General features: G+C 37.8%; 1 protein-coding gene and 1 long non-coding RNA gene across 3 annotated transcripts; one reads left to right on the top strand and one right to left on the bottom strand.

Annotated features, from left to right (window-relative positions):
• Positions 1-97,703: 97,703 nt before the first annotated feature.
• Positions 97,704-272,225, bottom strand: Ar (androgen receptor). Of its 2 annotated transcripts, XR_015646155.1 has the most exons (9): positions 269,668-272,225; positions 173,209-173,360; positions 137,161-137,277; positions 116,766-117,053; positions 109,189-109,333; positions 105,360-105,490; positions 104,372-104,529; positions 101,480-103,655; positions 97,704-101,425 (listed from the first exon to the last, which is right to left on the bottom strand). XR_015646155.1 is itself a non-coding variant. In NM_012502.2 (8 exon segments), coding segments are annotated over 8 exon segments (2,706 nt in total). In that variant the 5' UTR covers positions 271,227-272,221; the 3' UTR covers positions 103,068-103,499.
• On the top strand, positions 164,271-199,386 carry LOC147998253 (uncharacterized). Its single transcript, XR_015646574.1, has 3 exons — positions 164,271-164,378; positions 175,233-175,370; positions 198,892-199,386. It is a non-coding gene; the product is annotated as an uncharacterized LOC147998253 (long non-coding RNA).
• Positions 272,226-288,358: the final 16,133 nt, after the last annotated feature.

The following is a 288,358-nucleotide window of genomic DNA, read 5'->3' as shown; positions in this document are numbered from 1 at the left end:
TTGTGTGTGTGTGTGTGTGTACTACATTATGTGCAAGGTGGTCAAAGAGAATCTGTAAGGTTTGGTTCTCTCTTTTTAACATGTGTGTCCCTAGGATTAAATTTGGGTCATCAGGATTGGCAGCAAGCACCTTTACCTGCTGAGCCATCTTGCTGGCCCAAGCTTTATTATTTTCAAAACACTTTTCTTCAATTACTGACTTTTATCCTTACAATGGTTCTCTAAGCTAGGCAATGATTATTATCCTCCTTTTATAGGTGGGAAAGTACATCTTTGCAATGTGTACTCTAAACAATTTCTTCGTGTTACTAACAAGTGAGTGTCAGAGTTAAACCTCCTGACTCCTATTCTAGTCATTATTTGCCAGCTGAAAAGAAATTGCAATCATGAAAGTGGGAAGAGTAAGGCCAAGCTTTGTCAGTGGGTTGGAGATCAGAGTAAGGCACCAGAGTCTGAAAAAGTTATTGGGGCTCTGTGTCCTAAATCTGGCTTAAATATAATAGGAGGACTCAGAAAATCCATTACAGGGTAAAATAATAAGGTGTTGTTAATCTACATCTTTCCTTGGAGTTCCTTACACCCAACAGCTAGGTAAAACTCTGGCTGATTGCCTCTTTAGAAGGACTCCTTGCTTTCTCTCTACTTTGTACTTTCCCAGTATACTTTGTCAGAAGTGCCCTGATCCTGATGGCCTAGTCTGTTTGTATTGATATGGAAAGGGATAAGAGACCAGAGGGCTATCTCCCTCATTGTCCTAGGTTGGTATTTAAATCCAAGCAGGAAAGTTTGCTCAAAACAAGAAGCTAATTAGTAAGCTTCAGAAATGATTCCAGACTAGAAGAAAATCACTTAATGTATGAAGTTTTGTTGTATTTTATTATTTGTGATTAGAATTTTTAAAAGTAGATTTTAATGTAATATATTCAGATTACGATTTTCCCTCCCTCAACTCCCCCCAGATCTCCCAACTTCCCCATCCACCCAAATCCACATTCTTTATTTTCTCTTGTATTGTGCTACAAACAGGCATCTAAAATAATTCATAAAAATAGAATTAGATAAAATAAAAACAAACAAGCCAGAACAGGACAAAGCAAACATTAGAAAAAAAAAGACGCAACAAAAAATTCAAGAAACACAAAGAAGCACACAAGTTTACTCACACAGAAATCCCTTAAAAATTCAAAACCAGACCCTATAATAAATCCACAAAGGACTTGTAAGGGGAAGCAAAAAAGAAAAAAAAAAGCCTTGAGAAAGCATTATGAGACAAATAACTTCCCAATGTGCCATTCAGTTAGTTTTGTGTTGGCCATCTACTGTTGGGCATAGAGCCTGCCCTTAAAAAGTGATTTGAATTCCAAGTGAGACTCTGTTGGAGCAAACTAAGTTTTCATTTGCAAGCAATTATCATTTGGACACAGCGTCTAGATTAGGGGTGGTGGCCTGTGTCCACTTCTCTCAGTGCTTGGACCCCATCTGGCTTAGACTACCAGCCCTGTGCACTCTATCAAGTCTCCATGACTGTATATGTGCATTTGTCATGCTTGGTTTACATGGTGTCCTCCATCCCTTCAGGCTCTTAGACTCTTTCTGCTTCCCTTTCCACCAGGATCACGGAACCCAAGAAGGAGAGATTTGATAGAGATATCTCATTAAGGAATTGATGTTCAAAGGTTATTCACCCTCTGTACATTGTCTGGCTGTGTGTCTCTGCAGGAGGAACCTTCTCTAATGATGGCTGAAGAAGACTCATATCTATGAATATAGCAGAGTATAGCATTGTTATGAATCATTTTGTTGCTACGTGCTTTTAGCAGAGCAGTAGTACTTGGTTTCCCTTTCCCTAGGTCACTGGCCTTCTAGTTTTGGGTTCTTGGCCACCTGAACAGTGTTGGGTTGGAGTTCTAATGGGCCTTATATCCAACCAGATACTGGTTGGTCATTCCCACAAGTGTGTGTGTGTGTGTGTGTGTGTGTGTGTGTGTGTGTGTGTTTGTCACTGTTGTACTATATCTTGTAGGCAGGTCATGGTTTGTAGCTGGATTTGTGTTTACATTCATGCAGAGTGCCTTCTAGTACCATGAACACTGGTCAGTATGAGTGAATGCTCTAGGTAGTCACCAAGCCAACTTCTCCATGTTTAATCAGTTGTTTAGGTGTTTTCTTAAATAGGGCCTTACCATTAGTTTCTAGAGAGGAGTGAATGACCTTAAAAACAGCTGTGTTAGAGCTCCCAGGGACTAAACCACCAACCAAAGACTATACATGGAGGGACCCATGGCTCCAGCTACATATGTAGCAGAGGATTGCCTTATCTGGCATCAATGGGAGCGGAGGCCCTAAGTCCTGTGGAGGCTTGATACCCCAGAGTAGGGGGATGCAAAAACGATGAGGTGGGAGTGGGTGAGTGGTTGGGGAGCACCTTCCTAGAGGCAAAGGGGGATGGGGATGGGATGGGGGGTTTGTGGAGGGGAAATGGGAAGGGGTCAGCATTTGAAATGTAAATAAATAAAATATCCAATTAAAAATAACAGTTGAGTTGTTTGGGGGCTCCCATGGGAACCAACAAATCAATTAAATGAAACCCATTACTGGAGATTTTATTTGGTAACAAAAGATGTCTGTTGGGACTCTGATTCCCTTATTATTTGGTAATTTCATTTAGATCACCTTCATACATGTATATATTTTAGGAGATTTCTACTGTATTAGGTTTTCATATGAATCCTCATGGCCTTTAGTGTTAGCTATCCATTCCCATATTTCTTCCCTCAGCCCTTTCTTCCCTGGCCTTTTCCATTAGGTCCTCACATTCTAGTCCCCCAGCCTCTATCTATAGTTAGTCTGTTTCTGCTTCTTAGGATGACCAAACCTTCCCACTTAGTCCCTTTATGTGCTTTCTGAGGACAATTGCTGACATCCACATATAAGTGAATATTAACATTATTTGTTTTTTTTTTTTTTTTTTGGTTCTTTTTTTCGGAGCTGGGGACCGAACCCAGGGCCTTGCGCTTCCTAGGTAAGCACTCTACCACTGAGCTAAATCCCCAGCCCCCAACATTATTTGTTTTTAAAGTCTAGATTACCTCACTTGTGATGATTTGTTTTCTATTTCCATCTATCTGTTTACCCAAGAAATTTATGACTTCATTTTTTTCCTTTTTTTTCTTTATTAACTTGAGTATTTCTTATTTACATTTTGAATGTTATTCCCTTTCCTGGTTTCCAGGCCAACGTCCCCCTAACCCCTCCCCCTCGCCTTTTATATGGGTGTTCCCCTCCCTATCCTCCCCCCATTACCGCCCTCCCCCCAACAATCACATTCACTGGGGGTTCAGTCTTAGCAGGACCAAGGGCTTCCCCTTCCATTGGTGCTCTTACTAGGCTATTTATTGCTACCTATGAGGTTAGAGTTCAGGGTCAGTCTATGTATAGTCTTTGGGTAGTGGCTTAGTCCCTGGAAGCTCTGGTTTGTTGGCATTGTTGTTCATATGAGGTCTCGAGCCCCTTCAAGCTCTTCCAATGATTTCATTTTTTCAACAGTCGGGAAATATTCTATTGTAGAAATGTACCATATTGTCATTGTCCAGTCTTCCATTGACAGACATCTGTGTGGCTATGAGATTAGCAATGAAGATGGTTGAGCAAGTTCTCTGTAGTAAGTGTAGAGCTCTGTGTGTATATGCCAATAGTGGTATAGGTGGATATTGAAGTAATCTCCTCCAAGCTTCGTGAGGAACCACCGCACTGACTTACATAGTGTCTATACAGTAAGCACCTTCACCAACAATGGATGAGTGTTTCCTTACTCCACATAACTCACCCAATAGCTGCCCTTTGTTTTGATTTGGCCATTCTGACTGGCAGCAGATGAATCTCAAAGTAGTTTTGATTTGCATTTCTCTGATGACTAAGGATGCTGAACATTTCAAGTGTTTCTCCCTGATTATATTTCCTCTTTTAAGAACTCTGTTTAGATATGTACCCCATCTTTAAATTGAGTCAATTGTTTTCTTGATGTCCAGGTTTATTTTTTTTAGTTCTTTATATATTTTAAATATTAGCCCTTTATTGGCTAAATAGTTGGTAAAAATATTTGTCTGAATGATGGTGCCCTTTGCCATATAGAAGCTTTTCAATTTCATGAGGTTCCATTTAATTGTTGTTCAATAGCACCTGTGCTATTATATTAAACAGGAAACCAGGAAAGGAATAACATTTGAAAGGTAAATAAAGAAATATATCTAATAAAAAAATTAAAAAAACAAAGTCCTTTTGTCTTCAAATCAGTTTTAAAACTATTCTCCATTTCCTCCACTACCAGATTCAATATATGAAACTTTATGTTGAAGTTTTTCATCCATTTGAAGTTGAGCTTTGGGCCCAGGATAAGTATGGATTTACTTGTATTCTTCTACATACAGCCATCCAGTTTGACCAGTATCAGTGAAAATGCTGTCTTTTATCCAGTGTGTATATTTGACTTCTTTTTTTTTTTTAAGAAACTGACTATAGGTATATAGATATATGTCTGGGTCTTTGGTTCAATTCCATTAATCAATGTGTGTGTGTGTGTGTGTGTGTGTGTGTGTGTGTGTGTGTGTGTGCGTGTGTGTGCGCGTTTATGCCAATATCATACTGTTTTTATTACTATAATTCTGTAGTACTTTGGGGATGGGTGATACATCTATCTGTTCTTTTAGTATTTGGAATTGTTTTAACTATCCTTTTTTTTCTATTTAGGGATAGACATGACCTTTCTGCAAAGGACTCCAGTTGTACAGGAAATAATCACAAAAATTGATAAATATAATTATATGAAATGAAAGGCTTCTGCAATGCAAGAAAATGGTCATAGACTAAAGAGACAGACAATATAATGGAAGAAAACAACCCTGCTTAAGGAAATGAGAAAGGAGAAAGCTCTACAAAGCAATGAAATGACCAGCAGGTTAAAGAGTCAGACAAAACCAACTACTGACTATAAACCTTGAGGGACTATTATCTATATTTATAAATAAATTAAAATATTACATTCTAAGAAAATCTTCAAACCAATAAATAGGCAAGTAAATTGAACAGAGTGTTCTCAAAATAAACGGAAATAACCACTAAAAGTCTGATGTAATTCTCATTATCTCAGCACTGAGTATACTAAAAATAGTACCCACAATATTAACATATGATTCAACCATACCCTTTCTAAAGAGACTAGATCTAACTGAGCATACTGAAGAGACATTTAAACTTGACTTGAACTCATAATAGTCAAGGTTTGTTGCAGTAAATTTTTTTAAAAAAAGGTTTCTTTTACCTGCACTAGTGTCAGCACCATAGTGCCACATGGCATCTGTGGGATATTTTCATCTCCGTCAACAAAGCGTCTCACCCACTAAACTCAATCCCATATCCCACTGCCGATGGCTATTCTCTGAGCATGGCAACAATCTTTCTACCCATCTAGTTCCCAAGGCAGGTTGCCACCATGCCAGACATACACATCACAATTCCCTGGTAGCCCAGTGTCCTGCCACCACTCACTCTCTTGGACTCAATTAAATCACCACAAGAAAGAACACACAACACAATAACCTGTGATACAATTGATAAGATATAGCTTGCTCATCTAGACATACAAAGCCCTATACACAACCATTCCTTAAGAATATTCATAACAACCTGTAGATGTGCAGAGAGAAATCTTAACATCTGCCGCCATGTTCTCTCTCAGCTGCTCCTCCCTCATTCAGTCTCCTCCTCCTCTAAAACTTTTCTCCTGCCCATCCTTCCTTTTTGTCCAATGACAGGCCTTGTTCTATCCTGTACCTGCCTTCACCTGCATAATGACATCAACTTATAAGGGTTTGTTCATCAACAGATTAATAAAATATATGAGACCTAGACATAATGAAATTTATAAAATGACAAAAATAATGAAGTTATGATAATTTCATTAAAACACATACAGTTGTATACAATAATTATAATAAAAACAAACTAGAAAAAATATTACTTCCAGTTTTAGAATTTAGTTTAATATATATTAAACTATTGATAAAACAAATAACCATACATACATATACATATATATATATATACATATATACGTAAAAGAAAATGATGGAGGAGAGGTTATGTCTTAAAAGTGGTGACCAGTACAGAGTAGAGGAGGAAATAATAATAATATATCATGTGTCTCTGCTATGCAGATACAAATTTCAACTTCCTATTCTAAACATATATATTAATACATAGTAGGGTTGGGTCTGAGTGTATTAAAAAAGCTCAAGGATTTATTATATGTAATAAGAAAGAGACAAGCAAGAATAAAGAATAGGATATTTAACAGTAGTGAAGATGTTTCCCCTTGGGAATTTCTACTCAATCTCCTCCGGTAAGATTTCCATACAACCTATGGAATTGCTTTAGAGTAAAATTAAAATAATTACTGGTTATTTTCAGTTAGACAGTTCCTTCTACTATCTACTCAGAGTACTCTGTTTGACAGTTTTATTTACAGCATTATCCCAAGAGACATAGATTCAGGCTAGCGCTGGGGCTGTAGTGCAGTGGTAGAGAATTCTTTCCTATTATGTGTGAGACACTCCATTAGTTAGTGATGGATGCAGAGAAAAGCTGACAGGAGAAAAGCTGCTTATGCTTCTATTGAAACCTAGTTATGTGACATCTAACCTTTTAGTACATTTTGAAATGTTGTACACCTAAATTCCCAGTTCCCAAAAGAGATTATTTACTTCATTGAACAAGCATTTTACATCAATGATTTTCATTGGTAATTCAGAAATTGAGGCGTAGATTCCAAGGTAACTTATCTTGAAACCAAACAAAGGGAGTTTTATAAGGAAGCTGATAAAACAAACAGACAGACAAACAAATAACCAAACTGAAACAAACAAAACAAAACACAGCAGTCTTAATCCTCATATTAAAAACAATCTTCTATTTTCTTCCCAGTTTCATCCATTTGCCTGAAAATTTCATGAAGTCATTGTTTTTTCTTTTTTTTGTTGGATAGTTTATGTATTTACATTTCAAATGTTATCCCATTTCCTGGTTCCCCCATTCTCCCATACCCTTCCCACCTCCCCTGCTTCTATGAAGATGCTCCCCATCCCATCCACCCATTCCCACCTCAACACCAGACATTCCCTTACACTGGGAAAAAGAGCCTTCACAGGACCAAGGGCCTCTCTTCCTGCTGATGCCAGACAGTGCCACCCTCTACTACGTATGCAGCTGGAGCCATGGGTCCCTCCATGTGTATTCTGGGGCGCCTGGTTGGTTGATATTGTTGTTCTACCTATGAGGTTACAAACCCCTTCAGCTCCTTCAGTCCTTTCTCTAACTCCTCCATTGGGGTCCCCATGCTCAGTCTGATGGTTCGCTGCAAGCATCCTCATCTGTATCAGTAAGGCTCTGGCAGAGCCTCTCAGGTGACATCCATATCAGGCTCCTGTCAGCAAGCACTTCTCGGCATCAGCAATAGTGACTGGGTTTGGTGGTTGCATATGGGATGGATCCCCAGTGTACCACATTTTGTTTATCAATTCTTCAGTTCAGGGACATGTAGTTTGGTTCCAATTTCTGGCTGTTATAAATAAAGCTGATATGAACATATAAAAAGAAAATAGTACTTTCAAGTACTTTGAAGAATTCTGTTGAGATTTTGATGGGGATTGCTTTGCGGCTACAGATTGCATTTGATGGGATTTATGAGCCTGGGAAATCTTTCCGTCTTCTAATACTTTCATCTAATATTTTCTTCAATGTCTTAAAGGTTTTAATATACAAGTCTTCCATTTGCTTGGTTAGGGTTCCTCAAGGTTTCTTTTGAATCCAGTAAGGTTTCACCTGTATTAAATGAAATAGAGAGAAACTTAAAGCATTTCTACTAAAATCATGAACAAGACAAAGTTGTCCACTCTCTGCATATCTATTTGATATAGTACTTGAAATCTTAGCTACAACAATAAGACAACTAAAGAAGATCAATGGGATTGAAATTGGAAAGAAAGAAGTCAAAGTATCACTATTTGAACATTACACAGTTACACATAATAATATATATTCCACAAGGAAAAATCCTACAGCTTATAAACACTTTTAGCAAAGCAGGAGGGTATAAAGTTTATACCTCCAAATCAGTACTTTTTCTATATACGAATGACAAAGTCGGTTTAAGCTTCTCTCTATTAATTTTGATTTTAGGATATATGTTTGTTGCAAATTGCCTTTATTATATTGAGGCACATCCCTTGTATCCCTAGTCTCTCCAGGACTTTTATCATGAAGGGGTGTTGAATTTTGTTAAAGGCTTTTTTCTGCAGCTAAAGAGATGATCACATTTTTTTTTTGGTCTGTTTATGTGGTGGATTAAAATGTATTGATTTGTGTATTTTGAACCATTCCTGCAATTCTGGATGAAGCCTACTTGACTGATTATTAAATATCTTGCAAGTTTCTTGAGAAATAAAATGTAGATGAAATCTTACTGGAAAGGTGCAAACTGAGATCCTGACTATCTTCTCAACAAGCCAGAATGACTTTTATTTAATCTATCAACTCTATTTTACTAACTCATTGGACTTGGCAATTGCTGCTAATGGGCCTAATCACTAATAATAAGAGAGAAGTTGTGGGTGAAGATAAGATTATTACAACCGAGGACAGGACAATAACTTTATATACTGAATTTTTTGCCAGAGCAATGTAGATCTGAAAGTAATCAAATGAGGAATTTGAAAAAGAAATGACTGATAAAAATATTTATAGGTTTCTGTGGCAATAACTCTGAGGTACCTAGAAAAATTTCTTTAAAAAAATCTGACATATTTAGTCCTTTCCTGATTGATGTCATGTATAATGATGTTTAATTCCAGGATAATATAGAGTTCTCAAGTAACATTGAATCATATAAGAAAATCCATCATAAATTGAAAATATGTTTAAATACATTTAATATACTGATCTCTGGTTGAGTGTTCTATTATATCAACACAACACACAACAGAGTAGTATTGGTTTTCCTTTGTGAGGAAACCTGGATCCTATAATTGTAGCTGGTCTTTGACAACTTTGTGGGTTCTTCTTTGTTCCACTTTTCTCCACCCCTTTTACTCCTCCCTTTTAACCCCTAGATAAGAGAGAAAAAAAGGATAGAGGGCAAAGGGAATGATGTTCTCCTTAGATTAATTTCTGCTGATTAGGGACATTAAGTTCCTTGGTGTAAGTTTGATCTTTGCTATCAGGTTATCTGATTTCTCCTTGTTGTTTCTTCTTTGTGCATGACTATATGACAAACTGTGACCAGCAGGAAACAACAACAAACAACAATCAACCAACAACCCGCCACCTGTATTAGAGCCCTAGTGTTTATATACCCACTAAAAAGTCCCCAGAATTCTAACCATTACACAATCCCAGAAACTATCTGCAGCTGACAAAATCACACCCCTGCATAGCACAAGGCAAATCATAATCAGCTGCTGATGACAGAAGAGGGCATCAGATGGCAAGATAGATTGTGTTATGAGCTACCATGTAGTTGCTGGGAATTGAACTCAGGTTCTCTGGAGGAGCACCCAGTGCTCTTAACTGCTAAGCCATCTTTCCAGCCTTGATGTGGACACTCTGAAACAGCCCCATATCCCACACATGGGATTACAATTCAAACATTTTTATAATATTTCTGTGTTATTTAAAGAAATCAAAATTCTCATTATTATTAGTATTGCCTTTTCTTACATCTTGAAGGTGTTATAGCAGTTATTGCCTATCCTAGAAAAGACAAAAACTTGAAAAATCAAAGCCCCATTTCTATAGAATTCATATTTCATTGTCATAAAGGTTAAAATAAATTTTTAGGCCTGGAAAGATGGTTCAGAAGAAAAGAGGACTTACTGCTCTTTCAGATTACCAGATTTCTGTTCCCAACACCCAAGTCAGGAAGCTCATAAATCTTGTAACTCCAGCTCCAGGAAGAGCTGAACCTGCTTGATTCTATGTGCATCAGTCCTCACATGCATATACCTCACAGAGGCACATATACATAATTGAAAAATGATAAAAATAAATATTTAAAAAGTAAATGAACATATAGCATTACATTTAAGTAGAAGGATGAAGATTAGCAATCAGAGATATAGACTGGAAAACGATATAGAACAGAAAGTGGCTCCGGAAGTGATAAGACAAATTTTTCAGTAAGAGTCGGTCAGTCTCTATTCTTTACCTAGCTCCATTACTCCAATTCAGTCTCCCTATCTTCGCTTTGGTCACATTCAGTATTACTAGTGGAGCTGGTAATAGTTCTGTTGGTAACTATCAACATTCCTTGATAATATTCTTCAAAATGATCACTAACTCCATTATCATTTACTTCATTGATTTGGTAGTACATACTATTAAGTAACCAAAATATAAAACTTTAGATTGTTGCAAGTATCTTGCTGCTTAGTAGCTTTGATACACATTAATATGTGTAACTATACCTTTTGTGGTTTTTTAATAGTAATGTTGAATTTTTCTTTAAAAGATGGATCGTTGATAATCAAACTACTTCAGTGACTAAAGATGCTTGCCGACAATCCTGATGAAACTAGAAAGCCACATCCTGGAAAATAAAATGGGATTCCTAAACTGTTCTTTGACCTTTACACACATGGCTTGGCATACAAAAATGTACACAACACACACACACACATATGCATATATATGCACACAACATATTAAATAAACATAATTAAAAAAATTGAAAATGGACTGTATGATAATTGTATGTATATTAATGGAAAAATATTTCTTGAAGAACCTGAATTTTAATTAGATTTTAGTTAGCATACAAAATAATGAATTTCATTATGCTACTTTCATACATATATAAATTTAATTTGTTCATATCCCTTCATTTTATCTTCAATTATCCTCTCTCTATGTCCTGATAGACCTACCTGTCACTTAATTTAGAAATTATTTCTTGAGGAGGCAATGCTATGTTATATTTTTCGTGAGTAAATATTTCCTATATCAGTATTTAGATTTTGAAACATTCTACAATGGATGTGGCTTATTAGGATAAAGTTATGTACTTTATGATACTATTATGTATCTATTATGTACTTTAAGATTGTTCTTATTATTATGCTGTTTTATAAACCTATAGAAAACACATATTTATTTTAAAATTAAAAATAAAAATGCATAAAATGTATCGAATGCTAATATGAACTATGAATTGTGATTACTTATTTTAAATTGTATTGATTTCTTTCCATAACTTTAATTATCTTTGTATACATAAAGCCCATCATAAGAGAATAAGCCGGAGTATGACAATTTGTATAAATGACTACTATTGTATATTTTACTAATTTGTTAATATAAATCTCTTGTAAAAATTAGATGATATTCTTTTTAGACAATGCATTATTGATACAAAAATAATGTATAATATACTTATAAATATAACAGATTATTGTTTAATGCTGTTTAAAATGGGTATCAAAATTTTCTATATTTTTCATCATCTTAGATTTGAATCTTACTTATTATGATGCAATATTTTAACATAGATTTGTAATTCTAAATCTATTCAACAGGAGAAAATTGAAAAGTCACTATGATGCTGAACATTTCAATTAATACATATTAAGTATAGACCCATAGTTGTCCCATTTGACTAGGACCTAGAATAGGTAATAGCAATCAAGAACAGAGCGCTGACCCAACAAAGAAAAGCAGGTATCTATACCAGGAATCACTTCAAACATTATAAAATCAGATGTTAAGATCCTAGTACAAAAGCCCAAACATGAACAAACAAGACAGCGTGACTCCTACAGAACCCAACAACACTATTGAAATAAGCTGTTGGCAAAGAAATTTAGATGAAGCAAAATAAAAGGACTTTGAAATGCCAATAATTATGTTCAAAGACCTTTAAAGTGACTGAATTCCTTATTGAAGACTGTGAAAACACAAAATTTGAATGAAAGAATGAAAACAATTTAAGACACAAAAGTAGAATTTAATAAAGATAGAATTGTTACATGAAACCCCAAACGAAACAAAAAACTGGAAATAAAAAAAAAACAAAAAAACAAAACTTGGGATGGGAATGAAAAGTTCAGAAATAAAAGTCTTACAATATATGCAAGAAAGAATTTCTGGTCTTGAAGACAGATTAGAAGAAATGGCTAACCCAGTCAAAGAAAATATTATTATTTTTTAAAAATAAATTCTATACATAAAGCAGCCAGGAACTCTAGGACACCATCATAAGAATCCCAGCGGTAGAGGGGGAAGAAGAAACTATAGTCAAAGGCACAGAAAAAAATTATCATAGAAAAAAATTTACCCAATCTAAAGAAGACCAAGGTACAAGATGTATAAAGAGCACCAAATACACAGGATCAGAAAAGAAATTCCTTACAGCACATAATCACCAACACACCAATGTGTGCAAAGGTTATCAAGAGCTGAAAAAGCAAAGTCCTATGTCAAATTTAAAGGTGGAGCCATTAGAATGACTCCTGAACTTTCATTAGAGACTCTGAATGCCAGAAAGTTCAGACCAAATGTTCTGTAAATGCTGAGAGACCATTGATTCCAGCTCAGAATACTATAGCCTACAAAACTACCAATGACAGTTGAGAGAGAAAGAAAAATATTCTACAACAAAATCAAACTTACCCAACTTTCTATTTATCAGTCTAGCTCCAAGAAAAGCACTAGAAGCAGTCTGGAGGTTCCTCAGAAAATTGTACATTGAACTGCCTGAGGATCCAGCTATACCTCTCTTGGGCATATACCCAAAAGATGCCCCAACATATAAAAAAGACACGTGCTCCAGTATCTTCATAGCAGCGTTATTTATAATAGCCAGAAGCTGGAAAGAGCCCAGATGCCCTTCAACAGAGGAATGGATACAGAAAATGTGGTACATCTACACAATGGAATATTACTCAGCTATCAAAAACAATGACTTTATGAAATTCGTAGGCAAATGGTTGGAACTGGAAAATATCATCCTGAGTGAGCTAACCCAATCACAGAAAAACACACATGGTATGCACTCATTGATAAGTGGCTATTAGCTTGAATTACCCTAGATGCCTAGAACACATGAAACTCAAGACGGATCATCAAAATGTGAATGCTTCACTCCTTCTTTAAAAGGGGAACAAGAATACCCCTGGCAGGGAAGGGAGAGGCAAAGATTAAAACAGAGACTGAAGGAACACCCATTCAGAGCCTGCCCCACATGTGGCCCATACATATACAGCCACCCAATTAGACAAGATGGATGAAGCAAAGAAGTGCAGACCGACAGGAGCCGGATGTAGATCGCTCCTGAGAGACACAGCCAGAATACAGCAAATACAGAGGCGAATGCCAGCAGCAAACCACTGAACTGAGAATAGGACCCCCGTTGAAGGAATCAGAGAAAGAACTGGAAGAGCTTAAAGGGGCTCGAGACCCCATATGTACAACAATGCCAAGCAACCAGAGCTTCCAGGGACTAAGCCACTACCTAAAGACTATACATGGACTGACCCTGGACTCTGACCTCATAGGTAGCAATGAATATCCTAGTAAGAGCACCAGTGGAAGGGGAAGCTCTGGGTCCTGCTAAGACTGAACCCCCAGTGAACTAGTCTATGGGGGGAGGGCGGCAATGGGGGGAGGGTTGGGAGGGGAACACCCATAAGGAAGGGGAGGGGGAGGGGTTAGGGGGATGTTTGCCAGGAAACCGGGAAAGGGAATAACACTCGAAATGTAAATAAGAAATACTCAAGTTAATAAAAAAAAAAAGAAGCAAAACTTCCATCTGAAGAAAAACTTAACTATACTACAGAGGACACAGGAATAAATAAGCCCAGATTGTTTGATTATAAATAATAGAAGGAAGGAGGAAAACCCCACAATGTAAAAACAAAATAATTGGAGCCAATAAAGACTATTCATTAAGAATTTTCAACATTGGTAGTCTCAATTCTCTATTTGAAAAGAAACAGACTAATAGATTGCATTTGAGAACAGGATCCATCTTTTTGTTGCATCCAAGAAATTCACTTCACTATTAGGGAAACACATCGCCTTAGGGAAAAAGTATGGAAAAGGTATTCCAAGTAAATGGAGCAAGGAAGCAGATGTAGCTACTTTAATATCTAAAAAAAAAATAGACTCCAAACCAAAACTAATTAAAAGAGATAAAGCAGGTCACCACATTCTCATTAATGGAAAAATCCATTAAGAGGATATCATAATTCTAAACATTTGTGTGCCAAACACAATGGTAACCAATTCCGTACAAGAAACAACACTGTACCTAAAATCACAGAGATATTGAGTTCAATAGGCCACTTTTTACAATAGACAAGTCTAGACAAATCTAAGGTAAATGATGGAATTAAACAACGTCACAAATTATGGTCTTAACAGAACATTGTTCCTACAGAACAATGTACCCCAACACTAAAATATACACTCTCTTCTCAGAAGCTCATGGAATATTTTTCCAAGTTGACTGTACATTAGAACACAAAACAAGTCTCAATATATACCAGAAAATTGAAACTACAACTTGCATTCTATCTGCCCACTATGGATTAAAGCTGAATATAAAACACACTAGAAGCTGCAGCAAGTGTACAAATTCATAAAATCTGAGCTATTCTCTGCAGAATGAAAATTGAGTCAAGACAACAATCAATGAGGAAATTAAAAACTTTTTGCACCTGAATGAAAATGAAAACACAACAAATACAAATCTATTGGACACAATGAAGGCATTTCTAGAAGGCAAGTTGTTAAGCGCAGATATCTATCTATCTATCTATCTATCTGTCTGTCTGTCTGTCTGTCTGTCTGTCTGTCTGTCTATCTATCTATTATCTATGCAATTATTAAATCTGTAGTGTACACATCTCATGTTAGTAACTTAGGAACATATGGAATATATCTGTAAGCTCTAGAACAAGAAAATAATACCAAAAACCAAAACTGAAGTAATTGCCTAATTTTTTAATTGGGTCACAATTACCTTGATAGCTAAATCACATGAAGGTTCAACAAAGAAAGAGAATTACAGATCAATTGATTTTATGAACATAAATACAAAAATTCTCAATAAAGTGCAAACTTAATAAAAAATACATGAAAAATCATTCTTAATAAAATTGGCTTCATCCTAGAGATCCAGGGATAGTTCAACATATGTAAATTAATAAACATAAACCACGATGCAACATATGTAAATTAATAAGCATAAATCACCACATGAACAGACTGAACTAAAAAAACACACTATCATCTCTTTAGATGACGAATAAATCTTTGTTAAAATCCAACATTTTTTTCATAAAAGAAATCCTTGAGAGACTAGGGATAAGAAGGGCATGCCTCAACATGATAATGACAGTTTACGGCCATCCATAGCCAGCATCATCTTAAATGAAGAGAAATTCATAGCATTTCCACTAAAATCAGGAACAAGTCAAGGTTATCTATCTTTCCATATGTACTCAATATAGTACTTGAGATCGTAGAGCAATAAAACAATTTAAGGAGATTGAGGGGATACAAATAGAAAAGGAAGAAGTCAAAGTATTCTTGTATGCATAATTTATTCTTAAATGCATAAAGGACCATAAAGACTTCCCCAGGAAACTTCTGCAGCTGATGAATACCTTCAGTAAGATAATGGTTTACAAAGTTAACAGGCAAAAATCAATAGTCTACCAATATAAAATCACAAATATACTGATAAATAAATCAGAAAATAATTCCTTTTGCAATAGCCTCAAAAATATATCTTACAATAACCCTAAAAATGGATCAGTAGGATTAATAAAAGCAGGCATCCTTCCAAAAGAAATCTATGTATCCAGTACAATATCTATCAAAATTTCAACACAATTCTTTACAAAAAATGAAAAAAAAAGTCTTCAACTTTATATGGAAACATCAAACACTCAGGACAGCTAAAATAATTGTGAGCAATACAAGAGCTGCTGGCAGCATCATTTCCCCAGTTTTCAAGTTGAAATGCAGAGATATATCAATGTGGCATTTGCATAAAACCAGACACACAGGCATTTGGAAGAGTTTTGAAGACCCAGACATAATTTCACCCACTTACAGACACCTAATTTTTGAAAAAGAATTCAAAGATACACACACTCACTGTAGAAAAGACAACATCTTCCCCAAATGGTGCTGTTCAAACTAGATAGCTGCAGGTATAAGAATGAAAATAGACCCCCAGTGAACATGATTGTTGAGGGGAGGGCAGTAATGGGGGGAGGGTTGGGAGGGAAACATCCATATAGAAGGGACGGGGAGGGGTTGGGGGGGATGTTGGCCCGGAAACTGGGAAAGGGAATAACAATTGAAATGTAAATAAGAACCCAATATTAACCCAAGTTAATAAAGATGGAGAAAAAAAAAAGAATGAAAATAGAACCACGTTGATCGTCCTGCTGAAAACTCAACTTGGATAGTTTGAGGACCTCAAGGTAAGGCCAGACACATTGAATATGAGTGAAGAAAAAGTAGAGAATAAGCTTGAAGTCATTAGTCCAGAAAAGGACACGGATAGCATAATCATTAAGACCAACGATTAATACATGGAACCTTATGAAGCCAAAGAGCTTCTGTTTCAGGAAAGAACATTATCATTCAGGCAAATCAGCAGCCTACCAAGAAAGGGAAAAAATCTTTTCAATTATACATCTGATTGAGGGACAGCATCCAATAGGGTTAGTAGTTACCCTATAAAGAACTAAAAAATCTGAACATTGAGAAAACTAATAACCCTTCAAAATGGGATATACAAAACAAAACAGAAGTTTCAAAAAATGCAACACATATGGCTGAGAAACACAAACATCCTTAGTTATCATGGAAACGCTACTTAAAACTCTCTTGCCTCCATCTTACCCAATCAGAATAGCCCAAGTCAACAAAACAAATGATACTGCACACTAGCAAGGACATAGGGAAAGAGGGACACTTATTTGCTGTTACTGGGGTGTGCAAACCTGTAAGACCGTGATGGAAATCAGTGTGAGCTTCCTCAAAAAGATGGAAACTGATCTACCACAAGATCCAGCTATCCATTCTTGGGCACAATCCCAGAGGATTCTACATCTTACAAGAAAGAAAATTCCTGAGAGACCAGGTTAGTGACTCTGTTGGTCTTCCTATAGAGTTATACCTCCTTCAGGGCCTTCTTTGCTGCTCTGTTCATAATAGTCAGAAAGTAGGAACCATCTGGCTGTCCATCACTGATAGGTAATTAAATGTAGTACATTTACATCATGGACTCATGGTGTAAGTATCTGTTAAGAAAAATAAAATTATAGAACTTGCAGGTAAATGGATGATACTAGAAACAATCATCTCACATGAGAGAAGTCAGACCCCAAAAGAAAAATAGTATATGCTTTCTTCTATATGTGGATACTAGTTCTTAAGCTTTATATATGTATGTTTTAATTAGAATAATGACAGATGCTAGGTAGCTAAAAAGATACCCAAACTTTGGTGAGGCTCTTCCAAGGAAGGGAAAATAGAGTATAGTGTTATAAAGAGATAAAGTAGAAATTAGAATAGGATTAAATGGGAAAGAGCAATGGAGGGCAGCTTAGAAAGAGAAAGCTGAGAGGAACAAGTAACACTAAAGGCATGAAAATATGCTACTGATGTAATTTCCTAAATTAAATACAAATATAAATGGAGTAAATAAGGGAGAGGGATGCCGCAACTAGATATCTTATGTCACTAAGTAAAATCTCCAGTGCCAGGAAGGGGTTATATCTTGTTAATTATTTGTCTAAAGAGTTCTCATAGAATCCTCCTCCAAAAATTACAGTCGATTGGCAAAATTTTTTGCCTTATCTTTTTTTTTGAGTGGTGTAAGAATGTGAAGATGTGTGGATAATGAGGGGGATCAGGGAGAAAATGCAGGGGAAAAGGTTATGATAAAGATACATTGTGTGAAAATTTTAAATAAAATGATAATTTGAGAAAATAATATGGGACATACCATTATTTTCTTATTTGATTATTATTTTAAAATGATGAAAGTGGAATAAATTAGTGTAGTGTGTGAAAGAGAAATGTTAGTGTGGTCTTTGAGTTAATTTTTAACAACCAAGAATTATCAAGTTAAAATATGAAAACACCAATTTTCAATGTATTTGTTTCAGTAAGCTTTATATGTGTTTATTATCCATTAGTTCTACATATGCGTGCTTATTTCATGCATTGTTTCAAACCTGTAAGGGAAATCTGTAGCTAAACATCTGGCTGTTCTAAGTCTGTAAAGGAAAATTGATTCTTCAGTGGAGGTAACCTTAGCTGTGCCTCATAGCATTGGGGGTATGGAACCTGAAAGGGCCACCTCCTTTAGTCAGGCAGGAACCCCAGTGGAGCCATAGGGACACCAACCCGTCTACAAAATTTTCAACCCAAATTATATCCTGTCTACAATAAATAGGGGATGGAGCAGAGACTGAGGAAATAGCCAACCAATAACTGGCCCAATGTGAGACTTATCCCATGGGCTTACAAATAGGAATCTAGTATTACTGTCTTCTGAGAAGCTCCACCCATCAGCTAACTAAGATAGATGCAAACACCCATAGCCAAACAGTGGATGGAGCCTGGGGACTCTTATAGAGGAATAGGGGTAATAATTGTGGACCTTGAAGGAGGTATAACTCTACAGGAAGACCAACAGAGTCAACTAACCTTGTCTCTCAGAGTCTGAACCACCAACAAAAGAGCATTCATGGGCTGGACATAGGCCTCCTGCACATGCACAGATGTAGCAGACATGCAGCTTGGTCTTCATGTGGGTCCCAAACAATTGGAAGAGGGGTTATTCCAAAAGCTGTTACAGCCTGTCTGTGGGATATGTTCTTCTAGCTGGGCTGCCTTGTCTGGCTTCAGTGGGAGAGGAAGCACCTAGCCCTACAGATGTGCCAGGATTGGGGGATACCCAAGGGGCCCCCAACCGCTCAACGGAGTGGGAGATGTGGGAATGTGGGGAAGGAGTGTGGGAGGGGGTGACTGGGAGGTGGGGCAGTGAGTGGGATGTAAAGTAAATAAGTAAAATTAATAATAATAATAATGAAGCATGATTCTTTATTCTGTCTTATTTATCACAATGAAATCACTACATTTGCATAATAAAAAACAGAACTGGGAACATTTTAGATTTTGCCAGGGAAGAGTTCTAAAAGAGTAGGGTGTGGGAGGGAAGGCACAGCTTGTATCAAATGCCCATATTTTATCTTCTGGGTTTCACTTTCCCTTGAAGGCTGTGCTTCTCACTGCCACCCTTGTAAGGAAAAGCTTTCCTGATTTAATCAGCACAAAGAAATTCCCAGGTTTGGACAAAGAGAAGCTTAGGGAGAATGGTCTGCTGAGGAGAAGGCAAGGTTGCCCTCAATTCACCCCTTAGGATCAATACTTTCTCCACGTACGCTGACCTCACTATCCTTTTAAACTCCAGTTCAAATAGATATGCAAACTATATCAATTTGATATTACATTTGGCTACAAATAGTAGAAGCTAACCAACAAAAATTTCACACGTTTGCATAAATTGCTTGTTTTACTTACAAGGCAGGAAGTCTAGGGTTAGGGATTCAAGAACTCATTAGAGATTCATTCTCTCGGGTGCTGGTGTTCTACCTTCGCTGCCACTGTACATACCTGAGGGGAGTTCCATCCCTGCAGCTCACATATTGCAGTTCCAGGCATCATATACACGTAAATGAAAGGGGACAATGGAGACAAAAGTAATATACCCAAGGAGTTTCCTCCCTGAAAAAATGATCTTTCCTGCAATCCTCATACAGTTACTTCCACTTCCATTTCATGGGTCAGCACTAGGATATATGGCTATAATTCCAAAACAAGGAGTTCTTTCTCTAGTTGGATCCACTTCATCCTCAAACTTCCGTAAAGAACAAAGAGTAGGTGATGGAAACTAGGAATGGTGGTACATGCCTATAATTCTAGCACTTGAGGTCAAAGCAGAATTAAAAAAAAAAACAGACAGAATAGTGGATTCAAAGGCAATGCCTGTCATATACCTTTTTCTGTATCTGCAACACAGCTGAAAGTTACTAGTGTCTTACAAATAATTTTATTAAATATTAAAATGGAACAAACCATGGACTGACCCAGGGCTCCAACTGCATATGTAGCAGAGGATAGCCTTGTTGGGCACCAGTGGAAGGGGAAGCCCTTGGTCCTGCCAAGGTTGGACCCCCGAGTGCAGGAGAATATGGGGGGCAGTAAGGGGGATATATGAGGGAAATACCCGTATGGGGGAGGGGGACAGAAGCGGGGTGAAGGTTTATGGACAGGAAATCGGGAAGGGGAATAACATTTGAAATGTAAGTAAAGAAATACATCTAGTAAAAAATTTTTAAAAATGGAACAAACAAGGGAAGAATACCCTTTTTCTTTTATTAAGAAAGTCTTTTAAACATGTTCATAAGCATTTTATCACATTTGTTTGGTTGTTTGGTGTGTGTGTGTGTGTGTGTGTGTGTGTGTGTGTGTGTGGAGAGGGGGGGTGCAGGGGAGAGAGAGAACTCACATGTGACAGAGAGCTGTGGAGGTCATAGGACAAATTTTTGAAGTCATATTTTAAAAGTAGTCAGAAGATTACCTGAGTACTCAGGTATCCCTATCAGAGTTCAGCAATGCCTCAATGACATCACAAATTAGGAGACAATACCACTGCATTATCAGCTTCCTTCTAGACTGAAAATACCACTCTTCTTGGGTTTTGTGCCACTTTCCAAATTAAAGCCAAAGGCAGGATTCCTAGGATCCTACCTCTTTGGTTAGAATTTCCAGTTGGCTTCATTCATAGTCTATTGTCTGAGTTTAGATAACAAGGACACCAGCAATAGGAACATGAAACTGGAGATCAAAGACTTTTCTGTCGACTTGGTAGGTGGTACATGGCTTACACGTAAATGAAAAAAAATTGATAATCTTTGTATAGTTGAATTTGTGCCTGAAAGTTATATCTAATGGAAATGTCTTCCTTATTCCAATAGCTTCTCCTTGTTCTTTTACAAAATCCTTTGATTCTGACTTCTTTAACCCGTTTCTTCCTATGTCAACCTTTAACATTCTTATCCTTTGCAGCCCACAAACTAATCAGAGTATTTCCTGTTAGCATATAGAAGTGAAAGTACTATTGTGATGTTGAATTTTTCCAGCTCCAAAGTTTAGTGACATTTATGTTTACTGCCTCTCTTTTGTTCTAGATAAAAAGCTACCTTGTATGTGTCATCTGATTCTTCTATTTCTCAGTTAACTTGCCAATGAAGTAAAATTGCCATTTTCTTCATAATGATTGTTTTCAGGTTTAATCTGTTAATGTATGTAGTTCCTGGCATAAATAAGTTTTCATTAAAATGTTAGCTATTATGACTTAGCCACTGTTTTTTGACCCGCCATCTTAGTTATAACATTCTTACCAATTCTATTGAGAATATGCATTTGCTTACATAAACCATACCAAAATTATCTTCTTTGTAAAGAATTGCTTGACTGCTTGAAGAAAATTAAAATCTCCTTTTGTTTACTCAATACCTTGAACATAGTTCTCATCTAACAGTGATCAGCATATATGTTACCATATCTGCTGTTGCTACTATTCTGGGAACTCGTTGAGAGTAATGGTCTGTACTTTATTATTTTGTCTAAGCATCTTACACAGGCTCTGACTCATAGTAGACATTTGTTTTCTGCAGTGAATAAGTGATGCTCGAATACAGAACACAAAAGTGATCATCATATTCTTCTTACTCTAGATGTGCCAATGAAAACACTTAAGTTCTTCCATATACGTATCACTTAATGTATAACCTTGGATCATGTCCTAAAATGTTTCATTATATCCCATGCTTCATCTAGGAATACTTAGAGATGTCAGAACACACCGACTATCAGCAGAAGTATTTAATAAGTGAGGGTGTTAGAAAAGATAGAAATTTCGTAGAAGAAGAGTAAGACACAGCAATATTCTCTTTAGATGGGGCATTTTAAGTAATGTTTCTAGGAATAAATATATAACTTTCAGAAATCATAGCAGTCATTTTCTGAGGAAAGAGTCCTTTGATGCCTGCATCTGATGAAGGATAAAATACATAAGAACCTATCGATGAATACCAGAGGCTGGTAATAAGATTATGCTGCCAGATTTTCAAACTTCCAAGAAGCCTCTAGAATAATTACAACATAGAAAAAACAGTAGACTCTCCTATCCTGTATAACTTGGTATTCATCTGATGAGTAACTTGGATTAGAGAACTGGGTGACAAAGGGTGAAGGTCGTGATATGGAGAATTTGCAAAATCACACCTCAATGTGGTTGTTGCTTTTCCAAATTTTAAGAGGATTCTCAATTTGCTACTGATTCACTTTTGCTAAGCTTTTTCTTCTGTAGACATCAATCTCCTTATCTTTGCCTCAAAGCAGCTAGAGCTGCTGATTTCTAAGAACCCTTCTAACTCTATCAGTTTAGCCATAAATAGCAGGATGAGGTATCCAAAGACCTTTACAACCAGAAGAGTCCTTGTGTATCTGTTTGAAAGAGAAGCTGCCCACGGTGAGGGCAGGGGGTTGTCTAGGATAATTCTCATGGTAGCAAAATGATCTTTGAATATTTTTGACACCCAGGAGGGATTATACAAACTGTGAGATCACTCAAAACTGATACCTTTGTATTTCTCGATGTGCCACCCCCAGGGTGAAGCCCTAGACTGGACAAGTCCGGAAGAGACCCCGGCTAATGAAGGCATTTCTTCCCTAGAGAGTTTGGAGTCCTTTCCTGGCCTGAAAGGGTGATAATTTTCTCACTTAAATCACATTTGTCATAAACTTAAATGGGGTTTACTTGGAGAATAATTCAGTTTCTCAAGACAACTGTAAAAAAAATAGCTATTAGCAATGTAAGACTGTTCCAAGCCGCTGGCATTTTTATAGTGCTTTGTAGCTGAGAGTAATATGACCAGGGGGAACATGGCTCCTTACCTCTGGAGCAGAGCCTGAGAATCTTCATGCTTCTTTGTAGAAGTTAAAATGGGCTAAGAACCTTTGAGCTATATTTAAGTGGATATGATGATAATAAAGATGCATTAATGATATAAGAAGAGGTCCAAGAATATATAACCAGGGGAGAAATGGTTGGAATCAATTATACTATAGATTATGAAAGTGTGGCTTATAAATGCTAGGAAAGGCCTTTAGAAACCACATGATTCTATTGTACACAAGAATAAACTTAGCCCCGAAAGACAGAGACATACTCAGGTTTGCATATATATATATGCATATATATATGCACAATCATATTAAACTCAGGATACAGTGATGGAATAGTAAAATATGCAGAATCATGGAGGTAAGCTTTTATAAAATATTTCAGCCCTTGGGAAATACCTATAGTACAGATGATAAGAAAGAATCAACCTAGGATCATACAGAGAATTAACTACTAGCTAGAGAACTATGATATACATCAATAGGTTTTTGGAAACTCCTTGATGCAAGACATTGGAGATGAAAGTAAAGCCTAAGGAAGTTTAGCACTAGAGGTTTAGAAGGCACTCCATCTATGAAGCATGCATTTTCTGTATCAACTCTATCCTGTACTATAGTCTGTATAAACTAACATGGTTTGCTATAAAATGAGGGCTAATATACTAAAGGCATGAAGGAAATCTGCTATAGCTTCTGCCCTTGATTTTTACCATTGCTCCTAACTTCTACTGTACTTTCCTGACTTCTTTGATACTACTTCTACTTGCTTTCTGTCCTATGTATTATGTTTTAGAACCACTAGTAGTATAGCAATTTTCTTCAAGTTGATGCGTTCTATATTGAGAGAAGATCATTAAGACTCAGGATGCTGGCTGAACAAGACCCTGATGTATGAGTATAAGCAAAATGTTATTAGGGAATGTTCTATTGCTAAATTTTTGTTTTCTTGCTTTGTTTTATTTTGTTTTGCTTTGTTTGTGTGAACAGTAGCATTTGGTTTTACCCTAGATCCTTGGCCTATCTAGTCTCAGGTTCCTGGTGTCAAATATGTGTTCTCCCTGCAGTAGATGGGAACAAATACTGAGAACCACAGCCAGACATTGTGCAGAGAGTCAGAGACCCTACAACACTTAGACCTAAAGGGGATTTCTCCATAAATCTAATCCCCCAATATTCAGGGGACCCTGCAAAATAGGATGCAGAGTATAAGAATTAGAGTGATGGAGGACACAAATAAAAGAAGGCCCTCCCTCTAAATCAACACGATCAGTGCACATATGAACATACAGAGACCAAGGCAGCATGCACAGGACCTGTGTGGATCTGGACCAGACAGAGTCCTAGAGCTAAAGAAAGAAGTGGACAAATGCCCCCATCCCTGACTCAGAAGCAAGTCCAATTGATGACCACTTGAAAATAAAAAATAAAGTTCTTGTTCTAAGGGAGTTTCACTAGGGAATCTTTTCTTTTAAAGGTAGGCTGCATGACCAGCAGTAGATTGTCAACAGAAATGAACTCAATGGCATCTTTAAAAGTTTCTTGGGTTGCATAGATGGCTCAGCGGTTAAAAGCACTCACTGCTCTTCTAGGGGTTCTGAGTTCAATTCCCAGCAACCACATGGTGGCTCAAAAACACCTGTAATTGGATCTGCTACTCTCTTCTGGTGTGTCTGAAACAGCTTCAAGTCACTCATATAAAATAAATCTTTAAAAAAATTTAAAAATGTTCTTGCCTCATAAATGACATACTGTAACCTTTCTTTTCTTTTTCTGTGTGTTTAATTTTTTGTTTTTATTTAGAGTTGAAATGTTTCTCTCTAAGTCCAGTGTGTGTGTGTGTGTGTGTGTGTGTGTGTGTGTGTGTGTGTGTGTGTGTGTAATGACTTCCAGTTCAGTGCTTTGATGTGATTCCAGAGCATATGAATGAGTGGATCTATGCATCTATGTCTGTTTCTTGTGCCTTATCTTGGGCTGTTTTCCTTCTATTTTTCTGCTTTGACCTATTCAGATGTATTAGTTTTTATTTGCCATTTTATGTTTTATTCTGTGTTATACCTTAGAGGCCTGTTTGTTTTTAATGCAAGACAGAAAGAGGTGGCTATGGATGACAGAGGAGGAACTGGAAGGAGTCAGAATGGGGAATGTAATCAGAATGTATTGTGTGAAAAACTATTTTTAATAAAATAAAAAAAAAGATCCAGGACGTTGAGAATATATAGATGACTCAGGAGTTAAGGGAATGTGCTGCTATTGCAGAACATCTGATTTAGCTCCCACCACCCACTTTGTGCATTACCCAACTGCCTATAACTCCAAATCAAAAGGGATTGTCCATTCCCTTCTGATTTACATAAGCTCTGCATTCATGTAGCATACAAACACACAAACAGGTATATACATACACATACCTAAAATGAATAGAATAATGTATTGAGAAAAACATATTCTAAAAGGAGGTGAAGCATTCCATTCTGAAGGGAAGTTTATTATGATTCAGGAAGATCTCAAGGAATGCTCCTTGAGAATAAAGAGATAACCAACATAGAAACCTCAGGAAATCCTTGAAATTGCCTGGATGTACCAGAATCTTGCCTATTGAAACTTATTTTTAAAGTAAGATGTGTATAAAGATACTTTTATACCAGGTGAGACACGCTAGCGGAGATACTTGGAAGAGTCGCAGAGTAGGTGAGCAACCTGGAAGAGGCTCACAGCAATTGATTTACCTGGAAAAGACAATCCTCCAACCTGTAAACCTGCCTGAAAGTCACTCAGCTTTTGTGGGGCCACCACTCATGCTGCGTTTTGTAGCTGTTTTGAAGTCAGTCCTGCTCCCATTAGTAATCCCTCTCCAATATTTCTCTAAGAAACCCCAAGAAAACTATTTGGCTCACCCAATTGAACTTCAGTGGTATCCATGCTTTGGTCGTTAATTGATTCCATATTTAGGGTAACTACCTATTTTTTCCTGTCTCTCGGGAACAGTGTCACTGTAACACATTATCACACTATCCTTAGGGTGTGTGTGTGTGTGTGTGTGTGTGTATTGCCCACCCTGGTGCTGTCAGTTGTGTTGATATTCAGCCTGGCTCAGCATGTGCATCTTTTTTTTTTTATTTCACTCCTGTTCTATAGAGGAAATAATTGATTTTAATGGAGAACATTGAAATATAGTAGATAACAGGGAAAGTAGGAAATCCAAATAAGATAAAATCATACATGACATAGCAGAGGACATGCTTCCAAATGAAAAATATCAAAGGTAGGGTTATAACAGTCAGAGGTATAAACACCATCCACCAGAAATAAAGATGGGCGACAATACAGAAGAATGATGACATTTCATGCAAAATAAATTTTCTTGCCATATTAGTATATATTGCATTAATATACCAAGATTTTCAACAATAAGCCCTTTAAATAATCTTAAATATTGTATAACTGTATAATAGCTTCAGAATTTTACATTTGTATTGCTCTACCATCAGTCTGAGACTCTGTTATTACATACTTAGACAAATTAGTTCATTAGGCCTTTTTGATGAATGAGCCTGTAATCATTAAGAACTATCTACTTTATCCCTAGATGTCTTCTGTGAAGACCGATTTGTCTGTTATTAATCTGTTGTATTCATATTTTTTGGATTTGTATTTGTCTGATATATATTTGTTCAATCGATCAACATTTCCTTGTATATTTTAATCATATTTTAAGCATGTAAATAGGCTTAATATAGTGATTTCTGACATTTCAATTACTTAAAGTGTTGATATATTTAAGCTGTAATTGTTGTAGCTACAGCCACACATAACTATTGAGATCTTTTTTTTTATGCATTTTATTTTTTCTTATTAACTTGAGTATTTCTTATATACATTTCGAGTGTTATTCCCTTTCCCAGTATCCGGGCAAACATCCCCCTCCCCCCTCCCCTTCCTTACGGGTGTTCCCCTCCCAACCCTCCCCCCATTGCCGCCCTCCCCCCTCCAGTCTAGTTCACTGGGGGTTCAGTCTTAGCAGGACCCAGGGCTTCCCCTTCCACTGGTGCTCTTACTAGGATATTCATTGCTACCTATGGGGTCAGAGTCCAGGGTCAGTCCATGTATAGTCTTTAGGTAGTGGCTTAGTCCCTGGAAGTTCTGGTTGCTTGGCATTGTTGTACATATGGGGTCTCGAGCCCCTTCAAGCTCTTCCAGTTCTTTCTCTGATTCCTTCAACGGGGGTCCTATTCTCAGTTCAGTGGTTTGCTGCTGGCATTCGCCTCTGTATTTGCTGTATTCTGGCTGTGTCTCTCAGGAGCGATCTACATCCGGCTCCTGTCGGTCTGCACTTCTTTGCTTTATCCATCTTGTCTAATTGGGTGGCTGTATATGTATGGGCCACATGTGGGGCAGGCTCTGAATGGGTGTTCCTTCTGTGTCTGTTTTAATCTTTGCCTCTCTCTTCCCTGCCAAGGGTATTCTTGTTCCCCTTTTATTTTTTTTTATTTTATTTTATTTTATTTTTTATTAACTTGAGTATTTCTTATATACATTTCGAGTGTTATTCCCTTTCCCGGTTTCCGGGCAAACATCCCCCTCCCCCCTCCCCTTCCTTATGGGTGTTCCCCTCCCAACCCTCCCCCCATTGCCGCCCTCCCCCCATAGACTAGTTCACTGTGGGTTCAGTCTTAGCAGGACCCAGGGCTTCCCCTTCCACTGGTGCTCTTACTAGGATATTCATTGCTACCTATGGGGTCAGAGTCCAGGGTCAGTCCATGTATAGTCTTTAGGTAGTGGCTTAGTCCCTGGAAGCTCTGGTTGCTTGGCATTGTTGTACTTTTGGGGTCTCGAGCCCCTTCAAGCTCTTCCAGTTCTTTCTCTGATTCCTTCAATAAGGGACCTATTCTCAGTTCAGTGGTTTGCTGCTGGCATTCGCCTCTATATTTGCTGTATTCTGGCTGTGTCTCTCAGGAGCGATCTACATCCGGCTCCTGTCGGTCTGCACTTCTTTGCTTCATCCATCTTGTCTAATTGGGTGGCTGTATATGTATGGGCCACATGTGGGGCAGGCTCTGAATGGGTGTTCCTTCAGTCTCTGTTTTAATCTTTGCCTCTCCCTTCCCTGCCAAGGGTATTCTTTTTCCTCATTTAAAGAAGGAGTGAAGCATTCACATTTTGATCATCCGTCTTGAGTTTCGTTTGTTCTAGGGATCTAGGGTAATTCAAGCATTTGGGCTAATAGCCACTTATCAATGAGTGCGTACCATGTATGTCTTTCTGTGATTGGGTTAGCTCACTCAGAATGATATTTTCCAGTTCCAACCATTTGCCTACGAATTTCATAAAGTCGTTGTTTTTGATAGCTGAGTAATATTCCATTGTGTAGATGTACCACATTTTCTGTATCCATTCCTCTGTTGAAGGGCATCTGGGTTCTTTCCATTTTCTGGCTATTATAAATAAGGCTGCGATGAACATAGTGGAGCACGTGTCTTTTTTATATGTTGGGGCATCTTTTGGGTATATGCCCAAGAGAGGTATAGCTGGATCCTCAGGCAGTTCAATGTCCAATTTTCTGAGGAACCTCCAGACTGATTTCCAGAATGGTTGTACCAGTCTGCAATCCCACCAACAATGGAGGAGTGTTCCTCTTTCTCCGCATCCTCGCCAGCATCTGCTGTCACCTGAGTTTTTGATCTTAGCCATTCTCACTGGTGTGAAGTGAAATCTCAGGGTTGTTTTGATTTGCATTTCCCTTATGACTAAAGATGTTGAACATTTCTTTAGGTGTTTCTCAGCCATTCGGCATTCCTCAGCTCTGAATTCTTTGTTTAGCTCTGAACCCCATTTTTTAATAGGGTTATTTGTCTCCCTGCGGTCTAACTTCTTGAGTTCTTTGTATATTTTGGATATAAGGCCTCTATCTGTTGTAGGATTGATAAAGATCTTTTCCCAATCTGCTGGTTGCCGTTTTGTCCTAACCACAGTGTCCTTTGCCTTACAGAAGCTTTGCAGTTTTATGAGATCCCATTTGTTAATTCTTGATCTTAGAGCATAAGCCATTGGTGTTTTGTTCAGGAAATTTTTTCCAGTGCCCATGCATTGTGCATCTTATGTGATGGTACACTATATTTCTTTTTCTTTTTTTATTAACTTGAGTGTTTCTTATTTATATTTCGAGTGTTATTCCCTTGCCCGGTTTCCGGGCAAACATCCCCCTAATCCCTCCCCCTCCTCTTCTTTATGGGTGTTCCCCTCCCCATCCTCCCCCCATTGCCGCCCTCCCCCCAAGAATCACGTTCACTGGGGGTTCAGTCTTAGCAGGACCCAGGGCTTCCCCTTCCACTGGTACTCTTACTAGAATATTCATTGCTACCTATGAGGTCAGAGTCCAGGGTCAGTTCATGTATAGTCCTTAGATAGTGGCTTAGTCCCTGGAAGCTCTGGTTGCTTGGCATTGTTGTTCATAAGGGGTCTCGAGCTCCTTCAAGCTCTTCGAGTTCTTTCTCTGATTCCTTCAACGGGGGTCCTGTTCTCAGTTCAGTGGTTTGCTGCTGGCATTCGCCTCTGTATTTGCTGTATTCTGGCTGGTACACAATATTTCTACTCTACCATTATTCAAAATAAATGTTGTCTTGTCTTGAGGGATGGCATAGATAACACACAAGGTATGCTCCCTTCTTCCTGGTATTAAATCACTGTTAAAAAGAGAACGCTGATTAAAACACTTTTAAAATGAGTAACTTCAGTGACTTGTCAACGGACGACACTTACCAAATTTGTCACTCAGAATTTGAAGTTAGAAATTCTTTTAATGCAACACATTAATGAGCACCTACTTTGCTCAAGGTTCTGGGTTAAATCTGGGGAAAGCATGAGACTGAAAAGAGACTGTAAGAAATGACATCGGGAAATTTATAGGAAGTAGAGTATGTAAGTTCTCTGTAAAAAGATATTTTTCTCTGTCTCTGTCTCTGCCTCTCTCTATGGGGTGGGGGGTGGTGGCGGTGGTGGCGGTGGTGGTGGTGGTGGTGGTGGTGGTGGTGGTGGTGTGTGTGTGTGTGTGTGTGTGTGTGTGTGTGTGTGTGTGTGTGCACGCACAGACACACAAGTAAGTAAAAGTGCACATGGAGTCCAGAAAGGGCCTTGGATCATCTGGAACTAGAGTTATAGGTAGTTGTGAGCTGTCTCAAATGGGTGCTTGAAGTTGAACTCAGGTCCTTTTCAAGAGTAATATACAGTCTTAACAACTGAGCTGTCTTTATAGCCTTCTTCTCTTTCTCCTCCTTCTCCTCCTCCTCTTCCTCCTCCTCCTCCTTTTCTTCTTCTCCTCTTTTTCCTCCACCTACTTTTCATTCTTCTTTTTTTGTTTTTTGAAAATAAATTAAGTTATTTATTTACTTTACATCCCAATTGCAGTCTCCCCTTTCCTCCCAGTCCCTTCTCTCCTCCCTTCCCATTGTCCTCACCAGTAAACCCCAAAGAATGAACACACACACACACACACACACACACACACACACACACACACACACAGTATCACCACCAACATCAAAATAACAGGAATTGACAATCATTGGTCATTAATATCTCTCAACATCAGTGAACTCAATTCCCCAATCAAATGATGTAGGCTAACAGAAGGCATGCAAAAAACAGGATCAATTCGCTTTTTACAAGAATCTTGCCTCAGCAACAAAGATAGACATTACCTAAGAGTAATGGGTTGTAAAAGTATTTTCCCAAGCAATAGTCCTAAAAAAGAAGCTAAAGTAGCCATTCTAATATCTAATAAAATAGATCCCATTCCAAAATTGATCAAAAGAGATAAAAAAGGACATTTCATAGTCATCAGAATAAAAATCCACAAAGATGAAGTCTCAACTCAGAATATCTATGCCCCAAATTCAAGGACACTGGTATTTGCAAAAGAAACATTAGTAAACTCTAAATCACACATTGAACCCCACACATTAATAGTAGGAGACTTTCACACCCCATTCTCACCAATGGACAGGTCATCTAAATAGAAAGTAAACAGGGAAATAATGGACCTACAGGTCTACACAACATTTTACCCAAACACAAAAGAAGAACATTTTACCCTCTTCTCAGAATCTTCTCCAAAATGAACCATATATTAGTCACAAAGCAAGTCTCATCAGATATAGTCCTCTTCCTAAGGAATTAGTTTTATCACACTGCTGAAAAAAGTGGGATAAACAGCTGACTACAGAAGCAAGAAGAAAGGCATAATGCAGTGAGCTTGGAGGACACGGAGACAAGAGAAGAGAGTGTATTGGGTCCTTTCCCAGAAAGCTAAAAACGATTTTATCCAAAGGAACAGAATAAAGAGAGGAGAAGGGAAACTGAAAGCCCAGCGGCCTAAAATCACAGAACACATTGTAGCCTTGTGATTAGAGCATACCAGGAAGAACTAGGGAGACATGATTTCACAAGTAAAAACGGCATAGAAAGTAGGCCTGCGATGCCAGAGTTAGACATTCGATTTTATCTTGAAAGTAATAGAGAACCACTAAGGAATTTGAAGAAAGAGGCTTGTATAATTATACTTTACTAGTTATTTCGTTTTATTTCATGGCATTACAGTTATGGAAGGAGTGTGGTGGACTGGATGAAAGGAAGTAGTGCTGAAAACCAAGATCCTACTTAGAGCATTTTAACAAAGAGAACAGATGAGAACTATAGAGTAGTATGAACAATATCAAAGTAACACACAATAGATGGGTTTATCAATTATCTCTCAGTATAATAAATCCGTATAAAAATCACACAATTTCAATGCCATATAATAATAAGTATTACTTTCTCCCTCAAAATCTGGAGATCAGCTGAAGTGCTGTTTAGCTAGTATTTCTTTGATTGGGTACAATGGTGAAAAGAAAATTCTATTTGGTATTTTAAGACAAGGTTTCTCTGTGTAGCCAAGGCTGTCCTGGAACTTATTCTGTAGACCAGGCTGGCCTCAAACTCAGAGATCCACCTGTCTCTGCCTTCCAAGTGCTGGAATTACAGACATGTGCCACCACTGCCTGGCCATAAATGTATTTTTTAACATTTATTTTAAGAATTGATACACTGTCATTTATCCAGACATTTGAGGTTTGAATATGGTTTGTTCTTTCTAAAACTCATACTGAGGCATGAAACCCTAAGGTAATTGATAGGTGGCAGGACGTTTAAAGAGGTAAATAATAGATTATGAGTTGTTCTTCCCTGGCAAATTCATTGATGCACTTCCTCTGAAAAAGTGGGGTAGTTGTCCTTGTAAAAGAGAGTGCGACCCTCCCATTATCCTCTCACATGTGTGCCCCTCTCGTTGCACACTTCCTCTACTTCCTTCTCTTTGAACACACTAACTTAGTTTTCACTCTTCTGTCAAGAGACAATAACCAGAAGCTGAGCAGTTGCTGATACCATGTTCTTGAACTTTTAGAACCGTGAGATAAAAGCAAATATCTTAGAGACACCGCCGGACCCAGAAGGAAACAGACCGGATAAACAGTTCTCTGCACCCAAATCCCGTGGGAGGGAGAGCTAAACCTTCAGAGAGGCAGACAAGCCTGGGAAACCAGAAGAGACTGCTCCCTGCACACACATCTCGGACGCCAGAGGAAAAAGCCAAAGACCATCTGGAACCCTGGTGCACTGAAGCTCCCGGAAGGGGCGGCACAGGTCTTCCTGGTTGCTGCCGCTGCAGAGAGCCCCTGGGCAGCACCCCACGAGCGAACCTGAGCCTCGGGACCACAGGTAAGACCAAATTTTCTGCTGCAAGAAAGCTGCCTGGTGAGCTTGGGACACACGGAAGCAGAATTTCTCTAGGACCAGGCACGTTCTGTGTTTACCGGAAGTCCCACACCCGCGGATCCCGGCCCGCAGCAGCTCTCTGCTCCCAGACCCGGTGAGAGAGAGACCCAACCGCCTGGTCAGGTGGGCACTCCTGAGGCTGCAGAACGGAAGAGACCACCAACTCTGCTCACCCCTGCCCACATCCCTGGCCCAAGAGGAAACTGTATAAGGCCTCTGGGCTCCCGTGGAGGAGGGCCCAGGAGCAGCAGGACACCTGCCTGAGACACCACCGGAACCGGAAAGAAACAGACCAGATAAACAGTTCTCTGCACCCAAATCCCGTGGGAGGGAGAGCTAAACCTCCAGAGAGGCAGACAAGCCTGGGAAACCAGAAGAGACTGCTCCCTGCACACACATCTCGGACGCCAGAGGAAAAAGCCAAAGACCATCTGGAACCCTGGTGCACTGAAGATCCCGGAAACGGCAGCACAGGTCTTCCTGGTTGCTGCTGCTACAGAGAGCCCGTGGGGAGCACCCCACGAGCGAACTTGAGCCTCAGGACCACAGGTAAGACCAAGTTTTCTGCTGCAAGAAAGCTGCCTGGTGAACTCAAGACACAGGCCCACAGGAACAGCTGAAGACCTGTAGAGAGGAAAAACTACACGCCCGAAAGCAGAACACTCTGTCCCCATAACTGACTGAAAGAGAGGAAAACAGGTCTACAGCACTCCTGACACACAGGCTTATAGGACATTCTAGCCACTGTCAGAAATAGCAGAACAAAGTAACACTAGAGATAATCTGATGGCGAGAGGCAAGCACAGGAACCCAAGCAACAGAAACCAAGACTACATGCCATCATCGGAGCCCAATTCTCCCACCAAAACAAACATGGAATATCCAAACACACCAGAAAAGCAAGATCTAGTTTCAAAATCATATTTGATCATGATGCTGGAGGACTTCAAGAAAGACATGAACACACTTAGGGAAACACAGGAAAACATTAATAAACAAATAGAAGCCTACAGAGAGGAATCGCAAAAATCCCTGAAAGAATTCCAGGAAAACACAATCAAACAGTTGAAGGAATTAAAAATGGAAATAGAAGCAATCAAGAAAGAACACATGGAAACAACCCTGGATATAGAAAACCAAAAGAAGAGACAAGGAGCTGTAGATACAAGCTTCACCAACAGAATACAAGAGATGGAAGAGAGAATCTCAGGAGCAGAAGATTCCATAGAAATCATTGACTCAACTGTCAAAGATAATGTAAAGCGGAAAAAGCTACTGGTCCAAAACATACAGGAAATCCAGGACTCAATGAGAAGATCAAACCTAAGGATAATAGGTATAGAAGAGAGTGAAGACTCCCAGCTCAAAGGACCAGTAAATATCTTCAACAAAATCATAGAAGAAAACTTCCCTAACCTAAAAAAAGAGATACCTATAGACATACAAGAAGCCTACAGAACTCCAAATAGATTGGACCAGAAAAGAAACACCTCCCATCACATAATTGTCAAAACACCAAACGCACAAAATAAAGAAAGAATATTAAAAGCAGTAAGGGAAAAAGGTCAAGTAACATATAAAGGGAGACCTATCAGAATCACACCAGACTTCTCGCCAGAAACTATGAAGGCCAGAAGATCCTGGACTGATGTCATACAGACCCTAAGAGAACACAAATGCCAGCCCAGGTTACTGTATCCAGCAAAACTCTCAATTAACATTGATGGAGAAACCAAGATATTCCATGACAAAACCAAATTTACACAATATCTTTCTACAAATCCAGCACTACAAAGGATAATAAATGGTAAAGCCCAACATAAGGAGGCAAGCTATACCCTAGAAGAAGCAAGAAACTAATCGTCTTGGCAACAAAACAAAGAGAATGAAAGCACACAAACATAACCTCACATCCAAATATGAATATAACGGGAAGCAATAATCACTATTCCTTAATATCTCTCAATATCAATGGCCTCAACTCCCCAATAAAAAGACATAGATTAACAAACTGGATACGCAACGAGGACCCTGCATTCTGCTGCCTACAGGAAACACACCTCAGAGACAAAGACAGACACTACCTCAGAGTGAAAGGCTGGAAAACAACTTTCCAAGCAAATGGTCAGAAGAAGCAAGCTGGAGTAGCCATTCTAATATCAAATAAAATCAATTTTCAATTAAAAGTCATCAAAAAAGATAAGGAAGGACACTTCATATTCATCATAGGAAAAATCAACCAAGATGAACTCTCAATCCTAAATACCTATGCCCCAAATACAAGGGCACCTACATACGTAAAAGAAACCTTACTAAAGCTCAAAACACACATTGCACCTCACACAATAATAGTGGGAGATTTCAACACCCCACTCTCATCAATGGACAGATCATGGAAACAGAAATTAAACAGTGATGTCGACAGACTAAGAGAAGTCATGAGCCAAATGGACTTAACGGATATTTATAGAACATTCTATCCTAAAGCAAAAGGATATACCTTCTTCTCAGCTCCTCATGGTACTTTCTCCAAAATTGACCATATAATTGGTCAAAAAAACGGGCCTCAACAGGTACAGAAAGATAGAAATAATCCCATGCGTGCTATCGGACCACCACGGCCTAAAACTGGTCTTCAATAACAATCAAGGAAGAATTCCCACATATACTTGGAAATTGAACAATGCTCTACTCAATGATAACCTGGTCAAGGAAGAAATAAAGAAAGAAATTAAAAACTTTTTAGAATTTAATGAAAATGAAGGTACAACATACCCAAACTTATGGGACACAATGAAAGCTGTGCTAAGAGGAAAACTCATAGCGCTGAGTGCCTGCAGAAAGAAACAGGAAAGAGCATATGTCAGCAGCTTGACAGCACACCTAAAAGCTCTAGAACAAAAAGAAGCACATACACCCAGGAGGAGTAGAAGGCAGGAAATAATCAAACTCAGAGCAGAAATCAACCAAGTAGAAACAAAAAGGACCGTAGAAAGAATCAACAGAACCAAAAGTTGGTTCTTTGAGAAAATCAACAAGATAGATAAACCCTTAGCCAGACTAACGAGAGGACACAGAGAGTGTGTCCAAATTAACAAAATCAGAAATGAAAAGGGAGACATAACAACAGATTCAGAGGCAATTCAAAAAATCATCAGATCTTACTATAAAAACCTATATTCAACAAAACTTGAAAATCTTCAGGAAATGGACAATTTCCTAGACAGATACCAGGTACCGAAGTTAAATCAGGAACAGATAAACCAGTTAAAAAACCCCATAACTCCTAAGGAAATAGAAGCAGTCATTAAAGGTCTCCCAACCAAAAAGAGCCCAGGACCAGACGGGTTTAGTGCAGAATTCTACCAAACCTTCAGAGAAGAACTCATACCAATATTATCCAAACTATTCCACAAAATTGAAACAGATGGATCACTACCGAATACCTTCTACGAAGCCACAATTACTCTTATACCTAAACCACACAAAGACACAACAAAGAAAGAGAACTTCAGACCAATTTCCCTTATGGATATCGACACAAAAATACTCAACAAAATTCTGGCAAACCGAATCCAAGAGCACATCAAAACAATCATCCACCATGACCAAGTAGGCTTCATCCCAGGCATGCAGGGATGGTTTAATATACGGAAAACCATCAACGTGATCCATTATATAAACAAACTGAAAGAACAAAACTACATGATCATTTCATTAGATGCTGAGAAAGCATTTGACAAAATTCAACACCCCTTCATGATAAAAGTCCTGGAAAGAATAGGAACTCAAGGCCCATACCTGAACATAGTAAAAGCCATATACAGCAAACCAGTTGCTAACATTAAACTAAATGGAGAGAAACTTGAAGCAATCCCACTAAAATCAGGGACTAGACAAGGCTGCCCACTCTCTCCCTACTTATTCAATATAGTTCTTGAAGTTCTAGCCAGAGCAATCAGACAACAAAAGGAGATCAAAGGGATACAGATCGGAAAAGAAGAGGTCAAAATATCACTATTTGCAGATGACATGATAGTATATTTAAGTGATCCCAAAAGTTCCACCAGAGAACTACTAAAGCTGATAAACAACTTCAGCAAAGTGGCTGGGTATAAAATTAACTCAAATAAATCAGTTGCCTTCCTCTATACAAAAGAGAAACAAGCCGAGAAAGAAATTAGGGAAACGACACCCTTCATAATAGACCCAAATAATATAAAGTACCTCGGTGTGACTTTAACCAAGCAAGTGAAAGATCTGTACAATAAGAACTTCAAGACACTGAGGAAAGAAATTGAAGAAGACCTCAGAAGATGGAAAGATCTCCCATGCTCATGGATTGGCAGGATTAATATAGTAAAAATGGCCATTTTACCAAAAGCAATCTACAGATTCAATGCAATCCCCATCAAAATACCAATCCAATTCTTCAAAGAGTTAGACAGAACAATTTGCAAATTCATCTGGAATAACCAAAAACCCAGGATAGCTAAAGCTATCCTCAACAATAAAAGGACTTCAGGGGGAATCACTATCCCTGAACTCAAGCAGTATTACCGAGCAATAGTGATAAAAACTGCATGGTATTGGTACAGAGACAGAGAGATAGACCAATGGAATAGAATTGAAGACCCAGAAATGAACCCACACACCTATGGTCACTTGATTTTTGACAAAGGAGCCAAAACCATCCAATGGAAAAAAGATAGCATTTTCAGCAAATGGTGCTGGTTCAACTGGAGGGCAACATGTAGAAGAATGCAGATCGATCCATGCTTATCACCCTCTACAAAGCTTAAGTCCAAGTGGATCAAGGACCTCCACATCAAACCAGACACACTCAAACTAATAGAAGAAAAACTAGGGAAGCATCTGGAACACATGGGCACTGGAAAAATTTTCCTGAACAAAACACCAATGGCTTATGCTGTAAGATCAAGAATCGACAAATGGGATCTCATAAAACTGCAAAGCTTCTGTAAGGCAAAGGACACTGTGGTTAGGATAAAACGGCAACCAACAGATTGGGAAAAGATCTTTACCAATCCTACAACAGATAGAGGGCTTATATCCAAAATATACAAAGAACTCAAGAAGTTAGACCGCAGGGAAACAAATAACCCTATTAAAAAATGGGGTTCAGAGCTAACCAAAGAATTCAGAGCTGAGGAATGCTGAATGGCTGAGAAACACCTAAAGAAATGTTCAACATCTTTAGTCATAAGGGAAATGCAAATGAAAACAACCCTGAGATTTCACCTCACACCAGTGCGATTGGCTAAGATCAAAAACTCCGGTGACAGCTGATGCTGGCGAGGATGTGGAGAAAGAGGAACACTCCTCCATTGCTGGTGGGATTGCAGACTGGTAAAACCATTCTGGAAATCAGTCTGGAGGTTCCTCAGAAAATTGGACATTGAACTGCCTGAGGATCCAGCTATACCTCTCTTGGGCATATACCCAAAAGATGCCTCAACATATAAAAGAGACACGTGCTCCACTATGTTCATCGCAGCCTTATTTATAATAGCCAGAAGCTGGAAAGAACCCAGATGCCCTTCAACATAGGAATGGATACAGAAAGTGTGGTACATCTACACAATGGAATACTACTCAGCTATCAAAAACAACGAGTTTATGAAATTCGTAGGCAAATGGTTGGAACTGGAAAATATCATCCTGAGTGAGCTAACCCAATCACAGAAAGACATACATGGTATGCACTCATTGATAAGTGGCTATTAGCCCAAATGCTTGAATTACCCTAGATCCCTAGAACAAACGAAACTCAAGACGGATGATCAAAATGTGAATGCTTCACTCCTTCTTTAAATGAGGAAAAAGAATACCCTTGGCAGGGAAGGGAGAGGCAAAGATTAAAACAGAGACTGAAGGAACACCCATTCAGAGCCTGCCCTACATGTGGCCCATACATATACAGCCACCCAATTAGATAAGATGGATGAAGCAAAGAAGTGCAGACCGACAGGAGCCGGATGTAGATCGCTCCTGAGAGACACAGCCAGAATACAGCAAATACAGAGGCGAATGCCAGCAGCAAACCACTGAACTGAGAATAGGTCCCCTATTGAAGGAATCAGAGAAAGAACTGGAAGAGCTTGAAGGGGCTCGAGACCCCAAAAGTACAACAATGCCAAGCAACCAGAGCTTCCAGGGACTAAGCCACTACCTAAAGACTATACATGGACTGACCCTGGACTCTGACCCCATAGGTAGCAATGAATATCCTAGTAAGAGCACCAGTGGAAGGGGAAGCCCTGGGTCCTGCTAAGACTGAACCCCCAGTGAACTAGTCTATGGGGGGAGGGCGGCAATGGGGGGATGGTTGGGAGGGGAACACCCATAAGGAAGGGGAGGGGGGAGGGGTATGTTTGCCCGGAAACCGGGAAAGGGAATAACACTCGAAATGTATATAAGAAATACTCAAGTTAGTAAAAAAAAAAAAAAGAAAAAAAAAAGCAAATATCGTTTCTTTTTAAATCGCTTACTCACAGGTAGACTGTTATTGCAACAAAAACTACCCTAACACAGGAACTTCTCAGTGATTAAAGAAAAATCACGCAGCAAAGCTTTGACTTGAAATGGAAGGGCACTACTAGGACACATGCCAATTGGCATGGATAAAGGGAAGGATTAAAAACTGTGACAAGACGAGTAATTTGTTACAATTGTATCTGGAGAAGGAGACAGCAAAGCAGAAGTGCTGAAATGGGGTATTGAAAATGATTAAGAAGCCAAAATCAAAGGCCATTGTGACTGGATCCTTGTGAATGGAGAGAGAGAGAGACTGGTTTGATATGACTCTGGTAGGAAAAAGACCACATAAGTTTTCAAGTATAATGTAAAAGATTATAGTGTTTTATTCTGTACTATGAGAAGGTTCTGCAGAATTATGAGCATGGGAGGAAAAGGCCTCAAATTTTATAACAACTAGATAGGACAACAGTGCAATTCATAGCCACAGGTAAGCCTTATAGAGCCTGAAGGCCAAGGGTGGGTGCTTAGTGTATCTTGGTAAGTATAAGGCAACATTTCTCACCCTTTAGTATTGTTGAAATTTGGGGTGAGATAATTATTTGTTGTGAGGCTGGTCCTCTACATTGTAGAATATTTCATTACATCTCTGGTTTCTACCTACCACGTTTAAGTAGTATTATTCTCTTCAAATTGTAACATAAATATAAATGTCTCTAAAATCAGTTAAGTGTGTCCTGAATCCAAAACGGCTGCTTGTTTAGAACAAGTTTTATGAAGTGCCATGTTACTCAGAGTTCTTAATACTCCCTGTTATCCCTTTTTCTCTTATTCTGTGGCAATAGAATGCCAAAATTTAGGTGATGATATAGAATTCTAATATTTAGCAGTAATATTAAGTTTTGATCTGTCAAGTTTAAGTGGAAATGTGATATGAGACTTGTGGGAAGATTTTTTAAAATATCTAGGGTATGTTGTGTTTTTGCTTCCCTACATATTCCTTCCTGAATCTGTATGTCATGTCAGGGCTCTTACACCATCGGGTAGATGGAATTCAAGTAGATCTGGGCACTACCATAAGAATAGCTGAACAGAACTGAGGAAGGACTATGTCTCTCAAAACTTTTCTGAAGATACCATACCACACTGCGTTGTCTGCCTCTAGGTTCCTGTACCAGAAAAAATAAAAGGATTATATCCAGACAATCTATTTTGTTTTGTTTTTCTACCATGGTACAGCAGAGTCTAGTTCCAACTGCTAAGTACTATGGCATAATTCTTACTCGTGAAACGTGAGGACAAGTCCTTTGAAGAACTTCTGAGACTTCTCTTTACCTAAAAATAGGATGAAACGTAACAGTTTCTCTGTCTTTCAGGCTTTGGGCATCATGGTATGGACATTTGTTGCCTGGCACCACTGTACTCACCTGTTGGCACGCTAATGAGAAGCAAGCAGATAGAATGAACTTCAATCCTTTATATAATTGAGCTACTTATTTGACTAACACCAGAATGAACCATCTTCAGAAGGTTTGTGAAAGGCATGGAGATTTTTTTTATCACAAGTTAATTTTATTTAAGTTTCTGTTATTTGAGTCTTAAGGGCTCCAAGATGATACAAATAGGTTATGAAAGGAAACTGCTAATTTAGGTTACATTAAACATTAAAAAAAAGAGTCATATAGGTATTTGGTGCTCAGAAGGCAGTTCAATATGTAATGAGCCCAAAAGAACACATGGGATTGTCCTTGGCACTGAATAAAGAGCCCCCCCCCCCTTTTAATGTACCAAGATAGTCACTATAAAATGCCACCTTTATCATGGTAAATGTTTCAGTAATTCCCAAATATGGTGTTCTCTTCCAAGGTTATAGGTAAAGAATAACAGGAAACTGCAAAAGAGGAGACAGGAACCTCATTAGAATCAGTAATGATGCCTCTAAGACTGTACCTTAGAGTTTTGCTCAGGATAATCTCAGAAAATGCTAATAGCACTGTCAATCCTCTTTGCTTCCCACATCCCACATTTTGAGCTTTCCTTATAGTAGTAACTCCAGCAAAAACTCCATTCCCCTTAAGGGACTTCCCTTGGATGTGTTAATCAGCTGGTTCTTGTTCTTATAATTCTATTAAAGCCAGCGGTCTATAACTAAGTTCCTATATATGCTTACAGCCACCAGAGGACAGTACGGTCTAGACAAGCCTTGCCAGCCAGCAATTCAAGCCAGTCCTCCTGGAATCATTTATTGCCTGGATCAGAGGCCCACCTGCCACTGTCTTTAATTTTAGGCTGGGCACGAGAGGCCTTAGGAAGGAACCTCACAGGCACTGGGTTTTAAAGGAAACTCTAATGCCTTGTTTTTGTTTTCATTGCTCAGTCTCAAGCTTTGTGGGGTAGCAAGAACTCCTCATGGTCTCAGAGACATGGATTAAAGCCAAAAGTAGCTGGGAGCACAGGCCAAGGGATATATTTGGAAGGTGGATTCCAACTCCTCTTCCTCCGGAAGGGGCAGGCGGGCCTTGGCCTTATGCCCAGATCACAGAACCGTAGACTCCAAGCTGAAAGAATCCTTAGCACAGCAAGCAGAAATCCTTAGTTTACTGGCCCGTGACTGCCCTGAAATTATATGCTGAACTGTGGTGTCTGCAACCAAAGATTTCATCAGTCTTAGAAGTCTGAGATGCCACAAAAGGTTAAGAAGAACCAAATAATTTAAGTCACAGATGAGGCCCTCAGAAGGGAGAGACGTGCCCAAGGTCAGTTATTCAGGAATAGAGCTGCACAAAAAGTCAAGTAGACATGCTGCACTACAAAAAAAAAATTCTTGAAATATTTGTGTTCAAACTGGAGAGTAAAGACGCAGGGTTATGTCAGAGGTAAGCTGGAGCTGGATACAAAGTGCTTTCCAGAGTCTCGCTCTCCCCTTCTCTCCCTGCCTCTCTATTTCTGTCTCTCTTTGTGTGTGCATGTGTGTACTTATGTGTGCATGTGAGAGCAGATGTGTGTGTGTGCATGCAGTGTGTGTGTGTGTGTGTGTGTGTGTGTGTGTGTAGGTGCCTGTGTTTATGTAGATAGTAAGATGGGTTGGATGTTTTGGAGAAGTTATTAGAGTGCTTCCCTCTGATTCTATCTGCTTTTTCCCCCTTTTCACTGTTATCACTAAGTTTCCTTGGAGTCTACCTTCATATGCCAAAACAAAGTTTAACTCTTAATTGAGCACTGTCTTCATAGCTTCTCTCCTATTTGGGCTTATACAAAAAAATGGGTCTTGGTCATACTCAGTGCTGGGCTATGACAGAATTAGAATAATAATTATTATAGTAAAAATAATTAGAGAATGTTACAGTATTTTCTAACTATCTCAATTCTGTTATTAAGATCAGTGGCCAATAGAATGCCAGAAAAAGAAGAAATCTTAGAAAACTTATACATCCAGTTCTTTGACTGTACAAATGAAGGTCTATGTCCTTCCAAAGGAAACAATGTCCCACCAAATGTATGGAACTATAACTGTACTCAGTATTATATGACTACTGCTTTTTTGACCACATTAATTCTATGTCTTAGCTAGGGCTTTATTGCTGTGAACAGACACCATGACAAAGGCAACTCTTGTGACAACATTTAATTGTGACTGGTTTACAGGCTCAGAGGTTCAGTCCATTATCATTAAGGCAGGAACATGGCAACATCCAGGCAGGCCTGGCTCAGGAGGAGCTCAGAGTTTTGCATCTTCATTGGAAGGCTGCTAAGAGAAGACTGGCTTCTAGGCTGGTAGAATGAGGGTCTTAAAGCCCACACCCACAGTGGCACACTTACTCCAACAGGGCCACATCTCCTCATTGTGCCACTCCCTGACCCAAGTATATACAAAGCATCACACTACATTAATTACTTTTTGTGTTGTTTTGAAAATAATTGGTAAAATTAACTTAAGGGAAGAATGCTTTATCTTGGCTCACAGTTTAAGGGTATAGGCCAACATGATGGAGAAAATGTCAGTGTGACTACAACTGTAGTGATGGTGACAGGAATGTGGTGACACTGTGTTTGAAGCAGAGAGAGAGAGAGAGAGAGAGAGAGAGAGAGAGAGAGAGAGAGAGAGAGAGAGAGGAATGCTAGTGCTCAGCTCATTTTCTAATGTTTGTTGAATGTGAGACATCAATCAGTTCCTTGAATGAAATCACCTGCCCATGGGCTGGATCACTCACATCAATTAACCCAATCTAGAAGCTCTGTCACAGACCTGTCAGAGATGATTCTAAATCACATCAAGTTAACAATAAAGAGGCATTGTTCTGAATGCCTTTTGCTTGGACTGGAAAGGTGCAGGAAGACTTATTTTAAAACTCTGTCCTGCAGGTAAAAGGTTTCTGCCAACAGGTTGTTTATAGTTCACTATAACAGTCTTTCTATTCATATGCCTTATACACAGGTTCCTCCATATATGCTAGCAAGTCCATATTTTGTTCTTCACCTCCTTAGCTGTGTATCTCTGGAGGCAGAAGAGCAACATGAGAGTTCCACAAGCCTAATCTCAATTCCAGGGAAGGAAGGCACATCTTTTCTCAGAACTCAGAATTTTCATCTTTGAAGAGAATAGTAGCTCACTGGACACTTCTTATTTGGAGGCATTAGTGTTTGTGGTGCAATCTCACTGCATAGTTCAAGTTCGGTGCCTACTTGCTAGGCAACCCAGGCAGGTCATGAAATGACAACCTTTCTGCCCTTGCCTTCCCAGTGTTTGGATAATAGACATGTATCTTGGCACCCTGATCACTATGCTCCATTAATTCTATTTCTCCACTTTTATCCCCTTTCACAGTATTGTTTACTTTTCAACTCACTTCATACGTTCATTGTTTAATAATTTCCTAAACACAGTATCTTTTCCAGAACTGCTGAAATCTTGGTTACCTGTTTTTTTTTTACTTTTGCATACTTGTGTATAGAGCAATGCCTAACACCAAGTGTATACTCTGTACGAAGCTGGTGAATGTATGACTGGGGATTGAAATAAGAATATAGAGGAGAGTTCCCAGCTTACAGGAAACCACATTGAGAGCCATCTTTGTCTTCTCATGTGCAAATATGTAAGATACCGGAATAGCTATATATTTGTTGGCTTGCCTTTATCATAACTTTGCCAGGTCCTTTCATCACTTAGCAAGGTGACAGTCTTGCATTCCTATTTGTAAGACAGGAGACCATATGTCCCATGAGGCTTGCAGGTGGTACAAAAAACAAAGACACTATATCAGTTAGATCTCTACCTACCCTAGATCATGAGATTTGTTCATGGAAGGAGATGAGAGGATGCTTTGCTCTCTCCTTCTGAAACAAAAAAAAAAGTCCATGAAGTGTAAATTACTGATTTATTGAGCAATTGGTTTCTTCTGGTAGACTGAATTCAAAAGCACTCTGTATTTATAAATCTCTTAGAAGCCAGAGGTTATATAACAGCTAAACTTACTGTGGTGTGAACTTTGTCAATATAACAAGAAGCTACTGAATGTACTATGCAAACAGACTGGCTTCTATTCTCATCTCTTTCATCCGTTGACTCACACTGGAAGTTATATACATCTTATCAGTCTTTTTGACTATCTCCCAGACCATCTCAGGTGTGTCAGCTTTTTTTTTCTAGGTGAGTTGATCACAATATCTTCTGCATCTCTCTGATTCTCAGCCTTCATCTGACTCTAAAATAAGCATGGAGAATCTGAGATGACTAAGGTTAAGTCAGCACTGAAATGGCATAGCAAATTTCACTTCACAGAAGCTGCCAAATGCTACCAATCCAGACAAATTATCAGGTGCATAGAGCAAGGCTCATTAAGGTATCTAAGATATCCCCTAAATTACCCCCATAAACCTTAACCTATATATGATTCTCCTAGGCAACATCTTAGATAAACACTTGTCAAGGGGGTTTTTCTTATACATCACCCTTGATAAGGCACTCACTCTATCTAATGAAGTTTCATTTATAGCCCACTCATTTAGAAAGTTCTTTATTTTTGGTTCAAATCTATCTCCTATGTTTTACTCTTGGATTTCAGTCCTGCCTGTGGGAAATCTCTCATGCCCTATCTGCTCTTCCTGTCCCTGGCAGTTCTTTAGAAATAATAGAGGCAGAGAGCTCCTCCCCCAAGCCTTGCCTTCTCCAGCATAAACAGCCATAGATCCAACTTTTGCACTCCCATCCTCTGTCTGTTCACTCCCTTCTGGATACATCATACATATGGTCCCCTTAATATATGATACAATGAGCTAGACACAGCCCTTAAGTAAGGGCTTAACCAGAGCAGAGTGCAAAGGGACAGTTGATTCCCTTGATCTGAACCCTATATACATGCTGATGAAGCATAAGTTGTCATTTGTTTTTTGGCTTTAAAATATTAATATTGCTGATACTTATTAAGAAAAGTCTCAAGTCCCTTTCCTTTAAACTGCTTTAAGGGGAAGGTCTTTCATTCTGTGAAGTCAGTCGATTCTCAGCATCCGAGTAGTGACCTCTCCATTTGTAACTGTCAATCATCTGATCAGGTTCAACCACTTATTTCATCAGCCTGTTGACAACTTTTTGGAGCCTTACTCTGTGACCTGAAATATTCCTCTTCTCCCTTACAGTTTTCAAAATTTACCAGTAATCACCTTGTGTCTTTATTTGTGAGCGTGTTTTGTTATTTTGTTGAAATATACAGTCCTCCACTCATTCTTTCAGAGCAGTGGTCACCTTTTCCAAGTGCTCCTGGGGACAGTTCTCAAGGCCTGTACCATGGGAATGACCTTGATTGCTGAATACCAACACAGCCTTAGCTGAGAAAGCAGCTCCAACCTTAATCTCTCCCCCAGCCTGGCTGGCCTCTGTCAGGGAGAGCCCCACACACTGGCTGGCTGGGTCAGCAGTGAATGGAATAAGATTTCCAGTTGGCTGCCAGGGCTGAAGGTCTGGAATATCAGGCCAAGCAAGGACAAATCAGTGCAATATAATTTTACTAATGGCTCAGGAACTGTCAGATTCAATGGGCCAAGCTTGCTCTAAGGACCCCTTCTTTATCCCAGGCAGGCTCTGGCATTAGGCCCAAGCATCTATTTCCTTTTTCCTTGAAAGTGTTCCCATCTCTGATACTCTTAGAGAAAAGACTAAAGATAGAAGGACCATGGTATCTCCACTTCCTTTTTATCATTAGTTCCTTAAAGAGTTTATTTTAAAATTGAATTTATTTACTCTTTTATAAGTATATGCATGTACCTGAGTGTATGCAGGTGTATCATATGTATGCAGGTACCAAAGAAGGCCAGAAGGGAGTTGGATCCTTTGAACTAACATTACAGGTAATAGTGAGCTACCTGTTGTAGATGCCGGGAATGGAACCCAGGTCCTGTAGAAGAGGAGCAAATGCTCTTAATCACTGAGTCACCTCTCTATCTCCTAGAGTTTATATTTATAGACTGTGTGTCAACTCTAATTTTCTGTAACTTATTTTTGAAAATATAATATAGTTACATTTCTCCCTTCTTTTTCACCCTCAAACCATTCCACATAACCCTCCTTCCTATCTTTTAAACAAAAGACTTTTTAAATTAATGGTTCATATATATATATATATATATATATATATATATATATATATATATATCTCCTAAGTACATAATGACAACCTGCTCAGTCTGTATAAAGTTACTTGTATGTATTTTTTTAGGGCTTATTAGTACCAATATTAGGTACAAGATAATCACTTGATGTGCTTTTACTTAAGGAAGATACTTCTCTTGCTTTCAGCATTCCCTAGTTGCATGCAGTTCTTTGTGTAAAGCTAAGGTCTCTTGGATTTTTTCCCTACTCACTTTAGCATGTGTACTGTTGTTTGCCTCATGTTTAGATGGTGATGTTGGTGAGGATTTTGTGAGTGTAGTTTCTCACATCACTACCAAACATCTTACAGAAAACAGCCTGATTCTTCATCTCTTAAAATCTTTTTACCTCCTCTTCTGCAATGTTCCTTGAGCCTGAGGCATGGTAGTGTTATATAGATGAATCCGTTGGTTCTGGGCTTCACAATGTTGAATTTTGATTGGTGGTGGTTTTGTTGTCATGTTCTTCATCTGTTGCAAAAAGAAGTTTTCTTGATGAGAGTTGAAGACTCTCCTTATCTGTGGTTTTAAGGCACGCACACACATATACACATACTAGTCAATAAAATTAAAAATGGTAAACATAAATTAATGAGTGATGGTTAGTAGAACACAAAGATATGGCTAAATAAAATGACAATTCAGAACTTGAAAACCACATTCAGTAAAGAAATTGAAATGCTGAAGGAAATTGAAATTAAGAAGGGATTAAAAACTCAACAGTTAAATTATAAAAGTTAGGGGAATTCCTTATGAGTAGAAAAGATCAAGTAGAAGATAGGTGGTAGGGATTCAATGAAAATTGAAAAATTAAAAAAAAAACATAAAAGAATCATGCAAGAACTATGGGGCACCAAGAAAAGATGAAATTTAATTATAAGCATGAAAGGAGGATATGGATACTATATCAATGTCATAGGATATATCTTCAAGAAGATCAAAGAAAGGCTCCCCAAATCAAGGAAAAACACATTCATACAAATACAAAAAGCACTCAGAACATCAAATAGAGAAGACCTGAAAAGAAACTCCCTAAAGTATGCTAGAGTTAAAACATTATTTATATGGAGCAAAGAGGGTACTGAAAACTGCAAGAGAAAAACCACAAATCACACATAAGGGAAAACCCAGCACACTAACAGCTAATTTCTCAATAAAAACTTTAAAGGTCAGAAGAGCATGGAGTAATGTGCTTCAAGTTCTAGAAGACCATTTGCCAACAGAGACTACTGTACCAAGAAGAATTTTTGTTCATAGTTGAAGGAGAAAGGAAATATTTCTATGATTAAAAAAAAACAAGCTAAAATAATTTGTGTTCACAATATCAGCCCTACAGAGAATACTTGAAGCAATCGTTTTGATTGAAGATGGGGATAAACATAGCCCAGAGACTACAGGAAAAAGAACTATAATTACTCAAACCCAAAATAAAAATGAAAATCAATCAAACAAAAATGACAGCAATTACAATATACCTTTCAATTATAACTTTAAATATTAATGGCCTTAAGATTCAATCAAAAGTATGGTCACTTGATTTTTGACAAAGGAGCCAAAACCATCCAATGGAAAAAAGATAGCATTTTCAGCAAATGGTGCTGGTTCAGCTGGAGGTCAACATGTAGAATGAAGGTCGATCCATGCTTATCACCTGTACAAAGCTTAAGTCCAAGTGGATCAAGGACCTCCACATCAAACCAGACACACTCAAACTAATAGAAGAAAAAGTGGGGAAGCATCTCGAACACATGGGCACTGGAGAAAATTTCCTGAACAAAGCACCAATGGCTTATACTCTAAGATCAAGAATCGACAAATGGCATCTCATAAAACTGCAAAGCTTCTGTAAGGCAAAGGACACTGTGGTTAGGACAAAACGACAACCAACAGATTGGGAAAAGATCTTTACCAATCCTACAACAGATAGAGGGCTTGTATCTAAAATATACAAAGAACTCAAGAAGTTAGACTGCAGGGAGACAAATAACCCTATTAAAAATGGGGTTCAGAGCTAAACAAAGAATTCAGAGCTGAGGAATGCTGAATGGCTGAGAAACACCTAAAGAAATGTTCAACATCTTTAGTCATAAGGGAAATGCAAATCAGAACAACCCTGAGATTTCACCTCACACCAGTGAGAATGGCTAAGATCAAAAACTCAGGTGACAGCAAATGCTGATGAGGATGTGGAGAAAGAGGAACACTCCTCCATTGTTGGTGGGATTGCAGACTGGTACAACCATTCTGGAAATCAGTCTGGAGGTTCCTCAGAAAATTGGACATTGAACTACCTGAGGATCCAGCTATACCTCTCTTGGGCATATACCCAAAAGATGCCCCAACATATAAAAAAGACACATGCTCCACTATGTTCATAGCAGCCTTATTTATAATAGCCAGAAGCTGGAAAGAACCCAGATGCCCTTCAACAGAGGAATGGATACAGAAAATGTGGTACATCTACACAATGGAATATTACTCAGCTATCAAAAACAATGATTTTATGAAATTCATAGGCAAATGGAGGGAACTGGAAAATATCATCCTGAGTGAGGTAACCCAATCACAGAAAAACACACTTGGTATGCACTCATTGATAAGTGGCTATTAGCCCAAATGCTTGAATTACCCTAGATGCACAGAACACATGAAACTCAAGATGGATGATCAAAATGTGAATGCTTCACTCCTTCTTTAAAAGGGGAACAAGAATACCCTTGGGAATACCCAGGGAATAGGGAGGCAAAGATTAAAACAGAGGCAGAAGGAACACCCATTCAGGGCCTGCCCCACATGTGGCCCATACATATACAGCCACCCAATTAGACAAGATGGATGAAGCAAAGAAGTGCAGACTGACAGGAACCGGATGTAGATCTTTCCTGAGAGACACAGCCAGAATACAGCAAATATATAGGCGAATGCCAACAGCAAACCACTGAACTGAGAATGGGACCCCCATTGAAGGAATCAGAGAAAGGACTGGAAGAGCTTGAAGGGGCTCGAGACCCCATATGAACAACAATGCCAACCAACCAGAGCTTCCACGGACGAAGCCACTACCAAAGACTGTACATGGACTGACCCTGGGCTCCAACCTCATAGGTAGCAATGAATAGCCTAGTGAGAGCACCAGTGGAAGGGGAAGCCTTTGGTCCTGCCAAGACTGAACCCCTTGATTCAGTGATTGTTGGGGGGAGGGCGGTAATGGGGGGGATGGGGAGGGAAACACCCATAGAGAAGGGGAGGGAGAGGGGTTAGGGGATGTTGGCCTGGAAATCGGGAAAGGGAATAACAATAGAAATGTAAATAAGAAATACTCAAGTTAATAAAGAAAAAAAAATCAGGGCTTTGGCTATGCAGTTGCCAGCCAATGTCTGTTTGGAAATCAAAGCAAGTAAAGGAGCTGTCATGAATGTTCTGTGATGTGCTCTATCCTACTCTTCTTTTGTATGTCATTCATTTGCTTTTTCAAAATAAAAATTATAAAAGTTTAAAAAGAAGATTCAATCAAAAGACACAGGTTACCTGAATGGACTAAGAAACAAAATCCATCTCTCTGTTGTATACAAGGATTTAGACATTACTTTAAAATGAAATGTTGGGGAAAGTATTTCAATCAAATGTGACTAGTAAGCAAGCAGGACTTGCTATCTTAATATCTAATGAAATAGATTTTAAACTAAAAAGTAGGGTAATAAAATTAAAGATATAGAATATCATCAGCCAATTAATAGCAGGTGATTTCAATGTTGCTTTCTCCTACAAACAAATCATCTACACAAAAAATAAACAGACATCAGAATTCAATGACAACAAATCAAACGGATTGAATAGATTTCTACAGAAATTATGCAAAACACCTATAGAATATAATCTGTACATAGCAGCCCATGGAAACTTCTCTAAAATAAACCACATCCTGGAATTTAAAAAAAAAGTAATAAAAAGTTGAGAAAAAGAAGTAACTTCATGTATAAAACTACAGTTTAATGCAGTTAAACTTAAAATAGACAGCAAACAAGTCTGTAATAAATATACAACCTCATGAAGATTAAACAATTCATTACTGAGAGGTACATGGGTCAAAGAACAAATAAAAACATTCCTAGCACTAAATGAAAATAAAAACACAATATAACAATAACTCTGTAACACATGAAAAGCAGTCTTACCAGGAAAATTTATTGCTCTAAATGCCAAAATTAAAAGAAATATAAAAAAGAGCACAAATAATGATGCAATTCAAGAATTGGAAAAATCAAGCCAAACCAAATCCAAATCCCATAGATCGAAAGGAAAAAAATTCTGTCAAAATTAAATAGAAGCTAATAAAACAGTACAAAGAATCAGTGACTTTAACAGCTAATTATTCGAGAAGATAAACAAGATTGACATATTCTCTAACCAATTAACCAAATGAAAGAAAGAGATGAGTCAAATTAATATAATTAGAGATGAAAAGGAAAACATTCCAATAGGTATCAAAGAAATTCTGGATATAATAAGGGGATACTTGAAAAACCTGTACTCTATTAAGTTAGAAAATCTTAAAGAAATGGAGAAATTGTTAGATTCATCCAAACCACTGAAGTTAAACCAAGAGGAAATAAACAATTTAAACAGATCCATAAAAATAAGGAAATTGAAACAGTAATTAAAACCTTCTGACTGAAAAAATCCCAGGCTCAGAGAAATTTAAAGCAGAATTCTACTAGACTTTCAAGAAACAGAAGCAGTACTTCCAGATCCATTCTATGAAGCCACTGTTACTCTAATGACCAACCCAGGTAAATAGGAAAAAGGAGTACGGGATGCAATTTCAGATGAACATAGATTAAAAGTTACACAAGAAAATACTTGCAAATCCAATACATGCATCTGTCTAAAAAGATAATCCACTATGATGAAGATGACATTAGCCTAGAGATGCAAGGATAGTTCATCATATGTAAACCAAGAAGTGTAATACACCATATGAATGGAGTTAATATTAAAAGTAAATAATCCTCTCAATATTGAGATGTAGAAAAGGTCTTTGACAAAAATCCAGCTTTGTGATAAATTCTTAGTCACAGTAGGATTAGAGGAAGGTCTGTATATGCGAGCCTCATAGCTAGTACTATCCTAAATACAAGAAAAAATTAAATGACTTAAAACCAGTAACAAAACAAGGCTATCCTCTCTCCTCACTTATTTTCCATATAGTGTTTGATGAATGCTAGATAAAAAGAAGAAAATAAAAGAGATATGAATAGATCAGATGTCAGATTATCCCTGTTTTCAGATTTTGTATCATACCTAAGAGATCCCAACAATTCTGCCAGATGACTTCTAAAAATGATGAACAATTTTAGCAAAGTGGCAGAATACAATATCAACTTAAAAAAATCAGTCATCTTTCCATGTGTCAACAAACATGCTCAAGGAAACAATCCCAAGTCACAATAACCTCAAAGAAAACAACACAGCTATGAATAAACCTAATCAAGGAGGGAAAATTCCTTTACAATGAAAATGTCAAATCTCCAATGAAAGAAATTGAGGAAGACAATAGAAGATAGAAAGACCTCCCTCATGATAATAGATTAGTAGAATTATTATTCTAACAGTTATAACTATTCTTCCAGAAACAATTCACTGATTACAGTCCCAATCAAAATCCCCACAACAATTTTCAGAGATATAGGAAAAAGCATCCTAAAGCACATATGCAACCGCAAATGACACCACATAGCCAAGGCAGTTCTAAGCAAATAAGACAAATGTTGGCAAGATTACTGTTCTCGATTTCAATTTGTATCACACAAGTATAACAATAAAAATATCAAGGTTCTGGCTCAAAGGTAGTATACATCATAAAACAAGACAAAAGGTCCAAAATATGAGTGCACACAACCACAGTCATTGATCATTTGATGAAAATGTAAAAAAAAAGTAAATACTGGACCACCCTGAATACACACACACACACACACACACACACACACACACCACCACCACCACCACCAACAACAACAACCACAACAACAAAACAACAACAACAACAACAACAACACCAAAAAGCCAACAACAAAAGAAGATATGAAAGTGGCTAAGAAATATCTCAAAAATACTCATCGTTCCTCACAATTAGGGCAATACAAATTATCGATTTTGACATTTTATTTTACCCTAGTCAAAATGGCAACTATCACCTTAATAGTGCATGGCAAATGTTGAAGGACATATGGGGAAAAGGGAACCCTCATTTACTGTTAGTGGGAGTGCAAACTGGTACAACCCCTATAGAAATTAGTATGACGTATTCTCAAAAGCTAAAAATAAATCTATCATATGACCTAGCCACACCCTTCCCTGGCATCTGCTCAAAGGACTTGGTGTTCTACTCCACAGATATTTGCTAAGTCATGTTCATTGCTTCTCTGTTAGCAATGGCTAAGAAATGGACATAACCTAAATATCTTTCATCTGGCTAATAGATTTTGAAAATGTAGCACATTACACACTATTTAGCTATAAGGAAAAATAAAATCATAAACTTTGCAAGTGAATGAATGGAACTAGAAAATATATTGAGTGTGGAAGCTTAGACCCCAAAGGGAAAGTGACATTCTCTCTTGCTTGTGTATCCTAGGTCAGAATCTGTAGAAGTGAGTGTAACCACCTAGAATAACTCTAGAAATGAGGAAAGCAAAATGTTACTGTGATGGGGTGGGGAGAGGGGACTCTAAAAAGGGAATACTTGGATACATGTATTATGAAGAGGGAAATGAGAAAAATATATTGAGTGAGGCTTACTGTGAGGGGGCAATATTGGGAGAGAGAAGGAGGGAGAGGGAGGTGGAGGGAGGTAGAGAGAGAGAGAGAGAGAGAGAGAGAGAGAGAGAGAGAGAGAGAGAGAGAGAATGGTTTAGACTTTAAAGTGGTTCTCAACCTTCCCAATGCTGTAACCCATACAGTTCCTCACGTATGGTAAGCTCCAACCATAAAATTATTTTGTTGCTACTTCATAACTTCAATTTTGCTACTGATATGTATTATCATGTAAATATATGATATTTGGGATATCTGATGTGCAACGCCAAAGGGGTTGTGACCCACAGTTTGAGAACCACTGGTTTAGAGAAATGGCATGTAAATAAATATCTTAGGCCATTGTGGTGCATAAAGAAAGGTGGGTTGACATCTGGAATCAAGAAAACTAGGCAGAACATTACCATCTCTCCATAAATTCCTGGTTTGGACACATGATCATTTCTCATTTCTTACTTTCCATTTTTATCCCTCCTTTTCTTTTCAGATCAGTGCAAAAGGTAGAGATGAGATTTCCTTTTTGTCAAAATGTAGAAATCCTAATGTCAGATGAATGGAAGTGTGATAAAATGATATAAAAGAATCTTTTTAGAACACTATTATACTATGAGACAATGAGTAGGAATATTTGTTACACAGTAAAGGTACAAGTACAATTTCAAGGTAAAACATCACAATTCAGTAGAAGCAATTGAGAAAATGACATTGACATTTAATTGATAGTGAATACCTTGACTGAATAATGGGATGTGGTTCCAACAAAAGGGAATGAAGTGATAGCTTCATTCATAAAGCACGAAGCTTGGAACACTGGGAATTATTAGCTTGATAGTATATGTTGGTTGACATTGCCCTTCTACACAGGCAGGCATAAATCTTTTTCCTAGGCTGCTTCTTTGTGTCAGTCACTATGTATTTAGTTCTAAGTCTACTTGCTTGACAGAATGATTGCATTAGTTCAGAATGTTAGCTATTTTATCTTCATTTTACAGATGAAGGAATGACGTTCTCAGATAGGTAAAGTGACTAGCAGGAAAAGTACATCTTCATTTCCTATCCTACCTGCGAAGGTTTTCCACCATGAAATGGGATGTGGCTGAGTAATAATTCCCCAAAAGACTTACTAATACTGTTGAACATTGGAATCATGTTTAAAACACTATTGCTGTTCAAAAATTCTTGAACTATTGATGGAATAAATGATAAGATATGTAGCATTTGCTTTAAAATACGACAGGAGATAAAAATTAAATTAGAATAGACGGACTATGGAACTATAGCAAGAGAATCTAGTCAGGTTATTCATTATTTTTATGTTAAAAATTTCAATAGTAAGCTAATGAATTAAAAATAAAAAAAACATTAGCACTGCTTAGGGATGATTTGACAAAAAGGAAGGTGTTTTAACAGGTAAATCACAAGCAGCCTTTTGACATTGGTGAGTCCCAGTGAGAGGCTGTAGGTTTTTCTGGTTCCTAGTTTTGTGGTATCTGATGAGATAGTCACTCACTAACCTCTTAATATGTAGCTGATACTATTTGACAGTTAAGTAAAAAATGCATATTGGAATTTAAATAGTATGAAAAATGAGATAGAGATATGGAAAAGAAAAAGGAACAGAGAAGAGAGAGGAGAGAGAGAGAGAGAGAGAGAGAGAGAGAGAGAGAGAGAGAGAGAGAGAAATAGAGTTAAAGAGAGGGCAATAGTCAACCAAACTACATTATACAGACATGTACAAATATCATAATGTAATCTATTATATTGTACAGTAAATGCACATTAAAAATAAAATAAAATTTAAAACGTAAATTTTCACCACTATTGGCAACTAAGAACTGAGTGTTGAATTGATCACATTTTACCTATGGTAAATGAAATAAGTAATACACTATTAAAATTAATTTTTAAAAATGTTAAAAGTTGTACTTAATGATAAATATGAAATGATGCAGTCATTAATTTTATAATGATGCTTCAGTCATTTGCAAGCTTTCTGTAGGATTATAGCCCTGGAAGAGGATACTAAAGTGATAAAATATATGAGATGAATAATATCTAGGAAAGGAAAAAATGGTTTTGCTTCCAGAGTTCATGGTCAACTAGCTGTAATACTTTTAATCCTGCAGCCAGGTGGTACATTGTGGTGTGAGTGCAGGCAGAAGAAACTGCTCATCCCATGGCATCTCAGAGACAAAGGGAGAGTCAGGAAGAGGGCCAACTTTCCTAAAATCACTTAACAAGAATGCTTTTGATAATCTAACCTACATCTTCTAGGCCTTACCTCCTTAAGTTTACACCAGAACTACAAATTATTAAAGGTTGGAAACTAAATCTTTACCATATGGTCCTTTGTGGAAACAAATTTAAATCATAGCATGCTCTTGATTTTCGTTAGATCAAGTGGTTGATCTATGCTATGTTTAATAATAGTATAAATATATTTTATGGTGATTTCTTAATGATAGGATCAACTGAAATGTTTTTTTCAAAATGTATGGCTGTTATTTAGTAGGACATATGAAGTGTACATATTTTTTGCCAGTGACAAAATGGCATTAGATATGTTATTTCAAAGGCTGTCATTTGCAGCTACCCATTAATTAATTTTTTATTCTCTTTTTTTTTTTTACATTTTTTTTTTATTAACTTGAGTATTTCTTATATACATTTCAAGTGTTATTCCCTTTCCCGGTTTCCGGGCAAACATACCCCTCCCCCCTCCCCTTCCTTATGGGTGTTCCCCTCCCAACCCTCCCCCCATTGCCGCCCTCCCCCCATAGTCTAGTTCACTGGGGGTTCAGTCTTAGCAGGACCCAGGGCTTCCCCTTCCACTGGTGCTCTTACTAGGATATTCATTGCTACCTATGGGGTCAGAGTCCAGGGTCAGTCCATATATAGTCTTTAGGTAGTGGCTTAGTCCCTGGAAGCTCTGGTTGCTTGACATTGTTGTACTTTTGGTGTCTCGAGCCCCTTCAAGCTCTTCCAGTTCTTTCTCTGATTCCTTCAACGGGGGACCTATTCTCAGTTCAGTGGTTTGCTGCTGGCATTCGCCTCTGTATTTGCTGTATTCTGGCTGTGTCTCTCAGGAGCGATCTACATCCGGCTCCTGTCGGTCTGCACTTCTTTGCTTCATCCATCTTGTCTAATTGGGTGGCTGTATATGTATGTTTTATGGTCAAACTGAGAGTGAGTGACTGACTGCTTAACTCATGAAAAAATATTGTGAAAAAGAAAACATGGACCATACCAACTTGAACAAATTACTCATCCTATGTAAGCCTTAGCTTTCTTATCAACCATTACTCAAGACTGTTAAAAGCCTTGTTCATAATCTATTCTCTGTGTGTCAGTTTACTGTTCTTGTGTCAAAATTCCCAAAGTCATTAATTTTTTAAGGTAAAATAATTTGTATTTGCTTTCTAGTTTGGGGATGTCTACGGCCATTTGTTAGCTTTATTTATTTAGATTCTTTAGTGAAACACTCCATCATGGTGACAACATGTAGAAGAGCAAAACTTTGTAGTACCGGGTCAACAAGAAAAAGAAAAAGAGAAAGGCTCCCACACTCCACAAGCTCCTTTGGTAGCAGATCACCAAGGACCCAAAGGCCCAGTAGGTACCATCCCTGCACAGGCTCTATCAGTTTTAGTAGCTATATCCTGTAGTCTAATCCTTTAAAAATATGGGTCTTTGGGGGAGAACACCAAAGTAAGAATAGCAGTACACATGCCCATGTAGATGGCAAAAAATTCACAAGATCCTAAACTCACAGATGAAGGACTACAGGCAATCAATGGCTGCTGAGAGGGGCAGTCAGCTCAGGCTAATAAGTTAATTGGCCATATAATCCCAAGTGGTAAGCTTTAAATACATGCTAATTTAAGCAACTCTGTGCATGGAGAGGGAGGTGTCTGTAGGGGTTGTGGTGTGTGTGTGTATGTGTGTGTGTGTGTGTGTGTGTGTGTGTGTGTGTGTGTAGAGAGAGAGAGCGAGCCATGTCCCATGGCTTCAACTGCATATGTAGCAGAGGATGGTTTTGTTGGGCACCAATGGGAGGAGAATTCTTGGTCCTGCCAAGGCTCAAACTCCCAGTGTAGGGGAATGTCAGGGCAGGAGGGCAGGAAGGCGTGGGTGGATGGGTGGGAGAACACCCTCATAGAAGAAGGGGGAGGGGGATGGGATGGGAGTTTATGAATGGGAAACTGGGAAAGGGGATAACATTTGAAATGTAAATAAATAAAAAATCCAATAAAAATAAAGAACAAATAAACAAACAAGAAGAGGTCATGTATTTGAGGAGTGTGGATCCCAGGACTTGAATAGGGGAGAGGAATATAGTAAATATATATGAAATTCTCAAAATCAAATTGAAAGACAATATTATGTACAATTTATTGAAGTGGTTCTAGGTATATTTTTTGTCATCATAGTTATACAAACTTTGGTTAGTTCTTTTTATCATTCAATTCATTCATTTGCTATTAATTTTCTTTGAATCCTTACTTATATTTGAAAAAGTATTTTTTCTTTTACTCAGTTGAGGGTTGTTCTCTCTGTCTCATTTCCCTATTTTTTCAATGTTTGTATTTCTTTAGGCCATTCATGGATAGTGGTAAAGTAGAATTAACATTTATCACTTTGCAGCTATTTTCTGCCTTCTCTGATTTTTAGAAGTATTCTGATTTCAGAATTAGAAGGATCTACAGATAATAATGGTTGCTTCTTCTATCAGAGAAACAATGCTTCCCAAAAGTACTTGGGTGAGTTGTTCTCCCAACCCTTAGCCTCTGGCCTACCCATAAGTCACCACTGGTAATCTCTTCTACTGAAGGCAACGACTTACAAACTATGCAAAAACAAACTTTCAATATGTGGCATAGACTTTGTATAGCATGAAACAATAAAGACTTTCAGTGTGTTTATGTGATTATGCACATTCTCGCACATATGTACGTACATGTGCACCTATCTTCATGTGGATAAAAATTATAAGTTTTATCTGTCAGAATAACTAAATGTTGGAAATTTTTTATTCTTTGAACTAATATAAAAGAAAGTTCCTCTAAATAATACTGCTAGCATGTGTAATCACTTGGATATTTTTTACTTAATTAATTTCATTTTTGGAAAGTGTCAGTTGTTATCTGCTGGAGCAATTAAACAATTTTCAGAGTTAGGTTTGATGCAATATTTGAAAAATACCAGTTTAAGTTATCTGCCAAAGACAGATTTCTTAAAAATTATTTTTATATTGTTATGGATTTTACAATTAGAGTACAAAATAATGAGTTTCATTCTGACATTTTACTATATGAATATCCTTGTAACTTGCTCATATCCATACCTCAGTATCTTTGCAATAATAACTCTCCTAATCATCTTCTATTTATTCTTATATCCACAGATGAGAGTATATTTTTACCCCTCATGAAAGAGACTTCTTTCTGCAACACATCCATCTACCACAATAGAAAATCACATCTGTTCAAAAAGCAGAGAACAGGTCTCATGGATTCTTACACTTCTGTGTCTTTGTATCTTCCCCAAGAGCCTGACCTAGCCTTATTTTGACATGTCACCTCTTTCTGGTTTGGGTTTTCACCTTTCCATATGCATCTATTTTGTGTGACCCTCTGTCCTTAACTTGTGACCTTAACACCTGAGCAGAACACCATATGATCTGTTCTCTGACTTTTGATCACTTGTGGATTTCTCTTCTATTTTACTACCTTTGATCTTAACTTCTTCTCTGCTTTTGCTCATACCCTTCATTGCCCTGAAATGTATTCTAAGTCCCCTTCTACTTTTATATCTCATATACATACACGTGTACACACATTTACACATATATATGTAAATATATATATACACACATATATATATATACATGCACACACATATACATATATATGTATATATATATATATATATATATATATATATATATATATATAGAGAGAGAGAGAGAGAGAGAGAGGAATATGCAATATTTCTCTTTCTGAGTCATCTGGGTGGGAAGATTTAAGAATCCAATCTTGCCATTCTCTTGATGGAGAAAGTGATACAAGCAAGGACAAGATTTTGCAAAGTTGTTTTTCACATGTAACAGTGCCAAAATTAGGATTTGAGACTGTTGACACACAGTTTGAATCCTTCCTGTCAAGAGGAATTAAGGTAATACAGGGCATAGTACCATAGACAGAGTAAGTCCCATAGGTGAGATCTGATACCAAGTACCCAACAATATTTGGGTCGAGCACGTGGAACGATGGGCAAGACTTTAATCAACTCTCAGTTGGATGTACAATCAGCCACAGCCAGTTTAAGATGACTTGTCATCACCAATCTATTCTGCTGGTGACAACTCTTGTTGGCAAAACTAATATCTAGTTACATGTTCTTCTTAGTTAAGGAGAGTGTGGTCCACGGGCAGTAGTTTTACATGTTGGCTTTCTAGTTTGAGCAGAGATAGCTCACGGATAGGCTGGAAGAGCTAAAGAAATCAAGGTACTCTGGCTCTCTCTTTTCTAATCTTTTTGGATTTCAAATTTTAACTTACTTCTCAAGAGGCCAAGGCCTCATTGATGTAATAAGTAACCCCAATCTAGCATGGATGTCAGATTTAGAATCAATCCCCCAAAGTGCTACTTGACTTCATTATTACTATATTATCATATTATATTATACTAGATTACTGTATATTATTACAATATTACTCTCTTGTCTTTTGAGTTTTTACCTGGGTTACCTAATTCCTAACTTGCATCTAAATTCCTGGTTGTGTACCAAAGCTCATGACAAAAGCGATGTACTATTGTTGTTTTAGATAACAAAGATAGTTAGCTAAGAATGTAGCAAAATCTGAAGAGTAGAAGAGACTTATATTGCTTATCAAATGGATACTAAATGCTTCTGTTTCCTCATAAAGGAGACATTTCCCTACATGTAGGTGTCCAAAGAATGTCTCTTTCTAATTTGCATTGTTGAGGCTAGAAAAGCATTGATGAAACCCTAAAAGAACATTTTATAAGAAATCATTGAAGAGGGGTTGGGGATTTAGCTCAGTGGTAGAGCGCTTGCCTAGCAAGCGCAAGGCCCTGGGTTCGGTCCCCAGCTCTGAAAAAAAAGAAAAGAGAGAGAAAAAAAAGAAATCATTGAAGAAGAGTGTCTGGAATACTATGAGGATTGATATTTGTCTGCTCACTAACATCAGCTACCTGGTTTTCTTTGCATCAAGACTTCATTATTTACTTCTAAGTGTATCTGCCTCCAGTCTAGCTCATTAAGCTTAACTTTACTTTTGAGCATTAGGAAACTATGTTTGTTCTTTACTTGGAGAACTCATAGACAACTCACATTCAAGGTGTCTACCAAATCGGATAGTCTGCCGGTATTCACCTTTTCTACTTGCCTCACCCTGTCACTTCTTACATTTCATCTTCATTTCAATGTCTTCTGTAACTCTGACTTGTACGTTTTTATTGATTAACCTGATTCTCTCTGTCACACACAGGTCAGAATATGAGCTTTCTCTCTCAGCTCCCATTGTACTGTCAGTATTAGATAGGAATGCTTCCTTTCCTTTTAAGGGTAGTGACTGATGTCTTGCTGAACTCTGTAGCCCTAATGCTTTTTGGGTGGTCTTCCACATAGCAAGTACTTAGAGAATACAGAACTGAAACTGTTTGTTTTTTCCTTCTCTTTCCCTCTCTTCCTATTCTCTCCCTTCCTGTCATAAAGTAGGCTAAGAGGTTTGTTATATCTATATAAGTACAGAAATGATACACACACACACACACACACACACACACATACACACACACACACACACACACACACACACACACACACACACACACCACAGAGTGAGGGGGGACTATATTGGGAAAATGATGCACATTCAAATGTACAAATGAGCCCAGCACAGGTAAACAGGTAGCCAGAGAACTATTTAGCTAGAATTTTTTTCTCTATATCATTTTCTGGTGATTCATTTGTTATAGAGGAGTCCTGGGAATAAAATATTTAATAGGTACCTCCCATGGTGCTAATATATATGATTTAGGTATCACACATTGAGATACACCAGGGTCGATGGTAGAAACTGCTGGAAAGTTTCTTGAGTTACATATAAAAGAATAATTGAATCTTGGTTTTATTATGAGGAAGTATCTTTGTTTGAACACCCCTCTAAAAGAACAACCTACCTATTGTGCTATCCTTAATACCCTATAATGTAATCTAGCCATTTTGGTTTTATACTGACAATGCAAATTATTAGAAAATGTCCCCTTATGTTGAATTTCAGCATTTCTGTCTCATTTGCCTTTGCTTTCCATTCTAAAGTGGCACAAAATAAGTCATCTCTGTACTATATGGAGTACAACCTTCTAGGAAGGAGAATAATTTGCTGCTCCCACTCCTAAACCATGTAGCTCTCATGGGTGTGAGTAGGTAGAAGTGCTTAAAGAAAAATATAGATAGAGGAGGTTATTAGAGGTAATAATTGAGTAGAGTTTCTTCCTGAAGACCAACTTTCTTGTATTCTCTATTCATTCCTAGAATAATCTTTATATAATAGTAAATTGAAGTAAATATAAAACCTAGTAATATACTAATATTATATAGCTTGAAAATACTAGAAACAATATATCACACATTTAATAAACATATTTCATGGGCCTACAGTACTATTCTAAATCCTAAAAAGGGAAGAAACTTTTAAAAATTTACATATTTCCAGTGAGGTAGGTACTGTTATGTACCTAATGTACAGAAAGAACTACAGATTGCCACAGCTAAGAAGTAACACATCCAAGGTTTGAACTCATGAATTCAAGCTTGGTACAGTAGGAAAAGCCTGTTCTTGAGAATCAAAATGAAAAGAGTTAAACCTTAAATGTGCCAAGTCTCCATGAAAACTCCCCTTTCTGATTTCAGACTACATTTAATATACCATGGATTAGCATCACCAACAGGATACGGGAGATATAAGAGAGAATCTCAGGAACAGAAGATTTCATAGAAATCATCAACACAACTGTCAAAGATAATGGAAAATGGAAAAAGCTAGTGACCCAAAACGTACAGGAAATCCAGGACACAATGGAAGATCAAACCGAAGTATAATAGATATAGAAGACAGTTAAGACTCCCAATGTAAAAGGACAGTAAATATCTTCAACAAAATCATAGAAGAAAACTTCCCTAACCTAAAGAAAGAGATGCCCATAAACATACAAGAAGCCTACAGAATTTGAAATAGATTGGACCAGAAAAGAAAATCCTCCCATCACATAATAGTCAAAACAATGCACAAAACAAAGAAAGAATATTAAAAAGCAGTAAGGGGGGCTGGAGAGTTGGCTCAGTGGTTAAGAGCACTAGCTGCTCTTCCAGAGGTCCTGAGTTCAAATCCCAGCAACCACATGGTGGTTCACAACCATCTGTAATAGAATCTGATACCTTCTTCTGGTGTGTATGAAGACAGTTACAGTGTAGTTATACATAATGAATAAATACATCTTTAAAAAAAGCAGTAAGGGAAAAAGGTCAATTAAAATATACAGGCAGACCTATCAGAATTACACCAGACTTCTCACCAGACACTATGAAAGCCAGAAGATCCTGGACAGATGTCCAGACCCTAAGAGAACACAAATGCCAGCCCAGGTTACTGTGTCCAGCAAAACTCTCAATTAACATAGAAGGAGAAACCAAGATATTCCTTGACAAAACCAAATTTACACAATATCTTTATACAAATCCAGCCCTACAAAGGATAATAAATGGTAAACCCCAGCACAAGGAGGCAAGCTACACCCTAGAAAAAGCAAGAAACTAATCATTTCATAATAAAACAGAGAAGACAAGCACACAAACATAATCTCACCTCCAAATATGAATATAACAGGAAGCAACAATCACTATTCCTTAATATCTCTCAACATCAATTGACTCAATTCCCCAATAAAAAGACATAGATTAACAAACTGGATATGCAAAGAGGACCCAGCATTTTCCTTCCTACAAGAAACACACCTCAGAGACAAAGACAGACACTACATCAGAGTCAAAGGCTGGAAAACAACTTTCCAAGCAAATGGTCTGAAGAAGCAATATTACAGAGCAATAGTGATAAAAACTGCATGGTATTGGTACAGAGATAGACAGATAGACCAGTGGAATAGAATTGAAGATCCAGAAATGAACCCACACACCTATGGTGACTTAATTTTTGACAAAGGAGCCAAAACCATCCCATGGAAAAAGATACCATTTTTAGCAAATGGTGCTGGTTCAACTGAAGGTCAGCAGGTAGAAGATTACAGATTGATCCATTCTTATCACCCTGTGCAAAGCTTAAGTCCAAGTGGATCAAGGACCTCCACATCAAACCAGATACACTCAAACTAATAGAAGAAAAAGTGGGGAAGCATCTGGAACTCATGGGCACTGGAGAAAATTTCCTGAACAAAACACCAGTGGCTTATGTTCTAAGATCAAGAATCGACAAATGGGATCTCATAAAACTACAAAGCTTCTGTAAGGCAAAGGACACTGTTGTTAGGACAAAACGGCAACCAACAGATTGGGAAAAGATCTTTACCAATCCTACAACTGATAGAGGGCTAATATCCAAAATATACAAAGACCTCACAAAGTTAGACTACAGGGAGACAAATAATCCTACTAAAAAATGGGGTTCGGAGCCAAGCAAAGAATTCAGAGCTGAGGAATGCCAAATGACTAAGAAGCACCTAAAGAAATGTTCAACATCTTTAGTCATAAGGGAAATGTAAATCAAAACAACCCTGAGATTCCACCTCATACCAGTCAGAATGGCTAAGATCAAAAACTCAGGTAACAGCAAATGCTGGCCAGGATGTGGAGAAAGAGGACCACTCCTCCATTGTTGGTGGGATTGCAGACTGGTGCAACCACTATGGAGATCAGTCTGGAGGTTCCTCAGAAAATTGGACATTGAACTACCTGAGGACCCAGCTATACCTCTCTTGGGCATATACCCAAATGATGCTCCAACATATAACAAAGACACATGCTCCACTATGTTCATAGCAGTCTTAATTATAATAGCCAGAAGCTGGAAAGAACCCAGATGCCCTTCAACGGAGGAATGGATACAGAAAATGTGGTACATCTACACAATGGAATACTACTCAGCTATCAAAAACAATGACTTTATGAAATTCATAGGCAAAGGGATGGAACTGGAAAATATCATCCTGAGTGAGTTAACCCAATCACAGAAAAACACCCATAGTATGCACTCATTGATAAGTGGATATTAGCCCAAATGCTCGAATTACTCTAAATGCACAGAACACATGAAACTCAAGAAGGATGACCAAAATGCGGATGCTTCACTCTTCTTTAAAAGGGGAACAAGAATACCCTTGGCAGGGAATAGGGAAGCAAAGTTTAGAACAGAGGCTGAAGGAACACCCATTTAGAGCCTACCCCACATGTGGCCCATACATATACAGCCACCAAACTAGATAAGATGGATGAAGCAAAGAAGTGCAGGCTGACAGGAACCAAATGTAGGTCTCTCCTAAGTGACACAGTCAGAATAAGGCAAATACATAGGTGAATGCCAGCAGCAAACTACTGAACTGAGAACGGGATCCTCGTTGAAGGAATCAGAGAAAGGACTGAAAGAGCTGAAGGGGCTTGAGACCCCATATGAACAACAATGCCAACCAACCAGAGCTTCCAGGGACTAAGCCACTACCCAAAGACTATACATGGACTGACCCTGGGGCTCCAACTGCATAGGTACCAATAAATAGCCTTGTAAGGACACCAGTGGAAGGGGAAGCCCTTTGTCCTGCTAAGGCTGGACCCCCCAGTTAATGGGATTCTTGAGGGGAGGGTAGTAGTGGGGGGAGAATTGGGAAGGGAACACCCATATAGAATGGGAGGGGGAGAGGTTAGGGGGATGTTGGCATGGAAACCTGGAAAGGGAATAACTTTTGAAATGTAAATGGAAAATACCAAATTTAATAAAGATGGAAAAATATACCATGTATTAAAACATAGACCAGAGGTGTCAATTAATTGTTTGTGTGTGTGTGTGTGTGTGTGTGTGTGTGTGTGTGTGTGTGTGTGTGTGTGTATGAAAGTCCAAAAGATGCTGGAGGAAGAGTAGCTTGGTGAAAGTTAGACCAGGTTGTTCCTAGGTCCTTGAACGAAAAGAAAGCCTAGGTGATGTTCTTTCTTGTACTCTATCTATTATTCCCATGATCTTGCTGTGAACATTCCCACTGGAAACCACAATCTTGGTATTAGTGAAAGGATCATTTCCTTGTAATGAATAACTACTTGGCATCTACAAATCACAATTTCTTCTGAATCAAAGCGTCTAAATCAGTCAAGGGTGACTAAGGTGGGCTGGCTGGCACAGATGGAGCTTGATCAGGAAACACACACAAAGAAATATGCCAGGAAGAAGAATGGAAGTAGGAAAGTGGTAAGAAAGCTGGGAGAAGATGCAAGAATGGAGAAGAATAACAAAGGGAGCAAAGGAAGTCTTGATATCTGGTTAGCTGAGTTAGAATTACTTATAAACATTTTCTGTATAATTTTCGTCTTTGAGGCCCACACCGTTTATGTGAGCTTCTCTAAGATAACAGTGTGATTTAAAGGAGCAAAGTGAGACTTACTTCCAGCTTCCTGACGTCTGTGGCTGGTAATGACTGTAGGAACCTCAGGACGCCCAGGCAAACACTAAAGCTAGCTTACAATTCAGAAGTTTCATTGCTTTTCTATGTTTGAAATTCTAACAGCTCATCTTATCCTCTATGGTATCTTTAGAGTCCAGATGGCTTTCAGTCAGTCCTTGCTATGAGACATGCTATAAAGCTTCATTGTTTTCTTGGTCTTTCTTAGAATGATGAAACAACAATGGAAGAATTTCAACATTTAGGTCAGGTGATAAGAAGACACATTCTAAGGTCTATAGTGATGATCATGTAATAAAGATGTCACCCTCTTCCTACACTTGTGCACAAGTATCACACCACCTTTCCCCCTACAATTTAGATATTCCCTCAGAATCTTCATATAACAATGATTAAGTAATGGAATAAAAATGATTACTTGCAATATCACTTTAGCTGTCAAAGTATACTATGTAGACAGTGGTTAGCTTTATGTGTATGCAGGCTTATGGGTGCACATGCTTATGGGTGGAGGCAACATTGAGCCTATAAAGGCTCTTTCAGCATTCTTCGACTGTCTATTCTGAGCACTTCCCTGGAATGAACCAGGGGAATGCAAATCAAAATGACTTTGAGATTCTATCTTACACCCATCAGAATGGCTAAGAACAAAAACTCAAGTGACAGCACATGCAGGCAAGGATGTAGATTAAGAGGAACACTCCTCCGTTGCTTGTGGGAATGCAAACTTGAACAACCTCACTGGAAATCAATTTGATGGTTTCTCAGAAAATTGAGACTAGTTCTACCTGAAGACCCACCAAACCTCTTTTGGGCATATTCCCAAAAGACGTGCCATCAAATAAAAAGAACACTTGCTCTACTATGTTCATAGCTGCTTTATTCATAATAGCCAGAAATTGGAAACAACCTAGATGTCCCTCAACCAAAGAATGGATAAAGAAATTATGGTTCATTCACACAATGGAATACTATCCAGCTATTAAAAACAAGGGCATCATGAAATTTGCTGTCAAATGGATGGAACTAGAAAATATGTTGAGTGAGGAAACCCAGACCCAGAAATACAAATATGGTATGTATTCACTTATAAGTAAGTAAAGCACAGAATACCCACGCTACAATTCACAGGCCCCAAGAAAGCTAAATAACAAGGAGGGCCTAAGGGAGTATGCTTGAATCACAGTCAGAAGGGGAAATAAAATAATCATTGAAGGTGGATAGAGGGAAGGAACCGGGTAGAAGAGGAGATGGGGAGAGGTACAGGACTGGGATCAGATATAGGAAGAAGTGGGTAGAGAGAATGTGACTAGTCTTGCACTGATTTGATATGACAGAGTGGGTGGGCTCAGGGTGGGGGTTCCAACTCTCAGAGGAAAAGGGAAGATGGGAACAAGAGTATGGGCTATGTGAGGGGGCACTGGGAGAAGAGGAGGCTGTGATTGGGATATAAAGTGAATTAATAAATAAATCAGTGGAAAAATAAAAAAAATAGACTTTCTTGAATCCTAAAACAAAATTAGATTTAACACTCAGTCTATGAGATAGAACCTAAATATCAATAGTTCTTAATCTGCAACCTCTTTGAGGTATCAGATACCCTATATATCAGCTGTTTACCCTATAATTTGTAACAGTTATAAAGTAGCAAATTTATAGTTGAGTGGTCGCCAAAACATAAGGAACTGTATTAAAAGGTCACAGCATTAAGAAGGTTAAAAAGCACTGCTATATATGACACTATCAATAAAACCACGAATCTGTGGCTAAATTGGTCATAGGTTCTTAGAGAAAATCTCCTTTGATTATTTTGCTAAATGGACATAGCAATAAAATGCTTCTTAATGACATATTTCTATGCCCGTAGATCAGTGTATCACTCAACCTTTATCAGAAGCTTCTTATAGTAGATGACAACACAGAAACTACAGCTGGTCAATGTGCAGAGAGTCAGAGACTTTAGAATGCTCAGCCCTAAATAGGATGTCTATATCACACCCCTTTCCTCAAGGTCCAAAGATTCATGTGGAAGAGGAGGAAAATAATTGGAAGAGCCACAGGTGGTAGAGAACTTCAAAGAAACAATGTTTTCCAGACACACCAAGTCAGATGGACATATGAACTCACAGGGACTGTGACAGCATACACAAGATCTGCACAAGTTCAAACCAGACGATATCTCAGCATGGATAAGGAGAAGTAGGCAAAAAGTCCCACTCCTTTCTATGGAACTATAGGCAGTTGATTGCTTCTAGAAGAAGGAAAGTTAATTTTCTTCAAGGGAGTGATACCTGGTATATATTGGCCACAATTCAGGGCAGGCACCACATGTAATTGGGTATGGAGTGAGGTAGGTAGGGGAGGATCTTGGAGGAAGAATGGTACATAATCAAATATTTTGTATAAAATTCTCAAGGAAGTAAAAATGTGAAAACTTGCGTTATATGTGTGGTGGGGTGACAACTGTTGTGGCATGCCTGTGGCGGTTAGAGGACAGTTTGGAAATCAGTTCTTACCTTCCACCTTGCTTTAAATCAGTGTCTCTTTATTTTTTTCCTGATGCTACAGTGTTCTCCAAAGTAGCTGATCCACGATTTTACAGGCAATTCTCCCATCTCTATCACCAATGTCATAGCACAAGTCCTGGAGTTACACATCATTAATTTTAGCTCTTTCATGGGTTCCAAGGATCAGAACTCAGGTCAATCAGGCTTGTGCAGCTAAGGAGCTAGCCAATATAGTATACATCTTATATGAATTGCTACAATTTATATTGAGATGATCTTATTTTCCCTGGATTATCCTTCTTTGGTGGATGGTTAAATGCATGCTAAGAGAGGTAAAGAATTCTCTTCAAGGTCAACAACTGGTATATTGTAGAGTCAAGGTTTGATCAAAAATGTATGAGTTTTATTGTCAGGAACCTTTGAAAGCTAGATATATAGGTTCTTCTTTTCAATTCTAGCACTTGGGAGCTGTCAGAAAAGCCACTCACTAGTTCTGTTGTTCCCACCTGAAAGAAATTCAAATTATTAAATTATTTTGTTCTTGTTAGAATAAAGTGAAAGCTTCACCTTTTCAAGACACTCTTAATACTACGGGGGGGGCAGAAGATGACATAAGTGCCAACTGTCCTTTCACACAGCCAGCAGATATTTCCCTTCTTAATTCTAAAGTTCAAATATGAAAAGGGCAATGTACAGAACTCTATGGCTTTAAATATCCTCATAACACATCAGGGTGGCCCCCATATCATTGCCAAGCTTGAGTTGCTATGTATATATATTCCTGATATTTATGCTAACATCTCACCTATTTTATAAGACCTCTAAAAGCAGATTTAGAGCATGACAGCAACACAAAGTCATAAATCATGCTGAGTTGCAGACAGTATGTGTACTGTGATGACCATTCAGGTGCCAGAGCTATGCTAGTGTTCAGGTTGTAAAAACGCTGTAGAGGGCTCGAGGTTTAGTTGAGCAGTTAAGAGCACTGTTTGCTCTTTTGGAAAACCCAGGTTCAATTCCCAGCACCCATATGGCAGCTTGAAACCATCTGTACCTCCTCTTATGAACTCCACAGGTACCAGGAATGCACATAGTATTTATACATACATGCAGAGAAAATACCCCCACTCATAAAATGAATAAGGAAAACGTTCTCTTTCATGAAGTATACATAAGTCCAAGAATAGACACATGTCCAAGTTTAATAGAAAATGACAGATATCCTTACAAAATAACCAAATATCACTGGTATTACTAATACTATATGAGAGAATCTGTTACTTTACATTCTCACCAGCACTCACTCTTGTCAATATTCAAAATGATTTTGGCTCTGATTTGTATGTTAGATGTGTACTTTTATAATGCTTTTTCTAGCTATGATGGATGACAGACATAATACTATCTCACATTTCTGTGAGGGAAAATGAAATTTCATGGAAGCAGAACCAAGGAAGCACATTTTGACCAGGCAACAGAAGAATTTATGTTTCAGAATTTTCAGAAATCTGTTCATTTAACCATGGGGTTCACAAATTTCTCTAGGTATCAAATTAGACTCACAGAGATTATTTGGGGATATTTAAAAGTTTAAAGAGAAACACCTTGATATTCAACATTAGTCAATAATACCATAACATGCTTGTTTGAAGCAATTCACGGTTTTAACATTAGATTGTACTACATTTTTTATGGTTATGATATTAAAAATCAAGCACCATGTGTAAGTCCAGGAGGATCAGAAAATAAAACAAATGCTGTCCAATCTGATTCTAAGATTTGGCAAGTTGTCTGATGTCCAATGCTTGACTACATAAGATGAAATAAAATATTTTCTTTATATTAAGATTTTATCTTAATTTATGTATACCATCTTAAGTGGCTACTTTGTTGTTTGTAATGAATACATACTAAGTTGGGGGAAGTTAACTATTGAATAAATGTAAACACTGTGTACTCCTATTGGTCTAGACATACCATGAAAAAAATTGATGAGATGCTAAGGAGGATATTGGAAACCAAGAAAGTTTAGGAAGTTCTCAGAACTTGACACCATGAGAAAATGACAGGGATGGTTACCTAAATGCATTCATTCTCATCTGTCTCTCTGTTCTGTATTAGAAGCCATAAAACTCCCCATGTTCTCTTCTAAATTTGCATTATTTATCTCTAATCCCTGAGTACTTGAAAGGTGTTGGGAGTTGGGTTCAGTTGGACAAATATCTATACACCTTTGTTGTTTGCAGAGGAAGAAGTACTTCCGATTATCTATTATAACTTTTGAGTTATGGCTATATTTTTATTAATTAATCCCTTGTTTGGCGAATGGTTAAGTACATGCTAAGAGAGGTAAAGGATTTTCTTCAAGGTCAACAACTACTATATTATAGAGTCAAGATTTGATCAGAATTTATGATTTTTCTTGTCAGGAACCTCTGAAAGCTAGAAGGACAGGATGATGAAATAGCTCTATTTACTGTATGTCATCAATAGTTTCTCACTTGAAATAAGCTATATTATTTATCTGTTCTTATTACCATTACAAATGGATAGAGTGAACTCATTATTTTTCATCTGAACTACAAAGAGGATTATAATCACAATAAGATCTAGGGAATAGCTTATTTTTCAATAGCAAAGAAACTCTGATACCCATAGATAGGCTGGTAGAAAATTAGATTGTTATAAGTAAAATGTAGGTAGAGGAAAAGATATATATATATATACATATACATATTTCAAATACATATATAAAGCCAACATTACCCTTGAGAAACAATATAAACACTTTTAACATCTTATTTGAGTTTTAAGTGTGTGTGTGTGTGTGTGTGTGTGTGTGTGTGTGTGTGTGTGTGTGTGTGTGTAAGTACATTTGAGTGCTTATTTAGAAGACAGCGTTCAGTCCTCTGAAGTTGCAGGGAGTTGTGACCCACACTACCCAAAGTAGGTGCTTGTTAGGTCCAAAGGAAGCTCTACTTCCTCAAATTCTGGCAGTTAGATAAAGGCCAGCATTCTTTAAGACCTTGGGAAGCTGACTCCCTTCAAACAAAAGGAGCCATTTCTCCAATTACTGGCAGAAATGGCAAGTGGCTATATGTGGTGCCTATTAGCATACTAAAGTGTATGCTGGCCCACAGGCTCCCATAGTATCACAAGTACCTGCGATCCATTTCAGAATTCATGTTAGCATCCTGGTTTTTCTCACCTTCAGCCATACCATAAACGCCCTTTAGCTCAAGAGCTTCCCTCCCCCCAGCTACTCATTTCTCCTTATAACCCTGGTATCCTTTCTCTTTCGCCTCTCTTTCTTGGTCATCTCCTTCCATCTCTCAATCTCTCTCTGTTCTGCCCCTGCTTCTCTCCAAGCCAGGTCCAGTCTGCTGGGCACATTCAGTTTTCTATCTTCTCTGTCTGCTCTGGATTCTTCCAGATGCCTCTGGCTGCTCTCTCCCTCATATATACAATAAAAACCTTCCACTTTACCATACCTCAGAGCAGTCATATCAATTTATTCAGTGTTGGGAAGCAAACTTGAATCCTTTGCAAGAGCAGAATGTGCACTTAACCACTGAACCATTTCTCCAGCCCCAATATTAAGCCCTTAAAAGTTCCTATCAAGATGGGCAGGAAAGAAACCTCAGAGGCATAATGTTATCAAACAAATACTCGAGAATTTTACAGTGGTCATTTAATGAAACTCTGTAAACATTATACATAAGGATCCCAGAGATGTTTTAGAATCTGGGATTCTAAATGATTAAGGTTGGAGGGGGAGGGTCTTAGGGTAGTCTGAACCCTGCTTTTCTAAGGAGCAATTACAGACAAGTATTGCTTTCTTGGCTTTCAAATGGTCTTGCTCCATATGGCTACCACAAAGATTTCTTCACTAGTGTCTTGACAGTTAAAATGTCAGTATATTATCTTTATTATATATTCTATATTATGTGTTTGAAAAATAGATATGGGATTGGTGAAACCACTCAACAGGTAAAGGGACTTGGAGCCAAGCCCAACGGCTTGAGTTTAATACTTCACATATTTGATGGTAGGAAGGAACCAAGTCCCACAGGCTGTCCTCTGACACCCACATGTGTGCTATGGCATTGTGCATACACACACTAAAACATATGTGTGTACACATGCACAAAACAGGGTCAATAAAGGCTACAATTAAAAACTTTAAAAAAATAGGCATGTTCTATGTTGGAAGAATGCAGTTACGAGAGTAGTTGCTATGTTTCTGGAGATTCTGGGTTTAAGAAAGAGACTTTGGAAGAACACATTTAGAACTAGAACTTATGGCTCTTGAGTAGAAGGCAAAAGCTCTATCCTGTTGATCCTAGGGCTTTGCCTTTGTCTCCCAGCATTGTGAGTCAGTAAAACTATAATCCAAACTGGTTTTCTGACTTGCTGTAGACCAGGGAACTCCTTTCACTCAGGCAGTTTGGCTCCTGCATCTGGTCTCAGGCCCAGTGCCCAGATTGCTGTACTGGGAAACTTCCCAGACCGGTTTTGGGCTCTTGGCTTCCCTACCTAAAAGCTCAAATGAAAGGTTTGGTGAATCCCTTGGGGTAGAGAGGATTTGCAGCCCACCAGGGAGCTCTGTTGGAATGCTCATTCCTGTTGCCTCTGGAAGGAGAAAGAAAGGAAAGGAAAAGGAAAGGGGTAAGGAAGAACCCTTAAATGCAGGTAACTGGTGTCTGCAACTGTCTCTCTCTCCTAGCAGGTAGTGGGCAGGAGCATTAGGCCTAACTCTTTTAGCCTGAGGGAGATATCTGAAGATTGCTAGCTAACTGGGTTTTCCAACTCCCCTCCCTTTTTCCTCCTTCTGCTCCTTGGGTTATGGTGACCTGAAACATCTCTCACAGTCAGTTCTGAGGCAGCAGTGCCTGAGAATAGCTCACAGATCAGCAGCAGTCTTCCCCAACCTCTGAAAAGACAGGCAGGGGGGAAAGTGTGGTGCATTTCTCTGCATACCCCATCTCTAAGTGGAGTGTGTGTGCTTGAGGGGGGGTGGTGAATGCTGAGGGGGTGGGGAAGTCATGACCTTGTGTTCCTTGATGTTATTTGATGTTGGTTTTGGCTGCATTCGGGGAGCTAAAAAGCATATAAAAATGAAGCTAATAAAACTGCAGGGCTAGAGAATGGGCCAGGCACAAGCTGTGGCCTCCCAGAGCAGCTGTGGCTGAGCTCTTGAGCCTGACTGACTCTTCCATTCCTTCCAAGGTGCAGATTTGGTCAAGGCCACAGTCAAGCTGCAGGAAAATAGTTGACCTTGATGGCCTAATTGATTTGAAATCTTGATTAGCTTTTTTTGAGTGAAGTCACTGAATTAGGCAGTAGGAAGATCGCAAGGCTTCATTTGTGGCATTCATGGCTGCAGAACTGAGGTCGGTTCCCTTCTCTGCAGCATTTATGCCAATCAGTCTGAGAGCTATTCTGTCAGTCTTTCCACAAGGGAATTTTGGGCTGAGAGTACAGATGAGAATTGGATTAACAGGGGATAGTTAGCAAGATGGCTATAAAGAAAAGGTCTCTGGTTACTAAAATCTGAAACATATCCTATTCAAACAGATTTGCAGGATATCCTTAGAAAGCTCAGTTGGAAATAGTAAACAGACTCATTTGTATTGCTCCCTGACTATCTGAGAGTGAATTTGACAACCAAATTATGCCCACATGAATGTGAGCAATGGCTCCCTGGCTTCTCACATCTACTAAAGTGGTGGCCCATGCATATCGGAAACCAGAATAGGACTCTGATATAATAAACTTGATTAAAGAAAAAATAATTAATGTTTCATACAAGGACTCCTAATAGCAAGGGAATTAAAAGCAAGATAACTTTGCCACATCTTACCTGTCACCTCAGATAATTTTACTACCTTCTGTTCAGTTTTCTCATCTTTAGATTGACTGGAGACTTAAGCTCTCATTAAAAATGAACACAAATGTAACGTTTGCCAATGTGTTCAGGAATCTGTTAAGTACATGGTTAGTGCTCAATAATTTGTAAGCCCCTCAGCTCCAACACTTATTAATACACAGTGATAAGGTTTGGCATTCTCTCCAACATAGGCATACAAGTTGATATCAAAGATCAAATCTAGAGGATTGCAAGTGATCCGTAAAATATGGCTCCCATATCCATTCTGATGACAGGGAGTAGAGGTAAAGAAGAGAGAAAAATGGATAGGGTAGTTATCTGAGACAAAAATTCCAGATGATTCAGGGAAGGACAGATTTAACTTGATGCAGGTCAAGGGCATTTGACATCAGTATTGAAAGTGTTGAGAATGAAGAGCTATGATGGATGACACCCTAGTTATATTAAAAATTCTTATATTGGCCATTTTTTCTCTGTTCTCTGGGGAATAGCTTTAATCCTAGTAACCAACTTCTCCTCTGACATCCACACTATCTTTACTTTTATAAGCTTCGCTGGACCTCTGTCCCATTCACTTAGTAGAGGAAGCTGTCACCCCATCCACTGCAATCTTAAAATTAATTTTTATAAAGGTTTATTTTTAAGTATGTGTGTATGTATTTTGGGGAGTGGGTATGTCCTTAGGTGGGCACAGGTGTCTATGGAGATGGAAGAGGGTGTCAGAATCCCTGGAGCTGGAATCCCTGTGAGCCAGTTGCCTTAGGGACCTGGAGCAAAACTCAGATCCTCTGCGAGAGAGTGCATTCTTTTTAAAAATATTTGAGTCATCTCTTCAGTACCTTGAGACATCTTATATCTGCTTTCTTACTGGTAGCAAAAGACATTCATGGCTATATGAAATCTAGTTACTTATAAGGAGCTTTCCTGGTGGCCTTAAGATTATCTAAATTTAAAGAAAGGGAAAGTCAAGCTTAGAGAGGTAAAATTACTTGCATATAGTCACCTAGTGATGGAAACTGGTTTGGAATTCAATTATGTGTGACTGTGAATACTTCCGGGAGAGTTCCCTTAAAAGAAGACTTATATGGACTTACAATTTAGGAAAAACCAAGGCTCCAGTAACACATTTCTTCAACATCTTGATTTTCACATTTTTTAATCATAAGCTTTCCCCTTAGACATTTTATCAGCAAAACCTGTGGGAAAGACAAGTGTTTCCTAGTGATTGATATATATGGTGGAGAGTTCATGACAAATCTCTGGCTGCCATTGTAAGCATGTCTTATTTTCTATTCCTTCTATTTCTAGTTCAGTTTTGAGGTAGGCTTAGTTTCCCCATTTTTATTTTTAATTAAACAATACTTCCTTTTTGTAGGCTTGATTGCCACTGGAGTTCATAATACAACTGTCCCTCAGACAATGGTCTCATGACTGACTTGGATATTTTTATCTCCTCTTAGCATTGCCCAGGTTTCTCTTGCCTGTTCCCCCCACCCCGCCAGGTATTAGGGTATTTCTGCTAGCCTGTCTACCAAAGGGATTCTGGTCTAGGACTACATCAGATTTATCAGGCTACATGTTTTTACACAGGATATATTAAAATATGAAACGTTCATTCAAAAGTGGCTTCTAGTTGATGTGATATAGCAAAATGATATTCTATAAGCATTAAGATAAAAAGTCTTACTATCTTTTTCTCTCTGGGACCCCAAATACAGACATAGCAAGAATCTGGAGCCTCCTGTGGCTGATTTTCAGATTATGGTACAAGTGGGAGGGTGGCAATTATTTCAGTAAGAGGTGTGTATGTTGGAATCATTATGCTTCAAAATGAAATATTTGTATGACATTTTTTCTTCCATTTCCAATAAAATTAAGAGCTTTGGGGTCTAAATGCTATAACCTTCAAAAGATACAGTCTGAGCATGGCAGTGTTTGTCTATGCACCAGAATAAAGCTTATAAATTAGAATCTGTCAGTCAGAGTTCTCTGTGGAAAGGTTATGCTGTACCTGAGAAATGTGTACTACCTAATTAATTCTAGTCTAGATTGTAACTGCAGAAGCAAGATAATGTGGTGGAGGAGGAGATCAGGCTCCCATTTGCTTTGGGGTTAAATTCTGCTTTCTTTGTGAGTCAGATATAGGACTACTTGGGTTTCTAAGTACATAGTGACATAGGCTTGATGGGGAAGAATTTGCCTAGGTTATTAAGACTATAGTGACAATCTAGTATATGTAGTAGCCTAAGAAGTGCAGGGCAAAATGGAAGCAATACAGGTTAGCTCATTTGTATTGAAGTTGACATATCTTTAAAGGATGGGAAGTTCATGAGACACGGGAGTGAAATATTCTCTGGGAAATAGAAGGTTGTGAGATATGAATATGTGTTCAAATATATATGTTTAGAACTGTATGAAGCAAGACAATCAAGCAGGAGGTCAAAGTTATGCACTGGACAAACACAATGATTAGGAGAAACACATTTCTCTGAAATAAAGGTCCCAGGAAAATGGAAGAGGGTTGATTACCTTTTCCACATATGCTTTGTGGAACATCATTTTGCTACATCATATGAATGGGTTGGAATAATACACAGTATGAGCTTCTAGACCAATGGTCAGTACTGAGTGAATTCAATGTAACAGAAGGAGCCTTACAAATGTGATGGATTTACTGAGGAGATAGAAGGCTACACAAATTCTCTTGTTTCACTGCTCGTGTGACAGTTATCTGATTCAGTGAACAGTGGTAAAGAAGAGAATGAAAAAGTGAGACTTACAATGCAGTCACTTAGTGTCAGCTCCAGGGAAGGGAAAGAAAGCCATTTCTATATTTCAGTTCAGTGGAAAAGAGCAAGCTTCTAAGATTTTTTTCCTGACATGCTGAAGACTGGCTCAGAAACTGGTGAAGACATGTAATAATGGCATCATGAATATGACAAAAGGGAAGTTGAACAGGGAAATAGCTGGGTCTTAAACTGTACGAGTCCTGGCAGACATGAGGATATTCTAAAGTTGCTTGTGTCTCTCACTCTGCCTGTGAGATTATTGCAACGAATGACCTCAAAGAAATGAGAAGGTTCCCTGCAGAACTCATGCTAGGAGAAGGAAAAGGCCTTAGACCAAGGGGAAAGTGATACTCCAGAAAGATTTCCTCCAGCTCTAACAACGTTGACAGACCACCTTTCATGAGTCCAGACAAGGATGGATCATTGTGGGGCAAGACGACCCCTAACCGAGACTGTTTAGATGTACAAATCCTGACCTAAGTTCTCTGCAGGACCCCAAAGATTGTCATAGGTGGAATGTTGTAAGACTTCTTTGTTTCTCCTCCCAATGTGATCATACTGAATAAATACCATCTACTATTAATTTGATTCTTTTAATTGGCTTATTAAGGATGGCTGAAATTGATTTGGAGCCCAGACTGCAACCCTCAAATTGAATAACATCACGTGTGTATCCATTTCCCATCTCATTCCTTACACTTATCCTTCATCTGCTCTCCATGAATAGTATTAGAGTTAAGTTTCTATCATGTTAGTACTAAAATGGGAACACTATAGGCCTTGAAATAAATATAAAATGTATCCCTATATTTGCCTAGTATGTGACTTTAATCATGCTTGTCTATGAACCTTACCTCCCAATTCCCATTTCTTGCTTTTAAAGGAGACTAATAACCCTCATTCTTGCAAATTTCTAGTCAAGAGTAATACAGTTATTATACATAATGAAATAAAAGATACTGCTTGTTTTCAAGAGATGGCTTGGTATGTATTTCTTAAATTTCAACATCAAAGGCAAATTTGGGGTCTATTTCGTGTCAAGATTGGTCCTAGTACAAGTCAATACTAACTGTACCCTTTGGATGGATTTGTATAGGCATTACAAGGAATTGGCCAAGTTTAAAAGGAGAACCAATAAAGCTCAGAGTGTAAGATTAAGACAAAGAAGAAAATGATATACTGACAGTAGACAGTGAATGTGACTGCATTGAAATGGAAGATTCGAAGTGAATGGAGCAAAACCATGATCATCAACTTCTGTTTAAGATGATAGAAATAGAAAATAGGGATGGAATGAAAGTAAAAGAATGAGATTAGGTGAAATGTCCATCAGACGGGAGGGGGAACCTGTAGAGATCATATCCGGAAGCTAGGCAAGGCCCCCAGTTGCATGATAGCGCCACTGACTCATCTCCAAATTTTTAACCCAGAATTAATCTTGTCTAAAGGAAATACAGGGACAAAGAGTAGAGCAGAGACTAAAGGAAAGGCCATCCAGAGACTGACCACCTAGGGGATCCATCCCATATACAGCCACCAAACCCAGGCACTGTTGTGGACGCCAAGAAGTACTTGCTGACAGTAGCCTGTTATAGCTGATTCCTGAGAGGCCCTGTCAGAGCCTGACAAATACAAATGTGGGCCAACTATTGGACTGAGCACAGGGACCCAAACTGAAGAGTTAGAGAAAGGACTGCAGGAATTGAAGGGAAGAACATAGGAAGAACAACAATATCAACCAACCAGTCACCCCAGAGCTCCCAGGGACTAAATCACCAGCCCAAGAGTACACATGGAGGGACCCATGGCTCCAGCTGCATATGTAGCAGGGGATGGTCCTATCTGACATCAATGGGAGGGGAGGCTCTTGGTCTTATGAAGGCTCGCTGCCCTAGGGTAGGGGAATGCCAGGGCGGTGAGGTGGGAGTGGGTGGGTGCGTGGGGAACATCCTCATAGAAGCAGAGGAGGGGGGATAGGAGAAGGGATTTGTGGAGGAGAAACTGGGAAAGGTGATAACATTTGTAATGAAAATAAATAAAATACCCACAAAGAGGGAAGAAAGAATTAAGAAGGGAAGGAAAGGTCAGGAAAGAGCACAAGAACAGGAACAAGGGAGGAAAAGGGAAACAAGTAGAATGAGAAAGATGAGAAAGTAAATTAATGATAACTTGAAATAATACAAATTAAATTGCCCATTGGGTATGTCCTACCCTGAGCCCAAAGAAGATTAGGCAGGAAAGTGAGTCATAAAAAGGATTTGGACAGAATGTATGTGGTACTGTTCCTGTCTAGCTGATGGAATAAAGGCAGAGCAGGACAATTGCTCCCTCCCACCTCATCCCCCTTTCACCCACTTCTTCAAAGGACTTGTTTTTTTCCTGCGAATTATGCACTCAAATCTCCATTCTCTTTAAGCTTTATTATTTGGTACTTTTCCACATGGAAATAAAAGAGGTGTTTTTTTTTTTTTTTTTTTTTTTTTTTTTTTTTTTTTTTTTTTTGGTAACCAACAAGGAATGCCAGACTTAAACCTTAAACACTGATAAACACTGATAAGGAAGAGAAAACAGGTGGTGATGTGTGTGGTGTCTCCTACTGAATCCCAAAACAGCCTTTCCTCTCAGCTATACATTGACATTATCAGACCACACAGAGGGAAATTGAGGTAATTAGACCTTTGTAAGAGCAGAGAAGGCTTTTCTTTTCTTTTATTGGATATTTTCTTTATTTACATTTCAAATGTTATCTCCTTTCCAGGTTTCCCCTCTGCAGACCCCACTATCCCATCCCCACTGCTTCTTTCTGTGAGGGTGCTCACCACCCACTCCCACCTCTCTGCCCTGGCATTCCTCTACACAGGTGTATGGAGCCTCCACAGGACCAAGGGCCTCTCCTCCCATTGATACCTGACAAGGCCATTTAAAGAAGGCTTTATATACTTTTGATGGAAAGGTTTCTAGACTGCTCTCTAGGAGTGCATGTGTGTTCATTCTGCAATGCTTTGGGAGCATATAGCCGCATACATCCCATGGGTTCTGACAGCAAGCATTTTATTTTCCAAATTAAGCTTTATATGACATCTAAATTAGAACAACATAGTCAAATACAATATGTTAAGCCTTCTTGTTCTACCACGATGATTCTCTCCTTACAGTTGCCTCTGCTCATGCTTTTTTTGAGCCCATATTTTATATGCCCTGCTTTGTCAGCAACTAACACAAAGTCTTACACACCTAATTTTGAGTAACATTTTTGAAAGTATAGATGAGCAAATGAATGTTCTAATTTTGACTATACACCTATACCTAGTATATCTAATAAACAGTTGAAGAGCTATACAATTACCATGTACTTTATTTATTTGTAATTCAAAATATAACATTCATTAATCATAATAATATATTCTTTGTATGATCTTGGCCAAAAGCTATACAAAATTCATATATATGACTACCTATGAAATTATGTGAAAAATATATTCATAGGCATCAAACAAAGTACAGGCATCTAAAATCACTAGTGGAACTGTCTTCTAGGCATTGCTAATAAGATCCAAACTGCTGGAGATAATAGATAGTGCAACAGATGAAGTTACACTTCTCTGTCCATGATCCTACACTGTGTTTGTGACATAACTCATACGGATTTGAACAATTAGTTGAGATACACTTGTTTTTCCTAATATATATCAATTGAAAGCTGAGGGTTTTAGTCCTAAATTAAGTCAGGTAAATTATGGCTTTATTTTGGCTTTGAATAAGTACATTTTATTGATAATCCAAATGTCTTTCAACTGAATGTTCTATAATTCCAGAAGCCTGTGAAAAGTTACTATTTTCTTTAATAATTAAACTTTACAATATTTTGAATCATCAAATAGTAGATATGTCTGATTTGATTGTCAATTTGATTACATTAAAAACATCTGGGATTTCCATTCATTCTTCTGGCAATCTGGGCTTCTCTCTTGTCTTTCCCCACACCTGTTTCTGCCACCATATTCCCATCCCCACCTTTCCCACCCAGTTTCCTCCCTGCCTCTATTTCCCATACTGCTCTGTTCTTTCTTCCAAATGAGATTCAAGCATCCCTGATTGGGCCTTCCTTCATCCTTCTTTGGGTCTGTGGACTGTAGCATGGTTTTTCTGTACTTTATGGCTAATATCCACTTATCCGTGAGTGCATATACTTTTGGGTCTGGGTTACCCAGTGAGGTTGATAAATTCAAGTTCCTTCTATTTACCTGCAAAATTCATGATGTCCTCTTTTTGAATAGCTGGATGGTATTCCATTGTGTAATGAACTACATTTTCTGCATTCATTCTTCAGTTGAGGGACATCTGCATTGTTTCCAGCTTCTAACTATTACAAATAAAGTTACTATAAACGTGTGTTTTTGTGGTATGGTGGAATATCTTTTTGTGTATATGCCCAGGAGTGGTGTAGCTGGGTCTTCAGGTAGAGAACTATTTCCAATTTTCTGAAAAACTGCCAGAGTGATTTCCAGAGTGGTTGTACAAGTTTGAATTCCCAACCAGCAATGGAGGAGTGTTTCCCCTTGTTTATATCCTCACCAACATGTGCTGTCACTTGAGTTTTGATCTTAGCCATCCTGATTGGTATAAGGTAGAATCTCAGGGTCATTTTGATGGAATTTCCCTGATAATCAAAGATGTTGATCATTTCTTTAAATGTTTCTCTGCCATTTGAGTTTGCTCTGTTGAGATGTCTTTTTAGCTCTGTACCCTGTTTTTTAATTTGTTTATTTGTTTTGTTGGAGTCTATCGTCTTGAATTCTTTATATAATTTGGATATTAGCCCTCTGTTGGAGGTAGGGTTAGTGAAGATCTTTTCCCCATCTGTAGGCTGTCATTTTATCCTATTAACAGTATCCTTTGTCTTACAGAAGCTTTTCAGTTTCATGGACTCCCATTTATCAATTGTTGATCTTAGAGCCTTATCCATTGGTGTTTTGTTCAGGAAATTGTCTCCTGTAGCAATATGGTCAAGGCTATTTCCCATTTTGTCTTCTATTAGATTTAGTGTATCAGGTTTTATGTTGAGGTCCAGAAGTGGGGGGAATATCTAGGAAGTCCCAAAGACCTGGGACTGGGATGGCTCCCAGGAGTCAAGGCAGATAACCTTAGCCAAGATGCAGAACTGTGGAGACATGAAACCTGCAGGACCCCAAGTAGAGGGATAAGGACACAAAACCACCAATATACCTTTGGCCCAAAATTTGTCCTCTTTAAAAGAAATGCAGGACAAAAATGGAGCAGAGCTGAAGGAATGGCCAATCAATAACCAGCCCAACTTGATACCGATCCCATGTATAGGATTATTGGTCCTGTGTCTGTCTGCTCTGCCACACGACTCAGGCTGCTGGGGAGGCAGGACATGGGAAGTTGGGCTGTGGGAAGCAGAAGGACACTGATCCAGGGGTAGGGAAGTGCAGTCTGCAGTGTGGGACACAGCCAGAGAGCCAGAGCTGACTTGGGGGTCCCTGGGCCTGCAAGGCGGCCAGGACCATCTTGGGCATCCAGGTGCCATTGAAAACCGTGGAAGAGCTGAGAATGGAGTGTGGGCCCTCAAGATGGATCTAGCCTGGGGCTGAGGGGTAAAGAGGGAGAGTTCCAACTGGTCCTGTGCAGGGAGTCCTTGGCTGGACAGTGGCAGGCTTGGTGGCTATGGCTCAGAGCACATACAGGCCTTCTATAGGAGATTAGAAGGTGGTTCTGTAGGTGAAGGGCTTCTCTAGGGTTACCCACAGTGGAAGCCAATGAAGTGGAAGCTGATGAAAAGAGCCAATCCATGGTTCCAAATAATTTATTGTCATGGTGGAAAGTAGATGCAAAAAACCATACCCAAGTTCTCAGGGTGGGCCTGAGATTAAACACCTTTTGTAGGGAGGAGTGTCTGGGAAGGAAAGGTTATTGGCTAACCCTCCAGGCCTTTAGGTACCTCATTATAGTGGAGATCTGTCTTGAGCCTATGGGACCTATCGTCACATCCTCTACCTGTGGAGGGGTTTGGGGCGTTGCCCCTATGTGACTGATGGCCCCAAATCTATGGAGGGCTGTGGCTAGTGACAGGGCCTGGTTTGCCGGGAGTCAGGCGAACCGCTTACTGTCCTTTTCAGGGTCACCAGGGATTCAAGCCTTTGCTCAACCGGGAACCAGGGTGCCTTTCACTGCCCCACACCAATCACTAACACCATGGATACCCTGTTTTGCTTGCAGACAGGAGTTTAACATAACTGTCCTCTGAGAGACTCTACCCAGCAGCTGGCTGAAACAGATGCCCACAGCCAAACATTGTACTGAGGTTGATGACCTTTATGGAAGAGTTGGCGGCTCTGGACATTATAGGAATCATACTGGAAGACCAACAGAGTCAATTAACCTGGACTCCTAGGAGCTCCCAGAGACTGAGCAATGAACCAAAGAGCATACACAGGCTGGACCAAGGCCCCGGGTACATATGGAGCATCTGGGCAGCTCAGTCTCCTTGTAGGTCCCCCAACAAGTGGCTCTCCCCTAAAACTGTAGCCTGACTGTGGTATCCTTTCCTCAACAGGGCTACTTTGGCCTAGTGTAAGAGGATGTACCTAATCCTGCAGAAACTTAATGCACCAGGGTAGGCGGGATACCTGGAGGGGAGGCACCTTCTAAGAGGATGGGGAGTGGGGGGAGGGACTCTATGAAGGGAAATCGGGGGGGGGCAGCATTTGGGGGTGTAAATAAATAAATAAATAACAAAAGAAAGAAAACAGCTTGGGCATTAGTAATTCTCTCTTTGGGGTGTGCGTATAAAAATGATTCCAGATAGAATTAATTGCAATTAGAAGACCTGTTCTGAATGTGCATGGCACAGTCCCAAGAGATGGGTCCTAGACTGAATAAAGAAAAAGTGTGCTTAGCACCAGAGTTCCTTTCGTCCTGCATCTTTATCCATCCACAGGTGAGCACATAGCTTCATTCTCCTGTTGTCATCACAGCTAAGATTTGCCTCACCAAAATGTCTACTTTTTAACAAGGAAGTTACCCTCAACTTGTGAGCCAGGATAAGTCCTTGGTCCTCTAAATTTATTTTTGTCGAGTGTTTGGTAATAGCTTTGAGAAAAATAATAAAACAGTCAAAATACCTTTTCCCTCTATAGAAGTATCCGATCTAGTAAGTGAGGAATGAAGGAATTAAAAATTACTATTTTTTAAAGAGAAAGTATCATTATATAGTTCTCAGCCTTCCAGGTTCTCAGATTATAGGCATTTATCAACATGCTTGATGAGGATGTTACTATTTTGCAACCCTTAATGTACTAGCAAGTCTAGACAGTGGTCATAAATGGCTGCTATCATAGCAGGGAAAAACCTTGATACTTTGTTCAATAAGCAGACACATTTGTGAATATGAAGACTTCTTGTCAAAACCTTTTGAACCTAAATTTGATCATGCCACTAGTTTCAGTGACCAATTTTTCAGAAGCTCTAAAAGACAAAGCAACTTGTTAAATATGCTATGAGGAAGCAAACAGTAAAATGCAAATTGATAGCATTAAAACTAGTAAAATACTTAAGAATAAATTTAATCAAGGAGGCTCAAGAAGTATACACTGAAAACCATACACTACTGCTGAAAGATACAAAACAAAACCTAAAGAAATGGATAGACATTAACAAGTTTATAGACTGAAAGACTTAATGCTTTTAAAACGACAGTACCTCAGACCTACCAACACATATTCAGACATTCTTATCAAGATTGACAGTATCATCTTTTTGAAATTGATAAGATGATTCCAAAATTCACGTGGATGTACAACAGAATCCGCATAAGCAACATCAGACCAATAAAGAAAAAAATCAGAATAGCATTTCATGAGACCAAAAGGTACCATAAAGTTATGCTACTCATGACGATGAAATATTGATGCAAAGAGAAACAAATAAAGCAATGGAAATAGATCCTGACATTTAATATCAAATTTATTTCTGAGAACAGTACCAAGAAGACTATATGGGGGAACAGATAATCTTTGCCACATACAGTATTGAGATAAGTGGATATCAGAAACCAAATAATGAACGACAGACATTTATCTCACAATAATATATACAAATTAATGAAAGTTGATAAAATACTAAACATAACTAAAATTATAAAGTTTGTGTGAAAAATAGGTAAAATATTTTAAATTCTTATTTTAGGTAACAATATTTTGGGAATACTCTAAAGGCAAAAGCAACAATCAATATAATGGCTAAACGAACATAGTCAAAATGTAAAGTTCTTGCAGATCAGAAGGTGTCATATGGAAAAGAAGAATGGAAGAATCTATTTAAAATAATACAATGACTTGATTATATATATAATATATTGATTATGTATATTGATTATATATAATATATATATTGATTATATATATATAAATGTTGCAACTCAATAATGAAGAGATAAATTATATAATTTAAGAACGGGCAGATTATCTGAAAGAATAGTTCTACAAAGAAGATACACAGATAACCAATATGATGACCTCAAGAGATTACCAACATCATTAAATATCATGAAAATGAAATGAGCCCATCATGGTGGCTCATGCCTCTAATCCTGGCACTTAGAAGGCTGAGACAGGAAGATAGTAATGATTTTAAGGCCAGCTTAGAACACAGAATGAGTTCCAGCTCATCTGTCTCTTAAAAGAGAGAAAAGTGAAAATGAAAATTTAACTGAAATGCTGGTATACACCCTCTGTGATGGCGAGAAAAAAAAACAGATAAGAATACATATTTAAGCAAGATGACAGATTAAAAGTCACCTCTGGATGACCTAATAAGAGAAAAGTTCAGACAAAACCCCAATATACTCTATTCTTGTCAGAGAAAACTAAGCAGCAACCACTAGATGGGAAATACAGATCTCAAGGACATGAGGAAGTGAAGAGGAAAATGAAAAAGAAAGGACGACAGTGGAATGAATATGTGTGACAAGAAAGGAGAAGAGGGTTAGTAAAGAGGAGAGAATGGTGAAACAAGAGGGAAGCATAATGAGAGGAGCGATTGGGCAAATAAAAGTATGTATGAGAACACCACAGCAAAGGTCATAATTTTGTACACTAACTGAAAAAAAGGTTTAACAAATGTTGTTAAATATGTATGACAAATACACCCTTATACATTGCTGATGGATATACAAATGTTTTAAGCCTCTTGCATTGGATAAAGCTGGCATTTTCTCAAAATACTGAATCATTAAGACTGCAGAATTCTACTCCGAGTTATATACTGAATAAAAATTAAACAGCAGCAAATATTCACACAGTATCTTTTATATGAATGTCCATGGTATCATTAATCATAATAGTCAAAACATCGAAAAATTCAAGTGTACACCAACTGATGAATAGTCACAATGTGATAACTATATTTTTATTATTTATACACATTTCCCTTCCACTTCTTTAAACAGAGAGAGAGAGAGAGAGAGAGAGAGAGAGAGAGAGAGAGAGAGAGAAGAGAGAGAGAGAGAGAGAGAGAGAGAGAGAGGGAAAGAGAGGAGAAGAGAGGAGGGGGAGGGGGAGGGGGAAGGGGGAGGGGGAGAGAGCCATAGAGGATAGAGGGCCAGAGAGAGGGACAAACAGAAAAACAGACCGAAGGCACGCGCGCATGCGCGTGTGTTTGTGTGTGTGTGCATAAATAATATAAAATAACATCTGTATACATAAATATATATGTATCCATGAAAAAGTATTTTTTCTGAGTTTGTTTAGTTTTGTTTGTATGTATATGAGTTAGGGCTGACCTATAAGGGAGTTCCTCCCTTGAAAAATTGATTCTCCCTTTCTCAGATGCCATTGATTGCAACTCTTCATCTAGGGGTGGGATTTTATGAAATTTTACTGTTCATGCTATCCTGTCAACTGGTAGTGTCATTATGTAGAAAATAGATGGTGATTGCTTTTTATTTTGTCTAATAGTCTGCATATTTTGATTGGAGGGATTCAGGTCATTAGTATTATGGGTTATTATTGAAGAGTGTATATTGATTGATTCCTACCATCCTGTTGATTTTGAAGTGTTTTATTTTCCTCTCTTGATTAACTATTATTATAGTGTGGCTTATTCTTCCTGAGGCCTCATAGAAAGATTCATGTTTCTATTCATTCTGAAGGATTCCATATATATATGTATATGTATGTATATATATATGTGTGTGTATATATATATATATATATATATGTACACATTGCAGCTCAATAATGTATTCCATATGGCTTAATGGTCTTAAATTCCTTTAATTTTTATTATGAATTTTTTTCAATTATGACAGATACTGCTTTACTGGGTTTAGTAGTCTGGGTTGTTAGTTGATATCTTTCAGAAATTGCAAGTCCAACTGTGCTAACCCTGCTTTTCTCAGTGGCCTGCCCTTAAACATGACTTACTGGTTCTTTCTTGGAAATTCACATTCTTTGTTCTGGATATTTAGTATTTTAATTTTAATCTGATGAGGAAAGTTGCTTTCCTTGCCTTGTCTATTTGATGTCCCTCACGTCTCTTATATCTGGATTGTTATCTCTTATTCCTAGTTCTGGGAAATTGTATTCTATGCTTACTTTAAAAATGTTTTCTATGCCTTTAGAACTAGATTCTTCTCCTCCATCCTACTATTTGTAAACTCATTTTCCCTTTGGGGTGTCAGATACATATAGGAATTCCCACTGATACCTTCTTATTAATTTATCTTTGTCCTTGTTGGGTTGCTGCAGTCTGTCTCTCTTGTCTGCAAGTATATATATATTCCCTTTTATCTATTTATTGACAGAAACTGACACAGAATTTTTGTTTTGATTGAGTGTGTATTTCATCTCCAGCACTTCAGTTTTTCCTTCGGTATTTATCTTTCTTTAATTCCCTTTTTATGTCTTGCAACCCCTTCCTCATTTCATACAGCTGTTCATGTTCTCATGTAGGAGATAATTTTCTTCTTTATTTCATTACACACACAATTATTTTGAGTTATCTGGAATTTCATCCAACTTACTCTCAATAGATGCTGTTACTACCGGATTAATACTTTTTGGAGGACTTGTATTGGTTTTCCATTCTCCATAAATTGTTGCACTAGAATTTATATATATATTTGTTGTTAATTCTTTGCTCAGATTCTATTTTATCTGGTATATTCTTGCAATAGACGTATTTCAGTGTTCATGTGAGATCTGGAAGTGTTAATGTTGAATGTGTTTTCTGGAGCTCAAGGCACCTGGTATAAAAGTCATACTATTCCCTGACTAGGATATTGTTTGTGAGATCAACCACTGCTACTTACTATGACTACAACACAGATGTATTAGCCCACTATTAGCAGTAGCCACTTCCACTTTGATAAATGCTTGATGACAAATAACCAAGTTTATATGGAGTATATTCAGATTTTAGTTGTGGAGGGAGAGAAGTAGCGACAGGGAGAATACCATGAAAGTAAAGACAAACAAACAAATGAAAATAAACCCCACGTGGATAATGTAGCAGAAAATTGGAATAGTATTAACCTAACTAGATTTTAAAGATAGTTAGAGCTATGGAAGGGTATAACTAGTAGGTTAAAAGAGGAGGAGAAAAGGGTGAGAGGAATATAAAAAGACAGATGAGTAATAGCGGAGTATATATTACATGTTACTAAAGAATGCCATGTGGTGAATGTGAAGCTTGGTCCCTGAAGTCCCAGTGTTCCTTTTTCAGGGTATAGAGGAAGGGGCAGTAGTGAGTCCCTTCCTAGCAGTTTCTCTGGACTGCTGCACCCCACCATGGCCTCTTTTCATTTTCCAGGTTGTCCCCTGGATATGAGGAGCAGCACTTCCTGGGAGGTAACTCTGCTCTCTCCTAGGCAGCATTATTAGGCATGCTGGCATGCAGGCATCATAGAGATGGCCTCCAGATGGACTCTGGCTCTCAGCTTTCTTGCCCTTTCTTCCATTTCATGTGGTCACCAAAACAGAAATGTATCCTCTTCCAAGATCTGATAAAATTCTAAAGGCAAAGTTCTGCTGTAATCCTTGTCTGCTACATATGATTTTTGACTGCACTTAGGTTTGGGTTTCTTTGGCTTCTTTACTAACATATTACTTTGACAATGACTTTTAAAATGTCACTTTTATATTTAAAATCACATTTCCATTAATTTCTCAATGGTTATTAGTAGTTCCCAACCAGATTTTCTTGTATGAGTTCTATGAGTTGTCTGTGCCATAATGATATCAATATTGTAAAAGCAGAACAAAGGGGAGATTCAAAGTTTAAAAGAGAAATGTTCATTGCAAGTTGTAGAAATTATATATGCATATATATGCATATATATTTCTAAATATTGCTTTCAAGTTTAGCATTGATAGCCAGGAGGGATTTGCTAGCAGAAATATAGAAGAACATTTCCTATTAGACACCTACCTGAATGAACAAAGACTTCTAAAAAGATTTTTCCCCACTCCCCCCTCCCCCAGAAAAAACCTTTGGCCTTATCCTGCTTTTCCACTGCCTGTATTCTGGTTGTTTAAGTTTATATCCTCCAATACCTCAGAGGATCTAAAATTGACCACTTATATCTGTATTGAATATTTATTTGTTTGTATCTTTGGCTCACATCAATATAGTTGGCTTGTGAATGGCCCAAGAAACACTGACAGAAACACTTTCTCACCATGATTGACCCATCCATATGTGTGACAAGCAGGATAGTATGCTATGTGATAGAGCCTGTTATGGGAAAATGAGAAGCAAATTACTGGATGAGTGAAGACAAAGCTGATGGCTAGAGGAAGCTCTAGGATATAGAGTTTTGAAATGCAAACCTAAGAAAACAAGTATGAGTATAATAAAAATGAGAGAACCGAAGATTGACAAAATTCTCATTTTAGCCTTCATTCATAGTTTAAGATAGTATGATATAGGTGAAAGAAATAAGTCAGGCAGTCTTTTAGTTCCTTTGTTCTACATATGGGACATAGTAACCCCCAAAAGCTACGAGAGCTATGAACTTACTTGCTAGTTATTAACAGAAGCTGATAAACCCTGAATACCTTATTTCCTCTGGCTTCCTTAACAGACAAATATGTTCATAGGTTATTTGGATGTCAAATGAACTGCCATACCACCACAATACTCTTACCCAGACCAGCATGGGAAACAATGGCCTTGGTTTACATAGTTATATGAAATTTGGGGATAAGGCTATGTGGAAATCATAACTTCTTATATGTCAGATATAACTGACACTCTCAAAGGAGTTGAGTAAGAAGACAATTCCATTATGATATAGATGTTTTTCCTCCTGTTCAATAGTGCTGCTGCATGTTTTGGGGTTTCTTGACTCTCTTTGTAAAGCAATTGAAAAAAGAAAACAACCAGCCTTTTAAGAAGGATACTACGGCCAAGATAATAGACTTTGGCAATTCATTTTTTTGAGTTGGAGATTAGGTTGAATCATTTACAAGTAATTTTAGTCTATGCTAGGAAAAGACTTTGGTTACTTATCTATATAGGGAGAGATGCATAAGGATATATACTTGATGTTTAAGGATGATAAGAGGATTACATAGCACATGTAGTGTAGAGAGCTTTACAACATACATGGTAGAAGGAACTTGGCAGTACTACTTCCGGATATTTTATTATATTTTGTTATTATTCTTTCAATTCTATTCTTTAATCAATCTCTGTTTCACAATCTATTAGATTGTTGTACAAGTTTTAGCTTGACTTCCATCAGGTTAAAGCATCATTGAAAATTCTTTTTTTTTCCTCTTTTTTATTGGCTATTTTCTTTATTTATGTCTCAAATGTTATCCCCTTTCCTGGTTTCCCCTCTGCAAACCCCCTATCCCATCCCTCCTCCCCTGCTTTTATGAGGGTGCTCCCACCCCACCCACTCCTGCCTCACAGCCCTGGCATTCGCTACACTGGGGCATTGAGCCTTCATAGGGCCAAAGGCTTCTCTTGCCATTGATACCAGATAAGGCCATCCTCTGCTACATATGCAGATGGAGCCATGGGTCCCTCCATGTGTACTTTTTGGTTGGTGGTTTGGTCCCTGGGAGCTCTGGAGGGTCTGGTTGGTTGATATTATTGTTTTTCGTTTGGGGTTGGAAACCTTTCAGTTCCTTCAGTCCTTTCATTAACTGCTCCACTGGGGACCCTGTGCTCAGTTCAATGGTTGGCTGCTAGCATACACATCTGTATTTGTCAGCGTCTGGCAAAGCCTCTCAGGAGACATCCATATCAGGTTCTTATCAGCAAGTACTTCTTGGCATCCACAGCAGTGTCTGCGTTTGGTGTCTGTGTATGGAATGGGTCCCCAGGTGGGACAGTCTCTAGATGGCCTTTCCTTCAGTACTTTGTCCCTGTATTTCTTTTAGACAGGAGCAATTCTGGCTTCAAAATTTGGAGATGAGTGTGTGGCCCCATCCCCCAACCAGGGAACTTGCCTAACCTCTGAATATGGTCTCTACAGGTTTCCCCTTCCCTTCTTGGGCATTTCAGCTACTCTCATTACTGTTGGGTCCTGGGAGCCTCTGGTTTTTCTGGCATCTGGGACTTGCTGATGGCTACCACCAGTTCTGTATCCCCTGTTGCAACACACCTCCATTCAATTTCCTGACCCTCTGTATATCATTCCTGTCTCCCATACCCAATCCTGCTCCCTTCACCCTCCCTTCTCTTCCCCCCAAGTCTCTCCCACCCTCTACCTCCTGTGAGTATTTTGTTCCCCTTTCTAAGAACTGAAACAGCCACACTTTGGTCTTTCTTCTTCTTTAGCTTCATATTGTCTGTGAGTTGCATCATGGGTATTTGAGCTTTTTGACTAATACACACTTAATTCTTAGTTATTGCAAATGGTGTTCTGAATTTAGTTATGAGTTGTGGCAAGACATTTGTTGATATTTTAAATATTGAAGTTCATAGATAACTGTCTTTAGAAATATGATGGTAGGCCTTGAATGTTCCTCTCAAGGTGGTTGGTCTCATTTTTGCTCATATTTAATTTTTTTAAGCAGGAGAGAATGGAGAGAAAGTAGCTTGGTGAGGGATGTGTCAGATACACATCCAGTCCTAGTGGTTCTCAGAGTTTTCCAATGTTTCACATATGGCACCTGAGGATGGGTGATCTACAGATGAAATTCTAATTCTTCAAAATTAAGCTTTTTCACAATGAGTGCTGCCCCAGATTCAGCTCTAAATTGATTCTTTGTTTCTGTCTGCTTTGCATTTTTCCCACGGAAGAAGCCACACCCACCCTTTCTCTGCACTCACTGTTTACCTAGTTGCCTTCCTCTCCTGGGAAATTGTAGCCGATTATTCAAGGACACAGTCAGATAATACCACATCTAGAAAGTTGGAAAGATGTCATTTTTCTAGAATTCTCTGATTTCCTTTTTAGATGAGGAAATGAGCTCTCACAATGAACTGAGCACCAGTTTAGCAGACTTCCCATTGCTTTTATTATTTATGAAGTTGATGTTAACTATCCTGTTCTCTGGGGATTTCTTCTTTACTCTTGGGAACCTGGTGTCAACATCACACTAGTAAGGCCATGGCAGACAGGGTAGTAAGCAACACAAGCTATCATCACAGAGACTCTTCAATACGAGCATTTCAATACTTCAGTCCTGAGGTTCTTCATTAAATTGGTATAATGTGAGGATGATGATACTGGAAATCAGGAGATATAGGATTTTTGGTTTAGACTTAATGATGTTAATCTGTAGCAGCCTTTGTGCTGCTATAAATCATATTCATAGTCATCAGTTTGCCTCTCTGCAAGTTGCTTGATTGGTGACCTCCCTGCATCCTTAGGATGTTATGATGTTTAGATTAGGTCAATTATTTGATAGTGCTCTGGGAACTAAAATGCTAGCAAGTACTAAGAATTCTTGTTATTAATTAGATAAAGCCATGTTCTTTTTATGGGACCTTTTTCTATGTCTGAGTGATACTTTTCTCTACTTTTATCACTTACAGACATTTTCTTATTCAGGTTTGACCTATAATCTCAACTCAAGTACTTCTTGTTTCCCTTACAAGCTTGCCAACTCTCACCTTAGGAAGGATCCCTTTTCTCCACACCCATGCCCATCTTCATCCAATTTGAGTTGTGGCCTTGATTTCTTTGGGAAATCTTTGACCTTACCTCTAGACTGGACAGGCACTGTTCCTCCAAGTCAAATACAGAACCTAGTGATTTCCTTACCATAGCACCCATTAGGTGATACTACAGTGAATGATCTGTATCTTTTTCTCTTTCAATAGACCAAGATCTTCATGAGAATAGAACCAAGACTTTCTTGTTCTTGGGAACAAAACAAAATGGTTATACAAATAAATGTTTCTTAACAACTGAAAGTCAATGGCTAAGGGGAACATTGGATAATGTGATTGTGAATGTCCCTGCAGTATTTTCAGTCAATAAGAGTCTCTTCCATAGTTAATTGAACACTGAAATGATCTATCTTTGGCACATCAAAAGGGTTCTCCTATTTTGGTTATGCATGTTGATTGCTAACTTATCAGTTATATGTGTTGTCGTAGAGTCTATCTCTCCTGATAGCCTGTTTTTCTGGTTTGAGATTTGAGGCAATGCAATGGGGAGATGTGAAAGACTGTTCACATAGTCTGGTTTAAATCGGCTTCATGGAACCTTACTGGTTAGCAGTTAGATCAAGTCACCCACATGAATTTTCTCAGTTAAGCCACTGAGGGAAGATGAGAAGCTATGGGCTAAAGTATGGGAGGATGATTTGGATGCTTAAGCCATCTACATCTGATAATTTTAAATTTATCTCAGAGAGCCATTCTCATACCCATCTCTCTCTCATTTGCTCTTACAATTCCTGTAAGAACTCATAAAATGGTTCCTCTTTTATCTCCCTTCTTTACAGTGGTCATGAAGAAAGCATCTGGCGTGGGCAGAAGGCAAAATAGGTTCAGTAATTGGGGTGGAGAGTCTTGGTCTGCAAATGTAAGAGCCATATATCAAGAAGTTGAATGTCTCAGTTTTCAGGCTTTGAATAAACATGCAGAGGCATGGTAAATGTTCTTGGATGTCTCACCACCTTGAAACGCTTCCCACATATGGAGTAAAAATTGGGTTCTAAAGATGGCCTGTTGTTACAGGACATAGACCATAATACAATTAAGTATTTAGCTCAGATTTCCTCTGTAAAGTAAAAATTTGGAATATACCATGTCTAAGAACCATTCTAGCCCTAAAGATAGCAATTCTAAACTAAATATTAACTTTATTTGCTTGGGGGAAGGATGTGGGAAATTTATGGCATAGGTTATAGATTATAATTCCAGAGTGGTCTAATCTAGGATATGGAATAGACCATCGACTTGCTGAAACCATGGTGCATAACTAGGGCTTATTTACCTGCTACTTATCTCTGTCATGTATGTGATAATTTCTATGATAAACACATGATTTCATTTTTGTGTCCTTTCCCATCCATAAAGAGGTTAATAGTATTTGTTGTTATTTGACATTTGACTCCTCCCATTTGTTCTCTGAATATTTGTTGAGTACAAACCATGGGTATACTATTTCCAAGCTTGTGTTCCAGGGATAATGAGTCCTTTTCCTTTTCACCTTTACTCATCAATAGGAAAAACAGTTTTCCTATTTATGTTCACAATCGTTACAGGTTTGGGGCTAGAAAAGACTTTCTATCTCATGTAGGTCAAAATGCCTCCTAATAGACACTTACTGTACCGACAAAGCAATTTCAATCCAGGAAAGGGTAGGGAACTTTTCATTGCAATACAGTAAATGAATAGACCTGGATCATATCTATATATTAATTATATGACCATTAGCGAGTCATGTGCTGGACTTCTGTCTGCAGGCTCTTTCAAGCCTATTAAGTGCCTTGTCTTGAAACTTGGTGTTGCTACTTCTGGAAAAACCTGTGGTAGCTGCTAGCAAGCTTGCCAGGAACGGAGTAGTAAATAAAATCAAGTAGTACAGAGCTGTTATATAGGTCATTCGTTGTCGATACAAGGGAGGGCAATGTCAGTAATGGTAGTCAGTGGCCTATTCTGGAGACAAGCTCAGTCTCATGTAGCCTACAAACATATTCCTCTTCTTCATTGTAGGCACACAGATACACATCCTAAGAATAATTGCTATTTCTCTCTTCTTGTTCTTACACTGATACCGGGAAACATTGGAGAAATCCATGTACTTTGAGATGGAAAATGTTAAAAAATGGCTCAATGTGGGATCTCTATCAGGGGTTCTGGAATTTTAATAGGGAGCAGAGCCAGAACAAATAGCCCACCAGCTGGGTGACACATGTTTTCATCTTATCCTCAACCCAAACCAGTGTGGAGGCCTTGTAACAACTGCTGTTACACATGAGGATAGGAAGCATAGAGAACATTCTTTTTGCTGCTTAAGGCACCTATAGTTCTTCACTGAGGGATCAATGACAGCTCAAAAATCAACGATTCTGTTTGGGATCTCGCATGTGCTAGCAGTGGAATGCAACAGGAAGTGGTCGTCCTAGAACTGAAGGACTCCAAAGGAAGTCTGACTCAGCTTATACCTGAGTGGTTGACAACACTCTGCTCCACAAAGCAACTGAGGCTGAGAACGTGCTCTCCCTTTGTCTGTGGCTTGGTTCAAACCGAATAGCAAAGCACCATACTCTTGTAGGAAGCAGCATGTGAGTGTGAGTAGCTGAGCTTTGTGCAGATTTCCCTAGCTGATGAGCTTGGGGCTTTTCACAGAAGGTTGCAATGGTCTGTTGGTATTCATCTGCGCTTTCTAACACAGATGTTCTGTTATTTTGGTGGTCTCAGTTCAACCTATGTTAAGGTTAAGACAGGGCAAATTTATAACCACTGGCTAAGAGTTTTAAAAATATATGAAAATCAAAGTAGCATAAAAGGCCACTGGGCATGGTACCAACTCTTGACTCCAATAAAGACAGCCAATAAAAAGAGCTAATGAAAAGAACTCTGATGACATTCATCTGAAATTTTAGATTGTTTTATGTTTTAACAAATTAACAATGGTGATAAGAGGACATTAGCAGCTTTTCTCGGGGCTCTTTGTTAACAATAACTTGAGCCTGCAGTCACAACAGGGGCTGTGGCCAAGTTTTAGCTGGCAGATCGACAAGCCAATATTTAACACAATGGATGACATTTCTAAAACCAGACGCAGAGACAAACCAAGAGTCACACATGTATTCCAACAAACAAGTTTCTGCCATTTTTAATTGTATTTAGAGCAACAAAAGATTCCAAGATTACAAAAAGAGAACAGAACACTAGCGCTTGGGGCTGGTCCTGCTGCCCAGTGGAGGCCAAGTGCCGCTGTGAGAACTGAAGCCCCATCGAAAGAAGTTTCAAGCGAAATAAATTGGTTTCTTTTGAAAAAAATTTGAATAATGCTTTCCTTCTTGCTCTCTCCGCATCCAGATTTAATTCTTATCTCTGGTTACATTGTCTATTCCCTCCTACTGCGAAATTAATCTCAAGGGCAGTTTAAGCATGTCATCTGCAATGTATTCTCTAATCAATGTCCGGTCTATCTGTCTAGAGGAAAGCAGGGGTGTGTGTTACAGAGTAGTGAAGGATCTTTTTTTTTTTTCTTTTTTCTTTTTTTTTAAACCTGGGAGATTCTGTTAGTGGCTGCTTTCAGTGACAGAAGTGGCTTATAGGACAACCCCATAGGCAATTCTTTGCAGGACAGTTAGTACCAGGTGCTAATGCCGTAAGATAATGCTAACCTGGTCAGTCTGTTATGTAGAATACAATGACTCAAACTGTGAGGCAGCAGATCCATAGAGTGTCTGCAGACAAACAGCTGCATTTCAGGCTTGTTTTTCCTTTAGGTTATGTATATGTGTGTGCTCCAGTTGTTTTTGGCCAATAGTATCTGAATGCCGGTCTTACTGAGTAGCTCACATGGAAACTGTTCCAGGCTACCAGTGCTGCCCATTTCACAGCTTCTCCTGTCATTCCGTGAAAGGCCAAGTGACAAAAGGAACTAGGAAACAAAATAGAACCTTGCCACACTCAACCAGGATTGGAAACCAATTAATACAGATTACCTGCTTCCTGGCCAGATTAAACTGGGTCATATTAAAGCTGGGTCAAAGGCTGTTTTTTGTTTTTGTTTTGTTTTGTTTGCTCTAAAACACCACCTACTAAATTCAATTATCTACTTTTTTGAGGGGTAAGAGAAGAACTCCCAGTGATTTGTTACCTTGACTGAAATTTCAGAAAAATAGTGACGAATGTGGATTTTTCTGGATGGGCTCCGGGCAACAGACCCCAGTGTCAAACTCTTAATTGAAGAAAAAAATCCCTCTACTCATGAGTAGCAAAGGACCTGTACCTACAGAGATATGACTTCTAACACACTAACAAATTTTAACAGAGAAAAATACATTATCAATTATCAAAATCTTTACAGAACATATCCAAAACCAGAATTAGAGCACACGGACACCCAGTAGCAAGAGCACCTCAATCGCAGGGTAAAGAATTGATGTGACAGAAGGAGCATTTGCTCCAGGTTCCCAAGATCAGGCAACTGCCCTTCTCTAACAAGAATGGTGAAAACCAAGGAAATAACCTTCTTTTCCCAATGCCTCAGATCCCATGAAGAGGCTGCTGGCCAGTCCTTTGGGTGGGTACCTGGCCCCACATCTGGATTTTTCCCTATTGCAATTCCCAGGCAATTTCATTGAAATTTCACCACCCTTTCCACATTCATCTGTCTTAAGCTAGTAAAGTGCAATACATCATGTACCCTACCCTTTCCTCTTCCACCCTTAGCAAGGCCTCAACAGCAGGCCCAAGAAGGGAAAGGATCTCAGTTATCTGATCAATCCAGGTGTCTTATCCATTCTGAGAGAGCATCCAAAATGTAACTGCAACCTCTCTTACAAGTACATGGCATCAGATATGACCTGGAACCAAATATAAAGGTGCAGAGAAAGGTAAAGCTATCAGAACACGTTACATCTATATATATAATTCAGTTTTGAAACATGGATACAAATACTCATTTACAATATATTTCAACTTTCTGCCTTAAGCTGCAGAGAACTTTTTGTGCTGTCCAAACTGGGCAGAAATGAGGGTTTCTGCCTGCCCTCCTTCTAGTGCAAAAATCTAATCCTTTAAATGTACCCCTTCTCATCAAGGGCTTCACATCTTCAAATAAGCTAACATGGGCACTAGTAAACACAGTGGCCAAGACCAGCTCCATTTCCAACCATGCAAAGATGGAGCTTCAAGAATTTGCTCTGTAACTACTTAAAAAAGGAAAGCTAGTTCTGCTTATAAAATCAGTTAGTGAAGGACACTATAATCCCATTTCACCCCAAAATTATTCTCAACACTTCTAAATATGTATATTGTGAGACAACCCCTCCCCACAAAGTCTTCTAAGTCAGTCATCAGAAAAGTCCTTCGGTCTGTCTTTGGATAGTTTACCAAAGAGGCACTCATGCTTGCTCCTTCCCTGCCCTTATAAATTTTGGTATCTTAGCAGATACAATATAATCTTTGGTTACGTAATATAATGCTTCCATCTCCTTTTTTTACTTAAAAATGCCTTCAAAGATTTTCAAAGAGAGAAGCAATGGGAACAAACCTGTTTGCAACAGTGGCCAGGAAAGAGACTTCTTAGTTCAAGAAGTTTCACATGCTAAATGGCTTCTTTTGACTTTTGGTTTGGGATTTAATCTAGTAGGTAAGCATTCATGGTTCATAAGCATAAGAACCATGCCCTTGGCCCAATGACCTCTTACCCAGGCAAGTATTGGAGGGGAATTATAGTTAGTCTCTTGTTTTTGCAGGACCATGCTAGGGTCATGCAGGAATAGCAAGTAGGTTGTCTTCAGAAAACCTTCTGAAGTATGATGCTGGCATAAATCTTGGGGAGGTATAAGAGTGGCTAGGGCCATTGTGCCGTGCTGCATTTTAGGGAAAAGAAGGGGACAAGGCCATATCTGTACTGAATAAAACAGTTGGAAGTCACTTGAAGCTTAAAGTCAGGTAATTTGTGGAGTATCAGTTTATCATGTGGATGGTGGACATATTTTTATCTTAAAGTGTGTTGACTATATTTTGTTATATACATATCTATATGTATTTAGAAATAGAGTGTGGACAGAGAAGGATGTTAGCATAAGCAACATTTCTCAACCTGGACAATTAACCTCAGCAACTACCCAAAGGACAGAGTGAAGCTTTTTTTTCTCTTTTTTTTTTCTTTTTTAAGTGCCAGTGAACATACATAAAAATATACATATTACTGATTTTCTGTTTTCGAAAGATATATGACAGAATCCTTCAAAAAATCCCTTTCTCAGAGTAAGGTAATTTAAAAAAATAATGAACTTTCCAAGAACAATAATATTGCCTATGGCATAGAAAATCTATGGAACAAAGAAGCTAACTCCCATGTCAGCTCAGAGTCCACACACAGTGAGCTGCCCTGCAAATGAGAGTTGAAAGCACTACACGACTCTTCTTTAATCTCAGAGTTCGTGACTTTGGCAGCTGTCTGCTGTCCATCCCAGTTGGGCCTTCTCCATGATACTCCTCTTTTTCTCATCCTCATATTCCATTCCCATCAAGTACTGTAAACCTCTTTGGAGATGATCACCTTGACTTGTCCAGGAAATGATCCTCATCTTCTGTCTTACCAAATGAATGGAAAAATGGCCAGTCGTTCACAGGTGAGCATAGTGTACCAGCAACATTCACTCTGTTGAGCAGAGTGCTTTGCTCTGCCAATCATATGAGCTGGAACATTGATGGCCAAGGAAAGCAAAACAACACAAAACAAAAAAGAACAAACTCCAAAAGGCAAAAAGCAAAAACCAAGCTCTTGTTTGCTTGTGTGGGAGAACACAGCCAATCTACGGCTTCCATTGCTCACTCAAACCCACTGCAGAAGCAGTAGACATAAAGTCATGTGTACACTGTTTTTGTCTAGTATCATCACTTGAAAACTTGGAGTTTAGTTTGTGTTGCTTTAGTTGCACTCTGTTTCACTGATTTTTGGCTTTTGCAAGTAAAAAACATATACATTCATAAAGACAAAAGTCATGATTCAGAACTCCATAAGATGCAAAACTTCCTAGAGAAGTGGAACGAAGAGTCTCTCGTATTTACAAAGACAAATATTAGAATGTTATAATAAAACCCATGTACCACAGAAGACAAAAATCGATTCAGAATAGATGTAAAGGAACTATTAAAATGTAACCTAGTTTAACTAAAACGAGTAGTGATATTTTTTTCTGCTTATGGTACAGCTAAGAGAGATCCTGTACATAAGCCAGATGGTGTCATCACAAAGCAAATCAGAAACTGTCTGTACTATTTAAAAAATGTAACCTGTCAGCTTCAGTTTTTGTCCAGCAGGATTGGATTAGCATATCACCCATCTTATATTCTCCCTCCCTTGTTAAAGAAGTTGTTTTGCAAGTTTGCTTTTGCTATTAATATCAACAAAGAAATCAGGGAAGAAAACCTGTCACTCAGAAACCACCTTTTCAATTAACATAGCATACCAATAAAAATGGTCAGCTCAGCGGCTGACCCCTGATTTCTTAAGCTCTGCAGGGAAGTGAAGAGCTGAGTGAGGAGGAATGATACAAATACAAGAGTAGGTGGGCATTCCTCCTGCACTCATGGTTGAGGAACAGAGTCCACAGTAAAGAAGGCTGCCATGAAACCAGTGACCCAGGGCATGCCCTGAGTTTATGGGTGCAGTCTATTTGTAGCCACACCGGCTAGCCAGATTTGTCCAATGGGAGTCACAGTTCTATAGAATGTCTCAGTGGTCCTGCACCCTCTGACCAAGAGGTGACAACGATGGTGGAGATTCTGAGTAACATTGGCCAAAGTCAGCCCAACAATTACAATAGAGGAAGATGAGCAAATTAGTGCCCATTTAGCCAGATGATGTTCATCTGGCTTTGGACTTTGCCTCTGAAGACTTCAGCAGTCTGTGTTTTCTTCTGGCCTTCTCTCTTCTTTCCATCATTTCTGCCAATGGGTATGCTGGATGGAAAGGAAAAAAATTCTATGCTCTCTGGTTCTAGTGTCTTCATTTTTCCCAGCTAGGTTACTTAGTTTTCTTCTCCACCATGGTCTGGGTAGCCCCTTTAGTTGCTCTGAGGAGGAAATTGACATTTCTCCACTTGATAGGAATATATTGTCTCTGGAGGACAAGGGCAAGATGCCCACTTTGTCTGGTCCCTTTGATGCTTTCTTTCCAATTTGTCTAAGGGCTCCAGAAATTGACTGTTGATGAAAGACATTGAATGAGATGTCTTTTACACTATTGACATCTAAACATAGATGCTGTGGCTGCTGGTCTGCAAGCCTTCGTGGTAGTGGTGGGAGGGAGATCTTAGCAGTGTCTACAAACATGTCCAAAGAAGTGTATAAGCTTTACCACCTTGGCTTAAATGCATTATGAAGTTCAGGGCCACCAAACACTGAAGAATTGTGCAGGGAGAATGTGGCTGCATGGAGTCTGTAGGTCCTATTCCTGTACAGGAAAAGATGATTGCATGATGGGATCAACTATTCACTGTTTCTAAAGGGAGAATGGCTAAGCCACCCCTTCCTTTTCCTCTGACTCCAGCCACACAAAGCTCCTCTATGGCTCACACATGGAAATATGAACATAAATTTGAATGGAGCCTTCCAAAGAGTCAGATCTTTCTGCTTTCTTCTCACTGACATAACTTCAGTGGAAGTGGCCAAGTTTTGGCTAAAGAGAACATTTAGTACAAAGCTCTGAGGAAAGCTATTGAAAGTCAGTTGAGGGTGGAAGCAGAGGTTAAGAGAGAAAAGGATTGGAAGGAGGAGGCATTCACATGCAGACAAATTTTCAAACAAGAAGCACATTTCAGTACAATGAATTGCACTGCAACTGAGCACTCTAGGACTCAGGGACAAAGGCTGTGGGGAGGTAATGGTTATCCATCTGCCCTCCGTGTCCTCTTTTCTCTCTACCCTATCAGTAAGCTTTGGGGTCATCCTGCTCTTTAATGGCAACAGCCATTAGCAACAACTAAAGTTTCCTACAGAGAGACAGGATGAACAAAAGCAGTGACTCTTCATGGATTTGTAATATTTTACTTTCTTCTAGTCACTGTTGGCTTCTTTGGGAATCCTATGTGTTTGTACACTATGAAGAAACAAACCTAGCATGTTTTGTTTGTTGGTTTTTTTTTTGCTTTTTGGTTTTTTTGTTTTGTTTTTTGGTTTTTTTACTCTCTCTGTTTGTTTCTTCCCAAGATACTTATAGCTCTCTAAACTTGCCATGGCATAAGGTGAGTAAACATTTGCTTGGTTGGCACACAGCACAGTGCTATAAACAAGCACAGTTGACACTGGGCCACAAGAAGATCATCACAGACTTGAAGAAATACAACAAAACTCAAAACACAGGCAGGAGCCACAACACGCAGCGGATTCAAAATGTGCCATGGGAGGGTAAAAGAGGCAGAGAAGAAGAAAAAGAAAGAAGGAAAAGCCCAGGAAATAGAACTGGGGAACATGTTCATGACAGACTGTACATCAGTAGAGGAATTTCCCCCAAGGCACTGCAGAGAAGTAGTGCAGAGTTATATAACAGGCAGAAGACATCTGAAAAGGGAACAAGGTGGGTTTGGGTATTAGGGTTTCCAAATCTTCACTGTGTGTGGAAATAGATGGGCTTGACTTTCCCAGAAAGGATCTTGGGCACTTGCACAGAGATGATCTCTGCCATCATTTCAGGAAAGTCCACGCTCACCATATGGGACTTGATTAGCAGGTCAAAAGTGAATTGATGCAGCTCTCTTGCAATCTGTATAGAGAGTAAAAGACAGCGTAAACTTGGCTTAATAAAAAGAAGGCTCCTGCCCAGCTTTCTCCCACCTCAGAATTCTAGTACTTACCCGTGATCCTGCCCTGTGTGTGTGTGTGTGTGTGTGTGTGTGTGTGTGTGTATCTACTCATTTGTGTGTTTGAAAAATGATCCTCATGGAGGCACTGTGGACTCATAGACTGAGAGTTGCTCTTTTCTTCATATATAATATATGTGTGTGTGTATATATACATATATATATGTGTGTGTGTGTGTGTGTATACATACACACACACACACACACACTGTCTTTCTACCACCTCATTCTCATTCTCCCTTTTTCCATTCTTCTTCCTCTCTCTCTCTCTCTCTCTCTCTCTCTCTCTCTCTCTCTCATATGCATATGACTCAAGAAAGAGGAAGGAAAAATATCTAGGTCTGTTTTGTCTGTGTGGGGAACTCATCTGCCTTAAGCTTCTTCCCTGCCACCCAGCTTCTCTGTACTCAACTCCTCCACCCCTTTCACAACATCCAGCTGGGACACTGTGACCTGTGTTCCTTTCTTCTCCATTGCACTTTCTTCTTGGACCATACTCAAAGCCAGAGGCAAATGGAAGCGCCTCCCAACAGGTGGTGCCAGACCCTAGAGGAGCGTATTATCACTGGGCTCTATCAAGCTGCTGTCCCTGAGAAAACACCCTCTGTAGTTTGCTTACAGGCTGCACAGAATCCAGGAGCTTGGTGAGCTGGTAGAAGCGCCTTGAGCAGGATGTGGGATTTTTTCTTTTGCATGCAATGATGCGATCAAGTTCCTTGATGTAGTTCATTCGAAGTTCATCAAAGAATTTTTGATTTTTCAGCCCATCCACTGGAACTGATGTGGGATGAAGACAAAATGGGGAGGGGCAGCATGCCCACAAAGGAACATTAGACAAAGCACCATGTTTTCTGACCACAAACTTGATCCCCCACCCCCACACAGAAGGAATCATTTATTGGGCTTTCTCTCAGATAAAGTCGGTGTATCTGGGGCCTTCAGAGTAAAGGATTTTCTATCCCTAACATGGAGGGAGTTAGGGAAACTAGACTAAACTTTTTTTTTTTACTAGTTTTTCCATGTACCCATTTCTCAGGTCCCAAACAACTTTTTTTTATTCCATCCAACTGTGACTTAGACACTCGAAAAATCTGGTTTATCAAATACCAAATGCCTTCATTCTCCCTATTTCACTCTGCTTAGAGGAAATAGTAAAGAAATCTCCCTTGGCTGCCAAGCAATCCCTGTCTGAGTTTCTTCCATCAACCTCCTTTGGTTGATAGAAGAGGAAACGCATTCTGGGAAATGATCCCTTCTACTCTACTCCTTTGCAAAGAATGCAAGGTGGCTCTTGCCTATTTCTACAGTAAAGGCCAAGGAAGTTTTAGAGCTCTACGCTAACCTCCTTAGAAGGCCTCATCTCACTGAAGGAATGAAAGTGGAGAAATTGGTAGAGGCTGAATTTGACCAATGAAACTGATCTCTACACATGAAATTAGTCTCTGTAAGGAGAAAGGATGCTGAGGGAACATGGAAGGTGGGATGGGGAGAGAGAAGGCGAATGTCTAGGAGCTATGTTCTCCTAGACAGTTTAGTGGAAAATGGAGCTCCCCCCTCCCCGAGCGTCTGTGTTCCCAGTAGCATCCTCTGCTGTCCCGGGCACTTACTAATGCTGAAGAGTAGCAGTGCTTTCATGCACAGGAATTCCTGGGGGGTTATCTGGAGCCATCCAAACTCTTGAGAAAGGTGCCTCATCCTCACGCACTGGCTGTACATTCGAGACTTGTGCATGCGATACCTAGGCAAGAGACACACAGATGAAAAGGAAAAATGAGGGGGAGGCTTCCCAAGAGTCCACATGAAATGTTTCTTGTTGTCTCTCCCACCCTGGATTTTCCAAGAAAAAAAAAAGTCTGGCTACGATAGTCCCAGTACAACTGTAGTGACAAGGAACTATGCTGTTCACCCTGTGCCCAAAACATCTCATAGCCTGATACAGACTCATCTTCCCTAGTCAGGATATGGTTTAGCACATGGAATTTCCAGGTCTGTATTTCCGTTCTGTTTCCTGAGTCAGGGACAGGAAAGCATAAGCAAATGAACACAATGGGGCAGGCACATGGTCTCCCTGACTACGGTGCTAATATCACAGCTAAGGCCAGAGCCAGAAGCAGCCACCTAGGCAGCCCATTTCAGGATTTCTCAAAGAGACTACTCGGGCAAGCTGCTCTTTCCTGTAAGAATACCAGGATTTGCAAGTAGCCACAGGTGTTTATCTTGTCAACCCTCCTGCCTGCCATTTCCTGTAACAGAAATTTAATCATTTCTTTAAAAACACCTAGCAATAGATATAAACCGCACATTGCCCTTTCACAATGATTTCTAGTGCTTCTAAATGTGCTAGGGGTGTTTTGCAATGTCTATTCTCAATGTCCTCTGCAGAGGGGAGCCCACTCCCTCATAGACTGGCTGTTCCTTACCACAGTTTGGGAGTTGTTAACATCTGTGAGCTGCTTTCTTATAGTGAGTTGTGAACAGATTATCACATTATCACCTATAAATTATATGGGGAAGTGGCCAAGGCTCAGACAGCTTCAGGGTGGAGGCAACCTCTCTGTTCCATGTCTGGCTATGGCAAGTCTCTAAAAATGACAACTAATAGGCCTTTAGGTTCAGAAGTGTGTGTGTGTATGTGTGTGTGTGTGTGTGTGTGTGTGTGTGTGTGAGAGAGAGAGAGAGAGGGGGGGGCAGAAACAGAGACAGAGACGGGGGAGGGAGAGAGAAAGAGAGAGAGAGAGAGAGAGAGAGAGAGAGAGAGAGAGAGGAGAATTTATTTGTAGCATGTGAAGAAAGGAAGAGGAATTTGACACCAGCTTAAGTGCCTAAGTGATGAGGACAAAGACCTCCCAGATGGACTATAAAGGCCATGTTTTGATATTCTAGTTCCCAAAGCTCGGGCACAGGCTGAGCAGGATTGTCATTGCCTGGGCAGAAGCTCTGCAACCTATCTCATAGAGACCTTGGCTGCCCTGGAGAGGGAGAGAAGGTAGCAGGTGGTGAATTATTCAATCCAGGCTGAAATCCAACTGGACAAGGGAAGTGTTTAGATGGTATCACAAGTCAATTGAGCAGAACAATGCTGCTCTAAGCTCTTTTACCCTAGAGGACATTTGAGTAAGTTCTGCTGCCCCTGGAGCCTGTCTCTGCTTCTGTCTCCATTGTATTTGCATGCCTCTGTTGATGTCAACACTGCAGTGTTTGAAATCATGGTCCTGGCATAAAGGATTCCTAGAATATTGCTTCAGGCCCCTGAGACAGAAAAGATAGGGAATGTATGGGAGAGAAGAGGAATAAGCAATGAGAGGAATTCAAGGAGGAAATAAACAGGAAGCAGGGGGAGAAAATTGGGAGAGAATTAAAGGAAGGAAAGGGGATGAACAGTAGGGTAAAAATAATGAGTAGGACTGGGATTCACCCAGAGAGCAGAAGGAGGTATTAATAGAAGAGTAGATGAAAAGAAAAACGAAGCTTGGCAAACACTGAACATAGAGCCGGTCACATCTTAGTCAATGATGTGTAAGGAAGGTGCTGCTATGTCATATTCATTGTTACAGCATTCTGTGCTGAGAGCTATATGACTCAGCAAACTGCAATTTCCCCATGTTTATAGAGCTAGAATTTAAGCCCATTATCCTTACAACACAGGATTTCCACAGAGAGGGAAAGAATGAAGATAACTTTACTGAGAATAGGGCTTTGATATTCCGTAGTACATGGGATTTCCAAGTTTTAAGTCCCAATTTCTGTCTCTCTGGGCCTCACTTGACAGCAATTAATTATTTTCAACTGGAGAGTATAGCATTTCCAGTGGGCAGTAGAAATGTAGTGGGTCATTTTTCTGTCAAAGCAACTGAAACCTTATTTATCAAGCAAGTGTGAGGGATACTAGGTGTGAAATGGCATAACCTGTTGCGCAATGAAAACACCATTCCAAAATATCAACAGTATGTATGTAGGTTGAGAAACACAGACCTAGATATTTGTAGGGACTCTAATGGCTGCAAGGCAATGGTTTCCTACAAATGGAAGGGAGCCTTATTTCAGGAACCTTGTGGCTTGATAGACCCAAGTCTGGTGCTATCAGAAGCCCTATGGTATCTTCTCATGAGATGAATAAGACCTAATTACAAAGCTGAGGCAGGGTGCCACAGGCCTATGTGGAGGGAGAGGGAAATAGATATTCAGAAATTGATCATGGTGAAAAACTCCAAAGGTTTCAGGGTTCTACAGAAGATGGAAGTAGTGCTTGAGGAGTTGATTCAATGTAGAGTAGCAGGATCTCAGGAGGAGGCAATGAACAGCTATGGGGTGTTACAAAGTCTGCCCCAGAAGATGGCATCATTGGTAACTCTTAGAAGGTCTAGAAAGCAAAATCCTAGTGGCTATTCTTAGCTTCTGACTACCAGGGCTGGCTAGGTTGAAAGAGAGCAGTTGGGGACACTTACTCTGCCTTTCATGGCACTGCTATTCTTTTTTTTTTTATTAACTTGAGTATTTCTTTTTGAGGATTATTGAAAGGCCCAGAGGGGGAGGAAGCATGGTGCCTGTTCTCACTGAAAGGATTCACTGTAATGAATCAAGCTCAAGGTTCTTGGGCCAGTTATTCTGGTCAGTTCTGTGTCTTCAGGGCCACTGGAAGTCTGAGAACACTAATACTAACAGGAAAAGGGGAAAGGGAAAGAGAATGGGGTCCCTGGCCTGACCCTTTACCTTGCCTTTATGTCCTCTCCCTTCCTTCTCCCACCCTATCCTTTCATTTTTCCTTTTTCTTTCTCATCCAGTGAAAGATGTTACTCTGCAGCCTAGGCTGGTGGCTGGCTTTGAATGTCCTATAAAAGTAAGTTTAACATTGAACTCCTGATTCTCCTGCCTCCATTGCTTGAATGCTGGGATACTTCAAGTCACCATTCTTGGGCAAAATGATTCGTTTAAGTCTTCATTTTAAAAAGTATTTTCTTTAACATAGGCCAGGAAGACCACACCTATCAATTCCCTCTTAAAATGTTTGTTGCTCTATGAGAAAGCTGAAAATTTCAGGAACCTGAAAGTCAGAGACATGAAGGGGTCTTGTTCAAAGATCAAGATGTGGATAATAGCTGAACGAAGACATTAGGAGAGAATATGTTTCTAAAATCTGAGCCCTTGACCAAATTCATGAAAAATAAACATAGCAAGTAGGAAGACAGATTTGAATTAAATCTCTTAAGAAAAAGGAAATTCTAGGGCCAATGTCAATTTAATTTTGATACATATAAACTCCCACATCCTAAAAGACATGACTATGAAAACAGATCAGATTATCATAAGAACTCAGTGAGACAGGTTTTAGAAGTATGGAACATAGTCTGGCACAAAAGTAATTGCTCAACAAATGGTGACTGAGAGAAGTCATCAGTGATAGCAAAGGGACCAAAGGCTGATCACAAGAGTACTTACTCATTGAAAACCAGGTCAGGTGCAAAGTAGAGCATCCTAGAGTTGACATTAGTGAAGGACCGCCAACCCATGGCAAATACCATCAGTCCCATCCAGGAATACTGAATGACTGCCATCTGGTCATCCACATGCAAGTTGCGGAAGCCTGGAGCAGAAAGAGCAAAAGCAAAGTCAGATTGCCATTGGTGGGGTGGATTATGTCTGAGCCTCTGTTTTGCTGAAAATTTGGCCCTCACACAGCCAGCCAGGAGCCTTAATGAACATCACTGATAGCTATTTAGGGAATGGTAGTGAAGAAGAAAGTCTGTATGGTAGGGCCCTATTCATTTTCTTTCACTGAGCTCTTTAATGAGATCATGATGGCTTCAGAAAGGGTGATGATGTTTGGAAGAGAGTCAGAATCTAATACTACTTATAGCAAGTTGACTCTTTCCTGAGCCCCTTACTTCTGTTACTAATTTCATCTTCACAAGGAATAAAATAGGTGCATTTATTATCCCCATTCTGTGCATCAGTGAACATGAGTTACAGAGAAGCCCAGGAATATGTTCAAGGTCATATGACTGTGTCTAGCAGGCTGATTTCTCAAGCCCACATTCTTGATGATTACGCCTTTGGCACGATTCACTTTAATTGCCAGTTCTCCTACGTGGACAGCTCTTCTCATTTTACAAAGCTGTCTTCTAGTTGTAATCTGATGTCAGCCATGCCACAACCATAGGAGAGGGATAATCTTACATATCTGCAAATTATGGGAGGTGGTTAATACATATTGCTTTCTCTATATCCCCCTTTAGGCTTTTTTCCTCCATAATTCTTGTACCCCATGCTTTCTTGAATTTCTATTTCCTATTTAACTCTGCCCCTCCTAATTTTATATCCATCTGCTACCGATAAGTTGCTATTTTTATATAGGAAAAACTCTGTATGACCTGCCTGATTAGGTTAATTTCTTGTCACTTGCCTTCTGATAATTTAGGTCCCAGCCCTCCTTAAAACCTTACAATTAGTCGAATGCCTCAAGTGTTTCCATGCCTCCACTCAGGCAGATGCCTTTACTTTTGATTTAACATTCACTTACGTTTCACCTAGTTTTCCAAAACTACTTCCTCTGTAAAGTATTTTCTATATTATTCACGACCATGGACCCATCAGGATTCTTTGCCTTTTCAAGGAACCTGGAGTAGCTTTAGCAGACTAAAGAACTCTGTTTAAAACATTCTGATTTATAAATGGACACATCTTTCTTTTCTACAAGACTTCAAGCTTAGCTTCCTATTAATCTTTGCCCCCTAATACAAATCATAGCCCGGGTATTTGACTGGGCTCTTGAAAGATATGAGATACATAATATGGGGCCTAAGTAGTTATTTATTCAATTTTTATAGAATGGGACTTTGATTCCTTCCAAATGGCTTCCCTTAAGTTCAGGAAGAAACCTCCAAAAGTTGCATCTGTAATAACACATAGGTAAAATATATATAACCAAGTTTTACCGGAACTTTCCAATTCTTAGAATAGTTAAAACTTTTAAAGCACTGCCCTGCAGCGCACCTCTACTTGTACTTCCTTTATTTTCCTCATACAAATTCAGAATTATCATTAAGAATATTAGGGCAAGCATTGTGTAAATTTACTTCATTTGATACTCATGACTCTAGGTGACAGGCAATATACTATTTATTTTATCAACATGGAACCTGAAGATTGGAACAGTTATGTGACTTGCCCAAGGTCATGCAGTCAGGGCTGAACTGGAACTGGAATCCATGTGTTTTAGTTTTCACCTCTATTCCTTAATCATCTCCTAATGGTCACAGCTCAGAGATTATGTGGGTCATCTGCTATTTCTTATCTATGAGCTCAAGTGTGAGATCTTCACTATCAGAATGCTCTCTGCCCACTCACCTACACACTCACTCCCTTCGGTTTTCATTTTGTTTTAGATTTCACATCTCCCAGGCATAAGCTCTTGGTCATTATCCTAGTTCCCAAACCTGTGTTTCTCTCTTAATTGTATTGACAAATGAACAAACTGGCTGGAGCCTCAAACTTGAAAGCATTTCTCTCCTGGAAACCTTCTATGGTATAGAATCCCTTGATTAAACTCCTTATAGAAGACAAGAGGCCAGGTTTAACAAGGGAATATTTAAGGTTAACATGGTAAAAGAGTCCTGGAAATAGGAACCATGAACATCTGTGCTGTGATGTAGTAGACAGGAAAAAAATTGGTTGATAAACTTTGTTCTTCTGGTGAAACGTGTGAATCTGAAGGTACATGGAGGGGAAAGAATTAAACTGTGCAGGTATCAAAGAAATTATCTCTACATATGTTTCCCCTACTCTCTAACAACAGATAACTAACAAAAAATGTTAAAGGGGAACATTTCAGTTAGTCTGCAATATTAATTAACAGTACTCAGAGCTGCTTAGAACTCAGACACAATACTTGTGCACATACCAATAATGTAAAACACTTGTTTTCTGATATAGGTGCATTCTGTTTGTAATACCTGACAGTTCTTTAAATGTATAGCCTTTGAACTAGCCCCCTCAGATTGCATGGCTAATAAAGGAAGACAGGGGGGAACTCTAGTGTCAGACAATGTTATACTGTTCTGGCAAAATACAGAGGAATTATGCTCAGGTTTGTTTTTTTTTTTAATTAACTTGAGTATTTCTTATATATATTTCAAGTGTTATTCCCTTTCCCGGTTTCCGGGCAAACATCCCCCTCCCCCCTCCCCTTCCTTATGGGTGTTCCCCTCCCAACCCTCCCCCCATTGCCGCCCTCCCCCCATAGTCTAGTTCACTGGGGGTTCAGTCTTAGCAGGACCCAGGGCTTCCCCTTCCACTGGTGCTCTTACTAGGATATTCATTGCTACCTATGAGGTCAGAGTCCAGGGTCAGTCAATGTATAGTCTTTAGGTAGTGGCTTAGTCCCTGGACGCTCTGGTTGCTTGACATTGTTGTACTTTTGGGGTCTCGAGCCCCTTCAAGCTCTTCCAGTTCTTTCTCTGATTCCTTCAACGGGGGGCCTATTCTCAGTTCAGTGGTTTGCTGCTGGCATTCGCCTCTGTATTTGCTGTATTCTGGCTGTGTCTCTCAGGAGCGATCTACATCCGGCTCCTGTCAGTCTGCACTTCTTTGCTTCATCCATCTTGTCTAATTGGGTGGCTGTATATGTATGGGCCACATGTGGGGCAGGCTCTGAATGGGTGTTCCTTCAGTCTCTGTTTCAATCTTTGCCTCTCCCTTCCCTGCCAAGGGTATTCTTTTTCCTCATTTAAAGGAGTGAAGCATTCACATTTTGATCATCCGTCTTGAGTTTCATTTGTTCTAGGGATCTAGGGTAATTCAAGCATTTGTGCTAATAGCCACTTATCAACGAGTGCATACCATGTATGTCTTTCTGTGATTGGGTTAGCTCACTCAGGATGATATTTTCCAGTTCCAACCATTTGCCTACGAATTTCACAAAGCCGTTGTTTTTGATAGCTGAGTAATATTCCATTGTGTAGATGTACCACATTTTCTGTATCCATTCCTCTGTTGAAGGGCATCTGGGTTCTTTCCATTTTCTGGCTATTATAAATAAGGCTGCGATGAACATAGTGGAGCACGTGTCTCTTTTATATGTTGAGGCATCTTTTGGGTATATGCCCAAGAGAGGTATAGCTGGATCCTCAGGCAGTTCAATGTCCAATTTTCTGAGGAACCTCCAGACTGATTTCCAGAATGGTTTTACCAGTCTGCAATCCCACCAACAATGGAGGAGTGTTCCTCTTTCTCCACATCCTCGCCAGCATCTGCTGTCACCTGAGTTTTTGATCTTAGCCATTCTCACTGGTGTGAGGTGAAATCTCAGGGTTGTTTTGATTTGCATTTCCCTTATGACTAAAGATGTTGAACATTTCTTTAGGTGTTTCTCAGCCATTCGGCATTCCTCAGCTGTGAATTCTTTGTTTAGCTCTGAACCCCATTTTTTAATAGGGTTATTTGTTTCCCTGCGGTCTAACTTCTTGAGTTCTTTGTATATTTTGGATATAAGGCCTCTATCTGTTGTAGGATTGGTAAAGATCTTTTCCCAATCTGTTGGTTGCCGTTTTGTCCTAACCAAAGTGTCCTTTGCCTTACAGAAGCTTTGCAGTTTTATGAGATCCCATTTGTCGATTCTTGATCTTACAGCATAAGCCATTGGTGTTTTGTTCAGGAAATTTTTTCCAGTGCCCATGTGTTCCAGATGCTTCCCTAGTTTTTCTTCTATTAGTTTGAGTGTGTCTGGTTTGATGTGGAGGTCCTTGATCCACTTGGACTTAAGCTTTGTACAGGGTGATAAGGATGGATGGATCTGCATTCTTCTACATGTTGCCCTCCAGTTGAACCAGCACCATTTGCTGAAAATGCTATCTTTTTTCCATTGCATGGTTTTGGCTCCTTTGTCAAAAATCAAGTGACCATAGGTGTGTGGGTTCATTTCTGGGTCTTCAATTCTATTCCATTGGTCTATCTGTCTGTCTCTGTACCAATACCATGCAGTTTTTATCACTATTGCTCTGTAATACTGCTTGAGTTCAGGGATAGTGATTCCCCCTGAAGTCCTTTTATTGTTGAGGATTATGCTCAGGTTTTGAGACACAACCAACAAGGAATAGATGATGCTTCTCTGTTTTCTCATTAGAATCTAATCAGCATTATTACCCAATCATCTACACCACTAGAAGTATATAGCTTCATGTCTGGGACAGTGTGTGAAAAACAAGGCCTGGAAATGTCTGTTGCTCCGGAGTAATGACAAGCCAATGTTTTCAAAGAGGATAATTCAAACCCAAGGTCAATATATGAGGTCTACAGAAGGCTGTTGGCAATTCAGATTGAGCTTAATGAAAGCTATAGCTTTAACATCCAATCATCATAATTATAAGCTATCATCTAGACAGCAGTTACTATGTTTTACCTCCTTGCTAGCTATTCTTTATACATAAACTCTGTGCTGATGACAGTTCACAAAGTGGTCTACCATCTCTAAAAGGAGATGAGGAAAACGCTGCATAAAGTTGTATGATTTACTTAAGGTTATATATCAATTCATAGGTAAGATCCCAATCTAGATCCATCTGCTTACAAATATATTGTGTATATTACAATCAAATTCAAATGTCTCCTATTTTTAATTAGAATTATTAATGTACCAGGAACCTTATGAGGAAATTTCCAGATATTATCACCACCACAGAAAATGTACAATAGAATTCATCTGACTAGGTTCTTGTATAGAACAGAAACTCAAACGTTGAATGTGCAAATTACTTGAACTAGTAGGTGATTATGGACAATTTCAATAGCCATTCTTATGAATGCAGTAATCAGCTTCCTTTAGGAGCTATTCTTCTAAATGATTCAGTGTCAGAGGTCATTTATTCTGGAAATGCAGACACTAAACTGATTTTGGCTTGCAGATTTGTTAGTGTGAGGAAAAGGTTTTCCATGCTGAGGGTTCAGACACTGACAGCCAGTATTTCCAGGTAAGAGAGATTCTGCCATGGTTATCTGTACTAGGTTATTTCTAAGACCACTTAATTAGAAATCAAATGATCAGAGTATAAGCTCTTATTCCATTGTTAAGTAACTAACTAATAAGTTAGTTAACTCCTTTGAGCTATGGTGTGTGAAATAGAAATGAGGATCATTTTTGAGACTCATATATATGGAGAGCTTGTGAATCCTATAAAATGAGACATATTAAATATTTGGAAATTGAGACTCTCCATTAAAAATGGCATCAAGACATCCAGCTGGATAAATGACAATAATGCCTTTTTTCTTGTTTGCATTCTTGCTCCCTGTGTGAACTTTCAGATTTGGCACAGTATATATCCAGCCACAGTCCTTGGGCTTCCTGCCCAGTAATCTTATTGGCTATGTAAACTCAGTTTTCCAACATGAGAAAGTAGTAGGAAAGTTCTAGAAGCTGGGATTGGGGCCTTGTGGGTTAGAAATAAAAAACGAGTTCTTGACAATCAAAATGCAATATTTTCAAAAGTAGAATGGACATTATACAATTCAGGTGGCCTTCTAGGAGGTTTTGCCCCTCAGTGTAAAGCCAAGAATGACAGAAATGGAGGGCCATTATACATAATTGCTAGAGTTCATAAGTTGGGAGTTCTTTGGAATTAGGAGGGCCTGGGCTCAAGTTGTGTTTATTTTATTTCATATGTGTCTATGTTCTGTCTGTATGAATGCGCTTATTTTTGTCTTAACTTAAGATCATTAAACCTCTTGTCAGAATTTAATTCTATGTAAAATAGAAGAAAAGGCTCCTACTTTACAGTGAATTCTTATGATAGTCCAATCAGAAAACTGTTTTTTCCCCACACTACAAATTCCCGTCTGAATAGCAGTTTTCATTAAAGTGTGGGTTAATCTTTGACTTGACAGAAGGAGACTTGGTTGTTGATATTTCAAAAGAATCTTTGAATCATATAATCTCAGGATTGGGAGAATCTTTAAAGAGCATACGCTTCATTGCCTTTCAAAATGAGTTCCCAAGAGTCACAAGACTGTATGACAGTGACTAGTAGCTTATGGCTTAATTGGGGGTAGTGCTGAGGGAGATGAGATGGCGAAGGATTGAAGATTAGGCAAAGATTCCAGTTTTAAATCAATGGAGCCACTTGTATCTGTATACATTTTTAAAAAAGAGATAAACAATTTGTTTGCTAAAACGTTTATGAATTCATAGATAAAAGATATCTAAAGCTTTCCTAATCAATTATAGTTAAATTACAAGACTTATTTAAATTTCGGATGGCCTAGCAAGGAAGTTTGCTCCTATTCCAAGAGAAGTAAGATAATCACTTGGTAACTTTTACTATGATATAACCTTTCTTCCCACTGTGATTTCTTTTTTTTTTTTTTTTTTTTTTGGTTCTTTTTTTCGGAGCTGGGGACCGAACCCAGGGCCTTGCGCTTCCTAGGTAAGCGCTCTACCACTGAGCTAAATCCCCAGCCCCACTGTGATTTCTAAAGTACTATAAAGAATGTTAAAGTGTTCCTTGATGTAGAGTTTAAAAAAATCATCAAGTTAGTTCAAAATACTCTTGATACATAGAAATAAACAGTTCCAGAATGGTAAAGGATCAAAAATGGGTTTTGAGCAGGGCTAAGATTAGAAACTAAGTATTCTAACTTCCAACTTTCTTTCTACCATATCATAAAAATTCCTGTGGGATAACTCAGGCTTAATGCTACCTCTGGTGCAAACTTCCATGTTTACACACAGAAGAACATCTTGCGGTTTATGTAGCTGTAACTATAAGATATGTGATTTGGGCTTAAATGACAAATTATGATTACTGTGTTGCTGTATAGTCACGTGGGGTACTAATATATTGTTTTTTTCTCATGCTTTCAGAGTCTCAACTTCCTCAGTGTTGACAGTCAAAAATTTTTATATGAAAATCACTTCTCCACAGTGTGGCATTGAGGACTGCATATGGTAACAAGTACCTGACTCAAAGAACCATTCAATAATTATCATGTCCCTTATCCGAGATCATCATTCTCCTTTTCCTTACCAGGCAAGGCCTTGGCCCACTTGACCACATGTACAAGCTGTCTCTCGCCAAGCTCGTTGAGACTAGATAACAAGGCAGCAAAGGAATCAGGCTGGTTGTTGTCATGTCCGGCACACACCACTCCTGGCTCAATGGCTTCCAGGACATTAAGAAAGATAGGTTGACATTCATAGCCTTCAATGTGTGATACAGTCATCTTCTGGGATGGGTCCTCAGTGGGGCTACCAGCACTGGAGTTTTCTCCTTCTTCCTGTAGTTTGAGATTTCCAAGTTTCTTCAGCTTACGAGCTATTGAGAAGTAAAAGAAACTTGAATTTATTATCAGTGGCCAAAAATACACATAATACTTACCCTGTTAGGAAAAGTAAGAGAGCTAAAATAATGATGATAGTAATGTTATTAATAATAATATCTTCTTTATTTCTGGTCATAGAATACCAGCTTCTTAAAGACAAGTGTTTATTAACATTGGTTGAATGAGATAGTTATCATTCCTGCTAAACCCAAAACTTTCATATGTTGCTTTCCCCTTTGATCCTCGTTCCAGACCACTCTAGTATATCCTTGAATCAGCTCTGCCTGAATGCACACTTCAGTATTGATATCTGGGACATTCCTCCAATTGATTCCTTTACAGAAACATTCATGGCTGATTTCTTTATTCATCTATTACCCACACTTCCATTGGCAAATATTTGTTATTGGGTAGCATAAAGAACATAGGTTATGCTCCAGTTTTTTAGAAGAGAAGTAAATACTGATAATTCTGGAAAGTGTCAGAACAGTAGAGACTACAATAGAGGCACCATGAAGAGGGGAGACATCTTTTTATATGGTGAAGTTAGATAATACTTCACCTCAAAGATGGCATTTGACCTAGAGCTTAAACATTGATAAGAAACTTCACCAGTGAACTAGATTGTTGGGGGGAGGGCGGCAATGGGGGGAGGCTGGGGAGGGGAACACCCTTAAAGAAGGGGAGGGTGAGGGGTTAGGGGGATGTTTGCCTGGAATCCGGGAAAGGGAATAACACTCGAAATGTATATAAGAAATACTCAAGTTAATAAAATTAAAAAGAGAGAGAGAGAGAGAGAGAGAGAGAGAGAGAGAGAGAGAGAGAGAGAGAGAGAGAGAGAGAAAGAAATCTCACCAGGTAGAAATGGGTAGAAAGGACATAAGGAAATGGGAAAAACCAGTAATCAGTGTGCCTATAGTTTATATTGCATATATGGAAAGAATGGCTATCTACAGTGCTATAAAATGTGGCCCGGTTTTTAATGTATACTATAATAAGAAGTTCAGGCTTTGTCTTACAGGCAATAAGCAAATAATGAACATTGTAACCAAGACAACAATGTAATTGTGTCTATATATATGATGTCCTGACTTCTAGGTTATAGGCAAATACTGAATGCTGTAAACAAGAGTGTCATGCAAATACATCTGTGTTAACAAAAGTGACTAAAAAGACCTGTTGACTGAAGATCTGGACTTATTACATGGGTGCTAAAGGGGTACCAAAAAGTACATCAGCTTGGAAATGAGGTCCCTTTTCTCTATATACATATTTTTTCAGCACTGGGAATTGAACATAATCCAAGCTTAGTAAATACTCATCACTGAACCAATATTTTAAGTCCCCATTTTTACTTTACTTTTGTGGCAAGAATTTAACAAAATTAATCAGCTTTGCATTGAACTCACTCTGTAACCTGGACAGGACTTGGATTTATAATTCTTCCATCTCAGCTCCCCATTGTAGCTGGAAATACAGGTCTTTGCTAAAAGGCTTAGCTCTCTCTCACACGCAAAAGTATTTAAGATTCTCTGAGGATAGAAAATTTGCCACGTGCTCATGCCATTGTATGGGTTCAGAGACTAGGTTGACAGCAGTCAAGAATTTAAGTATGAAATGAAAATGAAGTTTAGAAAACCTTCTGAAAATCTTTTATATTTTCAGACTCCTAAGCCATCCCACCTTGGGAATAGTGAGCAGGAAATTTTTGGTGTTCTATTACCTACCACACATCATCAGGTGCCTCAGATATTGTCTGAATAATATTCATTGTTAATCATGTACTATAGCACATATTGATTTTTTTCTTTAGAGAAGTGAGGAAAAGTATGGTAAAGGGTTAGAAGCTGTAATAGGATTTTAAAAAAAGATCCCTAACTCTATCATCTGTCCATAAAATGAAAATCATTTTAGAAGACAGCCGTTAGAATACTAGATACAATAATATTCTTTGATGATCACAGTAACAGTACCCCAAACTCATTCATTAACATTCCCTCCTAGTTGGTGGGATTGCAAGCTGGATAACCACTGTGGAAATAAGTCTGGTGGTTCTTCAGAAATTTGTGTATAGTACTAACTAAGCTCCCAGCTATACCACTCTTGGGAATGTACCCAAAAGATCCTCCAACATATCACAAGGACACATGCTTCACTATGTTCATAGCAGCCTTATTTATAATAGCCAGGAGCTGGAAAGAACTCAGATGTCCTTTAACAGAGGAATGGATACAGAAAATGTGGTTCATTTCCAAAATGGAGTACTATTCAGCTATTAAAAACAATGACTTCATGAAATTCTTAGGCAAATGGGTGGAACTGGAAAATATCATTCTGAGTGAGGTAACCCAATCACAAAACACATACAGGATAAGCACTCACTGAATAGTGGATATTAGCTCAAAAGCTTAGAATACCCAAGATATAATTTACAAACCACATGAAGCTCAAGAAGCTGGAAGACCAAAGTGTGGATGCTCCAGTCCTTCTTAGAAGGGGGAACAAAAATACTAACAGGAGGGAAAATGGAGACAAAGTGTGGAGCAGAGACTGAAGGAAAGGCCATCCAGAGACTGCCCCACCTGGGGATCCAGCCCATATACATACAACTACCAAACCCAGACACTATTTCGGGTGCCAAGAAGTGCATGCTCACGGGAGCCTGATATAAGCTGGCTCCTGAAAGGCTCTAACAGAGCCTGACAAATATAGAGGCAGATGCTCAGAGTCATTCACTGGACTGAACACAGGGTCCCCAATGGAGGAGTCAGAGAAAAGACTGAAAGCTGAAGGGGTTTATAACCCCATAAAAGAACAACAATATCAACCAACCAGACATCCCCCCCCGAGCTCCCAGGGACTAAACCACCATCCTAAGAGTACACAGGGATAGACCTGTGGCCCCAGCTGCATATGTAGCAGGTGATGGCCATGTTGGGCATCAATGGGAGGAGATGCCCTTTGTCCTGTCAAGGCTCAATGCCTCAATGACCCAGTGTAGGGGAATGTCAGGATGGGGAGGTGGGTAGGTGGTTGGGTGAGCACCCTCATAGAAGTAGGGGGAGAAGGGATGCAATAGAGGGTGGTGGGGAAACCAGGAAAGGGGATAACATTTGAAAAGTAAGTAAAAATATCCAATAAAAGAAAAAATATTATTAAACTTAAAAAATTGTCTTCCAAATATGCTCATAGAACACAGACACACACACACACACACACACACACACACACACACACACTCACACTTTAAAAGTCCTCTGGCATTCCAATGGTTACTTTGTTCTGTTTTTCCAAGCACTTATATTGATAAGTTTAAATAATTGAAAAGGTCATAACTCTGAGATCTATCATAAGCTGATGCACCGAGAGTAGACCATAAACTGTATTTTCTCTAATCTTTTAAAATAATAATTAAATATGTAAAGAAAGACATAAAATAAAGAGAAGCTGATCCCTGAAAGCAAGCATATAAATGTTATTATAAAAAAAAAACTACTATATATCTGCTTCTGGCTCCATAGAAAAATGACATATCCAGAACAGACTTTAAGCCTTAATTAGAAAAGTAAGATCTTTACTGTAAACTCTATCATACTCTTACTAAGTAAATCAACGTAATAGTAAATTACATGATTGTATTGATACCTAGGACAGAGAGAAGCATTGAGAAGAAAAGAGGGAAAATAATAAGGATGCCTTGGAACCCAATCCTGACTGCAAGATGACCTTTTCCAACCATCATTTCTATAGGATTTGGGCACAGCTAGTAATAAATAGATATGTACATCCACTGCTAACTTTCACCTCCCATTAAAGGCATAACGCTTGGGGTTTGGTATGAACCCAGCCTATCTCCTTTCAAAGTGAGTGGCTGGCATTCACCTTTTGCTACTTTGTGAATCCAAAGTGATAATGCCTCCAGAATGACTCTGGTGCAGTTTCCAGACAGACTTCATCCTTATTGCTGGTATTTTCTAGTCTTAAACATAGGAAAAATAACCCTAATAATCGGAACCTCCTTTAGCTAGAAAATCCACATTCTCTATTTTTTGTCATGTGGCTTTTCCACCAAGTCTGAATCCCTAAAGTATAGTCATTTGACTATAATCTTTATTTCTGACAATGGACTTTCACATCTGGAAATAGAGAATCAAGAGGCTGTGAAAATACTCAGTTCCCTGCCTAAACAGAAACATATTTGGGGTATGGTAGTGGTATATAGATTCGCAGCTTGGCAAAAAGGAAAAGTCCTTAGAGTCACAAGAGTCCAAGGTTCACAGATTCAAATATATTCAAAAGTTACCCAGGAATTGCAGTGTGTAGGTATGTGTATAAAATAATGGTAGGCATTCTTCCTGGCAAACTGAAATGGAATGTCTTAGTGTCTTCTCAACTCTAGAAGACCATGCAGGACATTAAATCTCTCATGAAACACATATATTCTAAGTTGAGTGCAAACCTTAGATATAACTTTGAGAATTCTTGTATTAGTCCAAATTTTCAAGTCAAAGAGGCAGAAGTTGAATATCGTGAGGGTGAAACAATCTAGTGGCAGAGCTAGGATTAGAACCAGGGCTCTTATTTGTAATTTTAAATTCCTTATGACTCATTGCTCTCTTTTACTAATTTACTCCTGCTCTCTTTCAGTATGTACCTCTCTGAGCACCTTCCTAGGCTTGCAGTATTTTATATAGCCACTATCTCCATATGACTCTTGAAAATAAGATAAAAAATTCAATGATTATCACTTGACCTATTTCCAGTGTTTAAAACCACATGTAGCCAGTGACTGATAACAGAAAAGCAGAAATATAGGACATTTCCATTATCTCAGAGAGTCTGTTGAGTAGGACTGTGAATGTTGACTGATTTCTGGGCCAGATGTCTTATTTGTCATACTATACTAAAGCTATTGATAAAGAAGGAACAAATCCAAAATGAATGATACAAACATGAATCTAGAGGATTTTAGTCAAAAGGTATAGGGACAAAGAGTGGTTGGTGTACAATCGACGAGATTTAGTCTGTTGCCACTACTCTGTGACCTGTGAGATTTTGTGGCCAAAATCTCAGTGAGGTGACGACTTATGGGCCTAAACAGATTCATATATGCATAGACACTATGGGGAAGGTCCATCGAGACAAAATTATTCCCATTTCTTTTAATTGTGCCAATCAGAACTTGCCTGTCATTTTTTTTTTGTCTTCTACAGTTATAAGGCATCTGCTTGAGGGAGAGATTCTGAATTCCCATTTGTCCTCGGGGCCTCAGTAATATGCTGTCTGGGTGACCATAGTGGTTCAAGCCGCACCAGGTGTTCTGAGCTATCTGCCTGAAGAGCGTGACTGTACTAAACATAATTGAAATCGGATTCCATTCATTCTGTAGGGATCCTCTGTTCTCTCTCCGCAGCAGAGGCCAGCATGTTGCTAGACGACTTGGACTCCTAGACAATGAAGCTTGCTAGTCTCAGCTGTTACTCAGTGCCCAAGGCCTTGTTTTCTTCCATGAAGGCCACCCCCATGCTCCTCCCTTCCCCTGCACCTGAGCCCCAGAGTCAAAAACAATTCTCTACATGAGGTACATACCAACTAACCACCATGTCAAGGCAGAGACTTACTTAAACTGAATGGCAAAACCGAGGGGGGGGGGCAGTAAAAGTGGGTAGTTCTAATAGAATATGAGCTGCTCTACATCTTGTAACTGCTTTTATATTTAGGTTAGAGTAGTGGAAAGAAAGGGCCCTCACAGTGTACGACCTTGTTGCCATCTGATGTTCAGGGTCCTGGAAAGCTTGTATGCTGGTATTAGCCTGGGGACAGTGTGTTTCTGTGGAGACTACCTCCACAGCACAAAGCGAGCTTTTAAAAAGCAGGCTTTGTGGTGTGTTTTGAAGGAGGTCTACATGTGCTTTGTAACTTCTATAGCTTCAGTGACTTTTTTTGGGATGTTTCCAGATTAATTGTTTTGTTTTCTAGGGTTATATACCTTGTCACTCATAGGCAGGAGAGAGAGGTATAGGTGATGCTTCTATAGTCTTTGAAACTTTAAATTATTATGCCCAAGGTTGAGGATGTCTCTGTTCCCTTGATTTCATCATAGAATTTGGAGTATCAAAGAATTACCTTCTCTGAGAGACTAATTTTTAGGATATCATCTATGATTCTGAGTCCCACAGATATATGCATCTTCTTTCAGTTATGCAGTCTAGTAACAAATGGATTGTTGTTATGAAGAGACTGAGAAAATGATATTAAGGCTCCAACTCAGTTGAATGCTAAGGGCTTGACTGAATCAGGTAAGCTCTTAAAATACTGAGCTCTTTGCATTAAGACCATGATCATTTGAAGGAATCAACAAAAAGACAAATTCCACTCCCGAAGAAATGTATCTCTCTCTCCCAAAGTAGCCATCAACTACCAGTAGTTCCTCAGGTGGCCTTAGTGACTAGGTACCCCTTCGTGCTCCATGCTGTATATTTCATCTGGCTGGATCTTGCACAGGTCCTGTATAGCTGATGTATGCAGTAGATATTTCATGTCCACCACACAACATTTTGCACAGCGCTCCCCCTCATCTTCCACCTTTCATTCTTTCTGCTTCTTCTTCCAGGATGTTTCCTGAGCCATGGTAGGATGGAGCGCAGTGGATGGGAGTAAATAAATGCCATTCTGAACTGATGGAATTCCTCACATGACTTTTGGCCTGTCATATCGGTCATCATTCCATTTACTAGTATTAGGATAGTAGATCTTTTTATATGACTTAAGATTAGAGGAGTACTAGATTATGAGCCAAGACAGCTTTCTCCACTCATAGGGATGTTTTCCTCATTCATGAAGAAAGTGAACTATTTAAAAACGCTCATGTTTTACACATATAGAGAAAATTCTCAGGAATAAAATATTGTTTCAGAGAAAGAACTGGAAGAGCTTGAAGGGGCTCGAGACCCCAAAAGTACAACAATGCCAAGCAACCAGAGCTTCCAGGGACTAAGCCACTACCTAAAGACTATACATGGACTGACCCTGGACTCTGACCCCATAGGTAGCAATGAATATCCTAGTAAGAGCACCAGTGGAAGGGGAAGCCCTGGGTCCTGCTAAGACTGAACCCACAGTGAACTAGTCTATGGGGGGAGGGCGGCAATGGGGGGAGGGTTGGGAGGGGAACACCCATAAGGAAGGGGAGGGGGGAGGGGGATGTTTGCCCGGAAACCGGGAAAGGGAATAACACTCGAAATGTATATAAGAAATACTCAAGTTAATAAAAAAAAAAAAAGAAAGCACAAAAAAAAAAAAGAAAATAAAGGTTCTGGAGCTAGAGTGTCTCATTAGTAGCCATGAGTCTATTTTCGTGAAACCCAGGGCAAGATGAAGTCTCTCTATGCCTTAGTTAACTCATGTGTAAGATAGAGGGAATAGTATCTAAATTATAAGAGTGTTTGAAGGAATAGAGACACCATGGTGGTATCTCAGGTTAACAAACACATTTTTCACCACTGAGGACATTCACATATGGTGAGATGTCCTCTGAGTTCCAGGACAAAAAAGAAAAAAAATGACACTGGAATTTTAAAATGTTATTAAAATATCAAGGGCTTAGTGGTAATATCAGAGTCTTATGGCATGTATGGTTAGGAACAAATCCCTTGTTTTCTCTTATACTTTTCTAATCTCCTTGGTGAAAATACACTCCAATTCCTCTATAGGACTACTTTTAGGAGGAAATGAGGGAAGCCTCATGAGACCTGTCTGGATTCTGTGAAAATGCAGTTGACAGGTGATGGCTTTTCTCAAGAGTGGATGTCTGAGAAACACTTGGAGGAGATCCTTCTAGTGGCAAATTATGAGCAGTATCATTTTTCATTTTGGGTGAAAGATTGAAGGGCAGACTGACAGCTTTCAGAATCATTGTACACAGCAAGACCAGACTCACATGGTTGTGATTTTACAAAGGGTTAGGGAGGGGGAAGAGTGTATATTGCTTAGCACAGAGTGAATTAGGTACACCAATAGATGATGGCTCTCACTCTTACTGAGTAGCACAATACTCCATGTCCTAAACTGGTGAATGTTCTGGAAAAAAGTATCTTCTTTCTGAAATTTACAATTTCCACTGTGACTAAAATCTAACAGGAAAAAAATGAGAGTTCAAAGGATTACTAGCTATCACTTTAGTACACCAGTAGAGCTCTTAGGAGCCTGTGAATGTCTTCAAAAGTCTCTGTGGAAAGGGCAAGGTGAACTTTAATATGTGACCTCACCACCTCCTTTCAAATTAGAGCAGCAGTAATATAGTTTGCATTTAGGTGGATAAAATTTCAGATTTTATTTGAAGAAAAGATTCCAGTTTCAGAAAAAGTGTTTGGAGAATTTGGATGTTGTCTCTGTTTTCTCCCACCTTATTTTATAGACGGGGATACCAAAGGGCACAGGGAAATCTTACCAAAACACATAGTTAGTGGCAGAACAAAAGACAGACTCGGGTGTCTTCTCTCTGCGTTAGGTATGTTTGCCCCTCTGTCAGCTCCACCAGCATGTTATTAGTAAGAAGGGTTAGAAGCAGGAATGGGAATTGGATTGGGAAAAATTGAGACAGGGATAGCAGGTAAGAGAACAAAGCCAGTCCTTGGCAACCATGAAGTGAGAACTTAGCAGGAGAATGAGACCAAATGGGATTAATAAATGTATGACAAATACCCTTTCAGGCAAGAAGGCTCCTCGATCCCCACCCCTGCCTGGTGCTGACTCTCATTCTCCTTCTAGTCCCAGTTCTTGGTCAGGAGAATAGCCAGGGGAAAGAATATCAAATTTTATCTTTCAAGGTTTATGTGGGACTATTTAGTCTAATGGTTCTTAGTTTGTGGAGGAGTAAACATAATTAATAATAGAATGATATGCAATGCTGCACACCCTTGCCAAAGCACAGAAACTATTTCCAACTCTCCCTTCTCTGACTTCCTGAGCCAGAGGAAAGGGGTTCACTGTCCAGATGCCATCCTGAGTGAGGAGCACAAGGTCGTTACCCCAAACCTGCTCCTGAGAAATTGTAGAGCCTGGAAATGGTTTTGCATACCAGGCTTTTCCACTGGAAAAAGTAACTACATGAATTTAGAGCATACATGCTTTTACAATTACATTTAAACTGACATTAAAAACAAATGCGAAACAGTCCATGCTGAACAGGTCAGTATGACCTGGAAAGCAAATGAGAGGGTTTTTTTTTCCTTAAAAAAAGAAGAAAGAAAGAGAAGTGAAAAAAAGGGGGGGGCACCAATGTTAATAACATTAATTTTGTCAGTCTGTTGTAAATAAAAAACAAAACAAAACAAAAACAAAACAAAAAAACATTGGTATATTAATGTTTTTTTAGGAAAATTTCACTATCAGAAATAGTATTCAAGAATAGCAAGCAGTTAAAAAGCAAACCACGCTTGCCTTTCAATCCACATTAAGGAAGTTCTCATTGGTCAGATTTAAATTTTGTATGGAGGAGGAGGAAACATACCTCCCAAAGTCCTTCCTTGTTTTTGTATACCCCAAAATATGGTTAAGCAAAGGAAAAGAGAAAGAGTGTATGCATATATGCAAGGGAGATGTGGGGTATGTGTGTGTGTGTGTGCGCGTGTGGTTACTCGGAAAGGGACAGGACAGAAAAGCTAGGTCCAAATCAAGGACGGAGAGCATTTTTACTTTCATGTTTTGTCTGTTCAGGCCTCATGTACTGTGCCTCCAACAGGAGGGAATGATTATCCAGATGGAGGTTGTTGCAAGACAACAAAGCTCAGGGAATACTAAGTATCTTATCGATACAATGTTTGAAGTGTCTGAGGAAGTCTCACAGCTGATCTGATCAGATAGAGGGAAAAGTTGTCAGTGAGGGAGCAGTAGGGAGTGGAGGAAGTTCTCAGGTGCTAAGAGGGAATACCAAACCCACTTCCTCCACTAGCCCAGCCTTGGAGGGAAACAAAGGAAGCATGCATTGCTCCTCAGATTTGCCTTCCACCTTATGGTAAGTTAAAGTTGTGTGGGCTGCTACAAACAGAGTCACCTTGAGGAGAGAAGAGGAGGACTATTTGACTCTGTTTTTTAACTCCAGTGTTTTAAGAGAGGGGCTGGCTGGTGTTTCTTCTAAGAGAAGCAAAAATTTGATCCTTCTTCCCTGTCTGTGGATAAGCAACTTCCTCCAGTTCTTTCACAAAGCTTGGGGTTGACAGTTGGGTCTTTGGCAGAAATTCAGAACAGTCTTTTTTACTGTCTGGTCATTTTGAGAGAGATGTAATTGCCAAACAAGAATTTTTCTAATATGAAAGAGTGGTTGTGATTAAAGTAGTGGCTTAAGATGGGTTTGCACCCCCTATGTTCAAGAATCAGATGCCCAAGTCAGTTCTTCTGAGATAGAAAGCATCAGGTACAAGTGGAGAGAGGGGCAGTCACCATTTTGGAAAAGGAGTTTCCATGCCTTCCAAGTTTTCTTACCTTGTAAGAAGAAGGTGAGATGAAGAAATTGACAATTGCTATTTGGGGATTAATTTTTCTTTTCTACCTTAATGACTTCAGTATGAGTATGTGTTCATATAGTTCTCTATATATTCTAGACAAGAAATAATTTTTCAGAGTAGAGAATATGAAGGGGCAAAGAAACAGGATGGTAAAATGTAATGCTTTTGTAACAACCACTAAAAGATCAACAACAATTCTTTCATGATGGTATTTTGAATTGTTTGCATCAGCCAAAATGTTGCATAAAAATCTCTATATCCTTACTCAGTCTGGCAATTAAGTCATTTACAAATGAATATCTTTGTGCCTTATAGTTCAATAGTCAAAGCTTCCATGCCTTATTGCCTGTCAAGGAGAAAGAACCCTCAATTTCTTTTGGTTTCAGAGTTGCCAACATGACACTTCACTGTGCTGGCTTGGGCTGCTTGAGTTCTCTATTTCTTAATTTCAAATGCAAGTCCAAATTTTCTGATAGTGATTGGTAATTATATAATTTTAGTTTCTGACTGTTAGAAGCTTGAAATGTCCCTTACCAATTTACTCCCATTTCAGCCTCAGAAGCCTTCATTCAACAGGATGGCAAGCCAGTAGGTAAAGAAGGAATTGGCACACCTGGGTTTATATTTGGTGCCAATTAGTTGGACTAAGTAACGTGGAATCTGATGACAAAAGAGGTTATGCAGGGTAGTAATTATATTTCCATTTTGCTATTTAGTCATAAATTGTCATGGAAATATTATCAAAAACTTCATATGGATGCTTTATTTCTTCCTCAGTGAACACATATTTCTTTCCCTAGTTCTTCTAAGCAGCATGGTCTCAAAAGATGTTCAAATGTCTCTAAAAGGTTACCTTACCCAGGTAAATTATCTGAGTTCAGTAAAATAAGGAATATATTTCTCAATTTATAACCAGAAATAGGAAAAGTTCAAATGATCAAATAACAGGATGGAGAGATGGCTCAGTGGTTAATAGCACAGGTTGCTCTTCTAGATGACCCAAGAGGTCAATTCTCAGCACCCATATGGTAGCTCACAACTGTCTGTAACTCAGTCCCAGGGGCATCTGATGCCCTCACACCAATGCCCATAAGATAAAATCAAATAGGTAGTTAAATTTAAAAAAATATATAAAAAAGTTTTTCTTGGAACACTATGTTTTGGGAACTATATGGTTCTACATGTTGTATGTTGTGTGTTTTTTGTTCAATATGTTAGAAAATACAGCATTATCTTTTCTCTTTCAAGATCAAATATGGGCTTTTGGATCTCTCACAGCAAAAGTAAATACCAGTAAAATCTTTCTAAGGCTAGCACATTGTAAGAATTCAAATATTTTAAGGAGATGGTTTACAAACAAGATTCAAGTATTAGATATGGAGTATCATCAATTTTGATGATTAGAAAAATATTACTTACCTCTAAGCATAGTTCTCTAAAAGCAAGTACTCAGAAACAGAGCACATCTATGTATTTTTGCAGATAACTGTTTTAGAGGTAACAGAGAAAATATATGGTCTCTTCCAACACAAGTTCTTGAAAAGAACCCCTGGAAGCAAACTTTCTTCCTTTTGAAGTGTGTGTGTGTGTGTGTGTGTGTGTGTGTGTGTGTGTGTGTGTGTGTGTGTGTGTGTACAACTAGAAGATGGCAATGGTGGCCACGTGTAGAAGGCTTCACGTGTTGACTAAAAGGTAAATCAGAAACCAAAGGATCAAAGAGCAAGAATTAAAAGCCATTTTCAAAGGGACAGAAAGAAAAGTCTGTACTGGTACCTGGGAATAGAAAGATCAATCTTCACTTAAAAACAAGTAGAAAGTACAATAATTACTGTGTGCCTACTGCATGATGGCATATTTACTTCTGCACAAATTTCATAAGAAATGGTATTTCTGTCATACAGCTGGTGAAAATGGGATTTAGAAGGCTATACAGACTTTCACAAGTTCACCAAAATAGTAAACGGGCAAAATTAGAATATTAGACCCAGGTCTAGAAACCAAACCTATGTCTAAGTCTATCATGTTATTTCTACTATAGCTACCACAGGACTTTTGTTTGCAGAAAAGGACTTGTGTTGTACCTCACTGGTAGTTTTTGCCTAATGTATTGAGTCTTCAGGTTCAGCACAACAACTCAACAATACAACAAATACCTTAAAGTTCTAATTGCCAGCCATACATTATACATGTTGATGCTCAGACACATAGTGAAAGTTTGCTCCTCTGCACATCCGTTGGTGATGCAGAGCTCTTAAGTACTCAGGTACCTGAGAATTTTGTATAGAAGCAGTACTTCTTAGAACTGAGAGTCAACAGATGCATTCTCAATGTGGTGGCTTGAGTGAAAATAGCTCCCATATGACCATAGGGAATGTCCCTATGAGGATTTGTGCCCTTGGAGGAAGTGTGGCTTTGCTGGAGGAAGTATGTCTCTGGGGGTGGGCTTGAAGTTCCAGATGCTCCAGCTATGTGTACCTGCAGATTCAGATGTAGAAGTCATAGTTACCTCTCCAGCACCGTGTCTGCCTGTGTGTCATCATGTTTCCCATCATGATGATAATGGACTAAACCTCTGAACTGCAAGCTGACCTCAATGAAATGTTTTCCTCCATAAGAGTTTCTGTAGTCACAGTGTCTCTTCACAGCTATAGAGATCCTAACTATGATACCCAGGCTAAGGACAATTTAGACTAAGCCTGGAGAGTTAAGGAAAAGATGAAAAACCAAAAATGAACAAAAACCAGTCCTTGAGTTCCACATTATTATTATTATTATTATTATTATTATTATTATTATTATTATTATTATTTTCCTTTGTGTATGCTATGTGTATGCCCTACCACTGAGCTGTATTTGTCTTGTTGTAGAAATAGAACATTGCTATGTTTCCAAGACTGGCCTAGAACTCATCATTCTCCTGTTTCAGTCCCTTGAATGCTAGGATTACAGGAACACACTATTCTATTTGTGTCTCAAATTGTTAAGTGTGCTTTATAACTCTTTGCTAAATGTAAACATTAAATACATAGAAGTCAGTCATTGAATCTTACTATCATGTTGGTGTTCTTACTGTGTATGGGGATGCTTATCAGAGAGTGTTTACCAAAACTGTTAGTGGTCACTCTCTATAATGCTGGAATATATTGAATTTCATAGAATAATGTTTCTAGCGTGCTTCTGGGACAGTATTATGTGACTATAGTTACTAGTTGTTATGGATAATACCTGTGCCTTTGTCTTCTATCCTTTGTGAGAGACAAGCATGGTATAGATATTTTCTGGCATATTTTATTGGAGTTGGTAGCCATGCATGTGCTAGTGATGGACTACTCTTGTTTGTTAATGCATGCTCTACTGATTTATCCAGTAAATGAAGATATGCAGATCTAGGAAATGGACGAAATTAAGTAGGTACTTTTTTGCTCACAGAATAAAGGTCTTTATTTATACCTGTTTTTTTTTTAAACGGTGTTTTCCAGAAAGCAGTGTTTTGGTAGGATGTTAAATGGTGTAATGTGAAAAGGGAGAGGTGAAATTTAATTTAGTTTGGGAATCCTCAGTTAAAGCTCAATTTATTTTATTACAGTATTCACCAAAACCTACCACACACAGTGCAAATCTTCCTAAGGATTGTAATATGTAGGTTTCTTTTCCTCATTTGAACTTAGAAATCAGATTCTCTAAAACCTTCACTGAAATAGTTATCTATGAGCTTTCACTGGGAAACTGTGGTCAGGATCAAGGCAAGTGGTAGTTAGTATATATGCAGATTTTTCATATAAGACAGTAACCTTGGTCTAGGCCAGTTTCTCTTTGGCATGCTCAGTTCTTGCAGATTTCAATCTCAAGTGGAGGTAAGTAGAGCCCAAGAACCAAGCATGAGTAGTTAGCAAAATTTGAAGTTAAAAATTTAGGGGAGGTGTTTGCCCGGAAACCGGGAAAGGGAATAACACTCGAAATGTAAATAAGAAATACTCAAGTTAATAAAAAAATTTCTGTTTCACTCTGAATGTTGTGCCACTCTTCCTTTGGTAAAATGTAAGCCCTTCCTAACATAACATTTAAGCCGCCAAAAATTCTCTTGAAACACATAAACAGTTTAGCAACATGACATGCGGTCATGTCTGTCTGGCAACCATAAATCTTCAACTGCCTGAAATCGGGTTCACTTTCAGTGTGGTCACAGCTTCCTTCCCTATTTTCCTATCTCTGGCCATTTTAAATCACTTGCTGTTCTTTAAAGCCTCCTCATACCTTTTATGTCTCTGTGCCTTTTTGTCAAGCTGTGCTCATGGCCTTGAATAGCCCTTCTCTTGCATCTCACTAAACTTCTCCTGAATAATTTTCTACTTATACCTTAGGAGTAATGTATAATCATAATCAACATATCTTTGATTTAACATATTTTAAAACATATTTATTTATAGTGTGTATATGTGTATACATATATGTACATGTATATATGCATTCATGTGCATGCATGTTTGAAGGTGTCACACTGCAGACGTAGGGGTCAGAGGATAATCTGAGTAAATTGGTTATCTTTATGTACCATGTAGGTTCCAGAGATCAAGTATGGGTTGTAGGCCTTGGAAGCCATTGCTTTTGCCCACTGAACAATCTCCTTTGTCCTATATGATTTTTAAGACATATATTACAGCTCTATTATCAGGATCAGCTTCCCCCATTGTCCAGCATAAACTCTGGTACATATTTAGCACTCAAGAGATATTAAAAAAATGTATTTGTAGATGAGTGCATAAATAGGTGAATTCACTTCAATGAATAAAAACATGCACAAAGAACCATGACATAAGTTGTATTGTAGCATTACAATCATTTTCTTGCATCAAAGAGGGAGCAGTGCAGCACTTCTCTTGGAGTCTTGGAGAGGGCAACTGATGAGGTAACTGCGTAAAGACTACCTTCAACAATGGAAATTACTGTTTATGATGGCATCAGACTATTGTCAGGAAACCCTGAGCTATCTTCCTAACTAGAGAACTCATAGACTTTGTGAAAACTTGTATACATGTTAAGGTTTTATCCTTATAGGCAAAGTTCAATGTCTTAGTAGTCCTTCTCAATTGACATTTTTGTTTATTGAGAATGCCCCATTCTGTAGTCCTAGCTGGCCTGGAACTTACTATGTAGCCGAGCTAGAATTAAAGTTGTGATATACCTATCTTAGCCTCACAAATACTGGGATAATAGGCTCAAATAAATGTTGAAGTAAATGTACACTTCATTAAATCTCACATGCTTTGGGTGCCCATGGTCGTTTCCTTCCTGTGGGTAGTATCTAGTACCTAAAATTCATGTACAGTTTACTGCATGACTCAGGCCATGGCAAGGGATAATTAAGTCCATGCTATTTACTATGTACTGAGAACTCAAGAGTCCCAGAACACAAAAACAAATACTATTTGTCTAGGGAAATAAGAATAAATGGGAAGTGATCTGAGGAAAGTTTCGGGAAAGAAGATGGCAGGAATGTTGCTATTTTTTCTCTGCAATTCCATTTTGGAAACTGGAAGGATTTCTTGGGATGTACAAATCAAAGCGAGAGATATCTACTCATTTATCTGAATTACATACTATGTAATAGTCACCACCAATTCGCTGAAGGGAAGGTTCTTATCCAGACAGTTAAGTGTTTTCTTAAATGAACAAATGGGTAAGGCATTTAAATTCTTTAAGCAGTTCTTGATATAAGGTTTACAGATGCAGCTAGGCATTAATCAATAACAAAGCAAGGCATACCTTTTTCCATAGATGGGCATTTAAGAGCCTGAAGAGTTATCTTAAGAACTCAACACCTATTGGATTCTATTATAAATCCCAATAGTGACTAAGAAGACAAGCAAGGGGTAGAAAGGTAGGCGTGGAAGCATGAAGAAATGGCTCTCTATCTAGCAAGCGTCTCTTAGTTTAAGAACTCCTGTCACCAGCATATGGAACGCCATAGAGACAGTCATGCTAGAGATCATAAAGTGTTGAGACCAAACAGACATCATCTGAAGAACACCAGAATCTCCAAGAACTGAAAACATCTATTTGCTTTCCCTTCCACAACTTCAATCATCTATGCATCAATTACAGTTTTGGCATATACCTGTTATAAGTGTGAATGGGGGCAGCTAGAATTTTTATGCAAATAAGTCTCTCATATTAGTACTTCTATGGGTAGGTAATTGGCAACTGAGGAAGAAGTGGATGAACTACAATCTTTTCTTTGTGGCTATTGACATCAAATCACAAAATTTTAACAACAGAAGGGTCTTTAGTTTCACGATGGAAAAATGGAGAAGGGACTTAAAGAGTATCATATTCTTAACTGTTGCTCCATTACATATTATACAATTGTAGTGTGAGTTGTACAGAAAAGGAACTAAAATTATGTGACTTCTTGAAGGTGATCAAAAAGTCTATGCTAAACCCAAATCTGCTGAAAAGCAGAAGATATTATATTGCCAATGTATTCACAATGGCCACTAGGAACCATTACTTTCTTTTATCTTTTTACTTGAATAAAAATGTGAAATATACTGATACTCTAAGTTAACAATAAATGTTGGAAGAGGTTATGTCAGGAAGCAGGGGGTGTAGTTTTAACTCCACCCATGTGCAAAGTCTAAGCGAATACACACTTTCGTTTTTACTGACTTGGTGTTTCAACACTAACATATAGTTTTTAGAATGATTTATATCAGATTTTAAGCATTATGCTGGTAGCACTTTGCAGAGTGAAGTAACCAGAAGTTATTTTGAGTGATTCATTGCCTGTCGTTACATGTCACACATGTATTGTATGGCAAGCCAAGCTACTTAAGGAGAGTCATTGCTCAGTGTTAAGAATTGCAAACATTGGACTGAGTGGGGACCTCAATGGAGAAGTTAGGGCAAGGACTGTAGGAGCTCAAGAGATTTGCAAGTCCATAGGAAGAACAACAATATCAACCAACCAGAGCTCCCAGGGACTAAACCACCAACCAAAGAGTGCATGGGGGTGGGAGGGGAGAACCCATGACTCTAGCTTGATAAGCAGCAGAGAATTGCCTTATCTGGTATCACTGGGAGGGGAGCCCTTTGGTCCTGTGGAGGTCCTCTTGATGACCCAGGGTAGGGATTGCTTAAGGGGCTAAGGCAGGAGTGGGTGGGCAGGTTGGGGAGCACCCTCATAGAGGCAGGAGGGAAGGAGGAGGGGATGGGGGCTTGTGGACAGGGAAACTGGGAAGGGGGATACCATTTAAAATGTAAATAAATAAAATAACCAATAAAAGAAGAAAAAAAGAATAGCCTGTGCCTACCTAATATTTTGATGACCTCATTGTAATAAGGCTTTACATTCATCTAGCACCTTTTCAAAGGTATTTTTATTTACCTTTTCATGTGATCTTAACTGTAACTCTGAGGATGAAATGAAACTACAGATAATGAAAATGATACTCACAGGGACCTGGAGTAAAAAAAAAATCTAGGCTTTGATCTAGGTCAGACTTCAAAAGTATAGTCATTTATACAACATCAGTAATTCTTCTATGACTTGCCTGGACATGTATGTCTGTGGAATAATACTTGCCTAGCATGCACAGGGCTCTAGATTCAATCCCCTGTATGGCAAAAGAAAACAAAATGATCCTTGTATTTTGTGGGCATCTTTTTTCTCTTTTCCTTGAAATCTCTTAGCCTGAACATCTAGTGCCTAATGTGCTTGCTGTCTTTTATGTATCTGTCCCTCAGTGACACCTGGGAAGGAAACAGAGATCAAAACCATCCATAACAATTTAGCAATGTATTCACCAAGCTCACTCCAATATGGCCACCCCACCCCCACTAAACCAATCAGAAATCTTTTTGTACCACTTTTCAGTGACTTAATTCAGAAATTTATTTCTGGGTGGTACACTGTATAGTCATGCAGATTTTTCCTCCAAAGAAGCTCATTTTAATCATGTCAGAAGACACCTTTTTTTTTTTTTTTTTGTAATGGAAGATATGGGCTCTGACATGAAACTAATGCTTTAATTTGGAGTATTTTATAATTAAATTTTACTTGTATGAAAATGGGCTTATAAAGACTTGCAAATGATGACAAGACAGGGGATCCTCAATTTAGATGCCAGTGTTTACTGTGCATAATTCACAGGAGGTTAAATAATTGAGAAATGAGCGTTCAAGAGAACTTGGGTAATATTTCCAACGTTCATGCAGTAAAATTGTCTGCCAATCCTTCACTCTGTTACCTCTCCTGGATTTCTTTCTGTCCTCTCCAGTGATCTTGTGTCTTTTTTCCCACTACAGACCACAACTATACTATATCCTTAGAGTAGATCAAACAAGCAGAAACAAGATGAGATTTTGGTCAAATATTTGAATCTGATTTGGTGCGGTTGCCTGGAAAATAACTCACAGGGATTCTATCTGTGATGCCTGAGAGAACTACACATTACTTAAGATGCTCCTATTGGAACTCACAGATGTAGTTGGAACAAACTCCTTGCTATAGTATGGTCTGAAGAAAAGTACTACTGCTGTGTGGAGGGGGAGATGTAGTTATCTATAATGATATCTAGGCAGAATAGACATTCAGTTCCTTATAGAAAGAACAATTGTTCCAAATTAGCCATGAGATAGGAGAAGAGTGGACTTGATTCCAGTCACTTGGGGTTTCCCGATTGATAATGAGTAATCAAATATAAGGTTATAGTTTTAGGCACTCAGAAATAGATTTGTTTTTCTTTGAGTTCCATTTCTAAATCAATGTAGACTAATGAGCTTCTTTTTCTCATGAAAGATGCATCTGTTTGGAAGCAGCAGGCAGCAGAGTGGAATCTGGCACAGGGCAGATGAAGATGTGAAGAATTAGAAGCAGGGAAGTATATGTCAAGCAAGTAGTATGAGGCCATTTTGGAAGGATGACAGTGCTCATGGTAGACACAGGCTCACAGAACACAGAGCCTTATGATAGAGGGTCATCCTTGAAAGGGCTGTATCTTTTAAGAAGCTAATGTGCCCCTGGGAAAAAGCTTTTGGAAGTGATCAATGGATTTGTAAAGAAAAGGAAATGATTAAAAAGCCTGCTGATTTTTGGGAGACACAGGATACGAAATTGGCTCTGTTTGGTACCTTAGTTACAGGATCCAAAGAGAAGCAGCTTCACACTCCAGTTGGCTGTCCCCACAGTACACGCAACAGTTAGCTGAGGGATAGGCCCAGGTGTTTTGAGCCTGCCTGTGCCATGGTCATCCTGCACCTATGACCATTTTGATTACTCGCTTCTCTTATTCCGACCACTGAACAGCAACAGCGTTAATATATTACTTAAGGAGCTGAATCCAAAAAGCACACCCTCATTCATCTTCCTTTATTTTCTGATCCTTCCTTCATGCTTCCTGGTCCTATGCCAAATCCCAAGTTATGAATGCCATAGACAAAAATAAGGAAGGGACCATGAGAAGGTCAATCTGAATCTATTGCATAGCTGGTACTCTTAAGAGTATTACAGAGGAGAATCTAGGTCTACTGCAATAATTATAAAGGATGAAGGTGAGCAGAAGAAGGACAAGGAGAAAAAAGGAGAACAATATCATACCTCCCAGAGTCATCCCTGCTTCATAACATTTCCGGAGACGACACGATGGACAATTTTTCCTCCGAAATTTATCAATGGTGCAATCATTTCTGCTGGCACATAGATACTTCTGTTTCCCTGGAAGAAGAAATGAAAGAATAGTAGACCTGCTGTTAATGCGACTCTGGAGCTTCTTTCTTTGAGTATTTCTAGGCAGGAAGATTAACATATACTACAAATTGAGAGATAGTGGCCCCAAACAAGTTGATTATACAGCATCCATTTTCCTAGCTATTTTAACAAGTATTAGCAATTCAGTTCTTGTTAAAACTTCCACTATGAGGATTATTTACTGCTTTTGGAAAAAATATGCTTAAGCTTGACTAAAAGCCAGGGGTGCCCTTGAGAAAATGGCCAATTGTGGAAATTATCACTCCGTTAGCTTGACACAGAAGAGATGTTGACTTAATCAATGTATCCTCCTACTGAAACCTGTAATCATGCACAGGTTCATAGTTAAGGTAATTAGATGCTTTTAAAAAACCAGGATATTAATTTTTTTTACTTGATCTCTCTTTTTATATTGCCAATGGTGGCACTCCCAAGCCTGGACGTTGTAAAAGTCAGCAATAAATCCTGCTCTTCGTGTGATGAATCAGGGGAAGCAAAAGGAAGTCCTCTGAATTCAGTAGAAGAAGAAAAATTACCACAACCTTGTACAATTCTTGTCCTTACAGATCTGTATGGAAATCTCTCCCCTTTTTCAGGATAAGAATTACTGAAAGGAAGATTGTTCCCAAGGCCACACATAGCAAGCCTTTGATAAACACATATGGACTCACTTAACAAGTATGCAGACCATAGAGATGCACGAGTAAAAGAAGTCAACATAGAAATTGTCTGCAATACATTATCCACAGTTAATCGGCACATTTTGAATTAGGGATAAAACAAGATGGAAGAAAATAGTTGGTTAAATGTTTTCTTTATTATTTATTCTGTTTCACAATATGGCTGATGACATTATTTAGAGTTCTATATCATAATAATAATACATCTATCATATTTGATGTGTTTACAACCTTAGTAATAATTTTCAGTGAATACATATTAAAGAAGTAACAAAAATAAAGGTCATTATGATGAAAACTGTTTGGCCTTCCAGCATTATGTTCAACATTTGTAGTGGCAATGTATATCCTTCTCTTTTTTTTTTTAAGATCACAAGTATGATATTAACTATAGACCTATATATGACCTTTATGTTGTGTTATAGGGACATTTGTGTAGTTTATTAAGAGGATTTATCATGAGATAAAGTTTGCCAAATGCTGTGGATTGCTGTCTGTACACAGATGAGGGCAGCTGAAAGATAAGGCTAGAGATTGGCAGTGGACAAAGAAGGAGAACTCAGAGTTTTATAGAGGGGACAGAGAGAGACAGAGAGACAGAGAGGAGAGATGGAAAGGAGGAGACAAGATGCAATCTATAGGGGAGGAAGATGAACCAGAACCACGTGGTCCTGGGAGCCATAAGTAATTGGGAATTTCTTAGATGATTAAATGATATGGAACATATCTGTTCAATCTAGGTGTGTAGCTTGTGTCTACATCAATTGCGTTTTGAGGTCTTTCTGTGGGTGTTTTGTGGGTTGAGAATTTACTGTTATTAGTCTGACTGATAAATTACAAGCCTCTGGAGTTTTCTCCACCGCCCCCGTCCCCTGATCCTTTTAAAGATTGGATATTTTTTATTTACATTTCGAATGTTAGCCTCTTTCCTGGCCCCCCCCAACCCCCCTATCTCATTCCCTTCCCTATGATTCTACGAGGATGCTCCCCCACCCACCCGCCCACTGCTGCCTCCCCGCCCTGGCATTCTCCTTCACTGGGGCATTGAGCCTTCACAGGAGCAAGGGCCTCTCTTCCCACTGATGCCCAACAAGGCCATCATCTGCTACATATGCAGCTGGATCCATGGGTTGCTCTGCTCCATGTGTACACTTTGGTTGTTGGTTTAGCCCTTGGGAGCTCTGGGGGCTCTGGTTGGTTGGCACTGTTCTTATGGGGTTGAAAACCCCTTCAACTCCTTCCATCCTTTCTCTAATTCCTCCAGTGGAGACCCTGAGCTCAGTCCAATGGTTGGCTGTGAGCGTTCGCCTCTATTTGTCAGGAGTTTTCTTTACATGGGGTTAGGGGTTTAGAGCCAGTGACCACCTGTCTCTGCAGGCTAGCGCAGGGGCTAGCAGGGGAAGGATGGCCTGAAAGATATGGGCAGTTTGGAGGCTCCAATGGGAGAGGGGAAACCGCATTGCTGGTGGTAGTGTGGATTGATTTTAAATAATTTCACGTGACAAATTGCTTTTTCAATTTTTGCTGAAATGATCATATGAATTTTTAGTTTCATTCTGTTAACATGGTGAGTTTATTTATTTTCACGTACGGAACTGGCCTTGAATTTTAGTAATAAATCCTTTTTGATCATAGTGGATAATTTTTTTTTCGGAGTTGAGGACCAAACCCAGGGCTTTGCGCTTGCTAGGCAAGCGCTCTACCACTGAGCTAAATCCCCAACCCCCAGTGGATAATTTTTAATACAATGCTGAATTGTATTTGTTACAGGGGTTCTTTCATCTATGTTCTTCAGGCCTATCGACCTGCTTGGCATCACGCCCTTGGTTTGCTTTAAGACTATGACCTCAATAAATGAGAAAGAATTTAAAATGTTGTTTGGTTACACCAAGCCCACTCCTCTACACAAGACTTGAATGACCTCTATAACATACTTGCAAAATGTTTCCCCCACACTTTCTTGAATTAAGACTCAGTTTGTAATATCTCCGGACTCCGCTAAAAGATACCTTCTTCCAGGAAGCTTACTCTCTCTTTGTAGTACTGATTCATCAATATTGGTGACACAAAATCTGACCAGTTAAGGCCATTAAAAGCTTTCTAATAAAAAAATTAAATAGGATTCTTTTTTAAGGTATGAAATTGGGCAGAATATGTGGAGATAGACAAAGTCACAACAAGTAGGTGGTAAAGTGAGCATAACATTTGGAAATTGCACACAGTGGAAATGTACACTAAATGATTATAGCCTGAAGAAATAGCATTCTGAGTGTGTCAGATATCTTTTTCTATTACTCGTTTATAGTCAGTGTCTGTATTTCCAGTTGACAGAGAAATTTGTAAGTGGGATCTGGGTCTGTTTCAATTTGGTTTTAGAAGGTCACATCATTTCATGTTGTAGTCTAGGTAGCTGAACAATTAGCACAGATAATGCAAATACCTATTTAGCTCCTGCTCATCGGAGACTAAACATTAAAGCCTACTCTTTGAAACTGTTTATTTTCAATAGCAAAAATATATCAACAATCCATTATCAAGTTTTTACAGAAAGTCATTGTGAAATGATTGGCAAAATATAAAGTCTTTCCCATGTTAAAACATTTAAGGATACACTGTAGACCTGCAAAGAAAACATGCATTTCAGTGCATTATAACACTGAGAAGAGTTTGGCAAGAGGTATTCTGCTTGTATGTTGGCTCTGAAATTATTGACTGGCCTATGTTCTACATTTTCTTTCTTGCCTTGTTTCTTTTTAATTGTAAATATTGAATATGATTCCATGTCAGCAGGAACTGAGACAGTAAGACAGACTTTCTTTCCATAACTACCCAGTTTCTGATCTTTTCCGTCAGACCTACATTTTTCCACCCATTATGACTTCACATCCATGTCTAAGTAAGCTCCTTCCCACTTAAAAAAAACTGCACCATTTTGAGTAAACAAATAAGGTATGTGACTTAACCACTATTAGTGTCATTGTGTTATATAAATGCAGATAGTGTTGACCTATCATCATCATTAATCTACAGTGCAGGCTGAAGAATATAGTTTATTAGACTTTCTATAGAGAGCTTTAATGTGGAACTTCCAAGGCAAAAACAAAATAAATTATCAATGTATGTAAGAGAAGGTCTGAATTAAATGGAAAGATATGATATGACAGTTATAATACTTTGATAGCTTCAGCACAGGTTAGTTTGTAAAAGAAACAAGAAAAGCCCAAAACATATATACTCTATATCATACATCATGCCAACTTATTGAATGAAATATAAATTATTTGCTATATGATTCCAAAATGAGTGGTTAACCATTTTACAGGCCAATATAAACTCTGGAACCCATATATGAGGAAAATATGATTTTTGTTTTCCTGAGACTGACATAATTCACTCAATATAATTAACCATAGGTACATCCATATTCCTGCAAATGAGAAAACTTCACTCTTTATGTTCAAAACTATTGCATTATGTATATGACATGTTTGCTTATCCACTCTTCTGTTGTTGGATACCAAGGTCAAGTCCATAACATAACTACTATGAATGGGGCTGTAGTAAAAATGGGTGTACATTTGTGACATAATGCTTGGATTGTTTTGGATACCTATGCAGAGTAGTATATTCTGATAATGTAGTAGATCTGGTTTTAGTTTTCTAAGGAAACTCCGTACTGGGCTAATTTATATTTCAGCCTACACTGGACAAGGATTCTATTATGTCTTCATTCCTGATAGCACATGTTTTTATTTTCTTAATGACTGCCATTCTCATTGGGGTGAGTTGAAATCTCAATATAATTTACTTGCATTTCTCTGATGGCTAGTAAAGGAGAAATCTTTTATTCCTCTATTAAAGACATCTTTGGGTAGAACACAGTTTGTATTTTTTTCATTTTTTTGTTTTTATATTTACTATTTTTTTTACAGTTGAGTCTTTACCCCCCTCCTAATCTACCCTCCCACAGTTCCCCATCCCATTTCTCCTTCTCCCTGTCCCCAAGAGGATGTCCCTAGCCCACTCCCACTAGGCCTCCCCACTCCCTGGGTCCTCAAGTCTTTCCAGGGTTAGGTTCCTCTTCTCTCACTGCAAGTTGGGATCCATCTCAAGGGGAGGCTCCAAGGTCCGATACTATTACTGATTCTATGGTGTACTTTTAAACAGGAGCCTAGTGCCGCTGTCCTCTTAGAGGCCCAACAAGCAGCTGACTGAGACAGACACAGATTCTTACACCCAAGCAATGGACTGAAGATGGAGACACCTGAGGTTGAATTGGGGAAAAACTGAAAGAAGCTGAGGAAGGAGGAGACCCATTAGGAAGACCAGCAGTCTCTATTAACTTGGACCTCTTAGACACTGAGTCACATACCAGGCAGCATACAGGAGCTGGTTTGAGGCCCTTGGCACATATACAGCAGAGAAGAAAATGTTAAAATGTCAACTGATCATTTGTATTTCATCTTTTGAGAATTGTGGCTATTTTACTAGTCCATTGATCAATTGAACTATTGAATTTCTTCTAGTTCATTTTTTTATTTTTCTGTATATTTGACAAAAGATGAAAAACAGTACAATATCACGAGCAGGAAAATATAAGAAGAAATGAAAATAACTATGAAGTATATGAAAATTGGTGAAATTCCTTCAAATAATAGAAAGACAAATTAAATACCATTTTACATTCTAGATTGCATGTCAAATTAAATACTAAGTATTGGTGAAAGGAATTATTTGTTAGTTATTTTAAATAAGTAAGAATATATATACATTTTTACTAAAAATCTAACTTGTAGGAATAGTGAGATTTTTAGAAATAAGTTTAAAGTAGCATTATTTAAACAGAATAGAGGTATTTACATGTCTACTGTTAGGAGGTTAATTAAACTATTCCATATTTATAAAAAGGAATGCCATGCAGTTATTAATGATGATCTTAATTGCTTCTATATAACTTGGAAGTATGTTTTTAGATATACTCGGTTATTAATTCAACAAAAGTGTTCATGGCAAATAGTATATTTGTCTAGTTCTCTAAAGCATATATATATATATATATATATAAAACAACAATTAAATCAATATAGTTAACATTTAATTACCTTTTCTGGCTGGAAGCATATTACAAATCTATATTTTTAGGACTTTCAAGTGTGGAAGTGTGGAATTATGAATTCTGGTCACCACAATGTGCATTAGGTCACTGAAGTTTGTACTTCTTGTCACCTCTTCTCAGCATGATTTGTAATAGATACAATGAGATCATAACCTAGAACCTTTAATGCCATCACTCAGTTGAACACTTTTTGAAAATTCCCCAATTCCTGTTGAGTCCCAGTTAGGTGTTTCTACTAGTTTATTGCTCTTGAGTTTGTAGAATAGTGTAGACAGGTTTAGGCACACAGCCTGCACTGTACCAAAACATAGGACAAATATGAAGAGGGAAGAATACATTAAGCTTATTTTACTCCCTCCCACTTGGGTCTGACCTCTGTAATTTTCTCTCTATAGTTTTGTCAAAGAGCACATCTTGGATTTGTTTTTATTATTAGGATCACTGCCTGAGCAGAATCAATGATGCTAAAAACAAAAACAAAACAACGACAAAAAAGTGTTTCCATTTTCACATGCTTTACCCAATTGATGTGTTTCTAGATATCAGTGTATTGATTACATATGTTTCAACTGAGTTCTCTTTTAATGTAAAAAAAAAACAAAATACACACATATACTTTGACTTGGAGCACGTTTTACACATTTATAACATTTATACAATCACTTCAATATTGTTATAACAGCACAAGATTAAGAACAGCATGAATACCCATCAGTACAAGAATAGGTAAATTATTATGTAACCATGCCCATTCAAATCAATTTTATATGTAACAATGTGGAGTAAATAAAATTGTTGTGTTTTTTGCTTATGTTTGTGTATAGAACTTCTGAAGGAATATACCCAATTTGATAAATATCACAGATATTGAGACAGATGACTGAATTTCTGTAGAATTGGGAGACGATTTTTACTATTTAATCTTCTACATAACAGCTTTGTTATGTCTGTGTTACCTTGTATTTAAGGTTCTTTTCGCTCTCTGAACTTCAGTCGATACTCCCACACACATTCTAAAACGATTGCCTCCTATAACACTTCAGTGAGGAAATAAACGTGATTCCTAGAATATCCTGATTCCTCATCGATAGTCCCCATTCACAGCACGTGTGTTTTGTGTTCACCACACCGAGGAATTAGGAAAACTCCCCTTTTAAAAGGGTCACAAATTTTAATTTTGATTCCAAACATTAGTTAGTCATTTAAAACAAGCTTGAGGAAGAAAACAGGTGTGTGTTGGTGAAAAGGAGAAGTGATTGTTTTCTGCATTTTGTCTGTTTGTGGAAGTGCACATGAAGCTACAGTCTTACAAATATGCAAGAATGTATGAGACCTTTGAATGAGGCAAGGATATTTAGGTCATGGCTGATGCCGGGTGGCTCATTGTGAGGCCTTGGGAAACATGGAACTGTGTTCTTCAATTTCATCACATGAAATGCCAGCCTGAGAAAGATGAATTTAGTAGTCATCTGATAAATTAATATTCAGCCCAGATACTAAAGCACTATCAGGCACACATAATAAGTACTATTAGTTTTACTTGATATTTGTTACCTGGGCAAAAATAACAGGATGTGCTTGAAGCACACAGACTTAGGAGGCAGAAGGCTAGGCTTGAAAAATCCCAGAAATTCCACCTACTAGTGTCAAATATTGTAACTGGGGCTAACCGCAGATCTTTTCTAATTCAGTGTCTTCCTTTAAAAAATGAGCTGGATAAAAGCACTTCTGAAGAGCTGTGACATTTAAAACAATATGTGTGAAGTGTCTAGAAAATGTTAGTTAACTGATAAATCATAAGCAAAGTGAAAATTCTGCTAGAGTAATAAGGAACCCCAGAAAGGCTGAATAATTCCAGAGGGCTGAGCTCTTTTATTGTACATCCCTCACATGTGTACTTAATTTTGTTTATTTACCAAGTGCTTCACAATAAAACAAATTATTCAGATCTTTCCCCATATTATTCAAACACCCGAGATGGAATTTGAAAACTGAAATTTAATATACAGTACTTTGATTCTGGAGAGCTTTTCTGATTTGATTTCTGAAAAAAAAATCTAGAGCTACTTACCAAGGTGATTTTAGTGTACTGTTCCACTTATAAAACACTTATATGCTCCTTGAGAAGATTGAAATGGGAGAGAGAGCGAGACAAGGACTGAGAGCAGAGTAGGGTGGGGGAGAAGGAGAAAAAAAGAGGCAAAGGAGAAAAGGGAGGATAAGAATCACAAGAAAGGACAGGGAAGAGAAAGAAAGGAAGAAGAGAAGGAAGGAGGAGAGGATTCAGAAAGAGAAGCCTAAGCTTAGCCCTATTAAGGTAACATTACTCTGTCTGACAGCATCAAGATAAACTAAAGGGTATTACCTGCATTACAGTCACTGACATTTCCACTGAGAATATGTGTACTAACAACTGCAAGAGGGGATGGGAGCTTGCATACCACAGATACTTTACAGTTCTTTTTTTCTCCATGCTTTCTTTCATGCTTTTCCCAAGGACTATTTTGAATAATGTCCCCCTAAGAAGCTATACCATGATGAACCCAAAACACTAAGAATCCAAAATTCATTTCTGATTCTAGGAAAGCTCCACAAATCCTTCTGAGGATTGATATTACATTCAGAGAAGAATCAGTGGAAAGTACAGAAAGAGAGAGGGTTCAATATAATTTACTCAGTAAGAAGTAGAACATGGTAGCTTGTCTTATTAGATAAAACTTGGAAGAAACTACTGGATTTCTTTAGATGTACATTTAGCCTTCTGTGAAGTGGAGAGAACACATAGATCAGTTGTAAAATTTAAATGTAATACTGCTTGCAAAGCAATAAGCATTCAGTAACTATTTCATGAGATAAGCAAATATGGAAATGTAGATGAGCAAATTTTGATAGGACTGAATAAAATGTTTTTAAAAACTGAGCAAAATGGTAGCAATTGTTACACAACGAATCAGAAGATAAACTGACAGGATAATAATCTGCAAAACGAACTAACAACTAACAAATGTTAAACTCCTGAGGTCAAGAATTTCGTAGAAGTTTCATTTCACAGAAAGAGTATTCTTAATAAAAACAGACTTTTTTCTAAGTAAACAAAGCACTGGAGGGTGTTTCAGGCAGAGAGCATGATGTGTTTGAAAAGGAATGGAAGTTGGAAAGAGCCAAGATTGACACATGAAACAGGTTGTGAAATTTATGATATGTTAGTCATACAAACCTCTAAAATATTCAATTAGCTTTGACCAACCACAGTGACAGTTTTTCACTGGTTTCATTTTTCCTCTTAAAAATTAAAATTATTTGGGATGTATAGTATCATTATGAAGCAAAACTTGGTATCAAATTCATGATTCCTCTTCTCTGGTCTCCTAAATCCTGAGATTTAGGAGAAAAAAAAATTCTTCTTAAAACTAATATAAGAGAGACCAACAGGTTTGATTTTATTTTTGTTTCACAACATTGAATGATTACTATCTGCTAGAACTATTGGAAGAATGGACCAACAGATGTGACCATAATGCTGTTATTTGAAAATATGTAAGATAGTGTTGGTATGTTGGGTGTATCTCTAGTCTTTTATGTCCTTGCACGAAAGACTGCAAGGTAAGAAGACTGCATCCATAGAGAAAGCTCCATCTAGATCATCTATTTGAGTTCATCAAAGGAGTTCCATGCAAAGAATTAGTTGTGGTTCTTTATATCACAATAGGCTAGCTATTTTCTGTAAACATCTACATTAACTTTCAAAATAAAAAGAAAAGATATGTATCAATGTTTCCAATGCATGAAAATGATTAATGTTTGATGAAATAGAAGTTCTTATTAGTTTGGCTTGATACGTGCATATAATCATATTTTATACCTTAAAGATATATGACTATACTTTTCTTGTCTCAAAGCTAAATGAAAATTATTATTGATAAATCCTCCCCAAATGGGGTTATCAACTGAACTGTGAAAAAATAGGTACATACAAAATCAGTAATCTTCCAAGACTAGCATATTATAAGTGCTCTATAATATAGAACAAGTAAGTAATTCTCTTGCAGTGTGATTTCAAAATCAAGAGAACTCAAAGGTACATTAGGTCACTAGAGTAACTTAATGGAGAAATATCCTCTAAAGTCAAATCTTTCTCTCAAATCATACTATGGCCATCTTTATAACAACAGTTGACAATGTTTATTTCATCTCAAAATTGTCAATGTTCCAAAAGTATCTAGGTATCCAAGGGAGTTTGTATTCTGGAGGTAATTTATAACAATGGGGTACCAGACATTTTCTTGGAAAACAAAAAGGTCATCTTTGGCTTTAAATCATCAATAATTTTAATAATCCAGAAAAAAGAGGCTTTTGACATTCCAGTTGAAAATGCTAACTCACAAATATCAGGAGTGGAAAATTACTTCCAACTAAAGAAATGATCAGTGTTTCTCTGACTTAGGCTCTGCTATATTAAGTTTGCTCTTCTTCTCTGTCTTGGAAGCATCTATAAATGTGTGTGAATTTATCCAAATATATGGAAACTTTACTTAATCAAGAAATTACTATAAAGATACAAATTACTTAAACTGATGAAAAACAATTTTAAAACATCAAAAGTGACCTGTAATGAGTGAAGATACTGAACTCCTAATCAAACAGCATCGCAGGATCATTTGGTTTTAATAGAGAATTCTATGAAACATTTAAAGATCTAATATTAATCTTTCTCAAATAGCTTATGAAAATAATAGTAACAACCTCCCAATTTATTTCATAATAAAAATGTTACTCAATTAACAATCCAAGACAAAGATAGTACAAAGAGTAAACTATGGAGGAATTTCTATGGTCACAGGGTAATAACTGAACAAAATATTAGCAAGCTAAATCTGGAACTGTGCAGAAAGACTATCCTAAACCTGGGTAAGGACTATCATAACTTGGCTAACTGTCACATCTTGGAGCAGCACCCTTGGATAAAGGTGGCAGCTTGATTTAACTTCAGGTTAGGCCCACAGGCCAGTGGGAAGTTTTATATCCCCAAGAAGTTCCAGTGGTTCTTGGGATCCAGAGTACTTTATTTGGTTTTGAGTAAGTTTCCCAGATATGTGAAGGGGGTCCACAACTCACCAGAAGTTGTGCAGGCCTAGGTTGGAGACTCTATATAGCAGGGCAATATCTGATCATCAGAGGAAGAGTTGAGATAGAGTTTCCTTTCTAAGTACCAATCAGACCCACAAAGCAAAAGGACACGTTAACCACATTAGGATTTAGTCATGTAATGAACACAGCGGTGAACAAAGGTGGCCAGAATTGAAAAATTAAAATAAAACATAAGACAGAATAGAAGATACAATTAAAAATTAACTCTAGATACATAAATTCCAGCACAAAACTATACCTCTATCTATCTATCTGTCTGTCTGTTTTTCTGTCTGTTTGCCTGCCTGCCTGCCTGCCTGCCTGCCTACCTATCTGTCCATCTAAAACAAGACAGCCAAAGGTGATGGTACATGTCTTTAATCCTAGCACCCAGGAGGCAGAGACAGGCAGATCTTTGAGTTTAAGGCTACCCTGGTCTATGAAGCAAGTTCCAGGACAGTTAGTGTTATAGAGAGAAATACCATCTCAAAAAACTGAAAGGAAAAATAAAGCAAGACAGCACGTCTCTTTTATAAGTCAATAATCCTACAACAATGACAACTTATAAAAATGACTTGGAAGAATTATCAAAGAATTCAAAAGAATGATTATACCTCTTTTCAAACAATTCAAAAAGATAGGAATATACTCCAATAAAACAAAAAAAAATAAGTATATGAGATGAGATTCAAAATCAGCACTGAAATTAATGAAATATAAATAAAGCGATATGAAGAATCAAGGAAATGAAAACTTTTCTCTTTGGAAGATTGACAATTTTTAGCCAAATTACTCAAGAGAGAGCCCAAACCAATAAAATTAGAGATAAAAAAGGAGAAATAAAAATGAGGAAATTCAGCGAATCATAGGACACTAAATTGGGACATCCAAAAGGCATGAGTTAATTTCTATATTTGTCCTACCAAAGTTGAGTCAAGATGAGGTAAATAACTTAAACAGATCCACAAAAGTAAACAAGGTAGAAGTAGTTATTAAAAAATTTCCCAACTATAATAAACTCAGGGCTGATGGACTCATCACAGAATTCTAATAAATCCAGAACTTCTGAACTTATGTCATAAAACAGAAAAGAAAGAAAGAAAGAAACCTTTATATGGTGTCTGCATTTCCCAAACCTGAAATAAAACAAAAGGAACCTGGAAGGAGAAGCTAAAACAGAGGCCATAGACGAATGAGCTTAGTCTTCAAGGCTTGTTCAGCCTTCTTCCTTATAGCACTCAGGACCAGTCGGCCAGGGGTATCCCCTAAAACAGTGAGCTGAGGACACCCATATAAATCGTCAATTAAGAAAATACACCAATGTCTTGCCGACAGGCAGTGTGATAGAGGCATTTTCTCAAATGAGAGTCCTCTTTCCAGATAACGCTAGTTTGTGTCAAGTTAACACAAATGGATAATAATAAGATGTCCTGGTTAGTTTTTTCCCCAACTTAATACTGGCTAGAATTATTTGGGAAGAGGGACCTCAACTGAGAAAATGTCTCCATTGGATGGACTGAAGGCAAGTCAGTAGTACATTTTATTTATTAGTGATTGATTGGGGACAGATCCTCTGGAGGTGGTGCTCTCCTATTCAGGTAGTCCTTAGTGCTGTAAGAAAGTGAGCTGAGTGAATTATGAAGCAAGCCACTAATCATGATCCCTCTATGGCTTTGGTTTCTTTGTTAATTTCCATTCATGAAAGACTCTAAACTGTAAGGTGAATAAACTCTCTCCTCTCCAAATTTCTTTTGGCCCTGGTTTGTTGTTCTTGGAACAAAAAGTATGTAACTTAATTTTTATTTTATCATAGTGCACAGTTAAGAGACTTAAATGTTTTAGAGAAATTTCAGATTTTTAGAGTGACTGATTCTTAGAGTCTCTCTAAAAATTTTTAGATTTTGGATAGTTTAACGAGATTGAACTTGTAAAGACTATGGGACTTTTACAGTTCTACTTTAGTTTGATAATATGATATTGCTATTTATATGAGATGACAGTGATAATGAAGAAAGGAAATGTTATCGTTTGAAAGTAATGTGTTATCCTGTCAAGTTGACAAGGAATCAATTATCCTTGTTATTTATTATTTTGTCAACTTGACATAAACTAGAGTTATTTGGAAAGAGGAATCTTAGTTGAGAAAATGCCTGAGTGCTATAAGAAAGAAGGCTGAACAAGCCATGAGGACTAAGCAGAATTCCTCTATGGCCTTTGTTTCAGCCTCTGCTTCCAGGTTCCTTTGCTGACTTCCTTTCACAATAAAGTGTAAGGTGAAATAAACTCTCCCCTCTCCAAATGTCTTTTGCTCATGGTGTTTAATCACCAAATTAGAAAACCTAACTAGAACATGGCCAAACCTGTCAATGTATAACTTCTTAATAAAATTCCAGACTACATAAAAAAGATCATTTATAATTAAGTCAAAATTATCCCAGAGATGTAGGGTTGGTTTACATATGCAAAACAAAGATTGTACCCACATAAATATACTGAATGACAGAAGATTTGAAATGTCTTTGACAACATGTAATATCTCTTCATGGTAAAATAAAAGGTCTGTAAAATCTAGGGATACAGAGACATATCCACATAATAAAGGCAATAGACAACAAGCCCACAGCTGACACCATGCTAAGTAGAAATCAACTCAAAGAGTTTTCACTAACAGAGCACAATGTTCACCTTTTCTACTCCTAATCAACTCGGTGCTTGAAGATTTAGCTAAAACAATAAGACAAAAGAAGAAGAAAAAGGAGATACAATGGGAAAGGAAAAAGTCCAAGTATTGTTATATGATGATCTGATTCTTTTTATATAAGAGCTAAGGGACTCCCTGAGAAATCTCTTAAAGCTGAAAAATGCATTAATTAAAATATCAGAACCCGAAATTAACATTTAAAATCAGCAGTCTCTCTAAATACCAATGATTAACATACCAAGAAAGAAATCAGGGAAACTACCCTACACAAAATAGCCCAGAAAAATCTTGGAATTACTCTTATGAAAGTTATGAAAGATTTTTACAGTGAAAATCTTAAGACACTAAACAAGGAAATTGAAGAAGATAGCAAAAGAGGAAAAAAACTCATACACAGGTGGAATTAACACTGTCAAAATAGCCATTCTACCCAAAACAATTTATCACTTCAAAATACCAAGACAAGTCTTAACAGAAATTGTGAAAAGAATCTTAATATGCATATAAAAGCACAAATTAGTTAATGGTGACATTAACAGGACAGCAGGATGTTTTTAAGCAAGAGAATGAATTAGAATCCCTATTCTCATAGGTGGAACATTAAGAAACTGAATCACAGTGCCAAATTTAATTGTTAAAAGTATATGATTCTATGATTCTTAAAGAAAACCAAGAGAGATATTCATGTGAACTTTTATTAGGCAATAGTTTTAGATATTACAACAAAACACCAAAAAAAAAAACCAAGAGGATAAATGAGATACATTTGAATTTATAAAAATTAAAAAACTTTCTGATGGACCATCAAAAATTAAAAGATATCTTATAGAATAGAAAAAATTTGAAAATCTAATATCTGGTGGAAGATTGTATCAATAAGTCAGAAAACATACATATAACACAACAACAAAAAACCAATTAAAATATTATTCATATTTCAATTAAAATATGAATAATAAACATGAGTAGTTATTTATCCATAGAAATATATAAATAGTTCAAAGGAATACAAAAAATGCACAGTTTTAGCCATTTACAATTTTTATGAAAGCCACAGTGAAATACTATCACTTCATATATACTAAAATGGGATCAGTGATAATAATAAAGGTAGAGATGAATAATAATTTGTGTTGGAAAGTATATGTAGGAATTAGAACTGGATATACTACTGCTAAGAAATGTGATAGGATGAGTCACTGAAAGTTTGCTAGTTCTTTCATATGATCCTCACACTTATTAAGTATAAACACAAGTGAGTGAAAACATATGTGTGGATGAAAACTTACTCATGAGTATTCATTGAAATTTATTCATCAGAAAGGAAAAATAGAATCATCCCAAGTATACATCTACCAATGGATATACAAGCCAAAGTGGTACATCTATACATGGAATATTAGTTAGCCAGAGAAATGTATGAAGAACTGATACAAGGTGTGATGTTGCTAGAACTTGGGAATATGCTCACTACACTGAATCGACATAGAGATACCACATATTATATTGTTTCATTTATATGAAGTTTCTGGAGTTGACAAATTTACAGAGACAGAAAGTAAAGTAGTGCTTGCCAGCAGCTGGGAGGAGGGGCCACGAGGAGCAAGCACTAATGAGTACAGGATTTCTTTTTGAGGTAATGAAAACCATCTGGAATTAGATAGTGGTGATGTTTGTAAAACTTCTTGAATACACTAAAAGCCACAAAATTGTACACTTTAAAAGAGTGAATAATGTGGCATGTAGAATACATCTCAAAGAAAAAAAAATCCTAGAGTGCTTTTTTGGTGCCAGTAATTCTGAGTCTCTGGAAGAGAAGTCTGAAAAAGAAATCAAAAGGACTTTGTAAATTATAGCATAATTGGCCTAATGTAAAAGCATACAAAAGTCTTTGAGGATATGCTAGGCATTCATACATTTTTAAGATATGTTGCCATGCATCATCGCACAGTACAGCCATGAAGTAGAAAGAACAAATCTCATTAATGATTTGCGGAGACAAAGCAAAAGGACTAAAGAGCCTCAGAGACTTGTCTAGAGTTATGTGGTACTGTTCTTTTGTCTAATGGTGGCTTTACTTCGCCATGGTCCTTAAAGGAGGCTCTTCACAAAATAAAAATGAACTCCAACTCTTCATGATTTCTCATCTCATTCATTTCAGTCTATTATCCATTCTGTCACCTCTGGTGACATCAAGATTCTATTATCTGCAGTGCCACTGGGTGGGAATTCAAAATAGCCTTTTGAAAGTGCAATCCCAGAATTTCAAAATGGATCCCTGAGAGAGGCTATATCCACGATTCAATCCTTCCCATGGCCTCTGTCCACCTTTCAATTATTATCTTGTCATATTGCCATGTGACAATACCCAGCCATATATGAAGTCTTATAGGTCACTGTAAATTGAAAAGAATATCTCTTCTCTTATTCAGGTGTGTAGGAAACAATGTAAGACATATTTCTTTTTGTTATTTGCTGTCTAGCATATTGAAATACTGTCAATGTATCCTATTTGATGAATGGTTGAATGATCTTTGATTGGTTCATGTTCATGTTTTTAATATGCTTCGAAGTAAAACACAAATGTTCTGACACATTCATGAGGTTTTAGTATTTTACTAAAGAAAAGCAATATCTTTCTGGAGTGAAAATAATCAGCTTTGCAGTTTTGCAAATCTATGTCTCACCATCCTGATAATGGCTGATTGGAACCCTGCCCTTACCTCTTAGTCCTAAAGTTTAATAAGGCCACTGTGTGAAATTCTGGTTTCAAGTCTCCAGAACTGTGAATAAAACATGTCAAGGGAGGCTAGCAGACAAAGCTCAGCTTGCTGCAACCACATTTTCAGCTAAACATAACCACCACCATCCCTGCAAGTTTAGGAATCAGGAGAGAAGAAAGAAAGGACTTTAGGAATAATTTCCTAATCATTATTTCCTAATTAATTTCCTAATTAATTTGAGTTCACAAACTTAAAAAAGACACTTTATAAAGGCAGAGAAGGCATACTCCTTTAGGATCTCCAGCTCAGTTTTTAAAGGTGGTAGGATTGGAAAAAGTCCACATATTAATATGTATAAGTTACTACAACTGTATTTTCCAATATGATCATCACTGATGCCCAATTGTGTACAACAATTTGAGAGTCCGACATTACAGAATGTCAAATGAAAGTCATGTTTGCTTGAGATTAAAAACACCAGAAAATGAAACAAAGGTTTGGCTATGGGGAATGGTTTGCTCTGGCCATAAATTCTGCAATTTATCTGTACAAGCCTTTTGTAACTTTGCAATAAGATCCAAAGCTAGAAAGGAACCCTCCATGGCCCTGGAGCCATTTCTGGCCATGACTTATTTCCTGGAAGACCATATACATTTGTGTGTGTGTGTGTGTGTGTGTGTGTGTGTGTGTGTGTGTGTGTATTCCACTTTTGTATCACACAAATGTGGATAGACTTATCATTCCAGTTGGGGTTATCTTTGCAATATATTAATTTTTGAAGGGGAATGTCCAAATTTAAGAGTCTTGGGGGGTATTCAAGGATCTAGACATTCTGGTGAAGAAGGAAGAAATCTGCCTTATGTGCTAAAAAGATGTGCAGAGAAAATAATGGAATGAGTTACAAGTAAAACTGTTTCTCCAAAAGCAACTTTTTGCTGAGTGTTCCATGGAGGGCAAGTGTGCATTTATTTTAAAATAGGCATAATTTTCCTGTACAATGGCAAGGTGACCTCCTAGAAACATTCATATTACACTGCAATTTATATAGTATTTTCACAAGTATTGTCACTTTTGGTCTTTTTGGCTACTATTAACTCCATTTTACATATGATAATATGAAAGCTGGGCGACGTTAATTGAATAGGTGTATTTCCTTACTTCCAGTGTCCTTTCCTTCAACCACATCTTTACTCTTAAAAAATCTCTTAAGCTACCCAGGGGAAGGCTTAAAGATCTATTCTCTGCATATGTTCCCTAGTGTGAGTCGGTAAACCTGTAGTTTATTTTGTAGATACTGAAGCTATATAATCAGTCACTCTCTTCTGCAAGAAAACATTAGGTCATTTGCTTGTGTTGCTAATCACAAGGATGATAAAGATTCACACTACCACAAACAGGGTTGCTATTAGCAAGGGACTTCCATTTACTGGGTACATACGTATATTCTGGACATTTCTCAATGGTTGCATATGAATATAGTGAATTTGTTAAAGACCAAGCATGTAAGACTTACCAAGTGTAGATTACCAAGTGGGCCAAGTTGAGATGTTTAAAAGTGAATCATTTTATAAGAAGGCAAACAGTACTCACATAAACTCCTCCTTTTTAAGCCGAGTTTCTAAGGAACAGAATCCCAATTTTATTTTCTATGGTGTATTTCTATGTCATTTATTCTTGTTCATCATATTACTAATGGAAAATTTGAAGAATGAGATAATTTATATTTTATTCTGACAACTAAAGAATTGGGATCAACATTTATATATTCAAGATAGAGATGGAGGAATGTTAGACAATGTAATCTCAGCAAAATAGCCACCATCTTCATCTGATTAGTTCTGCTCGCTTGCAAGAGTTCATCAGAATGGCCTCTGTTGACAGTTGGTGTTCTCTCAGTGGAAGAGCATATAGAGTAGTGGTTCTCAACCTTCCTAATGCTATGACGGGCTAATACAGTTTCTTAGGTTGTGGTGACCCCAGACCACAAAATGATATTTCTTGCTACTTCTTAACTACAATTTTGCCATGTTCATGATTTTTAATGTAAATATCTGATATACAGGATGGTCTTAGGTGACTCCTGTGAAACATTCAGTTAATCCCAATGAGGTCGTGACCCACAAGTTGTGAACCTTTGGTGTAGAGTGTCATTTCACCTTCCTCTGAGATTTTAGCCACTACAAAATACTGCTTCCGTACTACAATTATGCCGTAATTGCATGGCCCTTCAGGGTGTTGGGAAATGCTAGACTGCTATAGGCTGGGGAGGGTAAAATTAAGTGATGATGGTGGGCTCCACCTATGTTACTATGGGAAGCCGTAATCCATGCGGTGTGAAGGTGTGAAGACTTTCCCCAGCAGAAGCTTTAGATTTTTACGTTCCTGTAGTAGCTCCTCCCCACCACGCTCTCTGGGTAAGCCCAATAAAATCATTGGTTACTTAAGCTAAAGTGGTGGAATTATCCTTGGGGCTGTAAAGAGGAAGTGGAAACTGTTACAGTCCTCCCAAAGAAGGAATTCTTACCACAAGGGAGAAAAGTAGGTTGTGGCTCTAGGAACCAAAGTGAAATAAGACAAGAGGAATCTCATCGAAGACAAGGAAACCTAGAAAATACTCTGTGAGCTTTTAGTTCCCACATTGTGTTAACATACTTAGGCCTATTTTTTCCCATGTGGAATTTTTAGCCTCTACAGAGAAGCAGGCCGGAAGGTTAGGAAACTACAGTCCCAAACATACCAACAATGTCAACTACTTGATAAACATAGACTTCTCCTGTCTCAAACTCTCAACACATGCTTGCCACTCGAAATGCCTGCCCTTATGTAGCAGGGCCTATATCCCACAAGTCTGTCATGACACAGTCTGGTGACTTGCATGAACTAATTTGTATATGCTGGGTCTGCTGTGCTTCTCTCAATCCCCTTGTTTCTACTCTTTTATTTAAAACATGCAAACTTCCCATTTTAGTCTGATGTTGTAAGGCAGATGACTTGAACCGGAATGACCCTCAGGGACTGAGGCTACCTAAAAAATAAGTTTCTCCCTCTTGTTTACTGAGAATGTATTTATCTGTTTGGTTTAAAACAAATCATGTTGTTTCTGCTGTGCCTACAAAGAGGCACAACATTCTCAAGTTAAAAACACATCTATCTCTCTCCATCATCGTTTCTTCTACTTCCCTCTTCTTGTTCTTTTATCTTATCAAGTGCTCAGGGCTTCCATTTTACTTCTGGTTCCAGAGGTTTCTATTTTGATTTTCTACTCATACCTCCCCATTCCTCATAAACACGTACTCAGAACCTGTCTTAGATTCCATTAATCCTTTGCAAGTTTGGAGATAGTCCTCCAGGGTCTAAAAATCCAGTTTCTGATAGTATTTATTGATGAGTGCATCCTAAGAGGTGAAGCTTTCCTTAAAAAGTCTACATATCTCTTAGCCACAGGGATATGTCTAAGGTCTGCCCTGTGCAGGACAGCAGACAGCGTGGGCTTCTACATACAACCTTTCCCCCAAGCCTCTGAATAAAGTGCTTCAACAACAAAAAAGTCTACATATGTTAAGAGTTTAAGAAACAGGCAAATCATGGGTATTGAGTAACTTCAAGAATTTTCTAATTCCTTTAGTCTTCTACTCTTCTCCAATTTCCTATCATAATGCATGATTAAATGCTTCTACTTCTAATCTTTGTTTTTAAAAAAAATTGTTTGATTTAAACATGGTCCTGAATTTCCACCGATAGAAATAGATCAATATTAAATGATAAAACAAGAAAATTGGATGTATATTAATATAACCTTAGTTCATGGAGAAAAAAAATCAAGTCTCTGAGAATAAGGTCCTGAATAAAGCAAAACAAAGCAATGGTTGTAGAAATTATGCTTGTGTGAGAGCCAGACCTCGTGAAAATAAGACATTTTGTTAGTTGTGCTCAAGTGGTAAAAATTGTAAATTTGTAGTCATATGGTGCAATTTCATATATTTAAGATTGAAAAGCGAAGCCCAGCAGGACCAGTGCATGCCAGAGGGTGTGAGGCATTTGAAAGAAAATCATGATTTCAGCAAAATAACCCTTTCACTATAGAAGTAGTGGACGGGGAAGGATCAGCAAGTATATTACAAAAAGACTGAAGCAGGAAATGGTAAAAACCACAAGAGAAACACGCCCATGGTATACTGTGTGAGTATTAAAGAAGGTATGGTACCTTTCCGTGGAAAAGAAGGCTTTGAGTGGGGTTTGGAAGAATGATAGTACTTAATGAAATAGAGACATTGGGACAATACTTGAGGCAGAAAAGATAGATTGAGTACAAGTTAGGAATAGGGGCAGTCTGGGCATGCACTGGGGTAAAGGAATAGTTTAACTATCTTTCATAGTTATCCCCTGAAGCATGCTGGTAATCCTAGGTAGGAGAAACTTGATGCACATCAATTTTGAGGTAGAATGAAAAATAATTATCAAATAAACAAAAATAAAATAACAAAATGCTATCTGTGATCTGATGCAAATTTGCTGCTCAAAAACTTTATAAAGTTCTTTTGTTGGAAACTCTGATATGAATTAGATGTTAGGTTTATTTTTCTGAGTAATATTATCACAATGGTGTTGAATTTTTTTTCCCATCTATAATTTGCCTAAATCTTAGAGATGTTTGTGGAAGGGACTCTGTCTCATTCATCATTGAGTCCCCCTCAGTGAGAATGTTAGACCATACTTACTTCACCGTGTGCTGCCTGCTACTCTCACTGAACTGAAACCAAGCCCTAGTCATCTGTCTCTAGCATCCGGCACAAAGCCTGTCCTATAACAGGCGCATTCTGCTTGCTGGACTTAAATGTATTAGATGCCTTCCTGTGCCCTCAGTCCTCTGCGACACCATTTTCTCATTTGTAAAATAGAACAGTAACAGTACTATCCACTAGATTTGCTGTGAGGATTAAGTGAACTGCTAGTACAATGCCTTATCCCTAAAATAAGATGCAACTTTTTTTTGTAATTATTTTCAATTATGGCTTGCCATTAAGGTTTTGAGATCCTAAATCTTTGAGCTGCTAAATCTCATTCATGGTTATCTCTTGTCCTAGGGAAAAGGGGCCATACCTGATCTTTTGTTCTCTCCCATGTCCCATGTGCTGGATAGTTTTATGTCAACTTGATACAAGCTGCAGTCATCTGAGAGGAGGTAACCTCGATTGAGAAAATACCCCCATTAAGATGAGGCTGTATGTAAGCCTGTAGAACATTTTCTTATTTATTGATTGATGGGCGAGGACCTAGCATCATGTGTGGAGCTCTCACTGGGCTGGTGGTCCTGGGTTTTATAAGAAAGCAGGCTGAGCAGAGCACAAGGAGCAAGCCAGTGACAGCATCCCTCCATGGCCTCTGCTCATGCCTGCAGGTCCCTCCTCCTGACTTATTGAGTTCCTTCCCTGTCTTCCTTCAATGCTGGACAATGACATGGAAGTATAAGCTGGATAAACCCTTTCTGACAAAAGTTGCTTTGGTTATGGTGTTTCCGCACAGCAATAGTAACTCTAAGATACTAAAAAACATTGTCTTTGCTGTGGTTAGATGCTTTGTGAAATGTTTAATATGCAATGAAGTTTGGAATGCATACCCTATGGTCTGGAGATTTCCTGAGAAGGGAGCTGATATACATTCATCTCTCGGTAGTGACACCTACTTGTCACTGCCCAGTCTTCTCTGACATGAACCATAAGAACCCAATTATCCAGTTTTTCAAGTTCCATTTAGCTGGGGCCAAGGGCTTATAGTCTAGAAAGCTCTATGCTGCCCACTTTTTCCTAAAAGCTTTCAGTCTATATTTCTTGTTTTTTTGTATTTTAAATAGGCTTACCTCTATTGAATTAATAATAATATTTCTATAATGACATCATTGGAAACCTAGAAACACACTACCATTTGATGGTGAACTGATTTCCCTTTCTTTATTTTTATTCATAAATTTGATTTCTCTTTCTTATACTACGACGTTGCTAGTGATTGGTTCAGTTTATTTTCAGAAGTCTGTCACTCTGCTAGGAAATTTTACGACACCTTATTTCGTATTGTCCCTATAACTTCTCTGGAGATTATCACCATTGTTCCCATTTTAGAGATGAAAAATCACACCATGGAAGGGGGCAGATATGCTCTTAGGATCCTGAGTGATGGCATGGAGCCACATTCCTAGTCAGCCATTTGATTGAGAATAAACCACTGATATGATATAGTGGCCCATGTGGATAAGTTTTGACATTTGGAAGGTTGGGTATGTGCATGTAAAATGCATTTTAACATCATCAAAAGTTGTAATACATTGGTATTAATCTCAAATTATGTTTTTGAGCCCTACATCCAAGGAGTTCCCAAGTAGTTGTAACATTGTCATAGGGCTCCCTAAGTCAACAATAAAATCATTCTACAAAAATTATCTCTGAAACACTTGTTTCCTTCATCATCTTTGTGACTATAGAATGATCATCTATATACATTTTCTACTTAATTCTTGTCAAACAACAACTAATGCCTTTAAAAATGATATAAGCTATAGAGAACTATCTGGGAAGTCAAGGAAGCTACACAACTGATGATAAGGGAGAAGAGGTCACGCAGCACAGTGTGACGTTATCACATTCAAGTCATAAGAGTGCATGAAGGGCCCATTCTTTTTGTATTGTGAAGTTGAGCTCCAGAACCGTAAGTACTAAGCATTGGGTTCTCAAGGGCACAGGAAGTGAACGAGATTGGAAAGTAGTGTTTGTAGGTATGTACCTGTTGTTTTTGTTTGTTTTTCCTCCTTTTTTTATTTTTAAATTTTTACACTTACTGCAAATGGAATTATGCTTACATAATGTATCTTGATCACAGTATTTTGTTTTCACTTTTGAAATTAGCATGCAGGGACTAGATACTATTATAACATTTTTGAACAAGGTGAATTTTAGTAGAATCTCTTTCCCCTCATCTCTGATCATGCACTTGCTATTTTTAATCCACACTATAGCCTCCTTTGTAGTGTCTTTTTCACTTTCTTGTCTCATGTATCCTTTAGTACATCTTCCGAAAAAACTGGGGAGTAAGATATAAAGCTAATCGGTAGTAACTATGAATTTGATATATTACTAGATACCCATTTTAAACAGAATAGAGTCATATGCTATGTCAAAGTACTATCCTTTTTAAAAGAACTGCCCAGATCCTGCTTAAAAGAGCAACGCAATATTGCTATAACTAAAAAACATATCTTGAAGAAATCTAAAGCATTAGGAATGTAAAAGATGGCACCTCAGATAAAAGATAATCTGGCTTACTTAAAAAAAAATACTCATCCAACTTCAGGAAAAAGAAGCCTTAAAATTATTTGCACAGGTGCTGGCTCAGATTTCTATTGAATCTGGCCTCAGTATATTTTCACACATGCCTCTGACTGGACAAGGGAAGCCAATGGCTAAAGAATATATAGTATAATTTATGACCTTTTTTAGCTTTTCTCCTGGCCTATAGCGCTTGAAACTCAGATATTCTGGGGATATATATATATATATATATATATATATATATATATATATATATATATATATATATATAAAATCACCTTAAAGTCAAAAGCCTGGAAACTTGGAGAGGTTGGGCAGTGTTGCTCATAACTTTCTGGGCAGCAAAAGATGAATACAAGGAGACTGACCTTCAGTATTCCCCCTAAAAATGCTAGTGGCTTTTCTGGTCACCTATTAAGCAATATTGAAGATAAGTAGTTGTCTGGGAATTTTTTTTTTTTTTTTTTTTTTTTGGAGCTGGGGACCGAACCCAGGGCCTTGCGCTTCCTAGGTAAGCGCTCTACCACTGAGCTAAATCCCCAGCCCCGGGAATTTTATACATCCTCCATTTCCTTTATCCTGAGGATTACCACTGTTACCACATTCTACCTTTGTTTCCTGTCTAGGCCAGGAAGACCTTAAGTGCATGTAACCCAGTGACTAATATTTACTCTACAAGAAGGAATCAAAACTTACTGGGAACTAGAAACTGTATTATATATTATTTGATACTTTTAATAGCCTCATGGGCTATTATTGAGAGGCACAGAGAAATTAAGTGGTTTTTGTCCAAGTCATATATCTATTCCATTTTAAAGTTAAATTTTGACCTCAATCTGCCGAGTTCTCAAGGATGGTTCAGGCAAAGTGTATCAGTAGACATAGAAACATATGAGATAACTATAAAATTTTTAAAAATTCTTAAGATCATTATTTTAAAAATCATTTGTTTCATATATAAATATGTATATATGTATGTATATATACATATGTGTGTGTGTGTGTGTGTGTGTGTTAAAATACTTAAGAACATTCGGTGTAACCATTTATTTATCAGATGTGGGTTTCGATGTGTAAAGAGACAAGTTACCCCGAAGACCACACATAAGCTAGTGGCAGAGACAGAGCCCTCTGGTTTTCTTACACTGCATCTTGTTTCTCTACCTCGATAGGAGTCTGTTTGTAAAAATCCAAGAGATTAAACTGGGGCAGCTATGGGGAAGAAGCCAGGCACAAAAGGTCAACTCAAAACTTCTCAAGAACCTTGTTGCAGCTGGTGAGATTCCACAGGATGACCTCTAGCCTCAATATTCCCCCAAACAAACCTTGCCCTCACATAACACATTAACTTAGCTCAGACTTTCCCCTCCTTTTGAAGTTATTTTCCTACCTCATTATACCTGGAAAATTCCTGGGCATCATTTTAAGGACCAAGATCAATTGTTATCTCCCGTGACATCTTCTGAAACTTTACAAGCAAAATAATAGTTTTCACATACGGTCTTATTAAATAATTTTGCATGTAATTCCAGGACAGTACTGACAGACATCACCATTGTAACGATAACTATGTGACACATTATGTTCACAGTAATTAACTATATGACTCTGGACAAATTCACTCTTCTTTGTCTTAGCTCCCTGACCTGTAATTGAGAGCAACAACAAGACTGCAGGGTTGTTGTCTGGAAAGCATCTCATGTATTGAGTGCCCAGTAAATTGTTTATGCTGTTTTCTTGTACCTCTTTTTTAAATTTTATGTTTCTTGGATATTTTTGGTATTTCCATTTCAAATATTCCCCCTCTCCCATCCTGCCTCCCCCTCCCCCTGTCTCTATGAGGATGCCCCCACTCCCTTATACCAGCGCCTTCTATACCTAACTACAGTAAAAACAACACCTGGATACATCTACATTGGAAAAAAATCAGTCATCAAATAGCAATGTTGGAAGTGACTATTGTTTGGATACTCCATTATGGGTTTATAAAATCCTTATCTGATACTACACCAGGATTCTGAAATCTTCTCTTGGTTCTACAGCCCCTGAGAATCATATGAAAGCATTGAAAGATTTTCCTAAAACGTTCACATATCCACACTGATCTAGAACAAATTGGCACTCACTCCAAGACCTATCTTGCAAAGCCCTCTTAACATGGACCATCACCATAACTCATTCTCTGCTTGTGTAAGAAGCCCTTCAGTTACAGAACGTGCTTTACAAATATGGTGGATTTGGCCAACACATATTGGAACCCATAGTTTTTCTTTTTTGTTTAAGAGAAAGAAAAAAAGACCACGAATTTGGGTGGGTAGAGAGATAGAGGAGGATCAGGGAGGAGTGAGGGAGGGAAAGAATATAAACAAAACCTACATTATGAAATTCTCAAAGAATAGATACAAAAACATAAAAATGTGGTTGAGGCAGAGGGTGTTAACAGGGACCAAATGTCTTGTGCTGAATGCTTATGAGGCTGCCTCACATTGTTCCCAGGCATTCCAAGGTAACAGTCTTCATGATTCTGCTGAGCAGCTGTGAGACAAGAGAGCATCTCAGTCAGGAAACATTGATGCCATTAATTAGATGTTAAATGAACCAGAAAAAGTCACTTCCTCTTTGTGGATCTTAGTTTTGTCATCCACACATAGTCCAATAGTTTGACTAGATTGCTTATATTACTAGTTCGCTTTCTTCAAATCTATTAGGAAAGCACTTAAAATTGCTGTGATTCTAAGCACTACAAACCCCTTAAGAATCCTCTTTTAAAAAGCAAACAGACAAAGTTGAGCCTGTTGGTGATCTGTAGGAATGTGCTTGTCTAATTTAAGAAACTGTTAGAGGTGCCCAGTTTCCAGTCTCCTCATCCAGATAACACTATAACTAAGTTCATTCACACAATGAGATATCCAACAGGAGAGGGAAGAAGAAAAAAAATTTAAAAGTCTGAGAAAAGAATCAATACTTTCACCCCGTTTGCTTTCTTTCTTTTCTTTTTTCTTTTTAGCTTCCTAAAAGAGAATGTTGTTTGTTTTATGACACAAATTATGAGGAAAAATGGATTTCTATTATCTCTACCCCAATTGAAAAGTCAGCAGTTTGTTCCTCTGCAACAGCACGGAGGAAAGGGCGAAGGACCCATGTGTCTATTACATACATACATCCTGTCTCTGAGCTCTTCTCTTAGCTATGTGTTGAAGATTAAAAGTTCACATGAGCCCAGATGGTAAACTGCGCTTCCTGTTTTGTGGTTGAATGATAAGAGTGACTTAAGATCTACCTAGCTTGGTTTCAGAAGCAGCAGAACTCTGACTTTTGAAGAGTAATGAGATGGTAGCAAGATGATGGCCCACACGTTCCTTCTAATGAAGAGAGTTGCTGATGATACACCAGCTCTTTCAGGTTTGGGACACTTTTCTTAGGAAGGCAATCTCTCCTGTGATACCTGTACCACTTGGTGGCTCTTTGTTTTCTCTCCACAATACTCTCGTCTTTCCTCACTTCCTTCGGTTTTAGTAGATTGTCTTGGTCCTTCTCACTGCTGCTTTCATTGTTTCTTTAGACATGGCATTACTCTTTTCATCAGTGCAGTATGTTTAAATATCTGTGGGGAAGGTTTGGTGTGTCAAAGTGAACGTCGGCTCAGGTCCAGGCAGACCAAAGTTCAAATTTCAGATCTTCAAATGAGGAAAACAGGCTTTGTGGCTTGAGTTTTTGAGCCTTTTACTTATATGCAGTAACTATTTGGCAAACACTAACTGAATGCCTGAGTACATTTAGAACTAGGTATACTCTTATGAGGTGTTCCATAGAGCCAGACACTATTTTAGACAGGAGGTGTCAGGAATTTACTAGAGAGCATTAGTAATCACAACACAAATAAAAATGAAAGGGATGAGAATCCTATTCCTTGTCCCCTTCAAAAAGATTTGTTTGCTCTTTTTAGTTTTCTAGTTAGTGTTTTGTTATATAGGCTAGGACAATCTGTAACTTACAATGTAACCTACCCTTGGTAGCTTCAACTTGTGGCAACCTTCCTGCCTCTGCCATCCACAAAACTGGGATCTCAGGCATGAGACAGCACCACACCTGGGTTATCGATTCCTTAACTTTAGTTCTTTTTTCAAAGACTTTTCAGTTACCAAAGCTCATGCCTCTCTCTGGTAGGTTCAGAACAGTTACATTTCTAAGAGTGGACAGAGAAGGAACACGGGCACCCAAATAACAGGTTTCAAAATGCTCACACATATTCATTATCGTGAAGTCATGATGACTTCTTGCAGAGGTCAGTTATCTATGTTTCTTGTTATGGAACTAGATCTCAAAGAAGACAGACATAACTACTATGTCTGAAGAGACTCTTACCTTGCAGTGGAAACGAGCTATGAAAAAGAACCACATGATACTTGACAATCACCAGGAGGAGAGTCTCCTGAGGGATTAAGAAGCTTCTGTCTACAGCATACTGTAAGCACACAAAGGCTTATGACAAAGGACTGAGAAATTAGTTAGATATGAGAGAAAGAGGTAATAGATACAAGAAATCTTGCAAGAAGCAAATTTAATGTAAACACTATAGATATTTATTAATTGTATAAGTGCTATGACAATTTCTTTTATTTATTTATTTATTGATATTTTTCTTGGATATTTTAAGTATTTACATTTCAAATGTTATCTGCTTCCCCCCTCTCCAATACCCCTTCCCCTCCCCCTGCTTCTATGAGGATGCTCCCACTCACACCTACCCACCCCAATCTCAACGCCCTGGCTGGTGTCATTGTTTCCTCCATGTGTACTCTTTGGTTGGTAGTTTAGTCCCTGGTAGCTCTTGGGGGTCTGTTGGTTGATATTGTTGTTCTTCCTATGGGGTTGCAAACTCCTTTAGCTCCTTCAATCCTTTCTCTAACTCTCCACTGGAGTTCCCTCATTCTGTCCAATGGTTAGCTGCAAGCATCCTCATCTGTATCAGTAGGGCTCTGGCACAGCCTCTTAGGAGACACCCATATCTAGCTCCTGTCAGCAAGCACTTCTAGATATCAGCAATAGTGACTGGGTTTGGTGGTTGCATATGTGGTGGATCCCTAGGTGGGGCAGTCTCTGGATGATCTTTTCTTCAGTCCCTGCTCCACTCTTTGTCCCTGTATTTCCTTGCTGATAACTAACTGTTTAAAATGAACTAGGCAGCCAAAGGCTACTCTAAAGTATATCAGTGGAAAACTCTGTGTATGGGTCACGAATTTGACACTGACAGAGACTTAATAGGCACCAATTAAAGTAAGTACCACAGCAAAATTATTTATTGTATAAGCCTGTAGTTTATCTGATAAATAAAAAAAATCAAAATTAAGCTAGAAGACTTGTAAAGTCAGTGCATCCCGGATAATATTTGACAGATCCATAACTCACATGGCCACTCAGGCTTTACTTCTGTGAGATAGATATTTAAACATAATATTTGGTACCAGATATTTCTCAAAGTCCTTTCTGTGTAACCTTTGGGGAATATTCAGTATATTCATACTGCAAAACTGCAAAATATTATATGTATACATATATATAATGTATATTATAGATATCATATATTTATATCATATACATCTTAATTATCTGAAAGGTTATAGAGTTTAGACACATTTAAAAATATTTAAATTTTTTCCTTTATGGATCTCTTGAGATAAAATGGTATAACAGCTCATTGAAAAATTCCCTTCTAGAATTTCTAAACTTATTTTTCTCCTGTTTAATAATAAAGCACAAGAAGCCAATATGCAAGGTATTCTATAAAACTTCGACAGGAGCCGGATGTAGATCGCTCCTGAGAGACACAGCCAGAATACAGCAAATACAGAGGCGAATGCCAGCAGCAAACCACTGAACTGAGAATAGGTCCCCCGTTGAAGGAATCAGAGAAAGAACTGGAAGAGCTTGAAGGGGCTCGAGACCCCATATGTACAACAATGCCAAGCAACCAGATCTTCCAGGGACTAAGCCACTACCTAAAGACTATACATTGACTGACCCTGGACTCTGACCTCATAGGTAGCAATGAATATCCTAGTAAGAGCACCAGTGGAAGGGGAAGCCCTGGGTCCTGCTAAGACTGAACCCCCAGTGAACTAGACTGTGGGGGGAGGGCGGCAATGTGGGGAGGGTGGGGAGGGGAACACCCATAAGGAAGGGGAGGGAGGAGGGGGATGTTTGCCCGGATACCGGGAAAGGGAATAACACTCGAAATGTATATAAGAAATACTCAAGTTAATAAAAAAAATAAAATAAAATGTAAAAAAAAAAAAACTTCGACAACTGGGAATCATTTGTAACAGTGCTGTACTCTAGATTGTTATATAGGTATCAAGAGGCTAGAGATGACTAAAATTTATTATACACATTTGCAAGTACAAGATAGACCACCTGAACCAAAAGTCAACAAACTGTCTCTCACAGGCCAAATCCAGGCTATCACCTGTCTTTGTGAGGGTAAGAGTTGAGATTTCTTTCTTTTTTATGGGTTTACAACACCAAAAGAAAAACAATACTTAATGGCATGTGAAAATTAAGTGAAGTTCAAATTTTAGTGCCCATAAAATTTTATTGGAACTCAGCTACACCCATTAGTTTTTAGACAGTCTACAAAGGCAAGGCTGAATAGCTGAGATTGAGGCCAGGTTACCTGCATGGCTTAAAATATTTATTACCTGCATTTTTATAGAAAAAGTTTATCTGCTTCTCATCTAGAATCTAGTCTGGCAATAACATTTAAGAAAAAGAGAGATAAAAAGATAATCAGAGCTTTATAGTATGATCTCAGGGACTCACAAAGGCAGCCAGAATCAGTCATCCTTTGGGTCCAGAATACCTGGTCAAGTCTTTGTTGGATCTACAAACTGATGTTTTTAGCTGAATTAATTTGCCCCTGGGAAACATTACTCAAGGAGTCAGGGACTGAAGTGGACTATCATACACCAAAAACTTGCTGTAAAACTCCAAATGAGGTAACATTCAATTCCACATGAGTTGAGGTGGGAAAGTGGATTTAAAGGACAGAACGAGTTCAATAAAGGTTCACTTATATTTCTTCCCTCACAAAAACCTGGGGTGGGAGAGAAAATCAAAGCCATACTTATATAAAATTTGCCAAGGAAACTAAATTGGGACCTATTGTAAACATCAGTGAGGATGGTGTAATTCTTTGAGTTCAGAATGTAAACTACAGTTTCAATTTTATGATGTGTACCAAACAGTGCACCATGTGTACAAAACAAATGGATGTGCAGTCTCAAATGTTTTACTAGAAAATGTCCGAAAAATAGTAAATTCTCAAGTACATAATGTGCATAATGAATTAATTAACCCTCTTTGAAACATGATAATAGAGATGGGGCATCATATCCTGATTTTCCACATGAGCAAATGGAAAGGAAAGGAAGTTAGTCATCCATGCTCAGTCCTCTATGTTAACCCAGCCTTTCCACATGCACTCTCAGCTCTTTCTGGCCCCGTTTGAAGATTGAGTTTTTATTGATACAGGTCTAGCATTTACCATCTGCTACAAAGTCAAACTCGAAGCACATACAGGTATAAAATGCATCTGTGTTTGCTGAAATAGTGATGTTTATAAATTATAGAATTGTCCCAAAATTCTAAGCTGGGGAGACATTTATTTATTGAAAACCTGGTTTTATTTGTACTTATGTATATGTGTGTGTATGTAGTGGGGAGCGGAGTGTAGTTATAGATGAGTTCAGGTAGCCAGGAAATCCAGAAGAAGGTTCTGGATAGCTTGGAGCTGGAGTTACAGGAGTAGTGGGCTACTATACATGTGTGTTGGCAACTGAACCCATGTGTTTGGCAAAAGAAATCCATTATCATATAAATGAACCATCTCTCCAGACCCTGCAAGGACATTTATAAAATATATCTATTCTACAAACAGAAAAAAGCCAAAGGGGAGAAATTTCTTAACTCAGCCTATGCAACTAAGTCTTTCGGACCAATATAAAAGCACGTCCTTTCTTTGATTTCCTGGTCTCTTCAGATAATATTCAACATTCCTTCCTTTTCACTTTCCCAGTTACCTTACCCTTCTACAAACACATTTTCTCTTCTGCCTATTTCAAACTCATTGGCCATTCCCAAACATATTCATTCCCACATTCATACTCACATGGTCTCTACCCTTTTACTCTTTTCTAAATTAGTGACTTAACCTCCAGGGCCTATTCTTCCTTTAAGAATATACAGAACCTTCCCTGCTCAGCCCAAATCTCACTCACCCCTCAGTATTATCAGCTACATGAAGCTGTGGGGCTATCCCTTCTTTTCCTTCCAACAAGAAAACCTGGCCAGATTACAATCAATTCTGTGTAGAGCCCCCTACCAGTGACAGCTTTAAAATGTTATGGTTTATGAGCCACCAAAGCTAGAAATGAATTTTTGCCTGAAATGCCAGGCTTTTAGCTCTTGTACCTGTGCCCAGGCCAGAGATCTTTGACAAATGTGTATAATATGATAGTCAATGTGCTAAATACTGAGTCAGATTTAACTGACAATGAATGAGGAAGAGACATATTTTCGTCTACTCTCTCTAAGGCAGGTGGAACTCCAAATTTCAACACTTTCAAATAAACATATTAAAATATTTAAAATCAATATATGTTCTTTGTGGGTAACAATATTGTCTTCTGCTTTCAAGTAGAGTTATGATGCTAGCAAACCCAAATCAATCACCTACCTTTTACAGGGAAGAGAAGAAACACCAGCAAAAGTTTATTATTGTTATTATTATCATCATCATCACCACCACCACCACCACCACCACCACCACCACCACCACCACCACCACCATCATCATCGTCGTCATCTGTTTTAAATATGGCCTCACTAGGTATTCTTGGCTGGCATAGATCTGTGTAGATCTAGCTGTGTAGACCTAGCTGGCCTCAAAATTGCAAACACACTAACTTCTGCTTCCTGAGTGTTGTGATAATAATACCCTTCTGTTTTATTTTGTTTGCCCCTAAAATACCTTTCTATATCTCTCAGAGGACTGAGAATTGAAACCTAGGGCCCACATTTCAAAGTAACCGAATCATTAGTCAGAAAAGTTGAATAAATAATATAGGCTATTGTCATTGCCCTTAGCTGTCTCCCAGACCTTGAAGGCAAATCCCTGTTAGGACTTAGAAGAGTTGAGTTGGTAGTGGCCTGAAAGCCTCTTGCTTGAGCTCTAGCTCTCATAGTATTCAAAGGAGCTATGCAAGCCAGCAAGGGTTATCAAGCAGCAGTGCTACTCAGATATAAAGTCTCTGAATGAAAATAGTGACCAGTACAGAAAAATTTCCTCAAAGGTACAATAGTGACATTTTTGTTTTTTTCTGAGACAAGTTTTCTGATAGGTTGTCCAACTTCAGGTGGTTAGCTGTAAACACATATATAAACAAGCAACATTAACTGAACTCAACAGGTTGTATATATGTACATATATACATACATATATATACATATACATATATACACACATTTGTATATGCATATGTGCATATATGTGTATGTTTTTATATATATCAATAATAATTCAAGAGGAAGAAGTCATAAATTTTTAAGGGATTAGCAGAAATACAGGAGGAGTTAGAGCAGGGAGAGAGATTATCCAACTTCAAGTTGTCATTCTTTTTGTTTCTTCTTTTTCTTTTTGATATTTTTGAGACAGAATCTCTACATAGCTGCTCTGGCTCTTTTAGAACTCACTATGCAAATCATCCTGGCCTCAAAATCTGTCTCACAAGTATTAGGATTAGGGCATGTGCCACCATGCTTTGCTGTCCCTAAGTGGTTATTCTTAAATGTATATCCTTATGACTAATACTAGATGGATTCATATACATGTATATGTGTATATGTGCATATGTGAAGATATGTATACATATATATTTATATTTATATATGTATACACACAAATATTTGTATTATGTATATGTACATATGTGATATGTACACATGTACATATTGCATATAAGTGTACAACTATATAAATACAAAATTAAATAAAATAAAGTAGCTAGTTTTTTCCATGTCTGAATGTTCACATGAAGCATATTCTTCCAGTCAGGGTGTTTTCTCATGCATAAACTTCTGCTGTGCAAACCATGGTCTTTAAGCAATTGCACTGTCTTTAATTTGTGTTATGGAAAATCTGTAAAATAAACTTATATGTTTAAAACAAAATAAATATCCTTTGGTGATCTTGAATTTCTTAAAGTATTACTGAGTTTCAGGAACTTAAATGACTATAGGGTCGGAACCATGTGGAGACCTTGCTGTTTTTCTGTGTTCTGAGTATTGAATGATCCCCTGTAGCCTCCATTCCTTGTCTGTCCTGTTGCCAAATAGAATCTACTGATGGTAGAGATCCTGCCATGCAGTCCTGGTAGCTGCCCTTCTGCCTTCTTTTTTCCTTTAGATTTAAGTTCTCCAGAAAACTGCCATGTAGGATAGGCTAGTATGACTGAAAATTCTTCCCAAAGGTGTCACTGGTCATGACCTAATCTGCTCACTGGAACTCACTTCCCTCCTGGTATGGCTACAATTGTAATGTGACCTGCTGCTTTGGAATAGCTTTAGAATGCTACTCCTCTTCTCTTGCTGCTGTGAGAGCAGGATCACCTGTGACAGGCTGTTAGGAAGTAAAGGTGTTTCTCTGGAGAAGCAGCAGGGGCGGGGGAGGGTGATCTGAAGTCCTTCGAACAGGTTTTCACTTCCTTCCCTGATAGTTCTTTTATAAACACTGCTAAGAAAGGAAGGCACTGCTTTAAGACTTTTTCTAAAAGTCTAGGCTTATGCCTTAGGGCTTTGGATGTCATGCTAGTCTACTGTGGACAGCAACAGTGGGCCATTTGAGAGTAAAGGTGAAACGTGTAGCTCAGTTTTTAATAATACCAAGTGCCAGTTGCCTCCTTATACTTTGCAGAACTGGAAGAAAAGGGTAGCTTTGTGTTTTGAATGTATTTCTCCCACCTACTAAAATGCTGACAGTAAAATCATTGATAACATCGGCTGTCAGCAAGGACAGATAACATCGGCTGTCAGCAAGGACAGTTGTGCAAGGATACCCACTTCATATCCTTTCTCTTGTTGCCAAATACTCCCTGGTGCTTCTGTTGTGTTGAGTATAGTTTTCAGGAAATGTATTTCTTTTCTGATGCTTCTTTTGCGTGAGAAAGGGCTGTCTGTTTTGGTTTTGACTTAAACTCTTCCTGGACAGGTAGGAAGAAGGAAAACCTCACTGGCAGGAAGCTCCCCCTTAGTGGGAAGCCAGAGACCAGGGCAGGATTGCAAAGTAGTATTTAAAACGGAGTCTGTTGCCACAGTCAACCTTATAGGGACAGCTTTCCAGTGTCTCTGAGAATGGAATACCAAACTGAGGGAAGGTACTAGAGTGTATGAATAAAGGTTTAAGCCCCACCACCACCACCCCATGATTAAGAAGGGAGGGATCACTAGACTACTTTTAAGGGCTGCAGTGGGAATTTCTGCTAGATGATGTAGGCTAGAAACATCATAATTAGTGCAGATAACAAGTAAAGGCTTCATCCCATTTAGCTGGATACAAAATGCAAGTTATGTTGGGATTCTGTACCAACTGTCATGCCCTGAAGGCAGTCCTCTGATGCTTCTCGCTGAGTTCTTACCTAGCTTGGAGTCCTTATTGCAAAGAAAGGTTCCAAAGAGGCAACGAGCAGGAGGGAGCAGGTGCAGACACTGATGGTCTGCTGAACAGTGAGAATACTTCTTTTCTGGGGGGAAGGCCAGGAAGCTTTTGCTAAGGAACAGTCTCATATTCACTACAAAAAACAGTCTGCAGAGTCAGTTGGGGTTTCTCCACTTCTAACCTCTCTAATAAGGACATTTTTTTCTTCCCTCACTGGGAAGCAGAGTTGAAAACAAGCAGGAAGGAAATTTAATTTTTCAAATCATTAATTTGCTTTCATTCCAAGGAGCCACCAAGCACCAAGCACCACCTGGGACCACCTACATCACCTTCATTGCTTGTACAACCAGGGCAGCCAACAGAGCCTAGCAAATACCACCATGTGCTTCTTTGACCTTACATGTACCATGAGAGGGCCCTTGCTAATGACTCAGTCTCTGGGATGATCAGACGCCCCCTGAAGGTCATTGTCCTTCTCAAAAGAAAAGGGGAAAATATCAGGAAGTAGGTAAGACTTTTTACCTTCCGCAGCTCTTTTGAAGAAGACCTTGCAGCTGCCACAAGTGAGAGCTCCGTAGTGACAACCAGAAGCTTCATCTCCACAGATCAGGCAGGTCTTCTGGGGTGGGAAGTAATAGTCGATGGGTAAAACGTGGTCCCTGGTACTGTCCAAACTGAAAAGACACACACACACACACACACAAAACAAAGCAGCACATGTCAGTGGGTGGCAGAAATTGACCAGAATCCAATGGTCTTCTGAGAGACTGTACCTATGAGTGACTATGCTAAGTATTGCTCAGGTGAATCAGTGTGAAGCTGTACTCTTTTGAGAGCTTCTCTGAACATTTTTTTTTTTTGGTAAGGGTTCCCATGGTACTGGCAGGACACTTTGAACCCTGTCAAGGAATTAAACAAGTTCTGAGGGAGTAGCCAATCTCATGGGCTCTGCATTTGTAAGAGAAGGAAGATAGCTGGAAACCTGAGGTAAAGATAGCAACTTAATGTGATGCAGCAATGACAATATATACAGTCATTAAATGGCTTGAACTTAACTCTATGAACTTAACTTACTTCTTCCAAAGAGAGGCCTATGATCAACCCATATCAAATACCAGAAGAATTTTATATATTTTAGCTGTCGGAGCCTGGAGTCTTACCTGTAAAACAGCAATTTTGTCACAGGCAGTACTGAGTTATTGCTGTGACAACATAAATTAAATGTATGAGTTACTCTTGATACTAATATACAAGTAAAGGATAAATTAGCATTATCATACCAGTTTTTATTGTTCGTTTATATCAATTCCTTTGCTTTCTTCTTGAGCCTCTCTGTGTCACATGGGCTTGTCCCTTTCCCTGTTCTGCAACAAAAATGTGACAGAAACCTTGTACCATACACTTTTCCTGAGAAATGATACATATCAGTATTGAATAGGTTGAGGGATGCTGTTAAAACCTTCACAAGACTCCTAGGTTTCCTGGATGAGGATCATGATTTAAAAGTCACCTAGTCTAAGTGCTTAACTCCAAGATCTATACCTATAATTTTCAGGTAGACACAAAAGAAAAGCGATAGAAAAAGCAATTCTAAACTCTTTACTGTTTGTTAGTTCTCCATCTCTTTTAGGAATTAATTCATTTGTCTGAATAGATTATGCTTCTTGTCAACCAAATATCAAATTTTGTCTCCGTTCCATGTCCTATGTCAAAAGTTAAAATTTAAGTGACCTCTTATGGTCATCTGCCTCAAAGATGACAATTGTCCACACTCTAAGCCATAAGACCACAACTTTTATGATTTCTCTGTGTTTTTCTACCAAAGAAGGAAGAAAAATGAGCCAGAGCTGGACTTTGCTTTTTGTGCTTAGTGGTTTATCAAGTCATAACACGCAAACGAAGCAAGATTATTTTCCCACTAATATTATACAGAGGAAATGAGGAAGAATAAGAAAGGAGAGGGTTAAAAGTATTTCCTACCAAGCTACATTCACCTGATTCTAAACTCAATACAGTTTTCCTTTCCCTAATATCTTCTAAGTGTTCACCTCTGATTTTTGCTAGAGGCTCTTTGTTTTCATGCTTAGTATAGTCCTCAGAAACTAGAAAAGTATTCAATGTTCTTTTCCCTGCCACCCCAAATGAATATCTCTGGCAAGGCACGAGCGAATTAAACTTAGGCTATATTTTCTAAGTCTTCTGGACAGGAAATACCCACCTTTCTTCAGAACCTGAGTGCAAAAACAGAAAGAAGAATTTCAAATATCAGTTCTATAAATATGAAAATTCAGTAAAATGGTGGTCCCTAGTCTCTTTCAAAAACCTTCATTTCATGTCATAACTAAAAATTAAACAGAATGAAGGCTAGCAGAGCCACATGTTTCAAAGGAAAGGAGTCCATTTTAAATACACAAGTCAGCCAAGTGCAAAGAACATCAGTCAGTGTTCTGGTTAAAATCATTCACTTGCGTAAATACTGTGCCTCCATTTTCAGTCCAGAAAGAAGCAGCAGAAGAAAATTAGTGTGTGTTCTTTCCTTTTTGCAGCTCACTATCTATTACAGCAGAAACTCAAGAGGCAAGAAAAGTAAAATAACACGGGAAATAATATAATTTCCGACTGCTTCATATACGAAAGCAGATGAACAACAGGAGTATTTTTAAAAGGTACAAGTGTCCATGCAGGTAAGTGACAACACTAATAACATTTTTAGGTACAAATTGCATGTCAAGCTAACAAGGTGGAAAAATACAGAAAATAGATAAGTAAATTATTCTTTTTAAGAAGACTAAGAAAAGAGTTGCTCTTCAATAAGGTAAATTTGCAAACTGTGTGATGCAAATTCTTTCTACAGTAAATATAATACTGCACACTTCAATTTTGTTAGGAGTGTAGGTATTGTATTATCATTACAAAGTTAAAGAAATATACAGTTTTATTCACCTCGAAATTTAAACTACAGTTATAGTATTTAAATAATCTAGTCAAATGTATACCTAAGAGAATGTTAAAACAATCACCATCTTGTTGAGGAGACATATACTTTAAAACAATATTTTAAAAACTAGTAAAAGAAAATAGTAGAGAACAAAACTAATGAAGACGATTTTAGAATCTTTATGAGCTAGATCTCACTTTGATTAAAGGCCCAAGTAACCACAGGTTTCACTAGACTCGGTTTTTCCTCTCCTTTTCCCCTTCTCCTTTTTATTCTACTCAGTTTTCAAAATATTTTGGACAGCAGCACTACTAACTCTCTCTTCATGTGAATAAAAGCATGCTGTAGTTCTGACTCATGGGCTAAACGTTGGGAGATGAAAATAAAATTTCTGTCTGCAGTTTCTTTCCCCAGATTCATATTCTGGTGAAACTTTTGCACATGTGACCAGGAAGCTCATAGTAGCTTTGTTCATAGAAGGAGAAATGCCAAATATCTATTGATAGGAGAAAAGAGAAATGAATTTTGGCATATTATACAACAAAATACAATCCAACAATGTCAAGGATTGACTGAAACCTCATAGGTAAATCTTATGTACTAATGTGTAACAGGTCTAGTTCATTAGAGGATGCATTTGATTTTGTTGTATGAATTTTCAAAAAAAGCAACAATATTTTTAAGGAGGATATGTGAAAAGCTATTAAAATTGAAGAGAATAATAGGTCCCAAATTTAGTACAATGGTAAGCTCTGAGGTACTGCTGGGGGTGCTGATCTGAGGATGAAAGAAATATCATGACACACCGACCACATGTCAGGTAGCATTTTAGGCTTTGGAAGATAGGGCAATGAACAATGCTGACCAAAGTTTCATGCCCTCACAGACCCTGAATCCTAGCGGGCTTAGTGTAATGGTGTTAATAACACTGTGGGCTCTTTAATGATAGCACATGAGTATTCATTCATTTTATCATTGGGCATATATTCTTTATTATTGTGACTATAATTATAAAGAATTAAATAAGAACTTGAAAAGTTTTAGTATCATCTTCCTAACACTCTATATGCAAGCACAAAAGTTTGCTTTGAGAACAAGTGCATCATGCTTCCTCCAACTCCCCAAGTTTACAAGTTTACATTGCCTACTTAAAGATGCACAGCTAAATGCCAAAAGCTGTCAGCCTGAAAATACCAGGTCAACCTCAGGTCTCTCCCTCTCTCCCTCTCCCTCTCCCTCTCCCTCCCTCTCCCTCTCCCTCTCCCTCTCCCTCTCCCTCTCCCTCTCCCTCTCCCTCTCCCTCTCCCTCTCCCTCCCCCTCCCCCTCCCCCTCTCCCTCTCCCCCTCCCCCTCCCCCTCCCTCTCCCTCTCCCTCCCCCTCTCCCTCCCCCTCCCTCCCTCCTTCCCTTTCTCTCTTTGCTTCTCTCCATTCTTGCCCACAAATATTCTTGTTGCCAATATACTGATATGCTTTGAAAGTTGCCTTAATTTAGCAAGCCCCCCAATGATTTTGGAACCATAGTAAAATGCAAAAGTCTCAGGAATTTTCCTTATTAGGTCCAATATTGTTTCCTTATTAGCTCCAGAGAGAAACAGCCAAGTCCTAAGGGCCATGTGTCCAAATTTCATCATGGCTTTATAGCTAGTCAAACCAGTGTTAGACTCCTTCAACCACCAAAGTTTGAGCAAACACTGTTAAAAATCAATTAACCATAAATGTAAACATTTATTTTCAGATTCTTAATAGTGTTCTTCTATATGTGACCATCTCATGTCATATGATACTCCCTTTGACATTTTTTACCTTTTAATTAGTTGCTGCATATACATAAAAACTCAAACAATATTAAGAAGCTAACACGTGGGTGGAGAGAGAAGAGAAAAGAGAGAGCGACAGAAAGACAGAGAGTCAGAGATCTTGCCAACCACTTATCTCAATTTTCTCCATCTCATTTTTCTTAATTTTTTCTTAAACATTCATTTTAAACTTTGGGGTAAGAGTTTTTAGTCATACTTTTGGATTTTCTTTATTTTTTAATCTGAAGATTGTTTTGTCCATTCTAGGATCCTTATATTTCAATAAGAACTTCAGGGCCAATTTTCAACTTCTGCTAAGAAAGCAGCTAAGATTTTAAAATTATCATTAATATACATTGTGCAAGGGAATAGTTTCACTGTGATATTACATACCTGCATATGTTTTGTTTTGATTATGTTAACCATGCTTTTAAAATTCTTTTTCTCCTCATTCCTAAGTTGTTACTTTGCTATAACATTCCTTCATTCTTTAAAACTTCTTGATACCTTTAACAATGCTAAATATTTTGATACATGAACCTGGAATGGTTTTCTTGTTTATTTCTGTTTTTTTTCTATTTGAAATTACTTTCTATGATGCTTTGTGATTTTTCAGTGGGTCAGCCTTATACTTCTTTTACTAAATTCATTTATATTTTCTGCTATTTGGATGATAGAAATCATGTTTTTAAAAAAAAATTCCAAATTATTCTTTTCCAAATACAAATGTAGTTTGGTTTTACACATCCGTCTTTAATTCTGCAACCTGACTGAACTTGTTTGGTTATTTCCAAGAGTTCAATGTGGGTTTCTTAAAACTAGCCTCTTTAAGTTCATATTGTCTGCGATTAAAGATAATTTTTTTCTGTATCTGTAGACATACTTCTGGTATTGTTATCTTTTATTATTTTTGTTTGTTTTGTTGTCAATATTGGAAGTTAATCCTTGGGTCCTTCACGTGCTAAGTAAGGACCCCTCCATCGAATTAAGTCCCTATGGTCCTATCTTTTATTTTCAATATGGTAATCAGATCAATAGAGTTCTTTTGTCATTATTTGCAATATTTTTTTACCGACCAGTTGACTCAATTTGCTAGTATTTTGTTCTTGATGTTTTTAAATCTAAATTATGGGGTTAGAGAGATGGGTCTGCTATTAAGAGCACGGGGTCTCTCTCAGAGGACCAAGGTTTGGGTCCCAGCACCTGCATCTGTAACTCTAGTCCCAGGGGATCTGATGTCCACTTTGGATTTCTTTGGACACCAGGTATGCATATATGTCATACCTGCAGACAAAATGCATATTCATGTAAAATGACTAAATAAATTTGAAATTTCAATTAAAATCCAGTACTTCTCCCAGGGCCTCAGACATGCTAGACAAATGCTCTACTGCTGAGCTACAGTGCCAGCCCAAGGAGTAGGCCAAGCCAGGAACACATGATTCTCCTGCCTTTCCTCTTTAGTACATCTTTCTGGCATGCACTATTACAATGTCAAATATGTATTATCAAGCTTGTTTTCTAAAGGAACCTGTACTTTCATTTTTCATCTAGGTTTCGGTGCAACACAGTTTCAGTTTCATCTGTCTTAGACTATCTCATCTCACCTGTGGGTGCTCCTTTGATCCCACATTTATTCAAGAGTTTGTTGTTTATTCTTATTTATTTGGGAATTTCCCACTTTTCCTCTACTACTGATGTCTAATTGTTTCCATCACAGCAACATAACTTTTTGAATAAGTGTTCTTTATATTATCTTTGTTTCATTTCTAGAGTTCTGGAAGGGTTGAGTCTCATAGCTTTTGCTTATTACTTTTTGTTTGTTTTTATGAAAGGGTGGATATGTAAATACTCTCATTCCATCATCCTTCATGTCCCATCTTCCAAATTATACTGTATTGTACATAATATAAAACTCATTCGTATATATACACTATATCATGAAAGAAAAGAGCCAATAATATTCTTTATTCATACATTCATCTATTATTTTTTGTATTTAGTAAGTAACATTATATAGGACAACTCTGCTAAATGCTGGGTATGCAGAGACAGTAAATGCACTGGACTTAGTCTCAGGGGGTTTTCCTAATTTCAGTTAGGGTTACAAAAGTACAAACCGTTGCAAGAGAAATGCTGTGAAAAGAGCCAGGTTGGGTCTGAGGGGTGTGCTTCCTTTGTTATAAGTCTTATTACTTATGGCGTTAGGCATTTTAATGTTGAATCTAGAGATCAGATGGCAGTATCTATGTTCCTAAACTGTAATGAAGCCTTTACCATGAACAATATATACTGCTTTAAACAGTATACAAAGGTGAATATAAACATTCCCTGCTACTATGCTTCAGATATAGTCTCTGTGCTTATATCCATTTTTCTAAACCTTATAGCACTGAAAAACATACCAAGATAGATAAAATGGTGACAGCAAGACTTTATATCAATGTCTTGTGGACTTGACAGATCTATCCTTTTCTCCTGTTACTACTCTTAGAAATGGAGCTGAACAGATGAATGCTTATTATAGTCATATCCTTGCATTTCCCAAACCACATCTGCTATCTTCATTGAGCCAATTTTTCCCCAACGGTTTTCAAGCCATCATAGCCAATCAGCCATGGAAGAACTAACCAGATTGTTTCCTGCAGTGTCATCAAGTGTTAGAGGCAAGATCACTTTCCATATTCTGTTTCCGGAATGCATTGCCAATGAACAGGAAACACAAAGCAAGCAATCAATTAATATTTTTAAAAAGCACCTCATCTCAGCTTACATGTTAAATATTCCTGGACTGCAATTCTTCTCACATCTCTGATTTTAATTTGCTATTAAAAAGACTATAAGAAGACTATTTGCTAAGGGCTTGCTATGTACTATGCACCATCAAAAGTGATTAATTCTCACAATTATTACTATAGTGTACATAGGATATGTCTGTTTCAAAAATGAGGGATCTAGAGGTCCCAGAGCATTTGGTAATGTCTTCAAAATCACACAACCAATATGTGGCAGAACAATTTCACTGTCTTTGTGCTGGCTAGCTTTAATATCAACTTTACATAGACTGAAGTTATTTGAGAAGAGGAAACCACTGATGGAAATGCTTCTGTAATATTGAATTGGAGACAAGACTATGGGACATTTTCTTAACTTAATGACTGATTCGAGAATGGCCAGATGATCGCGGGTGGTGCTACCCCTTGCCAGGTGGTCCTGGGGTACATAAGAATGCAGGCTGAGGATACCCTAGGAAAAAAAACAGCAACGGTGCTTTATCATGGCTTGTGCTTCAGTTCCTGCATCTAAGTTCCTGCCATACTTTAGTTCCTTCCCTGACTTCCCTCAGTGATGGACTCTTTCCTGGACATGTTTCCTAAATAATTGTTTTTTCATCTCCAAGTTGCTTTTAGTTGTGGTATTTTATTATAGCATCAAAACCCCTAAGACTTTCCTTCAAATCCCATATTCTTTTCATTTTACTATATATCACTGTGTCCTATAAACTATCACAATTGGATGGTAACTAAAAATCTTTTGGTCCAATGTTTCTTACTCTTAGCCACACATTAAACTCATATAGGAGCTTCCTTAAATTAATCAATGCCTTTATTCTGATTTCAGAATATAACTTCAGTGAGATTTGGTGTTTTTCCCCAGTTACCCAAATGCTTTAATGTCCAGAAATATCTGGTATTGGCCTTGTTCACTTCCTTCCACATTCATTGTAAAAATTTGTGCCCCAAGAGGGACAGAGAGCTGATGAGAATTAACAGGCCTGACCTTCTAATTCCGCTATTATAATTCCCAGGCTCGGGTTCTGTTGCAGAGTAAGACACTCAGTCTTATTTAGCTTCTATGTGAAAGAGATACATGGAACCTATATAATAACCTACATAATACAGCCACTCATTTAGATCCCAGAAAACTTAAAGACATGTTAAAAGCAACAAGCAAGACAAGTGCTACCAAGGCAGATGTCAGCCACTCAGTATGGGACTACCAGCTTGCTGAAATTTCTCTAATATTATTGAGTTCTTTAGTATGAATCAAACACAAAATATAAGGATCCAAAGGTACATGTGTCCTTGATCCCTCTCTTCAGTCTAGTCTGTAACATTTGCTCTGAATGCCAGTAAATGTCCACAGACCCAGCATTCACCGATGAGGCAAATGAAGCTCAAATGAAACACATATTCGAGTAGGTTGGAGTAGGGCTGAAGGAGAGAAAAAGCAAAGACTCTAAGGAACAGAGAGTTCTGAGCTGAAAGCCAGTGTTGCTCATCACTAGTCGTATAATCAGTTTCTTTAACTACAAAATGAGGAGCATAATATTCCAAGCTCAGAAGGTTACTGCAACAAGTAAATCAGACATTACATGGGAAAGGACCTGGCATACCAACCCCAAAGTGGTTACTTTTACCTGTTTCACCACCTTACTCCAACTTCCCCTTGAAATTAGAGAATCTCATGCTGTATAGTGAGCTGTACAGTATAGTCAACTGCCTGCTATGCTGGATACTGCTACTTAATGTTGAAAAGTAACAGCCAGTTGAAAACACTGGGAAAACATTCTACTTTTAAAGACCCTTCGTGACATTGTCTGAGGCTGGGAAAACACATACACTTTGGTATAAGAAATGTGATTTTTTTTTTCTAGGCAAGTGTCTCTGTGCCACTGAAACTTAAAAGAAAACAATGCGAACAAACCCAATTTGGTAACAGTGAAACATGAGATTAGATTTGAATCTCGATCTGAAACCAGGAAGCCAAGGTTAGACACTTCAAGTTGGCTCAAAGAAGGCACAGGAGCTAGAAAAATAGATCTATTGTATCTCTGACCCACAACAGAACAGAACTTACTTTGATCTCTTAAACTCCAACACAAGGACAGCTATTAACTGGAAACTGGAGAAATCCTGTTCCTCCAAGTAATAGACTTATTATTGTGGGAAGAGAGCTTATTGTCAATGGTTAAAAATCCATTTGATTCCAGGATATATTTATTATAATAAATAGTATAGTAGTAACACCTAGCATTTATTAAGTGCCTGTACTACCCAGCTGGAAGACTTCAAAGTTTAACCTCATTTGATTTTTAGAACAATTCAGTGAGGTATATATCATCATTATCATTTTATAGAAGTAAATATTGGGGCTACAGCACCTAAATGGTTCGGCTCAAGACACCTAAGCAGTAAATGATTGCCCTACACTTTGAACTAAAGTCCTTTCTGACTCCAGAGGCAACCATTAGGCTACAGTCTCTCATAGTGTGTGACAGATTCTGGGGTGACTCAACACAGAAACTTTGAGTCATTTTGGACTTAATGTACTACACTTCCTCAGTGCATCCCACCTGCCACCACTGTTCCTATCAGCCGATCAGTGACTAATATCTGTTAATTTTACAGCCTAAATAGTCACCACACACATGTAGTTTTGTCTTCAAAATAACTGTAACTGCCTTATTCAAGTCCTTCTGATTCTTGTCTGATCTTCACAGAGGACACCAGTGGCATTCTAGCAAAAAATCTACTTCTATAAGTCTCCTCTCTGACAGCTCTCAACAACGTATGATTCACTCAAGTGCTTCTAACTCATTGACACATTAGAATCACAAGAGGAGCTTATTTGTAAGATCATTACTGAACCTAGTGTCTTCTCAGTCTAGAGTTACAGGTCAAATCTGAGTGTTTGTAATTCTATGAAATGCCCAGTTGAAAACCACTGTCAAATAAAATATAAATTCAAAGTACTCATTGGCCATTCAAGGCTTATTTCTACTTCTGAAGTTCACTCCTTCTGCAACCTCTTTCATATAGTCTGCTAGTGGTCCAAAGCTGCTGCAGTTCCTAATCTAACCTTTGCCATTTCAAGTGCTCTGCTCTTACTTACACTGAGCCTATCTGGAACACAAACTCTCCACCTTGCCTTGGACAACTGTCTCTTTCTTAACATTACATCATTATGTAGGTTTCAGCAGAAGAGGCCAGCAATGACTCCAGGAAGCCCTCTCTGATATTATAACCTCAGAAACAGCATGCTTGTGTCCTCAATTGTGCAGTAAAATTCTTCCAAAGAGCAAGTATCTCCTGATCACGTAACCTACCCAAGTATTCAGAGTCTGCCCCACATGTGGCCCATGCATATACAGCCATCCAATTAGACAAGATGGATGAAGCAAAGAAGTGCAGACCGACAGGAGCCGGATGTAGATCGCTCCTGAGAGATACAGCCAGAATACAGCAAATACAGAGGCGAATACCAGCAGCAAACCACTGAACTGAGAATAGGACCCCCGTTGAAGGAATCAGAGAAAGAACTGGAAGAGCTTGAAGGGACTCGAGACCCCATATGTACAACAATGCCAAGCAACCAGAGCTTCCAGGGACTAAGCCACTACCTAAAGACTATACATGGACTGACATTGGACTCTGACCTCATAGGTAGCAATGAATATCCTAGTAAGAGCACCAGTGGAAGGGGAAGCCCTGGGTCCTGCTAAGACTGAACCCCCAGTGAACTAGACTGTTGTGGGGAGGGGGACAATGTGGGGAGGGTGGGGAGGGGAACACCGATAAGAAAGGGGAGGGGGGAGGGGGATGTTTGCCCGGAAACTGGGAGAGGGAATAACACTCGAAATGTATATAAGAAATACTCAAGTTAATAATAAAAAAAAAAGAAAAGAAAAGAAAAAAAGAAACTTGAATTGGCAACAATAACTTATAGCATTTCATAAATTTAAAAGTATTTGAGCATTTATACCAATCCATTCCATTAGTGAAATTTTATTTGGTACATAAATAAGCCAGGTACTATTGAGCTGAGGGTACAGTGGCAAAAAAGACAGATACGATTCCCTACTATTATAAGGTTTCTATGTTGCATATGTAGTACGTAAAACAAGTACGGAATGTTGAAACAAATAATTTCAGATGCTGCTAACTCCAACATTCTTCTGACAAATATTTTCATTCCATTTCCAGATGAGGAAAAAATAGGCAGAGAAATTAAGTGACTTAGCTAACCAATAAACAACAGAGTTGGGCTTGGGCCTAAGAAACTAGAACTTCTGACTAAACTGGCCATGTTCATTCTGTTTATTTTCTAGTAGTTTCTGGAAAGCTTACTCTTTAGGTCCTCAGTTTGGTTTACACTGTTTCTGAAGGAAGGTGAGGCAAAATGGATGGTGAGCTAATGAGCAGGAAACTTATACACATAGAATTTAATATGGGGTCAGAGTGCTGGTCCACGTGGCTCTCTAGTTCCTTGGGAATGTCAAAGAACTATTTTAGTCACCATTCTATCCTTGGTCCTTAGCATATTCATTTTCCTCTAATTAGTGTTTTGTGAAAACTTTTCTTTGAATCTATGAATGAATGGATGGATGGATGGATGAATGAATGAATGGATGAATGAATGAATGAATGGATAAGAGAATACAACTTTCCGAAGCCTGGGCTTTCATGTTTCTGGCAAAAAAGGAGGCTCAGCTGCTTTCTCCTAAGGACAAGGTGATGTAGCAAGAAATAGGTGGGCCCTGACATGGAGAAAAAATAGAGTGGAAAGAAGTGAAACCAGGCCAGATGATAGTGAACTGTTCTTCTCTAAGACATGGTTCAGAGATGGCTTTAAGTGTTATCCCCTGCACTCGGGTGTGGAAAGTTATTTTTGTACACTGCACTTACGCAACAAACAACCAATTAGCAACATGGTAGTTCTTACCTTCTGAACAATTTGGAAGTTGTAAAGAACATCGTTTTGTGGGATTTGGGCTAGAGTTGCCTGGAGTCTTACTGAGGTCTAAGTAAGGCTGGGGTGCTTGTGACTCTCTGATCCATTTAAAATAAATATTCTACTTTGTGTATTTACTACATGTTTCTGGTACTCAAATATTTTCTGGATATTTAGGACTGAGTTGGAGAGTGAGAATGAGTCCAATGTGTGTGTGTGTGTGTGTGTGTGTGTGTGTGATGGGGGGATCAATATTCACTAGCTCTTAATCCACTGCCACCTGCAGTATCCATAGTAACATATACCACTACAGTTTCTCACTGTATCTTCTTATCAGTTGTCTAAATTAAGGAAGCTATTCCATGTCATATGTTTAGCACAGTGTATGGGATGCAATACACACACACACACACACACACACACACACACACACACACACACACACACACACACTGCATAGCCAAATAGGTTTTAGATCACAACTGTCTCTCAAGGTAATGGCAGACAACAGGGTTATTGAAATGCAATTTGGAAACAAAAAACAAATGAAATTAATATAGAATAAGAGAAGAATATGGGAGTAGGGAAATATTATTTTTCTGTTTTAAAGAGCATAGTCATTGAGATATAATTTATGTAGCAAAATGCCTATCCATATAAAGTATAGAATATGATTGATCTTGGTGTATTTACAGAGTTGGACAACTATCAATGCTATTCAATTCCAGGATAGTGCTATTTCCTTAAAGGCAAACCTATACAACCCTAGCAGTCTCTCCATATTCTCCTATCTCTGCAGCATCTATGAATTGAATCCACCTTTTGATCTCTATGGATTGGACAAGTTTGAACATTTTATGTAAATTTAATCCTACAAAATATGACTGGCTCTCAATATTGAACTTTCAAGGTTCAGCCATTTATAGCAGGAATGCATAAGCTTTATACAGACATACTTCGCTATGTTTATCTGTTCATTTTATAAACATATTGTTTTTTTTCTACTCAAGGATATTAATTATGCTGCTAATCACATTTGCATTTGGGTTTTTATTTGACTATATATTTCTATTCCTGCATATGTATCTAAGCATGAAGTAGCTAATATGTATAATGCCTGATTGTGAACTGTGATAGGGTGTTTGCATGACTAGCTTTAAGTGCCCACTATATTTTGCCAAGTCACAGGTACCTGTATGTATCTCCACTAGCAAGCAGTGCACACCAACTTTGATTTTCCAACATTTTTGGTAGTACTTGTCACTTTCTCTATTACTGTGACTGCTGTCGTTATTGCCGTTCTAATCAACATGACATGCTAAGTCAGTGTCGTCATTACTTTTATTTCCATAAAGTTGAGCTACATTTAGCAACTTCTATTTGTTTGTTTGCTTTGGAGAAATACCTAAATCATGTTTATTTGTCCTTTAATTATGAGATTGTAAGTGTTTAAATATCTTTCCTAAAACCCCCTTATAAAATTCATGGTTTGAAATCGTGTTGTCTCCCTCTGTAGGTTGGATTTTTACTTCCTTGATTATTATTATTTGAAGCTGAAAAGTATTTTTATATGTCTTATTATATGACTTAATCTAGAGAACATTTCATGCTTTATGTGGTTCCACACACCGTTGAACCATCATTGTCTGGACTCCTGACAAACTATTACAACTGTTTGAAATTTATTTCTAGGAGAACTGTTGTCCCTATGGCTTCCACCCCTTTTCCTTTTACCAGCATGGGATTTCTGTTGGGAATACCCCCCTTTTTGGTGGTTGGGGAGAGTCATTTGTTTCAACTGTCTCATACTCAGATTGATAGACCCAGGAATCTCTTTGGAATATCGTCATTTGTATCAGGCAAGTTACCTAGTGGTATTACTCTTAGAGATACATTTCCTTCTTCCATCTTGCTTCCCTTGACTATTTTGCTCCTGGGTTACTTTTTTATTATTTCGTAATTTGAAACATGTATATTTTCTTGTTACAAATTTTAACTGTTTTAATAACTTCTTCAAAATATAATTTCCCAAGTGATTACTCTCGGGATACACATTGTTTCTGGAATCTCCCTCAGATATGAATTGTAAAATAACTAGTGAGTTGCTAAAATGACTCCCCCATAGCTCCCCTGTCTCTTCTTAAATAAGAAGTTATCAAAGTCAGGTGTGGTGGTCTTCACCTTTAACACTTCTCAGCAATTTCAAGGCGAGCCAGGACTAAGTAGAGAGACCCTGGCTCCCAAGGCTGAATTACATCGGATATCTATGATCTGTCTATATGAATTACCAATAAACGAGTACATGCTTATGTCACTTAAGTAAGTTAAGTGAAAAAAATGTACGATTAATTATATAAATTTTTATGTCAATCTTCAGTAATATTAATACCATTTTGTCATTACTTTCTGTGATTTTATTCACTATGTGATAGCATTTCATTACTCCAAATTGTGTTAAATTTCTCTCCCTTCCTTTGTATTTCATTGTCAAAAGTATACTATTTTTATAAACTCCCATACAGATTTTTACTATATGGAAAATATAAAATTAAGGAAATAAAAATCTATAAATATTTGATCCTTAGTCTTTAGCCAGTTATTTTCATTTGATTGCAAAGTATGTTAACTAATACCAAATTCTGCCATTTTCATTTTCCTGGTAAGTCTTTATTTCACTTGTAATTTATAAAATAGAATACTATTCAGCTCTAAAGAAGAATAGAATTACAAATTTTATAGGAAAATGGATGAACGTACAATATATAATATTAAACAAGGTCATAAAATCCCAGAAAAATTCTCTCTTTTATTGTTGTCATTACATATTTGCATATGTAAACAACCATACTTGTGGTTACATTATAGCATGTAGAAAGGAGAACAAGAAATGATAAATATTAGGTGGTAGAGAAGGATAAAATCCAGGTAATAAACAAATAAGTCATGAAAGAGACTTTAAAGGCAATTGTTTTTCTAGTTTTAACTCAGCCGTCGGTTTCTTTTTGTGGCGAATAAGTACATAAAACTGTAATTGGTAGTAAAAGTATAAAACCTAACGCGGGCTCCATAGCTTCAGGAGGGCTATTTTCATGGTTCCAAATTTCGATGAGATGTATAAACGTAGGTTCTTGCTTATCTTGCTATGTAACTCTTTTTTGAAAGTTAGTTTCAATAGTTTTAACTAGAAAATGTAAATATGTGAAAATCCGGATCAACAGCTCATTGTATTGAATTAGATGACAGCTTAATTTTATTGTCCTTTCCCTAATATTTTTCTCTGGCTGATGACAAGGGTCTTTTTATATTTGTCTTCCCCACTTGGACTCTGATTTGTCTGAATGTCAGTCTCCTCCTTCTGGAAGGATTTTCTTATGAGCTTTGTTGTGAAGCTTAATGCTTTTAGCAAGTTTCTCAATATTTTTTCAGCATTCTTCAAACCTTCTTATGGCTTTGTTCTCTCTTTCCTTTCTAATAGTGTTAGAACATTCAGGCTGGCATGTCAGTAAGGTGTCCCATATGTCTTCAAGACTCTCTAGTTTTCTGTACCATTTATCATTTTCTTTTCTACATTATAAAATATATATTTGTTTATTATATATTCAAATATTATGTTTAGTTTCTCTGCCAACTGAAATTTACTTTTAAACACTTTCTGTAAATTTTTAGTTTCAACTATTATCCATCTCAGCTCCAGGTTTTCTATTCTCTTCTTTAGAATCTGTCTTCTTATTGCCATTGTGTAATTATTGAAATTGTACTCTTTACACATGGACAGACCCATGGCTCCAGCTGCATATGTAGCAGAGGATGGCCTTGTTGGGTGCCAATGGCAGGAGAAGTTCTTGGTCCTGCCAAGGCTGGACTTCCCCCCACCCCCACTGCAGTGTAGGGGAATATTAGGGCTGGGACATCGGAAGGGGTGGGTGGATGGGTGGGGGATACCCTCATAGGAGCAGGGGAGGGGGAGGAGGGATGGGATAGGGGGTTTCTGGAGGGGAAACCAGGAAGGGGGATAACATTTGAAATGTAAATAAAAAATATTCAATAAAAAAAGAAATTGTACTCTTATGATTTCTTTATTTTAGATGGTTTCTATTTTTTGAGTGTACTTAAAAGAGATTACTTTTAAGTCTTTACCAGTAAGTATAGCATCTGCATTTCTTCCTGGACATTTTTTATACTTAATTATTAGTGTGTGGGGGAATATTCTCCCCTCTCTATACATGTCTCACAGATACTTTACACATTCTAATGAATCGGAATAGAAACTTGTCCTTTTCTGAGACTTGTTCTTTCCTGTTTGAGCATTTGTTTGCTTAGTGAACTGGCTGAACAATTCCCAAGAATTCTGTTTCCACAACATTGTGGAACCTCTGATGATTCTGGTCACATTGCCCAGTATTTTTATCTTTTAGACTTCTTTCCAATTGGAGGTGCTTTTAAACTCACTTTGTTAGACTTTTACCTTTTACTATAGGATGTGCTTAAATACTGTTAAATACTATTTTCACAGTATGGAGATTTAAAAATTTTGTCCCACATTTATCAAAGGATAAATACCTCCAATATTTTCCTCCTACTTCATTTACATAGGGTAAAATCTTCTAATACACTGCAGACAAGTATGATTTTTTTTTTTGTTAAGCCTGGCATTGTAAGAGTTTACCCCTGGGTCAAGATATTATATTGTTCCAGCAACACCTAGTCAGTTTGTGATTTTTCAGGTTTATACTACCTCTATTTTATTTATAGATCCATATGTACCTTGACTAATGCTTCAAAGTTCAGTCCACCTTACATATTTTAAAGATTATTCTTAAGTTGAGAATGCCTTACATATTTTAAAGAATACTCTTGAATGAGCACAGTTTAGCATATATGTATAACTTTCTACACACACAATGAAGGTGATCCAATAATGACTCTTAGTTATGTTTCTCTGATAACCTCATTGCTCTGATGTTTTACTTGTGTCCAAGATCTAATCATAGAACTATCAATTTCTTCTTAGTTTATGATGACCCGTATGAAGAACAATATGGTCTTCAATAAAGCCTGTAACAAGAAAGTACATGCTCCATTCAAAATGAAATGAAAGGTTTGGGTGCTCTCTGTTGTAATGGCCTTCTTCCCATCACACAAGCAGCATCTCTTTGTCAGTGTAGTGTGGTGTCATGGTCAGTGACTTCCTTCCATAATGATTCTCTTCCCTGCTCAACAAGCATCATCTGGGGCTGATGATGTATCCTAGTCTGTTTGACTTGTCTTTTTCAGTGTGAAGGTTTCTTCAGCTTGTATATGAACTGGTGCAAACAAAGTCAGGAACCCAATATTCTGGGCTTGTAAGAGAAGAAGGTCTCATGAGTAGAAATGCGAGGAACGAAGTTATCTCCAGTCCTTATAGAAGTTTGCCCCATACCAGAAAACGGTATGCGCAAAAGCAAGTGTAAATAAAGCTGTGTGATTAGGTTGCACTAGGATAAACTGGGATAGTGACCTTAGATTGACCCTAATTATACCGAGGATCCCAAAGAGGGCATTAGAATAATGACATGGGAAGTTCTGCATTCAAAGTAGATAAGGGGGCAAAGTTTCTGAACAATTTAAAAGGATTTAGTTTTCATCCAATATTTTGCCCAGACACAGAAAGACAGAAATCAGCCCACCAGATTCCTTTCATCAGATTAAAAACTCTCCTTAATTTCTGTTAAAATGAAGCCACATTTTTATTATTTGTAACTACAGTAGCTGAGGAGGCAATGTTCGTTTAGATACTTGTTCAACTAAATAACTAGAGCATGTATATTTGATTTATGTTGAAATAATACCTATCCTTGTGTTTTTAATGATTGAAATCACTCTGAAATGTAAGATGCTTTATTTTCAAATATGTTACATTTTTTGCTCTGAGTTGCCTAATGTGTATTTTTTAAAAGAAATGTTTCTTTTTCTTAAACAGAGGGAGCAAAGGAGCTAAGGAGTTGCAATTAACCCTTGTGCAATGACTTCCTATGTACCCTTTAGACTTTACCCTTCCCTAAGACTGACTTTATTTTCCTTTATAAAGAAAAATTAAATGTTTATGAGGAAATGAATATTGAATTATGTCATCTATAAGGTCCCTTTTAACTCTCATGCCCATTATTAATGAGTCATTTTTGTGAAAATACTTCTCAAACATGATTTAAATCAAACTTATCTTTAAAGCCTCGGAAGTATGACCTCCAAACTCTGAAACAATGAAGACAAGGATGACATACCTTATAATTTAAGTCTGATGGATAAGAAAACCTACGAATGAACTTAAATGTATTTGTAATACATATGACAAGGAATCAAGTTCCTCTATATAAAATTATCTCCATAACTATATAAGAAATGGATGAAAAGTCAAATAAACAGCAACAACAGCTAGGATCAGGCTGTGAACAGGCTGCTCACGTGGAAACAAATAAAATTGGCCAAGAAACACATGAAATGATACTCACTTCATTCATAGTTGAAGAGAGGCAACATAAAGTGATAATTAACTATTCTTACCTATCATATTTACAAGGATTAAAAGCTTAATAATATCTAGCATTTGTATTTTGTCACAGGAAGAGGTAATAGCAACCAGCAGTAAAAATGTAGATACTCACTTATTTGAGATTTTATTATCTGGTGTGCAAAAACATTTAAGTAAAAATAAATAAATAACAGACAAAAATACATTGGTATAAAAATAATGTATTCTGTGAAGAGGCTTCAATGATCTTGATATATATATATATATATATATATATATATATATATATATATATATCTCAAAATCAAACAAGTAAATCAAAATCTAAATAGGCAAAAACAAACTTTTTTTCGATGTAAAAAGAAATCAAGCTAAGAACCCACATTAATAAAACAAAGTGCACATAGAGTAAATAAGACATAAACAAGATTTTAATGAAAATGATGCAGAACAAAAGCTAATAAATTTATAATGGCCAGTATTAGTAAAATTTCACTGACACTAATATAATCACATGTTATTAAAAACCATTTTCAAGTTTATGAAAATTTAAAAGAACTAGGGCATGTTCCAGAATCTGTTCATATTTTGCAGCTTAAAAACATCACTTCTGAAACTGATCCTTAAAATCAATTTAACCAAAACAAATAACCATGAGCAGAGCATACACTGTCACTGTATCCATAATATCTCAAAATTAAAAGAACAGCTCTCTAACAGGAAAAGAAAAACCCGTCAGCACTACATGGTATACTAACTCTATGATTAAAGTTCCCAATGTAACTTAAATATTGGTGGAAATGTTCTATTTCTGCACTATTAAATTAGGTACACAAGACACATTATATCCACAAGACAGCATTTGTCTTGTGGATATAATGATTGAGGAACAGAAAATTAATTTTCCTTAATTGTAGTTAGTCTAAATTTAAGTTGAATCAGTCACTTGTTTTGAATTTGACACTAGTATTCAAAATAGCATTAAAAATTGGAAGCTACAACAGAATGTGTAAAACGAGAAATTTAAATTTGAAAGAATTATAATATGCTAACAAAGAATACATGGAGATATAAGTTTATGACCAAAATAATAAAAATAATACAAATCTGACACAATGATTAGCTAGTGATACAATTTTTTCTTGGGAATTTTCATTATTTTTTTCTAATTTTTTTGTTTTTTTTATTGGATAATTTATTTCCATTCCAGATGTCATCCCCTTTCCCCCACCCTACCACCACCCCTTCCTGCCTCCATTCTCTGACATTCTGTTACACTGGGGGATCCAACCTTGGCAGGACCAAGGGCTTCTCCTTCCATTGGTGCCCAACAAGGCCATCCTCTGCTACATAGGCAACTGGAGCCATGGGTCTGTCCATGTGTACTCTTTGGGTAGTAGTCAGTCCCTGGGAGTTCTGGTTGGTTGGCATTGTTGTTTTTTATGGGGTTGCAAGCCCCTTTGGCTCTCTCAATCCTTTCTCTAATTCCTCCCATGGGGACCCCTTTCTCAGTTCAATGATTTGCTGCTAGCATTCGCCTCTGTATTTGTCACGCTCTGGCTGAGCCTCTCAGGAGACAGCTATATCAGACTCCTGTCAGCATGCACTTCTTGGCTTCATCAATATTGTCTGGCTTTGGTGGCTGTATATATATGGGCTGGATCCCCAGGTGGGGTAGTCTCTGGATGGCCTTTCCTTCAACCTCTGCTCCAAACTTTATGAATAGTTTTGTTCCCCCTGTTAAGAAGAACTGAAGCGTCCTCGCTTTAGTCGTCCTTCTTCCTGAGCTTATGCACGAATGGGTATTCTGTTAATCTTAGAGTCAAACTCTGACAGAGGAGAAGCTAATGCCCAGAATCTCGTGGTTCCATTTGATTCAGTTGTATCTGGAACTCCAGCCAGCAGAAATTAAGTGGCATTTCATCTGGACAGCTCTGAATGAGCATATGAGTCACAATGGAACCAGAGCATCTGGTTAGAGAATGAATTGTTCTCTTTTATTATTTTTACTAATTCCTAGCATTTGAATCACACTTTAAAGTTTGAAAAATGCTTTCAACCCATTATCCTATTTGATGTTCACAACAACCCTGTGAGGCAGGAACAATACTCAGTCCATTAACAACAGCTGCCTCAGAGACCAATGTTTGTGTAACACATTGTCTTTCAAGAGTACTATCTCACTTATTCCACATAACTCAAGGAAATGGCTAGAAAGTTTCAAGTCCTCTATTATAACTGAGGGAATCCCAGATGGGAAAAGGGAAAGAGGATCACTGTGGTTTTACCTGTTATGTAGTAGGTTAAGGTCCTGAACCTACTGTTCTTATTCCAAGCTTTCAGTTATTTCAAAAACATCAGGCCATCTCTGTGTGTTTCTATATGTTGATGATATGAAAAAGAGCCAGTGGAAATCTTGGATTCTTTTGTTAACCTCTTGCTTTAGGCATTTGTAATATCTAGAACCATCTCAAACACATAGCATTCATTTTCTACCAAAATGCTTCTTAGCTTAGGCTCTGCCTATCTGAATGCCCTCACTATCTCTTGATTACCATTCTGTGTCTTTCTCCCCCAAGTTGTCACTATCAATTGAAATTTCTATGAGATAATGCCTCTGCTTAAAATCCTTTGTATAAATCATATTTAAAATTGTGGAGAAATTGTAAAGTCTCAATGAGATAGAATAATATTGGAAAATATTACATGAAGCATTTACATTTTAGTCAATAAATAGTAAACTATTTAAAAAATTCTTTTTGAATCTATTTACAGAAGTAAGTTGAAGATCTCCAGAGTACTAAGTTCCAGTCAGGTAGAATAAATTTTGAGATATACTCTACAGCATGGGAAGTATGGCCAATAGTGTTTTGTATGTTTCAAAATAACTAATATTCACTTCTAAATGTTTGCATTACTAAAAATTGTAAGAATATGAAACAATACATATTTAATGAACTTGATTTAAAAACTTCAGTAGGTATACACCATATCAAAACACTATATGCTACCCCATAATACAAAATTTTCAATTAATCAAAAATTGATGTAAGAGCTTCGAGATGATAGTCAAGACTCTGCAACCTCAGAGAATATTGCTAGTCACCCGCATCCTGATTAAACAATATTTTTCCATTTCCTTGAACTCAATGAGTCTATCAAGTTCATCTCCTCCAACTTACTTTAAAATTTTTTTCTGACCACTTTGCCCTTCAAAATTCATCACATATTCATCATCTTATAATTGTCTATGTTATAAAACTTCTTTAGTTCCATCATTGTTAACAGATTGTCCAGCAAAAGGCCTAGTATCCAATGTACTCAACATATATTTTGTTGGACTGATTCGCTTTGATGAAGCAGTGCCAATGAGCTATCATTCTAGCATCACACAATATGACATGTCCACTTTGGGACAAATACAAATCAGTAAATTGCAATTAGATGAAGAGTCAAACCTAACCCCTCACCCATTTTGGAATAGACAGATGGACATTATATGGTTTCCCCCAGTTACCCCCTTGGCTTTGTGTCAGCCATGGATATAAGAAAGGGAAAACTGCTTTTCTCAGACAAATTAACAGGCCAGATGACCATTTCATAGCCTGCAGAGTGCCTGTAAAACAAAATGGCAAACTGCTCTACAAATGCTTTCTCATAAAAACTGCTTCAGGGTGGAATGGATACACGCATGCGAGTAAAACTGGCCCTCCAGAAAGTCTGTCCACAATGAAAGTGGAATCAACTAAGTAAAAACAGTGAGTCATCCCATAATCATGTACACATCTCTAGAAACTAAGAGGCAATTCCAAGTCTGTTCTCTCTAATACTGGCCACTGGAAGAAACCTTTGGGAGTACTTGGGGTTCTGACCTTGGTATTTTCCAATACATCAAAATTCCTACAAACTTGTTCCTAGCAAAGGAAATGTAAGCAGTTTCAGACCACAAAATCCCCTTTTCACACTGTTAACTAAGGAGATGAAACGACGGACTATTCTAAAAGTGATACAACAACCAACAGAAAGACTATCTTGACAATTATAGCATTATCTAGTTACCTGATTATAAGGACTATGTCAAGATCTTTCCTCAAATGGTAGACAGAGGAAGGCTGCATAAAATGCATTGTACTATAAGCATAAAAAATATTAAAGAAGACTTAGTAGGAGAGCAGGGCAGAGGAAGAAATGATTAACATTAAAGACCTTTTTAAAAAGTCATTTGGAAATTCTACTACTATTAAAAACTTCTTAAATACACCTATACACACATACAAAATAAATAAAATAAAATGCATACTTCTCCTATGCTCAGACACTGTTCCTCCACTTTATACCACCAGTTAACAAAAATTTCAATAGATGAAACAGATCATCATTTTTGGAGTCCTTGCCAGTGGGTTCTCCTAGACCCCTAAACATTACAAGCTATTGGTAATGCTCTTAACTATGTTCCACAACTTGAGGGTTCGACCCCACTGAGGAACAGGCCACACCCATGAGCCATAATATATCATGAAGAACTCAAGCTTGTACTGACCTGAAAGCTTCATCCCTACTGACTGACTAGCTTTTATAGTGCTAGAAGGTGCTATGCATGATTGCAGAGGAGAAAAACAATCATTTGTCTTATTCAGCGTTGAATCCTGTATGCTACAATAATGACTTGCATGGCAAGACATGCCCATTGGTGAAGTAGTGACACAAATATCATGGAAATTATAAAACACTTTATGAGTGGATTTATGACCTGTTCCATAATACCTGGCACCATTTTCCTGGCTAAGAATCTGTGGCTACACAAGGAATAGGCCACAGGGAAGAAACTAATGCTATTTTGCTAAGTGGACATATTATTAAACCAATTCATATGGACTATTCATTATACACATAGATAAGTATATCTTTCAACTCTCATTAGAGAATCTTCTACTTGTAATGGGTGATGATTAATACAGAAAGCCACAACTGGTCAAGGTACAGAAAATAAGAGAATGTGTAATGCTCAGCCCCAACTGCATATTAGCTCCTTCCTCCAAAGTCTCTGGGGTCATTAAAGGAGAGAGCGTGGAAAGACTGTAAAGAGCCAAAGAACAGAGATGATGGATTTGAGAAATGACAAAGCGGTTGTAAATATTAACTCACCACAGTTATAACAACATGTACAAGTTCTGCACAAACAAAAAGTAGACAAAACTCACAGCATGAGAAAGGGAGGATGGGACAAAAATCTCACCCCTAATTAAGGAGCTGTTGGTAATTAAAACCTGCCGGGAGATGCAGATTCAGTGTGCTTTAAGGATTTGATCAAACGTTCATAAATGGCCACACATCCAAGAGTATATGAGCAGCACAATCTAGATTTTATGGTTGAAAAAGAGGACACAAATTTGAGTGAGTTGGGTACATAGGTGGATCTCTAGTAGTAGCATGAATGTGGTCTAAATATGTTGTACAAAATGCTCCATGAACTAACCAAAAGCTATAAAAATCTATTTTAAACTTTAAAAAGGTGAAAGCATAATTAAAAAATAGTCTGATTACCAAAATTTCTTCAGCTGGTAGTTGAACATGCACATAATAAAATAATATATTGCTCTTTTCTTTTTTGGTTTTCAAAATTTTTTGGATATATCCACTGTATATGATACTATGTTTAAAGTGATATTTTCATATCAGTACATATTGCCTATTAACTGTATATGAATTAGAATATTTTAGGATGAATCTTTATAAACAATATTTTTTAAATTATAAAATGCCTTACTACTGTCATCTTAAAACACCAAATAGTACAGAATATAAAAAGTGAGAACTCTGTTTCGGCCCAAATCAATTTCATTTTCTTTGCATAGAGGATGTGCCTTTAACAACCTAAAGCATATTTTATCATATTTTTGTAAATGTATAAACATATGGTTATATGTACTTTTAAATATGCAATTTCTGTTTACAAATGTCCAACAAAAACAATGAAAAACTTGTAGTTCTCAATTCACTACAGAATACCATATTGCTATATACTCATTTTCTTGATTTAAAAGCTCCATAAGGATGCCCCATGAACATTCTTTGATTTATTCATCAACTTCCCCAGGCCATAGCATGTAAAAATGTGAACTTAAAAGTAAAGAAAGCATTTCTTCTGAGATCCCATTTAGTTGCAAAGTTATTTTTGAATATAGTAATCAATATTGTAAAATCTCTAAAAGGAAATATATGTCCAGTTCTTTGTGGTAAAATTTAGCTTTAAAATTGAATTCGTTTGTCAAAGAGAAACATTTTGAACTCTTATTATTTGTACTATAACGTAAATACTGATTCAGTCATCAATTATCTTTGAGGTTAGGCACTGGTCTAGGTCTAGGATAGAAAAATATGTAGGTTCAGTGGCAACATTCCTCCCTTCCTTATCTCAAGTATATACATAATACTAAGTGGAAAGCAGATAGAGGTCTTAACCTTTCAAATGGAATGTTGATGATTTAATAAATGCCCAAGGGCCTAAACATAGTCCTTCAAACTGGCCTTTGAAATTAAATAAACTCATTGTACTAGCAAAAAAAGACCAGTTTATCCTTACAATTCAGCAGGGGTAAATAGCTCTATTCAGTCTAAATGCACACACATATCGACTACCTAAGATAGAGTTGAGTAAGCAGTTATCACAACCACAAGTAGACAAAAGCCAGTAATGGAATAATACTACCTCTGTCTCCTCACATATAAATAAAAATGGAAATATAATAAATACCTATTTTTGGTTAACTTCTGATCTTCTTTTGGCTAGTTAAACTACCTTTATTTCCACTGCCTCTCTCAAATGCTCCCTCAAAGTGGAGGCTGTATAATAAACAGTGTGCTTTCAGATTCAGCTCTTTGATGTCGAATTCTACTCAGTCCATCATGAGGCCTCTGAAGAAATGCTTGCTAAGTAAAATGTCATCATACTTGTTTTGAAATCATACAAAAGCATTTTGCACATCAATATCTGCCCTTTGTAGGAAAAAGACAGAGGGAGACAGATAGGGTAAAACAAAACATGAGAGGAGGAAAGGAGAGACAAAGGCAGCTAAGAATGCCTAAGAAGAAGGTTGGAACCAAATATTTTTATATTAATAAAATAATATTTGAACAAATTTCTAAGGATGAGCAGTACCTTTATAGTGTTTAAACTTAAAGCAGTGCAATCTCTAACCAGACTTTTAATATCCATTCTTATTCTCAGGCATACATGTAGTCCTCATTCCTCATCAAGGAAACTTCTTTTCACAACAGACTGTTAAAAAAACCAACAAACAACCAAAATGCAGTTGTGAAGCTCAGTCTTAATAGATACGTATACAAAATATTCCTGCAAGTGGGCCTCAGGGAACATTGTAGAAAAGGGGCCAGAATGATTCAAGAAGCTGGAGAATCGTGGACCTTGCTGTGAAATTTTCTATACATGGACTGACCCTGGACTCTGACCCTATAGGTAGCAATGAATATCCTAGTAAGAGCACCAGTGGAAGGGGAAGCCCTGGGTCCTGCTAAGACTGAACCCCCAGTGAACTAGACTATGGGGGGAGGGCGGCAATGGGGGGAGGGTTGGGAGGGGAACACCCATAAGGAAGGGGAGGGGGGAGGGGGATGTTTGCCCGGAAACCGGGAAAGGGAATAACACTTGAAATGTATATAAGAAATACTCAAGTTAATAAAAAAAAAAGAAATTTTCTTTTATAATGTCAGTGGCTATACCCCTAAAATCTTGCCAATGTGACTGTCCAAACATGAGCTGAACAAGGACATAATAACATCGTTAGGGAAAACGCTGGGAGCTCCAACACATGCACAAAACTATAGGTAAATAGGGAATGCTGTGAGCACGAGAAATAGTCTTCCCAGAGAAGAATATACAAAATGCTCAGCCATGAAAACTTACATATAAGTAACATTATACAGACTGAATAGAATGATTTGATATATTTAGTTATATATATATATATGTTATTATATATATATAATGAACAATAATGTGAGAAGCTATATCCATAATGTCTTGCCAACATGACTGTCTAAACATGAGCTGAACAAAGATATCAGCAATAGACATAATAATTTGGATAGGGAAAGCCCCAGAGGCTTCGACACATACAAATTGTAATCTCAAAAATATTTAAAAAAAATAGACAACTGATTTGAGTTTGAGGTGTCGGCATTAATGAAATTTTCAAACTCTTATGTATATTATGTTAATATACTGAACAGATGATGGTTAGCTTCTCCATTGTCTACTTGTATCCCTATGAACCAGAACTCTTCATGCAAAGAAATATTATATATAAATATGTGAACATATTTGTTCAAAATGAACAGATACCATAGTTTACTCTTATATGTTTAAACTAGCATTAAAATAGAAAATGTGAAAGTAGAAGAGAGATTATGGGAGGTGACAAGAGAGGGGAGTATGGTATAGAATATGATCCAAGTATATCGTATAATGCCATGGAGAAACCAATGATTTGTAATATTACTATTAACTAATAAAATTAATAAAGCATTGGCCTTGAAATAAGTTAGAAGCATCAATATAAAAAATAATCCAAAATAAAACCAAAACATGTATTTATTTTTATTTTTCTCTTTTGTGTGTGTATGTATGATGTATGTATGCAATTCATCTGTGTGTATGAATATAGATATATGTGCCTGTATGTATAGAGACTAGGGGTTGACAGTTTTCTTTATTCACTGTCCAAATCAGTTTTTGAGATAGCGTCTCCCTCTGAACCTGGAGCACACTTATTTGGCTAGGCTAGCTTGTTAAGCACTCTAGAAATTCCACTCATCTCCATCTTCCTAGTAGAAAATTTTTCTAATGAAAAAAAAAAACCTAATTGCTATCAAATCCTACAAAAACAAAAGGAATTTTTTTTGACAATGGATATTTTCATGTTTTGTGTTGTATTCAATCCATTTAATCTCAATTTTAAAATTCATATTCATATGGAACAATGCTAGGCAATAAAACTCCTTAGTACTCTTCATTCCGGTGTTAACCAAATTCAATGCAGTTATCATGATTGTTACCCTTTCCTCACTTCAAAGGTTAATAGTCAGAGGTTTAAATGGAGAATTAATTGTCAAAGTTCTGAAACACTGGTTAAGCTACTAATAAAGACACTAAGGACCTCAGAATGGTATTCAAATGTTGTATTCCTGAAACAGCTTGCTTTTACACAAAAATTATGCTAAATTTATTTAAATGTATTAAAATAATTTTTATCCAAAAGCAATCCATATCCAATTAGAGAGTGGTAGTTGTTCAATTCTAGTTTTACTTTTATAGCTGGCCGTCTGGAAATAATCTAGATTAACTCCAAAGGACATTTACAGTTTCTAGGCCATGACATGCAAAGGTCTCTATAAAAAGGATGAGGCATCTAGGCCCAGGAAAACAGTTACTAGAGCCATTCCACAGGCCAGTAGGAGAAAACTGTTCTCGACATGCAACTCTAGTAAAATCTACATTTCTACTTGTCAAGGAAGCCAAATGTTTGGCTAGAAGGGAGTAAATAATAACAGAGGCTGGGCTGTGGTGAAAAAAAATTGAAAGTTAATTTTGGATGACCTAAGGATTTAAGGGTCCCAAGGTATATATATATATATATATATATATATATATATATATATATATATATATATATATGAAGAGCCTCTGTTAATTGTCTTGAACAAGAATCAACAAATCAACAATCTTTTTTGAGTGGCAAGTCTAGCAAACATTTCTTTTTTAAAAAAATATTTATTTTATGTGAGTACACTGTTGTTTTCTTCAGCCAAACGCACCAGAAGAGGGCACCAGATCCCATTACAGATGGTTGTGAGCTACAATGTGGTTGCTGGGAATTGAACTCAGGACTTCTGGAAGAGCAGTCAGTGCTCTCAACCACTGAGCCACCTCTATAGCCTCTCCAGTAAACATTTTAGGCTCTGTAATACACACACACACACACACACACACACACACACACACACACACACACACACAGAGTTTTGAACTGAACACCTCAAGTAGTAAAGAGTGTGTGGAGGGAGGTGTGTGGCAGGTTGAGTCATGGGACATTGGGGGATGTTTCAGACTCAAGCCTATAGACTATAGCAAGTCTTTTTGTGAGTTTGAATTGGGAAACGCCACAGTCATTCACTTCAGTGTTGTACACAGCTGCTTTGGGAAACAGTAGATTAGTTTCGACAAAGGAAATACGTCTTACAGGGCCTGAAACATTTACTAGACTTGCCACTCAAAAATAAATAAATAAAAAAAATAGAAATAAAAACAAAAACCCAAAAAGTTGATTCCTGTTCAAGACAATTAACAGAGGCTCTTCCTACATTTCAACAAAACTACTTTCTGAACAAGTTGCCACACTGAGTAAACCTCTTCATAGTTATGCAATCAGAGCGAGCTACTTTGCTTTCTCTATTCTTGTAGAATGGGTGCCATCTCATCTGTATACTTTTAGTGTTTGGCCTGGAGAGACAGGCAAAGTTAGAACTGCTTCTTATAAAGGGATTTTCACTTTCCAGTGCAAATCAGGGATTACTTTGAGTCCTGGCCTACCTGAGAAACCGTTCCCTAGGGTTCTTCAAGCCAATGTCCAGTGGCTATGACCCAAACAGTTTCTCTAGAGAAATGGCTTATAATTACAATAATTTACTTATCTCCATGTGCTGAAACTAGTGTGGCGGGATCATGTAGAATGATAATCTAATTATCTGAGTAGCTTTTTATGGATTAGGAGAAGTTTCTACACATACCCTGAACCCAAGGAAGAAGGTAGACTCCTCAAAGTATATAGTATACTTAAGAAGTAGTCCTGGTTTAATAGCCAAGAAAAGTAAAAGTATATTTTAAAAGCTATTTCAAAACTAGGATATTCAAAGTAATTTAGCATAGAAGTATAAATACCAATTGTTCTACAATATGGATTTTTGAATGTTATTTCTTGTCTATTATTAAGGTAAACAACAACAAATGACTGTAACAAAAAGTAAAATGCAATGTCTCAAGGACAAACAAATGAAGTAGGGTCACAAAAAAGTCCTTGAGCCTGGGAGAAAAGAGATGATTATGGTATTTTGTCCTTTTGTGCAATTTTCATGCTTAGATATACTTTAAGACTGCCAAATTTTGTAAGAAAGGAGACCATATAGGCATGCTATCTGATTTGCCCGACATTGATAGAGCCAAGAGTGGTTCTGCATTTCCTAGACTGCTGTGTGTGAATTGCTAAGATCCACTGTAAGGGAATAAAGGGTTAGTTTTGTCTTTGTTGTTGGGCCCATCTTGTTCTGGTTTCTCTCTTGTTGCTGTGACAAGCACCACAACCAAAAGCAGCTTGTGGGAGGAGAGGATTTTCCTCATATTATATGTTATTGTCCATCATTGTGGGGAGTCAGCACAGGAACATAAGCAGGAATCAAAGCAGAAATTGTAGAGAAATTCTGCTTTTTGGCTTGCCCTCTGGTTCTGCTCACTGGCTAAAGTCTAGCTAGCTTTTTCCCCCATAGCTCAGGACTCTGTTTTATATGCTGCCACCGACAGTAAGTTGGGTGCTTCAGGAATTAATTAATAATCAAGACTCTCAGAGACATGTTCAAGGGTAAGCCTGATTTAGGGAATTCCTTAATTGAGATTTCAATTCCTCTCAAAGATTTCTAGACAAGCTAGCAATTAAGGCTGACTAAGATACTTGTGAATTTTAGGAAGTTTAGTAGAATGTTTGGTCTTTACTCACTGGAAGCCAATAGCATCAGGCTTCCTTGACAAAGACAACTCCAGACAAATGGATATGCCAGGAGTATGAGCAAACAATAACCACTAAACTACACTATTTTAGTGGTTACATAGCTTGTTTTAGTCTCCTTCTTTAAAATATTTTGATTCCAAACGTGTCTTTTCTTCATTTTGTGAAAAATAAACACACACACACACACACACACACACACACACACGAATCATATCTACCCTTCACACTGCCCTTTCAGTTTCTTCTACGAGCCTCTTCATGTCTCATCTTCCCTACAGCTATAGTGGCAGCACTAACTGGACTCAGTGGTTTTAAAATATTAAAAAAGATTTATCCTTTTTTATTGAAAATAGATACAACCCAACCAATGTCCCATGACTCATAGTACCCATAGAAAAACAAGGAAAAGAGTAAAGTTTCTCCAGATCCCTAGGAATAGAACAATGTGAAATGCTAAAATTTAATTAATTAGCATAAAAAGGCATTATCTGCTGGAATCTATGTAAATAGATAGAACAATCATGGCCATTATTTCAATTACCAATTAAAAGCTTTCATGGCCTGTGGGAGTACAAAACAAACAAACAAGGACAACAATAGGAAACACAAACAAAAGCAAAAGTGAAAAATAAAGACACCTAGTGACATTTTTTTTTATTTTCATGGGATGTGTGCAACAATATAATGAAGAGAAAATGATAGTTTAAAACAACTTTTACCTAACAGTAAAGATAAAGATAGCTTTATAAAACTAGACATATGTACTCAATGGCATAGTGTTTTACCGATAACATAGTCTTATAAAACATTTTTAAAAGGATGTTTTATAAAACAGGTCACAGAAGGTCACGGTTTATTTCAGAGCTTACTTTGTTGGCCAAGTTTTACAAATACAATTTTTTAAACCTTTAATTGCTGACATTACCCATTAATAATACTTCCAGTAGAGTACATATTACTTATTGGAGCTAAAACTTTAAAGAACTTGTTTCAGGATGGTATAGTGGTAAAATCATGCACTGTTGAAGACCACTTTAATTTAATACATTCCATAGTCTATATCAAAGACACCATTACTGACACTTTATAATAGTAATAGTTATGTAGAATCCATTGCATGCTATACATGAAAAAATATGTAAGAAATGATAAAGCATGAGATTTTAATTTCTTAATTTACAATAGGTAGGAAGAGGAGGCTGAACACTGACTTGGTCTCATGTGCAATACTTTCCATCTATTATGCTAGTATGGAATTTTATGTTATTATTTTGGCAGTTCTTAAAAATATTTTTTTCAAATTAAAATATCATTACAGAATTTCCCCATTCCCTTTTCTCCTTCCAGCTCCTCCACTTGCTCTTTTTCAAATTTATGGCCTCTATTTTTTAAACTGTTATCAAGCATTTGTGGCTATCATTAATAAAGATAACCACCACTATAAGTCTTTTAACTTGGCTTTTAATATTAAGGTACAGGTGCTTGCCTAGTAAAAACATTTAAAAAAATAACCTACCTAGAAGATATGTCAACTGACACGGTACTGGGATGACTATTGTATGATTACCCATGATTATATGTTGACTGGTTAAAGACCTGCTTCATGAGATAAAACCTATGCCCAATGATGTTAATGAGGCTAAGAATCTTGGCTAGATAGATGATTTGCCTGGGAAAATTTCAACTAATACCACCCTGCTAAGAGCACATAGCAATAAAACAACTCCCAGTGGCATATTACAATATACATAGACCCATGCACCACTCAACCCTCATCAGAGACTGTTATTATCGAAGATTGGAAGTAGCACTGAGACCTACAACTGCACAACATTCAGAGACTACACAATGTTCTGGCCTAAACAGGATGTCTATATCATCTCTCTTCCCTGAAGGGCCAGAGGTCTATTCAGAAGATGAAATAGAGGAATTGTAAGGGTTAGGGATATTGAATGATGTCATGGAGACTCTGTTTTCTGGACACAACAGGGCAAGTGTACATATAAACTCAGAACAGTTATGACAAGATACACAAGATTTGTACAGTCTCAAGCCATACAAATTCTTAACCTGATGGAGGGGAAGTGAGCATGAAGTCCCACCCCAGATAAGAGCTATTGCCATTTCATTGCTGCTGGCAAAGGGAAAGTTTTCTCCAATGGAGTGATCTCTGTTGTCCTAGTTAGGTTTTTCGTTTTTGTTTTTTGTTTGTTATTGTTTTTTTTTTTGTAAACTTGACATAAGAGTTATGTGGGATAAGGTGACCTCAGTTCAGAAAATGCCTCCCTAACATTGCCTTATAAGAAAGACTGTGGGAGAATGTTCATAATTAATAATTGCTATTGGAGGTCCCAGTCCAGCCCACTCTGGGCAGTGCTGCACTTGGTAAGAGAGTCCAGAAGTGTGTAATATAGCAAACTGAGAGTGTATAAGAAAACAAGCTAGGAGGAGCAAGTAAGGAAGCAGCATTTCCCCATGATCTCTGTTTCCATTCCTGCTTACAGGTTAATGCTTTCAGTTCCCACTCTAACCTGTCTCGATGGCATAAGCTGTAATACACAATTTCTTCCCCAAGCTGCTTTTATTCCTGCTTTTTATCACAGAAATAGAAAGCTGACTAAGAGACTTGACATATTAAACTCTAGGGCAGGCCTCATCCCCAAGAACAGTACTTAGATAATACGAACTGCAATCCAGTCCATTTGGGTGGGGGTGGGGGAGAGAGAGAGAGAGAGAGAGAGAGAGAGAGAGAGAGAGAGAGGGAGGGAGGGAGGGAGGGGGAGAGAGAGAGAGAGAGAGAGAGAGAGAGAGAGAGAATGTGGTGGGTAGGGAGGTGGCGGTGGATAGGCAAGGGTGAATATGATCAAATTTCACTATATTAAGTTCTCAAAAATTAATAAAAATATTTTATTTAAAAGGCAATATTTAATCCGTTCTAAGATAAAAATATCAGAAAGACTTGATTTATAGGAGAAAGGTTTTGCTTTATCACATAAATATAGCACACTATCTATAGCTTCTCCATTACACTGAAAATGATTATCCTCCCAAAGTATGAGAAAGATCTAAAATCATCAAATTATTATTAGCTGTCTCTGATTAAAGGTCTGGGATATTTTTGGAAAATTACTCTAAAAATTTAATTATCTATTGCTTTAAATTTTGTATGTGTTTTCTAAAAATGAAAACCATGCATGTATCTATCAGTGGCAATGGTATTGTCAACATTTTTGAAGAAGAAACATTATTAACTAAGAAGAAAACTGAGGGTTTTTCAATGTTTTATGAAAGATTTCACAGTTCTATTATTTGTCTGATAAAATAGTGTGGATTTTAAAATAGATTATTAAGAAAAATTTTTTGAACGATGTGGTTTTGAGTGGGTAGATGGGGAGGATCTTTAAGGAGTTGGGAAAGGAGAAACTATAATCAGAATATTTTGTATACTGAATTTAGTTTCTGTTTTTAAAAGAGGCTAAGAAGAACAGGAATTTAAGTTGAGGGAAAAGTCTAGAGAAGAAAAGATCATTCGTGCTTCAGTGGACAGGTAAAGGTTATAAAAAGGAATCACACAGGAGGCTAGATTATGACCATTGACCTTTTCTAAAATCAGGTAAGAAGTAAACATTGTAGCTCTGATGTATCTGTGGTGTGACAATCCACTCAAGTTAATATGGTCAGAAGAGCATTGTTGAAGCAGCAGAAGAGTTTGCATTCCTTGCTGTTAGTTAAAGGCTCTTTTTCATTGGCATTATTTTACATTTAAAAAAAAAAAGAAGTCACAAGAATCTGGCTTCTTTGGCCTTTAGTTTTGTACTTCTACAATGTATCCATTCTGTTACGTTATCCAAAGAAGAGATCACACAAGTCAGGGACAAGCAATGTTTCAGTGACTCATTAAAGACTTATAGAGGTAGCTAATTTCACCATTCTCTTTAGGATTCTTTCAAGGTTCTATTGTGATAAGAAATAGTACCAAACAATATTTATAAGTTATTGATACTGGAGATGAAACTAATTGTAAGTAAGTGATACTGGTATAATTTAATCTTCAGTCTTGCTGTAACACCTAGGACAGTAAATAAACATATTTTCCCTAAGTATATTGTTAAAAACAAGTTCAGAAATCAAGAAGCAACGTGATGTGAACTACAGTAGCTTCCTTTTCTAAGCTCTCAAGTGTGACAGTTGTTTGAAGGGAATGTCAAATTGCTCTAGAACTTGTAGAACTGAGTTTTCAGTGTATAGGAGAAGTGCTCCTGGATTGTCAGTGATATGTCTACATATCAAATCATACTTAAGATCAGTGAAAAGACTTTCCTTATTAAAAAGGATTTCATCCAAACTTCTTTCAATATATGAAAACATGGCTGTTCTTTGTATATATCTGCGTTGTCTTTACATTTACTTAACAGGAAAACTATCTCTGGAGCTTATGCCCTTATCTATTGGTTATCCCTAGATTCTGCCATCTCCCCCTGAAGCATTACACATAGGTCTTCAAATTTCCACATTAGCAATAAAGTGACTTATTTCAGTGCCTTTTCCAGCCACATGTTTTTTATTAACAAGATCATGACCATCATTTATAAGAATAAGATGACCATCAGGGTTCTTGTAAGCAAGATCTTGCTCTTGAATTTATCATTTTACTTTCATAATTGGATATAGAGTATTTTAATTTCAGCATTTAGTTACTATCTTGGCTATACCTCCTTGTACATCCTCTATCATTGTAAAAAGAATCGTCCCATTCATGAAGAAACCATTCAAACTAACAGTTTTTTTTTCTATGTAGTGTTTATAAAAGAGTCTTTTATTCCTTAGTCATTTGCATGAAAATATGTTTTGCTGTTGAAGGAAAGAAATTATTTCACATATTATGTAAGCATTAGGCATAAAGGAGGAGTCAATATGAACTCAGAGGGAAACTGAGTAATGGCATTGTTATATTACAGCTTTTCAAACCCAGCATATTCAACTTATGGCTCTTCCCTAGGAAATCTTCTACGCCAATTGGAGAGATTTTGTTTAATTCTAAAACCTGTTTTGGCTTGCTTACTTTCACTTAACGAAACTGTATGATTTTGGAGCCTGTCTTCTTAGTGAGTCCTATTCAACCGCACTATGGTGGGAAGAAGGGGTACAGTATTCACAAAGAGAAAAACCTACTTAGCCAAACCTAACTTTTAATAAAGCTTTTATTTCCTTTGGAAGTGGGATAAGGAAACTAAGTTGTATGCAACAATATTTAAAGAAAATGAGTCATGAATTTGGGAGGCAGTGTGAGGGGAGACACAGAAAGATTTGGAGGAGAAAGAGGTATGGTTGAAATGATGTTAAGCCAGTAGTTTTGTATGACATTCTAAAAATAAAAAAAAAAAACTTAAAAGCAAATGTAAACAAATTCATCAGAAATATATGCAGAAGTCCAAAATCTTGGATTTTAAATGGATTAGTATGCACTATCCTGTTCATTTTTTAAAAAATATTTTTTCTATACATTTTCTTTCACCTCCATATTTTCCTCTCAGTTGCACTAAGGATTTACGTTATGACAACATCATTTTTCTCTTCCATCCAGTCAATGGGAGCATTTTACCCCATATTCATTCTGTACCTACTAAGATTTTCTATAGTAAACTGACAAGGTATTCTTTCCTCTAGGCTAGATCTCTGGCCACCAAATTCAGTGTTTGGTAGCATTCATATTTCTCCTCCATGGCTATGCCATTTTTCTTTCCTATGATAATTAGTTTTAGGTGGACAACTCACGCACATGCACTGAGTTGCTTTAAAGTTTGGTCTAATACCTGGAAGAAATCCCAACGTAAGTGCCAGAGCAGAAGGAAAATCCCAGATAAGTGTGAAGCTACAGAAACAGAAAATCAAAGGTCCCGGTGAGCATTGCAGGCTTATTGTTTCCCTAAGTAAAACTAGGATCCAGAACTCAGCCAACTCCCTGTCATTTGCATTTTACTATTTATTTGAACAATAGGCAGACACCGGCACTTAATGGAGGAGCAAGGTCTCACATTACACTTTAAGAGACATTATCAAAATTGATGATTTCCAGATTTCTGCTCTGTCTTACAAGATGGCTTTCTTACGTGGGTTAGTCTGGGAGGAAAGCATAGTTTACAAACTCTTAAACTGTAGAGACCTTAAGCAATCATTCTGTCCATCTCTCTGTCCAGAGTCACATCCAACATGTTATACAAAAAGCAGAAATACAAGCAATGACAGCATACTGAAAGGAAAAGGAAAATAGCCTTAAGTTCATATTTTACCAGTTGCAAAATGCTCCCACATCACTTACCTCTAATTCTAATTCTCTCTCTAATGAGATAAGTACCTCTACCAATAAGTACTTCTACCAAACTCTGTGAGGTAACAATTATCATTATTTCCAGTTTATAGATGAGGAAAACTGAAGTTTAAAGTGGTAAAACCACATGTTTTAAGATCGTTAAATAGTGCAGCCAGTCCTTGACTTCAAATCTTAAGATAAGAAAGCTCAAGCAATTGCTATTACCATAAGTGAAACATGTGCAAACTCAAGGCTTTAACACTAAGATCTTCTTCATCTTCACTGTAAAAACTAAAGACATTTTTACACCGCCAACTTAATTTAGTTCACGAGTTCTCACAGTTTATGAAGATTAATAAATTAAATAAATAATTGGATGTGTATAGTTGTGTGCCACAGTGTAAGTAATACCATACACATTACAATGCTGGTAGAGGCCAGAAGGGGGTGACAGAACCACTGGAGTTGGAGCTTAGGGCAGTTGTGAGCTTCCTGGAAACTGAACCTAGGTCCTTTGCAAAAGCACGGAGTGTTCTTAACTGCTGAGTCATCTCTCTAGTCCCATTTTTACAAATTTATGGCCTAAACCAAATTCCCAGCTCTTTAACCAGTCAAGATTGGAATGATAGCATTCTCTTAGATCATTTAATATCTAGAAGGATGAAAGAAATAAAAGAGAAAAGAAATATATCTTTTCACTCTATAGCTAATAGAAATAACAAGTCAATTTCAGAGTCAAGAAAAAGGCTCCTTTGAGTGAGATAAGCTTCCTTACTTAAATATCAAATATTCATTAAGAACTACTAAGCATGCATGAAGGTACAGTTTCCTATCTCCCAGTCTCAGCACCGCCCTCAGCTATGTAAATAAACTAGGAAATTAAGATGAACCTGCCTGGCTCTATGCCGCCCACCTGCTTATCCAAAAGCACACCTGCCATGTCTAATTTTTTGACTTGTTCTTGAGAATATTCCTTTAATTTTCTTTTTTTGTAGAAATAGGAAGGTATTTCTGGGAGGTGGATAAAGAATGCTTACTCTATTCAGGTCTACATAGGTTGAGTGTGTCCTCAAAGTATCTTTCAAAGGTTCAATAACAAAATGTTATCATAAAAGACATTTGTGGGACACAATAGTCAATACCATAAAAAAAGAACTGCACTGGCAGAACAATGGTCAATGCAAGTCCAGTCTTAAATTTTCTACCAGTTAGAACACATGGAAAAGAGTGGTTGGGTCCATTTGAACATACACAGTCTTCACAAGGCCCTTGGGCTAAAGTTTGCTCTGGAAAATATGGAAATAAAGAGAAAGTAGTTAGAGTGGGTCAGCTTCTTACAAGCAAGGTGGAAGATAAGATATTAGCAGTGGAGTTCTTAATTGGATCTTAATTTATAGTCAGCAAACATTTTGTTGGACTTGGTATATGGCCTGACAAAGCAAAGTGAGCAATACAGAGATGGCCCTTGACTTTATGATTCTAAGCAAAACCAGAAAGACAAGTTTGAAGATGAAGCTACAAGCATATTGAGTGTTATTAGTGGGAAAGAAGCCCAGTTGCTATTGTATTTTCATTTCCAAATTTCTCTTTAATATAAAATTAATGGTGTGATGACTAGAGAAGACAAATGTAGAAAATATAAGTATCATCCTACAATTACACACTTCATGCCTTTGCCGACCTGTATCTGACAACACATTGGAGACCGGGAAGAGGAAAGAAGCAAACTGGAGAAAGAACCTAAGGTACAAAAGGAGGTGGAGAATAAAAGCCAATCTTGAGGTCACTCTAGTTTACTCAATGTCCAGGGACATCACCCTGTCATCGGCTTGGCACCACCACATTTTGCTTTCTGGTAGTGGAAAATTTTCCTGAGCTGGTTATTTAGGTGAAATTGGAAGAGCCAAGGACGCTTTCAGAAAGGGTATGTGGGGAAAATGCCAACTGACATTCCCTCCCACTTCTGCTCTTCCAATAAAAACAGGTTTGATTATCTCAGGCTGAGCATGACTAATTGAGAAGTGCTGGGTTGCGGCTGCTATACTGGCCTCTGTGGCCTCAGCACTAGTCACATTGCCTTGCAAGGTGCTTTGGGATTCCTTGACATCAGACGACCCTTCTAATCACTTTGATGTTAATATAGAGAAAGTCCAATGAATTTAAAGCACATTCTGTTAATCAAATAGTGTGGGGGCAAAACCAACTTGGGAAATCTCCTTCAGGGCAAGTCTGATCTTAGTCTTTTCAAACTTGAAATGAATTTGGGAACAAGAATTGGTGACACATACATGGGCACCAAGAGCTGGAGTGTGCCTTCAGATGAAATGTGTGCAAATGCAACTGAGACAGCTGGCCAGGAGATTATCAACCTCTGATGTACCACAGAACATCATGTACCTGTCCACTTTGGAAGCCCCCAGAACTGGGAGGGTGGGGCAGAACACAGAGCCTTGGAAGAATAAAACTAATCAGTCCTTACAGGAGCTGTGCACCTCAGCAAGGAGCAAGACTTAACACTGACTTTTAACAGTGGCTTGGGATACAGCCTGGGGTGGGGCAAAGGAGAGAAGGGGTATTTGTGAAGTGTTTTTGCTTAGAGATGGATCTTCTTTTCAGTCTTTTAACAATCATACAAAGTGGCATTTCCAACTTCTACCTCAAAGGTGGGGGGGATTCAGAGTAGTTAAATAATTTGCTTGGGATCAGACTCTGACCATATCTTACCAAGATGAGAGATAGTTCTTTCCCTTCCATTATATCAAGTGAGTATTCTACCACTATTTCAGCAGAATTCTCTAATATGCACAATGTGATGTGATTTAACTAGTGTGTTTAATCAGAAAGTATTCCAAACGCCCAAATATTTTCAGCAAAAATGTTCATCTATATTAAGGCACTAATGAATAAAACCTATGTAAGTGCTATCTTGTATTCCCAAATGAGTATTTTAAAGCAGTCAGACCAGCTTCAGAAGCAATCATTCAAACTTTATGGCTGATTTTTTTTAACTTGCCCTAGCTTGCCTTCCTCTGGAGAGCATATGAGTACCTGAGGAAATGAAAGAAACATTACAGAATACTTATGCAGCATAAATCATGACTGTCTTCCAGAGAGACTGTTCACGTTTAGACCAATATCACATATGGTAGCCGCCCTGCACTGCCTAATTGTTGATCCAGTGTTTCTTAGTAGGCAGATCAATGGGCTGGGACCTAGGAGGACCAAGAATCAATTCCTTTTGCCCCTGGTTCCCAGCTATATTATCTGAAATAACAAACATTGCGCAATTAAGTTAGTTCTCTCGTTTTAAAAATAAAAATGCCTGGCCTGAGTATCAAATAAGACCATGGGAAAGAAAGATCTTGTATACTCTAAAGCCCAAGATAAAAACAATATTTGAATTGTCAGGCAAGCCAAGGGAATCAACAAATATGATGAAATCGATCACAGTGAATCCTATTAGACATGGCAAAACCTATTTGCCATTAGACATGGCAAAAAGTAAAGGAGTATAATCTTTATTTATTTATTTACTTTTATGTACATGAGTATGTGCCAACTTGTGTATATGTGTACCATGTGCCTGCAAATGCCTGCAAGGTAGAAAAAAAAGATATTGGATTCCCTGGTTCTGGAGTTATAGGCAGTTAGTTGTGAGCTATCTAATGTGGTTTGGGGAACTGATCCTGTGCCCTTTGCAACAGCAGCAATTGCACTGAGCCATCTTGTTACACCCACCACATCTTTGCCTTGAGAAGCATCAATTTGAATCCATTTTAAAAGAGAATATAGCTGGCAACAACTCTGTAACAAAGAGGTCTAGCTGAAGGCTTTAACTTTGGGACAACTCTGCCCTGAACTCAATATAAAAAAACTATGTAGCTCTATAACGGCTTAAGAATGACCAAAGGGAAGAAGAATCTGGAGATGTAGAAACATGTGTAGACACCAAAATGTCTAGGTTTTTGCAGAAGGCAAATGTTGATGCAGAATTACAGATTAAAATATGTATATGTGATAAATCATTTACTTTGGGTAACAACATAGCCCATTGGCTGAACTGAAGGTTGATCACTGATGATATGATAAAGTTTCCCATTCTCAACTCTCCCCTGCTTTTCCAAAAGATTGAAGCAGGTACTAGTAATTGATTTCTAAAGTTCCCTACTGAGAGCATAACTGGGCCCTGGTCATAGAGCAAAACCAGAATGAGTTGTTTCAGGTATAATTCGAAGAGTTGGATTAACTACAACCCAAATGGTAAGTTCAGACTTCTCACTGTAGAAATAATTCATTAAGTGGATAATGTATCAAATAGGTCAGTCATTTGAGTAATATTAGTTACATTATGGTTTATCATAAACTGTCAAGTAATTGATAGAGCTAACATAGTTCATAGCAGCTGTAAAGGAAACCAATATGAGAAATATATAACACCATAACCCATTTCATTGTTCTTTCTCCCACAAATTCAATCCACGTAGTTTACTGTTGTGGATAATCAAGCTTATATTAAACAAAAAAATTCTGAGGCTCACGATATATTTATTTTGTTATCAAATGTTTCTTTTGTGTTGCGGTTATGATATATGAGTGTATGTATGTTATAATATCTTTACATGGTATGTTCCTTCTTGTTTCTAAGTATAGGTTCATGCAGGCCACTGGTTATTTCTATAAATTAGATGGGGTTCATATGAATCTTCTACTTTGGTTAATGCAGAGTCTCTTTGTTTTGGGCCACTGCATGTATACAGCTAAGCTATTGCTTACAATTCTGTACATTCACTGTAGGAGTACTAAGATTACAGGCACAAGATACCACTCAACATTTCACACACACACACACACACACACACACACACACACACACTCACACACACACACACGTGTCCTCATATTTGTCAAACAAGCATTTTGCCCACTGAACAATTTTCCCATCCTTAATTCTTACACTTTTCACGTAGGAGATAATTCACTTAAAGTGAATAAAGCTAGTCTGAATAAAGTTTGCAGAGAACTGGAATATAATGTTGTTCAGTCTGACTCCCAAAAGTATAGAGCAAAAGAAAAGGAGGACCTCTTCATTATCTTCATTCTCTCCCAAAAGAGTTAGATGTGCCATGATTACAAATATAAAAGTCTAGAGGAGTTGGAAGATAATATGATAAAATTAGACGTATGCTTTTCACTGTGGTACATTTACCCAAATCTCTCTTCTGAGAACTTTATTACTGAGAACATGTTATCAGTGGTTTTCCTAGATTATGAAGGTGCACCATTAGGCAACAGTCAAACAATGACTAATTTTCTTACATCTCAGTATTTCCTCAGCACAGGGCTCTATACTATCACATTTAAAACCAATGCTTACACAAGTTCTTATAATTGGCAAAGCTATCGTCAAATGCAAATATATCTGCCTTCAAGTTATATGTGCTTTCAATTAAAGTCAAGTCAATACATTTAAGATTTCTTTCTGTATCAAAATTAAAATTACTTTGACCTCATCATCCAGACATGTGTACTGAAGATCTCAGGGTCTATCACATTCGCTTTCTTCAGTGACTACTGTGGCTGGTATTGTCTCTGGATCTTTTTTTTTTTTTTTTTTTTTTTTACAATTTGCCTTGAAATTCCAACTCCTTACTTTAATCTGCCATATCCATTAACAGTTTCCCCTGGGTCATTTAATGTAGAACATGGTGGAGTAGAGGAAATTTTGAATAGAGTGTGTGCCTCAGTGAACAGTGAACATACACACTATTTATTCTTCTCTATTTTCCCCAATGACTAGCTGAATGTATTAGAGAGATAATTACCACCCAGAAAAACAAAGGCTGCAATTCTCTCTCATCTGTGGCTTCTAGTTCCAGATTCACAAATGTGAGTAAACAACATAGAGTAACCACAAAAACCAGGAAAGTGTAAACAGACCATGGTTGGAGGTGAGGGGATTTTTAGGGGGAATAGCAGGGTATAGGTGATATGAAATGAGAAAAACATGGAAAAATGAGGGAGGCTTCAACTGTACAGGAGTAAGGCTATTGAAGAAGGAAAAGGAAAGACAAGGGACAAATATCACCAAGGTTGTTTGATAAAGCCTTGAAGAATCATACTATTTTATATTTACCTAGTATTATACATGCACAATATTTACATACATATATAATACACACACACACACATACATATATACATTTAATGAGCATGCACGTGTGAGCACACACACATGGGCTGACAGTGCCCCCCCACAATAATCACTGATTGACAAAATTCCAAGTACCAGGCATGAGAAGCCAAATGGTTGGTCAGAGTATGCCAAGTGACTTCCTCAATAATAAAGACTATTCATGTCTCCCCTTAGTTGTTTCTCGGGGGTTGAGTGAGGGTGGGCTTCTATTGCTGAAGATATTTCATACTTAAGACAAAGAATGATTTTAGACTTTCCTGTAGTCTAACTTTCAGGGTACCAGAAAATACAATCTGCAAGCTGCCAAGAGCAGAGGCAGTTAAACAATCATATCCAGCTGAAACACTTCTGAACGACAATTCTTGCCAGCATGGCATGATATCAATAAAGGTGCAGTAAGGAGCACTCATGTTTGTGGCAACTAACAGCTGTCTAATTGGATTACAGGTCCACTCAACAGAAGGAAAATTATACCTAGAACTAGATCTCTAGTCAGTTTCCAAGGGTTAGTGAAGTCATGGATCTTACAAAAGAATATATTACTGCCACTTTGCTAGGACAACATAACTTCTTTCTACATTCTGGATCTTCTCCTTACACCCACAAATTTTTGTAGATACCATGAAAGAAGCCTCTCTTTAATACCGAATAATCACAGCAAACCTCAATGGAACAAATTAGAGAAGTCAAAATATCTTAGAGAGTCCTACCTCAATGGATACATCTACATTTCACCCTGAATCTATTGTTCAAAGAATATCACAGAAGGGAGGTCAGAAAGATTTTCCAAGAAGAATACCAGAAAGTCTATTGTGGAGTACTCTGTCCTAGAAATGGCTGTATAAATAAGACCAGAACAATAAAATATCAATGGACATGTTGAGGTGGAAGGAGGAAAAATTCAAGGTCATACTATATTGAAAGGAGTAGCCTTAAACTTAATCATTTTCCAGCTCCAGACTCCCAAGTGCATGTACCACCAAGCCAAGTTACTGTAGTGTATGTTAAATATACAGATTCCATGTATTTTCTATTCATGTCTCCCCTTGGTTTTATGTAACAGCAAATTATTAATATTTTATGAGAATAAGAACTGCTTAAAAGCCATGGATAGTGGTATGGATTGTAATACCAGTATTTAGGAGGCTAAGGCAAGAGGATTGCCAAGTTTTGGTCTAGGATTCCTTAGGATGTTTTGAAGTAAATTGACTTGAGAAACTACATCCTTAGCATTGTATAAGAGGCACAAAAGTAGATGTGAAAGCTTAAAATGATATTCTCTTGAGAACTATCTAGGCATAAACAATGGCTAAAACAGATTAGGTCAAAGGCCATTCTTTATATGTAAGGTTGCATCCACAAAATTTCTTCTGATAAAGCTGACATGTATTAAGAACCGTATATCTATGGCAAAATATCACCTGATCTTTCCTGATAACCAACACCCACCTATGCCAGGACTCTCGAGATGCCAGGTCTCCCAACCAATGTGATGAAGAGATAATGGTTCAACAAAAGAGTGCTATGTGGTGCTACTTTGGTCATCAGCCAAAAGGAGCAGAAAAAAAGATGAAGAAATTCAGTCTTTGGATTGGTAGTATGTTGAACTTTTTTAGAAAACAGGGTCTACTACATTTCTACAGCCAAAACAAGTCAAAGTCCGATAAAGACGTCATGGTATGTTTTTATATATGCATACATTTATCACCATAGCCTTGCAAAATAAACGGATGTGACAAAAGGACAATAAATTTTAATTGGCTCTATTTTGCCACTGAAACAAATCTCAAAACTGTTAAAGCATTTTCATCAAAGGTAGATTTCAGAAAAAAACATAAAAAAATAAAGATCAAGCAAGATCTTCCTACTGATGTAGGACTGGTGGTAACACTTTGGAAGGCAATCAGGTGTTCTCTGTTTATTTGCATGTTTTGAATTTCAAAAGGATAAAATATAAGAATTTTCTTAGTTCTATAATGAGAATACAGTGTGGTCATTAGTAGCAGCCAACAAGCAATGTCATTATCAATGCATTTTGGGAAGAAAGATCTGTATTTTTACCACAGCTGCCATTTCCTCATTATACAACACTGACAATTATCTTACATGCTTTCTGTCTTCATCTACAGTAGAGAACATGCTACTTTACCTAGGAAAATGGAGTCAGGGTCAATTTCTTAATTTTAATGGTATCATAAGGAAAAATAAGATATTAACTCACCAAATAAAGTTTATATAGTAGTTTATATACTAGATTAGCCATAGTGTAAGGTTTTTAAAAATTCTTCTAAATTGTAATATAATATTTCTGCTCTCGCTTTCTTTGTTCTGACTCTTCCCTTATAGTCATCCTTGATCTCTTTCAATTTATGGCATTTTTTCATTATTTGCTGTTATATGCAAATATGTATATTCATTCCTAAATATAACATGTTCGGTTTTATAATGTTATTTGTATGTATGTTTTCAAGGATGACCACTTGATATTGGATAACCAACCGGTGTGCACTTCCTGGGGAAAATTATTTCTGCTGCTTTCATATTCCTCAGTTGCCTATAGTTCATTGAGTAGGTTTGAGGTCTCATTGGTTTGTCCCAGTTCACTTTGGGATGTCTACTCGTGTTATCCTTGTTTACTCTAAGTGAACAGTAGTTACACACATACCTTGGAAGTAACAAATAGCTCTCTTTCTGAACTTAAGACTCGTTCAACAGTAAAGAAACCCTGCTTATTACCAGAAACATAGCTAATTACTCAGTATTAATGAAATCATGAATATTGCAGCAGAACCTACACCTATTATTTGATGAAACCAGCATAATCTCCAATAACAATCTAAAAGCAATAAACATTTTTCCTTATACCCACCAACAAGTGTAGTCTGGGAATTCATACCTGGTATTGTATATTGTAACCAAGTAAAAACAAAAACAACAACTACAAAACAAAACAAATGCTTCATGGTTGAAGAAGCTTGATCCTTAAAAGAACTTTTATTATTATTATTATTATTATTATTATTAGTAGTAGTAGTAGTAGTAGTAGTAGTAATAGTAGTAGTAGTAGTAGTAGTAGTAGTAATAGTAGTAGTAGTAATAGTAGCAGTATTTAGCAAGACAAAAATAATGCCATGTTTCCTTCTGAATTCCCAGTTTAATCCCAGAGATAACTTTTACTTTCATACTTGGTCAAAGTACATTCTCTTTACAATGAATGATGGAAGATGCAGGGACAAACAGCTTGTTCAACTTATGAGAATATATGATGATCAAGTGCTCATCCTTAATAGGATATCTGTAGTCCACTCTCTACAGATAGGGAAACATTGTAGAGGAAAGTGTGGAAAGAATGCAAGAGCTGGAACATAGGGAGAGGATTTGTGAAAAGGAATCTTCTATGTATGACATACCTGATGTCATCCTGTTCTCATAGCAGCAGCAGTAGCTGCCTGCACAAGCCTGGGCCTGTAGATAATCATAGATTGCACATGAACCCATATGATCTTACTCCTCCCCACAGAATATGGCTACGGGTGGATTCTGAGGACTAAGCAGTAATTATCTTTAGTTGTGTGCCCAGTGATGATCCCACTGGGCTCCAATGGACAATTCAAAACTTATGGTCACACTGATGACTCTGTTTACACTCAGTGGTTACAAATCACAACAAAATGGATGGATGTGGAAATGAACTGTAGGGGAAAGTGGGAGCTAATAAGGACAGAGGGAGAGGAGAACAGAGAGGCAGTAATCAGCATGCACTACATATGTATGAGAGTGTCAAGAAAAAACGTAGTAGCAACATTCTATTAGTCTAATAGAATGCCAGGTATTGGGATTTTCACTTTTTAAATAATTTGGTATGTCACATTTTCCATTCCTTGGGTTTTATAAAATTTTGTATCAGAGCCTGTCTATTATTTCTGTTGTAATCTGTTTTATTTTGTTTTGTTTTTCTTCTCTCACCACTATTCCTACCCAGACTAGGCTTAGCTGTATGCAGTCTATATAATCAATTTTCTCTGAGACAAATTTTCACATTTATAAAATGTGTGTGATTGACTATCGTGAAGATTTCTTGTGAGTATTGATACAAAATGCTCACCATGGTGACTGTTGTGCATGAGGTCCTAAGCAATTAACTGGTCTATGAGTTATGTGTTTTTAAGTGAGCAAAAATAGGAGCAACCCAGTTCTTACAAAGGTGATTGTGTCAGGGATGCGAACCACATCTACAAAACAAGAACTGGGTAGCATTAAATAGTATCTGGGGATAAAATATAACTTACTATTTGAAACTTTATCAATATTCAGTAATGACTTTTTCTTAATTGAAGTTTCTTAAGAATGATGAATCTTGAATCTTAAGCTCTATAAGAAGTACCTAAAAACTTAAGTGAAATTTCGTTGATTTTTCTATGAAAAATTGCTAGAGACAGCCAATGTCAAATAAAAGTACCATACCGAGCTACGATAATCTCACAATTACAAGAGTAGATAGGAATAACAGAAGGAGAGAAGGGTACTGGAGGAGAGAGGGCAGATTGATTTGGCTTGATTTCTACTAATTGTATTAATTCCTGTTCTCATTGCAGCTTAAGGAAGGGTTTGCTTTAGTTCACAGAATTAGAATGTGCTTCATCATGAGAGGAAAGGGATGTAGGCTAGGGAATGAGCTAATTAGTCACCACTGGTCTGCATTCAAGAAGCATCATGAGGCAAATGCTGGTGTTCAGCTTCCCTTCTCCACTTTGTTCAGTCATAGGACCTTAGTTCATGAACGCCAACCACATTCATAATTCTTCTATGGTAATAGACATATCTAAAAGTGCACACGCGTGTGTGTATGTGTGTGTGTGTATATATGTGTGTGTGTGTTGGTGATTCCAAATTCTATAGTTCATAGTCAATGGATCTAAATATTGGCAGGCGCATATGAAAAATCTGTTACTCTGTTCTATAGGTAGGACCGAAAAACAAAGCTTAAACAGGATAGAGTCAACTTATGATCTAGACGACATTAAATAAATAATTTTTCTCCACCTTCAGTTTTCTCATGGGGAAGTATAGGGGTTGGGGATTTGGCTCAGTGGTAGAGCATTTGCCTAGCAAGCGCAAGGCCCTGGGTTCGGTCCTCAGCTCCGAAAAAAAAATGTACTCATGGGGAAGTATAAAGATAACTGACAGTGTTGCTTATTTTGCTTGTATAAACTATCATAAATCAAACGCCTAACAAAGTAGTTAGCATATAATAATCATTAAGTATCAGAGTGATGATAACCTTCATTGTCAACTTGACAGAATGCTTTGGCATTTTTTTATAGCTCCCTTAATGATTCCTGTGTGAAACCAAGACTATGAATCTCTGGCTTAACTTCGTAGTGTTAAAATATGGCTATTCTTTTATGATAAATTCACTGAATATATGTTTACTAGGTCTCTTCAGTGTTCATAACACTCTCATAGTGCTGGGACTATACATAACAGTGAACAAGTTTCTTCCCTCATATAGTTGACAACACAGTGGGGAGAGTGAATTATAAACAAAGAGGGGATAAATTATAACTCTTAATGACAAGTAGTAGTAAGTACTTGACAGAAATAAATAGCATGCTCTTTTAGGAAATAATGATAGAATTAACTTCAAATAAAATGGTCAAGGAAGGCCAATATGAAGAAAGGGTTTGTAGGCTGAAAACAAAACAGGCAAAAGGGACAGAAAAAAGACAGCTGTAATTCCAATAGAACATCCATCAAATATTCAGGTTATAGATCAGTAATTAAAGAAAAACTCTTCATCATTTACACCTAATATGTTTCTGTATTATGGGATTAATCGTTACAATATCAATACTATAAGTCTTTGTGTAGGGATAAGGCTTCATAGGCTGTTCCCTGTCCATATTGTCATGTGTTTTGGTGTCATCTTTGTTCAGCTCAAATTTGACCAGTCATGTAAGCAAGTATTTATGGATGTAACTTATGATATTACTAGGAGAAATATTGTCACCAAAAACTTAGAGGCCCCTGAACTGGTACTGATCTGAAATCTCTCCTCCCTGAGGAAGAGTTTCATTTTACCAGGAGTCACAGAAGCTTGTAAAGGAGGGAAGCAATAACCAACAGCCCTACTTAGTTATGATGCCTATGAACCACATCAATGACTAGCATGGAATGGTAACACTAACAGTGGCGTAGTGACGTACACACATATTGGTGGTAATCCATAGTTTTCTCATTGGATTTTAGACCCACTCAACAAGAGGGAAATAATGCCTTGTACTGGAAGCCTAGCAAGTTACTCATGGTTATTGGGCGAGAATATACAACCACTACTTTACGAAACCAACATTATTATCCACAGCAATCTAAACATTTGTCCTAGTACATAAAGGAAAACAAACTTACACTGTCCTTTCAAGCAAATTTGAAAAGAAAGAATGTGATGAAGGGCATAAGGTATAATGACGATAAGCAGATAAAATACTTTACCAATTATATAGAAATCCAAAACTCACAATTTTTATTCAAGGTGTCTACCATGGCCTACTACCACAAATTTATGGTTGTGTTAGGAATATGTAAAAGTATATTCAAATTTTCCTGAGATAGTATTCCAAGGACTACTTGCTTGATATTTCTGAACATAAGCAAGGCAATAACCCGCCACCCTTTTCATAGACGCTTACATCTCTTACCTTATCCAAAGTGCATAACTTGTTCTTATAACATTCCTCTTAACTAGTGCTTCTGTAGAATGTAAATAGCTTTTAAATTGCTTCAATAAAATGTCATCTGCCATGGAAAATGGTTTTTATTTGCTTATCCAATGTCTCTAGTTCCCCAATACCATGATCCTTCTGAAATAAAAACTGCTCATTGGGACCACAAGGAATATTATGGCCCTTCATGACAATGAATTAAATAAACTGAAAAACACAGGGCAGGGAAAAATATTGCCAAAAATAAACCAATAAGAGGACTTCAAAATCTTTATATACAGACTTGCATGCCCGTAATCTTCCACTTAGGAGACTAAAGGAAGGGGATCATGAGTTTGAGGCCAGACCCTGTCTCAAAATATAAGTGAAAATGGAGGACAACATTTGAAATAACTTCAAGATAAAAAAATTGCTAAAATAAAAACACAATCCTTTACATTTTGTTGAGTTGTAACTTTCTGTAACAGAACCCACCTGTTGCAAAATAAAAGCTTTGATGAAGGGTGAGATCTACACTAATAAGTGGTTATAATAATAAGCAATTACTAGTATTGTTTTGTATTTATATTTAAGAAAGGGTCTTATCATATAGTCCTTGTCTGGTCTGAAGCTCACTATGTAGAACAGGCAAGCCTCAGACTCATAGAGATCCACCTTGTGTGCTTCCAGCTTTCTCAAAGGTGAGTGTCACCAGAACAATAGTAGGCTTGCTAAAGTGAACATGTACACAGGAGACTGTGGGGCCTTAAACTTACACAAAAAAGCTGCAGACAATCAATGAATGCTGAGACGAGGAGAAATCGTCCTCCCCATGGTAATAACATATTAAATGCATACCCAATTCCTAATGCTCTGCCTTGAAAACATCCATGCAAGTAACACTACACAGACTGAACAGATTGTATTCATGTTTTTAGGAAAATATGGATATATTTACATGAATATAATGAAAAATAGGTCAAGCATTTGAAAGAGAGCAATGGGGGTATTATATGAAAAAGTTTGGAGGGAGAGCTTAGAAGGAGCAAATGAGGTCATTATAATATCCAAAACCATAGTAAATAACAAACGAGCAAACAAAGAAAAAATAGGATACAGTAGGAGATAAGATTTGTTTAGGAAGATTGCAAAGGTAGATTCTCCTCCAGGATCTATGACTTGTCCATCCACGGATGATTGCCTAGGTTTAAAACACCTAGCAATCATACTTGACCCTTGAGTAGACCTTATAAGTCCAATTAAAGAGCTACTGGTTACCCACAAGGTAAAAGAGCCACTACTGCACCCTTTGAGCTATCTTGCTGAGCCAATCATTGCTATCACTTACAGACTTTGCAGTTGTGTAGAATTATCCTTTGCTATTCTCCATTAGCAGCTTGAATTGTGACTGGTGTTGTGAGAGCTAGTCCTCAAGTATGAAGCTTCCAGATTACTTCCCACTATATTCCTCTAAGTCTTTTCTAGGAAGTATCTGTTGTGCTCATCAACAGGGTCTTACCTCCAAATAATGGGAGATTGATAAGAGAAATAATAACATTTTTATTGTTTTCAGAGTCTCTTAAATTCCCTTAACAATTGTTAGGGAGTTTTCCCATGTATAGAGCTGAGGGTTTTATAGACAGTCTATGGCTCTCATGTGGAGAGACATTATCATTCTTTGTGTCATAATTTCATTCTCTCTCTCTCTCTCTCTCTCTCTCTCTCTTTCTGTCTCTCTCTCTCTCTGTGTGTGTGTGTGTGTGTGTGTCTGTGTGTGTGTGTGCCTCTATAGATGTTAATATTATACTTGTATCGTTAACATATTAACTAATGTTTCTTTATGGGTTTCTCAAACATTCTTACTGTTACGTTTTCCCTCCTTCCTTTGTCTCCTTCTGTATTACCCTTCTTCTTCCATACTCACATTCCTCCCTCCCATTTCCCCATTTTCCTATGCATTTTACCTGTGTTTTATTATCACCCTCTCCAGAGCTTGTATTTCTTCTCATCCTAACATTATCCCTCTTTTTTTCTGACTACTGTTTACTACAAGTTAAGTACTCAAACCTAGAGATTAATGGACAGGGTCTCCAAATAAGAGAGAACATAAATGTGGTATTTTCCATTCTGGGTCTGAGTTATCTTACTCAGCATAATATTTTTCAGGTCCATTCATTTACCACAAATTTCCTGTTTCTTTACACATAATAGAATTTCATTGTGTATGTATATCACATTCTTATTATTCATTAATTTGTTGAATTATATTTGGGAATAATGAAGAAACTACATGCCTCTGGGATGGCTAACACAGAAGGATACATCTATAATTTAACTTCTGTGCCTAAGTTTCAGGGACCATCATGGAAAAAATGGGTAGAAATACCTTAAAATGTCAGAGGACTACGATATCTGCTGTGAGACAGTGTCTTCTTGACATAATAGAAAAGCCGTGCAATGAAACACCAAAAGTATGCTTAGGTAAACAATATCTATGTAATGTCATCAATTGACATGCTAGCATGGATGGAGGAAGCTAAAGAAGAGGTTTTCAATTTAAAAGGGAGGAGGATCTCCTTTGGTTGTCTTATTGCTCTAGCTAGAACTTTGAGGAGATCAAGGGGATACAAATTGGAAATGACGAATTAAAGGTATCATTATTTGCAGATGATATGATAGTATATATAAGTGACCCCAAAAATTCTACCAGAGAACCTCTACAACTGATAAACAACTTCAGCAAAGTGGCTGGACATAAAATTAACACAAACAAATTAGTAGCCTTCCTTTACACAAATCCTTAATGGACTGAGAAAGAAAATATGGAAACAACACCTTCTATAATAGTCACAAATAATATAAAATACCTTTGTGTGACTGTAACCAAGCAAGTGAAAGATCCACTCAACAAGAATTTCAAGTCTCTGAAGAAAGAAACAGAATACCTCAGAAGATGGAAAGATCTCCCATGCTCATGGCCATCTTGCCAAAAGCAATCTACAGATTCAATGCAATTCCCATCAAAATTCCAACACAATTCTTCTCAGACAGGGAAAGAGCAATTCTCAATTTCATAAGGAAAAACAAAACAAAAAATCCAGGATGTAAAAAATAATTCTTAAAAATAAAAAGCACTTTTGGAGGATTCACCATTCCTAGCCTCAAGCTGCACTAGAGAGCAGTGGTGGTAAAAACTGCATGGTATTGGTACAGAGACAGACAGGTCAATGAATGGAATAGAATTGAAGACCCAGAAATAAACCCACACATTTATGGATACTTGATATTTGACAAAGAAGCCAAAAATATATAGTGGGTAAAAGGAAACATCTACAATAAATGGTGCTGGTCTAACTGGTAGTCTGTATGTGGAAAATTGAAAATAGATCCATTTTTGCCACCTTGCACAAACCTCAAGTCCAAGTGGATCAAGGACCTCAACATAAAACCAGATACACTGAATCTAATAGAAGAGAGAGTTAGAAAGAACTTCAAACTCACTGCATGGGGGGGGGGGTTGTTTCATGAACAAACCTCTAATTGCTTAGACTCTAAGATCAATAATTTATAAATGGAACGACATGAAACCGAAAAGCTTCTGTAAGGCAAAGGACAGAATCAATACGACAAATAGGCAACCAATAGATTGGGAAAAGATCTTTACCAATCCTTTATTCTATAAAGGGCTAATATCAAAAATATATAAAGAACACAGGAAGCTAATCTCCAAATAACCAAACATTCCAATCAAAAATGGGGTGTAGAGCTAAACAGAGAATTCACAACAGAAGAATCTGGAATGGCCAAGAAGCACTCTGAAAATCAGTCTGGTGGTTCCTCAGAAAATTGGACATAGCACTACTGGAGGACCCAGCTATACCACTCCTGGGCATACACCCAAATGATGCTCCAACATACAACAAAGACACATGCTCCACTATGTTCATAGCAGTCATATTTATTTTAATAGCCAAAAGCTGGAAAGAACCCAGATGCCCTTCAATAGTGGAATGGATACAGGAAATATGGTACATCTACACAGTGGGATATTACTCAGCTATCAAAAACAATGACTTCATGAAATTCATAGGCAAATGGATGGAAATAGAAAATATCATCCTGAGTGAGGTCACCCAATCACAAAATAAAACCACACATGGTATGCACTCATTGATAAGTGGACATTAGCCCAAAAGTTCAGATTACCCAAGATACAACCCACAGACCACATGAAGTTCAAGAAGGAGAACCAAAGTGCAGATTATTTAGTCCTTCTTAAAAGGCAGAACAAAAATATTCGTAGGCAGAGATTTTGAGACAAAGTTTGGAGCAGAGACTAAAGGAATGGCCACTCAGAGCCTGCCCCACTTGGGAATCCAGCCCATATACATACAGCCACCAAACCCAGACAATATTGCTGATGCCAAGAAGTGCATGCTGACAGAAGCCTGATATCGCTTTCTCCTGAGAGGCTCTGCTGGGACATGACAAATACAGAGGCAGATGCTCACAGCCAACCATTGAACTGAGAACAGGGTCCCCATTAGAGGAGTTAGAGAAAGGAGCTGAAGGGGTTTGCAATCCCATAAGAACAACAACAAACCAGAGCTCCCAGGAATTAAACCACTACCCAAAGAGTACACATGGAGGGACCCATAGCTCCAGCTGCATATGTAGCAGAGGATGGCCTTGTTGGGCACCAATGGGAACAGAAGCCCTTGTTCCTGTCAAGGCTGGACTCCCAGGGTAGGGGAATATCAGGGGGGAGGGGTTGGTTAGGGAGGGGTAAAACCCTTATAGATGAAGGGGGAGGCTTATGGGCGGGAAACTGGGAAAGGGGATAACATTTAAAATGTAAATAAAAAATACCCAATAAAAAATTTTAAAAAAGAAAATATATTTAGTTAGGCAACTCAGACCCAAAAGGGCATGCATGGTATGTACTCACTAATAAGTGTATATTAGCAAAAAATGTACAGAATACCTAGGTTACAATCCACAGAACTCAACCATGTTAACAAGCACAAGGCCCCAAGATAGGATGCTTCAATCCCATTTGGGAGGAAGAAGAAAACAATCAGGGGAATTAGACGGAGGGAAGGATCTAAGTGGATGAGGAGAGGGAGAGAGGAAAAGAGGAACATAATCAGGTATTGTGGAGAGACAGGAGAGGGAAGCAGAATGGAGGGAAATATGCAACCTTGGGGGTTGGGGGTGAGGGGACACTCTAGAAACTACCAGGGACTTGGACGGTGAGAGACTGGCGAGACCTTAGATGAAAGACAGGGCATCAAGTGGAGGAATGGAATTGCCATCCCACAGTCAAAAATTCTGACCCAGAATTGTTCCTGTTTAAAAGAACTGCAGGGAACAAAATGGTGAAGAGACTGAGGGAAAGGTGTTCCAGTGACCAGCCCAACTTGGGATCTATCTCAAGGGGAGGCTCCAAGGCCTAACACTATTACAGATGCTGTGGTGTGCTTACAAACAGGAGCCTAGCTTGGCTGTCCTCTGAGAGGCCTAGCAAGCAGCTGACTGAGACAGAAACTGATGCTTACAACCAACCATTGGACTGAAGTCAGGGACGACTGTGATTGAATTATAGAAATAGAGGAAAATCTGAGGAGGAGGGAGACCCCATAGAAAGACCAGCGGTCTCAACTTACTGGGACCTTACATCTCTCAGACAGTGAGCCACCAACCAGGCAGCATACATGAGCTGGCCAGAGGTCCCTGACACTGAGGACTGCATTCTCTTGCCTCAGTGAGAGAAGATGGGCTGAACTCTGAAGAGACTTGAGGCCCCAAGGAGTGAGGAGGCCTGGCAGAGGTGCAGTGCTGGGGAAACATCCTCACAAGGTCTTGGAGACAGGGGTGGGGGGCAGGGGAATGGAATAATGGAATGCGGAATTGTGGGAAGGCAGACCTGGAGGAGGATTGGAGTGTAAAAAAAGTAAAAGTAATTAAAAATTCCAAAAAAAAAAGAAAGAAAGATAGTGTGGGGGGCACAGGAGGAGTTGGAAAGGAAATAGAAGCTGTTTGAATAATGTAAATATAGTACTCATCTATGAAATTCTCAAAAAGTAAAACCAAATTAAAATATACATTTATCCAAAAAAGAATAGCATAATAAATAAAAGATTAATATATGTTCACATTCAATAATTATAAATGGTTTTAAAATGATTGACATAATACAGCAGAAAAGAGTTACAGATAAAGTCTATTTCTAATTCAAATAGTCACTAAACTAGGAATGTAAAGTTAGACAAGTCAGTAAATGTCTTTGTGCTTAAGTTGTTGAATGTGAAAAAATAGAATCGATGTTCAATATATACCCATTTCACATGACATTATAAATAATAGCAAAGAAAAGGGTAATAAGGGATTTTCTACAAAAGGCAAAAATTTGCAAATAAATGTAACTGATTGCTATAATTGTAGCAAATTTCAACTGAACCTTCAAACATTGTAATAATCAAGATAAAATGACTATTAGTAATTAGAAAGAATGTGGTCTACATAGAGGAGAAAATAAATGCTCAGTTCCTTTCATTTTTCCAGGCTACTTTTATCTATAGACTCTAGTATACTATAACACGCAACTGTGCAATAAATACAGTATTGTAAGCCCACTAGCTCTTACCGTCAAATGCAAAATAGTAATCGCATTATTGAGCATTTATTATGTGGCAGACACTTTTATGTTCATTACTTCATTTTGTAATCACAGGAATTGGGGAAAATGGGGTTTTATATATGTTAATAATAAAGACATGGTGACCCAGTGAAGCATAATACTTTGCACATGGTCACAGCTAACAAAACAGAAAAAAAATAACATATGGTGCTGGGAAAGCTGGATTTTAACATGCAGAATAACATAATTAGATCCTTATCTTTCCTTCTGCACAAAACTTAAGTGCAAATTGGTCAAGGACTTAGACATAAAACCAGAAACTCTAAAATTACTAGAGGAAAGTGTAAGAAACACATTTCAACTTAAAAGCACACATAATGATTTTCTTAATAACGCTCTGGTAGCATAAAAAGAGACCAACCATCAGCAGATGGGATCCCATGAAACTGTAAAGTTTCTGTACGACAAAGGAAACAAGTAAAGCTTGTGAAGCAAGCAAAGAAAAAGTCAACAGAGTGGGGAAATTCTTTGCCAGCCAATTATCTAACAAAGAATTAGTATCTTGACTACACAAAGAACTTGAAAGAAAACAAAACAAAATAACAACAAACCCCCCAAACATTAAGATAATAAAGAATAAATTTAAAATTGGCCATGAGACTCAAAAGACTCCTTCTCAAAAGAAGGAGTGCAAATGGATTTGAAACCAGTCAACATATTTAGCTATCAGGAAAAAGAAAATTACATATAATTTCAATTTCCACCTCTCTTTGGTCAGAATGGGCATTATCAGGAATAGAAGAGCAAAAGCATGCTTACACAGATATGGTAAAAGGGAAACACCTAAACATCGTTAGAGGGAGTATAAGGTGGTACAGTCACTTAGAAATCAGTGTGGACATTGCCCAAAGATTTAGAAGTAAAATTGCCATATGACAACGCTATAGTACTTAGGTATGCTTACCCTATTTGGAATATATATCTTTTTATAGAGATGTAACTCTTTTCATTAATGCTCTATTTTCAATATGGAGGGGAGGGAATTAAGCTATATATCCTGCAATAGATATGACTGAATAAGAAAAATGTAGCCCATGTACACAGTGAACTATTACTCAGTGAAAGGAATAGGGAAATGATGAAATCTGTAGGTAAATGGTTGCAACTGAAAAAAAAAAAGTCATAGTTAATGAGGTGACTCGGGCCAAGGAAGACAAAGGCCACAGGTTCTCTCTCATATGTGGAACTGTTTTATATATTTAACTTGGAATCCAAGGGGAATCCAGTGAATTAAGCAGGAAGGTTTGGGGGCATGCATGTTAGCAGAGGGGGGTCGTATATTATAGATGAATCAAATTAGGAAGGATACAGGGATGTGGAAAGGCTTAAGCAATGCTGAGTGTGGGAGAACCAGGAAAATGAAGGGGTAAAAGGAAGAGCTTGCACAAATGGTCGATCTATCTATCTATCTATCTATCTATCTATCTATCTATCTATCTATCTATCTATCTATCTATCTATATCAAGTGAAATTATATCATTTGAGGTGATAATGTTCCTCCTAAGAACCTGAGACTATATAAGAAGAACTCTTGTGCCTTGAATGGGAAACCTACCTTCAAGTAGTTGGGTTGAGGAGCCCAAGAAACTTCCACAAAAGAGACACAGCCAGAATATGAGAAACACATAGGCGAATGCCAGCAGCAAACCACTGAACTGAGAACGGGACACCCGTTGAAGGATTCAGAGAAAGGACTGAAAGAGCTTGAAGGGGCTCGAGACCCCATATGAACAACAATGCCAAGCAACCAGAGCTTCCAGGGACTAAGCCACTACCCAAAGACTATACATGGACTGACCCTGGGCTCCAACCTCATAGGTAGCAGTGAATAGCCTAGTAAGAGCACCAGTGGAAGGGGAAGCCCTGGGTCCTGCTAAGACTAAACCCCCAGTAAACGTGATTGTTGGGGGGAGGGTGGTAATGGGGGGAGGATGGAGAGGGGAACACCTATGTAGAAGGGGAAGGGGGAGGGTTTAGGGGGATGTTGGCCTGGAAACCGGGAAAGGTAATAACAATTGAAATGTAAATAAGAAATACCTAGTTTAATAAAGATGGAGAAAAAAAATAAAATAAAAGGCAAACGGCAAAAAATATATAAGCTATTTCTTTTGTATTTGGTTGCCTCTTACAACATAAAAGTAAGATCCTATTGATGAAGATACCACTCATTTCAGACACAGAACTTTATGGCTCCCTGAGGAATCACCAACACTCACCAATAGACAAATCATCTGTACAAAAGCTAAACAAAGGTACAATGGAGTTGAATGATAAAATAAATTAAATTGAGCTAAAAGGCTATATGCTACTCACCATCAAAAGCAACACATTCTTCTCAGCAACCAGTACAACTTCTTCTTAAATTGCCTACATGTTAGGATTCAAAGAAAATGAACAAATATAGAAAAACTGAAATAAAGTTCTGCAGTTTTAAAATTACCACAATGGAATAAAACTGGAGATCATCAGCAATGCAAACTACAGACTATACACAAACTTAGAGACTAACCAACGCTTAAACTAAAAATTGGTCAGGGCCAGGCCAGATGAGTTTAGTAGAGAATGCTACTAGAGCTTCAAAGAAGAACTAATCTATTCCTCAAATTATTCTGTCAATTCAAAAGTGGAGGAAAACTTTCAAAATCTGTTTACAAAACTAGTTTTATATTGATACAAAGACCAGACGCAGGCCCAAGAAATCAAGAGAATGATAAAAAATATCTCCAATGAACAAAGATGCAAGCATTCACTATAAATACTTACAAAATCAATTCAAGCACACATTGAAAAGAATTATTCAGCCTGATCTAGTCAGCTTCATCTAAGGGATGCAGGAATGGTTCAACAATTGTAAATTCATAAGGATGATCTGCCACATAGAGTCAGTGAAAGAAACCACATGTTCATCTCATTAGATTCAGAGAAAAGCCCTAAAGAAAATCTAATATCCATTCATGATATAGTGGACAAATTTCAACATAATAAGAGCATTATAAACAGGCCCATACCTGGCATAATATTAAGTGGAAAGGGACTTAAAGATTTTCCTCTGTCATCAGAAACCAGATAACTATATCTATTATTTCCTATTGTAGTGCTTGAAGTTTCTCTTAAAGTAGTAAGACAAGTGAAGGATATAAATGGAATAAAAGTAAGAAGGAAAGAAGGCAAATTATTCTTATTTATATATGATATAATTCTACATATAAAAGAACCTGGAGACTCCGCTAGAAACTTCCTACAGGGGTTGGGGATTTAGCTCAGTGGTAGAGCGCTTGCCTAGGAAGCACAAGGCCCTGGGTTCGGTCCCCAGCTCCGAAAAAAAGAACCAAAAAAAAAAAAAAAAAAGAAACTTCCTACAGCTAATAAAACATTCTTCTAAGTGTAATGATATAAAATTAATATGAACATAGGTAGTTTTCCTACATACAAATATAAACACATCAAAAAGAAATAATTAAAATACTATTCACAGTAGCCTCAAAAGTATCTTGGAATAAGTAAATATAATATAATTAGTGAAAGCCTTGTACAATGAAAAATTTAAAACACTGAAAAAATACATTTAAAATGATAAGAAAAGATGAAAGAACTCTTATGCTCATGGATTGGTAGGAATGATATTGTGCAAATAGCCACTGTATTAATGGTTGTCTACAGGTTCAACAAAATTCCCATAAAAATTTCAAAGAAATTCCAAAACTCAGAGAAAATGAAAAAAGAATCTTTTAAAAATTCCTGCATAGCTACAACAATTCTTAACAATAAACACATTGTTAGAGGTATCAGTATTCTTGATTTGAACTTATACTACAAAGCCATAGTAATATAAACAGTATTGTTGTACTAGCACAAAACAAACACACTGATCAACAGAATATAGTTGTGGACCAAATATAAGCATATGATTTCACAGCTACCTAATGTTTGAAAAGACGAAATCTTTAGCAAGTAATTCTGATCAAACTTGATAACTTCATGTAGAACAAAAGAACCCCAAATGGATCAAGACTTGAAAGCTTGAATCTGTTAGAGGATAAAGTAGGTAATGCATTTCAACTTACAGGCAGAGGAATGGATTTTCTGAATAGGAACCCAGTGGAACAGGCATTAGGACCTACCTGTAAGTGTTAAATGGAACCCCTTGAAACTTAAAAGATTCTGTGCAGTAAAGGACACATCATTTGAGTAAAGAGGCCTCCTACAGAATAAGAGAACATCTACCAGCTATTCATCAGACAGAGTTTTAATATCTAGAATATATAAAGACCTCAAAATATGAACAACAAACAAGCGAACAAAGCAAACTAATGACAAAAATGGGCAAAGACCTAGACAAGAGAATAAATACAAATGAATGAGAAATTTCAAGAATGCTAAATAACTTAACTCAAGAATGCTAAATAGCCATCATGGAAAAACAAATTGAAAGTATTCTGAGATTTTTATCTTACCCCAGTCAGAATAACTAAGACCAACAAATCAAATGCTGCCGTGGGCATCAGGAAAGAAGACATTTTATTCACTGTGGGAATTCAAACTTGTATGGCTACAATGGAAATAAGGCTTGGGCCCTTCAAAATGCTAGACATAAATCTACTGTATGTTCCAGCTGGACAGCACTTGGGCATAGTACTGTGCTATGTATTTTCTTATCCATGTTTATTACCCCTCTATTGACAATAACGAGGAACTGAAGCAACATAGATGTTCATCCAATGAACTAATAATGAAAATGTGGTGCAAAAAGATTAGGAATTCGAAATTCATAGATAAATGGACAGTGAAGGAAGTCATTCTGAGTAAGACAAAAAGAAAAACTGCATGTTCCCTTTCATATATGGACGCTCGATTTAAACATGTTCAAGATGGGGTATGCATACCTATCAGGAAAAGAGTAATGGGCAACGAGGTAGAGATCTTAGGGGAAAAGAGATAGGACACATGTGGTATGAAGAGAAAAAGGAAAATAATATAATAGGGAGAATTAAAAGGAGAAAGAATAGGAGAGTAGGGTAAAGGAAGGAATATGGTGAAAGATAACTAACACTAAAGACTTCTGGAAATGCCACATAAAAACTTATTATTATAAGGATTTTTTTGTTTGTTAGTTTGTTCTTTAGAAATGTACTTGTACATAAATAAAAACCTTTAAATTGATTTGCTCTATAATGGAGAGACACTTCCTCTGTTAGAGTCCATACAAGATCAAATTAAAATAAAACAGTGCTATATATAGGCTATCACTTTTCATGTGTTTGCTCAGTGGAGTCCCATATACCACTACTATATTACAAACTAGTCTTGGTTACCATCCAGAATTTGATGACAAGACACTATTGCTAACGATAATACATATTTGTGTAATAGGACATGGTGGCGGGGGGGGGGAAGCAAACCAGTGCCCAACTGGAGGCTTCATTCTTTTTGGGTAGATTTTGTAGTTCTAGAAGGATCTATGAACATTGAAAGGAAAAAAAAGAAATTAACAATGCTACCCAGCTGTGAACCCTCATAGCTGCAAAAATGACAAAGCTGAAAAGATATTATCATTGGTATAATAATGGTACAAATATTATGGGCCTCACCAACTCCTTTCTTTTTTTTATCTTTATTAACTTGAGTATTTCTTATTTACATTTCGATTGTTATTCCCCTTCCCAGTTTCCTGGCCAACATCCTCCTAACCCCTACCCCTCCCCTTCTGTATGGGCTTTCCCTCCCCATCCTCCCCCGTTACCACCCTCCCCCCAACAATCACGTTCACTGGGGGTTCAGTCTTGGCAGCACCAAGGTCTTCCCCTTCCACTGGTGCCCTTACTAGGCTATTTATTGCTACCTATGAGGTTGGAGCCGAGGGTCAGTCCATGTATAGTCTTTGGGTAGTGGCTTAGTCCTGGAAGCTCTGGTTGCTTGGCATTGTTGTTCATATGGGGTCTCGAGCCCCTTCCAGCTCTTCCAGTCCTTTCTCTGATTCCTTCAATGGGGGTCCTATTCTCAGTTCAGTGGTTTGCTGCTGGCATTCGCCTCTGTATTTGCTGTATTCTGGCTGTGTCTCTCAGGAGCTATCTACATCTGGCTCCTGTCGGTCTGCACTTCTTTGCTTCATCCATCTTATCTAGTTTGGTGGCTGTATAAGTATGGGCCACATGTGGGGCAGGCTCTGAATGGGTTTTTCTTCTGCCTCTGTTCTAAACTTTGCCTCCCTATTCCCTACCAAGTGTATTCTTGTTCCCCTTTTAAAGAAGGAGTGAAGCATTCGCATTTTGGTCATCCTTCTTGAGTTTCATCTGTTCTGTGCATCTTAGGTAACTCAAGCATTTGGGCTAATAGCCACTTATCAATGAGAGCATACCATGTGTGTTTTTCTGTGATTGTGTTACCTCATTCAGGATGATATTTTCCAGTTCTATCTATTTGCCTATGAATTTCATAAACCAACTCCTTTCTAAATAGATATAGAGTGCTCCACAGAACTGAACCCATTCCTGGCAATGTTGACTTTCCCAAAACCTCTTGTCTCGGAAGGATGTAGGCCCTAAGGGAAAACCTAATGATGATCTTACTTTCTTACTTTGTTGTCATAGTATTAAACTGCCTTATAATTTCTTAGCTTTATGTGCATAGATAAGTGCACCTTTCAACTCTCATCAGATATATAGACTTACTACTGCTCAGTGTGCAGAGAGAAAGCAACTGGCATTCTCACTTGAAAATAACACCAATATCACACCTCCTCCCCCTGAAGCTTCAGGGATCATCATAAAAAAGGAAGTGGAAAGATTATAATAGCCAGAAATAGTGAGGGTCTGATGAACAACAGTGTTTGACATATATGATAACAGTGCTGCACATATGAACCAGTAGCAGTTGTGGCTGCATGAACAAGACCAAAATCAGGCCAGAAATTGCCAGCAGGGGTAGTGGAGGGATTCATGAATTTCCTCTTCTCAGGAGCTATTGATTGGCTGTTGATGAATGCTGGGAAATCATGATTCCATCAAGGATGCAGTTGGTACCCATGATCCTGTTATATGGCACTAAAACCATGCATATATTGGCAACACTACATGGACTTTGGGAATTTACAGAAAAGGAGCACATGAACTTGAGATGGAAATATGGGGATAGAGAGGAAATGGAGATATCAGGGCTATAATTTATTGAAACACACACAAATGCATGAAACTCTCAATAAAATTATCTTTTTAAAAGGACCTGAGGTTGCAAAAGGCATCTGCTTGGGGGCATTTGGGAATTTGGGATAGGAAACGGGGGTAGATATGATCATGTTCCATTGTATATATCAATGGAATAAAATTCTCAAAAATAAATGAAATAAAATAACTGTAATATGAGAAAGATGTTTATGAGTAGAAGAATGAATGTTGTTATATTATTTCTGTCAATAAATGTAGATACTTAAAGTAAAAATCAAATATATCTTTGTTCTTCTGACATATGACTAATGCCTAAACTTTAGGTTATTTTATTTTAAAATCACAGATACAAGTTGCCTCCAGCAAATCCAGAAGAGGTAGATGGAGTTACAATTCATGACCATTGACTCACTCACAAATACAGAGTTTATATATGCACTACATACATGTTGCATAGGTCTCATCAGTACTTCTGAGTATCTAAGAGTTGAAAAATTACAGATTTTTGTTCTGGGGAAATGGTTTGGTGGAGAAAAGGTGCTTGTTGCCAAGTCTTTAGACCTGGGTTTTATTTATAGGACTTAACATGGTGGAAAGAGAAAATTGAACCTTTCAAGTTGTCTTCTGACTTCCACAAGTACACCTTGGTTTGAACAGGCCCACACATATATTATGAATGTAAGCACACATTATGTAACATACAAATAAATAAACAAGTAAACATATTATACATACTTTAAAAATCCAGTTTTTCTCCTGAAGTCTCCTGTCCTACAGACAACAATTATGACAAATTTAATAACAATGTTCATTTTTCTATCATAAGTACATATGTCCTGCTTTGTCCATGCTTTGTTTGTATAAGACAAGATTCTAAAAAAGGCCTCTAAATCAAATAAGATAAAGTCAAGCATCACAACTGAAAATATCAACTTTTGCGTGAGAATTCTTCTTATCCAAGAATGCTATGGGGGCAGTGAATCACATGGTAAATTTCTGATACATTTATGATTAATTTCTAGTCCTGGCCTTCATACTCAGCAGGAAGCCAAGGCCACCAGATGCTGTACACATTCATATCCAGCAAAGCAGCAAATGTATCTAAAATTGAGTTTTATTAGAGCAACACAAATGCTTGCTTAAAAAATCAGTTTTTTAAAGGTATTATTCCTAAAAGACATGCATCTAAAACAAAGCTGAAAGCTTCTAATTCAATCATTAAAAGACAACACAACGGGAAATGATGGAAGGATCAAGAAAATATACAAATATGTTACTTTAGCTACTTTATCAACCAGTATCAACCAGTGTGGTTTCTAAAAACTCTAGAAATAGAACTACCATATGACCCAGCTATACCACTCTTTGCCTATTTCCAAAACTTTGCATCCTTCTACCTGGATACTTGAACATACATGTTCATTGCTGCTTTATTCATAATATTAAAAAATAAAAGCAGCCTAGATGACTGTCAACTGACAAATAGACAATGACAATAAGATAAATGTATACAACGGGTATTTTTTCAGCTACAAATAAAAATAAAATTTTTAAATATGAAGATAAATGAATGAGATTAGGAAAAATAAACTGGGTAAGTTTACTCAGGCCTAGAAGGACAAAACCTGAATATTTTTGTCTCATATGGTGATTTTCACTTCAACTAATTAATTTTGTTATTTAAGTCAGAGAACCTGTGGAATCCATGACATTAGGAAGAGGCCATTGCAGGAGGGAGTCACCTTAAGGGAGGAAGAAGAGTAGATCATAGATAAAAATAAAGTAGAAAGAAAGACAAGTGGGGCACTGGTGATCAGAAAGTGAATGGGTGGATTGGAGAGATGAGTGCAAAATGGAAGGAGGTTAAAACAAAATGGAATTGTGAAAAATACTATATTATAGCCCAATTAAAAACATACTGAAGAAAGACATTTTGCATGGCTAGATAATTCTGTTAGGAGAGGAACATTATTCTTAATGAAAATTTTCATTGTCAGATGGAGAATACATTAATAATACTTGATAGTCAGGGATACTCCTGAGGTCTCCAAAATAATCCAGGCTCTTGTTAGTCCTCTCTGTTGTCCTCTATAACTAGAGACTAAAAACACTATTGATGAAGACACTGCTCACCTCCATTTTAAGATATATAGCAAGCATGCTGGAACTGAACTGGAAACTTCCTTGTTGCTGATTAGCTTTCAAAATGGTAAAGCTGACTCTTCATGGAGAAAAGACAATAATGATCTTAACATCTGTAAACTGTATTGAAATCAAAACCAGGTAAAATGTGCTCTCTAGTGCAAAAAAAGGCAGGATTCTTAAAAAGATAAACCAATCAGATTGGTTTTGTCTCCTTTCCCAAAGGAAGAAACTCATGCCTGGTACTCTAAGCTTGGTCAGAACCAAGGGGGAGGTCTCAGGACCTATGGGGGCATCTTGTCAATGTTGTTTAACAAAACTGAGATAGCAGTCAAATTCCATCTATCTATGTTTATAACCATAAACACAAGATATTCCCAGCCTTAATAAGAGAAGCCTCCCTTTGCAGTGAATGTAGGTAAATGCTGAGACTCATGGTTGCCCCAAGATGTTGAAAATAAGTGACAGCTGATGGCTTGTCCCCAATAAGACACTTAGGTCATTCCCTCTAATGAAGGCAATGTAGAATAGTGGGTGGGAATTATGTAAGATCTAAAGAAAAAAGGCTGCAAAATGCAATCTAATAGGACATGATGAGGTTATGTACTCACAGCAGCCATGATTAGTTCCACTGTGTCTGCATAAAACTTCTCCTGTTAACAGTTAATTCATGGATGGGAAAGAGACTCATGGGCTCTTACGGTATGAACTAATGGCTGTTGATAGATTCTGGGAGAGGAGGAGCCATTGTCTTCCAGGTCATTGTTAAACCCAGCATTAGTTCAACTCAATGGGTCACAAATCAACCCAAAAAATGGTGAGAAAGAGATTTGTAGGGTAAAAAGGTGAATAGACAAATATTGGAGACAATAGGAGAGAGTGGGTATGAGAATACTCATTCACTCATTATATGCATATATGAAATTGTCAAATTTAAATTTAATTAATAAAAGTTTTAAATTCAAAAAATAAAGCATAAAAACATGAAATGTGAAAAGAATAATTGTCAGAGAAATGTAAATGATATCTTGTCATTTCTACTAGCACTGATTCTCCTTTAGCAATTTGATTGAATCATGTCTGCTTTTTTTAGTCCATGAGCCTCAATTAAAAATCTCAGAAAAATAAAGATAACTGTTCTTAATGGCCGTTTCACTGAAAATCTAAACTCTGTGGCAAATTGCAGAATATCTAAACTTGGAAAGATATATCAGGAGGTGGATATTTGCCAGCCTATGTTTCTTCCTTCCTGTGGTTTTCTTTGTATTATACAATTTTTATTAAGTGAGAGGAATGTCAAAGAGATAGCAGTACTTCTCAAGACACAAACTGTTTATTCTTGAACACAGTTCTGTTGCCTTGTCTATGTACACATTCAATGGAAGCTCTTCTATAGATACAGGAGAAAACAGGTATATTTTATATAGTAATTAAAACAAATATTGGATAACTCTAAAATAGAAACCATATAGGAAATAGTTATTTTAGAAAGACTGTTAATACTCATTCCCATATGGTAAGAGAAGCTAGAGACTACATTGAGGGCCTAAAGTAAAACCCAGTCAAACTACTCAGTCCAAATTATCCATATCCATATTCTAGATCTTTTGGGATCCCCATGGTATATAGTTATGCTTCAGGCATGGAAGTATACCTATTTCTCTTCCTGAAGAATACTTTTGTAACACATATACTATATCACTTGTCTCTAGTAAATTTTCTATATAATATACATAAATCTCTACAAGTTGCCTAGTATTTCCTTATGTCCTTGACTGTTTTTCTTTCCATAATTCTGTTTCTGGCCATTTATTTCTATTGCATTTGTTTCTGTTCTCCATATAAAACTTCAACTAATAAGTTTTAGTAAAAATGAGGTTATTCTTACCAAAATAAACTCTGCAATGATCTTCTGCACAGATGAATGCAAACCAGATAAACAGGTAGGTTGACTAGTAATAGAGATGAATGCTAGCAGCAAACTGTTGAACTGAGAACGGGACCCCATTGGAGGAATCAGAGAAAGGATTGAAAGAGCTGAAGGGACAACCCCATAAGAACAGCAATGCCAACCAACCAGAGCTCCCAGGGACAAAACCACTACCCAAAGACGGTACATGGACAAACTCATGGCCCCAGCTGCATATGTAGCAGCGGATGGCCTTGTTGGGCACTAAAGGAAGGAGAAGACCTTGGTTCTTCCAAGGTTGGATACCCAGTGTTGGGGAATGCTGGGGGGAGTGGAAAGTGGGATATATGGGGAGGGGAACACCCTTATAGAAGAAGAGGAGTGGGAGGGAAAGGGGGCTTATGGACAGGAAACCGGGAAAGGGAATAACAGAGAGAGAGAGAGAGAGAGAGAGAGAGAGAGAGAGAGAGAGAGAGAGAGAGAGAGAGAGAATACCTCAGAGTTACTACAAATGTAAATAATGTCAGAAATCATTATAGTTCTGAGATGTAGCCCAAATGAAAATTGGGACTGAACAGAAAGCTCTCAAAAAATACAAGTAACTAATACAAACTTTAAAATGTGTCCCACATCTTTAGCCATCAGGGAAAAGCAGATTAAAAACCTCTTTCAGATTCCTCACCAGCCATAACTGACATTATCACGAGTCCAAGTGAAACAAATGCTGCTGGGGGTGTGGGGCAAGTGAAACCCTTATGCGCTGCTGGTGGCAGTGTAAACTAGAGTGGCTGTTTTGGAAATCAGTGTGGGCAGTTCTCAAGAAACTATAAATGGATGTGTGGTATAAAACCAGCTATGCCACTTTTAGGCATCTACCTAAATGAATTTATCTATTGCTATCAAGCTATTTGTATATTCATATTTAGTAAGGCTGTATTTATAATAACTAGGAAATTGAATCAACCTATATGTCTATCAACTAATGAATGAATAATAAAAGTGGAAGGTACCACAAAATTAAGATACAAAGCATGCCAGTTTGAATTGACCTAGAAGACTTCTTCCCAAGGACTAGCATTTATAGAACCAGAAGGAGCAATAAAATCTGCCAAGGGTAAAGTCAATGTATAAAGCTATACAGTTGTGATTCCTGAGATCCATATCAATGACCAGAATGGGAAGACATTCTGAAAAGTGCAACAGTGGCACTGATATCCTGGCTACTCAATAAGAAGCAGTTAACTGACATGATAAACCCAGATCTTCCACTTTGGCTGGTGAGGCTAAGGGTCTTAGAAGAGAATTCATTCCTGCATCTTTCTTAAAGTAGTATAATTCCTAACAACATTCAAAATACTCATCATTATACCCACAGATATTTGAGGCTTTCACCCCTCATCAGAGATGTTGACATTATCAGGAGTCCAAGTGAAACTGGACCTGCTGTGGGTGTAGGGAAAGTGAAACTCTTATATACTGCTGGTAGCAGTGTAAACTAGAGTTTTACAGAACATTAAAATCATTACAGGGATCTACAACTGGAGAAAACAAAGAACAGCTGACCTTGTGGTACCCAACCCCGCTTGATACATTTGCAACACAACCTCTACACTAAAAACTTAGGGATTATTATGGAAGAGGGGGCAGAAATATTGTAAGAGCTAGATAACTAACAAGTGACACTATGCTTTTTATATATGACAGGGAAGTTGTGCCTATGAAATCTCAACAATATAGCTGCCCAAACAAGACCTGAACAATGACCACAGCATATGCCAACATACAAAGCTCAATTGTAAGAGAGAAGCTAAGACAATTTAATGACCACAAAGAGAGGCTGAATCTGCCTTCTCCAGGGAAAAAGCTCCTAATTTGTTTTCTCATCCTAAATTGTCAACTCTAAATACATATGAGGAACACCCAATGGACTCGGTTGGGTATATTTATGTATATATAAATATACATGCATATGTAATATGTATATATATATATATATGTGTGTGTGTGTGTGTGTGTGTGTGTGTGTGTGTGTGTGTGTGTGAAAATGGTTAACCAAAATGAAATGTTCATAAAGAAGCCACATGGGAATTTATGATCTTATAACCCAAGTAATAAAATTCACAATGAAGTCAACATTGCACTGGGTCTTCTGGCTATTGAAGCAGTATACAGAATCACTTACATTTTCTGGGCCCTATTATTTTTATACCATTTGAGAAAGATGATTAGAATATAGGGATGATGGCAGATGAAAATAACTAAGTCCCTTGCCAGGAGATTAGGACATTATTATTCCAAGTAGTATTTAGTTCACTTTACTCGTAGTAGTCCTATGAAACACCACCCAGAGAGGATAGTCTGAAAAATATTAATGAGTAAGTTCTTTTCTTTCTGGTCTTCTAAATTTATGTCTCTGACTTTTATTGGGAATTACATTTGGCTCTCATTCCCCTCTTTGTCCTATTCTTTCAAATAACAAAGACATTTATATATTTTTCCTGAGATGTATATTACTGAGAATACATTTTTGTCAAAATGGAATCTGCTCAAATGTCCTAATGTTCTATTAGGCTAGTTTGAAAATATATGTTCTACATTCTCAGTTTTGGCTTACAACCACTCTTTAATTTGTTAAAACCATTTATGTCAAACAGCCATGCAGCCTAAGGAAATGATCACCATCATATTTTAGTCTATTGACTCTTAGATTTATAGTAAAAGTCTAGTCTGTGATCCCATTTATTTTGGCAACAGTGTTGAGTCAAAGAAAGCTTGAATCAAATGTAGCCCTTCTTAGATTTCTTAAAATTGTTCTGCCTTCATAAGACAAATTCTAAAGAAGTAGTATAGTTGATTCAAGCCAAGGAAAAGATAACAATTAGGCTTTCCTTCTTCAAATAGATTTGACAATTTCTGACTAGTATCAGTAAGAACCATGAAAGAATAGGGAGATACTCTGAGTTAAACAATTAAAAGGGGTTAAGGACAGAAATAGAGGAAAGGATCACAAAACAGACAGGATTAAACAACACTAAAGATGTATGGAGAAGTCTTATGATGAAACACTCATTTATTAGCTAATTTAAATAAAATAAAAAGATGTTAGAATTTTCTCCATCATATCTCACAATGATTCAAGTATAAACCAAACAATGAACAATGTATTACTTACAAGAAGTTAAGAAACACTTTCCTGACCTCTTTCAATGTTTCTTTTCAATAGATGAATTGTTCAACTTTTTTGTTTCGAATATTTTTGGTTTCTCATTTTTTGTTTTCTATTTGTTGATTTGTGTATTCACTGTTTTAACTAGTATGTTAAGTTAAGCAAATACATGGTAGGTTTTCCTGCCATGTAAGTGATTGTTTGATAAACCGGTCAGATTATTTTCCTTCCTCTAGGCTTCTCTTGGATCTAATGATCTGCTTATGAACCCAAATCTTTACACTTACAATATTTCACCCTTCCCTTTCCTCTCCCTAAACCCTCCTATATATCCCCTCCTCTCCTTTTTTCCATCAGTTGCTATTGCATGAATATATGCATTTGTATATACATATATTTACAAATATAACATGATCAACCCATATAAGTCTCTTTGTATGTTTTCTGAGCTGATTGGTGATGTAGATCACAAATCTTTTCACCATTCCTACACTGTCCCCTCCACTGCAGAGGTTCATTGTCAACTTTGAAAATGTACTCATTCTTGGCCCATTTCTCACACCCTTAGATGCCCTGCCTTTCTTCTCTATATGTTGTCCCAGATTCTATAAAAATACTGTAAGTGCATTTATCAGAGAGTATATTTTCTATCCAAGTATTTCAGATAAGTAAGTACTTTCCTTCATTATGAATCATGCATTTATACATCTGCATAAATTATAAAAGCTGCTATGTAAGTACATCAATCAGCAGAACTTCTAGAACTAATTATCCTTATAAATAAACTGTTACATTGTTCTTTAGACTGAAACCTGGTCATCTGACAATAACTCACTGTGTGGCATTGAGACACAGAGAAGGTCTCTCTTTCAATCTGGCTTTCAATGATCCATAGGTATAAAGAATGTTAATACCATGGAGAATATCAGAAAAGTGTCCTCAGTCTATATTCTCAGCTTCAAGGTATCTTGCAGGGCTGTCCTTTGAAACAGGATCTAGCTAGGTAACCCAGATTGGCTTTAAATTTAAGACTACGTACTCTTAGGCGCCAGCTGCGTGCCCCCTACCCATTTGATGGCTTACTTCTGTTAATTAGAAAGAAAACAGAAATCGTATTCCAAATGAAAGTTTGGATTCAGAGGATCTGGAAAAGATGGCAAGGGTTTGGAGTTGAAAGGGAATTTTAAAGGTCAGTCACTGTAGCACTCCATATAATACTTTTAGATAACCCATCCACTTGTTTTAAATCTGCTGTTCTTATATGGAGAAACATGAAGGCATTCAGAACAAATATAACTGTTGGCCTAGATGTCAGAGGAGCAAGATAAATAAATACCAATCCAGGGAAAAACCGGTTCATCTATTTTATTCTACCTCACTAACTCAAAGGCAAATTATCTAAGAGTAAATGTTTCACAAGTACTTGCTAAAGTACTTCATTTGAGGGGCTGGGGATTTAGCTCAGTGGTAGAGCGCTTACCAAGGCCCTGGGTTCGGTCCCCAGCTCCGAAAAAAAAAAATTAAAGTACTTCATTTGAAGCATTTTTGTTGTTTCTCTTTGCTTAGTCTTAGCTCGTGGAGTGTTCTCTAAAATTATAGACACTTCATTTGAATGTCTTTCTGTTTTCTGTTTTGTAGAGTGGGCGATCTCAGCAGAGTGTAGGGTTGATCCATAGACTTACATAAATAATATAACCAATAACTTTAGAAAAACAGTGATATGCTAGGCTCTAACTCTAACTCTTAAATTCTAGTGACAGTATCCTAGTCAAATTAGTTCATATTTCCGGGTCTCACTTTCTCAGTTTCCTCTATAAAAAGAAAAAGTTAAAGATTGATACACATAGGGTAGTCTTAAAAAGCATTTTAATTACAATTGTAAAATTTTTAGAATTGTGATTCATACATTTAACTGTTTTTAACTAGTTTATTGAGTTAAGCAAATACATGGTAGGGTTTCCTGCCAGGTAAGTGATTATTTGATAAACCGGTCAGATTACTTTCCTTCCTCTAGACTTGTCTTCAGTCTAATGATCTGCTTATGAGCCCAAATCCTTATTTCCACATACTAGTAAAAGAGAAAAGAAAAGGTTTCAAAGAAAAACACAGCAAACTCCAAGAAGCTGTATTTACTTTGATAGAATTTTAAAGTCTAATGTTCCAACAATATGAGGGTCAACACCTAGGACCTTGTCTCAGATACTAATGAAATTATCTTAATGCTTTCATGAAACTTTAGTAAAAATAAATATTTTGATTTTATTTTCACAATCAAGTTAAGAGAAAATCTGGAGGTCACTACAGACAGAAAATATGGAGGTCATAAAGTTACAACTTAAATATTTGGTGACGGAAAAGACAAGATATTTTATGCCATATGTATGGATTATTACTGGCTTTCACTATGGATACATCATCACAAGGAATTTCTATTCCTTCTCAATAAATACTCACCTTTGCTTTCCAGAAAAGGCAGTATGGAGCCTGAAATTCCTTCTACAGAAATAAAATGGCAGAGATTGCTTGCAAAAGAATGGTTTAGGATATTACTTTAACTGAATATTTTGTACTGTATAAAATTCACTATGATGTTAATTTTTCTTCATTAAATAAGTGAGAATGTTGTCACCTACAATCATCAGGTAACAACTGAGCCAGATTTTATGATGGCTGTTAGTTACAAAATAAATTTGTAATTTGAAATTGATGAGATTCAAAAGGCTTCTGAGAATATGGTACAAACATACAAATCTCCATTTTCTGGTTTGAATCTAGAATTACAGGTTTCTCTGAATTTAAATCAACAACAACAATAGTAATAATAATAATAATAATAATAATAATAATAATAATAATATTCTTTACTTTCAAGGTAAGATAGATTCTTCAGCCTCACAAGTCTTGGCTTTGTTTTTGCATTGTTTTAGTAATGAATAATTCAAATGAATCTAAATAAGTCTACTTTTATAAAATGATACAATGAGTAAGCTCTTTCAATTGTATGAAAATAATGTCTAGAGTATTTGTAAATATAGTTTTCAGTATTCTAAATATTTCTCCTATAATCTTTAAGAGGGATCCAATTAAAGTATTCATGGAGTACATGCCCTCTATTGAACACCAAGTGATTGATTCCTAGAAATAGAGCCTTTAAATTGAATAGCAAACTGATTTCTTACAACTGTATTCGTTAGTAATAGCTTCTTTTCTCAAGTCACAATTCTGAAGAAAATGTACACCTAAAATGCTACATACATATTAAGAAAGTGAATACAACCAATCATAAGAAAAGTCATGGCTGTCCACAGTAAGCACCAGACATACCTTGTCAATGGCATCAAGGATCTCTGCCAAGATAATTGGTTTATATGGTGGTTATAGTAACACTTAACACTCTGTTTTTAATTTCTTTAAAAAAAAACAAACAAGGAATAAGCCACATTCTTCCTTCCATTGCAGAAAATAGAAAAGGATATATCAAGTAATGACTATATCAACCAAAACAACAACAACAACAACAATAACAATTACTACAAGAAGTAATTTTTACCAGAAAGAAAAGTGACAATTGGCTTCCTCCACATCTCTACCCATCTCTTTCTACTTTTCTTGGTTGGAAACAGTAGCCCGTAACAAAGATGCATGGGGATCTGGAAGCTTTTGTCCAGGACCTTTATCTCTCTATTTCCCATAAATGTCTTCTTGGGCCCTAGATAATATCACACAAATAAAGAACATATCCATTTCTGTCATCTTTAATTTAGTTTTATATTCTGTGTCTTTAAGTCAGCCTACAAGTTCGATATCTTTTAAGTTACATCTGTGATAACTCTTCAAAACAAATAGCCAAAATTAGAGAAGTAACCCTACTAACCAGGTAATGAAACTTCCCAGTAAAAGAAGTACGTTCTATAACATCAATATTCTGAATTTCTATAAGATAATGTAATAACAGAACAGAAACCTTACACTTAATTCAACAACAATGAAATCATCACTAAAAGATTTACAATGCATATATTATTTCTCAGCATTACAATCAGTATGTGCAATTTTAAACCCATTATTTCCTTACTTTATTTGTTCATATATGTGTGCATGTTAATACTATACTGATCACCCCTTTATGCTCCCACTCACCCTGTAGACTGCCCCAAGTTGCTACATGCTAAAAGAATAAACCAAGAAAATTTGTTCAGATGCCTACCAGATAATGCCGAGATTACATCCTACAGACTATAGGTCAAATCTCTTAACATATACTTCATTACAAGTAGCACCTCCCATTTGTTTGATGCAGGGCTTCTCTTGTTTATGATGTTTTGTTGCATATTACAATGCAGCTGGTCTATGTTATTTAACTTGCTGTAGGTATGCTGAGATGGCAAATGCATCCTACAGCATGAGGCTTTTTTGCATGACTTCCGGGATATGAATTCAGGTCGTCAGGCTCTTTGCAAAACAGTTTCCCTGAAACTCTCACTTGTGAAGCTAGAGTACCATAGGAAGGGGGGTGGTGTTTCAGAAACATTCATCTCTCTGGTGTCTGTGCAAAGTCCTTTGTAAAACCATTCTCTGGCAGCTTGGGGAGAGACTTTGACTTAGAACCACACTGCTTTCTGAATGTAAGGAAGAAAAAAAAGAGTTTTCCAAGTATGAAGTGATAACATTTCTTCCTGGCCATAGTAAGTTGTGGGCAGGGGAAGAGGCAGGTAAAGAAACCCGAGATCTATAGGGAGATTGCCTTCTCTCTGATTTAGAGGCCCACAGGACCAAAGGTTATGGGGGCACAAAAATCTTTCTTTAGTTTTCAGCTGATCCCATTGTCCTCTAGTAGAGAGAGTCAAAACCATTGTATTTAAAGATCATTTGACCTAGACAGGGCTCTTACAAATGATCCAGGAGCAAGAACAATCATCTGTAATCCAATTATGCCAAAGATATCTTTGTGAACTTGGTATAATCCCCCTTCCTGTCTGTTTTGACTTGCCTAATCCAGACAAAAAGAATTAAGTTTTAGGGTATTTTCTAAATCCTCACTATCTGATTATTTTGTCTTGTTTTGTGTTAAGTGTGCTTCCTTTCAACCTACTCTTTTAAAGTCATGTTCAGAGGAGTGTCACAATTATTCCTTAAAACAAATGAACAAACAACAACAAAAGCAACCCCCCCAAACATCTGAAGAGAGTACAGACAGTCCCTGGCCCTCAGCTGAACTATAACTGTAAAGTATATATATATATATATAGGGCTAAGTTTCAGTCCTTAAACTATACATACTCAGGTTTTAGAAAAATATTGAACAAGGTAGCTTAGCTAAAGTATAACATTTATTTGGGATAATAAAACCGCTGCACTTTAAATCTAGAAGTCATTTTTGAATTGACAATATACTTTTAGACTTAAGTTTTCAACTATAAAAGGAGAATTTAAGTCCCAGTACACAGATGAGAAAACACAGATAACAGCCCACAAATTGTGGACATAAATCTGGATGCTTTAAGTGTAGGTCCACTGATCTTTCAAGGAGCCCATTTTTCACTCTCAGTCCTCTTGGTAGCCATTCAACTTTTCTTCCTACCTCCGTCCAGCCAGAGAGAAAGAAAGCCCTCCCTGGCTTGAGCCTGAAGCAGTAAGGGATGCTTATCTATCATCCACCTCCGTCTTTGCTCGGAGAATGGGGAAGCAGGAGGTGGTGTGACACTTGGCTGATGGACTCTTGGAATAGAGGAGAAGGAAGCATTTCTCCATCATCTTTATTACTCCTAGTCCTCAGGGAACATTGTGGGTAAGTTTATGAAGCTAAGGAAATAAAAAAAAACAGAGAAAGAGAGAGAGAGAGAGAGAGAGAGAGAGAGAGAGAGAGAGAGAGAGAGAGAGAGAGAGATGACACATTGCCCAGGAAATTCACATCCCAAACTCATTTTTCCTGAATTAGCTGTGACTTTGATTTTCCATTTTACAGTTAACCAAGGCACTTAAGTGCCTGGATTAAGACTCTGGACCACAGTACCCAGAAAGGCTGTAAAACATTTTCAGATGATTACTAAGAACATGCTAGAAAAGAGCTATGTTGAAGGGAGGCAAGAGGGTTTGGCTAATGGAGGGTAGATTTAATGGCCTCTATGAAAAATAAAGCTAAAGTGGTTTGGAATTGTGAAAATAGCATTGAGGCCAGAGGACCAAAAAAATTGAGAAATCAAAATTCAAATCCCAAATCCACTAAGGTACTCACTGTGTGACTTTGAATAAGTCATTGACCTCTGTGAAGTTTGATTCTTTACCCATAAAGTAGAACTAATAAGGACCACTTAGAATCAGAGTACAAGATAAACAAAAAAATAAAAATTAAAATCTAACAACACTCAAGAGTAAAGAGAAAAATACTCAAGAAAATGTAATGTTTGACCAGAAACAGTTTACCCACAGAGGAGAGAGCTGTGGGAGCCAGATTTTCAAAGCAAATTTATGCTTTGAAATTATAAAGATTATGCTTCAATGCCATTGACCATTTACTTAGAAAAAGTAGGAAATAAGCTTATATGATAATATTTGCCACCCTCGCCCTTAACCTTAATATATACACAGTGAAGATATAGTTCGAGCTTAGATGGACAACCTAGTCAACCTCGTTGTTATGTAGCAAACTCCTAGCTCCTATCCTGTAGCATCAACTCAAGACTCCCTCCTCTTCACACGTGCACTCACAGAGGCTGAATCATTTCCCTTCTGTTCCTCATAAGTCAAGATTAGATTAAAATGTAGTTACTCATAAGGCTTCATCTTTGTGTACTCGAAATAAAAAGACACCACCTTTAAGGATGTCATACTCCTTTGGCTAGTCAGAATGAAATGTAAAATTTTGCTTATTTCATTTGACATTTCATAAGCAGTATCTCAGAGGTTTATTAGTGAGAGATAGTCCCCAGTGAGTAGGATCTTGAGTCCTAAACTATTTTTTTTATTCCTTTTTCTATTCTTGGGATCAAATACAGGGCTTGGTATAAAGATGGCATTACCGAAATGTATTGATGAATAAGAATAAAATAACTTCACCAATCAAATTGACATTGTTGAATATTGAAGGAATTCAAAATTGAGAAGAGTTTCAAATAACTTATATACTTGCTCATTAATTTATTCCATAACAGATCTTCAGGGTTGGAAGTACAGATCAGTAGTAGTGCTCGTGTCATATGGGATAGACCTTACATTCTAGTTCCAGAACCACAGAAAGGATCAAAACTGGTCAGTGTGCTTAAAAACTATTGACCTACTATAGATGTTCATAGTTCACATCCCACTTGAACACATTGTTTGCATTGCCTTATGAATATGCTTTAATTACCCCAGTTTTAGTTTTCTTATCTGTGAATAAAAATATGTTCATCCCTTTGCCTACATCTCAACTGGTTTTGAAAACTAGAGAATGTGCTTGAAAGTACTTGGTGGACTTTCAGGCACATTATACTTCTTAGAGATTGTAATAATTCAATCACAAGCATGCCCAATGGCTCTATTCCCATTTTCCAGTCCTCCTTCATTTATCATTTTGACTGGCTTTACCAAAGCTCAGCACTAGGTCCTCTGAAAAAAAAAGGGAAAGATCATCTAAAATCCACATGAAAAGGACAGTGAGAACTATATCTTCTGTCAGGTCCAAACAACTTTTAGTTTGCCTGATTTCATTTAGATCCTGGAACTGACTGGAATATTCTGGTGTTGCCACTGACAAAACATCTTAATATCAAATTTTAAAGTCATAAAAGAATCATTCTTTGGGGGATCACTAACCAGCAATGGTTTGAGCCAAAGGAAGAAAAGTGAAGTGGGTTTGGTTAGCAGCTAGGGAGAAAAGCAATGTGATGAAAGTGGGATGAGTCCCAAGCTGAGAAGAGCATGGGGTAAATAACGGAAATGAACAGATGCCTTAACAGAAACAGAAGATGATGATCAATGAAATAGAGTGCAAAGAGTACAATATCAAGAACAATCACTGCCCCCTGCCCCCCGAATTCAGTGCTGAGGGTTTATGGGACAAAATCAATGGACATAATTGCTCTAAGAACACTCAATTAAAACTTGCCATTGACTTCTTCCCTAATCTTTAACTGCAATGAAGAATAATGTCAAAATGTATAAATAAAATATATGTCTACTTACTCACACCATAATAGCTATGAGACAAGAGGCTGAAAAAGAAAGTTGGAAAAACATATGAATATGATACGTTCATGTTACTATCAACTATAAACAGCAAGAGCATTTACAATTCAAGACAGGATGCTCTCTTCTACAAGAGCTTCTGCTCTCTCCCACTCTTACTTTTAAAAGCTGAAGAGTCCAAGTGTGATAAAATAAGAAAAATTTTGCAGAAGAAGCAGATCACTGCAAGAAAACTACAGCTGGTCCAAAAGCAGATCATGGAGTTCTTAGCACCAACTGATACAGCACAGCTCCGACACTTAAGGCTCAGTGACTATAAAAGAAGAGGGACAGAAAGTTTGTAGGAGCCAGAGGACTAGGAAGTCCGCTGTTATATTTATTGTGCCTTCTATGTGTGACAGAGAATCAACATCCATGAAAATGCCAACAACATGGCTTCCTAAAGAAGACCTAAACAATTATAATAACAATAGACACCCCAATGTAGTTATATATTTGCCAGTAATGTTATATAGACTGAGCAGATTAAATTTACACATTTAGGAGCATGTATGTATGTGTATATGTATACACGTATTTTTGTGTGTATCTAATCAGCAATTTTTCTAAAAGAGGACATTGTTTCCAAGGAGAGTAAGAGAAAAACAAGGAGGGGATACCATGGAAATTGGAGGGGAACTTGTTAAGAGGCAGCACTCTAACAAAAGAGGGAGGAGGTTGAAAGAAAGAAAACAGGGGTATAAACTACTAAAATTCATTCTATAATGAATATATATATGAAATATATATATAATGAATATATATGAAACTGTCAAACAGAATAAAATTTCAAAGGAAAAATCTAAAGATATTCTCTAGAATGAAGAAGGGGTGGAGCTAAAAGCAGGTCATGTTATTGGTCCCCACGGACAATAACTAAGTAGAATCCATCACTTATTTACCCACATCTGTGGACTTGAGGATGGTCCTTGCCTCCTGCAATCTCTCAGGCTGCTTCCAAATGACTCAGCAAATCTTTAAATACATCCAGGCAAGAATCTGCTCTGAGACACAGCTTGCCATTAACAAAAACCATTTTAATCTGTTTGGGATGTGCAAGAGTGGTCAGGAAGATCCTCTGTTACAATGAGTTTCCTAAAAAAATTCAGCACCGCTATGAACCTCTTCTCTGTATGCTAAATGTCTTGCTTTTGTTATGTCATCTGCTATTTGTCTGCTAAGTGGAGGAAAAGGGAGATGATGGTTCTAGGCTAGAAAAGGAGTCAGGAAATTCCTGCTCTGTAATTCTATGGGGAAAGTGGCTCAATGTGTACAATGAAGTAACTGGTTGAAATGTAGGGGCTCCAAAGTCACCAAGGGCCCAGACTTTGCACTGGGTCATTCTGTTCCCTGTAAAGGACCATGACCTCTGGCTGAAAACAAGGTTCTTCTCAATCTCAGTCTGTCTTTAGACCAGCTTAGTCTTGTATTCTGAAGCATTAGCTAGTAAAAGATTTCAGCTGGACCGAGGAAAGTAACTTAATAACTTGAATTACCAAAGCAAACCAGGTTCCCTGTTATCTTCAATGACCTCACACTTAGAGTACAGCCAAGGTATTTTAGAAGTATTGTATAATAGAAAGCCAGGCAGAAATAGCCTGAGAAAAGCCTATTCCCTTCGGGTGATGATGATGGTGGTGGTGGTGGTGGTGGTGGTGGTGGTGGTGATGTTGGTGATAATGATAGTAATAACAACAGTGCTAGGAATAATTATAATGATAGATGTTGTGGTATTGTATGTATATCAAGTTTTTATTGTGAGTCAGACACTAGGCTGAATGCTTTGTATTTATTATTTACTTTCACATACACACACTCAGCTTCGTCTTACTTATTGGAAATCCTGAACTTCATGGGATCCCCCTAAAGTCATCTCAATGAACATTTTAAATTCACTTAGAAGCTTTACAGTGGTTAGGAGGTAACTATGGGCATTGTGTGTTTGAATCCAAATCTGTGCCTCCCATGATTTTCAGTAGGTTTTGTCTGTTTCTGAATATCTTCAGCAAGGCGAATTTACTACTTATGCCCTCATGCCAATAGACACACAGGGTGTGATGAATAAAAAGGGAATTAATATTTTAGCACTTACTTAAGTGTAATGCTCTTTGTTTAAGATGCTCTATTTAGAGCTTACAATAAGGCTTTAAGGAAAGTATTCCATAGGCAAAGGACTTGATCAAAGATAAGTTACTACCTTGAGGTTGTACCACTGGTAAACGATTGTGTCAGAATTGCAAGTCAGGTCTGATGTGATTTGTGAAGTCCCTTGCACTTTTTCTTTAGCTTCTCCTATGTGAGGAGCAAAAATTCTTAAAGTGAAAATGGCCCTTGGGATTTACCCAGGCCATTGATCTATCTATGGCAAATTCATATGTGTATAAGAGTTAGGTAAATAACTTAAGTGACCAAAGTAGTTCAAGGGTCCCTGGAGAAACTAAATTGCACACGTTCTATCTGGATGCAGAACAATTTTCACTTCCTCTTCTCCTTTGCCAGGCAGTATCCAATATTGTTAGGTCTTCACTTCCAAAGTAGAAAGCTGAATTTCCATGGGAAATATGAATAGCAATTCAATGAGTGCATTCATAGACACACTGTTTAGGGTAGGTAAAACATACCTGGTTCTAGTGGACAACTTTTCTCTTTTACTAAAATATAACCTGTCCTCATTGTTTTTTCTCTTTGTGGTACTACAGAAAAAAATTGAACATAATCATTCAAATGCATGTAGGGAATAGTCCACTGCTGTCCTCCTCCTTTACTTTTTTTTTCAGAATCTTAGTTAACACCTCCATGCTTAATGTCACATAAATGATGAGGTTGAATAACATATTGCAAGTATTAGAATTTATAAAAGCAAGGCAATATTTCTTTTTATTCCAAGTAATCAGTTCTAGAGAGAGAATTTCTGACCCGGTGAGTTGTTCGTGGCAGTCAGTGCTATTAACTTAGAATCACCTAATACATATGGACTATCCATTACATAGAGAAGTGTAAGTTATGCATTTTGGCAATTTTATAAAGAAACATCCAGGAAGCTATCTTTTTTCTAAATAAGAAGTTTTAAAAGAATATATGCATCAAAATTATTTGCATACATGTAAATGATTATAATTTGAAGGACTAATTATTATGTATATTCATTAATAAGGAATGAAGAGGTAAGCATAATTTGATTCTTGATTTTTACTAAGCATTCTTTCCATCATCAGAATATTTCTTTTAAAATCTTATGAGCTAGATATTTCTAGCCCTGCTTTATAGACAAGGAAACTACAGCAAACATGTTTCAAATATATCCTATCAGACATCACTTTTTCTTGGGTTGGAGAATGAGAAAATTTATCTTGTAGGAAGCTGTTATTAGAGCTATGATTAGACATGTAGACATTATTGAAATTGGGATAGCTTTCAAGGTTAAAGGGATAGTAGGAAAAACAGTAAGTTCAAAAAACAAAAGACTGGGGATGGTTTAAAGCGATGGCAACTAGATCCATTTGGCAAGATTGTTAAAAAAGGAAACAACTGGGAAAATGAGCCAGATCAAGAGGCAGATCATAAAGAGACCTGAACACCATATTTACCAAATTTGGAATTGAACTTCCAAACAACTGGAGAGGATCTGATTTTGTGTGGGGGTTGTGTAGTAGACGTGTACCACTGGGATTGACCCCGTTGTCTTGCCTAAGCTAGGCAAGGACTCTATTAGCCTAGTCCAAGGAGCTGAAAATTCAATCCTCCATTATGTAATTATTCAGGAAAGCTTCTTTGTGACAAATACTGAGAATAGGGAGATAAATCATGTAAGGCTTCAATTGTCAAGGAACTTACAGTCCTGGGATATTTGAAATAAGATTCTAAAAAATATTTTAATTGAACTTTAGTACTGTTTTGTGGCAAGGATACCACGGGAATGAAAGTACAGTAAAGAGCATGGGAGATAAGAAACTTGAGATCACTTCACAATAGAGTGAGAAGTGATAAGGATTTGAATGTGGGTAGAAGGAATGACCAACAGTGCTTAGGGAAACATTTTCTTTTAGCGCCATAGTTCTGAAAATCTTAGTCTTGTCTTTTCCCAGAAACTCTAAGGTCAACTCTGATGGAAAATGCTGAACCTGGAAGGGGAATGATTCCTCAAAGAGACCACTCTGTTCATTTCTACATCTGACCTGAAATACTTTGAGTCAGCCTAGTACCTCACTGAGGTTCAGCATGCATCTAAAGCAAACAACATACCATCTAAAAACAGGAGCATGGCTAAGATTTTTGTTCTATTATTAGATAATTGCTAAGAAAAATATCTCAGTCTAACTTGGTCCTTTTTATTTAAAAGGCTGATCAAGCAGATTTCATATGAACAATTGGAAACTCCCACAGACTACAAGTTGCTAACCTTGGTATTTTAAGCAAAGATAAAAGGGGAAGGTAGATAGGCAGAATAAATTGATATATAATACGTTCTATTTTAACATTCAAATATTGAATACCAAATGTTTCCATCTTTACTGTCAACCCTGAGTTTATGTGCTTTCTTCATCAAATTAGAGATTAGACAATGCTGAAGAGCTGTGACACAATATGGCAAGTTTGGAAAGACACTTTCACTCAGGCATTGCCAACTTTCAAAAGAAGTAGTTAAGTGGTTATCATTTGCATGAGTAGAAAGATTATGCCACCTTTCAAAGAAAACACTGAGCAAGGCACATTTGCAGCAGCCTGCTCCATTGCCACAGTGAAAAAAAAAAGAAAGAAAGAAATGCAATGTGACACCCATGCTCATGATGTAAGGGACTCTGTGCAACCAATTGGACCTAAAAGGACAGAGATAACATCGAGTAAGTGCTATGAAATTTTCCTTCTTATTTAATATTAATCACACAACCTGCTGTCTTGTTTTCAGATTTATTTCACTTTATCACTCTCTAAAAAAGGATGAGTTCTGCTCACTCAACTAGCTGTCTGTCTAATCTTGTTCATGGAGTCATTTGTTCGTGTTTTACTAGCAACTAGGCCAGACAGAAAGAGAAATAGAGGGCAACAAAGGATGTTGAAAAGGGAGCCAGAGTGATAGAATAGAAAGGGCACAGAAAGCTGGGCATTTCACTTTCAAGATTTGACTCTGTCGCTTACATACGATTTTGGATATCTCCCTTTGTGAGAGCCCTTACACAGGAAACTGGCTTAAACTAAAAATGTTTAATGTTTAAAGTTGAGATATAATATTGTTAAAGTTAAAACTTTCTGTAATACGAGCAGCAGTCCTTTGCATAGATGTAGTGAATTCTGAACAAGCGTTTTTTGCTTATATGTTCAGTCAACTTGAGCATGTTATTCAATTTTTGTGTGGCTGTTTCTTCATCTGTAGCACGGGAATATGCATGTATGTCATTGGGATTATTATGAATCACATGAACTGGGCACTTTTCTCTTTCTTACTTCAAAGCAGTCCTATTTAAGCAGGCATTCGATTGTACAAGTTGGTAGTTCACTTTAAAGTTCAGCAAACAGTATTTTTGAGCTCTCGTCTATAATTCCTACCATCATGTTTTCTAATCCTTACCATAAATTATCCACTCTTTATCATGCCCTTTCATCCCATATCCCTAAACTAATATCTGGGCCACTGAGCTGCCCTATGCATAGCAGTGGATTATATAACAGAAGGGACCAACAAAGCCACTGAAGTGTCCTGCCTTTTGCGATGGTAAAGGGAACCAGTTAGGTAATCCATGAAACTCGTGGTATAGTACAGAGGTTAACACCTTGACTGAGTTGCTGTAGTCAGTTGACAGGTGCTAGAGAAGAGAGTCATTTCTTTGGGGCCAGAGTCATGGGTAAGTTTCTCATCTCCTAGTAGATAAGCCCATACAGATGCACATATGGGCAGAGCTAGAAGTTCTCAGAGGTTAAAAACAGTCTTAAACATAAAAGCCAACCTTTCTGGGGAACACACAGATCCAATCACTTCCCACCTCTTTGACATGTAGGCAAAGGCCTAGTTTCCAAAAGTTGGCATAATAACTAAATTTATTAACCCATGCAAATGTCAAAGGTTTACAAGCAATAAATAATATGTGCTCTTGCTATTATTGCTATTGTTATAATTATTTGTTATGAAACAGGAGTTGTCAATGTAGAGTTTTCTAAGAAAATAATATACAGTTTGCCTTCAGAATAGGTTCTGACTAGATGCAGACAATAACTTGTTGTGAGATCTTGGCCAAGACTTTTATATCTGTGCCTTAGGCACCTCATCCATAAAATGAGATAGCTAGAAAAGATGACTGCCCAAATTCTATGAACTCTAATTTAAGACTATTTCTGTTCACATTTCCTATAGATTTCACCCTTGGTTAAAACCTATGCTTATAAAAACTGAACTATAATGTTGGTATAATATTCCAAAAATATATTCACTCTTTTGGGTGTAGCTGTCAAATTGTATGGCTTCCTATTTAATTACTTGTCTTAAAGCTTGGGAAAGAAGAAAAAAGTTCATCCTTTCTCTGAAGAAATAATCTGTAAGATTTTTAATCTCCTCAAAGAAGAGGAAACTTGAAGTCTCTGAATGAAACCTGAATAATCGAAGAAGCTCACTGGAAAACACAAATATTACTAAATATTTGATTTCTATGTCCTATACTTTTTCTACATATACTTTTCATCATTCTGTAAATGACAATGTGCTTTTCCAGTTGTTTAAGCCAACATTTTGCCAATCATGTTTGTCCACTTTCTTTTTTCACCATGTGTATCAGCTGTCAGTAAATGCTCTGACTCTTTCATTAAAACATCCCAATCCAGCCATTTCTTACTTCTTTCACAACCTTACTCTGAACTATCATCTTCCTTTTGAAACAGCTTCATCTGCAACAGTTTCATCTCCTTGTTTCCCATTTACTCTGCAGTCACTTCTCCACAGATATAAGTTGCCAAATAAATGTATCATGGGTTTAAAGTAACAGATGCTATGAAAAAGAGTTCTACTAAAATACTATGTTATTTTATTTATGTTCTCAGAGTAAACTCTGAATTAATAAAGAATACTTAGGAGATCCACTTACACCTCTGATGCTGTGTTCTATCATTCCTTATTTAGGCAAACTAGTAATATAAGCCTCTGTCTTTTGTCAAGACTAGTGTGGACCTTCTTTAGGCTCTTGGTGCCTGAAATTATTTAATCTTGTGTAGCCACGTGGCTTATTTCTTCATTTCTTTCAGGCCTCTTCTCAAGTACTTCGTTCTCAGTAAGGCCTAAGCTGACCAACAAATACAAACTGTGATTTCACACCTTAGTACTTATCCTAGTCACTCTGCTAATCTCATCTTCATGACACTTGTTATTTGTCATATTCTCGTGACACTGTCAGTTCCACGGTTAGATTCTTCAATGCCTTTTCATTGACGATACAGAACTATGCATGTGGTAAATGTTCAATAAATATTAGCTGGAAAAACATACTGAAAATAAAACAGTGAAACTGAAATTCCTTCCTCCTTTGAAGCTATTTATCTGCATATTACCGAAACTTTCTGAACACAATTGTGAACATTATTATAATAGTCTTTTTATTCGTTATTTTGTTTATTTACATTTCAAATGTTATCTCCCTTCCTGGTTTCCCCTCAGAACCCCATCCATTCCTCCCTTCCCCCTCCCTCTGCCTCCATCATGGTGCTCCCCCAGCCACACACTCACTCCTGCCCCATGGCCTTGGCATTCCTTATGCTAGGCCATCGAGCCTTCACAGGACCAAGGGCTTCCACTCCCATTGATGCCAGACAAGGCTATCCTCTGCTACATATGCAGTAGTCTTTTTTTTTTCTTTTTGGTTTTTTTTTCCTCTTTGGGTCAATTTTTTTTATCTTTATTAACTTGAGTATTTCTTATTTACATTTCGATTGTTATTCCCCTTCCAAGTATCCGGGCCAACATCCCCCTAACCCCTCCCCCTCCCCTTCCATATGGGATTCCCCTCCCCATCCTCCCCCCATTACCGCCCTCGCCCCAACAATCACGTTCACTGGGGGTTCAGTCTTGGCAGGACCAAGGGCTTCCCCTTCCACTGGTGCTCTTACTAGGCTATTTATTGCTACCTATGAGGTCAGAGTCCAGGGTCAGTCCATGTTTAGTTTTTCGGTAGTGGCTTAGTCCCTGGAAGCTCTGGTTGCTTGGCATTGTTGTTCATATGGGGTCTCGAGCCCCTTCAAGCTCTTCCAGTCCTTTCTCTGATTCCTTCAATGGGGGTCCAGTTCTCAGTTCAGTGGTTTGCTGCTGGCATTCGCCTCTGTATTTGCTGTATTCTGGCTGTGTCTCTCAGGAGAGATCTACATCCGGTTCCTGTCAGCCTGCACTTCTTTGCTTCATCCATCTTGTCTAGTTTGGTGGCTGTATATGTATGGGCCACGTGTGGGGCAGGCTCTGAATGGGTGTTCCTTCTGCCTCTGTTTTAAACTTTGCCTCCTTATTCCCTGACAAGGGTATTCTTGTTCCCCTTTTAAAGAAGGAGTGAAGCATTCACATTTTGATCATCCCTCTTGAGTTTCATGTGTTCTAGGCATCTAGGGTAGTTCAAGCATTTGGGCTAATAGCCACTTATCAATGAGTCATATGCAGTAGTCTTAACCTATACTATTTTTACAAGGTAAACATTATTTTATTGCCTGAAATCTCATATTATAGTCACTTCAACATTGTTCTTTTTGTTCAGGATTGATTAAATATCCAGTGGTTTTGTACTTCTTTTATATCATTGTTAGAAGGTTGAATGTGTGTGTGTGTGTGTGTGTGTGTGTGTGTGTGTGTGTGTGTGTGTGTTCGTGTGTGTGCTTTTTGTGGATTTGATTTTTGTGTGTTTGTGTTCTATTTTTGTAAAGGAAGTCATGGTATTTTTGTTGTGGATTGTGGTAAATTTGTAAACCATCTGGGCAGAATGTTCATTTTCTAGAAGCTTTTGGGTGGAATTCCTGGCACCTCTTATTTATACTTTATCATCTCTAAATATGGAAAATCTGTCGTATTCATTTCCTATTTACATTGCTTAAATTTACTTCTAGACTCTTATTTCTCTAGCTAGTCTTTCAAGCACTATGTGGAAGAGGAGTAAGGGTCATAGAAAGCCCTATCTAGTCCTTATTTTGAATGTGATAATTTTTTTTGATGAGTGGATTTTTGTTTTTTATTAAATTTCTGTATGTACATATGCATATACACATACCTTTATGTGAATGTGATAATTTTAAGTCACTTTCTAATTATGATGATGTTAGCCATTGAGGTAATCTTCTTTCAGGACTCTAGGGCTTTTATAATGAAAACATGTTGGACTTTTGTTATATGCTTAAATTCAATTTTGTAAGTATTTTAATGAGGAGTTTTGAGCTTATGTTCATCAAGGATATTGAACTGTAATTTTTTGTTCTTGATGTATCTTTATCCTGCTTTGATACTAGAGTAATACTGGCTTTATAGAAGGAATTGGAAAGTGCATCCTAGCTCTGAATTTTTAAATTCAAGTATGTATTCTGAAGTAACCCTAGAAACTAGAAAAGTAAAGATGGACCATTTTATGAGGGGGTTGGAAATGTTCTAGAGCAGCAGTTCTCAACCTTCCTAATGCTGTGATATTTCATACAGTTCCTCATGTCATGGTGACCACCCCAAGCATAAAGTTATTTTCATTGCTACTTCATAACTGTGATTTTGCTATCATTATGAATTGTAATGTAAATATTTGTGATTTTGATGGTCTTGGGCTACTCCTGTAAAAAAAAAAAATTAACACCTCCCCCAAAAGGAGTCACAACCCATGGGTTCAGAACTGCTGCTCTAGAGGGAAGAGGGGTAGGGAGAGTGCACAAGAGTACTATGAAAGGGAAAAGTGAGAAAATGAGCGTGGGTACTTTAACTGGGGAACAGGAATGAGGGGTACTATAGAGAAAGAAGCATACACTACAGATATTTGAAAAAATGTATCAAAGCATTGTTTCATATGCTTACTTAAAAACAAGTATATCAATAAATATTAATATATAGACACAGATTCTATAGATACACAGATAATGCTCACCTCAAGAACCATAGACTGAATAACAAATAGTACAGATAAGTAATTCCTTATGGAAGTCCAAGAGACTTTCAAAGCAATGTAGATTATTGTTACTGCCCTTGGTTGCCTCCATGAACCTTAAAGCAAGAGCTTATTACTGAAGACACCACACACTTTGTACACAGGCCTTGAAGGAAATGAGAGAACTGATCTGGAAGTCTCCATGGGGAGCTTTCATAGATCTAAGGGTACTATATACGCTTCAAAGACAGGAAAACAATCAAAAGTCTTACCTTTAAATCACCAATGACCAGCCAGTAAAATATTGTTAGTGGTACAATAATGACCCTATTATTTTTCTCTTATTCCTTGAATTATTTCACTTGTGTTTATCCCTTCCTCCCCTGAGGGAAGTGGGGGGGGGCTCATTTATTTAGAAGCTCAAAATAAACCTTTGTATCAGTTGAAATCTTTGTATCAGTCAGACCAATTACTCTTGGTCTGACCCCATAGTGGATATGTTCCTTAAATCTCCACACTATGACTCATTAATTATCCTACATTTAATTTATATTGTTGCAGACTTTTCCAGACAAAGACATCAATTATATTCTCAGCAAATGCAATCACATAGTCAAAAAAACTGTGGAAGAAACTAGTAATTAATATGGCTGGAGTGTTAATATTGAATAAAAAAACTTAATAAAATATGCACAATTTAAGCAATGTAGAAATGGGATGAGTAAAGATATATAGACCAGAAAATATAGTTGAATGTCAAAATATCTCATATGCATGGTTAATGCATTTGTACAAATAATTCTGAGATAGATGAATGGGACAAAGATTCAACAATGATAACTGGATATCTATAGGAACAGAAATGGGACCTGGATCTTTACTTCACAACATATAAAACATTAAATCAAGGATTATCAAAGACAAAATATAAGTAGCAAAAACTGGGAAACTCATGGAAAGAAACATGGGTATATATGTTTTTGTTTTAGAATTAGGGAAAACCTCTTAATATAAAACAGCAAACGAATAATCCAATACAAAGAAACTCTGAATTTTATCAAATTAATCAAAAATGTTTTCCTTCCGTGGATGCTGCTAACAAATTTATAAATATTCACAAATCATTCCATTAAAGGACTTTTTATCAAACATATATTTTAAAAGACTCATAACTCAATGTCAAAATGGCAACACAACTAAGCATGAATAAAGAATATACATAGGTATTTTGTCAAAAAAGATAATCAACAAACACTCAAGAAAATATATTGATTGGAAAAATACACAATAAAAATGAGAATAAGCTAGAACTTCACACCCACTAGATATCACAACAACAACAATAATAATGACAATGACAATGATATGGGGCTGGAGAGAGTTGAGTGGTAAAAAGCACTTGTTATTCATTCAGAGGACCTTGTTCCAACACCTACATGAAATGACTCACAACCTTCTTCTAGGAGATGTGATGCCCTCTTCTGGCTTTCACAGGTACCTACACCTGTGCATACACACACACACACACACACACACACACACACACACACACACACACTTTTAAAGAAAAGTGATAATAATAAGTGTTTACAAGATATGGATAGAGTAGTATATTGACATAATACTCCTTCAATTCTAAAGTACACTTTTGTATAATTTAGACACTTCCAAACTGTCTAAAAAGACACTTTTGAAAACAGCTTGGCATATTCTTATAAAATTGATAATATGGGTACTATATGAAAGGACATTTCTGTTACTTATTATTTACCCAGAAGATTTAAAAGATGGCTTTGTGTTTAAGAGCGCTTGTTGCTTTTTCCAAGGATCCTTGTTTAGTTTCCAGCATCCATATGGCAGCTCACAACCATCCCGAATTTCAGGTCCAGAGAATCAGATACCCCAGGCATGAATGTGGTGCACATACATGCATGTGGGCACAACACTCATACACATAAATTAATGTAAATAAATTAACATTTTAAAAAGTATGCATGAAAGTTTGTGGCAATACAGTTATATAATAATAGTAGTAGTAATGCTCAAACAATGGTGACAACCATAATTTCCATAAGCTGGCAAAATGTGGCAAAATCTACAATATAAAAAATTATTCAATTCTGAAAAAATAATGAAGTCCTCACTATGTGATTTAACACTGTTTTAGTGCATTTAACTCTAATGAATGCAATGTTTTAGTATTCTGACCAAAAGCAAGAAAGTTAACATAACATTAAGTACCTTACTGGCCTCTTTGCAGTTATTTGACTATTAATGAATAAACTGGAAAATACTATGTATGCATAAAATGTACTTTTTCTTATATAGGAAAAATTATATGAAAGAACCTAGTCACACTAGAACTAGTGTTGCATTGCTGTGTTTATTTAGATGAGATGCAGAATGTGTACATCCATAGAGACTAAGAGCAAATTAGTGTTACATCAGAGTTGGGAGTTAGGTAGAGAGGTGACTGCTACCAACCACATAGGTTTTTGACTGGGTGAGTAAAGTTTCCAACATTGATTGTGATAGAAGGTACATAACTCAGAATTTGCTATAAAGAACTCAAATGTGCATAGATGAATTGTATGGATTGTGAATTATGTCTTGAATTGGCTACTGGTAACAAAATAGAACTCTGATACAACATGATCTAAATTGTCAACATTCTCTAGTGACCAACAGCACTTTAATGCTATAAATTTATGAGTGAGCCATTCCCAAACATGACATATCTGGCAGATTGGCAGCAATCAGTGTGAGAGAGAAAAGTAGTATCATTCGTGAGTTTGAAAACCACAATTTGTGCCGTCTCAGCTTTGCGATGTAGACACTATGTGGAGCCCTTACTAGGTAACGATCTAAAACATTAGAATCAGGAGAGAAGCTTCCAGAAGTTTTATGTTCTGCTTCAGAGACGTTTCCTCAAATGACCAACAGGTATTCAAAATGCAATATTTTAGTATTCTGACCAATAGTCAGGAAGTTGAGATAACATTAAGTGCCTTACTGGCCTATTTGAAGTTGTTTGACTATTAATGAATAAACTAGAAAATACTATGTATGCATAAAGTGTACATTTTTCTTATATATCATGAAGGTTATCATAATATTAATTGTATGTTATTTCACAAGTCACTATTTAAAGGTCAATGTTGTGTTCAGGACAAGTATAACTGAGTATAAATGAATATCACAGAACTCGACGAACTGCTGACAATGAAACTGAAGTAAATTAATTTCTTTACTATTTTGTTTACCAATACTAATTTTCATGTAGTCCGAGAAGCTTCATGTGAAGACAAAAACTGACTTGGACATACAGAATGGATGAATAGATACAGATTGAGACAGAGTTTTTGAGAAACTACAAGTATAATTATCTTCAGTGTCTGAGAGAAGGTTATCAGGAGGGTCATCACAGGGAAAAGGACAGAGATTAAGATAGGCTGTATAGATAGCTCAGTGCAGAGGACCCTGGATTCAAACTCCAGTTCTGCAAGACATATACCTACAGACACACAGACACACACACACACACACACACATATACATCCACACCTGGAGTTGGGGGAGGCAAAATATTTCACTAAATCTTCAAGTTGTATAAGCTATTTCCCACAATTTCCGCAGCAACTGTTGAACCTGCTCTAACCTGAAGGTAAAAATGTCCTGCTATGCGGCTGTTCACTTTACAGTTCGCTCCTGCTGTCTAGTCTTAAGAGAGGTGCTGCGTTCTGCATTCGTCCTGATCTGTTACTTGCCAGATTTTCATTAAAGAGATTCTTTAGGGGCATGCCACAGGTATAATGAGGGGGGAAAATCCTATGGAGTAGAAAGAAGAGTCTATATTTCGATGTCAAAGGCACGGAAAGGGGAATAAAAGAAAACCAAGCATAGGCAGGATTTGAGGAAGCTGCAGACAAAGAGAAAATGGAGTAGTTGGGGGTTGGGGAAGGTTTTTTTCATTCTCTTACCAATATGAAAAAATGTAAATTTTTGTTTATTTTTAATTATCTATATTTTTCATTATCATGATTTCAGATGTGATTATAAATCAGCCTTTGTCCCTCCAAGTCTTCATTCTGTTCCTTGCTTAAACCAAACTCCAATTAAAATTAATGGTCTCCTTATCACCATATGTAGTAGTTGTAGTAATAGCAATAATGATAATGATAATAATAATAATAATAATAATAATAATAATAATAATAATATCCATGTACAACTTGCAGGACACCTTGAAGAGTGACCATTATATGTGTACAAATCAGGAGATGAAAGAACTCTGTTTTAAAAGTATATATACAAACCAGATGAGAAAATTAAAACAGTGAAGAAAACACTTAAAAGAAATGTGTCAGCACATTCAACATATTATTTCCATTTATCAGCTCTTTAATGAGGTAAAATTAATAATGCCGGGAAAGCACCTCAAACTAACAATTGGAAAGTTATAAGTGATATAGGAAACATTTTCTACTGTGAGAGCTAGCCTACATAAGAGGGTCTTGCCATGGCTGCATCTTGTGGTTACTTACAAATGGGTGCCAACTGACTTGGCTATTTGGTGTTCGTGTTCGGGTGACTGACACCCAGGAAGAACTCACTATGTGTTTGCAAATTACAGAGGACAGCAGAAATCATTCCTTGATCAGAAAGCCAAATTTTGCTTTATAAAACATGCAAACTACTCCTTATATCGTAGCTGGGAAAAAATGCTTGGTAACTAGGAAGGAGAATTGGAGATGACATGAGAATTGATAAAACAGGAAACTTAGAAAAAATAAAACAAAAGGTACAACTTGTCATTGTCAGTAAAATAATGCCTTTTATGAATGTTGCAACAAACACACAAAAATATTAATTTCCATTCTGCATCTGAGTAATTTCTCTTTAGCCCCAACTCAAATTCTTTTCTGGGTTCTCCAGGGCTCTCATTTGTAAGCATTCATGTTTACCACAGTATTGTGCTGCAAAGTTTTAGTCTTATTTGATCTCCAAAAGAAAACAGCTCCATAAGATATCATCAGACTTATAAACAAGGCCCATTATTTTATTTTTCTTTCTGTTCAAAGCATATGCTTATTTTTTACTAAGTAAAAATAAGACAGGGCAGATTTTCAGTTTCTGCCTTCTCAGTAGACATGTTGCTAATGTCTGACACCGAATTACTGCTTCTGTTAGTAAAGCTAAAAAATTTTCTCCCTCATATAACTAATGTTCATGGTCACAGACAATTGAATAAAGTTGTGAGAAGCTTCCAGAATTTTGAGATATTAAATTCAAAATCAGCACACGAATGCCTGCCATCCAGAGGGAATGCGCTCTGGACTTGCCTTTAAAAAGTCTTTGCTTTTCATCCAAGTACGAAGTACGGGAAACAAAAGAAAAGTCAGAAACTATTTCCATTTTAAATGTTGGTTGCATTCTCATGAGATCAATTAATTAATTTGCAACAAAATGATTCAAATGATTTTCTAGATCCTAGAAATGGAAATTGTCTGCTCACTTAGACAGGAACTTCATTGACTCTAGCCAAATTCTCTCTCAAAAATTTAAAGTGTCAATGAAGCTTCAAAGTGTACTGATCATTCTAATAGCAAAGGGACCCCTCCCACTAAGGACAGAGATAAAATCAGAATGCTCACTGTATAAATGCTAGAAAGTATTTAAATTCACTTGGTAGGAAGTCAGACTGTAATTTTAAAAATGCAGCTTCTAAAACCAACACTGAGAACTACTACTTTTCTTCTTCTTAAGTGTGCAGAGTTGGGGTGGGATAGACCGAGGATGGGTGGCTAGCTCATGGGGCTAGGCTTAGCACTGTGCTAGACTAGAAAGCACTTTAGACATTCCCACCCAAAGTAAAGTTTGTAGTAAAAGAGGGACTCCGTTCTCTAGTTGACAGCCCTAGAAAAAATTAACCATACCGAGTAAATCTATTCTCATAAAACGAAGACCTTTTATCCCACAGTAAAACCCATCACAAAAATAAACACTCTAACTTAACTGGAAAAGATTTAATGCTATCAGATAAATCTTTGAAAATCCTGTAAGACAAACCTTAAAACCAAATAGAATATAAACTGTGATAAACTGTTTCTTCAACAACTCAACAAAAAGTGTATTTTATGAAAACTTATCCTCCCTTTTTCATTTTTGGACATTGTCCTAACAACCAAGAACAATAAGAGAATACAAATTGTTAGAATTAAGTCACCAAAAATTATGGCACATCTAACAAAGACATTTGGGGGACATCCCAAATGAAAGAAAACCACTTGAGACACAAACATAAATCCATAGAGAAATGCGAACACCTCAGGAAAATCAACCATTAATTACTCAGTCAATACTCCATCTTATCAGATGAAAAGATTATCTTAACTTAGTGAGAAAAGGGTTTCAACTAGTCTCTGAGAGGCTCAAGAAGCAGTGGTAAATACTTTTAATAAGGCAAAATTGCCCGCCACTTTTCTCCTGTCCTAATTAAAACTGTGAGGCAACATTGTGGTTCATAGGTCACTGACAGTTCTTGCTCAATTTGTTAGCACAAGCAACTCCAGGTTTAAAATATAAGTATGTCCTTAAAATGAAAAATGTAATGTGGTGCCGTATTCCTCTCTCTCCAGTATAAATTTCTGAGCACACTCAAGCAGCAGGACATGTTTTACAGTTTTGTTTTGTTTGCAAAACTTGTAAGTCAAACTCAAACCTGCTCAAATTATTCATTTACAGGACATTTCTTTTCTTTACAGGTTCAGTGCGAGCCCCAAATAAAGGCTTTCTGATGTGTTCTAATCTACAGAAAGTAAACACTTTTCAAGAGAAAACTGGCCCACACAGTTACTCCCAACAATCAGTCAATGCTGAGAAATACGTGAGAGCAAACTTTGCTCACTGTTTACCACGAAAGTAACCCCATCTACCTGCTCTAAATGTGCTTGTTGAATTCTCTAAGCTGATCTCTAACCAGAGAGCAAGTCCCCCGCTTTCTTCCAGGGAAACAAAACTGCACTCCTTCACCCCGAGCCCCTCAGCAATCAGATGCGGCTTTTCTTTCTCCGAGAATTGAGAATTCTATTATCTCTCTTTGAAGGATGCGGCCGAAATCAGGTTTTTGCTTTTATTTCCCTTTTATTATGCCAAGACCATTCACTTCACGGACTAGAAGATGAATACCAACAGACCCATAGACAAAAAACTCCCCACATTTCTGATCCTGTTCTCAGGACTTTGAGGAAAGGAGAAGGAAAAACAGTGAAAAACCTTATGGGCGTCATTCCTGAAAATGGCCCATGCAATTGGATTTAAGTTTGGAAGTCATAGGACTTGAAATATCAGAAAGATCTTAATGGAGGAGTTTAGAAGTCTAGGGAAATTGGAGGGGAATTTTAAAGAGTATGTATTAGCACCCCGGAGTGCAGCAAGATTCTCTGGGCTTAGGTGGAACATTTCACAAGAGGACAGTCCCCAGGAGGGCTCCAGATGTAGGACAGACCTTCCTATAGAACTGGACTGAGCTGTTTTAGGATCCCTCCGAATGTTCTCTTGGGCGGGAGTCCCTAGATTCCACAAAATGCAAACTGCTACTCTGTGCCCTTGGTCAAAAGGAGGCATTTTTAGGATAAACTTACCGCATGTCCCCATAAGGTCCGGAGTAGTTCTCCATCCAAGGTCCCATTTCACTTTTAACACAACTGGGACTGGGATAGGGGACTCTGTTCACAACTCCACCAGGATACCACACTTCAGAGGCAGAGAAGTCACCCTCCTGGCTTGCCAGCCCCTGAGGGGGCCGAGTGTAGCCATAGGGGGCTACAGGCCCAGCATCGCTTGGGCTACTGCTGCCGCCCCCGCCTCCTGGCCCATATAATTGGCCTTCTTCAGCTGTGAAGAGAGTATGCCAGGAAGAAGAGGCGGTGGCTGGGGGCGATCCAGTGCTGGGTCCGGCTACACTCCCTCCATGTAGGCTAGCCAAGTCCCCATAGCGGCATTGCGCTGCCGCCGCAGCCCAGGCGCTGCCGTAGTCCAACGGGTTCTCCAGCTTGATGCGGGCGTGTGGATGGGTAGGGGGCGGGGGGTGCGGCGGCCCGGACAGAGCGAGCGGAAAGTTGTAGTAGTCGCGATTCTGGTATGCTGCTGCCTCGTCTACTGCTCCAGACTTATACAGAGACAGTGAGGACGGGATCTCAAGTGTCCCAGAGCTACCTGCTTCACTGCTGCCAGAGCAGCCCAGACTCTCACCTTCCAACCCTTTGGCGTAACCTCCCTTGAAAGAGGAATACTCAGCAGTCTCTTCAGTGCCTTTGCCCGGGCCTTCGTCCAGGGAAAGACCTTTGCATTCGGCCAGAGGCGCACAAGGAGTGGGACGCACGGCGGGTGGACCTCCCAGGAGCGACGCGTACATGCAGTCGCCCCGAAGCTGCTCCCCTGGACTCAGATGTTCCAGTGCTTCCACACCCAACCCCATGGACACAGACACTGCTTTACACAACTCCTTGGCACTGTCAGATATGGTCGAATTGCCCCCTAGGTAACTATCCTTGGAGGAAGAGGGAGCCCCAGTGGCCTCCCTTGCTCTCACGCTGCTGCTGCCTTCGGATATTACCTCCTGCTGCTGTTGCTGCTGCTGCTGCTGCTGCTGCTGCTGCTGTTGCTGTTGCTGCTGCTGCTGAAGAAGTTGCATGGTGCCGGCCTCGCTCAGGATGTCTTTAATGTCTGCGGAGCAGCTGCTTAAGCCTGGGAAAGTGGGGCCCAGTAGGGACAACGTGGATGGGGCAGCTGAGTCATCCTGATCTGGAGGAGCTGGTGGCTGCTGCGGCAGCCCCTTGCCAGGAGCCGTGGCAGCTCCAGGCTCCGGGAGGCAGCCGCTCTCAGGGTGGCCCTCGGAGGCTGACTGCTGCTGTGAAGGCTGCTGTTCCTCCTCCAGGGCCAGGTAGCCTGTGGTGCCTCTGATGTGGGCTTGAGGAGAGCCATCCTCAGGGTGCTGCTGCCGCCGCCGCCGCCGGGGGCTAGTCTCCTGCCGCTGCTGTAAACAGGCACCGGGAGGTGCTATGCTAGCGGCCTCAGGGTGCCTGGGGCCCGGGTTCTGGATCGCTTCGCGCACGCTCTGGAACAGATTCTGGAACGCTCCTCGATAGGTCTTGGACGGGGGCCGTGGGTAGACCCTTCCCAGCCCTAACTGCACCTCCATCCTTTAGCTTGTCTCTAGCTTCCACCGAATTCCCTTATCCTGCCTCCTCGTCTCTTGCTCTGAAGAGTTCTACTGACTGATGATGTAGTATCTGCAGCTAGCTGCCCACCTGCGGGAAGCTCCAGGGAAGAAAACTTGCAGGGAGGGGGGGGGGAGCGCCCAGATAGCCTCAAAGTCTCCTGTAAAGGAAGGCACGCGCTAGACAGGATCTGCCCTGCTAGTTTCACAGTTTGTCCCTAAATACTTGAAGAACAGATTAAAAGATGCTCAAAGCTTGACTGGGGGGAAGGAAAATTCTCTGCCTTCCAAAGTCAATGTCCACTGAAGCAGGTGCAAATAAGAACTGGGCTATTTTCTTTTTGTTTTCTTTTTGCTTTTGTTTTGCTTTCGACTACTGAAGCCCCAACTGTCTTTTCATCTTTTCAATTCTAGCTGCACACACAGGGTGAGGGGCGGGCAGTAGGAGGTGCAGGGGGGAGAACCTGGAATCAGGGACTCTCCAGCGTGCTGTTGCTCCTCAGTCTCTGGGCTCCCAAAAGCCTCCCTTCCAATGGGCAACAAGCTCGTCTGCTTTCAGCCAAAGGGAGTTACCTCTGTGCAAACTGGCTGGCAGAGCTGGTGGTGTAGGGGAGAGGGCTGGCCAGGAAGCCTGCCTAGTCCGCTCAGGGAGAGGGGACCCAGGAGGGGTAGGGGTAGGAGGGAGGAGGACAAAGGCAGTCTTAGTCCTACCGGACACTTTCTTCGCTTCCTCCGAGTCTCCCGCAGCTTTTAGAAACTTCACCGAAGAGGAAAGGGCAGCTTCTGGGCGGCGGCTTCGAAGCCGCCGCTCTGCAACAGGCGTTGGCTGTCGCTGGGCTGGGGCTGGCGTGGTATGTCCCTTAAGCTTCTGTATGGCACTGGAGTGGCTAGCTCAGTCTTTTCCCCTCTGATGCCCTCTCAGCCTCCAGGTTTGCTCCGGACCCTCTGGTTCTCCCAGCAGGCTGGCTCCTAGGGATCTCCGAGGGGGCGCTGGGAGGTGGAAAGCAAATGCAACAGTTTGTGAGTCGGTCCCGCCCCCGCGGGCCGGCCTCCCTGCCTTCCCACCTCCTTTCTCTCTCCCCTCCCCTCCCCTCCCCTCCCCTTTCCTTTTCTCCCCTCCCCTCACCGCAAGCTAGCGCAGGGTGGCTTTAGAGAACATAGTGCTGGCGTAGTATGGTTGAAGGCTGGAAGGACTCCCTGTAGCCTCTGAAGACCCCTTTTCCCCAAATACCACTTGTTTTTCGGAACCGGGCTTTAGACTCCAAAGCAGAAGCTTTAACTTGGAGCGATTTTTTAACAGACAAGCCTACCGGCTCCTCAAAAGGTTAGCACAGGCCGGATTTCATTCCTGAACCCAATCCCAAAACAGATTCTCCGAGGGAGGAAGGGGCATTAGAAGTACCGGCTACCAATTGTTCTTAGGTACCCTCTCCCCCAGGGCCCACCAGGACAAGCAGAAGGGAGAGTCCCAAGAGATTAAAGAACAAGCTGCAGCCAAAGCAACTCTTGCAGAAACCTTTGAGATCCTCCAGTAGCGTAGATGGGGAATTCCCGACACCAAGCCATTTACTCTGGGAATTCTGGGCCCAAGAAGCCAGTGGTCATTTCTACCTCATTTCTTGCCCTTCTTTCTGTTGGGAATTGCCTGTAACTTACACTGTTTGATTTCTCCAGATTTGCAAAGGCAAAAAAATCACTCAGACAAGTGTGCAAACACAAATGTCAAAAACACTTGTCATGCACACATGAACCTTCGATTTTGTCCAAAGTGTTGTTTGTATAGAAGCCTTTAGATGTCCAAATTGTTTGCACTTGAAAATTCTTATCCTGGGTAGAGAAATCACAGAGGGCTGATCTTTCTTTTAATGGACAGGTTAGAACAGATGAATATGATGTAGGATATTCCCAACTGTAAAGACAAAAGAGCAATAGAAAGATCAAGAGTAGACCTATAGAGAAAATGTCCTTAGAGAAAGGCTGTAGACCCCAGCACTTGTAAAAGACTTTATACCTCTGGATCTGTCCCAGCAAGTAAAAGAATGGGTATTTGGGGGAGGAGGGAGTCATTTTATCTTTCTTTTGAGATAGGGATTTGTTTCATACCCCCAGACAGATCTTGAACTCATGATCCTTCTGATTCAGCTTCTGAAATTCTGGGTTTGGTGGACTATGCAATCATACCAGCCATTTCCACATTTACAGGCCTCTACAGTGAGGGGGAGGGCTTTCTCCATTATACTGAGGGTTTACCTTGACTGAAGGAGTTAACTGAAACCTCAAGGGAAAAAAAAAGCAGTATGCATGATCAACTCTGTTTCACAGATAAAGAAGTGAAGCAAGGACATTGTTATGTTCCCCATGTTAGCAGAACATAAACTTTCCAGGTTTTTTCTACATTAGTTGTGCTCTCATCAGGTCCACAACCCTTGGAAAACAGCATGAAGTAATCTTTTAGAACAAAATGACCTGAGAGTGCTTCCTCCTGCCCAGGTGAAAAATTATCTGCTGTGAGGATAGCAGCTGAGGCCTTATTGTGATTATTGTATTGCTTTTTGCTTAGTTTCACAAATCACTCCGTAGGGTCCAAAAAAAAAAAAAAAAAAGCAAAGTTATTCAAAAGCTGACAAACTGTAAAATGGCTAATTTTTCACTATTCTAGTGAAGTGTTTCAAAACGCACAGATACTTTGAAGACCCTATTTGAATAGTCATTACAGCCTCACATCTACCAAAGCTTTTGAATGGTTTTAGTCCAAGGGAATTGAATGCACAGGCAAAGTGGTAGACTAGAATGAACGTATGTCTCAGAGCCAGGAGGATTATTCTCTTTTATAGACTGACAATGAAAGAGAGGGCTAATAGCAGTGAATAAACAATGGCAAAAGGAAAGAGGGAAGGTTGTAGAGAGGAAATTCAGAAAAATGAACAGGAAAAATGATTCAGCTTTCCATAGCTGAAAGCACTATACAGATTCAAACACAGGAGTGAAAAATCTGAAGCCTAAGTTGTTTCCACAGCATCAAAGTTGTCTTTACAGATATCCTCACAGAAAATTGAAACTAAAAATACCTCCCTCAGAAGGCTGCAGGGACTGAAAACAGATCCAATGTATAAAAGCAATTTGTGAATAAGGAAGCATTCTAAAAGTTGGAAGGATCTCTCTTTACACAGAGAAACACACAGAGAAACACACAGAGAAACACACAGAGAAACACACAGAGAAACACACACACACACACACACACACACACACACACACACACACACACACGAAGGCCAAAGGAATACTGTGTTACTATGAATGTCGTTCATCAGCCACCACCCAAAATGTTTCTTTTTACAGGGTCTTTCACTGTCCTCGAATTCATCATGTAGGGTAGGCTGGCTGGTCAGTGAGTCTCAGAGATCTACTTGTCTCTCTCTCTGCAATGTTGGGATTAAAAGTATGCAGTGCCTTTCCCTGGCTTTTTATTTATGTGTGTGCTGGGGCTCAGGCTCAGGCCCTCAGGTTGGCTACTGAGACCTTTCCAGATTGAGCTGTCTTCTAGATTTTTTTTAACTTCCAAAGTGAAACAAACTTTCACAAATTATATCATGATGGGGAAGATTGACTACAGTGGTCCCACTATGGGCATATGCAGTATTTGAACTTCGTACTCTGATGCCCATCTCTCAAATCTACTTTTCCTACTTTGCTTTCATGATCAAGAGACAACTGCTGAAGAATGTGATAGAAATTAGTACTTACACAATGTTTTTCTTTTGCTTCCTCCTACTCTTTTTTCCCCTTGAAATATTTTTAGCAGTTGAATAGAATCCATGGTGTTCTCCTAGGTCATTTGAGTTCATAGTAAGTTTCTCTACAAGTTCAGGGGTCTTTCAGAATGGAATCTTCCCTAGCTTTTGCTCTAGAAAACTAAAACGAGTTAACCTTTGGAAAATGGGACATTTACTTACTCTTTTGAGTATATTCTGAAATATTCCATAAGTCTGTTTATTTCTTTTAATCTGGCTGCTTCCGATACAGTTCAAGACACTCTCAATTTCTGCCTGGACAACTTTTCATTCACCAATCAGGCATTGATCAGGCAAATAGATTATAAGTAGCTTTATAGAGTTTACACGCAACAAACCACATACATTTAAAACTGTACAAATTGCTCAATTTTGGAAATTGTTATTCATATATGCATCTACCAACAATAGTATCTTTATTCAAGGCAGCAAACTGGTGCATGTGAAGGGATTCTTTTGTGCTTATTTGTATGTCTCCCCCTCCCTCCTTCACTCCACTCAGCAGCTGATGATTTTTCTATCAGTAGAGATTAGTTTGACTTTTCCCCAGGAATTTATGGCAAGGAAATAATAAAATATGTACTTTGTATTTTATGTCTTTCACCAAACATAATGTTTTGAAATCTATCCAAACTCTTATATGGATTAGTATACAATTAATTCTTTATTGCTAAGTAGTTTTCCATTGTGTTCCTGTATCATTTTATTTAGCAACTCACTTGTTCACAGATACATATTTTCTTTCAAGATAAGGATGTTACTAAAAAGGATACTGTAATATCTCCACAGAAATCTTGACCTTGGCTTATGTTTTAGCTTCTCTTAAATAAATAACACTCGGAAAATGATTGGGTAAGTCATAGTCCATGCTACTCTGAAATAATCACACCAATTTGCATTTCAAAAACTTCACCAATATTTGATATGGCAAATATATTTAATAATAACCTTTTAGTCAAGTGAATGAAGAATTCTTTCTGAATTTGTGTTTACTCAATGAACAGTTATGCATAATATTTTATATTTGTCTATGATTTATTTGTTTAGTTTTTATTTTAATTAAAATGTAATTATATAACTTCTCCTGTTTCCTTCTTCCAAACTTCCTTTGCTCACTTTAATTTGCTTTCTTTAATTGTGATTGTTTTATATACATACATACATACATACATACATACATACACTGTAACATGTTCATAAATACATGAATATAACCTGAATAATCTACTTCATGTGACTTGGATGTACAATTTCAGATTACTTAGTATTGGATAAACAGAGGGCTTATCTCTGAGGAGGATTAATCCTGCCCCCCAGTAGTTGCTAGTTGTCTGTAGTTGTTTGTCAAGAATGTCTACTAGTGTTGTCCTTGTCTCGGTCATGTCTAGGAGACCATAGGGTTGAAGTGTCATGAGTGTATATTCATGGTTATTCTTCTGCTATGTTCTCTGAAGCTCAGACTTTATGCACGTAGCCATTGGGGCTGGGCACCCCATGGTTAGTTGTTCTCTCCGTTTTGAGCAATTGTGTGTTTTCTATTATGGTCTCCACCTGCTGCAAAGATAAATTTATTTGATGAGGGTTGAGAGCTACACTTAGAATGTTAAATATAAGGATAAGTAGTTTGAATGTAGTTAGGAATTACACTAGTATAGTAACATAGTGGTAATAAGTTCTCTAAAATTCATGACTTCCCTAACCTTGGGTAGTTGGAAAGATTTCCAGTGCCAGACATACCTTTTCCTCCTGCTGAATGGTCATAAATCAAATTAGGGAGCTATTGGTTGGATGAGTCTAAGAGATTTCCAAAACAATATAGACTTTTGCTATTGTTCTAGGTTGTCTCTCTTGCTGAAGCCACCATGCACTTCAGACACAGGATTATGAAGATGCAATCTGAATCTGACCTGAAAACCTCCTCCCTGACAACTAAGTTTCATAGTATCACAAGGTATTATGAAAGCTGCTGAGGAAGGGAAGGCATTCAGTAGTCTTTACAAGCTGTGACACCAATGAATCACAGCAATGGTCAGCACGGAGAGATCTAACTACTGAAGCAATGGTGACATTTGTTTATTGTTTATTTGCCTATTTATTTATTTCTCTTTGTTTTACTTAATATTTTTGAGAATTTCATACATGAGTATTATTTTACATGAGTTCTATAACTCCCTCCTCTCCTTCAACTCTTTCTGTGTATCCCTCAACCTCCTAATAATTTTCTAAATTTTGAACTATTATTGTCATACAGAGAGAGAGAAGGAGAAAGACAGACAAATGGGCAGACAGACACAACCAGTTGAGTCAATTTAATGTTGAAGATATATATTGTATTAATAAAATATAGTGTATTTATAATATATAATATATGTTTATGACTAACCATTTGGGATTGTATAATCTATCATCTAGTTTATCCCTAGGAAAATCTGATTTTCCCTCTCTCAGCAGCTATTAACTTCCTATAGTTCTCATCTAGGGGTAGAGCCTTGTAAAATTTTCTCCATCCATATTGTCATGTAAATTGGATACTGCCACTTTACAGCTCTTGTTTGGGTGACAATATTGTTAAAATTCCATGTGTACAGCTTTTTTGAACCATAGTTCCTGGTTCCTGGGCTCTTACAAGCTTTCCATCTCTCTTTCCTTTTTTATTGAATATTTTCTATTTACATTTGAAATGTTATTCCCTTTCCCAGTTTCCTGTCCATAAGCCCCCTATTCCATCCCCTCCCCCTTCTTCTAAAAGGGTGTTACCCCTCCCAGACCCCCTTCCTGCCTCCCTGCCTTGACATTCTCTTCTTTCATGATGCTCTTTGAGCATTGGGTGTAGGGGTCGTGTGGTAGATACATCACTTAGTGCTGAGCATCCTATGATCAGTTGTAATCTGTTTTATTATCTGAGTAGTTGACAATATTTTAAGTACAAAGAATAACTTCTCTACTACTGAGTGGACTTGAAGACAAATTGGATAGGTGTTGGCTACTCCCAAGATATAATTGGCACTATTGCAGCAACACAATGTTGTTTCCATTCTGGTCTTGGTTGTGGTTAATAATCTTCACAGAGTATTTGGTTTTGTTGCTTTTCTCCCTTGGAGAGCATCTTCAGATGCTATGAAAGCTATTTCTCAGTTGGAAGGTTTCTAAGTCAGTTCTAAGTCCTGAAGTCCTATGTCTGAAATGTATGGTGTCCTCAGCAGTAAGGTCTTACTCTCAAGTTCTAGGAGGTAATCAAGGACAACATCAGTAGGTATATATATTGCTTTAGGGAGGTCTCTTCTTACTAACAACTCAATGGAAGGTGTTCCATGCCTGGCACTTGTAATTTTGTAAGAAAATCTATATCTCGAAATAAGCATAATAACCACAAATGAGGTTCATTTAAATCATTTAAATCATTACTTCATTTAAATCACCTGCCTCCCTGCCTGCCTGTCTTTCTGTCTGTATACATACATGTATACAAACATACATACATATGTATATGTATATATGTGCTATATATGTATATATATATATTTCCCTCTTTCTCTCTCTAATTTCCCTCTTTCTCTCTCTAGAGCAGTGTTTCTCAATCTGTGGGCATATATATATATATATATATATATATATATATATATATATATATATATATATAGAGAGAGAGAGAGAGAGAGAGAGAGAGAGGGAGGGAGATAGGAAGAGAGAGTGTGTCATATATTATATCTATATTTTAGGGAAACATTAAATAAAATTTCCTATGGACTTTTCAAACATCTTCAGGGTTATTTATCCCCCCTCTCCCTCTCTCTTTGTATTACTCTCTCTCTCTCTCCAGTTAATTCCCTCCCCATTTCCCACACTTTCCATTTCATAGCACCATGTCCTAATTTCCCTCTTTCTCTCTCTAGAGCAGTGTTTCTCAATCTGTGGGCATTATCCCTTTGACAAATCTCTATCCCCCTAAATTACATTATGATTCATAACAGTAACAAAATTATATTTATTAAGTAAAATGAAAATAAATTTATGGTTGGGGTCAACATAAGACAAAGAACTGTATTAAAGGGTTGCAGCATTAGGGAAGTTGAGAATCACTGCTCTAGAGTTACCATCATGGTCCATTTCTAATTTCTGGCAATATTCCAAGTTATGTACTCACATCTAAAGATTGAAAGCTAGGATCCATCGATAAGAGAGAGCATGCATCATTTGTCTTTCTGGATTTTGGCTATATTACTTAATACTTTTCTAGGTTTATCCATCTACCTGAAAATTTCATGATTTCATGTTTCTTTAAACATCAAATAGGATTCCATTGTGTAAGCACTTTGACATATTCATTATCCATTCATCAGGATATTGAAAGATATTTAGGTTGTTTCTCGTTTCTAACAAAAGATCTATTGTGAGATAGCATCAATGAACATGGTTGACCAAATATTTGTGGAGTAAGATATTGAGTCCTTTGGGCTTATTTTAAGGATTTGTTTGGCTGGAACATATAGAAGATATACTTTAGCTTCTTGAAAATTCTCCACACTGACTTTAATAATGGCTGTAACAGTTTGTGATTCTAACCATGATTAAGGGGCCACTGTTCGCTGCATCCTTGCCAGCCAGCATTGTTGTCAATTGTTTCCTTGATATTGGCAATTTTGATGAGAATAAGAGGAAATTACTAATTAATTTGCATTTTCCTAATTGCTAAGTATATTAAATCTGTTTAAAGATATTTATTAGCCATTTGTATTTTTTCTTTTAAGAACTCCCTATTCAGTTAGGTAGCCCATTATTTTAAATGGGTCATTTGCTTTCTTGGTTATTTGTTTTTAAGTTCTTTGTATATTCTGGATATTAATCTTTTGTGACATGGCTAGATGGTAAAGATTCTTTTTTAAAAATTTTATTAGTTATTTTATTTACTTACAGTTATTCTTTTCAGTTGTTATTCCTCTTTCTGGTTTCCCCTCTGGAAACCCCCTATCCCCTACCACACACCCCCTGCCTCTATGAGGGTGCTCCCTCACCCATGACTCCCGCCTCACCTCCCTAGCTTTCCCCTATAATGGGAAAACGACCCTTTACAGGACCAAAGTCTTTTTCTCCTATTGATGCTAGACAATGGCATCCTTTGCTACATGTGTGGCTGGAGCCATGAGTCCCTCCGTGTGTACTTTCTGGTTGGTGGTTTAGTCCCTGGGAGTTTGGGGGTCCAGTTGGTTGATATTGTTGCTCTTCTTATGGGGTTACAAACCCCTTCAGCTCCTCCAGCCCTTCCTCTAACTCCTCCATTGGGGCCCCCATGCTCAGTCTGCAAGCATCTATATTGGCCATGCTTTGGCAAAGCCTCTCAGGAGACAGCAATATCAGGCTCCTGTCAGCATGCACTTCTTGGCATCAGTAATAGTGTGTGGGTTTGGTGTCTACATATGGGACAGATCCCCAGGTAGGGCAGTATCTGGATGGCTTTTCCTTCAGTCTCTCTGCTCCACTCTTTGTCGCTGTATTTCCTTTAAACAGAAGCAAATCTGGGTTAATATTTTTGAGTTGGGTGGGTGACCTCATTCCTCAACGGGGGACCATGCCTAGCCTTTGTATATGATCTCTATAAGTTCTCTTCTCCCTTTATTGGTTGTTTCAGCTAATGTCATCTGGGTTGGGCCCTGGGAGCCTCCTGCTTTCCTAGCATCCGGGACTTTCTGGTGGCTTGATGGCAAAGATTCTTACACTGCTTATTTTGTGTTTGATTATCTTCTGTCTGTTTCTCTTTATATTTACAATTTTCCTCATTTTAAAATACAGCTATTTAATACTTTATTTAAGAAATTTTAAAACATTAGGCACTCTGAAAACAAGTATTATATTAGATATAAGATTTAACAATGTTTTTCTTAGTCTATAGTTTGTTTTTATTGTCTTATCAATGATTTCTTTCTAATATTTTATTAGTATGTAGTCAGTGTATAAAAGTGTATTTTATAGCATTTTCATTTATATGTATGTTATAGATTTTGGTAATCTACCTCCCCCCATTTTCCTATCTTACTTTGTTACCAGTAGTCCCCTTCCTTTTCCAAAATAGTTCCCTTTTCTTCTTACATATTCCTTGGATATATGCTATCATTAGTGCCTATTAATTTTATAAAATGATAAATCCCATTCTGACATTTTCCACCTTTATATATATCATGATTTTACACATATTCTATCCCCCACAATTTTCTTTTTCTTTTCTATCACCACTAATTCCACCATTGTTCTTCCCAAACAGTTCCCCCTTCTAATTTTGTGAGGTTTTCTTCAAGCTTCTGTATATAAGAAAAAAAAAACTTTGATATCTCTTTTTAAGTTAGGTTTATTTGAGTCACATGGTAATCTCCATTTCCACCTCTTGTACTTCAAATGGTATAATTTCACTTTTCTTTATGACCAAATATAACTCCACTTTGTATTTATACTCTATTTCTTTTATTTATCAATCTGTTGAAGGAAACCTAGGCTGATTCTATATCTTGCCTACAGTGGCACAATGACAATGAAAGTGTACATATCTCTTTTGTAATCTGTATTTTTAAACACACACGCTCACACACCCCACACATCACACACCCCTCGCCCACAGAGAGAGGGGGGCGTGGGAAGGGGGTGGTATAACTGGATTGCATTGCAGTTTTATTTTTAGTGTTTTTAAAAGCAGGTGTCTTTTTGTTTAATTATTTTTCTTGTATTTTATTTTATCATATCTTTTCCCCTTCTATAGATCCTCTCCACCTCCCACCAACTCAATTTCATTCCTCTCTCTCTCTCTCTCTCTCTCTCTCTCTCTCTCTCTCTCAATAAAAAAATCATAAGAAATTAGAAAAACGGTGTTTCTTGAAGACTGAACAGTTTAAATTATGATGAAAATTCACTTATCTATTTACCCCCATTTGAGTTGTGGTTTTGTATCAAGATCAAATAAATACTTTTCTAACTCAAGATCACAAATATTCTATTTGTGTATTTTTGTTGAACATATATTATTTCAGTGTTTCATCTATTTTGATTTATTTAGTTTTCCATAGAGAATATCTTTCTTTATAATACCATTAAGAAGGGTTCATAACCATCATGGTAAGACACATGTCAGCATGTAGACAGGTATGTCATTGGTTCAGTAGCTGACAGACACAACCATAATGGAGAGAAAGAGACAGCGACACAGGCAGGGACAGACACACACACACACACACACACAGAGAGAGAGAGAGAGAGAGAGAGAGAGAGAGAGAGAGAGAGAGAGAGAGAGAGGTTGGGGAAAGCAGGTATTTTTTTGAAATCTTAAACGTGCCTACCCCCAGTGACATAGCACCCTCAACAAGTCCTTACCTCCTAATCCTTCACAAAGAATTTCACCAACTAGGGACCACTATTCAAGTACATCAGCATATCAGGGCCATTCTCATTCAAATTGCCATTGCATCAAACAGGTTCATTCCTAGCTCACAATGAAAAGGCATTCAATTCACCTCTCATAGTCCCCATAGTTTTCTTGTTTCAGCAGTACTTAAAAGTCGATATTCATGTGGCCCATACATATACAGCCACCCAATTAGACAAGATGGATGAAGCAAAGAAGTGCAGACCGACAGGAGCCGGATGTAGATCGCTCCTGAGAGACACAGCCAGAATACAGCAAATATAGAGGCGAATGCCAGCAGCAAACCACTGAACTGAGAATAGGTCCCCTATTGAAGGAATCAGAGAAAGAACTGGAAGAGCTTGAAGGGGCTCGAGACCCCAAAAGTACAACAATGCCAAGCAACCAGAGCTTCCAGGGACTAAGCCACTACCTAAAGACTATACATGGACTGACCCTGGACTCTGACCCCATAGGTAGCAATGAATATCCTAGTAAGAGCACCAGTGGAAGGGGAAGCCCTGGGTCCTGCTAAGACTGAACCCCCAGTGAACTAGTCTATGGGGGGAGGGCGGCAATGGGGGGAGGGTTGGGAGGGGAACACCCATAAGGAAGGGGAGGGGGGAGGGGGATGTTTGCCCGGAAACCGGGAAAGGGAATAACACTCGAAATGTATATAAGAAATACTCAAGTTAATTAAAAAAAAAAGAAAAAAAAAGTGGACTAATAAACAGTTAAAATTTAAAGACAAAAAAAAAAGTCGATATTCAAAATTGACTTTAGGACTCAAGGCAAAAATGTAGCTGTAAATCTCCAGAAATTTAAAAATAATAAATAGCCCCCATTGTACAGAGGCATAGAACAAGAGTTCCATTAGGAAGGAATAGAGCGTGAGAAAGAATGGATCAGATTATAAGAGAAGACCTCAGCAGGCAAACCTATGAGGCATGTGGGGGCATCAGGTGATATGTAAAGGCCATGGGAGTCTAACACCTGTATTTCATTACAGTTGAAAACCACATGAACGGGGCTGGGGATTTAGCTCAGTGGTAGAGCGCTTACCTAGGAAGCGCAAGGCCCTGGGTTCGGTCCCCAGCTCCGAAAAAAAAAAAAAAAGAACCAAAAAAAAAAAAAAAAAAAAAAAAAGAAAACCACATGAACAACCCACTGGCCTGGCTGTAAGTGTGTGATACAACTTTCCTTGACAGACATTCTGTATTCCTAGCATCTCCATTACCTCATGGATGCTACTATAACAGCATTACAAACATCTGCAGGGGATGCATGCAGAGATCCAAATCCTATCACAAGTTATACCCAAGAAGTTTGATTTGGATAGCAGAGTGGATGCATCCACGATCTTGTGAATCTTTGTATTCTAACTACCTGCAAATTCACCAGTACATGGAGAAGAGCAGGCTTGCTTCTGTTGGTTTAAAAATTACCTACCCAGTGCCCTTCAAGCATAGCTCTAATAGCCTTTGAGTTTCCAGGCAGCTGAGCATGGTGGAGCAATTCCTGAGAAAACAAATTACTAGGATTCAGTGTGTTCTAGAGCTGTTGTCACACCCTTAAAATTATTAAAAAATGAGTTTACTCTTTCATACTATCAAGACTGTGATAGGTGTAGCTTGATCAATTCCAGTAATAACATTAGGCATTTCCTTAAGATTTCAAAACATAATATTTGATTTCTTTATAATAACACCGATACCTTCAGAAAGGATGCCATTTTTAGTCTCAAGTTTATACTCTAGTTTTTGGTAAAAGTGCAAGAGCTTCAAAACTGATTTTCTTTCCTATGATTTTTTTTACACCTATGATTACGGTGATAAGCCTGACTAAAGGAAAGAAAAGTACCATCAATATGGCCCGGCGTGTAAACAGCCTGGCTTTACAAGTAGGACCATCTGATGTTGAAAAAAAAACCTGACCTCTGCATTTGCAACATTGCATGTTTGCCTACCCACATCATACAGTAGCATAACAAAAAGAAATAAATTTAAAAATAAGCAAAAAGAAAGATTTCATAGCTCAAACATTGGACCAACTTTAAACTTCATCACATCTTTAAATGTAACATCTTTTTATTGTCAAAAGTCAATAAAATATTTCTAATGATATTATGCTATACTTGTAGACCAGAGCCTAGCATAATAGCCATTAGAGAGGCTTCATCCAGCAAATGATAGGAGCAGATGCAGAGATCCAAAGGCAAACATTAGGCAGAGCTCAGTGAACCCTGTGGAAGAGAGGGGAGGATTGTAGGAGACAGAAGGGTCAAGAACACTACAAGAAAAGCCACAGAATTAACTAGCCAGGGCTCATATGGGCTCAGAGAGACTGAATCTACAATCAGGGAGTCTGCATGGGACTGACCTATGCCCTCTTTATATATGTCAAAATTGTGTAGTTTTGCCTACTTCTGGGACCCTTTTCCTTCTACTGGGTTGCCTTGTCTGGCCGTAATATGATATTCCTGGGAGGACTACTCTATTTTTTGAAGAGAAATGGAGGGGGACTGGATCTGGGGGAGAGGGAGATGATGGGGGTGGAGGATTGGAAGGAGGAAGAATTGCAGTCAAAATGTAATGTATGAGAGAAGAATAAAAAAATAAATGCAACATCCTATATGCTACATTACACAGATGAAATGTAGACAAATGCTTCAGCAGAGTTTAGCACATCTAGACTAGTTTATTTCAAGATGCCTTCCTCATTCCCATTGGAAACTTATGAATACAGCTTTAGCTTTTTCATGAGCTTTTTTGAGTGAGCCATAATTCATATTAGAATAAGAGTTTGTAATCAATATATGCTAAATGAATAAATAAATTATTTTCCACATATCTAATATTCTATTCCAAAACTTGGAGTTTGGTTTGGATAAAAACAATAACCAATCAACCAAACAAACAAATAACTTCTTTTTCAAAATCAAGTTACAAATAGAGACTCCATCTAGTCATGCACTTAACAACTATTTATTGTACACTTCTTATTTGTCAGGCTCATTACTAGGCACTTGGGACTCACTAATGAATAGGATAATGTGGATTCTGTCTTTGATGAACTTGTCCATAGTCTGAGAAGGAGTGTGAAAGCCATTTAAATAACTATATTTGAGTTGAACTGGAGATGAGGATTTAAACTTACAAAAACAGTGCTTAAAATCAAACCCTCTCTAGATGTAAGGTCCAACTATCATTTTGTCTACAAATAGAGCAACACGAGAATATTTTCTCTATATTTTTTCCTATTGATCAATATTAGAGCCTATCTCTTATATTATGTCTTCTGAGAGCTCCAATCTTCTCTAAGCATTTTTTTGGTTCCAAGCTCCTTTCAGAGCTTTCAGATCTACTGTTAAGCTGCTAGTGTATGCTGTCTCCAATTTCTTTATGGAAGCATTCAGAACAATGCTTTCCTCTTAGCACTGCTGTCATTGTGTCCCACAAGTTTGGGTATGTTGTGCCTTTGTTAAACTCAAAAAAATCTTTAATTTCTTTCTTTATTTCTTCCTTGACCAAGCTATCATTCAGTAGAACATTGTTCTGCTTCCATGTGTATGTGGGCTTTCTGTCGTTTTTGTTGTTATTGAAGACCAGCCTTCATCTATGGTGATCTGATATGATGCCTGGGATTATTTCAATCTTCTTGAATTGGTTGAAACCTGTTTTGTGACTGATTATATGGTAAGTTTTGGAGATGGTACCCTGAGGTGCTGAGAAAAAGGAATATTCTTTTGTTTTAAGGTGAAAGGTTCTGTAGATATCTGTAAAGTCCATTTGGTTCATAACTTCTATTAGTTTCACAGTGTCTCTGTTTAGTTTCTGTTTCCATGATCTGTCTATTGGTGAGAGTGGGGTGTTGAAGTCTCCCTCTATTATTGTGTGAGGTTCAATGTGTGCTTTGAGCTTCAATAATGTTACTTTTACAAAAAGCTTCACTAATCTCTCTTTTACAAATGGGGGTGTCCTTGCATTTGGGGCATAGCTATTTAGAAGTGAAAGTTCCTCTTGGTGGCTTTTTCCTTTGCTGAGTATGTAGTGTCCTTCCCCATTTTTTAGAAAACTTTTGGTTGAATGTCTATTTTATTTGGTACTAGAATTGCTACTCCAGCTTGTTTCTTGGGACCATTAGCCTATAATATTTTTTAGCAGTCTTTTACTTTAAGGCAGTATCTTTCTTTGTCACTAAGTTATGTTTCCTGTATGCAGCAAAATGCTGGATTCTGTTTACATATCCAGCCTGTTAGTCTATATCTTTTTATTGGGGAATTGAGTCCATTGATGTTCAGAGATATTAAGAACCAATGATCCTATTACTTTTGTTGTTAGAGGCAGAATTATGCTTATGTGGTTCTTTTCTTTTTGGTTTGTTACGAGAAGATTAGTTTCTAGCTTATTCTTAGGTGTAGTTTCCCTCCTTGTGTTGGAGGTTTCCTTCTATTATCCTCTCTAGGGCTGGATTTGTGGAGAGATATTGTTTAAATTTGGCTTCGTCATGGAATATCTTAATTTCTCCCTCTATAGTAATTGAGAGTTTTGCAGGGTATAGTAGTCAACTAGAATCAAAGAATATTTTTTTCCAAAATGACAAATTTGATCACATAATGTCTCCTCTACATAATCTTTAGTTATTTAAATTAAGCATTTGATGTTCTTCTAAACAAAAATTAGCAAAGAAAACCAGGTATCAGAGTCCAATATTATAGAAGGTAGAGACTGTGGTTGGTTAGGGAGCAGATACATCTGAAGTGGGCAGACACTATTCAGTTCTGTTTATTGTCAGACAGGAATGTGACTTCAGAGTTTCAGATGTTCTATTATTTTTAAGAACAACATCATTCCATATTTTACTATGATATCTCTTGATTTTTAAAATTTTTGGATACTATTGAGAGTTCATAAACAACATTTAGGCTAAGGCTATGAAAAGTAACCCTACCTGCAGACAAAAGTCAGTTTCTGGACTGCTGATCCTTAACTCTCTGGCTTTCAGGTTCAAATCCAAGTCCTATAGCCTAACCGTAAAAGTATAGTCATGTCTACTTATTTCTCTTTTCATCTACATCATATTCCTTTTCCTTCTATGGCCTGATGCGTGTTGTGCTCTTCTCTTTTTCAGACAATTCAGTTATCTTTTACTTGATGATCAAATGTAACTTATCTTTTACAATGCAGTTCAAAAACTGAGTTTTCGGGGAAGCTTCATAGATTTCTGAAGCACAGTTAATTTGAGTGATACTTTCTTTTTATATCTTTTAAAATACTTAACACAATCAGATCCATCTCCTAACTGTAGATAGAGATTTTTCTATTCTATTAGGCAGTCTTCCTTCAATGGAATTTAATGTCATTTATTCACATTCACATTTTGCTTGTTCAAAATATAAGTGGAAATTCTGTTTGTGCAAGGTAATTGGGTAGGCACTAGGACAAAGAGTTTTAAATATTCCATTTAACCAAAATTAAGGTTTGAAGCATTAAATTAAAAAACTGAAAAAAGAAAAAAATCAGGTAACTTTGTCCATAGCTCAGCCATTTAGCCACTCGTAATAATTTACTACAAACCTATTGGCATAAGAGCACATTGAAAATAACATATTTTACATATAACATTGGATGAGTGATTATCATTCATTTTATAGAGGAAATAGGCTCAGAAATGTTAAGTAATTTACTCAAGATCAAGAAACTTATAAAAGGCAGCATCAGACCTATGACATTACATGTTCCATTAAAACACACTGCTCTTTTGATCTCTATACCTCAGCTACTTATCTGAAACTATGATGAGGTAGTTTGTCCATTCAATACAGGCAGACTGTACATGAGAAAAGGTGCTATGGAATGTTTGCCACAGCAATATATTCATCTTGAAAGGAATTTTAATGTTATATTAGGTGAAAGGTAAAAGATAATTTTAATTTC

This window comes from Rattus norvegicus, chromosome X, assembly GCF_021556685.1.
Source record: "Rattus norvegicus strain SHRSP/BbbUtx chromosome X, alternate assembly SHRSP_T2T, whole genome shotgun sequence".
Taxonomy (NCBI): Eukaryota; Metazoa; Chordata; class Mammalia; order Rodentia; family Muridae; genus Rattus; species Rattus norvegicus.
This window is presented reverse-complemented; position numbering and strand designations above follow the sequence as displayed.